Source organism: Coffea arabica, chromosome 5e, assembly GCF_036785885.1.
Source record: "Coffea arabica cultivar ET-39 chromosome 5e, Coffea Arabica ET-39 HiFi, whole genome shotgun sequence".
Lineage (NCBI taxonomy): Eukaryota > Viridiplantae > Streptophyta > Magnoliopsida > Gentianales > Rubiaceae > Coffea > Coffea arabica.
Window position 1 is genome coordinate 52,548,100 of NC_092318.1, and position 271,424 is coordinate 52,819,523.

A 271,424-nucleotide genomic window follows, 5' to 3' on the forward strand; every position below is an offset into this window, starting at 1 on the left:
AGGAATCATAGCTACAGACAATATTGGCCAACTACAAGCAGCTTGAGCACTTAGAGAAAAAATGTCAGGTGATCCATTACAAGATCAAGCAGAAGCTGTGAGACTAGCTCTATTGAAAGCCGTCAACCAAGGCTGGAGGAACATTAAAGTGGAGCTGGATAACAACAAACTTGTGGGATATATAATGAAATCAAGACACAACAACGAACGGGCTGCTACACTAATTGAGGATATTCAGTCCATTTGTAATTTGTTTCATCAATGCTCTTTCGCATTTGCTAACTCAGGAAAAATAGATAGTATTAAGCTGAGTTTTTATGCTGGTAACATCTGGTTAGATGAAGAATGAGTAAATCCTAATCTTAGATGCTAGTACATCAATGAATATTGTAGGACCGTTGTTCCTTTTGTTTGGACCCTTGTTCAGTTATTATAACGTTTTTACGATGAAATATAAAGCTAACGTTTCGATTAAAAAAAAAAGACAGAAAATTTAAGGGCGAATTTTGGCAGCATTTGGTTCAGATTAAGTATGAAACTTATTAAAGAGCTTCAAGTGTACGTTGATGGTCCTCGTGTCGTAAGCTTCAACATCCACTGGAGGTCTGGAGCAAAACAAAGTCAATCAATGTTTTATAGTTTTTACGCATATCGAAACCAACAAACATCCACTGCTGCATTAGTCAACCCGATCCGACTTAAATTCGTCCAATCGGCCTGATGACAGCATATGGGTCGAAGAAACCAAATATGGCCTGGAAATGGATCATTTAGGCCCTGGATGCCCGTTAGGCCTAGAAGTGGAATTTTCTTTTTTGCTTTTTAGAATTCATGTTCTCTTGAAGATAACATGAATCATCCGAATGAAGAGTCAATAACCACCCAATCCGTTGACAAGAAGATGTACATACACAAAATTCTAACTCATCACGACCACTCTTCTTGACAAGTGAAAAGTACCAACCAAATCTTTTCTCAAATGTTTTGCATTTCATCAGAGTTTTACAAAAGCTACAACTTAGCTCGCTCCACACGAGCAATACACCCACCACCCTTATATGAATATGGTATAAGAATAAGAATATTGAGGAGGTGTGACAAGAATAAAAAAAAAAATTTCTTCCAAACGCATTTTCAATCAAATGCATCCGTGCCGTGGTGGGATGTGTACACAATTGATAATACCCTTAAGACTGTACCGATAGAAAAATGTACAATTGACACTCTAATCTAAACCAAACTGCAGACTGCAATTTCATCTGCTCTTTCTTGAAAATGCTCAAAAGTATACGGCACGGATATTTATGCCTTCTGAATATCAAAACTATTGTTGCATGCACTATCATGGCTTCTTGGCCTGCAGTGACATCAATCCAAGCATAAGCAAAGGAATTATAAAGCAGAAAATGAGTGTAGGGCACCCTCCTGCGATAACCCCTAAATGTTCACAACCAAAAACCCAAATACTAGATCCAACAAATACATGAAGCTAACTTTTTAAGTATCATACCTTCTTCAGATACTTCTTGTGAAGTTTCATAGCACCAGTACAGGCCTTCTTTGCATCTAAGTTTCCAGTCATGTCGTTCAGAATCTGAGAAAGGCAATGAAAAAGAAAGTAATCATTTACTTGAAGCCGTACTGGTGCCGTAATAGTAATAGTAATCATTGACTTGAAGAGATATAAATTGACAATGTTCTGTCCTAAGCCCGTATGGAAGTAAAGGCAAAAATGATGCCCAAGGTTGGATGGAGAGATCATGATGATGAACATAGAGGACAATCTATCCCAACATTCCAACTTATCTCCAGCTCCAACACACTATGAGTAGCTTAAAGCTAATTCCAGCCCTCACAAGTGTCTGGTCAGAGTCAATCATAAAACATTCGGGAAGAGTGCACCAACACCTAAAGAATTTCTGAATCTCGCAAAGAGTCAATATACTATTAGCATGAATCAAGTTACAGATATTTTCGGTTTGGTGTATTTGCTTCTCCAAATACAGAAATGCATAAGCTTTTTCGTTTGCTTTCTCATTTCTTCATTGTTTCTGCTTGAAAAGACCTTTGAGTTCAATGGCGAATTCCAATGAGAGAAGCACTGTTTATTTTCCTTCAATTTAGAACCATTATTATTATTTCACAATTGTCAACCATGTGACAGCATGAAACTCTTAAGTATATCCAGATAAAGTTTAAAAAAGAAAAACAATAACAACCTTCAGTTCAAAACCACATTAATTGACCTGCCTGTATATGCAACACAATTACACTCATACGTCTCTGATTACCCAAAATTTCTAGCATGCATTCTGTATGTTGCGCATAACATGAAAAAAAATAATTTTACAGTCAAGGATCATCAAACTAAATCCACGAAGCTTATCAAACTGACCTTAACAACGTCATCTAGACCTCGAGCTTCCGTCAACAACTTGGAACTTTTATCTTTGAGGACACTCGCTACAAGAAAAATAGAAATCGGAAGAGGCGCTTCATCATTTTTGCCCCCATTTTTCATGTTATCTCTCTCGTACTTTCCACACTGGCGTCTTGACTTCACTTTTCCTTTAGATCCCTCAGATTTTTCAGCAGCAGATTCAGGTTCCTCATACATAGAGAACATGTCTGGGTCATACTCCAGGGCCCACATCATCTATTAAATGTTAAAACAGACCAGCTTTCAGAAAGATCAAAGAACTTTAGGGTCCTAATAACCAAGAGAATTAAAATAAATTAACCCACCCACCCGCAAAACCCAAAAAAAAAAAAAGGATCAAGGATCAATTTTCAACCATGGTAAACAACTGAGAGAAAACAACAGCAAGAATTCAAAATATTTCCAGAAATAAGCAAATAAATCTTAAGGATCAAAACTACAAAAGCAAATAAGTGGAAAATGAATTTACTATGTCCAAGTTCCCGTACCCAGGTCTCCTCTTCTCTCTAAGAAATTTGCTCTTGTTTACAATGTAATAAAAGAAAATCTAACAGCCTAATATCAGGTGAGCTCTAATGACAGCAAACTCCAACAGGAAAAGAATTAACTCTTACCTCCCATAGGTATAAAGAATCGCAAAAGGAGAACTCTCTACGAAACAAAACCATAAGCATGCGGAAAGCAAACAGATAATCACCTCCGCCAAGGGTTTCTGTGCATAAGATTAGATACAATGATGTTAAACACTCATTTAGATCATATTACAGAAAATTAGAGGAACACTTAAAAGACAAATTTAAATATGTCCTTGGTTACAGCATAAATCTTTAAGTATTGTAAACAATAGGTTGGATAAAGCACAAACGTACTTCTGTTAACATTTGTAACTTAATTGCATACCAGTATCCCTGCTAAATCTATCTTTCAAGTATGTCAGACCATGCAGAAGTACTTGATACAAAGTACACCCAAACCTAGATCAGGCAGTCTGGACACTACTAACTTACTAAAATACAATAGTTGAAGCAGATACCTAAGTGCTGATGAAGCTTGGGATCAATAACTTGAGTAATCGAAGCTAGATTGCTGAGCTGTGTCTCCACACCAACAGAGCTCTCTGTGCATCTGAAATTTCCTCGCTTTAGAGTTTCAATAGCAAGAGATCGAATCAGCAAGTGAACACAATTCAGTTCATAAGAGTGAAAACACTGTCAACAAGAAAGGAAGCCGACACACTAAAAATATCATCGTGAATGATAAACTTTGACTCACAAAGAAGCCAGAAGATATCTCATGAAGATGAAAAATTTAAAAAGAGTACTATCATGAGACCATAAATGATAATGCATTATAAGAAATTAATATTCCCCTGGTAATGTTAGTTTACAGCTCTACAATCATGTCACCTGATAAAAGGAAGTCCTTGTTTGGTTCTTATCGTGGTTATCTTTCGTTAAATAAGATGAACAAATATAATGCACCCTTAATTTTCATAGGATAGCTGCTTTCAATGATCTCAAAAATTTAAGAAATGAGCTTGGTTGTTATTTGGCCTGAAAAGTATCATTTTAACAATTTGAGATTGAAATAATATCTTTATCTCCTAAATTTACTAATTTCACTATCAATGAGACATGATACTTTTAAGCAGATACAAGAATATTCTAGAGTTACTAATTTCTCTAGGTAATGTGCTTAGCATTGAATAGGGCAGTCAGTCAGTAGATGTACGCAACCTGATGACAATAACCTGAACCAATCTTTTGATGCAATTCCAAAACGGAGCAAATCACAAACAAGTGCAGCAGATCATTTATATAACAGAATAGGTAGAAGAAAAACTCACCAATCTCCGCATTAGACGATCAAAGCACCAATATGCATCTGCTTCATCTTCCAGAAGCATTATCATAGGGGAGCAAAGATCACTCATTCCTGCTTGGCACACTCCCAAAGTTAATACATCAGAACAAGTACCCCGATGCGATTGATAATGAACTTTTGTCAAATACGTGCAATTCCAAGATAGAGTTGAACATATAATTTATTAATAACAAAAATCTGTCTAACTTCAAATCCACTGTTGGGAAATGTTAATGGACATGAACAGCAAATCCAGTGTGGTTTATCCGACTTAAAATCTTATTGGCATGGGAAGAGACCAGATTGCCAGTCATTCAAAAAAATTGAGTTGGATACTGATTTTTTTTTTTTTTTTTGGGTTAACGTTTCCCACCCCTCCCCACACCCTTCCCACTTCCAACTGCCAAGCACAGGATTCGAACCGGAACTTGGCAGGGGTGAAGACCTTAAGAGCCCTCCCTAGGCCATTTGGGCCGACCAGTGGTAAAGTTGGATACTAACTTAACATGCTATAAATCATAAAAATAAAATGTTCCAATATTTTCTAAAATTGACTTCCTAAATCAATCTGTTGCCTGCATTTACAAGCTTCTTAAACAAGGATCAGGTGCAAATTACTTGAAATAGATAGTTTCTGACTCGCCTCTACCACAACTATAGTATGTAGAAAAGAATTATGAGAAAATGATGTGGTGAAACTAAAGCCACTGAATCTAAGACCAGGCAAAAATCTTCATTCAATATCAATCACTCTGAAGATCTGATTCATGGACCATGTAGTTTAGATATATACAAGAAAAACAGCTAAAGGAAAGCCAAAATATGACAATAAATCACCTTCAAGAGTATATTTGACCACCCACCTTGACAATAGCCAACATCTGCATCAGACCAGGCATAAACAGCTAGAATATCCCAAAGCTTTGACAAGTTTTCTTGCTTCTCGTAAAATACTAATGTCCTGTCAGTCCGAACAACATCCAGACCTAAAAGACATATCACATCAAGGATGAAAAGTTACAAGGTAAAAATAAGTAATAATCAACTGGTAGAGAAATGAAGATCCATGCAGAATATACCGGTGGAAACTTCTAGTATATTCAGTTCAACAAATAAATGATGAGAATATTGGAAGAGAATAGGTCATAGAACATTGACAGCTTTTAAGAGTGAATTCCAGAGAACATGCATCAACATGTTATTGAAACACCAACCTATTTGATGTAGTGTAAGTTTCCATTGAATTACTTTCTTGTCTCGTGGATTGTGACCAACAGCATCTGCAATAACAAGACTAAGGGCTTATACCTAATTATAGCAGACATTTCGTTTTCCTTTTGGTGAGTACAGTGCTACAAGTTCAAAGTTGAAAATTGGTATACCATTTTGTGGCATTATTAATGCCGGGTCCAAATCCATCTGTTGAAGTACTATAGGATCTTGAATAGGCTCACCATCTTCGGTGATTACAGGTGCTGTGATAAACCTACCACTTCCAATCAAAGGAAACATTTGCCGGCACTCTTCTTTAATTGAGGCATATTTTGCCCTGAAAGGTTTACATAAAGAAATAACAACAGTAAAATATTTAAACAATTGACAGTTGAAATTGCAACTCGAATACAAATAATTAAAGAGAAAAAAAAATGCAAATTTCTGGTGCATAAAAAACCAATAGAAAGTTGCACAACATTTTAGAGGAATGGATCCAGTTAACAGTCTGTGTCAGAACCTAATCAATTTTTTGTGAGACATTGGACCTTAACATGAATTAAAGACTGGACTCTTTTCTGAGTACTTCAAGTGTCTATTTAAGTAGTTTTTATGTTCTTTGAGATGGGTGTGCAGGAAACTATCTGCTTCAATTAATGAGACCAGACAAATATGCATCACTATTCTTTTGCAGTGAACTATTGAAAATGATTTTCTTGTACAAGTGTGATTTTCTTGTATTGAAGTCAAATTATTTTGCTTTGCAACACCATTAGATTGGTTATTTAAACGCTTTGAACTCTAAGCTCATTCTTTGATCATTCTAAAATATTGTCAGTTATTTGTGCTAATCAATGCTCATCAACCAAAGCCACAAAGCTTCTGTTCAGAAATCATATGCTTACTCAACCTTACTCCTATACAGAAATCATATGCTTTAATTACACATGTAGGTCTTCCAAAATATGCAAGAATAATTTGTAATTGTATCATAAAGCGAAAATCAGGCTACCTACGACTTTGCCGAATCTCGTCTCGCTCATCAAATGTGCTCTTAGGATCATAACAACCCAATAGGAACTCCCAAACTTCACCTCTAATTGAAGGATGGATACCCTGTTTTGCGACAAGTATTTTACTGCACATCAAAACAATCTCTAGCAACGCAAAAGAAGAGATAAAATATACTGCAATGGTCAAAAGACCTGAAAGCATTCTCCATCATGATCTTTCAGTAATATAAATGTTATAGACTAAAAGAAGAACAATGCACTGTAGATTGCGGTGAAATTGTAATAATCCTTGTGGAGATTTTCTCTTATGATTCACTACTCACCCCACGATAAATGCGACTAAGTGTTTTGCCTATATCAAGTTGCCCTTCTGGAGTAAATGCAGCCTGCCATTTCCGCACACTTAATGTCTTTCCAGCCTGGATAATCAAAATAAAACAGAAAATCTTGAAACAGGCCAACACAATCTTAGGAAAATGTTGGGAACATCATGAAATACCAAACTCAGCATGTAAAATAAACTCCAACATCAAACAAATACCACCATTTAACACTTTAAATCATGTAATTTGCGTAGGCTACATAACCACACACTTTCCTCTCAAATTGCAACTCTTCCAGGATCTGGTATTTCCTCTCAAATTGCAACTCATTGAAATACATCTAAATAAAAAAGAAGTTAAAATAAAAATTCTCCCTTTCTCCTGAATATTCAAAACCAGTTCCCTCGTTAGTACTCAAATCATTATGTGCCTAAGCATGAAGATGCACTCACATTGAAAAACCTAAAAGGTCTACATGGAAATGAAATTTTCGCATATGCAAATTCATTGAGTTATCTCTAAACTTCTGGATGCTGACAACCAGACTAGTTCTCAAAGTTGTTAAGTAATCCCAAAACAAGGAAAGTTACCCTTTATCACACTTCATTGATAAAACTCTTGTACAGAATGAAAAGTCAATCAATTAATTTTTAACCAAAAATTTACTCAACTAATTTCTAAATCGTCCCCTACTAAGGTAAAAGGTGTATGGACCACATGCAGAGCATCCATGAAGAGAAAGACTTCAGGCTGGCATCCTTAGAGTGAAAGGGCTTTCCTTTTGGGGGTTTTATATATTTCCAAGCCAATTCTGTTTAACGGAAGTCTCATGATCTAATGAAAAAGCTGAATGATCAAGTTTTAGGCTTAAGTAAAAGTTAATACACTGGGTCAAGGAGGATTTGCTACTTGAAGTAACTGATGCATCAACTCAACCTCTCAATGTTACTTGAAGTAACTAAGGATTTGCTACTTCAGTTCTTTGAAACTCTTTGAATCAAGTCTGGCAAACAATAAAATGCTCCAAAAGACTTCTGAATGCAACCTCACAGAGAACTAAAATGTCCCCTTAAAAGGAACAAGTCCTCTACGCTTGCAGTCCAGTACACATATGCCTGGCTACAAAATAGGCAATTATCTTAGCGCTCCACCTATTCATTTTTCCTTCAGGTTGGCAGGGTCTGCGATGCAACACCTCAAACCGTCCAGCCCCAGACACCTGGAAAATACAACAAAAATTGGCTTTGACTTTACTTCTTCCAGAAACGTAATCAAGTAATTGGAGTGCGAAGAAGATGAGGTTCTCCGATAAAATGAGATCATGGAGAGAGTTTGGATAACTCCATGGATATAGCAAGATTGCAAGGATCATTCGATTGACACCAAAACCACCAAGAGATCCTCTTCTACAAAGCATCACTTCCACTTGAATCACCACATCCCATCCACCACAATTGACAAAATGTCATCCAATTTTCAAAGAGCTAACTAATTAAACATCTCTAAGTTGGGACATCATTTAATAGTTGCTGTTCATTCCAAAATTTTCCAAGATAGCACATCAGAACAGTCTGTTAAACAGGATTTGTTACCTTTGTCTTAGTTGTGGAATTCAGGGACCGTTTTAGCACTTAGAGAAAGGATCCCGAAATTGAAGTAGCTAAAATAAAGAAGCACCAGTCAGTACTAGTACTTAGTAGGGCGTTCTTCATCTAAGGAGTCCTCAGACAGTCATATTTCTTCCTTCCCTTAAGCTAGTCGTCCCAAATCCACAGGAACAACTAAATGGTAGCATTCAGAGAAAGGGAAGTGTAACAACAACTTCACATATTTACCAAAAAACCAATCTTCAAGCCATTGATCTCAATGAAAACACTTAGAGGAGATATTTAAAACATGAGCAATACAATGATCTGAGTATAAGAAATAAAAAAAAGAAGAAGAAGCCAAAACAGCAATAATCTTTATCAGAAAATGCAATAATTGGATGCGAAGGAAATCGACAAACCTTGATTCGAAACTTGCTTTTGGGAACATCAGTACATTCAGGCCGAACCTGATAGAACTCATCAGCAGGAGCTCCAGGGTCCCTCCACATGTCAACGTGGTGTTAAACAATCCCAGCTAATAAAACCAACGAATAACTCACTTCAGAAATCCTCAATAGCAAGTCCCGAAATTCTGAAATCAGCACGTGCAAGCTTAATCCCAAAAACCCAGATCAGATTCCACATAAAGAACGCCAAAAAAAAAAAATTCAATTCAGATCATGTACGATGTGCTCATTAGCTGGGATCATACCTATTTGTCACAATGATCCCAAAAGGGCCAGTTCAGAGGTAGGAAAAATACATAAACAAGCACACAAATCAAGAAAAGGAGTATTCCTTCTCATCATTCGATGCTTTGGATTCTCTAATAGTTACAGTATTCTTTATTTTCTCCTTGAGTTTCTTGATTTGGCAATTAGTTGGGGTAGGTGGCTATGATAATGGAGGGAGGTGGATATGGTTAGAGAGGCAAAGGCAACTTTTGGGCCTGTGATCAGAAATTAACGAACTTATAAATAAAGTAACCCAAAAGTCCCTTTGACACAAAAACCACAGACAAGGACAAGAAGAAGAAGCCGTTTAATGCGTTGACGTTAATGAGGAAAAATCGATTGTTTCTTTATACTGTCTGTCTCTCCATTCTTTAAGAGTAGCAACCGGTTCTCTCATTAATTTGTGTATGGTATAAGACGAGCTGGACGCGTACGTATGTGAAGTTGGGTTGCGTCGTGGGGGGTAGCGAGAAAGGCGAGGGATCAAGGGATTGGTGCCCACTCACTCGCCTATATTCGCGGGGGCTGAAATGAAAATGTGGGAGAGTGTACACACGCGTTTGCGGTGGCGCGTTAAGGTCTTTTGTCAAACAATAGAACAGGGTTTAAAGTACTACGAATTAGAAGTTTAAAACCGAGGAGGAATTGGCCTCCACTGGACTGGACTGGTCATCGTCTGTTTCTGTTTTTCTTTTTCTTCTTTGTGTTTTTCTTTTCGACCACTTTTGGCAAGTAGTAGTTGTAGTCCAGTCAAAGTCAATGGAACTCAAAAGCAACGTCGTCAACTTTCTCTATGTTTGGAGTTTCGTTTGACAGGTTCTTGCTGCTTAAAGTTAAAGCATTGAACTCATGAGGTGGAGGAGGAGGAGGAGGAAAAAAGAAAAAAGTTAAAAAGGTTGGTGGCAAATAAAAGTCAAAACCTTCACATTTTGGCTGAGAAGGTTCCAATGTTAAACCATCCCCACATCTTGTTGAATGCTTAACGCTTTAATATGAAAGCTAAATGGTACCAATTTTCAATTTTGACCCGGTCACAAGAAGTTTTGTACAAACGTGGAAGGGTATATCATTAGATGAGACTTGAGAATTGAAGGCGGGGTTGGTGGGTTGAGATCATGTAAGAATGAGATGGGCGGAGCTCTTCTACTCTCTTTCGTTTTTTACCAAGTTGTGACCCATAGACAACGTACATGACAAAAGCCTGGAATTCTTCTGATACAGCGTGTTGAAATCTAGTTAGGGTGCAAACGAGTCGAATCGAATTAAATTTCGATCTAATTGAGTCGAATTTCGATATAATTTTATGAAACTCGAACTCGACGAGTTCAAAATGTCAAGTTCGAGTTCGAGTTTTAAAAAAATAAAAAATAATAATTACTTTATTTTTAATAAATCAATAAAATAATAATTTTTCTTAACAAATAATAAAATATTAGAGATATATATATAATTTTACTATTAAAATAAAAAAAATATATAATCGAGTTCGAGCCTGACTCGCGAACTAACGAGTTTAGTATTTTTGAACTCAAGTTCGAGGTCGAATTCGATTTGGTCGACTCAAACTCGATATTGATCGAGTTCGAACTCGACAGCAACTCGATTCGTTTGTAACCTTAGTCAAAGCACACAAATAGAGATCTTCCTTGTTCACCAAAGTTTACAACAATCTCTTTGCGGAGAGAATACATCGGAGAACTCACACACATGATGTAATAATAATACAACAAGGATTAGAGAGCACATACATAATTACATTTGTTGCGTGCTACTTCCGGATGCAATATAACAGTATCATGCATGGGAGAAGAAAGATGGACTGAGGGCCGCCCGAGGCACTGCTAATTCAAGAAGAGAACTAAAATGTGCAATTTTCATGCTGAGCTGTGTTGTGTACGTCCCCCTCCTATTCCGAAAACTGATGATAATAGTCCAATTTTTATGACTTGTGTGGCCATAAAATTACATAAAATCCAATATCAGTTGCGTGTAATTTACCGAGTTTGCATTTGAGAAGCGAGTGCAAGTTTGATATATGCTTTACCCAATTGCTAAGAGGGCTTCCTTACAGTTTTATGCATTGCCGATCTGGATTGGGGGTCTAATTTCATTTCATTCCTACCACCATAAAATACTATTAATACTACTATTTTTGAGTAAGAGTTGTCTTGATTGTAATTCTTACGCTGAGACATTTGAAAACATCTAATTTTTTCAAACTAAAAATGAAAAAAAAATAGACATGGAACCTATGTTACATTCAATGCGACCTCCGCAAGGTGCAGCTAGGGAACAAACTTTTCTCACTGCATCAAACTCAACATCTTATTTGACCGAAGATGAATCTTTGCTTATTTTGGTCCCTTTCTTTTTGAAGATAGATACCTTTTTTTCCCCCGTTCTTTGAATTCTTTTCATGACCAAGAATGATTAGTTGAACTTTAACGTTGTTGAGGTCTTCTCTGATTTGGCTGAATGCAATGTCACAAAATCAAAAAGAAAAGGATTCCAAATGTTTAGCTGCAGTTATTTTCAAGAAGGAATTATATGTTAATTAATGCACGTTTATAAACATCCCATTTGACGAGAAGAAAAAGCTGCCTAATCAGCTAAACATTCTGCATCAAGCAAAGCTACTCCAGCTGTATAGGAGGTAAGAAGCTCAAAATCTGAGACATCGTGTCAGGACTCAGATGCGAATGCCCAAAGCACAAGATAAGAAGGTGCTGATTTTGGTCAAGGAAAGTATAAATCTGCAGAATAAGTTACCCTTAAAGGCCTCAGAAGAACAACGAAGCTCACGCCCAAAAAGAGCCCATATACTTTGCACTGGAAGTTAAGATATCCGAAAGTAAAGAATAACAAAAAGAAGCAAAAGCTTCACTGCCACAGCTTGTAAAGTTCGTTCATTTTGTCCTACAAATACCCCTTGATCGTTCGCTACCGCACCAGCAAAGTTCATAGCCAGGTTTTACTGGAAGTTTCTTTCAGTTTACACGTCCAAACTTGCCTACCAACCTCCAATGGCTCAGGCCAATCTGAGATCAACTGGAAAAGCCTTTCGTGTCCTAGGCCTCTTTAGCCTTTTGCTGCTTGTTGAGAAAGGCATTGCATTTGAGTTCAAGGTCGGAGGTCCCAACGGTTGGGCAGTTCCTGCTGATCCTAACTCAAACAGCCACAATCAATGGGCGGAGAAAAACCGGTTTCAAACTGGGGACTCCCTGTGTAAGTTGATCATTTTGCTAACATCAGCATCAATTTCTCATCAACTACAACGCTAGTCTTGTGCTGCTACCCTTTTATCGTCCGCAAGCAGCATTCAGCATTCTGCAAAAACACTTCGAATGAAAATTTAACTGTCACTTGTTATTTTCTATTGCAGCGTTCGTCTACCCGGGAGACAAAGACTCTGTGCTTTACGTGACTAAGGAGGACTATAACAATTGCAGTACGGACAGACCTCTTCAAAAGTTTACAGATGGCCACACCGTGTTCAATTTGAACCATTCTGGACCATACTATTTCATAAGTGGAGTCAAGGACAACTGCCTTAAGAACGAAAAGATCATTGTGGTTGTGATGGCAGACAGAAGCAAGGTCGTTCCAGCTCCTTCTAATGAAACAGTGGCAGCTTCTCCTCCTTCAAATGAAACGACGACATCTCCTCCTCCTTCACCATCAGCAGAGGTATCCCCATCCCCAGCACCAGCAACTGGAGAATCATCTCCTCCACCCTCTGGACCAGAGGAGACAAATCCAACTCCAGCCCCTTCAGAGCAATCATCTCCTCCTAAAAGTGGTGCATCTTCAATTCTTTTCGGACTCATTGGCTCCTTGGGAGCTCTTTCTGGATCATCACTCCTGCTGTTTTTCTGAATTCAAGATTTGTGTTGTAAGAGTTTGGGATTTTTATTTTTATTTTTAAATTTCATTCTGAGGGTTGTCTTGTTTCTTTCTTTCTTTCTTTTTGTATTTCTTCTACATGATTTTCCATGCCTTGACCTCAGTAGCTTCAACTTTCAGCTGGGCTCTCAAGGGTAAATTATTTGTTACACTATTATTATACTGGTGAGAAATAAGCTGATGTTTGAGTAAAGTTTGTATTGGCCACTGCTACAATGTATGAAGAGTGTACAAAACAAATAAAGTTGTTGATATGAGAGCTTGAAGGCCTCTTCTGTTCTTCAATTAACATTTCAGCATATGCCGCCATCGTACCGAATACAAGCTACTGGGTGGACAATATTGATCACTCTAACCAGCAATAAATTTCCTAAAAAATCCAATTGAACGATATCCAGAGACTTTTCTACATTTTGAGTGGATAATATCATAAAGCAGACATGGCTTTTCTTTCCTTTGTGACTAATTCGACGATGGATCATCGCACCAAGGTTTTTCTTTTCTCTGTCGATTTCTCAACCGAGGGTGCCAGCCAAAGTATCATGAGATACTGCATTGCTTAGGGTCGTTTTTTCGACCATCCTATGTCGTTTTTTCGACTAACCTAGTAGGTTAAAAAGCCCGACTCCACTTAAAAAGAGGTACAAACTTCTTTAGGAAAGGACAGTGCATGGAATCCCACAACTTGTAACTCAAAAAAATAAATAAAGTTAGATTTCGCATTTCACTACAGCACAAAGGACCATTTTACATGCCCTTCGGTAATTTTCTATTTTTCCTCATTCCTCATCATATGCTTAACATCAAGTGTTTTTGCGAAATTCCTAGTCAGTTGTCTAATGCAGCCACATAATAAGCTTAAAACTTCTGACTCCTTATGAGCTGAAGTAGCTTAGCATGAGTTAAAACAATTGATGGATACACAAGGGAAGAAATATCGTAGGTCACAACTGACTAATACAACATATACTAGAATTCCATCAGAAGGTTTCTATACTAAAAATCCACTGCAAAATTCTGCAGCTCACTGCTAAACCCAATTTGATAAAGTAATCTGGGTAAAATCGTGTGGCCGTGCTTTGATGCTCTTTATACAGTGACTAGAATGGATTTTTACGTTTTCCCCTCAAAAATTTTTTCCTAGTTCAACTTTCTTCATCAGTCTCATCGTGTTGTGGAGAATTGCATCCAAAATTCCAGCAACCTGAAACACGGACAAACCAAAGATGAAATTGCCTACTATCACGGCAGAAATGCAGAAAGCAATGATAGAGCAAATACAAGAAAGAAAGGATTGAGATGGAGGATGACTGAAGGAACAAGACGTGAGAAAACCAACCGTAAAAACACCACCAATGATGGCACAAACATTGGTTATGAAGTGCGAGAAGGACTTTGAGTTTTCTGTTATTACGACCTGATCACAAGAGAGGCACATATCACCAATTAAGGTGATGATAAAAACAATCTTAACCACAAAAACTGAGAGATGAGAAAAGCACTAAACCATTAATGACAAAAAATTATTAGATTTGATAGGGGGAGAAGGCAACACCGAGAACAAGAACCTGTGGTTGAATGCACACTAAACAAAATTGTCAAAAAAGGATTTCCCGCACAAACCTGCATGGGTGATAGCTCAAAGTGAAACTTTGCAACTGGAATATCGAGGCTGTGAGCCAAACTACTGTGGGCTGTGTACTCATACTCTTCAACTATTTTATAAGATCTTGTCATCACTTCAGTTTTCACTACCTGTAGATAATGCTCAATCTGCATTTGGTAAAGAATATGCAAATTATTTCCAGACTTAATCATCCTATTCCTCTAAGTTGAAATACCAAAATGATTAATCACCCATATGCATGAGAATTAGAGCCAATAGAGGGCAAATTAAGTCAAAAAGGTGAATGGGCAATGAATTTGCACACTTCTAGTTCTTAGTTGAGGAATAATGAGTGACAACACTAACTGCCCAAAACAGGGTAGACAATAAGGCAAAGCTGGTAAAAGGGTTAGGATGAGTCATGTGAATGACTGCCGATGATGGAACTAAAACCATGCGCTGGGATACTATAAATATATCAGAAGTTTGATCACTGAGATACAAGATAAGAAAAAAATATGCTTTTCTCAGGCCAATATTCATGGAAATTCATTCTTCACTCCCTAACACTTTCAAGTCCTTTTAATCTTCTATACTAGACTGCTAACATGCACAAAGAAAGGAAGGATTTCCCGAAAGGAAAGCATCGTGTATTTACCAGAGCAAGTTAATCAAGCATGCATAGGCAACACCATCCAGTAATAATTAAAGCTCAGAATGGGAAAAAATAGCATTTGCACCATAGGCCAGCAGAAGAATATTAGATGTCAGTGAAAAAGGCAGAGGAGCTTACAGTAACATTTTCATTCGAATCACTTGGGTTAGAGATATATGAAAGGCCACTCAATCTGTCATAACTTCTAAAAAGATATGGTAGTAATCGCTTCACATCACTTCTTTCCCTTGGATTAATCTTCTTCCCAAACGAAAAATGGGAAATGACATGTGACATGTTCATCTGAGAAAAATCAAAGGAGTGCGAAGGTGAACGAGCTGAAATGACGAGGTTGCCAGGAACCTGCATCATATGAGGCATGTTGAAAACCATGCACCAGGTCAGTGAAAGGCATAAAATCATATATTTGACATAAAAAAAAATCCTGACATAAAGTACAGATTGTAAAATTGCATTATTCATTCTGGTCAATCTGTCTGCCCCCTCCTTTTCCCTTTATGTATTTAATTGTTTAAGAAAATTATAGATAAAATCAAGGCCCTTCACCTGAAAATCTTCATTCTCCAACTAGGAACAGGAGATTATAGGAATCATTTTTCAACATGGTGACTACAGAAAAACAATACAGCAAGTGGAAATTCTACGACATTGCTGCTAATCTTCAATGAAGAAAAAGTCAACAAGCAAAATTTACATTTACGCAAGTGGCTCAAATGTCTTAACTTGTTTTACACTGCCAACTTCATTTTCTTTCTTGAAATTAAAGCATAAAGGGTTTTGGACAGAAATCAAATCCAGCACCGTGGCCATACCAAAACGAAAAAATGCCAAGTATGGTTGGCTTCAAATTGGTGTAATATCTACCTTCTTAACGCGTACAAAACCTTCAACTCTACATCCTCCCGCTGAGGGCGCAGGTCTTTTTGGATCTTTTGTCTTGTCAGATTTATCCTCTAAAGCAAGTCTTTTAGACTCCAGTGAAACAGGTGCAACCAAAGTTTCCATTGTCTGCAAATAATTAAAAAACCCAGTAATGCCACACATATAATAGGTGACAACATCAACACCTATGCAGGACTACACAATTCAATCATATGTTTCTAGTATAGAAAAATGATATCAACTGCATTGATACATGTGCAGAGTCATGCTACATATACGTTTCCCTTTTCCTTTATTTATTTAATTTTTGTTTTGTTCTTTTACTTCCTTGCTTTTCTTCACCTGATTTTTGCCTTTCCCGTTTAAAGCTTTGGGCATGCAACTCAATATTGTTTCTTACCTGGACCAGACTTTCAGTATCTCGATCGCCATAATATGATTCATGCTCATGATGCCCATGTTCATCCCTATATTAAAACAGACAACAAACTTCTGATTTGAATACAGCAAATTCAAATATTACATAAGGTCATTATAATTGAAAATTTCTGCTACTTAAAGCTAAAGAAGAGAAAAGTCTGCACTACAGAAGGAAATTTTTAATGAGAAAGTTCAGATTAACCAAGACAAACATATAATAAGCAAACAGTTTTTACAGGCAACAAAGGTCAAAGGATCAAAACATGCAAAGGAAGCAGAAAACGTGATGAAAATTAAAGATAGAATGTGTCAGGTCACTTTACCTAAGGTCACTTCCCTTACGGAAGATGCGAATAGATGGGTACCCTTGTATGTGATGCCTGGAAATTCATTAGCCAGCAACTTGGTTAACCAGAAAATTACGTGTTGGAGAATAGAAAGAGAAGCAGAACAACCCAACTGATAAATCCATACTGATGGTCTGGACAAAAAGATCAAAGTCTACAGCCTTTTCATGTACAAGATACAACTTTATTTAATAGATATTGTCTTGACTATTGTAGAAATGTCTTAACTCATGACAATATATGAGCCAATAGATTAAGATGCTTATCCACTAGTCATGGAAGATGATTGTAAGACAAAAGCTAAAGAATATTACAGAAAGCAGGTGCTCTTCCATCATCCATACTGGAAGATACTTCAATAGAAAGATCAAAAATTCATTTATCAGAAAGTACCTTCTACACAAATCAACTTCTTCGGTGCAATCAACTTTTGCCAAAAGAATGCGACCATCCATCTCTGGGTCATATCTAAAGACAAGGTCGCACTCAGATTTAAGTAGATTCTATGATACTAAATGCCATTTGAAATTGAGATGAATCTTCAGCAGAAAAAAAAGCTCCATTTTCCTAACGAGAATGAATGAACAGAAGATGAGACCACACCTGTCTCTTATAATTTTGGCTGCTTTCTCCCAAGAAGGTTTCTGAAACAAGCAGCAATATATCAAAATCACCTATACTGACATAAATCAGCCTTAAATTTGTACAGCAATAGATTCATCTAGAGTTTGCAGTCAAACTGTCAAAGAATCAACAAACAATTTGGTACTTAACAAGAACACTATTCAAAGTTTAGAATAAGCTACACACAGATGAAAGTGCCCTGCTACACTAATACACCATCAAAGTAGAAATCACAGATTTATACATAAACTAGCCAATAGAAATGCATACATGCATGTAATTGAGAGCACAGAGAGAGAGAGAGAGAGAAATCTTTTAAGAAATGAACACAGACACAAATATAAGGAAAGAGACAGAGACGGAAGCGGGAGAGAGAGATCTTTTAACAGGCAGAAACCACTTATGGGCTCAGAGCCAGTCAAGCTAAATATCACCAAAGATACAAATAGTACCAGGCGGTTACTCCAATAGCACCAAGGAGCGAAAAAATTCACAACCAAAATCAGATGCCTGAGGAAGTTATATTGGGCACAAATTAGCAAAATAACAAGTAGAAAAGCAGAAGATAATAAGGTATAAAAGTAAGATGCAGCTAACTCACTGATTTGCAATTCTATCAAAATTGCGGCCATATAGTGAAACAGCACCTTCGCCGTGTTCTTCATCAATTTCCTCATCATGCTTAATTGCATCTAAGATTGGCCCAGACTGAAACTCAGAGCCCGTAGGATTCAAGTGTGAATCTATTGAATACTTGCGGACAGTTTTTGTTATGTTCAACCTATTCTGCAAGCAAGACAACAAAAATTCATAAAACCATGCGTATGAAAATCATAGTCGAAAAGCAAACAGAACCTCCAAAACTCACCGTTCCCAAGACATCACTGACATCAACAGATGCGAACTCACAAGACAATGCTGGAAAACTACAAGGATTTAGCAACATGTTAGCTTGATTTTAATAAATAGATTTTGTTGGTTTGGGGGGGGGGGGGGGGAGCAGAACTTCAAGCAAGAGAAATGAAATAATGGCTTTCACAGTCCAGTCAGTGTCATATAATTGACATCACATATTACAGCCCAAAAACCTATTTCCGTCTTAAGATGATCAAAGCAAATTCAAGTATTAAGGATAGGAGAAACACATAGACTAGATTGATACAGAGTTGACACATGTCCCAATCTTTCTCCCACTTACGGCTTAGACATGTTCCACTCTTTCTAACTAGTCGATTCCAATCTATTTTAATCCAATGAATGGCAAAGGAAAGGAAATAGGGGCAACCAATCAATAGTTCAGGTCACAGAGTAATATCACCGAACATGCCTGATATTGAAATCAATCCGCAAGAAGTCCCCATCAGAACTATTGTCTACTATAATGGAAGTAGAGGTGCTCACTGTCAAATAGTCATTCAGTTCCTGCAGAAACAAAAAAGTTGACCCAAGTTATACGCAAAACATAAAAGAAAGAGGAATGGCAGTTCAAGCGTGGTATTAAATTAGTCGAAATAAATGATGCAACTAGAACAGCAAGACCAAAAAGATACTAACAAACACCAGAAGAGCTAAACAAACAACCAATGCGCCTTCAAGAACACCTCAGAAACAGGAAAGGAAAAGAAAACTGTAGCTGAAATCAAATGGGGTTATGGGCAGCTATAGACAAGTAATATGTACCAATTTCTCACCATTCCAAACAAAAAGATGATGGAGAAGGCTGCTATAATGGACAACCCAGCACCTGACAGTGATGCCTCAGTTAAATCTCTCGGAATTTTTCTGTAAGCAAAACAAACCATTCAATTGCTGGGCTAAATGCCACGAATAAATTCCATTACGGGCATAACATAGGAGAGATTAGTCTGAAATGTCAATCTAACTCAAACGAATTCACTTGCCACTTCAAACAATCGAAAATTCAAAAAAAAATAAATAAATAAATAAAACGAAAGAAAAAGGATTTAAAAAAAAAAAAAAAGAAACCTGTAAAAGTCCACGGATTTGAGTTTACTGCTGGAAATCATTTTTATTGTATTCGTGGAGGACGAAAGCAGATCTGAAGATGAAAATAAAATGTTGCAGTGGAGGCTGATTTGACTTGATTAATTAGATATTGACTGGACCAGAAATGAACGGGAAAGCCCCCACGCACTCCAATTCAACTGAACCAGCAATTTGGGAATGGGAAGAAAGATCAGACAGAGAGAGCGGAAGATATGCTACCGCTTCTGGGCCAAGGCTTTTTTGTAAACTCAAGTAAAGGCTCTCCCCTGCCCAAGCCACAGGCGTATTAAACCGGGATCTTTATTACGCCCCTTATTCTCTCCTTTTCCCTTTTATATTTTTATTCTACCTTTCAAAAGCCCCATTTTCCTTAATTACGGAAACACGCAGGCTGTTCCCGTCGAGCAGTAAGATAGCATGAATTAACAATAATAATATGTGGTAACATGTAGGATAAGGATATTCAGAGGCCCGTGAACTTATAATATCATATCATGTCATGCATTTGGACATTATTGTAGTGATTTCAAAATTCCAAGGGTATCAAAGAGTGAATTTACATCAATGCTACAGTACAGAGGATTTCGTCCTTACTTAACACCACCCCACCTGCAGCTTAACCAACCATTAGGTTCACAATAGTTATATAATATAATAATATATTTTAATTTAGGTTCATAGTCGCGAATTGCACAATAGTTATATTATATAACATAATAATATATTTTAAATTATAAAAATAGTAAAATTTTTAAGTTGATGGTTCAATCGACGATTTTTTTTTCGATTGAACCGTTGAATCGTTGACTAATTAACAAATTTGTTGGTTAACTAATTTAATTAGCAACTCAATTCGGCCCTATGATCGGTTCATTGAATTGATCAGTTTGATCGACCTACTGGACTAAATTTTATAACTATATGCTTAACATTAGCATTATAGTATGATTTTTTTTTCTTTTTAACGAGACACTTCTTCTCAAAGTCAATTTATTATGCATATATACATGAACACAATTATTAGTCATTAGATACTCATTAGCCAAACTATCATATCATAGGTTTATTGTTGGCTATTCACTGTTTCGTAAATGATTTTATAATTGCGTAATGGACACCTATTATTATCAGATTGAAGATGTTAATTGTTTGGAAGAGGTGGAACTTAAATTAGAAATTTATTTATTCAAATGATTATCATTTGAGATACACTACTAACTAGAAAAATTCCTCATCCATTAGAAAAATCTTTTATTTCACACCATCCGTTAATGAAGTCAAGTTTGCTTAGCTTATCCTCTCCATTCTACCGGTAAAAATCGTAAAACATAAAAAAGTAAAAGGAAAAGAACAAAAAAAAATACTAAAAAAATGAATGACAAAATTTATCTTTTTTTTTTTCAACAAACGAAATGACAAAATTTATCTGAACGATGTAAAATGGGGCCCACAGCACAGTGTCGTCCCCCACTCGGACTCCTCGCTGCGGAAAACTTGAAGCTGGTTGGGTTATTTGGTTCTGGACTCCTCCATGGCTACTAGCGGAATCCTCAGAGCTATCAGATATCATCCAATTTCTTCACGAATTGCTGCCACCTATCGATCCGTAAGTCTTCTATTCTTCTCTGGGATCTTTTCCCCTTCCTTCTTGATCTTTGGCTTGTCTTTTATTGGGTTTTGAAGAACACTGGGGTTGGGATTCTAGTCCAGGGACAGCAAATTAGATTAAAGCACAATTTTTTTTTGCTGAAGATTGCATGTTATTGGTTGTGTTGCTTGCTTAGAGAAAAACCCACAAATGTTATATATCTAACGATTTCAAGAAAGAAATGAGGAAAAAGAAATGATGACAGCATATGATAAAAAAAACCCCGTATTGCTTTGCCTAAGGTCCCAATGTAATGCCATCAGAACTATACGGAAATCAAGAACCCAACACCAGAAATATGAGAAAAATGAAAAGAGGAGAAGATGCTTAGACATAATTGGAAATTGAAACGGAAACTTGTTTTGGTTATAGTTCTAAGTTGCCTGACATGTCAAGTTTGTTGGATGAAACTATGTTTCTTTCCTCGTTTGCATAAATCAGTAACTTGATGCATAAGCTGTTTTCTGTAATTTTTCTTTCTGTGTTCTTTTCTTTGCAATAGCTTAGCACCTTGGTTTTAGCGGAGCATGAAGGAGGTTCTATTAAGGCTTCATCAATTAGTGCCGTTGAAGCTGCAAAGTCGATAGGTAATGAAAATTCAGTATCTCTACTGCTTGCTGGGTCAGGTCCATCTCTTAAAGAAGCTGCTGAACATGCTGCCTTATGCCATCCTTCCATTTCTCAGGTACATGCCTTATTGGGTTTGTGATGCATTGTTTGATGATTCGGTACCTGTTGGTTCCCAATAAATGACCTCATTGTATTTTATGCCTCAGTACAAAAAAAAAAAAAAGAGATATATGTTTTTAGATGGACAGAATCGTCAGGGTAAACAAAAATGTCAAAAACTTACTCAGATTAAATCAGCTAGAAGAACTGATAATCTTCTCTTTTGACTTGACAAGAGTTTAATCCTCATTGAACTAAGTAATGCTAGGATATTTTTGCTCTTTGCTTCTACTTTATTTTCAGTATCTTGAATCATTTTGTATGTAGTTTGCTCATTAGGTGCATTTAACTGAGTTCCATGCTGAAGTAGTTAATCAAAAGGTGTGAACGCAGCACTTTTTCTCCCAAAAATTGATACCTCCAGATATGCTTGTATTTTCTCAAGTCAAACTCTTATAAAGAGAATGTTAGTAGCCTCATAAAGATTTAACGGCACCTTTTATTTTCTGAAAGTGTTAAGTGAAAAATACATGTAGAGCTGAAAAATTATGCACCAATCTGATTCAGTTCATTGGCTTTTGTATAGGTGCTCGTTGCAGAATCAGATAATTTTACATATCCTTTAGCAGAGCCATGGGCTAAACTTATCCATGTGGTTCATCAGAAAGGTGACTACTCACACATTATTGCAGCTTCAGGGTCATTTGGGAAGAACATAGTACCTCGTGCAGCTGCTCTTTTAGACATTTCCCCAGTCACTGATGTCACTGAAATTAGTGATTCTAATATTTTTGTCAGGTAAAATTTCTCATGGCTCGTCATGGTGATTTATTTCTCTTTCAAACAATTTCGAGCTATACAAATCTATTCTGATTTGTTACTACTTCTTTGGTAGAGTGGTTTTGAAGCTTTACTGAGGCGCATTTTATCAAGTATGTTTGTATTTCAGTTATGTACAGCAGTTGGAATTTGAATATGCCGTTGTGTGAATTCCTATTTAGTAAACTGTTAATAATGTCTGTGCAGTTGTAGAGCAAACAGATGACTGGAATCTTGAGTTTCATATCAATGATATGAATAGGATTTAGGAATCTAAATTTTTTCCATGCCTTGCATTGATTCTTCTCTTTCAGTACTCAAATAGAGACCCTGACATTTATTGATACCTAATCGTTGGATAATTTACTTGACTTGGACAACTTAATTCTGTTTCAGGCCCATTTATGCTGGGAATGCTCTTTGTACCGTTCGATATACCGGTTCCAGCCCTTGCATGTTAACAGTTAGGTCTACATCTTTCTCCGTGGCCTCAACTTCAGCTGATTCAAACTCCAAACCTGCATCAATTGACCAGGTGGACCTCTCAAACTTCAGTGAAGGTCTGTCGATAATTTTGTAATGTGATCACCCATTTGTACCACAACAATTTACTCTTTTCAAAGACCTACATATTAGGTTAGTCAATTCAGAAGTGCTTGAGGATTAAAAAGACAATGAATATAACCTATAAGTATGATTTATTTCTCTGTTTTGGTTTATCAGTGGGAAAACTACAAGAAATTAAGAAAACTTTTTGTTGTTTGCAGATGATGCAGTGGGTAAATCAAGATATATTAAACTTTCTTCTCAAGAGACAGAGCGCCCAGATCTGGGAAATGCGCGTGTTGTAATCACTGGGGGTCGAGCTTTGAAAAGCGCTGAGAACTTTAAAATGATAGAGAAGCTTGCAGAAAAACTTGGGGCTGCAGGTTCTTCTCTATTCCATAGCTATTTTGTTCATCCTCTAATTTTGATATTTTATGCTTTTTCCTTAGATATTTACCTTGAGCTATTCTGAAGTTGACTGCATTTAGGGACCGTGAGCTTGCATCAGAACATTGAAGAGCTTTAGAGCAAATAATAGTATAATGAATTCCAGTATCTTTGCAATCTGGAAAAGGCTTATAATTGTTATTTTTGCAGTTGGCGCAACTCGTGCTGCTGTTGATGCAGGATATGTTCCCAATGATCTTCAGGTAAAATATGGTGTTTATTGCTCGGGGATATTTTGTTACCCCCACAACTGAAGGAGACATTTACACCAATCCAATTTCAATTCTTTATGTCTAACTGTAAAAACAATTCTTCATACTTTCATTTTGGATGAAAATGATGTCTATTCTGTTCTTGTTAATCTTTAATCTTTAGTAGACTGTGATATGCATTATTTGTAGCCAAGAGATATAAGTTCACATCCTATTTTATTGAGGATCAAATTTCCATATGAAATTATGATGATCTAGCTTGCACAGATCTTAATGGCACCGACTTAGGTATTTTGTGAACATCAGGTTGGGCAGACTGGAAAGATCGTGGCCCCGGAACTGTACATGGCCTTTGGCGTTTCAGGGGCCATTCAGCATATAGCAGGAATGAGAGATGCTAAGGTTATTGTAGCTGTAAATAAAGATGCAGATGCGCCCATATTCCAGGTGATGACTGAATCAATCTTTTATTCTTTTTTCCGATCAGAGTTCTGATCGGGAACATTAAGCTTTACCCATGGTTTTCTGAATTTTCTCGAAGGTAAGCGTGTTTTCCTCTTTCCAGAATGATAGTTGTTTGGGAATATGATCATAATCATCACTTCTATGTCTGCATTATAGGTTGCTGATTACGGACTTGTTGGTGATCTTTTTGAGGTGATACCCGAGTTGTTAGAGAAGCTGCCTGACAAAAAATAGACTTCATTTGCAAATCAAGGCCAAGAAATGGGCAGATTCTTCTTTGCACCTTTAAGGCTAAATCTCACACAAAGATGAGATAGATTTCATACAAAAGTTGCTTCTACTAGGCCTTGTGCCATTCTTGTAAATTCATTCTGCTGACTGTGATTTTAGAACAACACAGAAAACAAACAATAGAAAAGGTCTCTCTCTCTCTCTGATAGTTGAGCCCCTCATAGCTGGCTGGAACATCAACATCGAAATTGATGGCTCGGGACAGATCATGTACGTAGCACCTGCATTGTAGTCGTTCTTCAACTAAATGGACTCATGGTGTTGTTTTGGAAGATCGAATTGGACACAGCAAATTCGTAACATGCTTTCTATCAAACTAACCTTTAGGGGAACAAATCGGCATGGTTTTACAGTTGATGGATTTGAAATTTATCTAATCACATTCTTGGTGACTTTTGCACATACACAAGACAAGACAGACAGAGAGGGAGGTAGCGACTGCTTCCTTTTTTATCTGTTTGCTTCCTTCAGTTGGGATTATAAAGAATGATTAAGCTTTCTTCGCGCAAGTTGCGCGTTGAATCCAGTAACAACTAGTAAGACTGGGGATCAGAGGCCTCTCAAGTTGTACTTTTGTTCAATTTGTGTTTAGTTATGTAACTTTTGTACCATGTAACGCAAACTAGTATAATTTTAATGTAATCGTTCTGCGGATTTACATCAAAAGTTGTAAGAATTACATCAGTCAAAAGTGAATTTGATAGAGCTTAACTTGAGAAGCCCTTCAACCTGACAGTTACTATCAAGTTTGAACCACGCGAACTCTTGATGGACTGACTGTTAGGGTGTGCAAGATTGAGTTATGATCAGAGGGACATATTATTCTATACATTACCTGAGGCCCCAGAAGCCAGAGCGCATCTGGTGTAGTGGTATCATAGTACCCTCCCACGGTACTGACCGGGGTTCGATTCCCCGGATGCGCATTTTATCGTTTTTCAGCGCGAATCCATTATTGTGTAGTCCAATTTTGTAAGTATTTCACTGCTGAGTCTAGTAATGCATTCATGATTCTAACTCCCACATTCCACGAGTTCAGAAAACATAATCATTATCCGTATGGATTCATGCAGAGTAAAAATTGTTCACGTATCATTTCTTCTGTACATATAAAGGCTTGCCGGCAAAATATGGGAAGAAAGGCAGCATTACTTGTCAAATCGCGATAGCATGGATTACTAGATTTGACAAGTCATGCTACCTCGATTTGACAAGTAATGCTGCCTCTCTTTTTGATTTTTTTTTTTTTTCAAAAATAACATTGTCGACTGATATTACTGCGATAGCATGGACCTAACGTTTGATTGAAATCAGACCAAGAAATATTTTCTTACTAATGGTGGATGAAGATTGTCGTCAGGTTAGGTGCTGAAAGGTGGAACTTTGTAGTAGTATTAATCAAGATATATATATATGCCGCAGCCAAATAAAATTGGAAAATGGTTTTCTCATTGAGAGCTGGGCTGTACAAATTTTCCACCAAAATCTGATTTTCTCGAGGAATTCACCCTTTTTTTCAAAAAAAAAAAAAATTTCTGTTCTGATGCAGCTGCCCTCCATCCGCTCCTACTATATCAAGTGATATCCAGATCTCCTTGTAGTTAGAAGTAAAGAGAATTTATCAAGAACTGGGGTGCAAATCACATCTCCCTGAATCTGGCTAGCTTATGGAGGTTTAGCTAAAGACTGCCACGACCAACTAAAAGTTGGAAGGCCTTTGGTCGCCTTACTTAAATTAGTACCTTTCAGATACAGGTCTGATTACATCAAGTATGGTATGCGTCACAGAAAAATTGAGAATAGTGAAAGGTCAGCAGAGGAATGAACAGAAGATTTCTTGGCTCAACAAACTAGAGATAAATTAAACTAATTCCTCCAAGATTACTTTATTTCAATTGGTCGGTTGAAGTATTTTTTCCTGAGAGCAGAAGAGAGAATGATGAGGCTGCTTATTATGGGCGGTTTTATATAGTCAAAGTATATTTTATATATGGAACAAGTATTTCATATATTATACTACTGTAATGAGTACCTCCTATTTTATAAGCCACAAAGAACCGCAAATGCAGCGACAAAGGACTAAAGCCTCCCTATATATTATATGGGAAAAATGCAAATTTATGGAATTGAGTGGAAATTTTCCATGTTTCAGAGCCTCGAAGAAAGAAAATTGGCACGGCCCAAGAACATGATCAACTCTTAACATATCATCATTAAAATCAACATCAGTTCCCTTTTACAAGAACTCTTATCATGCATGAACCAAAAAGAAAATATGCTCGTACAGCTGCCTCAAAATAGTTAATAGAAAACCTAACCGAAGTAATTCGTCAACGTAGATACAGGTGCTAAGCATAGTCCCCTTTTCTTCAGTTCTGATTGATTATTCTTTTCCTCATGAGCAGCGCTACCAGCAGCTTCAGCAGTACTATTCTTTCTGCAAACATTTGCCTATAAACGCCATAAAAGCAGAAGCAGCTTATTGAATGATCATATGAAGTTGCCGTTATACTGACATAGGAACACAAAGAAAAGGAATAATTGAGCCATAAACGGATTGACTACCTCTGAAACATTTATGTTATCCTTCTCATTGTGAGTGTAATTCAACTGATTGATAGAAGAAACCTGTGGAAAAAATGAAAAGAAAACCTATGGGTTAACTTTATTAAAATTTGTTAAGATTTCATGAAGACCATGATGTCGATTAACCATAAAGAACATGAAACGAATATATTGTGTATATTTCAACACTAATTAATCATCCTACCTTAGGACTATTGACGGGCGAACTAGCAGTATCTTCCAAGTCATGATCATTGAGTACTGCACTTGCTTTAGCTTTGCGCCTCTTGAAACTTAAGTTCTTGCAATTACTTCTGGCTGAAGCAAAGACTGCAGCCTCAATGTCATCAGGAGCTTTTCTGGCTGCTGAAGAAAATGCATCAGAAACAAGAGATGGGCAACTTTCACAGCTATTATAAGAGACAGAACCAGTGTTATCATGGTCATGATGATCACATTGGAAGTCCTGCAAATAGAAAGTCCAGCTGCTCTCTTCAGGAGAATCCTCTGTTGTTTTTTCATTATTAGAAGAAGAGAGAGCCTTATTCCTAGAGGTCACCGAATTCTCCATCTATAAAGCAAGGAATGTTTGGAGAAAACATAGGGTAGGTCAGTCGGCAGGTTATAGGGAAGGCCCTAGGAGATGGTGATGTTATATAGAGGTCAAGTAGATTAAGCTAAAATAATGCTGAAAGAACATTGATATGGAGTCCAAGTTGGGGGCCATAGGAAAAAGGGGAGTTGAGCCGTTGAGGTAGTTAAATTGTGTAGTCTGCAACACAAAAACAAAGAAGGATATAGTAGGGGTTTGACACTTGCGGTTAGGACTTAGGATGAGCCTTTAGCACCAATAGAGATTTGCTAAATCTTAAATTCGACGTTGCACTTTCCTTAAAATTTAAAATAGTACTACGCTGAATCGCTCAAATGTTCATCAAACGATCACTTGGACCATTTCATTTGTCTTTTCTTCGAGAACTTCTGCATGCCAACTTTTCAAGCTTTCAGTACAAAACCTCTACCGGTAAAAATCTCGTAAAAGATGTGTAAACGAAAATTTGAGTTCTATCGCTTTAAGTTCATGAATCATCTGCAGTGCATAAGTCTAGCAGCAGTAAGAATTTTTTTCCTAGGGATTCGGTTTCAGTGGTCTTGAATGCTAATTAGCCAGACCCTTTGCCCCTTGAAAGGATTTTGCTTATTTGGTCGTTACAAGTTTTGGAAGTCTTCTTGGAAATCCTCCAACGATCCAGAAAACAGCTGACTTGGAAAAAACTTTCCGACCCTTTTCGCTGCATTCATCTTTAGTTGCAAATTAAATTGCCGCGCGCAGCCTAAAACTGAGTTACAAAGTATAGTTTGTGTGAAGCTTCATTTTTGGAAACTGGCTGTAAATGCCATATGCTCTCCATTGGCCATCTTGTCATCAGAACACCTGTGTGAATAGCTCTATACTAAATTAGAGCAGCCCACTGTTGAGTCACCAGCTGAATGCAACAAAACTTACCGGACCCTATCATTGGATGGAATGTTGTGTATTGACTTCAGCCAGAAACAATTTTCTATTAATTGTTGAAGAAACACAATGTGTCAAGAACTAAAGAGCTTTTTTGTGGCTCAATTAATTAGTCGATATGAGAGGACATCAAACTCAGTTGCTAAACATTTCTAAGTCTAAGGACAAAGTTTGGCTCAAGAGGACACGAATTTTCCACATTGCACGAGTCCTTTGAAAAGGACAAGTGGTGAGGGCAGGACATGGATCATGTTCTAATGTCCATCCTCCGGCCACCACCACCTCCTGGCGTTCGCCTTGTTTTATTATGTTTGTGGGCATCTTAACTGCTATTTCTGCCCTTCTATGGCCTACAGTGTCTTATAGCTTTTTCTCATGCAAGTCTAATTACACATACCAAAACAGACCACAGACCACTTTATTTGCTGCTACCTTTTAACAGTCTACAAGAATGTGTACTGGCTTCATCTCGATCGTCCCCTTATTTGCTATTTCTTTGTCCTTAGGGAGGGTGTACAAACAAAATACTAGTTATAGTCCATATTCATACGCTAACAAGACTACATGAAATGAGTAGAAAAGGGATGGCTGCACTTGCAAAGAAAAAAAGAAAGAAAAGGGCCGGATAGCTTTTAGGAAAAGAATTTGACCAATATAAGAGGAAAAAAAAAAAAAAAAAAAAGGGTTCTTCTTCTTTATTAATGCAATAATACGTGAAGCAAAGTCTACTCTTACACATACTTGCTCTCTAGTCTGTTTGAGTCTACCAATGTATAAGGAATGACTATTTGAACCAATTTTTTTGATGGTTCCCAAATTTCCATTTGTGCAATCAAAGTCGGAAACAAAGGACAAGAGAGGGCAATTCATGCCAACACCCAATGTTGAGACCGATATGATATGGACTAATGCATTTTCCGAACTCTGTGTATGAGTGAGTGGTAGTCATGCTAACTTTTGGTTTTGGATGGGATGGTGGCTGGCTCTGGTCAAGTCTTAAAAGAAACAAGGAGAATTAATGCTGAGCCCGGGGTGCTATATAATTAATGGGATGACATGGGACATAACAATCCTAACACTAATTAGTGGGGTCCAAGAAAACAATCCTAACAAAACATGATTACCTGCTCTTCTTAAATGGGGGGGGGTTGGTTCGGGTCCAAAATTTAAGTCAAAATGCTCAGCATTTTCCTCTTCAATGCACGTGATTCACGAACAATAATTGTTTGGGGATCTTGATCTTGGTCGTGGTTAGAAAGATGGCTCCATCAGAACCCGAAAACGTTTTAAAGAATTTGCACACTAATACTGCCCGCTCGTGTATCCTTCCTTTGGTCACCACACCACAGGAGATGTGATTAGCATCTGGACACAGACGTATCATTTTCTTGGAACATTTGCTTTTGATGTTTTGGCTGTCTAAACATGTTGTGGCGATTAGATGGTGCGTAATTCCTGTCCCAAATATGCATTTACGTGTAAGAAGTGGAATTCATCTCTTTCTATCCCTGTCTTGTGTGAATAGTCCATGCCATGGCTCCATGGTCAATCACACTCAAATTTTAGTTTCTATATATAGAACTTCAAAATTCAAATCCTACTATTCTCTTTCATTTTTTTTCCACGAGTCCCATCCTTTGTTTCAAAAGTGATCAGGGCTCAATTCTGCCCACTTAAGTAAAGACAAATGTCCCTTAATCAACTTTGAGTTAGAGTGCATTTGATAAAACTGAAATCTGAAGTCTGAATCCTTTAAATTATTGAATTGTTAAATATTAAATCTAATACATACATTTGATTGCATATCACATTCAGTGATAAGTGAATAACTTATCACTTAATTTTGAGAACAAATTTTATCTAAGAAATTCAGTGCCACTTAATTAATTCGAATGTTCAATTTTTGGCTATCAAACGATATGAATATATTAAGATATGAATTCATTAAGTTTAAATACTGAATTGAGTTATGAAACAAGACCTTAATAATACTGTTTGATTATGAACACAAGCCGAGCGCCCAAACAAAAGGGGGGGGGGGGGGGGGGGGGAAAGGAAGCATCACACTGCTTTGGCATGGAGAGTGAGTTAGCTACCGCCAAATTCCGTTTGCATACAAAGAGTATTCGCCGGCAAAAGCCCTAAAAATCTGGACCTTTCCTAAAGCCGTTCTTTTTTCCTCTCAACAACGTTACCAGAATACTAAAACATCCTTGCATGAAACTATCACGTCTCGATATAAAAATAGGGAGTTTGTATTTAGGCTTTGCAAGCAGTTAAAAAATATATACATATTTTTCGTAAGAAGTTCCAACCCGGAAAAATCAACAAAAAACAGCAAAATGATAAAGAACGAAAAGAAGAAACCAACAAGCTGCAGTACAAGGAATGCTACAAACAATTGCCCTAGTGCTCTCTTACAACACCCAACCAGAAGATTACATGTTTCCTAGCAAAGAACAAAAAGCAAAGACTGGGAAAATTATATGTTTACATGCTAGCTCAACGGACGACAACGACATGGTAGGAGCTGTTGTATCAAAAAGGAACCTCAACATTGTAGGAGCAGTCGTATTAAAAAGGACCCCCGGCTTAACAAATGACACAGATCTATATCAGCTTGAGATTCCAGCATTCTCAAAAGACATAGCCTTTGCCTCAACAGATCTCCAATTCTGGCAATTAGATGCCTATGCCTACCCTCATCTCACTTGTTTCCGTTGCCTACCTCTGCGAAAAAGTCCTTGTACACTTTCCTCAAAATGAATTATCCTCTAGGAAGAATATCAGAAAATGAGAAGTCATGGAATGGAGGACCTGTAGCAAATTGAGCACAAAAAAGATCTCCAATGTTAACCAAAATACGCAGGAAATGACTTGCAACTTGCAATAGATACTTAAATTGAAGAAACACATTCCCATTCAAGACCATTCTCCTTTTATACGAAATAGAAAATCAAAAGCTTCAAAGTAGGTTCAGCGCTGCTGCTTAAGGTTTTGAACATACTTGGAATAAATTCTCACCAGCATTCAATTACCTTCTTGTTCCCCTAAAATATAAAATGGAAGATGAGCAATCATTCTTTTGCTGCCTTCTTTCCAATTTACAGTGCCTGGATCTTGTATGGATTTACTTGAGGGTCTAGAAGGGCCCAAGACGGACAAACATAATGCAGGTTCATTCATTAAACCCAAATAATCACGTGCACGCCCCCAGACTCTGGCATCTGAAATTCGTGAGCGAGCTACCTGCGCAAAATCTATTCGACTTATAACAGCGCAATTGCACTGAGTTTCCAAGCCTAAGCATTAAATAACCTGATTTTTTCACATTAACACTGTGGAAAACAAAACAATAGAACATGAGAGAGGTTGCTGCTATCACAATAACAAGACAGACCTTCGCCAAAGATACACGGGCCCTTGGTACTAAGTCACGATGATACGTTGCAAGTTTTGCTATAGCAGTCACGACAAAACATAGAAGCCTCGACTGCAATGATTTTCTAAATGTCAAACTACCAGAGCCAAGAGTTGCCTCATGTAAACCCAGACGACTTCCACAACGACAGAAGATACATCAGTCCTTCAATCAGCAAAATGAAAAAGCAATTCTGAAATAATATTACTGTAGATTGCAATTATTATTATACCTGGAAGAAAGGTTTTCGTACAAAAGTAGTTCCAAGCTTTCAAAAAGTTCACGAGCCGCATCTTTATGAGATTCACCACCACCACCATGCTCACCAATGGCCCAACATAGTTGTAATGCCAACTCAGTCTGCAAAACAATCAGATAGAAGATATTAAATCTAATGCTGTTATAATAAATGAAATATCTTCAACCCTTTAGTGCTGGAGAAAGCGTCAGAGTCAGCTCTCTTACCTTTGCAGGATTGTCATATGCTTCTGCAAGCCTGTCCACTATTGGCTTCTGCAAAGGTTTAAAATTGCATAATCCACATAGAGCAAAATTGGCAACAAAACTAAGAGTGAATTCTAATTTCTCAGTCTAAAAAAAAAACAGATTATCACTTGGCCTCATAATAGAAATATTCCACGATCATCCAATTTAACAATTAATTTTTTTCTCCAAGATTTTTGACATAGTCATACTAGGTACCAAGCAAAGAGATTTTCTTGTTCTTAATAAAAACATGTTTTCTTGTATGGTTGTTGAAGGCAAATATTTATAGTCATTATGCCCCTTAAAAAGTCATAAAAACCCTGACAACCATCACAAAAACTGTCAAGTACAGGTTCTTTTTTCCTTTTTTCAGATTACATAATAGGCAGAAGTCTTCTGACTCCATCATGACCTTTGAGAATGGGTTGAGATACATCAGAAATTTTGTGGTAAGGCTGAAAAAATAAAAAGCTGAAGGGGAGCAGATTGATGCATATGCATCTTCATGGTTCAACTGATAATCAGGTATGTTTTGAGGGACAAATAGGAACCAACCTAAGCCTAATTGCGAAGCAAGTAATTTTTTTTAACTGAATTCAATTAACACTAAAACACACTAGGAATATCATGTGCACACTCAAATCTGACCAGAAAGACTGAGCAACCTTGCAAAATTTGAAGTTTTCAAGGGCACTAGTATCGATAGGTTTATCACGTAGGCTTAGCTCGTACTTCCCAGATGTATTGCAACTTTCAAGGTCCACATTTCAAAGTAAAAATTACTAAAGGATTATTCCAGTCTAGCAGTAAAGAAGCCTCAGAAACCAGTGCCCTTGTTCCTTTTGTTTTTCTAATGCTTCATATTGCAGACTCATTGAGATTCATTTTTCCGCCTCCTGAGCACCATTCACAAATTTAAAATAACTAGCACAGGTTTTTATTTTCTAGCTTTTTCTTGTTTTCTTTAGCAAATTGGTCAGTTCCCAAATATAGTCAAACCAAAACAGAAATTCCAAAGCTTTGTTCAAGAGATACACGTTTTGCACTTGCATACCAATTTTTCAGTTGGAGATCACCTTCCTATGAATTTCGGATAAGACATCCTGGTACCATGAATAACAGGCATGGCATTAGATTGATAAATGGATTTAGTTGAAACAATACCTTCAAAAGTGCAACAAAATCAGGAGTCCGGTGAAAGGCAGCTAGCATAAATTCCAAGAGCCTTTTCTGAACCTGAATTGATGGGGCAAAATACAAGATGTGTCATAAAGTTAATCTAAAAAACTTAGCAACCACCCAAGAATATGCAGAATAGAAAAATAAACATCTGTTTGATGACGTCTTCAAAGTAAAAGTTTTTGGATAGGCTCTATGTAATAGATATCAAAACTAGGGAAAAGCAGAAATCGGCTACTGATTAACATTGTTCAAAGTTTGCTAAATAAAATTTGTCCACTACATTTCACAGATCTTGATGTTGAAGAAACTTCCATCATGAAATTTCAAAGCAGACTATTACCTCATAACAAAAAATTTTGTCAGTAAACAAAGTCGAATATCTTGCCATGAGTAGGGGAAGTAATGCGCATACTAAAGCTGCAAGAGATATGCTTCAGGATCAAAAATCATTTCTATGAATTCAGACATATACAAACTTCAAGAAACAAAGAACTATATATGAAATGCAAGATTGACAGCCTAGCAATAATAACATACAGTCATTCACTTTAGAGATTGCTAGGGAAAAATATGCGTCAAGAAAACGAGGAGCCATCCTCAGTGCCTGTTTCAATCTATCAGATTGAGGAGCATTAATTGCTGCCTGAAGGACTGCAGCCATTGCCGGAGAAGTCCAATGGCGTTCCTGGAAGATAAAAAAGCCATTTAATAATTAGTCTCTAGAAGAATCTTTTGTTACATGGGGAAATAATCCATAAAACTGTGAAAATCACATCTCCCTTCCCCCCCCCCTCCCCAACAACAACAACAAAAAAAACATATAGCAAAAGGCACCAAATTCGGCTGTCACTTTAAGGGAACCAGATGAGAGAAAATTAGAATTAATACGGAAAAAAACTTACGGCGAGGCCATCATTCTCATCCTTGAGAAGCTCAAGAAATAATGGGTCAGCTGCTGCCATTGTACTGCTATCCTCAGATTCAGAATCAACCTCTGCATCTCCAATAGTCGATCCAGTATAGGCTTCATCCATTAGCAAAAGCAGCATCTGTGCCAAAGCATAGTGTGCTTAGTCACAGTGTAATGTATAAACTTTTAGCTCTATGTCTCTTAAAAGTTTCAAATATAACCTCAGGAGCTGTACTCTTCTGGATCGAAGCTATGCTGCTACCAACTAAAGACCCAGAACTCCTTTCAACTTTCTCCAAGCCGACAACCAATACTAGTTAAGTAAAAGGGAACATCATAAAAGACTAATTCAAACAGGAAAGAGATGCCATTAAAGGAACTCAAAACATGTATAATCATGACATCCTGAAGCTGTATCAACTATACATCTGAAGGTAATTTTACGGTAATATGAACTCCTCTACTTCCTCTACTTTGCTACCACTCCATAGATCTACCATCCATAGTTAAGGAACAAAATCTTTTGTTTGTTTTCTCCATGTAAAGCCCGGGACAGAACACATTTGCATGTCTATGCAGACTTCATGTTAGAAGATGATCTTACTACACCAATAAATTCATCTTTTGTCATACCCAAGATGAAGAAAAATTAAAATAAACAACACAAAAGGATACTTAAATCATGAAGATAACCAACAGAAAGGACTATTCAGGAACACAAGATCATAAAACAATAAGATACAAAAAGAGAAATGGGAAAAAAAATAGCAAGATAATTAAACAGAATCTGATAGGAATAACTTACTAGGTAGGTCGACAAGTGAGGGAAACAATGGAAGAAATGATCCAGGAGATATCAATCCAGGGAAAACTCCTAAAAATGATTTTTCTAACCTGCAATATAACAGTAGTCCATGAAGCTTCTTCTTAACACATCACGTATACAAAGAAAACAAAAAGTAACTTCATTTCTAGCTTTCATTACAAAAAATCAACAATAATAGGTGAAAACAATGACAATGATTTTCTTTCACCTTTCTATCTGCCCACACAGCTCTATCCCTCAAACTAGGAAAAAGAATAGTGAAGAAGTACATGCACCTGATGGGCATATACAAGCTTTAAATTTTTTTTTCACACCCCTGGGCTAATATAAGACTTACTATCATATTATTGTAGAGAACTTTCTATAGCAGTAGCATCTAAAGATCTATAACACCTTTCATTTGTTATGATTTTTGGAGATGTTTTTGTGTGTGCGGTATATAGGACCCAAGAAAATGCATAAGATGTAAACCATCTCAACAGCTTAAGGGGGTACAAGGTGAGGAGCAGCACTATATTAAAGCCAACAAAGAAAACAACTGGTCTAAATAATATTTGTTGAAGATTTGTAATGTGATATTATGGAAAGATTTGATATTGTAAATATTAGGAAAGATTAGATTTGATTGATTATAGTATCATATGATTATAGTATCATGTGATTATAGTATCATATATTAATTAGGTAATAGTATGATTATAGTATCATATGATTATAGTATCCACTTGTGTATATATATATTTGTATATTGTGTAGTCCAAGAATGAGATGAAGAAGAGTATTTTTTCTCTCCCTTTTTTCTTAGTTTACATGGTATCAGAGCTTCAGGCTCTGTTATTAGTATGTCTTTTGACGTGACCCTATTGAGTCACTTTTAGGTCGTGACCCTATTGAGTCACTTTTAGGTCGTGACCCTATTGAGTCACTTTTGAGAAGAAGGTGGGACAAGATTACCATGTTCGTGATTTTTAACCCGTTGGGATCTGTTGAACCTTTTGTGAGATTTGACCCGTTGGGACCTGTTGAGCCTTTGCATCTTGGTTCGTTGGTGGCTCGTTGTGGTTCGTTGGGACTTTTGTGGTTCGTTGAGATCCGTTGGGACTTTTACGGAGAAGGTGGAGCTTGTTTGATATTTGTCTACTATTTACCGAAGTTGGATACACGCCAAGGTGGAGATTTGTTGAGTATGTCATTGTATCCCACATCAAAACTTTTATAAAGAAATATCTCATTTTGGTGGTTATAAATATAGTGGAGTTAAGTGAGTTTAATTGTGCTAAGGGCACCACCCCAAGTGCCATTTGCACCAGTCATGTGAGAACTGGAGAACAGTTAGCTGATATCTTCACTAAGCCTCTAAATGGTCCGAGAATTGATTACATTTGTGGCAAGATGGGCATGATTAACATCTATGCTCCATCTTGAGGGGGAGTGTTGAAGATATGTAATCTGATATTATGGAAAGATTTGATATTGTAAATATTAGGAAAGATTAGATTTGATTGATTATAGTATCATATGATTATAATATCATGTGATTATAGTATCATATATTAATTAGGTAATAGTATGATTATAGTATCATATGATTATAGTATCCACTTGTGTATATATATATTTGTATATTGTGTAGTCCAAGAATGAGATGAAGAACAGTATTTTTTCTCTCCCTTTTTTCTTAGTTTACAATATTGAATGGGTAACAAATTTCCACAATACCTTAACGTATAATTGGACTCCCAGTTTGCAGAAATTTACAAGCAATTCAGAACCAGAACAAAGAAGGTTTTGAAGACTTACTTCTCTCCGTTCCAGGCAATCAGCTTTAACAGTAATGGGAAAAACTGCAAAATTCATCAGAGAGATTAGAAGACAACTGGCCAGATCCATGTGTTCATTACTAGCTCTAACAACCAAACAAATAAGATGAACAGAAATGCTTCACCATAACATCGTAAACAAAAATTTTAGTAATCACATTAGCCATGAAATCGGTCTCAATACCAACATAATACTATCAAGTAATTATATTAGCTATGAAATCAATCTCAAGGTATAAGTACCTGAGGGAGTAAGGTAGGAAAGGAACTTAGAAGCTTCCTCTTGTTTGTGTTAAGAAACGCAAGTGTTGCTTCAGCAACACCAGGGTCTGCAAACTCACTGCAGTAAACATTAGCATCGATTTGATTTACACGACTTTTTGACTTCCTATCAACTAATCATATGGAACAGTGGATGATAAAGAAAAAACAAAGATGAGAAACAAAAGATAAGTTAGCAGCCAAAAGCAGTGCAGGGCCTATGAAGCCAAAAGGATGCATACGTGAAATCAAAAGTTATAAATGCCATTCAAACACATAAAAAGAAGGAAACCGTGTTGCCTCATTTTGAGCTAAGCTAAAGGATCTTTTGACTATCCCCATCTCCACCAAACCCCCTCCCCCCAAGTAATTCTGGCATCCACATGAGTCCATCAAAAGAAGCTCTTTTGACACATTACCAACTCCCCTCTTAACATATCATGTACAAACATAAAAGCATCAACATCTCAATCAGGGTTTTCGCTCAACCACAAACAAACAATAAAAAAAAAAAAAAAGCACGTCCTTACCGGCTTAAGCATGAGCGGAAAAATATCCTCAGACTAGGATCAGCGTCATGTAGAACTATATCTCCATGATCAAGGAAAAATTGGAGAATGGCCTGGAATGGAATATGGTTAATTGTAGGAAGTGAAAGTGATATGTCCGCATTAGAATATGAAAACACAAATATTGAAGGAAAACTTAATGGAACAAATACAACTCCAATTCACCCTGAGGAGAAAAGATTCGCTTTTTTTGTTTTTGAAAGGAAAAATAGTAAATCGTTGAGAATTTAAAATTCACAGACAATATGACAAACTAGCTAATTCTCATCAGACTCATTATAGTGGACTGATGCATCATTCTTTCGTGCCTCTGAATTACTCAGAGTCAATAATTTAAGGTCAGAAAAAATGACAAACTTGGCTCCAAAGCAAACTTGTGGAAAATTAAGCAGCACAGAAATCATGAAAAAAGAGAAGTTTGAAAATTTAAAACGACAATGTTACTAATAATTAAATACCAGTAGGAGAATGGCGATGGAGGATCGAGACTGAGAAATGGAAGCCACGGAACGCTGAAAAATCTTATTGAAATGCGGATAAACCCTAGCTATTAAGTCCTCCGACTTCTCATTTTTACACAATTCGCATAGCCTTTTCACCTGTAAACCAACCCCACTAACACAAAATTAAAAAAAAAAAATTTGAAGTTCCGAAAATTACAAAATACCAAAATAGAGATAAATTCCAAAGATGAAAAGAAAAGGAAAATATCTTACGCAGTTGAGCAGAGAAGGATCGGAGACGGGGTCATTAGCGAAGTTGGAATCCCTGGCAATGGTAGATAATGATCTCAGCTGAATTTCCCATTCTCTATCACTCATTCTATGCTTATTTTTCACTATTTTCTCTTCAATTTCTTTAACGAAAATCGATTTCCTTAAACAATCAACTTTTCTTCTTCTTCTGCTTCTTCTTATTCTTCTTCTTCAGTCGTCCTCTGGTGAGCTGATGCGCCTTGTTGGGTTTCACCTGCTATATTTTTTTTTTCCTTTTTTTCTTTTCTTCCATGTTCACTGCAGAATTCAGGATAATATCTGTTGGGCTGGTTGCATTTTTGCGGACCCAACTTTTGGACTACAGGCTAAATTTAAATTTTGGGCTACTTGCAGTTTTCAGCCCTAAATTTGGGCTCTAAACCAATCGTAGTACGGAAAAGTGTCAAGAATTCATACAGACCCGATACTCCATATAACGTTTTTTTTTTCTTTTTCTTTTTTTTTGGGTAGAGGTACTCCTTATAATCTAGCAAGTAGCAACACTAACATTACAATCATTTATTAAATAATAATAACAGAAGCATCAAAATAAATCAGACTAAACTCACATATTATGCAAGATATTTGGTCATGCCTTTTAGCAAAATTTTTTTTTCTTTTTTTAGCAAAACTCTTAATGTTTATTTCCTAGTTTTAATTGCATGGAGAGAAGAATAGCGTGCGAGAACATGCAGAGTTGATCATTATAATGTGAAATACTCTAACATGCAGAGTTGATCATAGTAATGGGAAACACTCTTTTTTTTTTTTTAAGCTTAGATTAAGCTCCTAAATTATTCTGAGTTTTTACCCTCCCCACAATCTGCCTGCTACCCCCAACTGACCATATGCACACTTCGATCATTGATGTAACGTTAAAGATTTGATGACCTTCGTTGGTGTTGCAGATGACAATTCTTCTAATCAAATTTGGGAATGTTGGAAACTAAGGGTGCCTTTGGGAGTTGAGGATTCGAACGAAAAAAAAAAAGAGAAAGAAGAGAAAGTTTGATTTTCCTTTGTTTGTGAGTTTTAAGTAAGAGAGAAAAGAAAGGAAATGGGAGGATGATTAGTGGGCAAAATTTTTCCTCCCAAATTGGAGAGAAATGGAGAGAAAGTTGGAGAAAACTTGTAAAATTTTTTTAAAATATCTCTTTTATCCTTAAAAATGTCTTGAACAAATATTTAATGACTTTCACATCCAAAATCATTCCACTAATTCCACCTTTTTTCCTCACATACATCAAATCGCTACAGTAATTTTTTTACAAAAAATCCTATAAAATGCAATCCAAACACAAAGTTTTCCCTTCTTCTCTTTTCTATCCTAAACTCCCAAACTTAGCCTAAAATCCCATCAGGTTTGGAAGAAAAACTTGTGTGGTTTTAGACGTGTAGTTTGGCTTACATAAATCCTCTCAATTTCTGTTTGGACAAGGGAGTTTCAAGCCTATTCTGGGAGAACCCCGAATTGTTTGTCGAGTTTACTGCTTTTTAAGCGGATGCAATTGAAGCAAAGTCTAACAATGAGGAGGGTACTATCCAGAGTTCATTCCTGGTAAAGATCAAATAGTAAAATACTCTAAATGTCATCAAGAAAAACCCACATCAAAAGCCCCTCCTGGGCAGTTCAGTTGATCACGGGAAGCCTCCTAAGGTCCCGTTGTCCATTCTTCCCCGCCAGGGATCGAATCCAGTGGTTACCGGTTCGAAGGAATGAGGCCTCTCCTCTCGGGCCTCAGAGGGATTAGTCAGGTCCGGCATACCCGAAGCCCGGATACCCTCTGAGTAGAAAAAAAGAAAAAGAAAAACCCACATCAAAAAATTTTGTTGGAGTGCGAAGATGCTACATATATAGCAGACTTGGTTTTCCACGGTCTGGAGTCGGTTAACGAAGCTGCAAAAAAGTTGTTGGAAGAAGCTGAAAATCCGAATGAAGAAATTGGATTTAAGGCAAAATATGGCCACATTTTGGAGTAATGCCAAAGAGGTCCAATTTCCTGGATTTATACTTTCAGAAGACCTACTTGGCCACCATTCTCTTCTTCTACTTCAAGGATGCCTTAAATACTAAGCTCCAAAATATGCACCTGGATAAGCACCTGGAAATACTAAGCTCCAAAATATGGCATTACTCTTTTGCTACTAAGCATTACTCTATCAGCTTGAAGAATTGGGATCCTCGTAACATATACTATCAGTAAATTCAACAAAGATGTCTCTTTTGCTTTGCTTTTTCACAGTGATATCAACACTACGCCTTTCGCGTATAGTCTCTTGGCGTATAGTCTTTTTCACGATCTGGGGAAAAAGAATTTTGGCACCGTTGCCCAATAAGCTAAAAGTTGAGAAAAGACCTTGCATCACCAACGGCATCGAGGAGGGAGATGCGGCCCTGGCGATCACCGACGGCGAGAAGGAGGTGGTTGAGAGAATCTGGGGAGAGGAACTGGTGGGGCAGAGGCTGCGGGGACCAGCGGACGGAGGTGACGAAAGGGGAGAGGGAAGGAGTAGCAGAGGTAGCAGCAGTAGATGGAGGAGGGAGAGGAATTGTGGCAGCTAACTGCATAGAATGGGTATCAACAATGGATACAGAGCTGCCGGCGGCTTAAGCAAGGAGACCGGAGGGAGATAGGTCGGCGGCACCGCCATTGTTGCGAGAAGGTGGACCGGGAAGCATGCTATCCCAAGATTCATTTAAGGGTCACGGAATTGATGCCATGATCCTCGTTGAATCAGAGGGAGAAGTATTAGATGATGTGATACTAAATTTTGAATGGAATGAATTGGAAGGATGGGAAGTAGTGTTGAGAGATCTTGAGGTTCATTGATGATGGGTTTGTTAGTTTTTTCAGCTACTACTGAAATATGGGGACCAGCGACTGGTGACTAGGGAGGGAGGAGGAGTTCTGAAGTGGCTGAGAATTTTCACCGGAGCAAATCTGCACATGGAATGGCGGAGCTGGTGGAGGAATCAAAAGGACGACGACATTGAAGTGTAGACCGCATCGAGTGGATCGGAGAGTTTGAAGGCAATCAATGATGAAAGTATTGGTATTTGAATTAGACCGGCCGATTAATTTTGGTTCAAAGTTTTAGTGGGTAGAGAAAATTTGTGTTAAATCAAATCAATTTGAATTATTAAAAAATTAAAGTGCAAATAATAACAAGATACTTGACGCAATATTAGAGGTGGCATTGGATTGGCACTCAAAATATGTCACCGAGGATCCCAAGTGGAAACACATTCCATATCCAAAGCAAACAAGTAAAGGGAATTGACCAAAGCCCATGTTCAAATTCCAATCTCAATTTCGATTCCGGAATTTTGGGGGAAAAAGAATTTCTTCGTTATCACTTTCTACGAAGTCTCATAATGTGGGGTGAACTTTTGCCAGCTTTACTTACTGGCTAACAACTGGTCTCTCATTCTTCAAAGATCAACAAATTTTCCATTCACTAGTGCAGCAATGGCGTGTTCCCGTTCATTTACATCAAACTTGGAACTTGAAATGTGTGATTTCTGGTGCCACAAGGGGAATTAGTTAGGTCAGTTTTTGGGCACAAAGTTATCAGGCCTGGGGAGCTATTTGATTCTTAGAATAATTTGTCCAACATGTTTGTTTGGATAGAGTATTATTTGAAATATTATTTGTAATAATTACTGTAGTACTTTTTGTGACGTGATGTATGTGAGATTAAAAAGTAATTGAAAATATAAAAAGGTGAGTTGGAAAATGTGTTTATGATGCAAGCGAAATATTATTTGAGATATTTGTGCTATCCAAACACTCAGTGTACAGACAGGGTTCTTCTTCATCTGGGATTTAGGATTTCTAAACGTCAGATTGATTTTTTTTTTTAAATTTCCAAACCTTTTTGCTATTAATTTAATTGGCAAAGCTTTTCTTTAATTCCTATTACTCTTAGGCCTTGTTTGGGATTATAGTGCTTTTGGTGAAAAAATAGTTTTAGGTGTTAAAAGCGCACTTCAGGCATTTGGAGAATATCATCTCATAAAATTAGGAATGAAACTTTTGGTATGAAAGGCTCTTTTAGTAAAAACTCAAATTTGATGCTTTTAGTGTAGTTTTGTGATTTAAAAAACTAAAATATTAAATTTAATCATTTTATTCTATATTATAAACTAAATAAAGAGATAAATACATTTAAAAATTTTCAAATCACATATTACCCAATACAATAAACACTTATTGAATTATGTCTCCAAATAGCATATTTAAAACCATTTAAACACTTAATAAGTACTTTTATTGAAAACTCTATTGAGAAAGTACTTTTCAATAAGTTATTGCAACCTCAAACGATCCTTGATATGCATTGCATTAGGTATGTGATGTCTAAAGTAGGTCTTTGTCTCTGCGATATTAAAATGGTGATTTTTTTCAGTAATATGCAAGGTAGAATTTGCATCAGTTTGAAAATCAAGGAAAAAAATTACGAATGTAATATTAAGGGACTAATTATTTTGTGGTTTTGCCCCCAAAAAACAAAAAAAAAAATCCATCCGAATTGATTTGTCCTTATTACCAACAAACGAAAACATTACTTGGTCCTTTAACCTACTAATTCGGATATCCAAACAAGGATCGAATCCGGATCCGACCTTTGCTACAAGACGTCTCCAATTTTGCTGCCGTTAAGCACAAAAAACCAATAAGAGGGGAAAGAACCTCCTATATTATTTAGAGCAATTCTCTGCTTCACTTTTACAGGAAAGAGGAGCAATTGGGTTAGCACAAAAACGAAGAAAAGGCACTGTTTTCCGGGTAGTACAGTGGCATACAAGCCCAAAACAGGTTAGTTTACGTGCGTATTTGTAACAGCATTGCATGAGATCTGTGAACTATTTTATGTTGATTCCATGTAGTAGTGAAGTCAGCATTAAGTTCAGTAGACTTGTTTTGTTACTGCCAAAACTGTTTGATTGCATCAAGCAACCACTTTTAGAAAGATTACGTATAAATATTTTACCTAGAAACAGCATTTTTTTTTTGTCCACTAAAGTGCAGTTGCTGTATAAAAATGTGCCCTGGGGTTCTTCGTGGCTAAAAGTTGTGGCTTTTTTAGTGTTGATAGAGGGATTTCTTCCCCTGGCTATGTGATCAGATAAAGTCTTGAAAACCCTGATGATACTCATTGTATAACTAGTACAGAATGAGCAAATCAACGGGGTTTTTAGAGTGCAGGAAGTAGCAGATTTCTGTTTGTTAATTTTTTGTAGGTTTTTAGGAGGACAAATTTTGAAGATTTTACGTTTATTGCAGTCATTTTTCTTACATTATTGGCGTAGAAAAGGTTAATTTTGACTATTGTGGTTCATTAGGAGACAGAGGTACAAGATGAAACATTCTGAACTTGTAAGTAAAATTGGTGGCAAGATCCAGTATGATTTTCAAAGCCAGAATTTCGTTTTGAACAATATTAAACAGTTATAAAGGTACAATCAGAAAGTAGTGTGATAAAGGTCCCTGGGCAGATGTAGCATGTTTTACCAGTTGGCAAGGTTTTTACAGTGTAAAGAATAAGAAACTCAATGCAGGTGGAAGTTAAAAGAAAGGAGAGAAACTGAGGCCAAGCTCATCCTTTTGCTTCTAGATCAGTTATGTTTTAAGTCGACTTTTGGAACTGCAGATAGCAAAAACATCCTTTCCTGATTCATCCATACAACATAATTAGTAGGACTAGTTCAGTTATTTTGACCGATATAGGTTGCTGCATTTGTAACTGGCTGTTTGATCTTTGAGTTTCCTTTATTGTTTACATGTGAAGTAATGAAAAATGTTGAATGTAAACTTGGACCAGTACGGACATTTCAGTAGTTGTTTAAGTTGTATATCTTATATCTGTATCTGGTTGTCTGTCTCCCTGTATCATTGTTTTTTTTCTGGTTCATAATGTTATTTGGCTTCCCAACAGGTTCTTTTGGTGTACCACAATGGCTCCAGTTACAAATTCTGCCAGTATTGCAACTTCCAGTTCAAAACGTAGAAAATATCTTGAGGCAGGCAAAACTGTAGAATCTGAGGACCGGATCAGTTACTTACCACCCGAAGTTCTGTGCCGCATACTCTCATTGCTTCCAACTAAGTATGCTGTTGGCACCAGCGTCTTGTCAACAAGATGGAAGTACCTTTGGGTTTCAGTCTCAAGCTATGACTTTGATGATGAATTGTTGTTCCTTCCTGCCAAGCATTCTGGCGAGGATAAGTGTCACTTCTTGAACTTTGTTGATAGAGTTTTGATTCTTCAAAAGGCTCCATCTGTGAAAAAATTTTGCCTCAAGTGCTCTCAAGAATATGACACTTCGCGCATTAATATGTGGATCTCCTTTGCAATTATGCATGATGTGGAAGAGCTCGATATCAGAGTTTTTATGAAAGACTCCCTGGCACTGCCTCGAAGCTTTTTTGATTGCAAAACGCTTGTTGTCTTGAAGCTAAGCTCTAACCTCAACATTGGTTCTTCTCTGCCAATTTGCTTCCCAAACTTGAAGACCCTTGACCTCTGTTCTCTTGATTGTCTAGATGACAGCTTGATGAAGAAAATTATTGCTGGTTGCCCTATTCTTGAAGAATTGAGGATCAAAAGAAGTGCCCTTGATAAGATACAGAATCTATGTGTACAATCATCTTCTTTGAGAAGACTAATGTTGTACTGTTGCATAGCTTGTCCAAAAGATCACAAATACAGTGTTGTGATTGAATCACCATGCCTTCAGTTCCTTGATCTTGGAGATTATATATCTGAAGACTTCAATGTCAATGAACTATCTCAACTTTCTGAAGCACGCCTTAGTGTGGCTCAGATATACAAGCAATCCATTCCAAGTGACGACTATGGTGAGAATTTGATTGGAAACTTGCTATGTAAAATCTCCAACGTCAGGCGTCTGAAGTTGTCTCATCACATTAACAAGGTTGGTTGCTTTGGTAATCTTTCTCTTTCATTAGCTCAGAGTTCTATGTGTTCAGTTTCTTAATGTCTAAATTCTTCTTTTCCTCTCAGTCTGTTGCCTGTGCCCTTGAAGCTGGTAGTTGCCTGTGTACATATCCTAACTTGACCTGTTTGGAAGTGGAACTTGAAGGAAGCTGGCAGTTTGTGTTTGATTTGCTTGAAAGTTCTCCTAATTTAGAAGTTCTTGTCTGTACTAAGGTAAGCTTTGGTGTTTTTGATAACTCTGAAACTGATAGCTTTGTTTGTTTTTTTTTTTTTGGATCCCGAGGTTCACATTGAATTATCAATGTACCAGGTAAGGAGGTGCACTCAAATTGGAAAAGGTCCTCAAGTTCCACACTGCTGCATATGGAAGCCTCCAGATTCTATCCCCAGCTGTATCTCCTCGCGCCTTGGAAAAATTCAACTTGCTGGATTTGATGGGTGCCAAGTTGAGATGAGACTCGTCCAATACATTTTGAAGAGCGCAAAGTTTCTGCAGGAATTGAAAATTACTTCTCACAAACTAGATCTAAAGTTGCAGTCAAGCATTCTCAAGGAGCTTTTATTGTTTCCCAGAGGATCAGTCTCCTGCCAGATTGAATTTTCTTGAGAATATTTCGGCATTGTTGTTCCGTAATGCACATGAAGTCAGTCAAATAAGCAGTTTATCCTTGTTGACACTTAATTTGACGTTTAGGAATTAACTCTGGAATGCTATATCCTAATAGACGTGATGGTTCATTGTCCTTTTAACTCAATTATTCATTCATTTCATAACTCCATTCTTCATTGTCATTTTCAACTTACCCTTTTTTGTGCCAAACTTGCAACTTTGAAACATCTGAATATAAGACACCTTGGTTAGTCTTGCAAAAGGGGAACCTCATTGTAATTGTCAGGATTAAGCAAGAGTACATATTTCACTATCTTGAGCTCATATTCAACCGTGTCTGCATTGTAAATGTCCAACAGTGAAAATAGATAAACAAATGAAAAGCAGATTACTTTCTCCTTGTTATCTAAGTTGGTTGTTTGTCCCACCACAAATTGACACAGACAAGAGTCCCTGTAGAAGAGCACTCTCTCTTGTTATTTTGAGTTAGTTGTTTCTTCCAACATAAATTGACAAAGATCAGAACCTGAGATCATTTAAGAAAGATTTTCAAACAATATTGGGAACATAGTGAACTAAATCAGACTGACAAATATATACATGCATATATATACATCGTCATGATAAGTTTAAAAAGTATTACAAAAAGAGACTGATGAATATATACTTATGTATATTGTCATGATAAGTTTAAAAAGAATTACAAAAAGTTGCTGACGAGAACCAGACTCAAAGGTTAGTGAGGTACATTATTGTCATCTTCAACCAAGGCAGATACTGAGATCATCCAATTTGCTAAATTCCCCCAACAAGAAACCCTGGTTGTCAAGAATAGGCAAAAAGAACTCTGATCCAGGATAGTCCTCCGGGCCTTTGGGAACTGGAACAAACATTCCCATCACACAACCTCCGTCAAATTCCAGACACTGTACCTTAAGATTCTCCTTGCTCATAGAAGACGAGGAATCATGAGATGATTCACTCCTGGTATGCGTAGGTGAACCCAAGGCCTCTGGCGTAGGCATCGAAGACTGCAATTGATCTTCATCCGATGATCCACTCAGATAAGATTGTTTACAATCTACTGGCTCCCATTGGAATCCTTCTAGGGCCTTAAATTCACGCTGCTTAGCAAGATAAGCTTCGGAGGCTTCCTCAGCAGTCTTAAAAGTTCCCAACCAGATTTTTTTCTTTTTGATTGGGTCTCTAATCTCAGCAGCATACTTCCCAAATTTCCTTCTTCTAACCCCAACAAATCTTTTCTCCTTGTTTTTCTTATCCCACTTGAACTTGGGTTGCGAAGGAGCCATCTTTTTCTGGTCAATCACAATCTCGTGAATTATACGCTTTGGCTTCTTCTCATGGCTGCTTTGTTCTTCATCTGAGGAAGAATCTGTGGCAGCTGGGTCTGAATATAGTACTCTGATCTTTCTGATTGTCATGTTTTTCTTTGCTAGGTTGTCGGACTGAGGCGTCATTACAAGAGGGCTGTATTACGATAGATAAATGTACGCAAAATTGGAGTCTTTCTCCAACAAGGAATAGGATTCTTTAAATGTGGAAAGCAAATTTCTTGTTTCCGAATTGGATACTGATTTAATCAGCCTGGATAAATTACAACTGAAACCGAGAGATGGAGAATATTCCTGATGTCCACATAAAATCCAAATCCAAAAATGGTAGGAAAAATCATTAAATAGTTAAGATGTCACAAAGACTAAATAAGTCGCTCTCCCTTTCCTCCCCTGTTTCTTCTCCTCACTATGACAGATTTGTGCCCATTAATTGTCCTAGCTGCATTGCTAAACCACGAGCTAGCGCCATTGTTAGCCCTTCCCCCCTTTTCACTTTTTCTCCTCGCAGCTGGCCCATATCAAAAAGCTACCACCATAAAACCCATTATATGACTCAACAATCGGAATTTAAGCCAATTGCAAACTCAAACCCACGACTCATTTAATAAGGAAAAAGGAAAAGAAAAGATTAAAACTTTACAAGATTGAATGTTGCTGTGTAAACATTGCTTTCTGTGAAGGTAGTATGTGTTTCTGAGAGACGGCCAGAGAGAGGACAGAGAAGGAGAGAGCTGGAGGCGGTTGGTGAGGGAGAAGTGAAGGAGGGGTTTAGGGCAACCAAATAAACCATCAAGTCGTGTAATCAATTTGCTGTACTAAGGTGGCGTTTGCTAAAAAGGTTTCGGAACGGGAAATTGAAATAAATCTATGATTCATGTTTGGTTTATTACTATCGAAATTGAAATTTTAGAATGATGTCTAAAAATTTAGCATTCCGTCATTCCTTCTTTATAAGTTGGTGGGTTTTGTGACTTTTGTCCAAAACCCAAGTATGATTCCCAAATCTTATAATTACATAATATTTAGTATAATTAATATTTATATATATTATATATTTATATTTATATTTATATTATAATATATATATATATATAATATATTATAATTATATATTTTATTATAATGTTAGTATATTATAATAAATATATATATTATAATTATTTAGTTAAATATAATTATATTTATATAATATATATTATAAATTTATTAATATTATATAATAATATATTTATAATATACATGTATATTTATAAATGTATATTATATGTGCATATAATTATAATATATACATGTATATAATATTAATAAATTATATAATTATATAATTATATTTATTATTTTAAATATAATAATATATAATAATAACTATATTTAATATGTAATATACATTATATTTATATAAAATATTAGTATAATTAATATTTATATATTATATAATTATAATTATATATATTATAACATTTGTATAATTATAATTAATTATATATATAATCTTTAATTTAATTAGTTACAAACTTATAATAATGATATGATTATATTATATAATTATGTATTATAATTATCTAGTTAAATATAATTATATTTATATAATATATATTATAAATTTATAATATATATGTATATTTATAAATGTATATTATATGTGCATATAATTATAATATATACATGTATATAATATTAATAAATTATATAATTTTAATTTTAATTATTATTTTAAATATAATAATATATAATAATAAATATATTTAATATGTAATATATATTATATTTATATAAAATATTAGTATAATTAATATTTGTATATATTATATAATTATAATTATAAATTTATATTATAACATTTGTATATTTATATTTAATTATATATTTAATATTTAATTTAATTAGTTACAAACTTATAATAATATTATTATTAGTTATATGTATTATATAATATATATTAATCTATGTAATATAATTGATATTATTAATTATACTAATAATTATACATGTTTAGCAATAGAAATTATTAATTAGTTATACTAAATTTACTAATACATTTATACTAATATATTTAATTAGTGAAAATTTCTTATATCTCATTTACAAGGAGCCAACGAACCAAACATGAACTATAGTAATGATATACATTCCTGACATTGAACCAAATAAATATATTGTAATGATTGATTCCATTCCAAATCCAGGATGAATGATTTCGAATTCGAATCCGATTCCAACATGTGAACCAAACGCCACCTAAATGTTCATAGGATTCAACTGTTGTCCATGAAACTTTTAAAAGTTACGTACATCGAGTAATCTAAGGTTTAGTTTATGGCTTTTAACCATAAAGCTAAAGATAAAGCTATTAGAACTTCTTTTGTTAGGAAATTGCTTTAATTTTTTTATTCAAATTTTTAAATTTATGTAGAAGTAATTAGTTTTCTAATTGGTTTTAGTTGCTTGAAATGTTAGTGAAAAAGTTTCTTATTTTGTTTAAGAATTAAATGTTATTTCCTATTCTGAATCAATCTAGAAATTAATATTGATTTCCTGTTATTATTTAGTTCTTGGCCAAATAATATTTTCTATAAATAAGTAGATTGACATATTACAAAGTACAAGGGACACATAAGGGCGACATGTAACCTTATACATGAGATGAGAGAGGGTTATTGAGAGATGAGAGATGGTATACAAAAGTTACCATGGGTTCAAGTTGTACTTTTGTACAGGGTTTTCCTCTCATAATAAAGAACGAATTTTCTTTTTGTTGACGTAAACTTAATAATAGAGTCGAGTCACGTTAAATATTATGTGTCATTATCTTTCATACTTGTGACTTTTTTATCATTAAATTGTTGTGTACTTAATATCTTAATAGTTGTTTAATTTTGGATTTGAATCTCAACATTTTTAATGTTTTCTCTTTGTATCAGCTTTTTAGGAAGAAATCAGTCTAGATATAAGATTTTACCTTTCTAATCATCCCACTTTGCAAAAGCAAAATGCATTACCTTTTGTAGTCGAACTAAGGCTCTGTTTGATAAAACTGAATCTGAATTCTGAATTCTGAATACTGAAACAATTAATTTGCTGAATATTAAGCACTGAAAAGAGATATATGAATATCTGAATCTTAATGCTGAACATATTTATACTGTTTGACAAACATTTATAACTTAATGCTTAATAAGCTAAATTGTACAATTTTGCCCTTCTATCTTTTAATCCAAAAAGGAAATAGAACCTATGATTTAATTAGTTTAAATTTGTTAGGTATGAAAATGACAATATTTATTTTTAAATCAAAGTAATATAAAAGAAGAAATATATTATGGAAAAGTCCAAATATCGGTGCAAATATATTTTTAAATCAGAGTTTGATAAGAAAAGTCCAAATATAAACAAAAGGAAGCTGCAATAAACAAGTTTTAAATTCACACCAAATTATATAGAAATTTAATTACTTCAATGGAAAAATATTGAAGCAAAACAACAAATAATCAATGTCACTTACCTTGGAAATAATGAATTTGAGATCGGTGAGTACGGTAGCAATAAAAAAAATTGGGAGGAAAAAAATGACAAAATTATGAAAGAGTAGAAAGATGGAAAAAGATAAGGAGTAGACAGATGTGAAAATTGTAAAAAAGTCATTAAATAGAGAGAAAATAGAAGTAGAAAGCCATTAGACAGAGAATGTCAGGTTGTTTAATTAGATAAGGATTTTGGATAGAGAATATTAGGTTGTTTAATTAGATAAGGATTTTAAATGTAATTAACAAACAAAGATAGATTTGATAGATAAGATAAAGTAGTTGAAGTAAATCTCTTGATTTTTATCAAATTAAGCATTCAGTTGCGATTTTTGTGCTAAAAAAATACATACAAATTCAGCACCACTTAATAAGTTCAGCAGAAAAATTTTTATTTATCAAACACACAAAACATCTGAATGTCTGAATGAATTCAGTTTCAACACTTTTTTATGTTATCAAACAGATACTAAGTTGTTTCTCCTAAAAAAAAAAATTTTCAAAACACCAGCATGACCAAAGGAACAAACTACATTTCCATATGCTAATACCAATTCGAAGCAAACTATTGAAGCTTGGTATGGTCAAGTAAGTATCAAGTTGGCCTCGTTTGGTTTGCGATTTTTCTCTGAAAAATTATTACATTTTTCATGAACACACTTCCCTATCACTTTTTTATCTCACATATATCAAATCGCTACAGTAAATTTTCTACAAAAAAATCTAAAAAAAATGCAATCCAAACGGGTTAGAGCTTGATGTCATGGAAAAGCGATTCTCAGTCCAAGGGTTAAGAGCTAGACTCAATACTTAACATGTACCAAGTCTTCTTCATTTCGACCCCTCATCGTTTGAATCTACAAAAAAATCACTTATGGTTTTAAATCATACATTTTGACCTCTTATGGTTTGAACTAATTTGAAACAGCAACGAAAATCCTCAAAATTAATGGAGGTAGACGAAACGACACAATTATCCTAATATATACAAGTAACAAAAGACCTTCTAACAACCATTCTATTAAGCAAACTTACAGGAAAATCTCTTGTGGTTAAGTCAACCTATGGAAAAAATCCCTATGGTTACACATTATTTTTATTTATTTATTTTGTGCATCGAAATAAGATAAGTTGTATTTAAAAATTTTATTTATTTATTTTATGTATAGAAATAATGTGAATTGTATTTGAAAATTTTAGGTTATTTTTGAAAATTTTATGAGTTTCAAGGGGTTTAATAAGTATATCAAATAAAATTTTGATTTAAAAATTATTTTCCATGTCAAGCAATCTCAAACTCATTAATTTAAATGATTTTCATCAATTTTTCACATTAGTTCAAACCACGAGATATTGGATTATATAATTTGAAATCACAAGAAAATTTTTTTGTTGGTTTGTTCAACTACAGGGAGCTTTTCTGTATTATAACTCTAAGGGTATAATAAATATATTAACTGAAAATTTATTTATTTTCAGTATAAATACTCGCAAAAGAAGCGTGTTTATTTCAAACCTGTTAATTCAAACGATTTTTATCACTTTTTTAAATTAGTTCAAATCACAAGGTACCGGGGTATATATTTTGAAACTATAGGAGATTTTTCTGTATGTTTGCTAAACCTCAAAGGGTTTTTCTATATTTTACCCCATAATTATTAAATGTGTCCACCGAGGAATTTGTCAAAATTTGAGATAACAAAAAGCAGCAAGCTTTGAATGGCAGTTTTATCTTCATCGCGTGTAATTCAAGCTTCTTGTCCTCATCGCGCATAGTACTACGTGTGAGGATAAATGTGTTAACCAATCTGTCTCATGTTTCATGACATTAAAAAAAAGGCATTTTAATACCATAAAAAAGGCAGGCAGAGCATGTACGAGATCATCTGTATTCAATACTGAGCAAATTAATAGTGATTGTATAATTATATCTCTTAGATTAAGAGGACAAATTACATCCCCGGCCAAAAATGCTGACAGATTCTACGCTCTGGCTCCTGAATTGCCATTGGCTTTGAGCATGAAGATGGTGCCGCATTTAGCTCTGGGTGTGACATTTTTACAATGCCTTTATTGAGTGATAGACCAGCTCTGATCAAAGACAGACGGGCAAGTTCTTGATACAGTAAATTCCAAAGACCCGACTCTGATCAAAGACAGACAGACAAGTTCTTGATACAGTAAATTCCAAAGAACCGCAATCAAGTTCTTGACCAAAGGCAACTTTAACTAGAGCCTAGCTATAATGCTTGGCAGCCAGCTTGGCCTGAGCCTCTTTTCTCATCTGTCAAGAATCTCAAGATGAGAAAGCTGTTGGACGATGGAGAATAAGTGAACTCTCATCCTTTCTCTCGATTGCAAGACACTTTTGGATCCACCCATACCTTGAACATGCATGGGATTTTGGATTGGGAAAGCTGGAAGTGTTTGAATCCATTTCCACAGATACGGACGGATCAATTCTCTCTTGAGCAATCTGGCGACCTTGAAGAAGGATGTTGAGATTAGCTTGTCCATAAATTTGTGATTTTGGTATGATGTTCGTTATTGGAATCAGAAACCGAAACACGAGGGCATCTGGATGGTTCATGTGGATCATTAGATGTCTTTTTTTTTTTTTCCCTTGTGTGCTTGAACCTTCTTCAGAAAAATTTCAACATGTGATCTCCGCCATAAAATCGTTATTGTTTTTGTCTGGTGAGCAAAGGGAGGTAAACTTGTTGCAGATGCGAGGGTGACAGTAACTCAAAAGACATATGCATTTTCATACAATCTGAAGATGCGAGCTGTGGTGATTGGTCCACTACTACACTTTTACTCACGTCTTCATCATCACCAGCGCAAAAGTTTCTAAAAGATCAACTGTCTCTCAGAGATGGTCAATTAAGATAATTTGTCATACAACAGAAGAAAGTTAGTAGCTCAAATTTTTACAAGATTAGTGGGTAAACTGATCACTAAAACACTAGTGCTGGTTTAAGTTTAAAAAAAAAAAAAAAAAAAAAAACTACACATCAAAAGACCACCAAAAAATAAACACGTACACGCTCTGCTCTCACTTGAGGTCTAACCACTATATATACAAATCAGCCCAATCTTCTGGTCCTCGGAGTTCCTGTCATCGGTCAGTTCTATCACATCAATTTAGTCCTCTGCCCATACCAGTAAAGACAAAGAAACGAGAGCTTTAACCATTTCTCCCAAAATAACCCATCAAATTCCACCACCATGGCCGCCGTCCCCTGACCTCACCTTTCGCGCATGAAAACTTGGCTAAAGACCATCACTTTCTGCATTTCCCAAGCCTTTTCTTTTTGTTTGCTTGTTTTGCTTCTTTCATCTTCGGTAATCATCCCATCCTCTTTAATTTCTCTGTTCTGATTTTATCTCTTCGATATGCATTGGCCTTGATATAATAGTAAGAGCTGCTTCTTTGATGCTCTTTGTTGTTTTGGACTCGCCAGATTTTCCTGCTTTAACCCAACACTGGTGGGCAGAGGTTTAATCTTTTTCTGTTAACTGCACTTGCACTTTTTGCACTTCAGAGACAGTTTCTTTTTCCTTTTTTTTCCTTTTTCCTTTTTGGTTATCAAGTCACTGGGTCGCATCTCTGCATTAGGATTTAAGGACAAATTTCAAACTTTTTCTTGGGTTTTAACCTTGGTGAGAAAAGGGGTCTTGTTGCTTTGGCCTTTTCTTTGCTTTTATTATCAGGTATAAGGATCACATCCATCCATTTGGATTTGAGGACAAGATTGACAATTAATACTGGAGAAGACAGAAAGAGGGGTTTTCTTATTTTGAGCAAATCTCGATATCTTCATAATCCTTAGGGCTGGGTGATTTCCATATCCCATAGAACTGGCCATGCAGCATCTATTCGCTCTAATTAATTAGCAACTAAATTCAATTGAAGATATGTCGCCATCAAATAGGTAATTAACTTCAGGAACTGATACTGATCGAGTTTGGAATGCAGGAACCAGCCTAGCATGGGGCAGCAAATGAGACCAGCCAAAATGCTAAAATTGCTTGAATCAGGTAAAGTTAATCATCTGGGACTTGGATAGTGGTTGATTGACTTCAGTTAGTTGACAAGTTTCTCTTTGTTGGAGCGTCCCTTTATTCTGATTGCCAATCATTACCCTGAAGCTATTAGGCACTTTAGTAAGTATTTATTCGTGCCACGTTTAGCTCTTAATGGGGGAAATATTCATGGGTTAATTATTTGTCAAGAATCTTAGTGATCTAAGTTAGTGGAGACTTAGTTTGCAAAAAGGAAATCTCGGTTGGATTTTGTCCAAGAGTTAACTTTAGCTTTCAGATTTTCCTGATACGTCGTATTTATTCCTCCTAGCTGCTGTAATTACCATTTTCGGCCAAAAAACACGTGGAGTCAGTTTTGGTAATTTCATAGCGTTTGTCGACGTGATTTCATGCACGCTCGATTAATTTCATAATAGTGAAATATTAACTGAAAATTTTACCAACACCACTGCCATACTACTATTCCAGTTCTTGCTGCCAAAATTTAAAGTCTGAAAACTGGCAATGGTGTAGCTTTTAGGGACACGAGTTCTTGATTTCTATATTTTACTTCTAGTTCTTCATATGCCATGCTTCTGCTTGTTTACAACCAATTGCTGCTCTCTTATGTGGTAGCTTGTCAAGTTTGTTCAAGTACCTCTATCTAGGCATTTTCCTTATGAATTCAGGCCGAAGAATTCCAGTCATGGATGGCTCAGAACAGCAAGATGTTCATGCTGCACTGAATGATGAGGAAGGGAAAGATAGAATCAGCAGTTTACCTGATTGCATTCTTCACTATATTCTCTCTTTTCTTCCTACCAAGGAGGCTGTAGCAACTGGCATACTAGCAAGGCGGTGGAAGGATCTTTGGACTGCTGTTCCAATTCTGGACTTTGATGATTCTAAGCTCTACTCAAGCCATGTGAACTATTGGTATCCAGCTGAGATCACAAGATTTATGAATTTTGTTGAGAGGGTGCTTCTACTTAGAGATGTATCAAACATTGAAAGGTTCCGACTTTCATGTCGTGTTTGCTTTAGTACATCTCGTGTTCATGCGTGGATTTCAGCAGCTATCAGACATAATGTTAAAGAGCTTGATCTTTGTTTCTTTGTAGATGAACCTTTTCTATTGCCTCACCGTGTTTTTAACTGTGGATCACTCTCAATCTTAAATGTAGAAATGAACAGCATCATTCAGCTACCCAATAGCATCTCTTGTCCAGGCCTTAAAATCTTGCACTTGGGTCTTGTCACATTTCCTGATGATATATCAACTCAGAGGCTATTTTCCTCCTGCCCAGTGCTTGAAGAATTGGCTATCTTGGATTGTGATTGGATTAATATGAGACATATTTCCATCTCGATTCCCTCACTAAGGAAATTGATAATAGATGATTTGCCAACCTTTGATTCTAGAGATTACTGTTGGGGCTGTGAAATTAAAATTGATGCTGGAAGCCTCATATTCTTTAAGTACAGTGGTTATCTAAGTAATGATATTCATCTAATTGAGGTTTCATCTTCAGTCAAGGCATTACTTCACATTCCAATGGTGCAAGAAGCGCAAAACCCACTAATGTATTCTCGCCTTATCAAGCTCTTTCTTGAGCTGAAAAATATCAGTTCTTTGGGAATCTCTGGTTGCACCATTGAGGTAAATCGGTGTGCATTTTTACCGTTCATTTTTCTTATTCTTTGTTCCTTTTGACATTTCTTAGTGGTTTTCAATGTTATCACACATTTAATTGTCACACCAATTCTGACTTAGTAAAATCTGATTTTATTCTTCTTTGTTGCCAGTCCCTCTTTTTCCGTGAAAAGATGCCAAATGACCTCCCGGCATTTCAGAAGTTGACTCGTTTAGAGTTGAGCATGCAGCTTGGCGTACATTCTGGTGGAGCATTGATGAAATTTTTACTGCACTTGCCAAATTTGGAGTCTCTTAATATTTCTAAGGCAACATTGTGGCACCTTTAAAGTTCCATCATAATGTTTTGCTGCATATACTGAGGAAAGCATTTTTCTGTTATTCAGGGACTTGATCCTGCCATGTACCTCACTGAAGATGATTGGACACCCAAATCAGCAGCTAAAAGTTTCATGTCTAGCCTCAAGACTGTGGTCCTCCGATGTTTTCATGGCAACAGTACTGAAGTTTGTCTGTTGGGATACTTCCTGAAACATGCATCTTCCTTGGAGAGAATGATTGTGTTTTGTCACAAGAGCCCTTTAGATGATTCAAAAGAGCAGGAAGACATGAAGAATGAGTTGCAATCACATCCAAGAGTATCAGAATACTGTATGATCATGTTTTTTTGAACTTCATGCAGATGTAAGTTCTTTTTAATGATTCTTTCCCAAGTTGTTTTCCTTTTTCCTGTTGCATACCTGGAAAGAATTTAATTTCTTAAATTGACATTGCTATTTATCTTTTGTGTTGTGACAATGTAACGGAAATAATAGGAATCATGGTTTGGGGTGGATTGGAGACAATGCTGCTACAGTTTTTTATTGTTATTTTTAATCAACTGCTTCCCAAAATTGGTTATTATGCCTTATTATATTGAGGATGGGATTGATTGTCAGTGTCATTTTCTTTTATATTTCTTGTCTAAAAATATGCTTGTTATAGAATAATGGTGCTTCAACATGAGGAACACATTTTTTTTTTCAGACTGTATCCACAAACTTTTGTTTGCTTCATTGGCTACTATGACAGAAGTACATTCAATGAATATAGTAAAAGCATGCTACGTCCTCTGGTATTAACATGATTTGATGCATCGTTATGTACATTGGATGTTTCTGTCTATTGAGAGAGAGAGAGAGAGAAGGGGGGAGGGGGGAAGGGAGGGAGCATTATTCGTAAATTATGGAGCATTGTCTAGAATAATATTAGTCAACCCATAACTATTTCGTAGGATCGATCACTTGTTTAAATCTCGTACCTTGATCACATACCTTTATTGGATGATGTGGTAAATGATCATCTCCTGGACGTAGAAAATAGTGATGATGAGAATGGAAGAACTTATTGATAACATTTTGCAATATTGTTCACCATCTCTCAATGAGCGTGGCCTTGCACTCATGGAAGTGTGAAAGGGGAACAGAATCATTGTTTTACTCTTTGCTTTTGTTATCCTCACTGCATATATGGGAAATTTATGATTACTTGAGGGAGTTGAGGGGTGCGGTTATACTCCTTTCTTTCCCCTCATGGAGTATAATCTGCTTTCACCGAGTTGTCTTTTCCTGGCTCTTGAAGTAGGGAAGTCAAGTGTACGTAATTGAACAAATGTGATGCTTTCTGTAGTTTAGACTGATTAGAGTAGAATTTGTTGGAATTGGTATTCTACACTTGTCTTATGCTGCTACATCTTGTGCTGAATGCCGGGAAGATATGTCTAGCAGTATAGATGTATAAGAAAACTCGACTAGAAAGATTTTTGTAGCTTTTCTGCGTTGATTTTTCCTTAGTAGTTGTATAAGATGCTGTACATATTCTGGAAGTTTGACCGTTTTCATTGGTTTGCAGTTTGTTTCAAGAACTGGCACTCTTCTGCAAGTGTAGCTGTTGGATCTCGATGGAGTATGATAAATAGTTTTGCAATAGAGTCTGTGATGGTGACCTTACAGAGCCTCAAAAGGCAATTTCTGACAAATTTTTAAGGAAGCTCTTAGTACGAGTGGTTTTAAAATTTCTTTTGTTGGGGTTAATTTTGGCAGCTGGTATATGTTAAGATAGGGTTACTGTTGTGGAGATCATTTGAGGGTCTGGTTATAGCAAATAGAAATTAGTGTGCACAGGTTTTACTGATCAGTTGAGATGCACAGTGGTCTACTCTTGAACTGTTTTTGGTTTACCGTAAAACATGCATAAAAGTGGTACACGTTCGAACCATTGTCAAAATTTACAGAATATGTATTTTGGTGGAAAAGGTTTGTCGTTGGTAGCGATTTGCCAATACACGGTGATGTAGCATGAATGTTGTGGCCTGTGAAGTCGCGTCCTCAATCTGCTCTTGCTGGATTCACAGCTTTTAGGATGGTTACAGATGCATCTGCCAAATGCAACGCCGGCTGGATGATGTATTTGCAGCATGGTTTACAAATCCCACCACCATCCATTGGTGTTCTCGGTTATTGGGTGGAAATTCATGTTTGTTTTTGGCATTTTTAATTGTCATGGTATAAATTGTGAGGCTATCCAAAGCGAGTTCAAAGCCATCATCCATATATCATATAGACACTAACCCAAAACCCAAGCAAAGAAACACAAAACATGACTTGAGCTGTGAGAGAGGCAGGCAGTTGGGACTTTTTAAGCATTGAATTATGGGACTAGTTGGGCAATAAACTAGTGGCAGTATCTGATGGCATATATCCCTGGAATATGCTGTGGTCAGCTGGATATTACTACTTGTTTAAATGACAGTCAACTACAAGTACTCTATTGTAGAGTATCAGATTTTTAATAAGTTGGATGCGTAGCTGAAGGACTAAAAAAATATTAGGTGGAACATTTCTTCTGATTTTAAAACCTGCTGGTTCTTGTTAGGCTCTTGATTCCATCCTAAAGCACGAGAATTGGCATGATTGAAAACTAATCTTTTGCAGAGATTCAAGCTAATGCTGTATCCTCCTGCTTTCCTTTCGCGCAGAATACTCATATATCTAGCTCTGGATTTCGACTATTGTCGATGGCACACCAGAGTATTTAATTCTATGCAATATCTGCTATTGCCGTAAAAGAAAGAAAAAAATATATCGATTGGACTGTTTAGCAGACAAATTTAGCCACTTTATAGGGCACCATTTTCAGATGATTAAAGACAATTCACGTACCCGCTAACACCCCTAGAATAGGCTAGTTTAGATTATAGGAATTCTATCGTATCGACAAAAAAAAATATATATATGTATACCCCTGACACCTACCGTATACATACTGACAATGAACATTATAGTAGTATAATTGTTGAGATTTTGATTCATTTAATAGAGGAAACACAACGCTTCAGAGTTCAGACGTTCATCCTCTACAATCAATCTCACTCGAAATTTAACGACACTTCCAAGAAAACATAGACCAGCTTATATACTACTCCATCAGCATATCAATAATAATATATCGTATCATATGTTGTCGTTGCCGTAAAAAAAAATGAAACAGAAAAGATAATAGATCGAGGGCGGGACCATTTAAGCTCGGTTTGCTCGTTTCCTTTTCTTTGCCTTAATTAACATGACAGGATGTCCCTACTAGTCCCTGCTACCGAACTGAATCGGACCAAACTAGTTAGCTGGCCAAAAGAATATGAAATGATAGTGATAAGGAAGGATGATCATGTTTCCGGTCCTCCCTCGTTCTCGACGTGCAGAAGCTAACAGGTGTGCTGATCTTCTTCTGGCGAGGATGGGATGGGAGCAGCAGCCATTTCTAAACTTCTTTGAGATGATTGTAGGAGCTTTTGCTTACCTGGTTTTGTAAACTCGTGTTAGACTTATTTATTTAATATTACTATCTTTCGCACCCAAAAAAAAAAAAAAAAAAAGGGAGAAAGTGTTAAGGGATCGAAGTCAATAGTCAAGTTTCTTGCCATTTGACAAAAAAAAAAGATAAGGGATCGAATGTTTCTTGACTCCAGCCAAAAAAATACGAATTATTTCTTGAAAAATTGTTCTCATGTTCTTAGGACAGGCTGTGCACAGTTTGGAATAGTTCAAAATGAATACAAACCCAATCAAAACGTCACTGGACCAACAAAATCAGCAAAACAAACGTAGCAAAACAGATAACTTTGGTTGGCCTGCCGTCATTCTCTAAGGAGGGCGGTGTGATTGAGGAGCATCCTTGTTAACCCAACCCTTTCTAGTGAAAGCAACTTGACTTTTTAGTGCGGTGTGTTTGGATTGCAATTTTCTAGAGCTTTTGTAAAAAATAGTGTAGCAATTCGATATATGTGAGATAAAAAAATTAATTGATAAATGTGTTCGCGGAAAATGTAAAGATTTTTTTGATGGAAATTTCCTTTCCGAACAAGGCAGCAATTTTGGTCTCTGAAGTTTTAGCAAAATAAATTTAGTCCCCAGTGTTTGATATATGGTGCAATTTTAATTCTTAAAGTTTCGGCAAAAATACATTTACTCTCCAATGTTCGGTATGTGGTTCAATTTTAATCCTCAAAATTTCGGCAAAAATAAATCCGATCCCAATTTTACCTATTTGGAGCAAATTTAGGATAATTGACCAACATTCCAAAATATTGATGGAATCAATTAGTATATGAAATCACGTGTCTCCGTGAAGAGAAAGCAAATGAGTAAGTTTGAACAATAAGAATAACTCACGTGATAGCACGTTACCAAAATAAAACAAAAAGGAAGGAAATTTGTTAAACTATACGAAAAATTAAGTGCTATGATTTTTTCCCCCTTGAGACAGTGGTGATAAAGAGTGAAAATGAATTTTAGATCGACGAACAAAAGAGTGCTTAGACTAATTTTACTTTTTTAGTTTAAAAAATTTCTTTATTTTTTAACTACTCAATCAGTTAGCACGTGAGTTATTAGTTAGTTCTTAAATTTTGATGTTTAAAGTTAGATACTATTTTGTTTATTTATTTTGAAATTTAACTCAATGGACACATGACTAGAGGTGATTAAAATTTGTCCATATTGATTTTTTTTCTAAAGTCCTAAATTTACTTTAAATTGGTTCACTGGGGACTAAATTTGATCTTACCTAAATTTTAAGGACTAAAAGGTGCATGCATGCTAATAATTGGGAATTAAATTAATTATTGTCAAAACTTTGATGACTAAAATTATACAAACAAAAACCAAACGTTAGGGACTAAAACTGCATCTTCCCCTTGTTTTAGCCAGCCTCCAAATACCCTCGACGTTCCCCCGTTCTTTATTTGAAGGAGGAGTCTTTTTCACATGAATTATTTGTTCACATTGGTACTGTACACTTAACTGCACTGGGATTTCCAAGCGCACAACGTTGGTAAAAATGCACAGAAACAAATCAAATCCCAAATACTACTACTTTTATATATATATATAATAATTAGTCTTGAACTTGTGGCTAATTATATTATACTGATGCCGTATTGTACTTGCTAGAAAACCTGTTCGGTGCAGAAGTCCTTCTACAAGACAACTCTATTTGCACAGGTAAGTTGTGTAGGCTTTTCTTACACACGAGTCACGGCCGGGGACAGCTCGCCTCTTGCTGGCTTCTCTTTGCCATATACGGAGGTCCAAGCTCCGATCTTTCGGCCCTTTCTTTGAAGTTGTCAACTCGGGATCTTTCATTTCTGAGATTTGTCAACTTTTTGGTCAAAACCCACCGTGATTTTCGCCTGAATAGTGAAAGAAGTTAGTGTCTCTGTACAAGCATGATGTCTTCATTGAAGCAGCCAGTAGTACATTTCCATGGGTCCGATGCTTTCCGGCCACAGTCTTCTGTACCGTCAAGGCGGTTCTCGGTTCTTCCGCCGCTTCCTGCACTTAATACTCGTCGGAGTAGCTCTGTTGTTTCACTGTCAAAGCCCCTTTTTGTTTCCAAAGTTGAATCTTTTTCTCCTTTAGGGACCCTGAAAAGATCTTCTTCAACTGGTGACGCTGGCGATAATGATCATGTTCCGCAAAAGCGTGACTTGGTTATATGTAAGGCTTATGAGGCTGATAAATCAACCCCAATTGATGACTCGCAAGCGCGATCTGAGGCAGCGAGGAGGGTGAAAATTGGGGTTTACTTTGCTACATGGTGGGCTTTGAATGTGATTTTCAATATATATAACAAGAAGGTTTTGAATGCTTATCCCTTTCCTTGGTTGACCTCAACGCTTTCATTGGCTGCTGGCTCTCTGATCATGCTCATTTCTTGGGCTTTAAGGATTGCTGAAACTCCAAAGACCGATCTCGACTTCTGGAAAGCCCTTTTCCCAGTAAGAAACCAATTTAGGGTTTTATGTACTCTATTCCTCTTACTTTTATTATATTGGTCGTTCCGTTCTTCATTACTCTTTTGTTTTATGATCTGGGATTGGTTGAATAGTGGTTTTCTGGTCTGGATTGCTTCATTTGTTGGAAAATGTTGTCTGCATCTAGCGTAGGAATGGTAAGTTAGGATTTAAAAGGCTAATTAGGTAATACGAGTTCGCTTTATCTTGGGGGTGGGTGATCTTGGTTTTTTTTTTTTTTAAAATATGTTTATGCCTGGCTTGTTTTGGTTTGGTGATGGTTTGTGTTTTATGTCTTTAGGTTGCTGTTGCTCATACGATCGGGCATGTGGCAGCGACTGTGAGTATGTCAAAGGTAGCAGTTTCATTTACTCATATAATCAAGAGTGGTGAACCTGCGTTCAGTGTCCTGGTCTCAAGGTTCCTGTTGGGGGAGACATTTCCGGTGCCAGTTTACTTGTCATTGATCCCAATTATTGGTGGTTGCGCACTGGCTGCTGTTACTGAGCTGAACTTTAACATGGTTGGTAAGTGGTTTCTTGCTATTGTTAGATGTTGTTGGAGTTTCTTTTTCTTTTGTTGTTCTTTGTTTTTTCTGTTTCCTCATTTGTTGTTGCTTTTATTTATTTTATTTATTTTTTTATAGATTGCTAGTTCATGGAAGCTACACTTATTTTATCCTAAAATTTAGTAAAATATTTACTGATAACCGTTTACGAGGACTATGTTGACAATCAGATTACTTTTGCTGCTGTTTATTTTCCAGGAAAAAAAGGATGAATAATAGTTCAGTGTAGTAGCAGTGTCTTTTGCAAATTAATCACTGCTATTATGTATTTCATTGGCAAAGGTTTGGTAGCCAGTTTCATAATCCTATAATTTCTTCGAGTAGTTACAGTTCTCTTCAATTAGATAAAGGTCATAAGGAACTTAATATTATTTTTAACTGCTAAGCAGGTGGTGGGGTATTATGTTTTAGTTAATATCAACTACCTGTATGATTTTACTTTTCCTGATGCTTTAGTGCTGTTGTTGGCTTATGTCTTCAGGTTTTATGGGGGCCATGATATCGAACCTCGCTTTTGTTTTCCGGAACATATTTTCCAAGAGGGGCATGAAGGGGAAGTCTGTTAGCGGAATGAACTACTATGCTTGCTTGTCTATGATGTCTCTCTTAATTCTCACACCATTTGCTATTGCTGTGGAGGGACCACAAGTGTGGGCACTTGGATGGCAAAAGGCCGTTTCTGAAATTGGACCCCAGTTGATTTGGTAATCACGTGAAACATACCAATTCTGGTGTTTCTGCACACATTGTATGTGAGGACATGGCTTATTGAATTACAGTGTACTCCAATGTACAACCTGTAGTTGAACTGCAATGATTTTTAACATGAATTTACCTAATATTTCATACTTTGTTCTGTACCTGAGTTAATCGAGGGGACTATCGGAAAAAAATACTGTTTAAATACTTACGTTTTGAAAACTTGCTCCTATGAGGAGCCTTGAAATACTTGGAGAATGTGTTGATGTGGATGGATGCTTTATTGTATCTATCTGTTTCCTTAGATGATGAATTGCACTAGATAATATTTCATGATGTAGGAACCATAACATGGATGGCATTATTTTACTTTGTCATCTAACATCTAGTGTTGAATTTTTTGCCTCTCATGTATTTGTGCCTTAAGAGCCATACTGCAAGTTATGCTGTCAGGTACCATACTTGATGATTTCATCTCTAGAGTTCACATGAAGGTTTGAGTGCTTGTATAATTGCCTTTGTGGTCTTTGTTTATTTTATTTTTTGTGATCTTTCCTCCTTTTCTCACCTTCATTGTTACCCTGCCATTTTTCTAAAGACAAAAAGATATTAGCAACAGTTTGGATCCATTTTAAGGGAAACTTTGCATCTTTTGGTCTTTTGTAGGCGTGATTATATGTTTTTTCATGGGTTCCTTTCACTGATGTTCGGTGGTTACTTGTTCTATAGGTGGATGGCGGCTCAGAGTGTATTCTATCACTTCTATAATCAGGTGTCTTACATGTCACTGGATGAGATCTCTCCTTTGACATTTAGCATTGGAAACACCATGAAACGTATATCTGTTATAGTGTCATCCATCATTATCTTCCATACGCCTGTCCAGCCTGTCAATGCTCTTGGAGCTGCCATCGCCGTCCTTGGAACCTTCTTGTATTCACAGGTAATGATTTGATTTTTGCTTGTGTGTCACCAAATGGTAGTTTTCATTTACTTGATATCTCTATCAAGTAGCTGACTTCAGGGTGTGTTTCTGGATGACTTTTGTGTTGTCCATATGTGTAGGTCAAACTTTCTTGTAATAAATTGCACTTGGCCCCTTGAGATTTATGGGATTTTGTTTCGATACCTTGTAAAAAAGTCATGTTCTTGAGTTGTTAAGTTTAAGAAATATCAATAATCTTGAGAAGGATGCAAGTACTGGCAACTGAGAGCATGATTGTTCTGGGGATGCTTCTAGGACTAAGAGTTCAATATAACACTCAAGTAAATAAATCAAGAGAAGAGAGGAGAAAGAAATTCCAAAACACCAGGGTAATTACTATCCTGGTTGATTTTAAATATCATGGTTGTATGCTTCTTTGTTTTTCCTCATTGTGCTCTTTTGTTCTTTTCTTTTTCCCCTCTGTTTTACATGCTTTACTTTTATTTCTTTGTCTGGGTATAGTTTCTTACTTTTTAGCATACATGAAAGTCATGGTTAACTGTGTTTTGTTGCAAGAATAGTTGACATAAATTTTACGTCCATGCTCCTGATATTGGTGGTTGCATTGCCGGGATGATGAAAGAAAAGTTTGTAGCTATGTTCGTGTTTGAAGTAGTAGAATTACCATCATTTCACTAATACTTGTGCATGTCACCAAACATAGTTTTTGCTTCTTTCAACTAAAACAGTCTATTCTTTCTTTATTTGAAGTGATGCTGTTGTTTGCTTTGAACAACTGCCTGTATTGAGCAACTTTTAACAACAGCTGGACTTTTTATCAGTCTGTTGGCTATCAGTAATTATGTTGATATTGTGTAGCAATTAATAGACTTAGCACCCATTTTGCTGATAAACCTTAGAAATGATAAGATGGGCAGAGAAAGAACTGCTTCTTAGAATGATTGCTTCTACTTCCTGTCACAAGTGTGCTGTTTAGTATGTTGTACTGTTTTTAGACCCCTGCTGCCTGCTGCAGTATTCTTTGTTCTATTCCTTACAGACTTGTTTTCACGTCTGACAGGCAAAGCAATGAGGAGCAACTTTTGAGTCCAACCAGGCAGCTTAACTTACAGTGGTGGTGATTTCAAGTTTTGTTCTTCTTAAGGTGTTGATATGGCTTTCTTATTGAGTTCCATGAAGAATGAGAACAATCAGATGAGCCAGTAGCTTTACATGTAGATAACAATAATTGTGAACTAAGATAATTTAAAATCTTATACAGGTTAATTAGGCAGGTAATCCCTGTTATCTTGCATGTTGAGGGGGAGAATCAAGAACAGCACGAATAAATAGTGGCAACAACTGTGCCCATTTAAGGGACGAAAATGTTGATGATTTGGATCATATGCAGTCCATTTCAGCCATTAAAACCGGACCTAGTTTGTATTCATAGTACTGGTATTGACAATGGTTGTCTATAGCTCTTTGGAATTTATGATTCAGAGGGGAACTATGCTTTGATTTGTTGCCTGTCAACTTAATTAGTCAAAATCACCAAAATTTTGGATGTGCTGCTTCTTTTGGCTCTCATTTGGTGTTGGGCATGACTCAAAAAGATAGGTGCAAAAATATTGGTGGCATGTTTTTGTCTGCTCGATGTGCCATGGTCATTGTTTCCTTCAAAAGCATCAAGTTATTTTCATTTGGAAAAAAAATTTGCCCTCTGCTTCCAGGGTACTCAAGGCAAATTGCTCCTTGTATGTTTTACAAAGCCCGAAGTTTTTACATTGATTATCATCTTCAATCCAAAATACAAGTCTTGGATGGTTGTCAACAAAACTGTGGCAAGAAAATCTTGTAGTCTCATAACCTATGGCTGACTAGGTTGTGCTTGTGCCATTAAGTTTAAAACAAAGGCTCAATGAACACAGGACACCACGAGGGCACGGAACCTGGGGTAAAAGTTGGCATTAGCTGTGAGTGAGGCCGACAATTGTTACGTCTCAGGTGAGCTTAACTAGGTTTAGTTCAAGGTACAGATGTCCTTCAACTTCTTTTTACTTGTAGCTAAGGTGGATTTATATGTGTTTATAAGTACGCTGAGCTGAGATTTGGATTAAAAAACAATCCTTAATAATTTGATCAAGTGTAATGAATGGAAGACCAAAGGTTCAATTAAAAAATGATTGTACAAAAGGTTTAATCCTGATTAGTTTTCTTGATGAAGTTTATACTTAAAATCTGTACCTTTCCGCTGGCATGGTGTCTACAGACGGTCATGCTCTTTTTCCAATCGGAAGAAACGTTACGAGCTTGATTCCTTTGTTGATGAAGGCCACCGATGGAATGCAGACAAAATCATTTGCAAGATTCTACATGGTATGGACGAAAGCTAACGGAGATGCCGGGCCATGGAGGTTCTTTTTCTCGTAATAAATCGATTCGGGGTGGTTCCAATTCAGCAATGAGAACTGAAAAGGCCGGAGTTGGTTGGTTGTTTGGCGGTGCCTATGTTTGTTGTGTAGAGTTTCATTTCAGATTTTTAGTTATCCTCTTTCTGTGAACAAGATTTGTCAGTTTTATACAAGAATTTTGGCATTAGCTGCTCTTGGACGGACTTGGGACTTCGAATTTTGAACCTTATGTTGGTGATAAAACATTCGCGGCTGCGATTCAACGTTTCCGATATCACAGCCGTTATCCAGCGGACCAAGTTCCTTCAGCTTCCAGTAATGACCTTTTGGCGATTAATCCAGCAGTTCTAGTTTCTCGTGTATTTAATTTTTGTTTCCACCATATAATCAGAGGTAAGCTCATATAAGCACTTAAAGCCCAAGTCTCTTTATGCGCTCATACACAGTGCATTTAAGAAAAAGTCCTTTCAATTTGAAAGAACAAAAATCTATTGAAAGTGAATTATATTTCTCAAGAAACTTAATTGCATTATGAATGTATCAGTCAATAACGGTACAAAATCTACAACAACATCTCCAGAACAAGTTTCTGATGTATAATAACAAAAAAGTTCTGCTCAAGGTACGACCACTCATCCATAGAACAAAAAGAATGTTCCCTTGGAAGTTGAACTAATTGCTCAACACTACCACTGATGGCACATCTATTTTTCAATCAAAGTTTTTCTTCAGAGTTTTAGATGTTTAATGGCTGTCTGAACATCCTTATCTCCTCTGCCACTGCAGTTAAGTACAACCTTAGCTCCATCAGGAAGAGTTGGGCACAATTTCTCTAAATATGCCACAGCATGAGATGTCTCAAGTGCAGGGATGATGCCCTCCAACCGCGATAGTCTCTTAAAAGCTGCATAAACATTGGAAGGGAACGTGTCAAGGACAAATACTACAAGGTATAAATAGAACAGAAAGATACCAGGATATAAAACCATCAGAACAAAATATCCTTTTAGCGACAGTAGAACCATCACAAGGCATTAAAAAGCCACTCCCCTAGGCTATTTTTCCTTTTAAAAATAAAAAAAATAATTTTAAAAAACTTTTTCAAGCCAATGTTCAAAAAAAAAAAGGTTCATAGGGAGTCAACATTATTATTCCATACCTTCCAACGCCTCCTCATCAGTAACGCTGAAATATTCAGCACGTCCTATGTCCTTCAAAAAGCTGTGTTCAGGTCCAACTCCAGGATAATCCAGGCTATTTGAGATGAGAGAAAATTGTAGTCAGGATTTGTCCCCAAAAAACGTTTTCTATCAAAGGAAAATATGCAAGGATAAAGTTGACACTTTTACCCAGCACTAATCGAATGAGGCTCAATTATCTGCCCATCTTCATCCTGCAACAAATAGCTCATGGCTCCATGCAACACTCCAACCTCACCCTTGGTTAAAGTGGCAGCATGTTTACCACTCTCTATTCCAAAACCAGCAGCCTCCACACCAATTAACCTAACATCTTTGTCATCGACAAAGTCATCAAAGAGGCCCATGGCATTTGAACCTCCACCAACGCATGCAACAAGCACATCTGGTTTCCCACCCCATTTCTCCAATGCCTGCTTCCTGGTTTCTTTACCAATCACTGCATGAAACTCTCTCACCATCACTGGATATGGATGTGGCCCTGCAACGGAACCCAGGATGTAATGAGTTGATTCCACATTAGTCACCCAATCCCTTATAGCTTCTGAAGTAGCATCTTTCAGCGTGGCAGTGCCAGAATGAACTGGCCTAACCTGCAGTTCCAAAATTTGGAAGTCAGAAGTGGCATTACCAGAGACATTGTGGCAATAGTGTGCCTTGTTCAAATTCAATAAAATCAAGCAATGCTATAGTCTCCAAGCCAAAAAAACGAGCTAAAGAGTTTTCATTATGGGTAACTCCACAGTTGTTCAAACTTTAATCAAAATCATTTACTGTGCCTATCACCAATGAACATCGACCAGTCTTTTAATCATGATTCTTGACAATCAAGCTAAAACTGTTACTCTTTTCTATCCAGAAATGTACTCTTCTGTGTCAAAATGGTATGCTTCACAACCATATTGTTTTCATCATTATCATAACGGATGAGAACAATGTGAAATCCACAGATAAGAGAAAGGTAGGCTACAGATTGTCGACGAACAAGTTCAATTATGCATGACAATATGAATAATTCTCAAAAATGCCTACTAAAAGTACACACAACCAGTAAACAACAAAATAAGAGGCAAACCTAATTTGTGATCTCTAAAGCTGCCCAAAAAAAAAAGAGGCTCTAATACTAGGCAGGAAATGAGATTGTTGTAAGCAAATCGGACAAAAAGACCAACAACAAAGACACAAGAAAGCTCAAAACATGAAGACTGATGGAAAGAAGTTTCAGTTTCGCCACAAGAAACAGTGACCACGAGCAATTGGACAGAGCTCCAGTATTATAACAAGAGCAATGCTTTCCCATATTAAAACCAAAAGCTGAGAATGCAAGATAGCAGGTTCAATCTGTAATCAAAATGCAGGCTGGATTTTGAATTTTTTTTTTTTTGAAGCAATTAAAAACAAAGATACACACCTCCGCTCCGAGCAGCCGCATCCTGAAGACATTGAGAGCTTGTCTCTCCATATCTTGAGCACCCATGTAAATGACACACTCCAAACCAAACCGAGCACAAACAGTAGCAGTGGCCACACCATGTTGACCAGCTCCAGTTTCAGCAATAATCCTTTTCTTGCCCAACCGTTTAGCAAGTAAAGCTTGGCCAATCGCATTGTTAATTTTGTGTGCTCCTGTGTGATTAAGGTCTTCCCTTTTAAGATAAATATGTGGCCCTTCACCACTGGGGCGTCTATAGTGCTCAGTAAGCCGTTCTGCAAAATAAAGAGGGGTCTCCCGTCCAACATAGTCTCTCAAGATTCCATCCAGCTCGTTCTGCAATCAGTAGATTTTGTCAGTATAAACCTTGTTCTATTAAACAATCACTGAAAGTTACACTAATTTCCTAAGCATTGACTCCAATTAGCCATCTTTTAAGTCGATCCACAAAATAACCAATTCCGGACAACTCACACAAAAAACGGTACATGAAAATGATAAATCTGTTTGTGTTATGGAAAGAAAAAATTGACCTCTCTTCAAGTTGAAAAAAAAAAAAAATTTGCCGTAAAGTCATTAGCTTTTCCATCATTCTCAATACAACAATTAGCCATATTTCAAACAAATGATGATAATAATTATTAAAAAAAAAAAAATCAATCTTTCAAACAAATGAAGGAAATGGCACATAAAATCTGCAAAGCCAGAGCCGGATTCAATTACTAAATTAAGTAAAAACATTAATTAGCAAAACTTAGAAACTATAATCAGCACAAAGCAAAAAAAAGCCTCAAATTTACGGAAATACAAACTGATGAACTCGGAGAAACCTGGAATTCATTATCGGCGGAGAGGGATTTGAAGGCATCCTCGAGCTCAGAAAGGGCATACATTAGGGTTTCAGGCACATATTTGCCACCAAATTTGCCAAAGCGGCCAAAGGAATCGGGGCGTTGCAGAATCACTTCTTCCTCTGTAGACGTCATTGGTTGCTTGGTGAGGGTGCAGAAAACAGAAGGGGAGGTGGTCTTCGGAGAACGGTTGAATTTGCGGGGTAGCGATCGTAGAAAAGCGGCGGATGAGGGGCGGTAGGGCTTGGGAAGCGATAGAGGAGTGGCGGCGGTTTCTGGGGTGACGGAAGCGGTGGAAAAGGCCGCCATTTTAGTCAGGAAATAGGAGGCACATTCGTTTGAAGAGACGGGATGAGCATTTTGTAGTCAGCGCCTAGCTGTTAAAAAGGACTGTCTAGTTGGTAAATACAACTACTACATGGGGGGCTAATTATTTAGAATAGGGAAATTTGTCAAATTGGTCCTTAACATATGTCAAAAAAACTTTTTTAGTTCTTAACATTTAAAATCAGTCAGAATTGTTTCTAATATTTAAATTTTGATCTATTTTGATCCTAAAACTCGTATTTACTCATTTCTTCGACTAAAAATAGCATCTTCTTCAATGAGCATATTTGCAAGGGCAAATATTTATTTACTTATTTTTTTATATACAGGTGTACTCATAGCATGTACACTAGTCTTATTTTCAAAAATAATGCACTGAAGCGATGCTAAGTCGAATGAAGACCACAACATGCGCACCAACTCCGATCTCCTCGTCTATAGCAATTGTGAGAAGCAGTAGGTGCCCAAATGTGTGAATTGGCCATATGGAACCAAGGTTTCATGCTCTTTAATTTGAAAATGGCATCAATCTAAAGCTGGGACCAAAACGAATCGCCTTTCCTGTTAACTCCAAGGCACTCGAAAGCAGAACTTTAGGGGCAACCTGTCATCTTTAAAAAAAAAAAAGTTGTGTCAGGTGCCGGACTGACCGTGTCAGAGTCAAAAAAAATTGAACTCACTTTTGGGTACAAGGCTGTGTCAGCCCGGCACCCATAAGTATGCAACATATCCTGTCAGAGCTGTAGATATCCGAATTTTCTTTTCCTCAGCCGTATTCTGAGTAATTAGCCTACATGGGAGCAATTATTAGTAGTTTCCATAAACAGAAGGCGCAATTCCTTACGTAAGCAAACAATGGCATGAATACGACCCGGACCTAGACAAAAAATGGATTCACCCACCAACAAATAGCCGCCAGCTAGGTCACAAGTACTTGTTATGTCAAAAATAAGAGGTGTGCAGTGCCCTTGGTTGGGTTCATACTATAGGATTGCAACCGAATTTGGAAAGATGTCGGCACATTAAAACGCCCACTTTGAACCCGTATACATCCATGTGTAGGATTCGGATAGATTCCAACCTAACGTAAGTACATGTATCTGGATGTATCGCGCACCGCTTCGTGTCAAAATCATAACGAGATGCTTTCTCGACTCGAATCAACGTCAATCAACAGACTGAAATAACGGGTAGATAGGTGTCAATTATGATTTAACAAGTAGTATAATTAATTGCCCCTCGTGGACAGCTCGATTGGTCACAGCATGCCTCCTAAGGAGCTGTTGTCCAGTGCCCGCCAAGATTCGAGTCCCATGGTTATCATGTTCGGGGGGATGAGGCCTCTCCTCCGGGGCCGGTGGGGGATTAGTCAGGTCCGGTTTACCCGATGGCCTGAATACCCCCTCCGTCGGACAAAAAAAAAAAAGTAGTATAATTAATTAATTTATTATGCCATGCTTCGTGTTGTGACTACTCCATAAATTTTTTTGAAAATTTTGGCTTGTATCTACCATCTATTTGGATGCGAATCTACTTGCTGATTAAATGGTTTTTTCAATACAAATCATAATAACATAAAAAACATACTAACAAGGATATGCCTATTTATTAATTAGGTTAACATGATCCATATGAACTTGGAATCATTGTTTAAAATTTTTCTTTTTATTGCACTGACACTACCAAATACAAAATAGCAGGGATTGCCCCATTTATCAAATGGGTTAAAATGACAAATATGAATTACTATTTGAGATCTTTCCCAGTTGTGTTCGAGTTCTGAATAATAATTAATCGTACGATATCTATAATATCCGGGCTTTAAAAAAACCCGCGAACCCATGACAGGAGGTTGTTGCCAATGACAAATCTTTTCGCCATGGGCCCAAACCTTTTCTAGATGGGCCTGCAGCCTGAGAGAAGAGAGAATCTGGCCCAAATACCAACCGACGCTGCAAAGTTTAGAGCTACAGAACAAATCATCACAGAGGTCCCCTAAGCATTGGTCTTGCTCTATCTTCTTCTTTTTCTTCACTGGGCTCTGCTGCAGAAAACCCCTCCTCTTCAACCCTAAACTGTAAGTTCTTGCTCTGTTATTCTCCAACTTCCCTCTAGATCCTTGTTTTATTTCAAAAGAGTTGAACTAAACACGCTTGGGTCCCATTGTTGTAGTGCTTAGTTTTTGTTAGAAGATTTATTGTCGAACATTTTTTTTTGGGTTTTTCTAAATGCAGTTATAACACTTTCTTTTTGGTTAATTTACAGTTTTTCTAAATGCAGTTTTTTCCAGCATGATTGGTTGTGAAATGTCTTTATTATATACTCGTCATACAGTTTTTGGGTATACATTATGGATTTTATTTTTTGGAAGGGGGGTTTTGGGGGGGTGGGGGTGGGCGGGGAAGGGTGGTTAGTTTATCTGTTCGACGAAATGTCTGTTTGATTATTAAGTGCTGGAACAAATTGAAGACCAGGCTTGACCCTTCAGCTAAAGAAGTCTATGTTTTAAGAACTTGCAATAAATTTATGAGAAGAAAGCTTGAATTTTTAGGCTGCTTAGTTAATCATCAGCTGGTGAATGAGGTGTTATGTGCTTGAATGAGAAATTGGAAACAGTATTTGGTTTTCAGGCTCAGATGGCTATAACAGGAAATAGGGTTACTAGAAAGGAACTAATTTTTTGAGAAATCATTGAAAGAAACCTGTCGTAGTGAGCTTTATTTCCTAACTTGCACGCTTTCAACCAGATACGTGCATGAGCAGAGCAGAAAGCTTTCATGGGGCGTGGGCATTCAGAATCTCCTCCTAAGGTTCGTGGGTCTCCACGTAGAAGGAGTCCTTCGCGGAGAGAAAGGTCTCCGCCTCGACACAGGAGTTCTCGCTCCACAAACTCAACAGTGACCGAGAAAACTTCAAATCGTAACAGGTCTCCAAGGCGTGACAGGTCAAGGTCGCCAGAGTCTCGTTCACCTGTGAGAGAGAAACCTTCAATTCGTAAAAAGTCCCCACCAAGGAGAAGATCAATATCTCCTTCTTCAGCCTCTCCAATCAGAGAAAGACCCTCAAATCGCACCAGGTCGCCCAAGCGATCAAATTCAAAGTCACCTGATAGTCGTTCACCCTCCCCAAAGACCAAAAGGTTAAAGAGAGCTCAAGCTGAAAGAGAGGCTGAGAAGGGAAGTGAGAGAGAAAATCAGAGAACTCATGGTAAGCGAGGGGATAGAGCTTCTAATAGAGAAAGGGATTCAGAGAAGGAAGTGGCAAATGAGAGAAGAGAGAGACGGTCTGGGAGGGATGGAGTTGATAATGTATCATCTAGATCGAAACGTGATCACACGGTGTCTCCGCCTAATTATCGCCACAGGAGTCGGCACAGATCTAGATCTCCTCATGCTGCTGATAAGAGGGCACGTGATGAGGTGTCTGGTGATATCCATGTCCATTGCTATTTTTATGATTTGTAACTAATGATAGTATGATAATCCCTTTTTTTCACAAATTTAAGGTGCAATAACTTTCTGATCTGTATAAATATATGGAATTAATTTTTCTTTACCTGTTTTCCAACAATAATGTCATGAAGTCAAGATTCCTGGTGTCTTATCAGCCTCCCGACTGCCTCCAACATGGAAAAGATTGTTGGGAGGACTGGAAGATTGAAGAAAATGATCAGACATAACTGTTATCAGAACCTCTACTTAGGCATTTGATTTTTTACCCATGTTCTAGAAGCATAAGTTTTCTTCTTAAAATAAAGAATTATTGGCACACTTTTGCCCATACAGATTAACTGAAAGATTGTTCTTTACTCGTCTACACAGGGCATCAATGCATCAATTTTCTTTTTTGCAATAAATGTGAGTGATGATTTTTTGCCACGTATATCAGTAGGTTTAAAATTCTTTACTTTATAGGCAGTTCTCTGTAGTTTATGTTGCCGATTCTTTAGGCTTTCTGTTCCATCAGCTCATTTATTGGTTAGATATGTTTTCAATCCTCTCATATTTAGGCATTATGCTACAGCTGACTAGGAAATGTATTTGCGAGGGTAGAAGTATCTTAGGGCTTGGATTATAAGCAAGTTGGACAATATATCGCTTTTATACACCGCTTGAAGGGATTACAAATGAATGCTTAAGAACATACACAGCTTGAAGGGATATTTTATAAAAAAGAAAAATAGAATTTATGCTGTAAAATTGCTTGGGATATGGAGGGGTGTTTGTGAATAGCAAACCTTTAATTTCATTGTGGAGATTGTTGCATTTCTTGAACTTTGAGCGTTTTGATATTATTAAGCATTTGAGCTGATATTTCTTGGTAAAAAGGAATTATTGGTTTATTTGCCTGATCATCACTGTGCAAGTCTCTGTTTTCTTGCTAAATGCAGAGTATGGGAGAAAGTTTAGGTTTTAACATTATTTCAGCCCTGCTTTGTATTCCTTAAGTTGCATTTTCAGAAAGAGATGTATGTTAATATGCTTATACTTTTACCTTTCAGGAAACAAATTCAAGGGGTTCTGATCATCGGTGAGCTCTTAAATTGAACTTCATTCTGTTGTCTGAGCTTTTAATTCATACTTCTGAAAGTCTTATTAAGATATTAAGTGGTGGTGCTATGTATGTACAATATTTCTGCATTTTCTGGCTTTCAAGTTCATATTATCCTGACGTAGTTCATTACACTCAACTTGAGCAGGAATGGAGAAAATGATTCAGTAGCTAAAATGAAAGCCACTGAATCAGCTTTGGAATCAAAAGAAAAGGTAGTATTGGCCTCAACTTGAAATTCTTCGACTAATTGATAGCAAACCGGCTTGATGTTTTACTGCCTTTTGTCATCTTCGCTTCTTTGCATTAAAAGAATATATCCTCTTTTTTCATTTTGTATATGTCTAAACTATATGAGCTTTCCTTCATCCCACAGCCCTCAGTTCTTAGTACTATTTGTAAGAATGATTTTTCATATGAACGTTGTAATGCTTATATACAATCTGCCAGCAATTAAGCAGGCAATTCATTTTGGCAGGAAAAACCTTCATTTGAGTTGTCTGGGAAGCTTGCTGCGGAGACTAACCGATATAGAGGTGATAAATAGATTCATCATCTTATTCTGGCGAAACCGTGTTCTGTTTCTTTTTTTGTTTCCTTCTTTAACAAACCCCACCCCCCCAAACAAAAAAAAAAAAAACCAAAAAAAAAACCTACAAAGCTTGCATATGTTTTACTTGAGAAAGCAAATAAATTGGCTTTCATTATGCTAAACATCCTACACACACTAGGATTTGCTCTCTGAATCAGGGAAAGAGGGCAGGTTTGCTTTCTTCCAGGAAAGGTGGTGAAGTATTTTGTGACTAAGAATCTGGTTATGTTAGATTGTGATTACTTTTTTCCTTCTTCCTTTACTTTCCTCCTTTCCTTACTGAGTGCTACCTCATGTTAGGTGTAACACTGCTGTTCACTGAGCCACCAGATGCAAGAAAGCCAGATATAAGGTGGCGATTGTATGTTTTCAAGGGTGGTGAACCATTGAATGGTAATTTCATAACCATTTTGTCATTTTGATCACCATTGTTATTGGTAATTCTTGAGGTTGGTTTTTTCTGGGGGTATTTTTTTTTAGTTTTCTGTAGTTGAAAGTGGGTGAAGGGAACCAATTTCATTCATTTATCAGTTTGAAAAGGATGTTAGAATGTGTGGATATGGTACAGAGTCACAAAATAATGCTTGTTAGAGTGGATTGGTAGCAATTTATTTTAGCATTTTTGTGGGGCTCTTGCTTGTATTTCTGTAGTTCTTTTAAAGGATTCTGATCATATTTTGCTATCTTGTCTTATGTACTTGTTGAGCAGAACCCCTCTACGTACACCGTCAAAGCTGTTATCTTTTTGGGAGAGAAAGGAGGGTTGCTGACGTCCCTACAGACCACCCATCTTGCAGCAAACAGCACGCTGTTCTTCAATATAGGTATTATCCAAGGCTAGTTCTCATGGATGAGTGCTGGTATTATGGTTTTCTAGTATATGTTCTTGTTATTAGTTTAGAATATCCTTTTAATTATTGCCCTTTTTTTGCTTTACTTGCAGGCAAGTTGAGAAGGAGAACCCTGATGGTACAGTATCGAAGATAGTAAAGTAAGACTAATGTGTAGCTTTAGATTTTTTACCTTCCCTTAGATGGCAATGATATGCCCTTATAGGACTGATATGTTTTGCCCCTGTCTTGTATAATCTAGGCCTTATATAATGGATCTTGGGAGCACCAATGGAACTTTTATCAATGTAAGCACTTTGTTAGTTATATTAGTTGTCTTTATGTAATTTGCCTTTTCTCTTGTATGGGAAGCATCTACATTTGATTTGTGTTGCCAAATTATGTTTTTACATTTGGTTTTTAATTTGCAGGATGATCGAATTGAAGCTCAGAAATATTATGAACTTTTTGAAAAAGATACGATTAAGTTTGGTAATAGTAGGTAGGCTGCATATTCAAGTTATCTTTTTTGGTTTCCTTTGAAATTGAAAGTCTGCCTACGGTATCACAGTCATGCTCTATGTTATTGTTATCTTTATTTCTGCATGTATATTTATGTTTTGTGATGCATCCATTTATTTGTTAGTTGCATGCATTGATTTTTAAACCGCATACTGGACTGTTGAATGTGATCAAAACAGGTGTCTATCATGAGCTACAGACACTTTGTCTGGATTCCGAAAGTTGTTTGCTTGCTTAATATTTTGAGGGTGCTAATTTCCCAGCTGGTGTTGTTATTTGTTGGTTTTCCATTCTGGTTACCAGTGTATCGAAGTTGAGAAGAGTAGACAAAAGATCAACCTGTAATAGAAAACAAAAAGGAGAAACTATAGAATTTAAGTTGGATAAGGATGCAAGTTTATCTTGTGCTTTTGGGAGTATGAAGTCTCTTATGTATTTAGAATAACTTGATCTTCGCTGACCTCCATGATCATGTGGAAATAAGGGATCCAGTTTTGCAATTTTACCTAGACCTTTTCATCTCAAATAGTTGCCTGGGATGTATTTTCCATATGTTGGACTTTTGTGCTATGAAAGAAGAATGTCATTTTGAACTTTAAAAGGGCAAGTGGAAGCATTCAGCAGCAGGAACGGTGCAAGTAGGTCTTAGCTGATGGGAATGTGAAGTGACTTTCTTTTGTTATTTTTGGGCATGGATACTGATCCCAGAAGCTCGTTTCTGGTCCAAACTACAAGTTGTTAAATGTTTCTTGTTTTGTTCTCTTTTAGCTTCATGTACCATATGTATTAATGGTATTATCAAAGTTGGTGCAATATGTGTTACTCAAGGATATGTGCCTGTACATTATTATGGGACGGACAATGCACTCCACTATCTCTCTATATTCCACTTTTGGCCTGTATTGTCATTTGAAGTTAAGTACGAATATTGTTTAGTGATCCTGATTCCTGAATGTGTGTTTTGGCAGCCGTGAGTATGTCCTGCTGCACGAGAACTCAGCTGGTTGATGCTAATTCATTGGCTTCGATCATGGCTTGTGAGGCCTATTGGTGTGGTTGTGAAGAATTAAGATATGTTGCCTGAGGCTTGCTGGAAGGATGTCCAACTGCTTTCAGTGGCGTCTTGCTGTAAATTTGAGCTGCAAATGTTGCCTGCTAAATTTTGCTCTTTCTTCTACAGATGTTGGTTTATACTTTGTGCTTAATCAGGAGCTGTAATTTGTTTAGCAGCTGCAATTGGATTGATAAATATATTTTCCGGGCACATAACTGCTTCTTGCACCCTTGAGGTGAATTAAGCTTCAGGAGGACGAAGGGTCTGCATGGCTGCGTGCTAACTGCCCCTTCCACAACCCCACACGCCCCCCCCCCCAAAAAAAAAAAAAGGTCCTTGGCCCCCCTCTGGCCCAGACTTCTCTTTTCACCGGTCTAGGCTCTTTCATTATTTGGTACACCCAAGAATTGCGAGGGTGGTTGCATTTTTTTTAGTGCAAGTGAACGGGTTGGAACCGAGTCCTTTTACACTTGTATTTCCATCCTCCGAATCATTCAATCCATTCTCCTTCGAGAAGGAGAGAGTGTTTGCATTACTGGTGTATTGATCTATGGGTTTTGAAGCGATATATCTATTTTCATAAACTATTTGGAAGAAGTTGGAATGAATAGAGGACGAACTTGTGTTCCTGAGTAGTGTTAAAACGTTTCTATCCTACTATTGAAGTGTACGAGTTCTTGGTAATCTTACTTGGCAAAGAATGACTAAAAGGCCTTGCAGTCTTAGAGTTGGGATGGTTTTGATTTCTGTTATAAATACTGCGATCGTAGCATAATAGCTGTTCGACATCTTGGTATTTTTTCTAAATGTTGATGGCACATCCGTCTGAAAGTTCCAATGCAAGAATACATCTGTGAAATATGAATTAACTTTTTTATATACTGATAGTATAGTGATTTTTTTACACTAGTAATTCTGAATGTATGTCATATAGGTATGATTTGAATTTTAAATTTGCATTTATGTTATGTGACAATGATTTAAACCTGTTAGTATAAAAGAAATTATATGCCGGCAGTATATAAAAAGTTATTCATTAAATATATAGGTTTCATTTATTAGACTATATAATAAAACAAATAGTAGGAGTGCAAATAATAAAAAATAGAGTGTAAATAACATTTCCTTTTTTCTTTTTGATAAAAACAATAAATGATATCGGCTAATAGAATTGGTTGTGCGTCGTCCGGTGGTACGGTCCTCCAATAAACACTATTTAACTTTTGCAAGAATTATTTAATCAAATGCAAGAATACATGTAACCACTAGCCCAAAGGCTGGTGGCGACCCCCACCAAAAATGCCATATTTAAGTGACTTGGTTTCAAAAAAATCCAAACAGATGCGTAGTGCACTCATCTGATCCAATGGTGGTTCAGTCCCCTCCGGGTTACCCCTGGACTTCCTTAGGTCCGCCCCTCCCTCCTAGTGTAGTATAAATTAGGTTATACAACAGTTGTCGTCTCCGAAAAAAAAAAAAAGATGCAAGAATACATGTAAATCATTTAACTTTTGCAATAATAGAAGAATATGCCTTGAAAATTACAAAAAAAAAAAAAACAATTGAAGAATTATCTATTGCATGACTCTTTTTTAAACAATTTCAATGAGATCGCTAATCTTGCAAACTACATGCTAGTCTTTACATGGAAAAACGTTCTACGCGGTTAGTGATATATGTAAAAATTTTGAAAGAGGGGGAGAAAACAAAGGATCATGGTCCCATTATGAACTTTCGAGGATCCAGCTCCAAAAACCTGGATAACTTATCATGCCCAGACGTAAAGAGTCTTAAAATAGAGCAAACTATCGTGTGGTGTTAATAATACAGTAATTTTAGGTTTATACATTCCTAACAAAGTTCCTTGAAATCATTAATATTGACTTAATATGGTGGACAGACAAAATCTTGCACCTGCTTGTATGCCTCAAATTCCTTTGCTCCAGCGAAGATGAAATCCTTATAAAAAGTGGGGCTATCTCCCTCAAAATAGACTCAGCTGCTTAAATTAGAAGAGTGAATTAAAGAAAGTGGATGAAAATAGTTTTCCAGGAATTGATTATCTCTTTCCTCCAGTGGTCACTTGTTTTCACTTACCTTTCGTACAATTTTTTTTATATTAGACTAATGACTCGTCGATCTCTTATGTGATCTGTTCTCTTACAAGTGTCAATGCATGATTTTCACTTGTCCCATTGTCTTTTTTTTGCCTTTTCGTATGGCATGTAAGATGATTAAGAGAAAGCTAATACTACTAAGATAAAACTTTTGATTATGAATAGCGAAATCCACGTCCATTGCACGCACATTTCTACAGTCTCCAGGTAGTCTGCGGTTGTCCAGTTAGCTTTGTCACGTCAAAAAGCTCACTGTGGTCATTGTCTTGTCTGACGATGATGATGTTATGCAAAATTTTAACCCAACTTAAATGGGAAAAAGTAGAATTGCTCCATAATTACACAAATCTGCCAGCTTTTGTGCGGCTATTGTCGTGCATAAACAGTGATATCATGATTAACAGAAAATTAATAGGATCCAACGCAGGTTCTATCTAACTAAAATAAGACGCAATTGTAGCATGAGGAGAATTGAATTGAAGGCGCCCAAAAGTTGCTTCAGATGGTCAATATTGGCTTCATTAAACAAGTAACACCAGGAACTTTAATTAGCTTTAAAGTGGTACGACAAGATTTTTTTTTTTCTTAGGTAATCCCTATTGTCCTCAAGTTTGAGATGTTTTTGTGTCAAAACTGGTCGGTCGATGGATTTTACTGTGCATAGCGACCACGCAATTGAAGTTGCATGGCACAGGATCGTAGCGCTTGCATTGAAACGCTGCCTTGGATCGATCGAGAGCTTGGAATTGGAGCATAGGACCCTTATATAAGTCTAGCATCATTGGATTCCAGTTGACAGAGATAAGCAATGCAATAATATGACTCTTAGCTCAATCTCTGGTCCTTTTTTTTTTTTTTTTATCAATTCAGAAAGTATTCCAATTTTATCAGACTAATCTTCCTGGACCTAGAGTACCCCGTCCCCCAAGAACACCCAGACGATATATGAAACCAGATTTAAACCGCGCTCCACGAGAAATACGCCCGAGGATTCACCGATTTAGCTGACCCGTGGGGTTCTCGAGTTAGTGTAGGTTTAATTGCCAGCTTTGGTTGGTTTATACTTTAAATTAAAACTGCATTAATTTATATCAAAATTCTATCGCTATACACAACTACAGTGTATAACTAAAGAGAGGCCCCATTTCCACCCGCAACATACACGATACAAGGGTTGACCAAATTTATGGTTTTCATTTTATAAGTCCAGATCAATCTTCTCATTTCACCAAAACTGCAAAAATAGAAAAACGCGCAAGCACTTGTGCAGTTCTGCATTTGGCTCTCTTGTCCAAAAGGATGCAATCCATTTTGTGTCTTTTTATACTACCTTTTCTATATTCGTTTCCACCCCTTCGTTTGGTGCCGTTTCGTCCCAACTCTCCCCCTAACCCCCTAAAGATACATCGCCGCCTACTCAAATTTGGGAGGACACACCTTTTCACAGGCTCCCCCATTTCAGACGGACTCCCGCGTAACTGTTCACGACTCTACCAGCCCTATATGTACTGTCGACATGCATCAGCTCTCTTCATCCCCAACATTTTCTCGCCAACTTTCGAGTTTGCACCACCTTATAGTCTCTTCCTTCCGTCTCAGCCTTTTAACGTTCTAAAGAGGCGATGGATAACCAAGATAGATTATCCCCTTTGCCCGACGGTGTCCTGTTCATCATCGTCTCTTTTTTGCCGTTCAAGGAAGCGGTAAGAACTTCCGTGCTTTCAAGAAGATGGCGTCGTATTCCCGTGGGAACAAGAAACCTGGAGTTTGACGAGAGGGATTTTGTTCCTGAAGCAGCGGATTCTGATCAGGAAGCCCGGCAAAACAAGAGAAGGGCTTTTCTTGATTTTGTAGCTGGATGGATTGGAAACTATCGGGATTCTGAGGGTCCAGTTAAGTTTGGGTTGGCATTCTCTCACCCCGAGGATCATCGTCTAGAGATGGAGCATTTCGTCGGTTTTGCTACTGATCGTAGAGTTAAAGTTATTGATCTTGATTTTTCTGATCCAGAATGGGATGAAGACATCATTCAACGTCATCAGGCCTTTCTTGAACTGCCCAACATTGATGATCAACACAAACGTACTCTAGAATCTTTGAGGCTGTTTTCTTGCAATCCTCCACGAATTTCGCAGGCATCCCCGAATTTCACTGCTCTGAAGAGTGTTCATTTGGGATGGATTGGGCTGCCTTCTGCTTTTATCAAGAACTTGATGGAAAAGTGTCCTGCACTAGAGACTCTGAGTACGAAGAATTGCTTTCATGCTGGTTACTTCGAGGTTATTGGCCCGAGGTTGAAGACCTTGGTCCTAGAGAAGTGCTCTGGAGCTGGACCTAACATGAGGATGCCAAACATCCTGATTAATGCTCCGAAATTGCGAGTCTTCAAGTATTCTGGAGTGCTGACTACATTTGAGTTTGAAAGGCTGGGATCAATGGAGGAGGCGGACCTTGATTTTGGTCTCCACGGGGAATATGGTGAATATGGGGACATTCTTTGTGCGCTCCTAGCTGAAATTGCTTGTGTCAGGACACTGACCATTTGCAGTTATATGCTTCAGGTAACTATTCATATCAAATTTCTCCATCAGATTTGTTTCCATTTGATTCTTTTTTTTTTTTTCCCTGCTAGGCATTTTCATTTGATTCTCACTGCTACTACATTTTAAAATGAGTCATTTACGCTCTCCTAGCAAGCAACCGAATACTAATTACGTCCAATATCTGTGCAATATTATTATAACTGATCATTGTCGTAGAGGTGGGAAAAAAAAAGGAATAATAAGAAGAAATATCGTGCAATATATGGGCATGCCAAGTGATTCCTGTGGAGGTGAAAAACATTAAAGAATATCCCCTGACAAAAACGTAGAGAAAAGTATATATATATATAGAGTAAATACGAAGGACATAAAAATTGGCAACAGCTTCTTTGGATTAGTAATTTTGTCACTGAAAAGCCTCCTACTTGCATCAAAATCAGAACTTTTTAGCATGTACTTCTTCCTTGTGACCTCCAAACAAGATTCTGGGTGTTCCTCTGATCCAGCACTGAGCAAGTTATTCAATGCAGAATAGATTTTCTTGCAATCCCCGAAAACTGAGCAATTTCCTTTTGGGCAATTCCTATTGTACAAGTCGTTTGAATTCTGGCCTTCAACACAAAAATCATATGATCATCTAAGACTGGCTGGGAATAGTACCTGGAAAATACCTGATCACATAGTATGAAAGTACGAGGACCAAAACCGGACTTGTTGAAATCACAACCTCTACAAATAAATTTGGCAATTAGAAGAACATTAACATTTTCTTTGAATTGCTGAAATCTGAAACCAAAAAGTCGTACTAATTTAGTAGGGTGACATATTATCATTGAATAACAAACTTTTTTTTTTGTCATTGAATGATACTACATTCCCTGCACTTTTTTAAATTATACAGTGCAATGTGGATTCAAAAAGCTTGTACATTGGAGGCTATCTAGTAGAGTGTAGACTATAATGCACAGGTCTTGCGAAGAGTAATTGCAATCTCATGTTAGATATCCTGATCGTGCATTGTTCGTGCAATATTTAGATATGAGGCCACTCAACTTCTTCTGCCTTTTTTTCTTTTTGGGGCCGGGGGTGGTGGTGGTAAAGGTAATTCCTACTGGGGAGGAGCCACTCAAGTTGCAGCCTGTTCTTGGGTGTGTGAACTGCCTGACGCTGAAGACATCCTTGGACAGAAGGGAATTCTACGGGATCACTTTCTTTCTCAATAGTTGTCCTAATCTTGAGGTCCTCACAATTGACCTTACTACTTCAATCAGAATTTTTCGGGTGAGTTTCAAATTTCTTTCTTTCAATCATTTTTTTCTCAAGGGGTAATTTCAGAAATCTCCCCTGAAGTTTTTGATAGTTTCATTTAGCACCCTTCTCGGTTCATAGTGTCTATTCTGCAAAATTCTAACAACACGTAAATTTGGCCGTGGCTTCAGGAGTGCGACCCTCCATTTGACATTGAGCATCATGCATTTTTGTATGCTGGACGATATCAACCAAACTACACTTGCTTGAGGAGCAAGTTAAAATCAGTTTATGTGGAAGGGTTTAAAGGGGAGCCAAATGAACTTTTGGTGCTGAGATATCTTCTCAAACATGGTAGGGTTTTGGATGAAGTGCACATTCACCTTTCAAAGGAAAGAGGTCCTGGTGGTGCAAGCATGGAAGAAACTTACTTCAACAAAATTCGTAGCTTAAAGAATTGCAGAGTAGCATCCAAAGGACTCCGAATATTCTTACGTCGTAAATAAGATAGAAGATGGAGATGTTGGCAAGCTTTTGCTCCTTTGGTGCTTAGAGATTTATATGATTATGATACAGATCATTAATCTCTACGCCCCAACGGAGATGTTATTGTTAAGTGTCTCATTTTTAGCAGATTTGATACGCATCAGATTTTTTTGGGACTTGTAATGTAATGTAATGTAAGTGTTATAATGACATGAATTGGACACTAGTTGTGATACATACCATTAAATCTCTGAACCCCAAAAGAAATATTTGTGTGTGTCTTGAGTTTTTGCAGATTTGATAGAAGATCAGATTTATTTGGGGTTGCAAGTGATATGGTGGCATTGGACCCTTCTTCTTGTGTGATAGTTGTGACGAAATATAGCAGTTTTTTTTTGGGCTATGGCTTGGTGCGTAACAGGGTATAAGGTGTTAACTCCATTAAACATATGAATTGGACAGCTTGCACTGGCTTGTACGTATCTGGTGTACACAACGTGTCAGTTGGGATCCTCTGTGTCACTACTCGATGTTAAATTCAGTGTCAATTTCACTTATCACATGTGATGGTAGAAGAAATTTAAATAAATAACGCATGATAAATTAAATAAACGGGACACTTGACATAAATATAGAAATGATATTAAATTATCACTAAAAAAGTAGCACTCTGAATCCCGTGTGACAATGCGCACGCATATATAAATCCATTCGAGGTTTCATTCCTTTCATTTGCAAATACAAGCGCAAGTGTTTGCATAATGCCTACATCTAGCATTTTGTAGTAGCATAATGCCTACATCGAGTAGCTACATAGTATTGTGGGAATTACCCAGATTTCACACATTAATATTATTCATTTTTCTCTTGACAATTATACAGTACAGCAGACACTATAATTAATGTCTCTTATGATAAGGTGTCGGTCAGTAAAATCAGAATGAACCCATGAACGGTCTACAACTATTACTCCATCAGAGAAGAAATGTAGTACAAGTATCATAAAAATGGTAGCTTTGCCTGTATCCAAATCGTTCTCTTCCATGTGGTCAATATACACTAATCGTACATGTACAAGTGCTTGTGAGTACATTAGACGCAAAAGTGCTTTTTTTTTTTTTTTTAATGAAATTCTACGTTCATGCACGAGATGAAGTTAGTTAAGAACAAATTTATGGTTTTTTTTTTTTTACTGTAAACCAAGTCATTAGTATACTAGTACATATTTTCTTGAGGAAAGAAATGATATGATGGCTTCGTGAGGTTCGGACTGGGAATGCAAAACTTATTTAACTATTGTAGTGAAGTGACGGTGATTGGATGTTTGTACTGACAGAGTAATCATCACATTGACTTGTACTGCCAATTAGTTTTCAAACAGCACACGATCTATTGGATTTGATTGATGGTATCCTGAAACTGTTCACTGCTAGTCCCGCTTGTATCCGGCTTTCCCTCCCTTTCGAAAGGCTAAGGAGTAGCACTAGTAAAAGTCCTCAATTTTAGTTAGGTCTGCAAAGACTCAGAGAAGGACCGTCCCTGCACAGATCCTGGCCACAAAAAATTATATGGTCCAAATCACGTCTTCTATTTCGATTTTCATAATGTGTGTGGAGCTCATAAAATTTTGTTCTAAAATTATATGTTATGCAAATAAAGTTATGCGGTGTGTAAATTGTACAAAATTATCAGGAACGATTGCGTTCCGGATGTTGATGGTCAAGATTTTACCAAAAAATAATATATAAGGTTTAGATTTCATTTTATATATCATTTTTTACATCATACGTGAGATGTATAAAATTTTGTTTTATAATTACACATTGTACAAAATAAGTTATATCACGTGCAAATCAAGTAACGTCTTATGTAAAATATATAAAATCGGTCCAAATAAATTTTCTGTTAACTATTCCTGCCCCAGGGCCAAAAAATTCAATGAACCAAATTATGCAACGTCATATCGTAAAATGAAGTGATACAATCTGAGTCATGCTGTCTGAAAATCAGATATGCAAAATGTCCCTTGCAAGTGCTTGGGAGTCTGAAACGTGCGGAGCAAATGGAATTGAATACAACACGACCGAGTCAGTAGTTGTTGTTGTAGAATTGGATTGTACAAGACCATCAACATATCTCTTAAAAAAAAAAAAGAAATCAAATGTAGCTAAGGTTTGATTTCAACCCAAATTATGTAAAAGGAAATCAAGCATAGGTTTTATGGGGCCATTCTTTTCTCTCTACATTTCTATGGCATAATAATATGTGAAACACAAAATGAAAACTCCAAGGAAAATAGCCTCATCAAATTAAATTGAATCTCTGCTCAGTTATTTCCAACGAAATAAATCTTCTTATGACCATTGATATATTTTTTGTCTTTAATATAGATTCATGGCAATGAAATCATGTCTTACCAAAAAAAAAAAAAACAAAAGCAGAAAACCAATGACAATTGATGAAGAGAATCTAACACAAACCGGGGAGTGGGCCTACTGTAAAATGCTGGGAAAAAATGCAGACGAGAAGACAAAGTTTGTTAGCTAGCTAAATTGGGTTTAGGCCCACATAATGTCGCATAACACCCGTATAAATTGGGCTCACCGCGCAACAATGAGCAAAGAAAAAGTGGTAAGCAATGGGCTGAAAAGTACAGACACAGCACCCAATGATAACGCAAGGTTTCATAGATAACGGGCTCGTAGTTTGCCTCCACAGTTGTATTACTTGGCCCAAGAGTAGCTTATTGAATATTGACTCTCCTTTTCCATTTTCCAGGATGATGGGTAACAATTTCACCGTTTCTAATTCCAATTATCTATTTCTCATTAAGCCGAAACATTCATTGCATTGCATGCATTGATGATATTTTTCGCCCTCTTTTAGGGATAAAGAAACAACCCATCAAGTCTAAAGACTTTTAATCTTCTACATACAGTGTAGAAGGCGAGATCCCTAAGAGCAAGAAAACAAAAATTTTTTTTGGCAAAAACAAAAAAAGAAGAATAGAGAAAGAATTACAAGGGAAAAAAAAAAAGGTCACCTAATCCTTGAGGTGAAACAAACATCTCAATTCTCTTAGCTATTGATCTTCATCGTTCATCCCTTTTTTTCACCAACAAAGGAAAAGAAGGTTTTGGTTGCCCAAAAAAGGACCGGACAGAACTATTATATATTTACAAAGTGTTTGGGGGCGAAAGCAAGTTATTAGAAGTCGATAATAGGTTCCCCAACCGTCAAGTTTCTCTCCACCGTCCATGGCAAGTTAAAAAGCTTAGCCATAATAAATTTGAAGATCTTGTTGACATTGATGTTGTGGGTTGCACTTGAGAAGAAAAGGGTTGCCTTCATGGCCCTTGCATACGCTCTAGCCTGCACAGGATGCATACAATTACTCACTTACATGTGAACTCAACAAAGGACTTTGTGGAAAATGAAAAAGAACTTTGGGTACGCGTAAAGAATGGAATAACATAAATAATTGCTGCCTGCTATTTGTTTTTTGTTTAAAGAAAAGAAAAATATGTTCTCCTGCCTTAACTCTAACGTCAAACACAAAACAAAAAAAAAAAAAGAGTAATTTTGTTCAATATGGAATCCAGCTTTGTTGAAGCAACCGAAGATTACAGATGTTGTTCTCTTCTTCTTGCGTTGGAATGGGGACTTATCCACAATGCCAACGCGGAAAGAGAGGAGAAAAGTTCCATACTTTGACGCATGTTTTCCTTCCTCTCTTCTTAACACACTTGTCTTTGAAGTGACAATCTTCAAGACTCCAAAATTTTCCCTTATTTTTCCCAAAGGCACCAACCAAAAAAAAAAAAAAAAACAAGGGCTCAACATCTGGTACACGTGGGGTATGTATGCCCCTCATTAAATATTTGATTTTTTCTACATGCAGTTTATCATGAAAAGTTGTTATTAGCATGAAAGTTGGATCACATGTTTCACAGAAATAGACAACTCAGTATTACAGATAAGGAGCCTCGCGCGTTAAAAAAAAATATATATGATAAGAGTGAATTTCAAGAACATTTTGTTACCTGAGCATGAATCACACAGTCCATAAATAAAAAATAAAAAAAAAAGAGCAGGTGAATTTTTGGACTTAATAAACAAATTTTTTTTTTTTTTTTTTTTACCTGAGTTATGACAGTATATTGAATATCTGGTGGAAGCTGAACGAAATCATCAAACTTGGCCCCAATTAGGATAGGAATTGCAGTCTGCAAATAGTTTCAGATGAGGAGGAGGCATCAATCAGCAAAACCAATCAAGTAAACAATTAAACTCATTCCCTTTCCATCCAAACAAGAAGCATCCCATCTCATACCATAATCTTGAGATCATCAAGTTTTAATTATGAGCATTGAAATTATTGAAGCAACTCCGATTATCAACGAACAAGTCTAATTATTGCCAATTACCATTATTAGAATACTCCTTTCCTACCGCGGGAATTGGGATATTATTATACGTACTAGTCAAGGCCAACTCTCTCTAATGAACACATAAATCTTTAACTACAGGAGTTACTCCCTTTATCTCTACCTAAAGGAGTTATTGTCCTGAAGTAAAGTACCTGATTCCACTTTCTTGCTTCAGTATACCATCCAATTACACTGCAATCACAGTACAAGAGAATTTTTGAGCAAAAGTAATGCATGGGAAAAAAAAAAACCTTCTACATTCAAGCTTTTCTGTATGATGGCTGCAACTGCAAGCATATAAATTTTACCTGCTTAATGTACAACGACTGGTGAGGTCAAACATGAACAAAATTGCAACAGCATCTTTACAAGCAATTGGGACTTGATCAAGGGACCTTCTATCACCTATATATATATATCCAAAAATATTACTACTATATCAAGAACTTGTAGATTTCTAAAAATCTTTAAACTTAAAATTCACTGTAACTGCACCAAATTCCAATACAAGAAAAAGATAAAAGAAGGCATTCTCACCAAACCAAAGGCAGCAGGGTCAAATGATTCAACTTACCTCCAACATCCCATATTCTAAAAGCAATCCTTGCACCTCGAACAAATAAGATTTTATCCATTAAATTTAATCCTTTCATCTGCAAACCTCTCTTTTCTTGTTCATCACCTACATACTTTACCTACAACATCGAAGAGAACATAACCATGAATTTCTCGAGCGATTCATTAGCAGGGGAGGGTTGGGGAAGGAAAAGAAGGGCTCAAGACTGACATTTCTTTGCTGTAACCAAGAAATGGTTCAAGAAAATCATAAAGCACTTACCACAAAACTCGTTTTTCCAATCTGACAATCACCCAAAATGCTGATCTTCAAGCTGACTAAATCCGAATCACTATCATTATCGAAGCCCAGACTACAAGTAGTCGAGGGCTGCTCCTGCCCCAACACGTTACCACCAGGCTCTAAGGCTTCCATGGACGAAGGAGGAGGAGAAGAGGACCTCTGAGAAAGCCTTCTGTACCTCACAGGCTTCCCAATAGAACAAGCAAGAATTCTCTCCCAAAGGAACCTAAAGAACTCCCTGAAAATGGACACTTTATCTAGTAAACTCCACCTTATCCTGACGTGAACAAATTTTCTGATTACTTGGGTCATCCTCTTGCCAGTTCTTTCATGGACTCTTGAATCCATTGATGTATACCAAAGCTCTTTGTCTTGGCATGGCGGTCTTGTTTCTGTTTCGGCTAGGCTTGAATGAATGGCTTGACGGCTTTGGGACCTCAATTTGTTCGGTTACTCTACCCTCCACTCTCCTACTGCTGAGCAAGTCTCTGGGAGACTTCCAAAGCCTAACTGCCTGCGAAGTTGTGTTATCAAAAACTAGGGGGGCGGTTGACCGGTACGCTACGGATACCAAAACAGTCCAAGTTGCCGGCTTCTTGGTTTCAACGAAGCCTGGGCATTTAGGTCAATTGGACTATTCTGGCTTTACTCCAATTGATTATTATATAGACTGCTCAATTTCATGGGTGGGTACTGTAAAATCTAAAAGGGTAGATTAAGTCGGTAAAATAAATTAAGGTTTCAAGCAACATGTTCAAGAGATAAGAAGGAAGGATGGACTCAAAACTTCTTTTTTTTTTTTGTATTTAAGAGAGAAAATGTTAGACAGAAAAGAATGAAAAGATTACGGGAACTTGGGTTAGTGAGAGGCGAACGTTTTATCTAAATCAAGAATAGTAGTAGGAGATAACAAAGATTGGCTCATAGTCAAACTTGCTCTTATCGTGTGTTTGCCTGCATCCCATACATGAAAAGTGAATGCACAATTAAGAGTAAACGCCCGGAAGTTCACGTCTCAAAATTGGATACATCTAAAATTTAGGGATCAAGCTGGGACTTTTGGAGAGGGATTTTCTATCAAAAAAAAAAAAAATCTACGTTCTCTATAAATACATTTTTCAATCATCTTTTTACTTCACACATATCAAGTTGTTGCATTACATTTTTTTTACAAAAACTCCAAAAAATTGCAATCCACCACTTATTCTCCATAACCAAAAAATTGACCCAATTTTTTTTAATAAAATTTTATCTTTATCTTTCAGGTGACCCATCACTTATTCTCCATAACTATTAATACATCAAATAAAAGATAGTTAGTCAGAAAAATAAAAATTCTCTTTCTTACTAATAGTGCTATACATAAATTGAGGAATATATTTTTTCGGAGGGTGGGTTATTCAAATTTGATTCACCCCCTGAAAAATCTTTCGCCCAGACCAAAAAAAAAAAAAAAAAAGAAAAGTAGAAAAGGTCGGTCACCTTAGTGAGCTAGATCTTCAAGCTCCGGTGTGGAAAGAATGGATAAAGCAGCAGCTATGGGCCAAAGTACAAGTACACCTAACACCACCATCTTGTGACGTCTGTGCACCGTAACAATAAAGTATGACATGTCTGCACTATATGCTTACAACACAAACAATATAAAAGAACAGTAGTCGTATTACTGGCTAGCACTAGTAGCGTCGTGTTACTTTTTTTTTTTTTTTTTTTTTTTGAGGAAAAAAATCAAGAATATACTTCTTCTTTTTTTTTTTTTTTTTTTTCTATTACATAAGTGGGGGATTCGAATTCGAAATCTTTCGCCTACCTTTCTTCCTTACACCACCTAATTCATTCTTTCCCTTGAGCATGTACTTCACTTAGTTGGTTTAATAGTGAATAGATTGGATTGTTTTCTTTTTCTGTAGGTATTATTAGAGTAAATGAAGGATTCTTTTGTATTCTTTAATAACATTTAATCCCTTCGTCCCATTTATTTAGTCGTATTTGGAAAATTCAACTTTTAAAAAATAGTGATTTGATTGTGATGTTTGTGCTTCCTTTTTCAATTTTACCTTCACAAATTTAAAATTTAAATTTAAAAAGTAACATGCATATGATTAGGAATAAAGGATATATTGGAGAGAGAGACTAAAAGGTGCGTTAACCTCTCTACGGTTAGATCATGATTATGCAAAAGTGTGAGCTAACACACTGCTAGATTAAAGAATACGTGGGTGATTAAAAGTCGGTTATTCTCACTGTCCAAATTGCATAAAAAAAATGGATTAGTGGAAGCATTTGAGTGGGTGATCTAGATCAACCAGATTAAAGTTACCAAATCCTCTGGAGATCAAGAAACGCAGAAAAAAAAGCTGCATACACCATCACATTCACACACAAAAACAACCCTCTTTGCTTTCTTTAAAAGCACTGCATGTACAGTTAAATTTATACGTTCTGCTTCTCTTTTTCCTTGCCAAGTGGTCCGGAACCCAATAACTAAAAGAGCAGTTTTTTGCCTTTCCCTTTTTCTGGTGTGTGCATTGTAGTGCTAGTTTCTAAACATATACTTTCGTTACATATTCCCTTCGTCTTACTTTGATAGTCCTATTTTTCTTTTTCGTCTGTTTTAAACTATAGTCTATTTTTCAATGAAAGAATACATTTATTTTTTAATTTATCTAAAATACCCTTATTCAATTTAGGTTGTTATTAGTATTAACTACCCTATTTAATATAGATTATTTCTTGACCATCAATTCAAGTTTTCATAAAACCATCAATTCAAATTTTCATAAATAATTAATATAAAGTTGTACTCTATTTAATGTAAGGATATTTTAGAAAAATAGCAATTTAATTTTGTTTTTCAATAAAGTTAAATATTTTTTCTTAAACTGTGTGAAAAAAAATTAGAACTATCAAAATGGGACAGATGGAGTATAAAAAAAACATATGCCTATTTTAATGAGTGAATTAAGGTGAAATCTTTTCCGAGGTTTCGTAAACCCACTTCAGTAATGATGGCATTGGACACATAAATTGTAGGGTAAAGAGTAACGACTATGATTAACTTGAGAAAAAGCTAGAGAAGTTTTTACACATGCATACCTACTAAGTCACCTGTTTCGTTAAACATATATATATATGCAGAAGAAGTTACCAACTAACCATTACGCAGTATAGATACATTTGCTTTTTCACCAAACCCCCCGGGCCGCCCCGCCCACCTCACTACCTACCTGATATTTTGAAATGTTCGTGGAGGATTTTGGCCTGATGAAAAGCTCCAATCGTTAAAGAAAAGATACCAGCCGAAGCAAGGAGAAAAGATTGTTGTCAAGCTTTTCAACATCTCTTTTGCCCATTTAGTCAATTTGCTGTTACGCTTCAAGCTCTCTCGAAGATCATATCAGCTTCTTCAGATAGACCCTTTTCCTCTCTGAGTTTTCTTTTATTGATCCAATACGAAACTCTCTCTCTTTTGCCTTGAATAGTTAAAAGGGATATGTTCCAATCAATAATACGAGTCGATCTACAAATTAATAATAGCTTCATCATTTGACTGTATATTGAAGACGTGATCAAAAAGGCTCGATCAGGATGGATTGAAAAGAACTAGTACTTGCTACTGGGGCGATACACGTAGCTGTAGGTTAGGACTTAGGAGAGAAGGGGTCCAAAAGGATAGACACCTAGAATAAAACCACCCAACTAATTTCCATAGACTATAGTTTAATTTGCCACAAGCCAGCCAGGTTTGTGGGTTGGGTGTGATTTGAAATAAGAAACCAAGTATACCAAACTTATAACGCATGCAAACAATAAAACCAACAACGATTTGTTTCTTTTTATCTTGTCAGCTTATATTTGTGATGATGTTCTTGCCAACATTAAAGAAAGTTATTGTGGTACGAAAAATGTCAATTCATCAATAAGTATGCATGATTGCATTAGCACAAAAAGGAAATTACCAAAAAAAACAATAAAAAAATCACGCATGACTCTGGTATTATTTATTGTTTTCTCTTTCAGTAAATTTGTTTGAATATACGAATTTTTATTTGTTAAAGTTATTTAATTATTGTACAGACATATTTTCAATCACTTTTTTATTTATTTAATATGTATCACAAAGAAAAGAATTGAAAAGATAGAAGGTCGTTTTCTTCGTTGCAGACAACACATGTCGAGCCACGTCAAAGAGAGAGTGAAATGCACACAATCTCAGACTTTGTATGATTACTTGAGTGATGCCTACGGGTTATCTCCTGCGAAAACGCTTGGACTAAGTATGAGTAATCTAATGATTCTAATCTTAATTTATTTCATCAAAGATTAGTGCCATTGACTTAATCTCCGCTTTAGTTACATTTACCTGCCAAACAGATTGTTACGATCCATCGTCTCAACCAACAGCACAGCACGCAACAGCAACACAAGGGAAGCCAGTCCCAACTCCGTTTGGATTAATTATTTTTAAAAAAGTTATTTTTAAATATTTGATATATTATATGAATGAGATTTTTTTTAATTACTGTATATTATTTTAACATTGTATTTGAAAAAACTTGTTTTTGAAAAAATGATCGATCCAAACAGAGCCTTAAGCAGGATAAAATTCCAGTGGGATTTCAAGAACATTTAATTTCAACTTCTTTAAAGGCAAAAAGATTTGAATCCCCAAAATTTTTTTTCTTCTTTTGGTTGTTTGAAAATGATCGTTTAAAGCTAAATTTATAGAAAATCCCATTTGACAGACGATGTGAGATTGGACCCAATCTCGGACTAAGGAGATAGAGCAAAATGGAAGTTTTGGAAATGGATTATTGGTGGCTGTATGACTTGGTCCATTCGGGGTTACGAGGATCAGATGGCACTAATATTTATCCTGAAAAACAAGGCAACTGCGTGCGAATTTTGTAGCCCTACAATTTCAATTTGGTTGCTTGATAGTAAATGATAGATAGAGGGTTTCTTGTCTTGTAACCTAGTTGCAGGTTACTTATTGACAAGGTTGACTTGAAGGCGGCCGGCATGCACGATTGCTGCGGCTGAAGTTTTTCTTTGCCGTGATTGGTAAACTTCCATTAATTGTATTCCGGGGTAGCCTTTATCTTTTATGCATGGAGGGAGACATTAATATAAGACTAATTGGAGATTATCGCTTGGGAGAAGACTTTTGACAGCGACAGAATAATGAGAAATTTGCATTTTCTTTTATAACCCGTAACATGTCCCGATCCGAGCCCTTTGGACTCGAGCCGTTTGCATGTTGTCCATGTAAAATAAGCCTAAAGAATCAATATTGGCCAATATCATAGAACCATGGAAATCCGGATTCTAATTTTTTTTTTTTTTCGACACAGGGATGTCCGGATCAATCCTTACGGGGTCCGACTAATTCCCTGCGGTCCGGGCCTAGCGCCCCAACCCGGCCCGAACGCGTTAAGTGCGCGGAGGAAATCCGGCTTCTAAACTCTGATCAATTCTGTAGTCTTGGGCCTGGCAATTGTAGGCTCTAGCTTTCCGCCCAAATATTGATAGGCGAAACAAATTGTTAAGTTAATAATATAACAAATTTTATGATGTCATATATATATATGAGTGAAAAAATAGTTATAAAGATAAAAAAAAGTTATTGAAAACCGTTTTAATGATATTTACAAGAATAGTGGTTAAGGTTGAGGTACCAAAAATTATAATTTCTAGATTTAAAATCTCTTTTTTCTTCGGTGCTTCTTAAATTCCCCTCTTTCATTTCTAGAAAAAAAAAAATTAAAGAAAAAGTTCTCCAAATAATGAGGTATCTAAGCACATTTTTTTTTCCCACTATTCAGACGTTTCTGTCAAGCAAGCGGCCCAAACACAACTCTCGGCCCACTCAATTTATGGCGGGTTATTTTGTGCTGCATTAAGCTGATCAATTCCTTAGACGATTTCTTATGCTGCATTGGACTGATCCACAAATTGGGCTGGATGCTTTTAGTTGGTGTCATTCATCTCAGATTGTTCTCGAGTTGAATGAGTATTTTGTCTCTGGGATTCTTGAACTCTCAAATGTGGTAATGGTGAAAGAGATGAACCAGATTTCAAAGTGAAGATCTTAATTGTGCAAATCTCAATACAGTAGGAGTAGCAGCTTTCTTGAAGGTTGTAGATAGCAAAAGAATGGTGTATTCTCCTGGAGTTTCAGTGGTGGGACAGTCATCGTGGACACCTGCAATGCTTCAATCGCGTCTCTATCAGAATTCCTCAAAGCCATTGTCCAGGTATTGAACTATGAGCCCAACTCTTTTTAGAAAGAATGTGGATTATGAAGAAGATTGTGTATCTATTTTGCTCTTTTGTGTACGTGGTTTTTGCTTTACTCTTTGGTGTATCCGCTTTTAGCTCTCTTCTTTGACATGGTTGTGTATTCTTTACACAAAACCCGGGGTACTCCGGTACTGGATTTGTGTGTAGAAAGCCGAATCATGGAGAAAATCAAGAATATAAAACTAAGCTACTGGTGAACATGAAAATTCTGATTCACAGTGCATTCTGAGGCCTTCTTTTGATTAATGTAGCGTTGCTTTGAGGAGCGTGCTTCTCAATTGTTGTTCAGTTTCCTGCTAATTGGCTTGATCACTGGCCTAAAAACATTATAGAGTCCTAGGTTGGCTAAAGAGTGTGGACTCAACAGAATGACAAAATCATTATTACTAGTGCTATATGTTTCTAATGTGAATTGGTTGGAAATGGTCGATGAGAAATGGTAAAGTATCAAATAGTTGGCATCGAGTTTGTAATTTTCTTCATATCCAATTTGTGCACTTCACATGATGGATTTTTTCTTCTTCTGTTCCTCTAGGGTATTGCCTGGGAAACTAATGGCCAACTGCTGTTTAGATCATCCAATAGCAAGGAAAGCGAAGTTTAGACAAGTATTATCAGGTGTTGCTGCATCGATAATTCTTCTCTCTCAAGCCAACCTGGTTAGTACTTTTGTAGTTGTGTTTGTACTATATCAGTCAGCTGTCATTACTTCTGAGTTCTTATCAAAGGAGAGAGAATAGAGGAGAATCTAATTAGTAGTAAGATTAGATATCTGTTCCTATTTGGAGGATTAAAATTAGAAAATTTGATATTACTTGTATTGGCAAAGTTCTGCTGCTTGTACCATCTTTGATTTTCAAGCAATGTTGATATTGCTTGAGGAAAAGCACTGTTGGGCCTGTCTTTAGATATATATTTTTTTGGTATTTTGTATTAAACCATCATTCTGAGTGTACAATTGGTCTACCTGCCACATGATACTTTGCAATTTGAAATTTTAGACTCCTATACTTAGATGATTCCAAGAGATTGTGGAGAGATGAGAATATTTTGCTGAACTTTGGAACTCTTTAGATGCTGGCTTTATACATTGATGTTCTCATTAGATTTTGAAGGAAGCAAAAATAAGTATTCTTAGGTGAGGTTGAGCTCACGATTGAATTTTTCTTCTCAAGGATGGAATCAAGAAATAAACTCTTCTATTATAGATAACGACTTGTTCATATACTAATATGTATTATCTTCTGTAGGCTGTTGCAGAAGATCTCACCCAGAACAACAACTTGTGCCACCTTGCAAGTGCTATAAACAGCCTGCCACCACTGCCTTTGGACAAGGGAGATGGTGAAGCCAGTGGAAAGGTCATGATGATGAGTGGTATGACAGCAAAGGATTTTGATCCTGTGAGATATGCTGGAAGATGGTTTGAAGTAGCTTCACTAAAACGTGGATTTGCAGGACAAGGTCAAGAAGATTGCCATTGCACCCAGGTAAGTGATTAGGGAATCACATTATTCTGATTTTTTTTATCACATCTTCCTTTGACTAGGATCAATTTTGCATACTTGTGGAACCAAGTTTGTTGCCTTCCAGTGTAATGTTATTATGTCTTGGTTGTTCTTGTGATCTCTGTTTGGCATGCATGAGATGCTACCAGCCAAATTCATTTCCTCAAATGAAAATGCAGGGTGTATATACATTTGATATGACTGTACCAGCAATCCAGGTTGACACCTTCTGTGTTCACGGAGGACCTGATGGCTATATTACAGGGATAAGGGGAAAAGTTCAGTGTCTTTCTCAGGAAGACTTGGAAAAAGAAGCAACCAATCTAGAAAACAGTGAGATGATTAAGGGGAAATGTTATCTACGATTTCCTACGCTGCCATTTATCCCTAAGGAGCCCTATGATGTGATTGCAACTGATTATGACAATTTTGCCCTTGTTTCTGGAGCAAAAGACAAAAGTTTTGTTCAGGTATGAAGCCAAAGCTTTTGATATGTTGTGATTTTGATAACCTGCTTTGTTAACTATAACATCCATATAACCTGGGGTTGCGTTTTAGTTACTTAAGACTTCATTGGAAAGTATATTTTTCCATTACTATTGTTCGGTTGTTTGACTCTTAATTTCAAATTCTCTTGCTTCATTAAAATTGATGTGGGTCTTAATTCTGCGGTGTAAAGTTTCTAATGAACTTGTCGATGTTATCTGATTTAGTTGTAGCACAAATGTTCTTATCCAAAAAATTGTTTCAACTTCAGGTTTTTGGTCCCTGTTTATCCAAGTATAAGGAGTAATACATAGGATATGGCATTTGTGCTCTTGATGCAGTAACTGATTTGATATAACATTTTTCTTACCAACGAATCAACATCATGTTTATTGTTTTTGTATGTCAGATATACTCGAGAACACCAAACCCAGGTACGCAATTCATCGAGAAGTACAAAGCATACTTGGCAAATCTTGGCTACGATCCAAACAAGATTAAGGACACCCCACAAGATTGTCAGGTGATGTCTAACAGTAAGCTTGCGGCTATGATGTCTATGCAGGGGATGCAGCAAGCTCTAACCAACGAATTTCCTGATCTAGAACTGAAGGCCCCTGTAGCACTTAATCCATTTACAAGTGTATTTGACACTCTAAAGAAGCTTATTCAGCTTTATTTCAAACAATAATATGATTTATCATCAGGACTTCTGCTTTGTACCATATTATAGATCTACAACCCTCAAAGATGTTTTCAAGCTGCCAATATGTAATTAGCATGTACAAGGAACTACAGTTCTTCCTCGATCTTTTCCTGGGAATGAAACATATTAGTATTTTGGTTGAAGTTTAGGAACTTTTTGTTTTCTCTGTGGCTTCTTTTATCCTGGTCAGCAAGTGGAAAGTTAGAAACTGAATGGTAACTATTCTGGCACCGAATTTACTCTGTAAAAATTTAAGTACATAATCATTTTGTGGATAGTGTAGGTTTGAAAAGCAAATAACTTCGGTATTCAAAATTTCTAGTTACTTAGATTAATTAGGGAATGTATATTTTATGTTGAACTAGCAACATAACAAATATCACTTCTTAAATATCTTGAGGATCAAGATGTTAATCTCTACCTGTTGAATGGAGCTCTAGCAGTCAGTCACGGTACAAAATCATTTGATGATTCTTGATCTAACGTAGAATTCGTTTACAGAAACTTACATCAAATATGAAAGCTTAGCAGGGAATAACGACTCAAAAGAAGAAAAACCGTGTCCAATGAAATCAAGGTACAAAAAGCCTTCATATGAAAGAATTTGGTCAAGCCTTTTGAACCGAAAACCCCAGGATAAAGTCCTTAATTTCATCACTAGCAGCCTTATCAAGGGCAGTCCGTCCTTCCGAATCCTTGACTGTATAATCAGCTCCAGCTCTCAATAGTTCTTCAATTTTCGGCTTGTCACCTTCTGAGGCGGCCATCATTAGCAGAATGTCGACTGGATGAATATTTTGCTTCAAAAGAGCGTGCATCTTATCATATGAACCCTCAACTGCGAGCATGCCCATGTAATTGAAGTACTGTGAAAGAATGAGCAGAAAAATTGTTCGCCCCATTAGTCAACTGTCGCATTTGAAGGAGTAGCTTCAAAAACCAACCATGTTGGATGAACAAAAACAGCTAAAAATAGTAACAATATAATGCAGAAGCACAAAGTTTGTCTCACAAGCAGATAAACTTTAGACAGAACTGGCCATTAGGTCCACCTGACAGTTGAGAAAACTGATTCATTTTTATTTGGGAGGAAAGAACTTGCAGGAAAGATTAGCATGGCTAATGATAAAAAGACTCCCACGAAAGAATCAATTTCAGCAGATTCTCCCATTCAATAACTAGACTAGAACCTAATCCCAACAGGCACCGAGCTTCTTTATCTTCTTTTGCATTTTGTCAATGTCCAGCAGCTTATCAAAGTCAATTTGCACTAAACCTATGGAGTACAAGTTCCTACACTAGCTACATGATTCTTTTTTTTTTTTTTTTCCTTTTCAATCTAAATTAATCATGGTCTAATTACTAATATGACTCAAAGAATTGGCAATTATATTAAGGATGGAAAAAAATGCAAATTAACGATACAATTTAGAAACGAAGGCAGAGGAAAGCTTAAGAGTACGTGTTCAACATCATCACTGTCAAAATCATCACGGGATTGGCTACCGTAAATGCCAGCACCTTCAGCATCCACACCATTCTTACCAAACCTGAACCAGCAAGTGGTTCTTGAAAAGCCGGAGGTTGTCCCAATTCTGGTGGGCCTGCACCATCCTAACCCTTTGCTACTGCTTCTGGGGGCACCCACAAACTGAGGAGTGAGTTTGCAGAGGATTGGAATAGAGTTTGACCCATGTGAAGAAGAAGAGTTGAGGATGGGTGCTGAAGAAGTTAACGGATTCTGGAGAACACAAGGAATTGAAGCCATTGAGGATGGTTTCAGACACGAAACGAAACCAACGGCCTTATCAGGTAGAGTTCGATGGAACGATAAATGTACTAACTACTTATATTTGTTTTGACATAAATACATCAACAAATCAGAGTGGCGCAGCGGAAGCGTGGTGGGCCCATAACCCACAGGTCCCAGGATCGAAACCTGGCTCTGATAAGAGAGAGCAAGCTTCTCTTCCCACTCGAACAATCTTTTGCGCTATTTTCTCTTTTTTGCCCCTTTTCTTTCCTTAGTAGCAACAGGAGTTGGGCCAGAAATTACACGGGCCTTTTCCAATATAGTCCATCGAATGTATTTTTGGGCCCTTTAGACTTCAAACTTTTTTTTCTCTGGTTCCAACCAACAAACTCTCTCTCTCTTTTGGGAAACAAACTCAATTTTTATCAGTAGACTAATTGACAGTTTGCGTTAAAACACTATCTACCAAATTTCGGATTCTGTTATTTCTGCAGCTCAAGGCTGATAAATCAATAAAAAAGATTGAGATGCAAATTTGAAATTGGGATATTGCCGTCCAGATTTTGAACAGTTTCTTGCGTTATTTGCTTCATGAAACTGATTCATAATCCCCGAAAAAGAACGTAATTGGACAAACGCAGATGTCGTACGGGAGTATTTATAGATTCAGGATTCAATGGTAACAAAATATTCAGTGCAAGGAATTCATACATTTGCATCCATGGCTTTGACATAATTGGGGATTGCTTGGCAATAACTCTTAGTAGCATAGTAATATTATTAACGCTGGTCTGTTCAGAGTGGATGTATAGAGAAAAAAAAAAAGGGAAGCTAATTAACAATGAAAAGGAAATGAATGCAAATAGGTAATCAATAAGTTGTCTAGCCTTTTGAAGTTTAACATTACAAAACTCCCTCTTGGGATTTACAGGATCATGTGCTTATTCGCATGGCATATTATTATTCATCTTGCAGATGAAATTAGGATTAGGATTCGGATTTAGTAGTAGGGGTATGGTTGCGGTGGCTGAATTTGGCATTCCTTTGGTTGAAGGTTGCATATCCCGGGGAGCTGTCTAGCCTTTTGAAGAATTTGTTGTTGCTGCTGCGGTCCCTGCTGGCCATAGGGACCCTCACCTTGCTGCAATTGCTGAACAACCTGCTTAACGGCCTCACACCGGCATTGCTCGTCGACGTTCCTCAGCTGCTGGCAGCACTGCCAGAGTGGCTGCTGCTGTTTCCCTTCTTGGTTCAGGAGCACGGGCTCGTAAGGGCTCTCCTGGCTCTGTTGTTGCAAGAACTGCTGACACTGTTGGAGCTGCTGCGGCCTTTGTTGAATCTGCTGCCTGCATTTCTGCTGAGTCTGTTGCTGCTCCTCTCCGGCGTCTTGGTCCAGTTCCTCGTCGATGATGGCTGTTATGGTGGCTCGAAAGCCAGATACTCCAGCTACAGCCAAGAGGGCAGTAGCCAACATTGCTGCAATCACCGTCATTCTTGCCGTCATCTCGCTTCTCTCCTTCTGTGATGGAACAGCTAGCAGTGGGCGGAGGGTATTTATAGCTGAGCTTGGGCCTTGCATGGCTAGAACGTGTAAGCTGCTGCTACAGGGAGTGAAGATTGCTGTGGGCGGAAGAAGGGGTGAGGTGGCTTTGATCAAAGCATTTAAGCTTCCACGTAGCAAATCAACATGCAAATGCTCCCTCCCATCTTTCTTCTGTACGTTGGATATGCCTGCATTCTCCATTGTTGAAGTTGAGGATGCAAAATACACATCGGCCCAAATACACATAGGCCCAAAGACTCCATAATCTGTTGTCACTATTAATCTTCTGTAATTAACCTAAGAAGATCAGAAACATTGACCCCAAAAAGATTAAGGGGCAAAAAAAAAAAAAAAAAAAAAATAAAGGGCTCAAAAGACTAAAGTCATGTGATGTTCACGTGTAAGAAATGTGTGCCGTCAATTTATTTTTGATCCTGGTCCCCTGTGAGAATGAAGGCACAACCATATGCTCTGAAATCTTAAATTAATTTTGGTACTATTACCGCATTAAATTCCTTAACTCTGCTTTCATGATTTTCTTGCGGGACTCGAAACAGTCACAAGTTGAAAGCGCCAGGGCAGTGAAAAGAAAGCTAGCAATCCTCAAATCAGGAAAAGTTCAACTTTTTTCACTCTTCATTCCTGCATATCACATTCACCTAGCCAATTGGGCCCGGCAATGGATTGTTTGTTTCAACAATGTATAGTGATTTCACAAAGGGTCACCATGAATCCAGATTAAAAAGTGGTTAGAAGATTGTAGGGGGAGTTAAAAACTTTCTTCAATGTATTAAGCCATCAGCACATGAATACAATGAATATGCATCTCCACCCATACCCTCTACAAAGGCAATCTCCACCTCAGATAAAGAATATAAGGTAGGGAATTCATGTGAAGATCACAAGATGTTGAGCCTCACCAAAATGCCACATACTCTAACCAAAACAAGTCCCCGGACCACCAACTCTCTTCAACCAGAGGCCTCAAATTTATCTTCTACATTGCATAGGAAGGCGGTATCTAAATCCAGCACCAATGCACTGCAGATACCAAAGAAAATGACTGCAAAAACTACTCCAGTTGAAATAGGCACAAGAGGCACTGTTGGATCCCTCATACTACAAGAAATCGAATTTTTCAGCCAGCTAGAATTAGGTTGTCAAGATAGCTTACACAAACCTTGTAAACCGACAGAAAAGCCATCTTCAAGTAGCTCCAACAAAATCAACCGTGGATATTTGGCAACACCACCCAAAAAGAAGAGAAGAGCAGGCAGAAAGCTTATACCCAGCATGTGCAACATGGTAGACGTTGCAGAGAGCAGCCAGCCAACTTCAAAGTCTGGATTTTCTTACAGGAATTTGAAGGCTGATATTAAGAGTTTGCAGGCTTAGATAAAGCTCTCAGATAGCTTTGAGAAACCGAGCTTCTTTAGGCGATTGGTTATAGGGCTCGCCCATGCTCTATCTTGGCTCCCACATTTTATGTCCACAACTTCAGCCATGTAAGATAACCTTTTGTCAGATTTCTGTCTAATAGGTGTTCCATCTATTGAAATGTTATCTGAGTTGAGCATCGGAATTTGACTCTTCCGAGTGTAGTGCTTGGTCTTCCGGATGTTTTCAGGATTAACGTGGTTAGTGTGACCGCTGCTGCTTGCTTTATTCACCTGGGGTCTAGACTTGAATGTCTTTTGCTTAGAAGTGCCAATAGGAAGCAAATCACAATCAGCTGGTGCATTTACCTGAAGTTCAGGTTTCACATTTTCTAACTCCCTTGACATAAGGGCACCAATTGTCCCCATAGTTCCAACTTTTATTGAGCCTCCACCACCCCTGATTTCTTCTAGCGTCTGAACCATTTCTTTTACCGTCCCAACTCTTTAATTTCCAGAAAGGTTTCAACAAAGAGTCAACAGATTCAGTTTAAGACCCTGCATCGCAATAGCACCAAGGATATAATTTGAGATAGATCTCTATTGGAAAAATATATTGTGCCATATAACATTTTGTTTGGATTTTGACAATAATGCCTCCACATAAGCATTAACACCAACAATATGGTACAAGTGCTGTTTAACCAAACTGTTAACATGTAGTAATTTTTTCTTAAAAGCACAGATGGAGAAAGAGATGAAGTGTTGATGGCGTTTAGTTATGTCAGTTTCTAAATTTAGCTTTAGCATCGATTACCAGATAACAGACCATGCAGGGGACGAGAATACACAAGTGGGAAACAAAACAGGAAACTTTGCATGTCTTAACTAAAAAGTCTCCTAAGAACAGCAACCATTAGCTGAAAACACCATCCAAATATGACTCTGAAAATGTGACAACATCAGTTACAGCTATGATGGGAAATTACAAGATATGGAGCTATTGGAGCAATTCAGTGCAGAACCTGCCTTAGTAAATACTGATGAACTTCAATCGATCAACTAACAGGCACTCTGGAACATTAACCATACAATCATTAAGCATGTGTATTCCAGTTAAATTGATCAGACAAAACAAGAAGGCCTGACTTCAAAGAGCAGAAGATTATTATCCAAATATATCAGAAAATTAAAAATTGTGCAGTACACCTCCCCACCTCACCAGACATCGCTAATTAAACAGCACTGAGCTGGCAAAAGGTGCTCATTAAGGATTACAGACATTGCAATCAATTTGAATTATTGCAAAGCATTAGTTGACTTCATACAGAGGGACTGCTAGCTTTAATGAAGAAGACCTCATAAAGCTGTTTTCAGATTTTATCCAACAGTACAGTAATGAAATGCACAATACAAGAGCAAAAGGTGGTGCCTTTAAACTCTACAGATCATCTAAAACCCCACCAACAAGAACCATAAACCCTCATAAACTAAATGTCCCACAGAAGATAGAAAGACATGGCACACAGCCTATTTATACTTTTATAGGCTAAAAAGGTTGAAGTACAGATGGTTTCAACTTTCAACCCCAGCAAATATAGGAACAAAGAAGACAAATTGCCATCAAATCGAAAAAGGTAAATCAGTGAGATAACATTCAACAGCCATGAACCAACGCAAAGATTTCTTCCGTGAACAGTTCATCTATAATTAAGGGGAAAAAAAAAGTTTGCAGATCTAAACTAAGTAAAAAGATATCGAGAAGTTCTAACCAAAAGGGCCCAATCAGGGGAATGGACGCAGAAATCAAGAAACAGAATTTACCTACAAACACCTGAGCGTGCGTTGGAGCTCTCAAAAGTGAACTTAGTGAAGGAAGGAAGGGTCCCTTGACATCCCTTTAAACCAAAGAGATGGAAGAGATAAATAAAAACTCTAAAAAGCCAGAACTGATACCTACTAGAGTAAGTAAATGAAAACAGTAACTGAGCTAGCAAAGATGGAGGAGTCTTCAGTCTTCACAATTCTCCAACCACCCCAAGAATCTTGAAAAAGGGTTGCTACGTCCTCTACCAATCTAGACTGCGGTTATTCTGTCACCATCAAAATCTTAAGTGATGCGAGATTTCACATAAGTCCAACTTTATAAGTTAAAGCTATGTGACTTATTTAGCATGGCAGCTTATCTAACCAGTCAAACGGAAGGTTTAGGCAATATCCGACAAGAAATCATATCATGTCCTCTAATAATAGGATTACGCTCCCTTTTGTCCTTTTTCGCCTAGTGGGAGACGCTACTACTAATCCCGTGAAGAAACGTTGAAGGTTTAAAAGGTTATTTTTAGGATTTTGAGTGAAAGGTTGGGCGTTAAAAAGGTATCGGAACGAATAAATGGAATAAATTTCATAATTGGTATTTGGTTCAATGGCATGGGGATTGAAATTTTGGAATGATTTTTAAAAATTTGGCATCCCTCCATTCCTTAGTAAAAGGGTGGGTTTTGTCCAAAACCCAAGTGTGATTCCAAAATCTTATAATTACATAATATTTAGTAGAATTAATATTTATATATTATATATTTATATTTATATTGACATTATATATTTATATTATAATATATACATATATATAATATATTATAATTATAAAATTTTATTATAATATTAGTATATTATATAAATATATATTATAATTATTTAGTTAAATATAATTATATTTATATAATATATATTATAAATTTCTTAATATTATATAATAATATATTTATAATATACATGTATATTTATAAATGTATATTATATGTGCATATAATTATAAAAAAATACATGTATATAATATTAATAAATTATATATTTATATTTATATTTATTATTTTAAATATAATAATATATAATAATAACTATATCTAATTAATATGCATTATATTTATATAAAATATTAGTACAATTAATATTTATATATTATAGAATTATATATTTATATTTATATTATAACATTTGTATAATTATAATTAATTATACAAATAATATTTAATTTAATTAGTTACAAAATTATAATAATGATATTATTATATTATTATATTATATATTATAATTATATAGTTAAATACAATTATACTTATATAATATATATTATAAATTTATTAATATTATATAATAATATATTTATAATATATATGTATATTTATAAATGTATATTATAGTGCATATAATTATAATATATACATGTATGTAATATTAATAAGTTATATAATTATAATTATAATTATTATTTTAAATATAATAATAACTATATTTAATATGTAATATATATTATATTTATATAAAATATTTATATAATTAATATTTGTATATATTATATATTTATAATTATATATTTATATTATAACATTTGTATATTTATATTTAATTATATATATAATATTTAATTTAATTAGTTACAAACTTATAATAATTAATATTAATAATTGTTAGTTATATTTATTATATAATGTATATTAATTTATGTAATATAATTAATATTATCAATTATACTAATAATTATACATGTTTACTAATAGAAATTATTAATCAGTTAGACTAAATTTACTAATACATTTATACTAATATATTTAATTAGTGAAAATTTCTTATATCCCATTTACAAAGAGCCAATAATTATCATTTACAATGTGGTTTATAATATATTTATTATATTCCATTCCGAAAGAGTCGACGAACCAAACATCAACTATAATAATGATACACATTCCAGGTTTCCAGGTACTTGAACCAAGCAAATGTATTGGAATGAATGACCTCATTCTAAATCCAGGATATCCGATTCTGAATCCGAATCCGATTCCGATGTGCGAACCAAACGCCACCAGTTTAATATGAAAAACCTTCTGAAGTGTATCTGTTTTCACAGTTGGAATGGGTCTGGAGAAAGCCTGATGGCTGATGGTTCCCGGTTCCCACTTCCTAGTCCAAATTGAATAACAATGGCCCGAGATGTATGCTTTCCATATTGGGCCTCCGTCTATTTTATAAAAGGGCCAAGATTGTCTACGAGATTTCAGGTGACCGGGTATAATAACGAGCCATCATCCATGAGTGCACATTACCCGGTTTGATCTGCAATTTCATGCTGCATTGAGAAGACAAATCTCCTGATAAAAGCAATCTAAAGAAGCAGGTTCCATGTCGACTTTGCTCATTAAAGAAAAACGATTGAAAGAGGAAGAAGTTATGCTGTCTATTTCATTTCTTTCTTAATATCCAGGCAGGAACTCATCTTCTTCTTCTCTTTGGTACTAGTATATTGGTTCAGGAAAATGAATAATAAATACTCCAATGGAATTCATGTAGAAAAAAATGTTGACCGTCTTACAGCAGAAGCCTCAGCAGCTGGGCAAAGTCATTTTTTGTATCAACCTATCCTATTCCTAACTTTGTCAAAATTTTACAAGATAGCAACCACTAAATTTAGCTCAGTGGCCACCACCAAAGCCTTTCAGGTTTGGTGGGTTGGAAGATTAGATTCAAACTTTGTCTCCATCCATTAGTCACTAAAATATGACAAATCGCTATCGTTTAACTTCTCTAGAAGCCAAAACAAAAAGCAATTGGATTGGTGAATTTCACATCCCTTTAACAATCACATCCGAGTTACCAAGCTTCACCTTTAACCATAACATTCAAATTTGATCCCATAGCATTTAAATTTGATCCGACAATGATTCAGTTTTTGTCAGTTCTCTCGACTCAATTAAGCCACCCTCTCCACCAGAGTAAACTAGAAAAAAAAAAAAGCTTCATCCTTTGCAGTTTGCACAAAGTAAGGTTGTGTTTGGATTGCATTTTCCGTGATTTTTCATGGAAAAATTACTGTAGCGATTTGATGTATGTGAGGGAAAAAGGTAATAGGGAAATGTGATCACGAAAAACGACGTAATTTTTCGACGGAAACCGGCAATCCAAACAAGGCCTAAATGTGTCCGGGTCCGGGAGACAGTGCCTCACGAGTCGAGTAGTGGTGCCCAATTTTCGCTCCCTTAGCCTCAGGTCAAAAACTGACTAAGGAAAACCAATAATGCTCCCCACCAAGGAAAACCCCAATAAGCTAGAGTCCAATTCTGGATTATGGGGATGGGAATATGGGAATGGGCATAATCGGTCATAAATTTACCACCAATCATACTCATCTCTTTCTTTCCAAAGTTCTCTGGATTCAAATTTCCATCTTTCATTTCATTGTCCTCCCTCTCTAATTATTCAAACTCCTAACCCCCTCCCAGGTTCCAATCCCCTAAACAACCATAAATCTAATAAGCACACACATAATGACATAACCAACAGACCTTTGACCTACATTATTTAACTAGTAGCAGATGACTAATATTTCAGTTTAAGATTAAACCCACCGGGCATTGGTTAATGAATGAGTGAGATCAGATCTCCCATCTTCCTTCCTTCTTTGATTATTGGCCCTCTTTCATTTTCGCTTCCTTCTCACTTCACTTCTCCAGTTCTCCCCACTGTCACTGTCCACTCCACCAAAGCCAGCTCTCTCTCTCTCTCACAAGGCTCTTTGCGTTGCATCTGTTCTCCTCTACATCTAACTGACTAATACCACACCAGGAGTGACCGGTGAATTCAAATTTCACATTTCCCCAACCTCAGAGCCCACGTTCATAATCCCATTCCCCAGAAAGGGTAAAAAAAAAGAGAAAGGAAAAGGAAAAAAAAAACCAGTCTTGGCAAACTTTTTCCCATATCTGCCCACATTTTTACGCCATTTTCTCTCTCGCATGCTCGCAAAATTCTTGTGAAAATGAGTACTTCTTTAAAATCTGCTAAACCCTCAAAACCCCCCAACCCATCCTCCGCCCAGACAACCCCTTCAAGATCTTCCTCCTCCTCGCTTTCTTCCCATTTAGCCATGATTGAACTCAAGCAAAGAATCCTCACTTCTCTCTCCAAGCTCTCCGACAGAGACACGCATCAGATCGCCGTTGAAGACCTGGAGAAAATCATCCACACCCTCTCCAACGATGGCGTTTCAATGCTTCTCAACTGCCTTTACGACGCCTCCAACGACCCTAAACCCGCCATCAAAAAAGAATCCCTCCGCCTTCTGGCAGTCCTATGTGCTTCCCATACCGATTCGGCTTCCACCCACTTGACTAAAATCATAGCCCACATTGTCAAAAGGCTTAGAGACTCGGATTCTGCTGTCAGGGATTCCTGTCGGGATGCCATTGGATCTTTGGCATCCCTTTACTTGAAGGGGGAAGCTGCGGCTGATCATGGTAATGTGGGATTGAATTCAGTAGTCTCGTTGTTTGTGAAGCCGCTGTTTGAATCCATGAGTGAGAATAATAAGGCGGTTCAAGGTGGGGCCGCAATGTGTATGGCTAAAATGGTGGAATCTGCTTCCGACCCGCCTACAATGGCTTTCCAGAAGCTGTGTCCCAGGATTTGCAAGTACCTCAATAGTCCCAATTTTATGGCAAAGGCTGCATTGTTGCCTGTTGTTTCCAGCTTATCCCAGGTTTGTTCATTTTAGGCACATGTTTTCTCCAATATTTTTCTGGTGGACAATTCTTTGTTTATGGTGATTAAACTGTAGTACATCTTTTATTTCATTAGTTTTCTTGTGTGTTATTGTTAGTGAGGATTCACGTCTAGTCAGTATTTTCCCGGTTATGGAGAATTTTCTCTTAAGAAGCGATCAAAAACTCTTTATGAAATTGAAATGTTAATTTTTTTAGTCAGGTTGGTATTTTAAGTATTTTGCCAGGGTCTTGGAGTTGCATACTATATGTATTTCATGGTTAGAAGAAAGTCAATTTGATATTTTGTTAGGCATAGAACCATGATGTCCCAATGCAATGGCAAGCAACGCCTACTATAGCTTTATATATATATAGGGCAGCTGGACACGAAAATGTAGTCTGCCTCTCTTACCCTGCTTAATCAGCAATCAGCATTTTCCTTTGCCTTCGTTCGGTCAAGCATTCTTTGCAGTTTATTGTATTGATGTGATGCTTTTTTCATTTCGAGTAATTAATGATTTCAGCCTCTGTTTTCATTGAGATTTGCTGGTGCAGAATTTGGAAATGCTTGATACTGTCATTTTATCTGTGCACCAGGAAGAAATGTACTGTTTATATGCAATAGCTGCCACACATGTGGTTCTGTGTTTTGCATCTTCGAAAGTTTTTTTAACTCTTTATCCTTACTGCCCAATGTACCATATGGATGGATCAGAAAAAACTATGACGCGATGCAGTCTTCACATATATTGGAAATATAATGGTGTAAACACAAGACTGAGATTATGTTCTACTTGTTTCAGGTGGGAGCTGTTGCACCTCAAAGCCTTGAATCTTTGGTGCAAAGTATTCACGACTGTCTTAGCAGTTCAGATTGGGCGACACGTAAGGCTGCAGCTGAGACATTAAGTGTTCTGGCATTGCACTCTAGCAGCTTGGTGGTAGACGGAGCTAACTCCACAGTGACTCTGCTAGAGGCTTGCCGGTTTGACAAAGTAGCCTTTTTGTAATTTTTGTCGTTTAAAAAATCATCCTGTCGCAATAAATATGCTGTGTGGTTCCGAATGGGCAGTCTCCTTATGCAGGAGTTTTTTTCTTGAATACTGATAATGGAACCAAGAAAAGTCAATAGGCTGATAAATGCATCAATGCTAGCTAACGTGCATTTTTCCTTTTAGGTTTTATTTGCACAAGGATTTTGGAATATTCTTATGTTGACATTTTGTTTTTGTTTTTTTTTTTTCTGAAGCTTCTAATATTTCTCATTCATGAATACTTTATCTATTTTAGTCCATTTAGATTGCTAGTCTGTTATTTTACATAATACAAAATATAATGGGGACCAAGATGAACATCTTAAAAGAATGTATAGCTTTTGAGAAATTTCTTGTGAGTATTTGAAAATGTTTCTTTAGTTGATGAACTTCTAAATGGCTTTCATGCTTTCATCATACTTTCATTTGATTTTGCCAAGGATTGCAGGATTAGAATTAATCTAACCTATTGATGACATATTCCACGTCTTACTCTCAGTTCTCTTGTTCTTTTCATGGTTATGTAGGAGGATACATGATTGGAATAATATCACTCTTTGGGTTTAATCAGTATATTAATGATGCTAACATTTGCAGTCCCTTTTTCTTCCAACATGGAGAAGAGTTGCTTACTTACAAATTGTAAAAATGTTTGTGCAGACTTTGAATTAAAATTCCAGGACACTCTTGCTTTCAGGAAAACTACAAAAATGATTAATATTATTTCTTTTCAATTTTTGATACAGCTGGTCTTTTCCTCGGCATTTAACGGGTTTTCTATGTATTTCAAATGTAATGACCATATGTAATGTTGTAGTTGTTGATTTTCTCTTTCAATTTGACAGAGATCTCAACCATCTGAATCTTTTTCTACTTTCCTTTTTTTTTTCGGTTCTCCTTTTTAATGAGATAAGTGAAGTTATTCAGTATTGCAAGTATCTCGACATACAAAAGCTAAAAGTTAACATGTTCACTCTCTGTCCCAGATAAAACCAGTCAGAGATAGTGTAACTGAAGCTCTGCAGCTGTGGAAGAAAATTGCAGGAAAAGGAGATGGAGCTTCAGATGAACACAAACCTTCATCTCACAGTATGCTTGACTTCAATATATTAAATTTCAGTTTCTCCTTCAATTAGGATTTCCTGTTAATTCTCTTAAGCCCAGTGTTTTCTTATGTCTCTTCAGATGGTGAGACTTCTGAATCAGCTTATCCATCAGACAAGGACTCTCGAAACCCTGGTGAAAGAAGTGAACTACCGGTGAAGGATTTATCTAATAATCCATCTTCTAATGATGCATATCTCAAAGACAAGGGTAGCAACATTTTGGACAAGGCAGTTGGGATACTGAGGAAGAAGGCACCTGCATTAACTGACAGAGAATTGAACCCTGAGTTTTTCCAAAAACTTGAAACAAGGGGTTCAGATGATTTGCCTGTAGAAGTGGTTGTCCCTCGTCGATGCCCTAATTCTTCTAATTTGCAGAATGAGGAAGAGGCTGTGGGCAAGGATTCAAGGGAGAGGACAAGGACCAGCTACCAGCCTGATGGTGGATCACTTGACTTTAGATATCGTAACACTGAGAAAGGAACTTCTAGCTATAGTTCTAGAGAACTAGATACTGATGAAACAAGTGATCTGAATCAAAGAGATTTATCTGGCATTCAAGGGGGTTTTTCCAAGAGTGGAGGCCAATCTGACAGTTTCTCGAATAATAAAGGAAATTGGCTGGCTATTCAGAGGCAATTATTACAACTGGAAAGGCAGCAGGCTCATCTCATGAACATGTTGCAGGTGAGGTTCAATAACATATAACTGCAAGGAATTATTCCTGTATCTCCAGTTGTGCTAACCTTTTCCTCATATTGTAGGATTTTATGGGTGGTTCACATGATAGCATGGTGACGCTTGAAAACAGAGTGAGAGGTCTTGAAAGAGTAGTTGAAGACATGGCACGGGATTTGTCTCTATCAACAAGTCGAAGAGGTGCTAGTTTTATGGGTGGATTTGAAGGATCATCCAACAGAAGTGCAGGGAAATACAATGCCTTTGCTGACTATACTAATGCTAAGTTAGGGAGTGGTAGTGATGGAAGGATTCCCTTTGGAGATAGATTTGCACCTTCTGATGGTAGACCTTCAGGCAATAGGGGAAGGGGCCCTCCTTGGAGATCTGATGCACCTGATGCTTGGGATTTTCAAGCATATGGTAAAAATGGGCAAATGGGTTCTAGAAGAACTTTGGGTGGTGGTCCTGTTGATTGTAGGTCCCCTAAATCCGAAAATGATAATGATCAAGTTGGCAGCAGGAGAGCTTGGGACCGAGGAGCTGGACCTGTTAGATTTGGTGAGGGACCATCTGCTAGAAGTGTCTGGCAAGCTTCAAAGGATGAGGCAACATTAGAAGCAATAAGGGTAGCTGGTGAAGACAGTGGGGCTGCTCGAAGTGCAAGGGTAGCAGTGCCAGAATTGACTGCTGAAGCATTAGGGGATGATAATGTCATGCAAGAAAGAGATCCTATCTGGAATTCTTGGAGCAATGCTATGGATGCACTTCACGTTGGTGATACAGATTCAGCTTTTGCTGAAGTTCTATCTAGTGGAGATGATCTTCTGCTTGTAAAGTTAATGGACAGATCAGGGCCTGTATTAGATCAAATCTCAAGTGAGGTTGCAATTGAGGTTTTACATGCCATTGCCCAATTTTTACTCGAGCAGGACTTGTATGACATCAGCTTATCCTGGGTGCAACAGGTATTGTCACTCTTGATTATTGCCCGACTTTCTTTCACTGCATTGCGATCTATTTTGTCAAAATGGTTTCATGAATCCAGGTTCCTTTCACAGTTCTTGTCTCAATTTCTCAAGTTGAAAGTCATGAATTATGTGATTAAAATGATGAAGGCATACAAAGCCATGAGTTCTAGCCTTTTTTGCAATTTATGTCTGTCACTTCTACTGTCAAATGGTATAGGATAAATTCTCAGTAGTATGTTTTTATAATAAAAGGACGACTTCTAATTAACTGGAAGCAGTCGAGTAATTTTGTCTAAAAAGTGGGGCAGTTTTTTGTTAAATGGTCTACAAGCAACCTTATAGGACTTTGTTGAACGGAGGCTGCAGGGTTTTCTGATCTTCTTATTATGTTTTTTCATTCTGGCTTCCTTAGTTTCACACTAAATGATCTCATTTCTCATCTCGTTAGTTGGTGGAAATTACGGTAGAAAACGGGACTGATGTTCTTGGCATTCCTATGGATGTGAAAAGAGAAATTTTGTTGAATTTACATGAAGCTTCTTCAGCAATTGATGTGCCAGAGGACTGGGAAGGAGCAACACCAGAACAACTTTTGTTCCAGTTGGCATCTGCTTGGGAAATTGACTTGAAGCAATTGGAGAAATAGCTTGAGGAGCACTCTTGAAAGCTGACCAGTATCTTATTTTGTGGAGTACATTTTTGTATCTACCTATCGTTGTTGAAATCACAACAGTTTCTAGCTATGTTCCATTGGTTAGTTCAATTTGTTCATTTTTTGAGGCTGAATTATGGATTTTCAAGCTCGATCCTATGTGTAGTGGTTTGGGGCAATGCTAAAGACTACACATACAAAGTATGTTTGAACTTTGAAGCCAACGGACGCTTCTTTTCGCTTTATGCTTGTTCTTTTGTGACTTCAAAGTTGGGTATCCTAAGCTGCTGGATCACAGCTCTACTGCTTGTAATATGGGCAAGATATTTAGGCTTATTCGGGCTTCAGAAAAGAAGGCATTAGTTCTTTGCAGCTTCCTCTCCGGCAGTTTGCCAGGAAGTTTATTTAGCAGGACAATTAAGAGAGTACCAACAACCGAGGGGCATGGAGACCACTTAGCTGGAACTCAAAGAAACACACCACCAATTAACTCGTTACTCTAGAAAAATGGGTAATAAAGGTACAATAATTCTCCCTCTCATGGAAAGGTTTTCTACAAAATAAGGTAAAAGATGTCCGACGCTAGAAAATACAAAATAAGATGAGACTCGAACGTCCTAGGATTTACATACAACCAATAAGAGAATTTCCTATATACAATCAATCAAAATTCAGCAGGCTTTCTAACTCCCAACGGATGCTCAGAACGCTCAGAATGCTCAGACTGCATAGAAGTCCATCATCCATGACAAGCAAAACAAGAATTATGACACATTGACTACCCATAGCTGAAGGTATGATACGAATCAGATGCTGCAAAATTTTGAGACAGCTAAAACCACCTCGGAGCATGAAGAGATCATGCTGTGCTCTTGACAACGTGCAAAAGGCAAGCCCGCCACAAAGACCATATAAGTTTTGGCAATCCACATATTATCTACTTGGCCGCATACCAATTTTGTGCACACTTGGCATCAACAGACAGATCCACCTTAAGAATATTCTTTCCGTTGAACGGTCTTGACATGCAGTCGACCACTATGGCCTTGGCTATCTCAGCTGACTCTGTTGGCCCTTCCAGGATAACTTCATCGTGAACCTGTTCACATACAAATCCTTTAGTAGGCAAAGATTAGAATATCAATTCAGATTTATGAGTCAGACAATTCAACCTATTCTGAACTAAAAGCTCTGCAGCAGAACAGATATTCCATCTAGCCAAATCAGATACATATCACAAAGCAACATGAATGACCATAGATAGGAGAGCTGATATTCAAAAATGTCAACGTGGCAAAGCATGCGCCAATTCATTGTTGAGTAACCATCAGTTCCAATATGCAAAAAACCTTAAAAGAAAAGACAGATGCAGGTGTCAAGAAGGAGGAGTTCAGGGTAGGTAATGTGCTAAGAGAATAATCTAACCTGCAAAAGCAACTTCCACCCAAGCTTTTTCAGGCGTGCATTCTTTGAAATTTCTAACATGGCACACATAGCAACATCTGCTGCACTTCCCTGTTGCAATTTTGCATGCAAAGGAAAAAATAATCACAATTTCAGGTTGATAACATCATGTCACCAGAAATTGAAACGTAATATTATTTGCAACATAACAGAATACTTCTATGTATCAGATGCAGTTTTGGAACTTCAAAAATATCTGGTTGAAATCTTTGAAATGGAATAAAATAAAAGAAGCGGGAGACATGATTTAATAGTTTCTACCAACCTTGAATATACCTACAATTATATCTGAGAAAGTTATCTTTGAACATTTTAAATAAAATCAGAGACCTGAACAGGCGTGTTGATGGCAGCTCTTTCAATGTGACCTTTTTGCGCTGAAGTAGCACTTTTTTGTGAAGGGAAACGGCGTGCTCTTCCTAGCAATGTGTGGACACATCTGCTCTGACGAGCTTCAGCTTTGCGATCTTGTTGCCAGTTCAGAACTTCTTTCCTGTCGCTGTACCAGAGATCAACTGTACTCTTTGCTTCCTCCACAGAAACCTTCATAATGCAGATGCTGATTAACAACAAGAGGATGCAGGATGTTGAATTGAAATAAAAAGAATTTAGCAATTATATCTAACATACCTTCCAATCACGGGAAAGCCCCACCGCAGTTTTTCCATATGCAATGGAAAAGTTGAGCATCTTAGCTTTCCTTCTTTCAGAAGTAAAAGCATCCTGAAAAGAGAGCTTGGAATGTCACATTTTTAGCATCCACAAGAGACCAATAGAGAGCAGTTGACAGGGGGGGCACACCAGCACTTGTGGTGTACCTTAATGCATTGCAACTACAATGACACACCTCATGGCTTAGGTGAATTGATCAGCCAAAGTGGAAACTCGATACAACTTAACAGTATAAGAAACTAACTTGAAAGTGAATCTAAATTAAATACATATTTAAACAGTATCTTCCATTAGAAACTTTATCACTATCTGTTTTGATCCTGCAACCAATTAGATTGTCCTTAACATCACCAAGAATTAATCTGTCTCCGGAAGTTATAGAACCTTGAGAGGCAATAATTAGCAAAGCTTAGCAGCCATTGCCGTCTTAGCAGACATTGCAGGCTGCCTAAAGTGTAAGAGAAGTGAAGTTTGATCAGATAAAAGATACCATTAACCAAGTTTTAAGTATTGACAGGCTTCGAAACCATGTCTTAACACCTTAACATCCAATACCATTCCTAAGGAAAATAGGCTATAAAAGAATGATTAGATAGTCTCATATAGGTATACAATATTTACCCTATTTTGAAGTAGGGGAGCATTTTTAAATCTTATTTATGCCATGACTTGCTACTGAACCTCACAAAAGAAAAGTGGGGCAGGAATGCAGAGAGTTGCACAACTTGATGTCGTCTTTCTGGAAACTTGCTTGTAAGAATACATACTAAATCCCCATTGAGTCGCTTATCTTGACTTGGCAAAGCTTGTGCTACGGTTCATAGAATTCATGTCATCAAAGATATTGTTCTTCAATTGAATCCTAAGTTTATTTATATGCCACAGTGTTACTATTCCTATGAACCAAAAACAAGAAATAAGAAATGCTAAATTGATCTGATCTGCTGATGCCACAGGCATTTCAGAATACACTTGACCTTTAGTAAAGGAACTGGAGGCTTCTCTTCACCAGGTTGTGGGTGCCATTCAAGAAGAACAAGTTTTTGTTCAATGGCTTCTCGAATATGTGGATACATGTTCATTGCTGTCCTTGAATGGAAGTCTCCACCAGCTTTGAAAGCATCCAACATGCTCTTACAGTTAGCGAGATGTGCAAGAATCCTAAGCTCCAGCTGATTATGATAGTATGAGCAATTAAGCCACAAAGTATTAAATTGAACAACTTCTATCACTATTGTTAGGAAGCCAAATCTATTTACCTGCCCATAATCAGCAACAATCAGGGAGTTCCCTGGTGCAGCAATAAATGCCTGACGAATCTTATAGCGGTCCTTCTCTAAGGCAGGCTGGTTCTGTTCGACATAACATTGGAATTATAGAATGCAATAAAGCTTTCATTTGCAGGATAGAAGTGGGAGGTTCAATTAAGATATTTATTTCAGAAGGTATTCCGATTCAAAGAACACAATCAATGCAAAATAATATCAAATGGGTGAAGGAATCTGGGTACTGCATGGCCCATGAGGATCCATAATATAGGATCTACAAATATCAATGGTGAATACAAAAGAATAGTAAAAAGCAATGCATCCAAGCAAGAAAATTGAGAAAGGGTAACCCCACCATAGCAATTATCAAATGTACAGCATGTCTCAAGAACATCTTTTTCAAAACAAAACCACAATGCAAAAAATGCCATGCAGGATTCACAGTTTCTATTGTCAATACCATGCAGTATGCAATGCACAAGAAGCAGTCAAGATCCATATAGCCCCACTATAGTTTGACAAGCTTGCTTGAGGTGATCAGAGATATATATATACAACACACCTGCAAATTTGGCCTTCTTGCTGAAAGCCGCCCGGTTTCTGTGTTAATATTAAGTGAACAATGAATACGCCCATTCTTGCCTGATATGTGACTTCCCTGTGAGAAAGGAAACCAATGCAATCATGATTTTTTACATTCTTGAATACATAGAGAAAAGCAAAAGAAATGTTTGTTATGGAACAGTAAAAAGATTGGCGCAGTTAATATTACTTTTTTTTTACCTGATTTCCAAACACATCTTTTTTTAATTTGCATCATGCACGGTTTTGAAGAAGACCCAAAACAAGAAACATGACTAAGAAACCAAAAGTCCAGCCTTTTCCAATTCTATTTGGGTATGAAGCCCAAGAGCCAGGGGTTTATGCCTTTGGCTGCTTTTATCAGGATTTTATATGTAAAAGACCGGCAAGTTTCACAGAAACTAACCTGCAAGGGTAGAATAAAGTTGGATATAAGAGAGTCTATTGAACAAACTTCACATAGAGCAGAAATGGCACTGGAAGCCTCACTTCCTTGATCACCTCCAAGTGAAGAACAAGCTGATTTATCAGCGAGATCACTTTCATCCATTTCATTGGCCACCCTGAAGCTATCATCAGACTGCAACTGAGCAGCTTCATATATGAGATCGAATTCATCAGAAACACTCCCAGCAAGTGCCTTCAGAGCATCTCCACTAACAGAGGGCCATCCGCTTGCCGTGTACATGTCACTCTTCAAATGGTCATCAAAAAGCCTATGCAGAGTAATAGTGCGGAATTTTGTTGGAGCCTTCTTTCCTTCTTCAATGATCTTATCAACATTGGGGACTTTGAATCCCCTCTTTATTGGAAGAGTCTCATCCCGATTTTTTCTGTGAACAAAAAATGCACAGATGAATACATAGAAAGCTTGACCAACTTAATTACATAAATTTTGTTAACCCTTTTCCAGAAAGTAGAAAAATAATTCACATAAGACGGTAGAATGCCAGTGAGCTAATTAGGCACATGTCACATAGGAATCCCAAATTCTAAGTGAAACATGAAAATCATAAGCCATTTGACAAACAATTCTGTCGACTTCAAGTTTTTTTGCTATGTATACATGTTGAGACACTCATTTGAGACCCATACCTGTTCTGTATGCCACCAAAAAAAAGTTGGCGCAACTGCGCATCACTTCCGACATTCATATATTTTGCTTCTGGACAGTACTTTGATGCCCAGTTGCGAAATCTGTCAGCAGCAACTTCTTGTTCTGCTTTAGCCACTTTCTCAATCTCAGCGAGGTATGCACGATCAACTAGCATCCCCTCAGTTTCCATTTCCACTAGAAGCTCACCAAATGGACGCCAATATTGTTTATAAAAATCAAACATTGATCCTCTTCTAGCTCCATCCAATTTCCATTCCATCCTAGATAATTTAGTTTTCAGACTCTCATAAAGCCTAAGAGTGCTTATCGAGTCCAAAGCAGAATAGCAAATCCATAACTCGCGCTCTTCAGTTTGCAGCTCTTCAACAGAAGGAATAGTGACAACTTTACCCTCAGAACCATCTTTTTTTATTTTTTTCTTCCCAAAGATGGTTTTCATTGACACCTTACCAATCAACTCTTCACCAAGGCATAACCTAGCATCAGACATGACAGAAGAATCACCGGTAAGGGCTTCCAGAGAATACCCACCTTCTAATCTTCTTGATGAATTCCACAATCGGGCCATGTGCATTGTATCAGCATGGAAACCAGCAAGTTTAAGTCCATAATTCTCTATAACATGGTTATCAAAGCTATAGTTGTGCCACACCTACAGAAAAACAAGCCAGCGTAGTTCCCCACATGGCATATAATCATTTGAAGAACTGATGAGCAACAAAGAGCTCCACACAGAATTACATATAAAAAATCTTTACCTTTTTAATTGACGGGTCTTCAAAAAAAGGAGCAAATTCAGCCAAAATATTCCTCCCGTCCTCATCAAGAAGATCTACCCAGATACAAGACTTTCCATTTCCAAAATTCGCTTCCGGTCCACAATAAATACTGCAGCATACAATTTCTCCATGATCAACTGGTGTTTCCTGCTTAACATCAATCTTTGATACCTACACATTAGCAGACGCCAGTAAAATGAGCTCCCAAAAAAAAAGTGAATGCTACTGGAGAGAACATGAATATTAAGGGAATAAGTTAATTAAAGTACAGAATTCAACTGGTTGATCCAAATGTAAAATAGTCTAAAAGCAAGTCAAATGAAAAACATACTTCCGTGTCACATGCATGGACCATATGCCTGTATTGATTTGTGAGCAAACCAACTACTTCCTTTGCAGCAGAGACAGTATCAACCACAAGAACCTTGTCATAAATGCAACCAAGCCTCTCACGAAGATTTGACTGGATAATAGCTTCTGGTTCCACAGATCCTTTTCCTGTGGGGGTTCCATTTATTTTTTCAACACCAACAGACATTGCAGCAGCAGCCTCCCTTTTTGTTACATTATGAGCACTGCCTTCATCAATTGAGGGATACTTTTCTTTCTGTTCTTCGAATAATTTTGGCAGGGAAATATTAGGTTGGGAAGACTTTGAAGGTAACTGCATTGTCCTCGGAGAGATTTTCCAGTGTATGTCTGCTTGTTGGCTATTTGATGTATAAGGCTGTCTGCTACTTGAAAAGTTGTCCTTCATCTCACGATCTGGTGCAATTGTATTCACACTTACGATATTCGGTAGGCTAAGGTTTCCTGAAGAACAAGCTGAATCATGAACATTTCTGAACGAGAGAGGTGAATTACTAGTAGATGGACAAGATAAGTCATTATCAGTGCTTTGCTGTCTAAATTTGTGATCACTTCCATCTGTCAAACTAGGCAAACTAGAAGTCCGTTCAGCACGATAAGCTTCCTTTCTTCTCTTATAGTATTGAGTCACGTCACCCCAGGATTTGTAAGTAGGCCTCTGATAGTCATGCACAAACACATGACTCCTACTTGATATCTTCACAACGGAATGATCAGAAGCAGGGCCGTTTGAGACATTTGAGAAGGATATGTAGCCAGAATGGGTTTTGCAATATTCTGGCCTGAGAGTCACAGTGTCATGAAAGCCCAAAGCCAACAAAATACTCAAATAAAATAAATGAAAATACATTATTTTGTCACACAAATTGAACTCATGACAAGTACAAACATTTGCATTATCAACTATTTATCCTATGTTTAATGAATTTGTACAAATCTCAATAGCATTACAGATCTCTCTGACATATGGTGCTATGGAACAGATATCCTTACAGCAGAACAGAAAAGCAGTTTTTCTCATATTTTGACAAAGACGACACTTTCAGTTATGAAACTGAATCTATCGCTGCTTAGTTTTTTGCCTAAACTTATTTCTGTTAATTAAGCCACAACTGGTTGCTAACAGTCTCATCCCATTTGAATTATCAGAGTAAACGAGGCATCTAATCATGGTAATGCAGCCAAGAATATTGACATACAACATGGAAAGATATCACACTCTGCCTACTGACCTTGCCCAAATAACTCAAAGCATAGCAGAATACACATTATATGACTAACAATTATAGCAAGATAAGCAATACAAACATCTCAGCCACTTAGAGTAACAGCATTGCTGATTAGATGACATAAAGCTCAACCATGTAGAGAGCCTAATTCACCAAAAAATCATTCTTTCTTTCTTTTTTTTTTTTTTCCTTTTTTGGTTTTTTGATGGTTGGGGGAGGGGGACGGAGGGGAAACTATTTTAGGCTAAAAAACCAACAGCCTACCAGCCCCCTCCCAACCTCCTCCTCTCCCCCCCCCCCGGGGGGCCCAGCAGACCCCTTCAATGGCAACCTACTGAAAACCCAGAAATTACTAGGTGAAAAATCAAAAAACCCACATAAGGAAAATGCACGATAAACGTAAAAAGATAAGCTTTTTAAGCAAGAGTAAGGAAGCAAACCTGCAAAGGGCTTTACTAGAAAGAGCCCAGAAGGAGCGAGAAGTAGAAAAAGTGTGAGGGCATGATGAATGACAGAGCCACAAGTAAGGGGACTTTTTGAAAGGGGTGAACTGAGTACAGAAACCCCCCATTGCAGCAGCCATGGCCTTCGCAATTCTTCTGCCAACTAGTTTATGGCTAGCGCCACAGATTTTACTGTAAGCAGCTGCCGTCTTGATAATCTTTTTTTTTTCCGTTTATAATAAACAGTTAAAAAGATTTGCTTTGTTAATATTTCCCCCTTTTCTGCAGGTGACAGTGGGGCTGTAAATAAGAGAGGTTTTAGAGAGGGTTTATGAGAACTCTTTGTCTGGGAATGGGGATGACTGACTCATGGCTGAAAAGGAGAGCAGAAACCAACCCCATACCAGAGCAGAGTAGAGAGGGAAAAAAGAGGAAAAAACGGAGAGAAGAGGGAAGATTTTGGTGAACAAAGCTTTATTTAAAGAGGGTTTAACCCTTCGCTTGAGGCTAAACCCTGAAACTAGAGGCTAACGGGACACTGGGCGGAGGACCATCGGACATTGTCGGGGGTTGCAAATTTCTGTCGCTTTGACCTTTCCAGCAATAGTCATTAAACTTTTTTTTAATAGTCAAAATTTGATAACTCAATTATTAATAATATATTTTTATTCATTGAATCACCAAAAGTGTGAATTTTGTGGACTATTTTGTCTAATTTTATTGTTAACTCTACCAAATTTAAATTTAATGAATAAAAATATGCTATTAATAGTTGTCTGATCAAAACTCAATTATTCAAAAAGTTTAATAGTTTAATGGCTAATATTCATCCCAAAAAACTCGATTATTAATAGTTTAATGGCTACATGAGTAATTTGCTTGGAAAAAATTGTTGTATTTTTTTGGGTCCTCTGTTGGGTTTTTTTTTTATTGAATTATTATTCCAATTATTGAATAAGCCCATTAAAGAACTTAATTACCTTGGAGGATATTATTTGCAGTTGAGGGGCCTCTACTTTCTGCAGGTTGTAATTGTGGGTTTGTTTGGATTGAAATGATTTTAGATAAAAAAAAATTTGCTTCATAAATTTCAATCACCTTTTTATCTTTCCAATCACTTTTTTATCTCACATACATCACATCACGAAAAATACTATAATAATTATCTCAAATAAATCATCCAAATAAACTCCTATATCCAAACAAACCCCGATATGCATCCCAGTCAGCTAATGTACATATCGAACCAACAAATGTAAACTCTCATACGTTACATTGTTGTACAACTGCAGCAGCGTCCATACACTTTGGTTGGCAGTACTTGCGTGAGTACGAAGTGACTTTTAATGGCAACAAGCTGCTGCCCGTAGCCTACAAGGTCATTTTCAAAGACTCTCTTTACTTGTGTATCCTTAATCCCTCTCTAATTGGGTGATAGTGTCTTGAAAAGAATTATAGCTAGATTCAGAGGAGGGTTTCTCTTTACCTGTTGATGATTACCAATTTAAGATCCAGAAAAAAAGAAGTGTATTGTAACTTTTTGTCAACCCTTGACGTAAAGAAATTACTTTTGTCTTTGTGATTTGAAGAGAGGAAAAAGGTATGATTTCTTTTTTTTTTTTAGCTTCTTTATTTAGAGATCCCCTATCAAGATAACAAGTGTTAACAAGAAATAGCGTAGAAATCCATCCTTAATCTTAGTTATATTAGTTGACATTGAAGTGATTAAGTTGGCATGCAACAACTAAAGATGGCCTATAGGTTCATGTGTTTCAACCATTTGGTTTTTCAAGAACTCATCCCCCATGCTTACCTACAAGAATGATACCATTGAACTTTGTGCAAGTGAATAGACGAACCCATGAGGAAGTATTTTTCTAAAATAACTCTTCAAAATTTTTTTTTTCTTTAAGACCCTTTAGTAAATCCCTTGTACATCCATGCGGATGAAGAACAACTATCCATAACGACTTAGGAATCCAAGGGAAACGCGAAAGAATTGAGTGGGGAATATCAATTGAAGCCATGGTTTGAGCCATGCTATGGCATTTTACATTAGAAGACTGGAATCATATGGTTTCCCCTTGCTGCGTCTTTGATGGACTGTGCTGAAGGTTATGTACATCATTTGCCCCTTCATTGGTGGATTTTTTGGTGTCTTCTGCATTACCCTCGGCATCTTCATCGCCTGTAGATAGGTATGCCAAAGCAGTCACTACATCACTAATCAAAGGTCGAGTTGTAGCTTCTTCCTGGAGGCACATTGCTGCAACTGCAAGAGCTTGGTATAGTGCCTTAACAGGGTAGTTTCCTTCAAGCAAAGGATCTGCCATTAAATGAAACTTCTTCTTGTCTTTGAACAACGGTTGAGCCTGTAATCATTCAGTTGCAGAAGCACATCAGCCACAAGGATCTAGATACTATCTTTAATATACTACCAGTGTTTCTTCTAACATACCAGATGGAAGCTTTCAATTAATCCTACTAACATTGAAAATCGAAAGAGAGAAACTTCAAAATCTGTTGTAACCTTGGTTGTTAAACTTACCCACTGAATCAGGTTCTGTTCTTCACTTGGTCTTGAATTGTCAATGACTCTCCTTCCTGTGATCATCTCCAAGAACACTACGCCAAAGCTGTATACATCAGACTTAGCTGTCAATTGGCCTGTTAAAGCATACTCAGGCGCGCAGTAGCCATATGTTCCCATTACTCTGGTAGATACATGGGTCTTATCACCTGTTGGACCTAACTTGGCAAGTCCGAAGTCAGAAAGCTTCGGATTGAAGTCTTCGTCTAAAAGTATGTTAGATGCTTTAAAATCACGGTAAATCACTGGAGGGTTTGCCGTTTCATGCAAGTATTCTAGCCCTCTTGCTGCGCCTTCAGCTATTTTCATCCTAGTGTTCCAATCAAGAGGCTTTCTTTCTGGACCTATGTCTGGAAAAGGAAGATGGTCTGATCAGCAATACCCATACAGAACCTTGTTCAGTTGTTGTATTAGCAGAAAGTCTTCCAATGCAATAAAATTATCTTCAATATCAATAGCTTTACTTGTAATTTATTATCCACCATTGGAATTTGGACTCTCAAGTAAGTTATAAATTTTGAAACTATCAGTTTACAGAGCCGAATACTATGTGCATCAATTAGTGGACTGGCAGATACATAGCTGTGCATATAGTATTGAAGTTTCGTATGACAGTTATTATCCTGCACTGCAAGAACAACTAATTCATAGTAATACTTCACAATGAATTGTCAATGAACCTTGAAGCATGATTCTATTTGAAGTGTTTGCCTGAGATATACTTTCTCAGACAGTCCTTGAGGTACTTAGGCAGGTTAGATCTACCAGAATCGGAGTGTGTCATATTCATTGACAATGACAAAGTAAACAAGATTGTATTTGTCATACCGAGAAGGTGATCTTCAAGTGAGCCATTGGCCATGTATTCGTAAACTAACACCCTCTGATCACCATCACAACAGTATCCTACCAAATTGACAAGGTTAGGATGATGAAGAAGACTCAAAATCAGGACCTCCACAAGAAATTCCCTGTTTCCTTGGAATCCATTCCTGTCTAATTGCTTGACAGCAACCTCCTTAGTAACCTGGATGAGGGGAAGAAAAGGGAAAAATGAGAGAGTCAGCGCATCCAAAAAGCTTCTGGGGAAACGTGGCAAACTCTGGGAAGGACAAAAGAAAGAGAGAGATGAAAAGATTGTGAGAGTACTGTATCTTTGCCTTGAATTTGCCCTTTGTACACTCTACCGAAACCTCCTTCACCAATCAAACGCTCAGCATTGAAGTTATCAGTAGCAAGGGATAATTCTCGGAATGTGAAAATCTGAGCTGAAATATTCTGTTTTCCGATTTTTTCAATTTCTTCACATATATACCTCCGTTTGCTGCTATCTGCATAATTACTTGATAAGTTTAACCATCTGAATCAAGAAAAAAGGGAAAAGGGAGGAGGATATTTCCAATTAATCCCCAAAACAAAAGGAAAAAAGTCTACAATTAATCAGGTTGTTGGTGTGAAAACATTGGTTTACTGATTTAGAATGACAATCAGCTCGTGTGCATATCCATCATGAAATATTCCTTGGTGACAATTGCTGAACTTTCTGGAAATCTAAGAGCCTTGCATTTGATCGAATTTATAGTAACTGGAGGAGATTTTATCATGAATGTGAGCGAAGGAAATACATTACAAAATTGAAAGAAACATTTTTTCTGTATCGTTAATTTAAGAGGACAATGCAAACGTTGAAACAAGTCATCTCTTGGCAATCTCCTCTTATTGAAGATGGAAATGGAAAACAAATATGGGAAAGAACTAAAATTGGTGAAAGGAAGCCATTCAACAAAAGAAAACTAAAAAAGCGGATCTTCCTGAATCTAACAAAAATATGGCATCTGTATACATGAAAATTACCAGATTTAAAGGAAATGTTAGCGAATGAGGCTATAGTCCTTGTTTCTTGGTGCTCCTGGATGCTCTTTTTGAATTCCTCAATGCTTTTTCTCAGAGACCTTTTGTGATTTTTTTCTTCTGACAAACAACACGAGAAACAGTTCATCTTTTTCTTCTGCTATTTCGTCTCTATCATATTTGGTCCCGAAAAACATTGAATCCAGGAACCAATAATCAAAGATTCCTCCTTTTCGACAAAAGTGCAATCTTTTTTGAAAAGATTAAAGAAGCACAGTCCAATGTGGAATGAACCTTCAAAGTTTGAAACTCAGACCAAGAAAGATAGTTTTTTTTTTTTTTTTCAGCCCTGAAAGATCCAGCTTTTTTTTCTGGTCTCTCAAGGAAACAAGAGGAGTTCGTTAAAATGGGTTATTCTTTTTCCTTCCAAAATCAATGTTTCCGGAGACTCGACAAGGACATCTGGCAAGCCCAATTTTTCTAACGTCAAAAATTTGGAAACACTAAGAAAATAAATCCCATTTTAGCAACAAACATTTCATAGTGTTTTTAATTAATTGTCTAAGACTAAACTTACGTTGGGTCATCCTCTCTTGTGTGGACAATTATGGTTATTTCTATTCTTATACAGGTTATATAGGTAAATGTTGTAATTTTTGTAAGCCAATTGCATTTTGCAGCACCCCTAAAAGTCTCCATGGTGGCTTTTTTTATTCTTCTTTGTCTAGAAACAAAAGAAAAAGCTTGTGTTTTTCCCTTTAAGCCAAAGCAGCTGAAATCCTCATTCTCTTTCGCTGCTCTTCGACTCACGGTGGAAATCATTTCTTCCTTTTCAGTTCTTGCTGCTCAGTTCGTCCACACACCATGCCTGGGAATGGTGCACCCCTCCACTCCCCCCCTCCCCCACCCCAGCCAAAAGATTACCACAAAATTTGGTAAATTTACGGGATTCTAGTATAGTATAAGTGACTGCATTCTTTGATCTCAAAAGTTACTTTCTTTGGTCTCTCTTTTTCAAAACATTGCAACAGGCATTTAACAAAAAAAGACACTGATTAGCAATCTGCCTATGACCCGCAACAGGCTCAAGTAATTTGAATGTATGACTTATCCCATATTTCATGAGAATTCCCGACAGAATACCATAAAATTTTGTTGGAAGAGTCCTCAGAGGCTCAGAATCCAGGCAGTCCAAAGAATGAAATATAAAAAGGCAGAAGTTGGGGATTATGAGACTGGGAAAGATAATTTCTTCCCCAAACAAACAAGTTCCTAACACTGTAGCTTGATTGGATATATTTTAATTATGCAGACAAAAATATGAAAATGAGAGTGAAAAACAAAGTTAGATTTGCTGAATAAACAAACTGTGTTGATAATGAAATGCAGTACTCAAAACTTGAAAGAAAGTACAATGAAGTATGAGATTGTTGAAAACTAACTGATACTACGCCGGCTGAAGAAAAGAAATATGCAGACTGAGAGCAATGAGTATACTGCCCTGTTGAATAATTTTAGCATGATATACCACAATCTTGCCTTCAACGGTATAGTTACTGGGCATAATTGGCAAAACAAATTATTATTCCAAATTAAGATTTTGCGCAGTGTCTATTAGAACACAAAGAAACAAGAAAATTGCATTCACTGATCACAAGCATGTTAAACAATTTTGGCTAAAAATCAAGTGAGAAAGCATCAGACAAATAAAGTAACAATCACGAAACAAAAACAACAAACATGGTAACAGTTGCTGCTAAGAGCGATTTGGTCTAGTCGCCTCTACTGCTTCTAAAATACAGATTAGTTACATCCCCTATGTTTTAGCAGCTGGAATAAAAGCACTGTAAAGACAATCACAATTTTCATCAACACTTACAGACTATAATCCTCCTCTGTACCTGGAAATGGTGCTCTCAATATTTCTTATCCTAGCTTCAAGTTTCCATGCTAGAACATCCCAAGCTTCATGACTACAGCTTTTCCCATTTCCTCTATCAACTCCGAACATCTCATGAATTACAGCCCCCGCTTCACTGCTGTCTTTTATTAAATTTGGTAAGCTTGGCCCAACAGGAAGATGACAAAAGGGTTGGGTTTCAGAACCTTCACATTTATGACGTGATCCACAACCAACCAATCTACCCGTTAGGTATACATCAGGTGTAGTCTCAGTCTCATGTGCCAGTGCCATTCTTGAGCTTCTTTTTTCCATTTCAGTTTCTAACTTAATCTCTGAGGGCTCTACCTGCATTTTCTGAACAGTAATATTCTCAGAAATTGAGGAAATTGGACCTTCTAGTTGAGAATCTCTCTGAGATTTGTCTTTTCCATTAGCATTGTTCCCCAAACTTTCAAACTGAACGCATCCATTCCTGTCAACTGAACCCTTGGCTCCCACTGTGTTGTGCTTAGGAGAAAAATCTAGGGGAAGAGAACCGTGATTATCTGATTTTCTTCCAGCTGTATTTAGCAACATTGCCTTATATTCTGAACCAGTTAATATGACTACATTTTCAGTTTTCCCACTTACATCAGTTACTTTCCTCAAACGTTTGACTCTTGTGTGTCCATCCTCATCCTCCAACTCCCTTTTTCCCAATATGTTTCCCTTGGTAGGAAAACCTGGTGTGACAACTTCATTATTGTTTGGTTTCTTTTTATCCGATTTCAGCAGTACTCTTTTTCCTGAACTCTTAACTCGATCTGCAGTGTACTTCTTATATTGTGCGCCAGTCATTCTGATTATATTCTGAGCTTTGTGGTTTCCATCAGCTCCTTCCTTTAATCGTTTAGCTTGTATTTGATGATCTGCATCCTCTGAATTGCTTGTTCCTGTTTGATTGGGCTTGGGAGGAAAACCAGGGGGAACAAGAGAAATGTTATCTGATTCCTTTTCAGATGAAGTCTGTGCACTCTCTTTATCAGCAATGGCCTTCTTTTCTGAATCATTTGGTCTGACTGTATCGCACATCCTAGGTAAACTAGCTGAAGCAGGTGCACCACTGGCAGATTTCTTTTGAGAAGATTTCAGTAACAACTGCTTTTTCAAACCCTTATATCTCGCTCCAGTCACAGAATCTACACTTGCAGCTAGCTGAACAGACATGGACTTCCTCCACCACACCAGGTACTGAGTAGTAACATCCGGCTCAAAGAGGCGAGATGGTATATACAACCGCTCATCTCTAACTGTCCTAGTGTAATTTTCCCAGGCTAAACTTATATTCAAATTAGCTCGCGTTACTTGACCAGGAAGACCTTGATCAAAGCCAAATTGCATGGCCACTCGGTGTGGGAGGTACTGCATAATGCAATCCGATTCTATCCCAACCAGTTCACTCACCCTCAAGCATCTGACAAGCGCCTCTAGATCTTCATCCATGTCGGAACCAACCAACACCCATTGTTCCTTCTCTTTGTAAATGTAGTGAGGCAGTGAGTTTTTGCATCCAATTGCATAAGGCCGCCAAAGAAAAAAATCAGCTGCTTCGTCAATGGATAAGCTTACGTCTATCATATCCTCCATCCTCAGGCCACTCCATTTGGCGAACCTTGGCTGACCATGTTCTAGAGTTACAGGCTTTGGAAGCAATGTTAAAAATCTCTCCAATATCCATATCTGAACTAACTGAAATGGGGCTGAAATTAAAAGTTCCAAAATCTTATCTTGCTCATTAACATTCTGCATCCTTCTAGAATCAACAAGAGCCTGTTTCAACTCGCTCAAACTAGCATAAAGATTAGCAAGAATTGCCGGTGCAAGAGCAATTTTAGTGCCTCTAGCTAGATGGATTGCAATAGGTATAACAATTTTTTGTACAGTATCATCACTAGTTTTATTGGGGAATACAAACCTGGACAACCACAATGCAAGAAACGCTTCGTGCTCGATCTCATTTCCACTGTCCATGAATTTAGTCAACCAAAGACTCTGCGAGGGCTTTTTAGATTTCGACTTGGCCAACTCGGATCTCGCTAAAAGTAGTTTCTTCTCTACCTCTGCAAATTCATCCGTATCAACGGGCCTAAAAACTGGGTCACCAAGAACAGAATAACCACCCAGGATCATCATATCTTCCAATGTGATTGTAGCTTCTCCCCAAGGGAAAACAAATGTATTTGTGTCAGGACACCATTTCTCACCAAAACTAAAAATCAGATCCTCATTTCGGGTATTAAGGTAGGTAGAATTCATTATAGCATCAAATATACCAGCTTTTCTCCAGGCTGCACGGTGCAGTGAACTCATGCGATCAACCCATGTTTTCCAATCCTTTTGCGGGTTTCTCCACCCACAAAAGTTCACTTTGAGCTTGGATTTCTTGAAAATGCCAGCAAAGCTGGATGTAGCTCCTGGAAAGCAGGTGTTCGGGGGAAGATCAAAAACAGGCCCGTCGATTGAGGTGACCGAGGGAGTCAGGAAATGAGCTATTCGAACAGTCGGTTCTCCCCCGGTTGGACATACCATCTCTTCCCTCAGTTCTGCCATGAGCTTCTGAACTAAAACTTCGGCCATTCCAGAGAATTTCACCGATGAACTGATTGAGATTTACTTCTGTTACAGCTGTGCCATTTGCGTGCGAACTGCGTAGGGGTTTTTATTTTCCCTGTCGGCTGACTGTGCGAGTGTGTGCTGACAAAAGAGACGAGTGAGAACTGAGACCGTTTCGTTTGTCATTTGTGTGTAGATGCGTGAGTGTATTCTGACAAAATAAAATAGAGGAGCAAAAAACGCGACATTTGGTATGTAGATTAAAACTGGTGGCAAAAGATACAAAAAGCTTTTGATATACCATCTAATCTTTTTTGGACTGAATTCTCTTGTGGTTTCTTTCATCTATTATCACATCTATTTATCCTAATAATATTATATGTAAATTAGATGAAATTCAAGATTGTATTTAGTTAAGTAGTAAATATATATATATATATATATATATATATATATATATATATATATATATATCATCACCTACATTCTTTTGTTTTTGAATTGTGAATATTTAACTGAACACGATACACATTCTAAATTTTACTAATTACTTCTTCAAGCAATACAGAAAGTTAGGACTTTACCATTTTATAATTACTGTAGACATATACATCGTTAAGTGAATACAAAACGTATTTCTCAAGAACCTATACATTTGTAAGGTAGACATAAAGACTTTTTAAGAAGCACAAGAATACATGGTACCATGCCACCACTTAAGGTTAGCCACAAATATTTCTCAAAAAACAAAACAACGTTTTTCAAACAAACAAATTAGTCAGTAGACCCTCGTAAAGTAATTATTGTTAGACGATTAATCTTGACACTTTTTGATTATTGTAATCTTACCATGCAAATTGTATGGTTTGATTATTGTCGTCCAACAAAGCGAAGTGAAATGAATCTCCCATTCTATTCATGCAAGCTTGCAAAAATGGTTTCTAATTAACATTTTTGGGTTAATTTCATGGATGGCGGTCATAAATTTGAGACTCATTACTATCTTTGGTATGATCTGCAGGTCCTTCTGAGCTTGAATTCGCAGTGCTAATTAATGGTCCTTCAATTCCTACTGGTTGCATGCATGCATGCAAGGAGGGTTGTACTTGTACGCTTCTTGAATTGCTGCAGTTGTTGATGAAGGCTTAACTTTAATTGAGAAGCTGAAGAAGTCTTGGATTCATTAGCACCAGATTAATGGCTACTTCCACGATTATTGCACCCTTGCAGCATCCCTCCAGGAGCTTGATTTTGTTCCCCCCAAGCTGTTAAATTTAGGCAAAAAAGGCAAATGCATGCGTTTGCTAAAGACTGTTTATTGTGTAGAGTGACATGACGGGGAACCAGAGAAGTACACTACTGTTAACTTGTAACTTTGTATGTACACATAAAATTGATGGGTAGAGTGGTGTGATTGGGTACCTAATTAATTAAAGCATTACGGTTATATTTGTGTTCTAAGCCAAACATAAGGGATCCTTATATAGGGTGGCAATATGTTTTGTACCAACGATACTCTGTTTTTTTTTTTTTTTTTTAAGCCATTACATTTGTGTGTACAGAAAGAAATAAAGAGATTTTCATAAAGTATGAGATTATATTTTACCACCTACAATATTCTTTTTGAATGATGATTGATGAATATTTATCCATGCACCTTGCAGACTATAATTTTTACTAACTTCTGTAATTGTATTGGCAACTTTATTCATACCAAAAAAAAATTAGAATTTGGTCTTGCAATGGATTCTAATGTTACTAATTATTCACCTTGTATTTGCACAGGCACTTTTTATGCTCTAAAGTTTTTATTTTTTTAAAAAAATGATATAAAATAATTAAGAATACTATTTTATAAAATTTTATATGCTAATTGTAAAACAAACATTTGAATTAAATACATGAAAGATCGTTAATTTATAACAACTTAATAATTAGTTTCAATCAAATCATATCCACCAACTGGGGTTGGGCCAAGTGGTAAGCAGCTTGGTTCCGCTTAAGCAGGTCTCGGGTTCGAAACCTGGTGTATGCAGCTACCCTTGTTGGGAGACTCACCCACCATAGCCAGGTGTGCGACCCGGGTCGACCAATGGATTAGTCAGGGCAAAGCCCTGGATACCGTGGCAGGCAACAAAAAAAAAAATCAAATCATATCCTATGATTCAGATATGTTTACTCTAATTAATGGTGATATGTCAATATATGTGTAATGCAGATATATTAGGAAATAAATGTGATTCTTTCGCAACTAAAATGAATTTCAAAATACAAACTAATAGATAATGAACTTATTATTTGATCAAATTATTAAAAACTAATAAAAAAAGTAATTTGGGAGAACTTTTATTATCCCGTATTTATATGAATACTATCTTAACCTATATTGAATTCCAATGGAAAGAGAGCATAAAAATTGATAGAAAAAAATTTAGAAAAAGAATGACTATTTATACAATTTAAGTGGACTTGTATCAGTGATATGCTAAAATTGAAGGAATATAAATTCATTGAAAAATGAAAATTGTCGAAACTTTAGAATTACAAATAAATAATCAAGTCAAATAATAGAAGGCATTTTATAATGGGTGCCCAATAGATACTTGTTAATACACCAAACTCTACCCAACCTATTATGTATATACACATACTAACAATGACTACCTTCTCTTGCACTTAACATTTTTCCTATTTAATCTTATCTTTTCAAAAATCTAACACCTAAATATATCTTAATGGGTGCACAATGGGCACTCGTTAGACAGATCCATAAAGAAAATATAGTCAATGTAATTGAAGAAATTTTTTAAAACATAATACTGATTGATTAAAAAAAAGAAAAGCATAATCAATGTAAACATATATAATGTAGGGAAGTAATAGTTTTAAATTTACTATAAGTAAGGAAATATTAGAATGCTAGAAAAAAAAAGTGCATCCAAATTTTAGTAATGATAATAAATAATCAATTCAATAATAGGAATAAAGAATGTGATTGTAGAGAATTAAAAAAAGGAAAGCTATTAACAAAAAATAAAATAAGGCAAAATTATAAAAATTTATATAAAGTGAGTAATTAATCGATTGTTTGAAAGTTACTATAAATAAGAAAGTAATAAAGGATTATAATTAATTGTTACCACAAAAAAAATCCACCAAGAAACATAAGCAAATACAATATTTTTCTATGTGGTGAAAAGATAAAACTTCCACTTGGTAAAAAACCAAATTAGCCAATTTCTTTTTCGATATAGCCAACTTAGTAACCTATAAAGGGGAAAAACTATCTACATGAGCATTAATATAGCATATTTTGTCCAAATATTAGTAATGATAATAAATAGTCAAGTCGATAATAGGAATTGAAAACGAGAAATTGAAAGAAAAGATATGGGTTGATTAATAAAAAATAAAGAAGATACAATTAATATAAACTTATATAAGGTAAGTCATTAATAAATTGAATGAAATTGACTATAAATAAGGAACTTTAAAAAGGATTATGATTAACTGTGACCAAAAAAGAAAAGAATAAAATCTACAAAGATACAAACAAACACTCTTTTTCTTATAATTTAATTTACCATGTGGCATGAAGATAAAATGTCCACTTGACAAAATTTGAAAATAGCCAATTTACCTATCAAAAGTGAAACTAAATATCATTTTATGCGCGCGTACACACACACACATATGTCTCTGTGTGTGTATTTGTCCTCAATAGCATGACAATTTTTTCAAAAAAAAAAATGTAAAATTGGTAGGCCCTCTGAGTTATGTAATTTTTTTTGGACATGTTCTTTAATACCATAATCTTATTATGAAAATTAAATGCTTGTATCAAATGAAAATACATTACTCACAATTAAGTTACTCAAGGATGATGATAAAGCATAAAGAATGTGTGTTTGATAAAATTGAAATCTAAAATTTGAAATTTGAATATATTAAGTTACTGAATTGTTAAGTATAAAATCATAACATTCGAGTATATTTTGTGACGCCCCGCGGCAGAAGAAAAGGGAAAAATTTCTGGTGAATAGTGTTTTGTGGAGAATCCGGCCAGAAGCCGTGCAAATTCCTTATATTTTTCTTAAAAATTCCCTTTTCTTTGACAAATATCACTTTATAATGGCCCTACTACTCAATCACCCCACAATAAGTGCCAATGAACTTAGAAAGTAGGGTTTCACTTTTGGTTTCAAGATTGGAGCAAAATTAGGGTTTTCACGATTTTCGCCGGATGAATTTTCGGTACGAAGCAAGGATCAAATTTGGTAATTAAAAATGACTTTTAAGTGAGAAATAATATGTGATTAGAAACAATGATACAAGATTAGTGAATAGGAAGTGAAAACCCTAGTACGTGTGTTTTTTAGAAAAACGGCGCGAACCGGCGGGTACCGCGCACTAGCGATTGAACGCACCACTTGACCACTACTTTCTTACCATACAAGCTCATTACTAATTGAGCAAAATATCTTCCCCCTCATAGCTATCTCTTGACCGAAATATGTGGCCAAAATGCAAGGAGAAGAAAGAGAAAATTTTGTGGTGGAAGGTGAGCCAAGTGTTGGCAAAGCTTGTGGTCAAGATTCATCCTAATCTCTTGCCTTAATTAACACCATGAGCAGCCTTTCTTCTTCATTTTTTTCTGCTCCTTGGCCGAGAATAGAGAGAGAGAAAGGGAGAGCAAGAGTTGCACCATTTTCTTCTTGATTTACATCATCCAAGTGAAGAATCAAAATTCTAAACCGATTAAAGTGCGGGTTGTGAGTTGGGAAGCTTGGGGAACTAAGAAATTCCAAAGGAGGTGAAATATCACTCTTTCAAGCTTTGTTTTTGAGGTATAAAGTCTGATTTATGGCTTTGATTCTTTTATTTTGGTTTAAGATGCTATCTAGTTCATGTTTTGGCTTGATTACAAGATATGCAAGTTGTTGTGATGAATTTTGGATGATTTAAGCAAGTTAGGGTTTGATTAATTTCTGCCTAAACTTGTTGTATGGTTGATAGATGTTATATATAAGATTATATAAGGGGCTTTGGTAGAGTTTGGAACAAGGAATTGAAGAGAGTTTCATTGGAAACCAAAAATTTCAGATTTCTGGAATTTCCTAATTCAGTTCTGCCCGGTTTTGGAACTCATATTTAGAGGCCAAATTAGGCATGGCCTAAAACATTAAAGTTGTATAGAATGGTATTTTATAGGTGCCTACAAAATTTCAGCTCAATCGGAGCTATGTAGCTTGTGAAAAGACGAAAATACCCTCACTGTTCTAGGGTATATTCCAGAGTTCCGCGTGGACAGTTTAGTCTATTTGGTTGTATTTATTCACTATAATCCGTTGGGATTTAGCCTTTTTACAAAACATGAAAGTTTTAGTATTCTGTCTTAGCTTTTAAACGCCTCCAATAACACCTTAATCGGACCTTGGTAACCTGAGATATGACCATTCCAGTGCAGAGCGGTTAATTAGCCGACTAGTTGGATTTTGGTTCTGTAAATTGGGAATTTGACTAGGTTGCATTGGAAACTGGACTAAGTGATCTCCATGAAAATTGTAGCCCTGTGTCTTTGCTTCGAAACGGTATAAGTTACACCTCAATCCGATAAGCGTAGCCTCGGATGTGTTCTTTCCGCAACCACACGTCAAATCTGTCTTTTGCTAGGTTACATTTCCACACTTGTTATCACTTTGATTTTTGTTCTTATGTTGTTATGAGCCTATGGAACGGCTATTTACTTGAATCTATGATATGTATGACTTTGGCATTGGCTGAGGAAAAATAATGAGGTCATAAATGGCTGGAAAATGGGTAAACACAAGGGGCATGCCGCCAAATTTTCACGAGAAAGATAAACTAGCCTTTGGGATTCTAGTTCTATATTTGACAAATTTGACTTGGATACACTGAAAACTAGGTTGAGGTGTCTTCATGAAAGTTGTAACTCTTTGTCTAAGCTTCGAGACACTACCTAGTACATTTTGATCTGATAATCACAGCTCCAGTTATGGGCAAAATCGTGTAAACCGTTTTGTACCATTTTCATTTCCGCGCACGCCCGATGCATTCCTTTACTGTTTTTCCGCTTTGATCGTTTTAGTCCTTATTTCCATTTGTGATCTAGGGCTTGGACTTGAGCAAGACAATAATAAATGATGGATGAGGTTCGTGAGTCGTGGTTGGTGAGTGATCCCTCAACTATTTCCAAAGTTACTTTTGAAGTAATTCTTGCATTTATTACTCAATTGCATATCATTTGGGTTTGGGTGTGTGCCATGACATAATTTGGCTCCAATGAGATCCTGGAAAGTCTTGTGCTTAGAACCAATGTCTCCACTACTGTTTACACATTCTTTGGAGCACGATGGCTCCTTACTTCTGTTTCCCGGTTACTTGATCTAAACGAGCATTGGATATTTAAGTACAAGAACTTCACTGGCTCACATGAGCAATAAATGAACATTTGATTACTGCATCATGACATCATATCAATGCTTTATTGTGAAATATACTTGGCTGTTGATTTTACTGGTCACTCACTGAGTTTCTAGCTCACCCCCTATTATCTTCTTCTCCCCACAGGGATCGAAGTAAAGGAAGAACTTGTATTTGGATCTTTGTGTGGCTGGATGGCGTACATCTTGTATAGTTTAGATTTGGTTTTGGTTTATGTACTTTTGGACCTGTATAAATATTTGGAATTGAATCGGATGTATATCTACATTCGACGCTTAGACCTAGTTTCCGCTTCGCTTATAATATGTAACTTTTGGAGAATTGGATGTATTATTCGAGTTGTACCTTGTAATTTACTTGAGAAATGTAGTAGTGAGTGAGTCCCGGCGAGAGTTGGGCAGACGGTCCGCTAAACCCTTTGGTTCGCCTTAGGGGGAGGTGGGGCCGTCACATATTTTGTATTAAATGATAATTGATAAATGAATTATTAATTAAGGTGTTCTATTTTTTGTTATCAAACACTTTTGAATATGTTAAGATCTAAACGTATTAAATTTAAGTGTTGAATTCAATTATTAAATAGGTAGTATTATACTTAGTTACTCAGTAATGTGCCCTCCTGAATTCCGATCGAAGTTGAAATGGTAACTCTCGAGGCCTTTGTAGGTGTATCTTTTTCTAAATTGAATGTAGTTCCTGAACTCTTTTTTTTTTTCTAATTCTTACAAAAAATCATATTTAAATGCAAAAGTAAACGTGCAAAATTCGAATTTATAATGCCTATTCTACTTAAAAATGAGGATGTCCACATTTGTATCAATTGCATTATTATTTATTAGATTTTTTTTTAAGCTTGGCCTCTAGTGTAAAGTGTAAAGATTAGATGACAAATGTATTAATTATTCATGTGTACAAGTCGGCCAATAGTCATGAGTTCTATTTAATTCATGCAATTGTAAAGTCCATCCCATTAAAACGAGAATAAATAGGACAAACAGAATAATAAATTTAAACAAGATTAAAAAAAAGTGCAACCGTAAAGTGCGGCTCTTTAAAAAGAAAATAATAGCGACAAAAAGATAAAAATATGGAAAACAATGGCTTTGTTTGGATATTAAATTTTTTAAAATAATATTTCGCTTGTATCATAAGCGCATTTTCCAACCCACATTTTTATATTTTCTATCACTTTTTTATCTCATATACATCATACACAAAAAGTGCTAAGGAATTATTCCAAATAATATTTCAAATAATACTCCATCCAAACTTTCAAAGTAAAAGTCCGCATATTTGCCACCAGCAATGATGCTAAGTACTACATTGGTTTTCTACCAAACTGAAATAAATCTCTAATCCTGCTCCCATGCGATTGATTGCCTACTCCCCTTCCAATTCTATTCATGAAGGCTTGCATGTTTGCTAATATTTCTGGGCTGAAATTGAAAGTGCAATTGCTGTCGCCTCTTTCAATTGCTGCAGCTGCTGGTGAAGCCTTGTCTTGAATTTGAGAAGCTGAAGAAGTCTTCGATTCATCAGGAACAGTACAATAGCTGCTTGCGTGATTTTGTTCCGACAAGCTATCCAATTCCGAAGGAGAGGCAGGGGGTAGATTTAAGTCAAAATCATGTCCATGCTTGTAATTCTTCACAGAAGTTTCTGGCCACACAAATGTACTGTCGCCAATATCAAAGCTAGGACAAACGTTTAAATCAAAATCCTCTGATCTGGCTTGCTGCTTGGTGGGAGTTTTCGGCCTAGAAACTGGATTATTGTTAGATGTGGAAGGAAAGCCTGGAGGAACATCAGCATCATTACCTTTTTCCTTGATTTGCAGCTGGGTAGAAATTTCAGGCAGTATAACAGGAGTAAGGCTTTTTTTAGGAGGAAATCCAGAAGGAACATCGGCGTCATCACCTTCTCCTTCGTGCTGCTTCTCGCTCGAAGTTTCTGGGTTCACTGTAAGAGCATGGTTCTTTTTGGGAGGAAATCCGGGAGGAACTTCGGCATCATTGGCTAGTTTTTGTTCCCATTGCTTCTCGCTAGAATTTTCTGGCTTTGTATGGTTATTTTTGGGTGGAAATCCCGGCGGAACATCAGCATCATTGCCTTCTCCTTTGATTTGCTTCCTTGCAGAAGTTTCGATCCCCAGAATTGAAGTGTAGCCTCCTTTGGGAAGAAGTCCAGGTGTAACATCAGATTCATCTTTGATTTGCACTTGGATAGAAGCTCTTTCTTCTGCTGCAAGAGTATTACTATGGCATTCAATGCCTTCCAATCCAACTTGTCTTGAAGTCGGTAAATCTCTTCTATGTTGTATCCTTGAGCTCCTTTTTCCGCGTGAGACACCTTGAAATGAGTCTACTGGAACCAACACTCTGTTCCTCCACCATTGCTGATATTGGATGCTCAAATCTGATTCAAATAATCTAGCTGGAATATACAAGCTTGCACCCTGGTCAAAAGGTTTGCTGTAATTGATCCAGGCAACTTCAAGGCTTTCAGTCGAACGCGGAACCAAACCGGGAATATCTTGATCTAATCCAAACTGCATTGCTACACGATGTGGCTGATAAGGCTCTTCACAATCAATCCCAACAAGCACGCAAGCTCTCAAGCATCGTGCAAAGGAGTCCAATGCCTCATCTGGGCATAGACCAATAACTATCCATTGTTCTATTTCCCTATAGAATTCAGGAAATTTCCACTGATCCACAGCCAAAGCATATGGTCTCCATAAGAAAATATCTCCAGATGAATCAAGGATAGGCCTCACATTTCCAATATCAGACCTCTTCATGTCATGCCATCGAGCTGCTCTTGGGTCACCAAAACTAATGATATTTGGCTCTGGCCGAAATACCAGGAACCTTTCCCAGGCCCAAAGCTGAACGAATTGTAGAGGTGCCCAAAGGCCAAGTGCCAAAACACTGTATTCACCTGATTCATCCTCAAGACTTCGCAAAACAGCCATTGATTCTTTCAACAAACTCAAATCCCGGTATACAAAAGCAAGAACAGCTGGTGCAAGTGCAATCCGCATCCCTCTAGCAAGATGTATGGCAATTGGCAAGACATGTTCTCCAACCTGATCAAATTCATTCCCGGGGAAAACAAACCTTGACAGCCAGAGGGAAAGAAAAGCTTCATGCTCGTGTCTTTTTCCAGACTCCATGAAGAAATTCAGCCATTGAAGATGGCCATGGCTTTTCTTCTGAGCAAAATTGGCATGCACTTTTTTCAAACTCTTCTCAATCTCAACCAGTTCCTTGTCTACCAAAGGCAACAAAACAGGGCTACCAATAACAGAAAAGCCACCCAGAATCATCATATCTTCCAGAGTAATAGTTGCTTCACCCCAAGGGAATACAAAAGTATTGGTCTCAGAGCACCATCTTTCAGCTAGGCCAAAAACCAAGTCGTTGTTTCTGTGAAACCTATACTTTGAGCACATGATAGCTTCAAAGATTCCAGCGTTTGTCCATAAAGATTGGTTCTTGGACTGCATTTGATCAACCCATTTTCCCCACTTCTTTTGTGGGTCTTTCCAGCCGTTGAATTCCACATGCAGAGGCCACCATGGTTTAGGTGAAAGATAAGGAAGCTTCAAGTTTGAACCTTCACTGCAAGGAACAGGCGGCTTCAGGAAATGAGCAGTCCTCTTATGTGAAATACCACCACTGGCTGAAGCCATGATCTCTTCCCTTTCTTCCACGACGTCATCATCTAATGGAACTGCCATTTTAAGGTAGACAAAAGTTCTAAGAGTTCCATTCAACTAATTAAGCAATGATAGTAGATGAAGATCCAATTTTTCTCTCTCTTAGTAACGCAAATCAATAATTGGCAGCAAAGTTTTGGCCTAGTCGAGAAGGAAACAGAGAAATGAATACTTGATTTTTTCATTTATCACTCACTGCTCATGGACAAGAAGAGGAACACGTAAAAGACTTTGTTGGCCTTTTATTCTGGTAGGCTATTAGACAGTAGAATCACTTTTCTACATAGACAGAAATTCGGGCATTACAAACAAGAGATGTTGTAGTCCTAATTGATTTTTTTTAATGAATTTTGTTCATAGTTAGTAGATATACATATTTCAGTGATAATTCATCCGATTGCATATGATCTAGACTAGGTTGAAGTATTATAAGTAGGATATTTATGAGAATTTTTTCATAGGTGTAGAATATGTATATGTATATATATATATATTTATGTATGTATGTATACGTATACTTGTATGTATATGATCAGTTTACCATTCTGAACAATAAATAGCACAGGAATGACTTAAAAAGTGACAAAATACTACTAAGAAGTGTCTAGAAAATGATGATAACTCAATGTGTTACAAGTAGAATATTTACTTCAACAAAATGAAAAGTAGAATATTTACTAACAATTTTAATTTTCTCGAGCATAGAAGAAAAATATGTAGAAGACTCGTGTACTATTTTGAACACGAGTGCTATGAGATAATTTGCAACTAAGAATAGTTTACTAGAGTATAAAAATGCTGATAAATCAAAAGTATGAACATGTGTTAATACCTTGTTTGGAAGCCAAGTTATTTGCGAAGTTTGTCTGCTACAAGTTTTTTAAAAACTTTAACTACAGTAACCTCAAAAAACTTTTCAAAATTTTTAAACTATACACTTCAAAATATTAAAAAAAAACACACACTTCAAAAAATTTTTAAAAAACTTCTACAGTAAACTACAATAAAATTTTAGACAAACACCCAAAAAACTCACCTTCCAAACGGGGTAGCATTTTAATATGTTATATCATTGTCCAATTCCAAAATGACAACAATAAGCACTAACAACAATAATTATTTTAGTACATTATAATGGTATCTAAGATTGCTTTAAACAAAAAAAAAGGTATACCAAACAAAAATATTGACCGATGAAAATTCTAACTACTAAAAACAGTTTAAAAGCGGCAAGACAAGGATATGATGCGATAAGATAACGGTATGATATGATAATAGTAATCAATTAAAAGTGATAAGACAATGATATGATGCGACAAGAATCACGAGACAACAATATGACGTGATAATATTAACTAATTAAAAGCTACAATAATAGGCAGTACAATAACAAAAATTACTAAATTGTGAATTAACTATATTAGTCTATTGGAATTAACAAGTAAAATTTCAACTAAAATTATTAGGTACCAAAAATAATTTTCATTTAATATAATTACTGCGACATCTAACTAAGAGGTACCAGAATAAACATGATTCCAAAAAGAGTGAATGCATTATTCTATTCTATGATAATGAGTTTTACTTGGTAATTAAGAGCATTATAAATGTCTTACCCAAAAAAAAAAATGAAAATACGAAAGAAATAGCAGCATTATAAAAATCATTTTTTATGAAAATGTCCTTTAATCCAATAATTAATAGTGCCTAGTCTGCGTTTCTGATTTAAGGGTATAGATGGTATTTTGAGAGGCGGCCCCACACAGTGAGACGTGGGTATTGATATGCTGAACTCGCGAGCACGGCAAAACACAAGACGGCGATGCCTCTTGATCAGATCAAGCAAAGTTTTTATGTCACGCCAATTGTCCAACTTGAGGATCTTGATATACTTGCAAATTCATAAAATTCTTCACAAAGTTTGAGAAATTTTTTTTTTTTTTAAAAAATTCTTTTATTGCAAATTTTGTTAAGAACAATCTCCTTTTGGTTAAAATCTGTGATACTTCTTTCCGTTTCCATTCCCTCTACTTTATTTTTTTCAAAGGGGACCATGCACATTTCCCACAAAATGGTAGTCAATTCTACTGGTATAACTCTTAGTCTCAACAGCAATAAAATACAATAAAATTTTTTGAAGGTAAAAAAAGAGAGAAGGAAGCAAGGAAACAAAAAAATTTTAAAGAAAAACAGAAGGCAAGAACGGAGAATTGATGAGAAGTTACCATGGCATAAGAAAGGCATCTTCAGGGAGGATTGCTCGAGCGATGGGGAGAAAGAGAGAGATTATGAAGCGGCAGACGAGAGACAGAAATGCTTTTGTATGGATGAGGGATGATGATTGTTTCAGTCAAGAAAGTGAGAAACTGCTTATACTTCTCACTGGATGATGACACCAGCTAAAAAACTTGGGTTCTTGGGATAGATTTGTCCCATTTGCAATCCGTTTTGTATGTTGCATTTTGAAGTTTTTATATATATATATTTTTCTCTCCCAGAAAGTGCATTTTCAAGTATGGAAAGTTGAAGTGTTATTTGTCGTTGTAGCTCTGTATAATATAAGTTGAAGAGAGAGAGCAAGGTAAAAAAAAAAAGAAAAACTACATTCTAATTTCTACCTCCCCCAAGATGGTAAGCTGCTATGCTGTTAATTGATGATAAATAAAGGATAACATGGCATGAGCACAGCACTTTTTCTTCAGTAATGTGGTGCAGTCCACTCAGATTTTCAATTTTTGTAACCAAAAGCATTAATCAATTATTTGCTTACTTTGTCCGACGCGCGATAAATAAATGACAGTACTTATTACAATTATTCGTCTTATAAATGAATTACCCAATTAGACGTTGGCGTGACATTTCGTCCCTCTCTTGACATCGAGAGAATATAAAAAATCTTATAAATGAATTAACGCTCAATTTAACTCGCTAGACATGATTATGCTGCTAAATATGGCTAAGAAATACCCACATAATCCACTGGATGTACTTGTAGATCTTGAGCAGACATTCATAAGGATTGGATGTGGATCACTTAGTTAATATGTTAAGAGAAGCACAATCTGTTGATAAGAACTTAGAAAATAAGTTATGCTAGCTTTTAATTAAGCTATGTTAAATGCAAACAGAATTTTACTATTGAGTGATGAGTAAAGAATTCAGATATTTAACCATTAAGTATGAATGAGGATGCAATCCCAACAAAATTCAACAGCTAATGGCATGGAAAAAAACGAGCAACATGTGTACTTACAGTTCAACCCAAGACAAATTGAAATTTCATTTAGCAGGTTTGTTTTGTAACACTTTTGCTGCTTGTACAAAGATTGATCTTATACTTTTTCCTACCTAAATATTTTGAGGCATTCTGACTAGGATTATTATTCTTGTAAATTGTTCTAATTTTTTTGTTAAGCGGGTAAAAAAATCTGTAAGGCACATTTCAAAACAATCTTTACTTTTAAAACTCATTTGCGAAAAAAAGATCACTTTGATAAAATTGAAATTTGAAAAATGAAATTTGAAATTTGAAATGAATAGCTTATTATTTATTTTTTAGAAAAAAATTTTTCGAGAAAATTCAGTACCATTTAATTAATTCATTTTTGGTTTATCGAATGCATTTGAATACGTTAAGATCTAAATTCGTTAAATTTAAATGATTAATTGGATTATTAAACAGGGCGCTGGTCAACTTCTCTTCAAAAAAATAAATAAATAAATAAAATAGAGTATTAAATATCTCATTAATATTTCAAACCACTTTGTCAACAGTTTCTTTTTCAACACTTTCCACTTGTCAAAATACTGCAGTTTAACAAAAACAAAAGTCATGTAGAGTCTCAGTAATTAGATTTAAGTACTCAAAATCCAGTCATATCAGCAAATTCAATTCAATTAATTAGAACTTCCATTCTTTCTGTTTCCTTGATCCCTTAACAAAAAATGTAGTGGTGGTTTTGGTAGATCATTTCCTTCCTCAGGCTGTACTTAGCAACGTTCGAGTTGCCCACAACCTACATTAGTAAGACTTAATAACAGTGTCCAATACCCAAAATACTACATAAGACCGGAACCGATCATGTGGAATCCCCTACATTAGTAAGACTTTGGCTTCTATAAACTCAAAATGAAGTGATGTTGGAGTGAATTATAGAAGAGACGATGCAGCAGTTCTTTTTGCTAGATTTCTTACTTCCTTCCTGCTTCACCTTCAGCAGCTTGAATCCAGGCAAGTATTTTCCCAAGATTCCTAATTCGAGACTCAAGATTTTCCATCTCTGTGTTCCAGTTTAGTCTCTCTGGCAAAGCTCCACTCTGCTCATTGATTTCAGCATATCCACTTTGAGACGCACCACCTGCAACACTTTCATTATCTAATGTACCAATCTTAGGTTCCAGTGGATCACCGGCACTAGATTTGTAGCTTTCCTCTTCATCTTCTTCAGTATTCATCAATCTTTCTTTTACTATAATTGCGTTTGAGTTATCCGTCCTGTATTCCTCCAGTACCCTTCCAACATTCTCGTCACCTGATGTTACAGAGTTTATCCCTGATTCAGGATTTTTAACAGAGACACAATTTTCAGGTGCAGGTGATAAGCCCTGAGCATCTGCCATAATCTCAAAACCTCCAGACACTCCTATAGCTTCATCAGCACGACCCCTCTTCCTCTTCATCAATTCAGCAAGCATTATATTATCATCATCATCATCATCCACTTCCTGTCCTACATGATCAGGATTGGGAGACAAGCCTGGCAAGACAACATTTGTAATTGTAGTAGCATTTCCCTGATCCAGCTTCAACTTATCCCACCACTCCAAGTACCGTGTTGTGACGTCTGATTCGAACAATCGGGCAGGTATATGAAGCTTGACATCTTTAATTGGCCTGTTGTAGTTGCTCCAAGCGATCTCAAGGGTCTGACAATTTGATGATCTCTTGACAAAGCCTGGAACATCTTGGTCAAACCCGAATTGCATTGCAACTCGATGTGGAAGATAAAGCTCTAGGCAGTCCATCCCAACTAGCTCAGAAATTCTCAAACATCTGACCCAGGACTCCATCACCAAGTCCTTACCAGAATCAACAGTTACATAATCCTCATTTTCTTTGTAAAACTTCGGGATGTTCCAGTTTTCTACTGCTATGGCGTATGGCCGCCATTGGAAACTTTCACATGCTGAATCCAAAGCCTCCCTTACATCTTTAACTCCCACTTTCTTTAACATGTGCCATCTGGCTGATCTTGGCTCTCCAAATTCAAGCGGGTTAGGATTAGGTCTTAATGTTGGAAATCTTTCCCAAGCCCAGAGTTGAACTAATTGGAGTGGAGCAGATAAATAAAGCTTTGATTTACTATCAGGACACTCAACCGAAGCTATTAAAAATTTTTTCAGCAAGCCCATATCCCTATATATGCTAGCAAGAAGGGAAGGAGCAACTGCAACGGGAAAGCCTCCAGACAGACTGATAGCTACGGGGAAGACATTTTTGCTTACAAAGTCATAGTAGTTGGGAAACACGTACCTGGACAACCACAAGGCAAGAAATGCCTCATGCTCCAGTTTTTTCCCAGTTCCCTTAAAATGACGGATCCAAGGACGTTGCCTTGCAAATTGACCCATAGAACGTGAAATCATACTATGGGCCCTTTTCAGCTTTTCCTCCTGGCTAAACATAGCTTCAGTACCCGCAAGAGGGCCTAGAACACAATCTCCTAAGACAGATTGATAACCTCCCAAAACCATGACATCTTCCAACATGATGGTTGCTTCACCCCAGGAGAAGACAAACGTATTTGTCTCAAGACACCATTTCTCAGCAAGCTTAATTATTAGATCATTATCCCTTGTGGTATGGTAAGTTGAAGCCAAAATAGCCTCCAAGATTCCAGCTTTCTTCCATGTGTCTTCATATACAGGTCTTAACTGATGAACCCAGTTCTTCCACTCCCTCAGTTGGCGGCATTTCCATCCACCGAAGACTACACGTAATGGGCTTTCTTTGGAGTTAATAGGAACCATGACATTTGAAGCGCAGGAAACTGAAGAAAGGACGTTTTTCTCGACGAAAGTCCGATGATCGGTGGGGTTGAGGAAATAGGCTGTTCTTAGAGTTGGTTTTCCACCAGTGGGTGGAACCATTAGCTCCTCTCTCTCCTCCATCACGGTATCTGATGGCTGCTCCTCCATCGTTGGGTTTCAGAATTCCCTTCTTTTCTTTCCCTTTCCCAAGATATATTTGCTCAGGGACAGGGTTTTAGGTGCTTCTAGGTTGTTTGGTGACTAGAAAAGGTTTTTGGACAAGAAAGCTAACCGAAATGTCATGATTCAATCACATCCATACGCTTGTTCCTCTGCTTCAAAGTGCTCAAATACGGCACTTGTATTTCATCACCTAAACTACTAAACGACATGATGCAATGGATCAAAATATGCTACCAAGCGTGTTTTACTGGTTTGTTACTAGCAATGTGACAGTGTCTCCATCATAATGATCTCTTTCGATTTTTTTCGTTTCTTTCTTTCTTTTTTTTTTTCTTTTCCCTGTATGAAATACTCTTGATTTTTTTAGGTGGTTTAAGACAGAGATGCCCATGCCAGTTCACTACGTTTCCATGTCAGGTAAGGGTGACTGTAAAGCTGCATAATAAGCTCAATGCTAAATTAAGACCATTTTCCTTTGGCCAATAATACTTGAATAAGGACACAACGACCATTTTGCTTTAGCTGTAGAGTAAATGTACAATTTTCACAAGAAAGGAAGCCCCTGCCTCTAGCTTTTCCTCTTGTGTCTGCAGTATTCTTAATATCATTCTCATCTAACGTTCGGCGCCTTCCAAGAAATTTGACAGGGTCACTAATTTAATTTGCTGCAACAAGTATCCAATCATCTTCCCTGCTTTAAAGAACAAGACACTGCACCTGCTGTGAATAGTTAACAAAATGAGGAAGCGGAATTAAGCTTGCTCAGTCATGGGAAGTTGCACTCATATCCAAGACTTGCAGATGTTACTCTACAAGCGGTTAGTTTAAGTTCTTGTTCAAGAGGACTAGGCTCCTCTTCTTCATTTAATAAACCCCTCTCCCCTACCCTGTAATAAATTCAATTGTGGGATTATTTGTAGAAGTCATTACCGTTTATAACATACCTCAACATCGAAATTAAGTTTAAGCTTTGCCATTTATAACATTCATACTTCATTACTCGAGTTTAACTATTACACACATTGGTAGCATGCAGCACATTGTCATAGGTGTCCAAGACAAGCAAGAAGGACACAAGTCTGCTGAGCAGAATACAAAAGGAAGCAAAACCTTCCTTCGCTCTTCAGTCCAAAAATTCGTCCACTCGGCTGCTCTAACTTAGTTAATTTCCTCTAGTCAACAACAACAAATATGGGATATTTGGGAGACTTTCCCCTCGAGTCAGAGTATGTGCGTGACTTGCAGTCCGCATCCCTTCCAGGAGCAAACAAAATGCCTTTTCTTGATTCTCCGTTTTCTCGCTCTCTTCAGTCTTCACAAACAATTATAGGATTTCAGGCAGAGGTGCCTTTACCAGATGGGGTGCTCTTTTTTGATAGTCATTCTTGCTTGGCTGCTTTGCTTTGAACAATGTTTGACTCCCTACTTTCCTTGGTACATTGCTGAGATGATTTCGTGGGATTTTTCCAAGTCACTGATTCAGTAGAGTCATCGCCATTGCCCTCGAACCTCTTTGCTGATGGTGGTGTTTCAGATTCTACATTCTTGGGGAAAAGATTCGAGAATGGAATATCGTCATCGGTCAAAATATCAACACACACGCACGCACACCAGTCATGGTATTGGTGGAGAATTCATTAGGCGTGGAAGAATGGGGAGAGTCTTCGCTTGATATCTTTAAGGCTTGAGTCTCGACTACTGCTTAATTAGAGGATCGTTTGGCTTCCTTGATGAAACCGAACGACTAGTATTTTTCTTGTCCCCTTCCAATGAGGCCTTAAAATTACTGTCTCATTTTCACGCTGCAAGAGTATATCCTTCCTTGATTGCAGGTTCGCGAGCCGAGCACTCATCAAATCTTTCCACCAACTAGAGTATCTTGCAGAAACGCCGGCTACGAAGGATGTTGGAGGACCAAAAAAAAAAAAAAAAAAAATTAAGGCTAGCAATCGCCAAATTGAAAGCACAAGCATCAGCAGGAAGATCTGGGTCCATCCCTAATTGCATTGCCTGCCACCCGCTGTGGTCGATGCTTTTCTGCGCAATGCAATCCAAACAAGTCAGAAGGCAGCAAGCATCGGATATAGTATTACTATATATTTTTCAATTATCTTTTCATTTTTTTTTAAATTATTTCTTTCCTCAAAACCCTTCCAATTAAAGCCAAGACATGTGAATAATCCATCAATAGAGGTGCCATTTCTGACTTTTGGAGAAACATTTTCTAAAAGATTCCATTTGTGTTATGAAATTAATGAAATGATAAGTTGGATATCCGTTCTATCACTCCCCAAGATATACATTGCATCATTCATTCCCTACGAGATTCATTAGTACATTCATATATCTTCTTGCAGTTTATTACGGGAAACACTAAATTCCTATATTTGTATTAATGTTGGTACGTGTATCTTGGACTTGTACATAAACCTCATTTGTGACCTTGAGGAACCTTTGGAACTTTTGGAAAAATAAATGAATGAATAATCTCTTTATCTAATCCTCCTTTTTTTTTTCCTTTTTTTCAGAACACTTCCATGTTGTACAATCCAAATGAGGCCAAGACAGATGAATAATCGATCAATTGAGGTGCCATGTAACTTATATAGACGTCTGCGGCAAGGGACCAACATCACTTCCAATCATACCTATAATAAACCTCTTTGTATCTCTTTCTATGTCATGCAATGAACTCCAACTTAATTTTCACATCGAGCAAAGTACCAACTAGTAGTAAATTTTATGTTTTAGAATGGTTAGTTGGTGGGAGTTTTGGAACTAACCATGATTCAACGTAAAGAAAAAGGATGAAATTTGTAAGGCGGTGCTTTCAATTACATGTTCCACACTATTTTTGCTCAGAGGTATATTTGTACGAAATGCATAAAAAAAAAATGAAAGAACAATAGTCATATATATGTTTCAACAATGTACAAGACTCGCCCTTTAATCGTCGAATTACTGCATTTCCAACGCCCAAGAAGTCGGGAATCATAGCACCAATCGCTCCCACGTTGCGAATGCATTGGTGTCAACTTTCGCAAGTTGGAATAAGGAAGTGAGTAATGATTCTCTCATACAAACCATTTCCTTTGCAGCTTTCTTCTCCATCATTGCCAAAGATCATCAGCCTCCTTTTTGCCTTGGAACAAATTTGAATCACCTGTTCAGAAAAAGCCCGACTATCAGAACCTGATTCCATAGAATTCATCAAGTGACTAAACTGCTTAAATAGCGTCACCATTTCAGCCGAAGACGATAAGTCATGTGCTTGCTCAAAGGTTGAAGATTGCCAGCCATCAGAATCTTTTTGCTAGAGGGGATTCAGTACAAGCTCTGCAGTTTCCATTGGAGGCTTCCACTAGAAAGAACCATTAAATACTAAATGACATAGCTGACAATCAACAACGGAGTTCACTAAAGTGCTTATGCTCCATTGTGACACAAACCAATCTATCCAAAAAGGAAATGGGTGGGAGGAGGAGGTGGAGGGCGGCAGTCACGAAAATTATAAATCAGCATCTTCAAGTAGGCATGAATACACTAACACCTTGAGAGTCAGAAAGTTGAACAACTAATTGTGCAATAGTACAGGAGAAATTCATAAAGTAGATCCTCTGAGCCACATAGCCGGTGACAGAATTGAAAAAACTGGAGGTACTTGTGGACAAAGCAGAGAAAGATACAGTCAAAGACACAAGATAAATGCTCCATACTAATTCTTGTCAATGGCCAATAAACTGCCATCTTAGCAGATAAAATGCATCAATTTAGAAGAGAGAAATCCAGTCCAAGAATTATAGCTGAATTGTTCCTTTTACATTTAAGTTTTTAGCCTTTTGCTACAAGGGTAAGTGGGTAGCATCAATGATTAATAGATCGGCGTTATAGAAACGTTCACTAAATAGCTAAACTAATCGGCATAATAGAAAGTGCACTAAATAGCTAAACTAAGTTCAGCAAGACGGAAAAACAAAATTTACCAGTTTGTTTAGACAAATAACTGTTTACATGAAAAGCCAGTATAGCAGGAAGCAAACAGACAAGGCTTAAGAGTGCATCCCTCAGAATTGATTTGTCATCAGTTGACTTTCAGTCTACTTTTAACGTTAAAATACAGATGCAATCTTCATAGGAATGCAAGAAAAGGGAGAAGGACATTAACAAGTTCCAGGCAATCGAGCAAACAAATGCTTTTGAGCTGTTAATATAGGTCTAGGTCTAGGTCTATCATACTGTACAGTTGCTACCATCGAAGCACCGTCCCTGTTTAATCTGTCAAACCCTTATCTTCCCGGTCCAAGAACCAATAATGTGAAAGATTGCCCAGGACCTTCTGAGGAAACAGCTTAATGCAAGAAACGTTCAATGGTGCTTAAGCATTACCAATCAATGACATGCATCTCATACTACATTTTTCTTTAAGAAAATCCAAACATTTACACATCCAATCATCTATGCAAGTACATTTGAGACAAGTCAGTACATACCAATGAGCACAGGATAATTTCAAGAACAAGAAGCCCTGCAAGTTCCAAGTAGCAGCTAGAAACTATGATTCATCTCACTCCAGCATCATAAAATTTCACAGAATATAGATTAAAACAAAAACTGCATGCGACCGGCTGAAGTATTTTAACCCATCACATAAGAATTCCCTATCTTCGCATAAATGGCTACCCTTTTGAACAGCATATCACAACTATGACAATCACCTTTAAAGCTCAAAGCCATGACGCATTGAACTAAAGAAACAAAACATTAAACATTATTTTCATAAAAGAAGGGAGAGAGACAACCTCACATCATATACCTAATAGACTACTAGCCCAATACCATAAAACATTCTAATAGGTATGGCATGGTCCTATATACATACATCCTGCATTATGTATGTCTTTTTTTTTATGCATCTACACTGCAACAACCATTGCTATTCAAGAAACAGTATCCAATTTTAATAAAGAAAAGCTTAAAGGGAAAGTGTAATAGTCAGTTGAATCCCTACTAGAAAATAATGCCTGTAACCGAGGCAGTAACTTATTGCCTCAGATCTTTCTACACTTTCCGAATAAGAGTAGCACAAACAGAGTCCAAAAGCAATGGTTTTCGATTGAAATAAAAGCAAGTAAAAGAAATGGAACTTTCCCTTAAAACATCATTTAATGCTCCCCTCCCCCAGTTGTTAAGCAAGAAGTAAATTTATAAGCCAAAAGTCTCTATTCATACCTTCTGGGAGTGAGACTGAGGAGATAAAAGAAATTTGACAAATAAACAGTTCTCACTTCTAAAAAAAAATGCTGCGACTAGAAAAACTCATCCTTTTTAGAGCCCATAAACAAACAAAGCCAAAGAAAATGGCAAAACGATGAATAAACAAAATCCCTCAGAACAAAGTTGTCATCAACGAGTATCATCAGTCCACTACTTTTAATTACTTGTCAAGTTCATCATAGGGACCAGACAATCACTTTAAACAAGCCCAAAAAGAATCACAGGGGAATACAAAGGAAAAAAAAAATAAGAAAAAGAAAAAACAAGAAAAACAACTACTGTAATGGGTAGTAGTATTTAATAGAAAAGCTCCGTATCAACCTAACTAATGATGAAGCCAGAGTTTACGTGAAACTGCGAGGACGGTGACTGCAGGTCGCAGGAGATGGCCAAAAGCGACCCTGGAAGCAGAGCATGACTCTTAACAACCTAATGGCGGCGACTGCTAGAAGTGGGATGTGAAAATGGAGATTTATAGTGAGACTAGAGAGAGCTTCGGCCTTTGGGGATGAATGCCTGTTTGTTTGGATAGCATTACATGATACCCGGCCTTAGCCTGATAGCGGAATGGAATCCTCTTTGTGTTGGTCAGTGGACCTTCCAGCCCAAATTGGAATGGAACCTCAATAACCAGCTGCCCGTGTTCCAAAAGTATGAAGTAAGAGGAAAAAATTTTCGGATAAAAATGCTTGCAAATTGTTTCTTTGTCCCTCATTTTTCCTTTTTTTTTTTTGAGGTGAAAGGTACTAATGGACTCCATCAATTTCCATCCAAGTACCAAAAGATAAAAAGAAAAAAAAAAAAACCTAACAAGAGCTGAAGGACATGTGCAACTTTAAAGCCAGACTTTTGAAGTAAATTATATATAGATATATCACCGGAAGGAATTTGTGTTAAAATTTAGGTTCATATAAAAATGAACTTGAATTCAGTTAGAACATTTCCCTCCATGAATAAGTGAGTTGGAATATCCCAATTCCAATTGCATCATCATAATTCGGTATTAATGTGATAAAAAAAAAAAAGGGTTTGCGCTATACTGCAAAAAAGGAGATAGATTACCAAATCTTACATTCAAACATCCAATTTATTGAGCTAAAGTTAACCTAATTTTGCAATCGATTTAAGCTTGATAAAGTGTTTAAACTAGAGATTGAAGAGCAAACTTACGATTAACAAGTCAACACAATATATATATATATATATTTATATTTGAGACAGTGGCGGAGCTAGAAAAAATTCTCAGTGGGGGCAAAAATAACAAAATTTTTTACCTACTCTTTTTCTAGTTTTTTAAGCAAAAAAATATTCACCAACAAGTTGAAATGAAAAACTTTTTTTAACTTATTTTTAATAGAATTTTGTGACTCACATATCTTTTTAGAATATTAGTTCATGAACCAACTTACAGAACGATGTAATTCTTTCATTTCCTTCATAAGAAAACTCCAGGAGACACGCTTGAGATTATATCAAAATTCTATAGGTACCATAGGAATTTAAGGAGGCAGCAGGGCCGTGCCTCCACCTTAAATCCGCCACTGATTTGAGATTGAGTTTAATCTTGCTTTTACTATATATTTTTGCCATTACCCCTCTTTACGCCCTTCCCACCCCAACAAATCTACACAAATTTCATCTTTGAGAATGAGCTTAATCTTGCTTTTACCCTCCATTCTTTTCAAAATGGCCATTTTATTGCCATTTGCCAATAGAGAATAAAATGGCCATTTTATTAAAGACTAGGAGGGGATCACCGCGCAATGCGCGGTGTGAAATTAATAGGTAGTATGCCCAGTGTAAAGCCCATTATAATAGTTTTTTTTTTAAAACAAAATAGATAATCCATAATTAGGAGTAATGACTAAAATAAGTTATAAAACTATATTGGCCAAATATGTTGAATCAAGGCCAACTATATTAATCAAGAATACAGTTTAAAAAAAACTTCTATAAATTATTACAAGTTGTATGCATGATTGGATACTAAGTGTTTACTAACTATGGCTCAAGCTTGCATTTCTCAATCTCTTTACAATGCCGAATATCGTTCAAGAGTTTATTTGTCTTCCTCTTCCCAGAGCTTATTCGAATAATCTCCTACTGCCATGTTTTTATCAGTGTTTTGAAAACCGGACCAGACCGGCCGGTTCGACCGGTTGAACCGCGAACCGGCCATGGCTCCGGTCCGGTTCAATGCCAGGTTTGACTTTGTCAAAAAACCGGTCAAAAATCGGTCGGACCGCGAAACCGCTGAACCGGATGTGAACCGGTTATTTCCGGTTTTTGAGTTTTCCTTTTTTTTTTTTTTTTTTTTTTTTTTGCAAAATGTAGTTATCAAGATTCGAACTCAAGACCTTTGTAATAGAAGACCAATGTAGTAACCGTTGCACTATCACATCTTATTAGTTTTTTTTGATAACTTATTTATATAAAACAAACACTCATATTTCTTTTGTTCCATTTTTTTTATAAAATATCATCCTTTCATGACTCTTTCTTTTTAATCTTCAACACACACACACACACACACTCTCTCTCTATCATCTTTTCTTTTGCCACTCATTTTTTTAATCAAACCTCTTTATTTTTTATTTATTGATGTTTTCTTCCATATTTTAATTTTGTTTTTGTCCATTAAATTTAAAAAAGTTAAAAAAGAATTATTTTTCTTTAACCCAATTTATTTAATATCACAACCACTCACTTTTATCTCATTTTTTGTTTCTTATCAAATTTGCATTTCTATTTTCAATTCTCTTGATTTTCTTCGAACTCCAAACTTCCTTTTTTAAATTGTAAATTTAAATTCCAAAATGTAAATTAAAATTTAAGTTCACAATGTCTAAATTTTCATGGACGTGAATTTTGTATAATTTCAAATATTGTGATATTTTTGGATTATATTTAAGATTTTTTTGGTAGATATAATTGAAATTGAGATGAAATTTATTTGTTTTAACTTATAATTTAAAAAATTTACTTTTAAAAATCCAAATTATTCAAAAATAGTAAACTTTTCATCATATAAAGTATTAAATTATCCATTACATGTCTTATTTTGTACACATATATATTTATATAAATTATTTTTTAAAAAATTCATTGAACCGAGGTTGAACCGGTCCGACCGGTTGAACCTCGACCCTTTCACTTCACCGGTTCGATTAACGGTCCGGTTTTTAAAACATTGGTTTTTATCCTGCACAAGAGGTAATGCAATTTTATGTTTAAGCCATATGAATTTTATGTATCATTAAAGATATAATCTGGACAGAGTAATAAATGAACTACTCTGATGGAACTAAAAGGAATATAATATTACAGTATAAATTGAGTTAGAATTGGCCCAGCAAGAAGCAAATAAAAACTACTTTCTCCGCTATAAAATATGCAATTTGCTGGTAGCTATGCTTGATGTGCACATGCAATGGTGATGACGTTCTTTACTGCCATGGCCTTGTATGTGTCAAAATCAACTGTAGATTAAGCTCTTGTATGCTGAAACCAAAACTTTACACATTAGACAAAATTAAGAATAACACCATGTAAAAATAGGAACGAAATATGTGATAAGTTTTGAAGCCAAAAATATTGAAATTTGAGAAAAAAAAATGAAAGAACTAACATTTCCATGGGAAACAAATATGAAAAAGAAATTATTGATTAAGTAAAGAGGCCAATCGATCTCACAATTATTGATCACTATACCAGGGAAAGATAAATGATAGCAAATAGTAAAATAGTTCATATCCACACTATTTGTGGTTGCAAAACCATACCTTGCTTCTTGATAAGAATTCATGAGAAAAGTCTTGTAGTAGCCAGCCAACTCAAGCAATTCATCAACTTTCTCACTTTTCTTCCCAAAATTTCAAAAGCAAATTCAGTAAGCACTTATATGATTCATAGCAACAAGTGATTATTCAAAAAACAACGAGTGAAGGAAATGCAAAGGGATTTAGAAATTTGAGGGATGAAAGCAAATGAACCTAAGAGGGTTCAGCACATGCAGTCCTCAACCAAGAGATGTTGAATTTAGGCGAAAACTTGCTATTCATCAAGAATGACAGTAATACCTATACATTATTTGGAAACAAGCACAATCAAGTCATCCATGTGGTTTCCATCATTTAATAGAAAGGCAATGAGCGGACAGGATGACTTGGAATTCAAGAAAAAATCAAGCTAACAGGAATACCTAAAACCAAGAAAAAATGTAAACCACCGACCAACTTGATATGAACTATTTAAACTATCAATGAAATAGCAAGTTGAAGTTCCCATGGATTACATCATCTTCATTAAGAAAAGGCATAAGATCATTACATGCAATCTTGGACCAATCAGTAAAGTCAAGATCAACTGAAAGCTTTTAATGCAGAAATTATTAATACAATTCCATAAGGCTTCCATAAATATGCCTTTTTGAAATAGAAACAGGGCTGCAATGTAACAATTCTTAGATCTTGATTAAATTGGGAAATTTGTATTATAGGTCCAATTAAAAACAAAAGCAAAAATTTTTTTGGTTCAATAAATTGGGGAATTTGTATCAGTTAAGTTTCTTTAGAAAAAGTAACAAGTAACCGAGGATAGCATAAGGTAAATAAGTACCTATTTAACTCAAATTCTGAACTACATCAATTCAAAAGAAAACCAAGACTTGCGTTCCGAATCCAAAGCTAGTTCGAGGGTCTTGTAAAGGGTTTGACTTGGCATCTGGACTGCTATATCCTTCAATTTTAGTTTGTAAAGAACCACATTGATCATCTTCCAGTAGCTCAAAGACAATAGTGCCAGGCTAATTGTGATATTTCCATCACCACATATCTCGACTAATTTTTTCACCATAAGGTGTCAGTTTAGATTCTTTATCCACTTCTTCACCTTGAAATCCATAAACAGCCTCCAATGACTTACCCAAAATCCATCAATAGTTGTGCAAAGAATAAACTGCTAAATAAATTTGAAAAAAAAAGAAAGCAAAGAGAGAACAAAAACACTGAAACGATAACTCCTGCACATACCTTGAAGGCTGAAATAAGAAAAGTAGCCTCCTTATTTCGTTCTTCCTTCATCTAACAAAAATTTAGTGTAAACAAGCGTCGGCCAAATGAAGAATATAATTAAAACAACCTCATGGTAATAACATGAGAATGATTCAGAGAAAATTAATGAACTTATTCTCCATATTCTTCAACATGATTAACAGTTGTAAATGAAATATACAACCCACCATTTTTTCCTTGCTTTTTTTACATTAAAATAAAAGTCTATAGTTACATGAAGCAAGATGATATGTAGATTAATATCACAAGTTTTCCTCTCCTTTCTGAGTAAGACCCTTTTGATTTCACAGCCCTTTCAAGATTTCAATATTTTCATTTAATGGTTCACAAACCTTACATGGTTTGAAATTTAACTACTTCAACCATTAACAGCCTAGAATTTAACCCTAAGCATTGAATAAATAAAGTAGATAGCATGCTTAGCAAAGCAAACATGACATTCTAGTCGTTAATCAAACAATTTTGATCCAAATCCAAGGAAAAAAGACCCCAAGATGGAATTTCACTCACCTGAGCTATAAAAAGTTGTCCAAAAAGCGCATTAGCTGGCTGCAAAAAGAAAAAAAATGACAAAATCATTACCAACTAACTAAGAGAGTTTAACAGAAACAGTCAATCCACACCCTCTTACTTTGAATTTTTTACTTATAAAGAGTTATTGGCAATATCAACTGGAAAACAAAAATTTCTATGAACATGAAAAAAAAGAAAGAAATTAAACCATTTCATCTAAGGAAATAATCACAAGTTTCAATGCAAAAAAGTGAAAGCATAAAATATTGGATCTTAAGTAAGGATAATTACTTAATGGAGTTGCTTAAAAAGACCTGACAACCTCTTAATCATGACTTACACTGGAATTTTAGGAAATACTTCAATAAGAGGCAGATTGTCCTCTCCATAGTCCATTTCTTGAACATCTATGAAAGAGGAGTAAAGATAGGAGAAGATTACAGTTGACTTCGGGTAAAAAGAAAGAAAAAAAAATAGAAAAACAGAGATCCTAAAAGTATTTACTTGAGCAAAGAATTTCCAATCATTCATACTTGGTATCAAATCCCTATTTCTCAACCCGTAGCAAACATATAAAACTTATTAGAGAATAAAATAAAATTTAATCAAGAGAAAAAGTATACATAGAACAAGAGTGGAGAAGCCAGCAGTTTTTAGAGAGAAAGAAAGGAAGATAAGAACAGAAGGGACTTTTCAAATAGAAACTTTGAGTTGGAGGGGATTGAGATATGGAAAATTATTTGATGGGAATTGATTAGTCTTGTTAGCATTGAGCCAAACTCCTCTATTGCAGGAATTTGAGGGAAGGTCTCTGGTTTTGTAACTCCCAGTACTTTAACTCGCCAGCAAAGAGGAAAACAATTACTTTTTGCACAGAAAGGAAATGGGAGAGATTTTTTTTTGACACAAAAGATAGGAGAGAGATGGCTCTGAGGTCTTTCTGTCAATTTTTCTCATAAAAAATCTGAGGTAAGATGACTCCAAAAACACCTCTCCAAAAATAGTTGGATGTGTCAAAGAAGTGATTGTATTCTCAAATTCTAGGAAGAATTGTATGCCATTTATCTCAAAGTAGAGGCATCTTGTCCTCATATTTGAACATCCAAATGTGTTATATTTAGTACAAATTATCCATCCAGTTAAAACAAATTAGGAGTTCTACCAAATTTTCTTCAAAAGTAACATGCCCTTCCTTTAAGTTCTTTCCTGCATAAAAAACTTCAACATAAATTGAAGGTCTGCATCACATTCACCTTTTTGAACCTATCAATTGGAATACCGTCTTCATGTTTGTCACAAAATTTTCTGTTTAGGCTTATCTCAATTAAGTTCATTTTTACAAGTAAAAAAACTATCATAAGGTTCAGTTTTCCAGACTTAATCTTACTGAAATGTTACAAATCTAAGAGAAAATCATGTTTTGTAAATATAGACTTAAGTTAACCAAAACTGATTTTCCTAATAAGAATTTCCAAGCTATTAAACATCGTAGTCCATGATTCAAGAGGCAAAACTACAATTATGTAGCAATTTAATTCTTTTTTTGATCAAGGAATAGAAAATTTAAGGTGTTTTATTAAAACAGTAACTTATTATTTCAAGCAGGTGCTTAGAATATAATATTTGAGAATCCTCGTCTTGGACAAACCTTTAACCACCTACAAATAGGAAAACCATTTAGATTGCCATTGTAACAAAAAAATATATTGCTCAAGATACTCAGTTTAATATCCACTTAAGGTTCATAAAACGAATATTCAAGAGGTTTTACCAAGAGACAATTTATGTACTAAAACAAAAAATTTCAACACAAAGCAATCAAAAGAATAGCATCACACGATCTTTTGTAACTCAAAGTTTTGGCCAATGACCAATGTGACCTGGAAGTTCCTGATTCTCAGAGAAGAAATTTATTCATTCTTCAAATGTTGAAAACCCAATGAAGAAAAAGGAATCGGAAGAACTGGAGCAAATAGAAAGACATTTTGAAGATGAAGAAATCTATTTTAAACAAGTGAATCTTTTTGGTTACCATTTGGATTGCTTTTCTGAGCAAGAGATCAACAAAACACCTGCACGAAAGACACCAAAAAAATGACTAAAAAGAAAACTCAAACGAGGTTTGAAAAGACCAAAGGCCAAAGAAAAGTATACCATCATTTGAGCTCTGAAAAGAGCAATTTAAAGTAAAAATTAAATTAGAATGATAGAACAAAGCTTACGTTTTTCCCCTCAGCAGTTGTCTTTCACGGGTGGCCAATTTTCCTCCCTGTTGCAGAAGAAATCCAAGAAAGGCAAAAATGGAAAGAAAAATGGGACAATAAAACACCAAGTAGGTACAAAAAATAAAGTAAATAAATATCTACAAGCCAGCTAATCATCAATTATTCACCATCTCCGACCATATTAAAAGGTTTTTGTTGAAACTAAAAATAAAAATTTAATGATAAAACTGAAACGAAACAAAGACGTTAACCATGGAAAGAAAGGGGAAGAAAAATACCATATCTGTATTCTACAAATTCATATAGACAGTAGAGATGAAATATTAACCTTTCACTTCCTCGTTGTTTCAGAAAAGGACCAAAAAAAAAAGAAGGGGGAAGAATTGATTGTTTTTAGCCAAGGAAATATCAGGCAAAATGGCAGAGAAATAGAAAAAATCAGCTATAATTACTTGAGGTATGGAGAGAGGGAGATGAAGGAGAACAGGAGGGATAAATCGACAAAGGGAGGAGAGGAAGATTACCAGTCGCTTTGCATTCTTGAGCCCATCGTCCATCAACTCTGTCAGAAGAAAAAAAATTTGGACCCCAATTGAGATTACAACCTGTTTCAAGTACAATCAAATGCCAGAAATTCAGGGGAGAACTATGGGTCTCACGAAGATGGAATTTTGTCTGGAGGATAACAGCAATAGGGATCGGTCTTCAAGAGTTCTTGACACTGACTGATAGTTGTGCGTTTGACTGAGAGAGAGAGAGAAAAGCGGAAGAAAAAGGATTGAAGATCCATCAGCATACGATGCCGTTTGATTGATCAAAAGTAAAAAGGGCAAAAGACCCATAAATCCTCAAACCATATGCAAAAAAAAGTTCCAAAGGTAAAAAGTTCTTCAATATAAAAGACTTCCAAAGGTAATAAGTAGATCAACAATTAATCGCAAAAAAGTTGACAAATAATTGGGATTTATTTGGTAACCAAAAAAAGAGGTAATAATTACAAAAAGCTAGTAATTAAATGTTATATGCTAGGCAATAAAAAGTGACAATTCACTTCCAAAAAAAATTATCAATTGATTGCAAAAGTTGGTAATTAGATGTGGTTCATTTAGCAACAGAAAAAAAGTGTTAATAATTGCAAAAGGCTAGCAATTAAATGTTATTTATTAGGCAATAGAAAGTGAAATTTCTAATTAATTAATTAATTAACAATTAATTGCAAAAAATTGATAATTAACTATAATTTGTTGTACAACCCAAAATAAAAGAGGACATTTTTTATGACATTTGAAAAAAATTTATAATTAAATGCATTTTTTGTGCAACCACAAAAAAAGAAGCCAATTTTTTAATAATTCCAAACAACTGTTATTAAACATGATTTGTTGGGTGACCAAAAACTTGACATTATTAATTAGTTATTAACAATTAATTGCAAAAATTTGGTAATTAGATGTGATTTGTTGGACAGCCAGAAAAAAATTTGATAATTAAAGGTGGTTTTTGGGCCACCACAAAAAAGAAGTCAATTTTTTGCTAATAATTGCAAAAAAATTGTTAATTAAACGTGATTTGTTGTATGACAAAAAACATGACATTAAATTAGCTATTAACAATTAAGTGCAAAGAATGGTAATTAGATGTGATTTGATGGACAACAAAAAAAAGGAATCCAATTTTTTTGTTAATGTGATTTGTTGGATAAAAAAGAAAGAAGCAAAATTTTAGTACAATCCTATATGCAATTAGAGAACTACCACTTTTCATCCAATCAAAACTCGCCACTTCATCAATTTCATATGCAATTGGGAGGACTACCACCAATCGACGAATCAGAGAACGACAACTCATCAAATTGGAATCAATTGGAGGACTACCACCAATTGACCAATGGGAGAGCGCCACATCAGCAATTGAGTTCAATTTGAGGGAATGGCATTCACACATTTAGCTATATATGTTAATTACTAGGGTAGAAATCGAGCCAGCTGCTAATCAAGTCAAGTCAATTGAGTACTAAAAAAAAAGTCAATTCACTACTAAAATGGAGCCCACTCAAGGCCATATGCACCCAAGTCGAAGGATCCGATCCGGTTGCCTGTAGTAAAATTGCAAACAGGAAGAACGGGAAAATCACACGCCCGTCGGCGAGATTTTCACCTCTACAGTCCGTTAGTGGGTGGGGAGAAAGTTTTTCTTCGTACCGTGCTGAATATGGAGACCGACTCCAGAAAGCTTCCATTTATCCTTACAATTATTGCTGTTTTGGCCCTCTTGTACAGTGATGCCGTGAGAGCATGGACTGGTGAAATCCATGGCAGAGTGGTGTGTGATGTATGTGGGGATTCTTCTGTCGGCCCTGAAGACCATGTTTTAGCAGGTTTACGCTGAAAATTTTGTCAATTCCTCTTTTTATTATTCAAGCATGAATTCTTACTTTTTTTATTAAAAAAAATGTTCTTTCTTGGCTAGCTCGTATGAGTTCAATATTTTGAGAATTGCATAGTAAAATTTAGCTTTTAGCTGGTACCGTACTTGAATTGAAATTTGATTCTAGCGCTGATTGGCTATTCGGGATGCCCGAAGAGTGATTTTTTGTGCTGATAGTATGAACCTCTTTTTGGCGTAAAGGCTGGGTTTTTGGCATCAAGTTCTCATTTTTATTATGCTTAGTGAAGTTATTTGAACATAATTTGCTAACACCGAATGGATCGTTTTTGCTTGGTCTTATTGAGTATGCGGGATTGGATAATTGGTGGTAGATCTGACTAAAATAAAAATAGAAATAATCAAGTGTCTCGAAATTAAAAGGGAATGTGATGGTCATTTACAAAATTGGGTTGCCGAATTTGAGGGATGAGGGGTTAGAGCTTGGAAATTCACCTAAGAGAAAAGCTGGGATGCCCTGCGAATTCCAACTGTCTGTTAGGTTTACTTGCCTCGATTGCATAGAAGTATTACGTACTTGCTCCTCTATTGACATTGAAGATTAGGAAAGGCAAACTCGATGCCACTAGTCCACACCTTCTTATGTGGAATCCACACCTTCTTATGTGGAATCCACACCTTTGATGGTAATTTGTTCTAAATTCTGATTGCCTTGTCTGTGAGCCATGCTTTCTTGTGAGGCCCTTCATATGCTTCTGTTAGATATTTCCTAGTTGCATTGTCATTATTCAGTTACAAATGACAGGATCAGAAGAATCATGGTTTACTACACTAGTAGCTATAAGATGGTCACAGCATAAACAATCACATCTTCAGCTGATCATATCTCTTGTCAAATTTATTTACATCTGTTCTTTGACGAGTGTCATTTTGGTCTGTGTATGAAAATGAAATATTTGTTTCATTTTGTGTCGATGCATATGATTTCTAGTGAGATGGCTTCTATATGTGTAGGAATTTTATATTAGGTTCTCATTGATTGTTCCATGTTAAGGACTTACGTGCCCCCTATTTCCTAGCTAAACCTCCAAACAATTACAAAGGAAATTAAAAAAAAGGCAACAGACAGTATTTCTACTATTATTTTATTTATAGTAACTTACAGCCTTTGTCCTGAAACTTAAGGTGGTTGAATCAGAAGTTGTTATTTGTGTTGTTCTTGCTGAAGAAGCGAATTTAAATTGTGAAATTGTTTGTCCTACTGAGACTACTACACGTATGAGGCTGATATTAACCTGACAAGGAAACAACCAAGTTAAAGGTCAACATGAAAGGCAAAGTTCTCTACATGAGGAGGAGCCTCCCATGCATAAAGTTGATAACAGAGAGGTCATTCCTCTTGTGATTATCACTGTTTCATGAGGTTTAGTCTTATGACTTCTGGTAAACCTGTTAGGTGAAATTGAGGGTCCTATGTGGGGGAATTGCGTACAGAAATAACCTTTTGCCCTGGCTGTCCTATATTTAAAAGCAAATATCTCGTGGCCAACCTGAGTTTTCTGTTGCTTACAATTTGATGAACTGTGATGTTCCTTTTGGTAGAAGAACAAACTGTGGAGTTGTGTTTCTTATAAGTTTGATAGTCAAGTAGCAGTAGATTATTCAACAGCTTCTCTTGGCTAAAGTCTGTTTCTAATGCAAAAACTGAACCCTAAGGGTTTTTACATATGAAGAAGCCATTACTTGGTTTCCTTGGAGCAGGTGCTGAGGTAGCTGTTCTTTGCATAACAAAGTCTGGTGAAGTTCTGAATTACCAGGCGTTCACAAATTCTAATGGCGTATACACAGTGGCAGAGACAATGCCGGAGGCTGATCGCTGGGATGCTTGCCTAGCAAGGCCTATCAGCAGCTTCCATGAGCACTGCACACAATTAGGAGATGGCAATGCTGGTTTCAAGTTCAGCTACAATCATCCATCTGGCTATTCCCACACTGTCAGACCATTTGTGTATCGGCCTACCAATCTACCAACATATTGCATCTAGTGAAAATGTTAGGCACATTCCACATATACAACGGAAGGCACATTTTACATTTACAACAGAAGGTTTCTTCTGCAATTACAACTGTATATTAGCGTGTGTATGTGTGCTTTGAATAACGCATGCGGTATTTTGGCCGTAAGTTATCCACTCTCAGTTTCTACACTGCTGTGGTTGGTGTTTGTAAGTAAACCTGCTTTTAATGTGATGCTAAGATGAGTCGTAGCCTCTAAGACTCTCTCTCTCTCTCTCTCTCTCTTCATTTTTTGTTAACTCCAAGACAGCATTTGCTTGTTATTTACTGTTTTGCAGATTCCCTTGTAGTTAGAAGCAAAGAACTCTGCGGCTATGCCAGACATAGTAATGTTTGATTTTTCCACCACAAAGCAGGCCCTTCGCCTTCAGTGAGATCTGCGATGGTGGCACGGCTTTTATCTGGCTGTCTTGCATTAGTAAAGCATAAACAACTGTTGGCTCTTACAAATTCCACCTGCTGAGAAACTTCAAAACTCATTACACAATTTAAACTGTTTCAATAGATGGTGATACGAGTCTGAAATCCTTCTTTTCAGCACTAACATGGCACCAGAATCAGGCTTTATATATCTATTAAATCTCTATTGCTTGTTACAGAAATTTGAATATTTGGCATTACACGACAACATTAACCCATATTTGATCAGATTCCACATCTGTTTTCTTCGATGCACTAAAAACTAAGGGTGTGTTTGGATTGCAAATTTTCAAAGAAAAATTGCTACGTTTTTTGTGGATGTATTTTTCAATCATTTTTTAATCTCACATATATCAATTCACTACAGTAATTTTTCTACAAAAAGTCTAAAAAAATGCAATCTTCATCATCCTTAAAAGTTAAAAAAAAAGAAGAAAGGAAAATGAAAAAGATTAGTCTAGTAGAAAAAAATATTGCATGTATATATGGTAAAATGATGATTAGAAAATATGTTCGCATAAAAGTAATTTTTTTTTAAAAAAAATTACAATTCAAATTGATAATTATTCAGAAGTCACTATTCCAATTTTCGTGAAATCAACTTTCAAAAACTAAAATTAGAGTTCAAATGCCAAATGGTTTCTTTAGAAAAATTGCAATTTTTTTTTACCGATAATTATTCAGAAGTCACAATTGCAATTTTCGTGAAAATCAACTTTAAAAAATGGAAACTAGCGTTCAAATGCCAAATGGCGAACCATGAGTGAACAATACCACGTGGATAGAGACAATTGGACAGAATGACACGGCTCGCCAAACGGCCACCTTCTTCCTATTTGGACTTGGCGGAGTTGGCTCCCCATATTTGAAGTGAGAATGCGGTTGGCGCAAGAATTGAAGAAAGAAACGAACAATAGAAAAGGTGGTTGCGAACTTGAGCAAAGGAAGGAAGGCACGTATCAAAATTGAGTAGGCAACAATATTCAATAAAGATTCCCATCTTTAAACACGGGGATTGGTCATGAACATATGTAATCAGTAATCCAACTCCTTCTCTTGATGAGGAAAAGATCGACAGAAAAGAGTCAAAACCCATCATTAAACTAGGTTTTTCTCAAGTGGGTCATTGCTAAAGTAGAGCAGGAAGGTTGCCGCTGCGTACTGCAAAAGGATTAGTATAACATGATAGGCTGGATCAATCAGTTACGGATCGCATTTGGGGCTTCGTTTCTTTGGCTTGTTTGCTTGATTTATTTTACCCAGGTTTGTTTGCTCTCATTATTCTTTCTCGTGGTCTCCATGCGTTTATCTGCGACTGCAAGCATTTTTTTTGTTGGTCATTTACTATCTCGAGTTTTTCTTGTTTGGTCTATTTTTTGGTTCATTCTTGAGTGGAACATTATTGGTTTTGCTGCAATTTTCAATTTTGGGGAAGTGGGTTCTTGTAATCTTGGGCGTGGCCTTTAGGGATGGATGCATTCAATTTAGTGGATTTTGGTTTTGAAGAAAAATAATTTCTGAGTTAAGTCTGGTTTTCATTTTGCAAACTAGTGTAATCTGGAGTGGTTGTTTAGTTCTGAATTCACCCGAGCTGGAAATGCAGACAAAAATGGTTTTTGTTATTCTGACTCGAGCATTCTTTCAATCAGAAGTTACTAATACATGCCTTTCCTCTGTTACAAAATTGGTAAAACTCTTAACTAGTTAATACGCTCAAAGAACATATTGATAGTATCAGTTTTAGCAGTTCTAAGTACTATACTACAGCGGGCCAATAATTCCGCCGGTACATAATTTTATCTCATCCTGTTAATTTCGTTTCATCAAGTTCTATAACGTGGTCAACTGTGAAACCTGCTATTTCTTGGTTTCCATCTTTTGAATGTCTTGATGAAAAACCGTTTCTTCGTGATTGGTTATTTGTTTGCTGGAAAATGGTTCTTGCTTACTGACCGAGGGTTTTGGTGAAAGCAGGGTTTCAGGTCTTTTGTCTGGACAGCAGTCTCTTATCAGCTAAAAGACAATCTCAAGTTATCACCCTCAGCCTCCCAGTTTGTGTCTTCAATTGCAATTTTTCCATGGAGCATTAAACCACTATATGGGTATGGATTCAAGTTTTTCCTACTGTTTATGAACTAATTAACTGAACTTTTGACAGGTTTATTATTTCAGAATAGCTTAAGTTCTCTGTGATGCTTCAATGTGAAACCTAAACATAGTAGTTATGTTACAATCATAGTAACTTATAAATGTTATTCTTGAGATAAGAAGGAGAATGAAAGAGAAGGGTGCCAGGGAGGATAGATTGATAAAAGTTCATATAACCAAGATAAAAGAGTGTTGTTGGATTCTAGTGTGGTGAGTCTATCTGATAATTACTCATAAATGAGTGTAGCATTTATCATTGAAAGTGTCTGTAACTAGGCATGTCAAAGTTATGCCTTCTCTAGTAGAAATATCAGCCTGTAAGTATGTTATTTGCTAGAATAGAAATGAAGTCACTTTGTATAACCTGATAGCGTCTGCTTGAATGGAGCTAATAGTGGCTAGTAGAGGACGAATAAATGGTTGCTAAATCTTGCAAAGAGCTAATTTTGTAGTATTGTTCTTATTTTTTGTCCTTTAGATTATTGTAAAACACCAGTTCTCCATTAAATTTGCTATCTACTGACAAATTTGGCTATGATGGTTGTAGAATCTTGTCTGATTGCATACCAATCAGAGGAAGAAAGCGGATTCCATACTTGATCCTTGCAACTCTGCTCGCTCTTGGTCCATGGCTCATGTTAGGTGTAAGTGCATCCTTGAGGAGCTCAAGGGTGCATCTCATGATTCTTTTGACAGTTCAAAACCTGGGTTCTGCAATGGCTGATGTAGTAATTGATGCGATGATTGCTGAGGCAGTAAGGCTTGAACGGTATGTTTTCATTTTGAATTCATGTTTGGTTATTTGTACGATGAATATATTTATTCTTCTGGATGTTGGAAAGCATGATTATCTACTTGGATAACAACATGTAAACATGTTCAGCTATGGAAATTACATTTGATGATTAGTCTGAGGCTTTTGGCAAACCAGTTATTGAAGATATTAACTACATTTGTCTAATTTCTCTTTGGACACACACACACACAGACACTCTCTCTCTCTCTCTCTCTCTCTCTTGTTTCTGCAACATGGATTAAAGTCTTATGTCTACTCAAACAGGGCCTCTTTTGCTGGGGATCTCCAGTCAGTATCTTGGATGGCCATGGCTTTAGGAGGAATTTGTGGAAGTTTGCTCGGAGGATATGCCTTAGAAAATTTGCAGATTGACAAAATTTTTCTACTTTTTTCTGTGTTACCAACCATACAGCTATTTTCTTGTGGTTTGGTCAAGGAGAATTCCTTTCTGCCTGAACCGTCTACATCAAATGGTTTGCAGACAAGGAGTCAAAGGGTTCTTGATGAGGATAAGTTCTCTAACATGTCCAAAACCATCACCTTGAGGCGAAAGAAGGGCCACAAAAACACCAAAAAGGAAGCACCAGTTGAAAGTGAATTTGAGATTTCTGGAAAAGATGTTTCTTTAGCATCGCAATGGCTCCGTTCTCTGAAAATGGCTTGTTCTGCATTGTTTAAGGCTTTCCGTCAACCAATGATTTTAAGGTAATAAGTGAGAAGATATTTTGATAATTATGTTTGTTATCTTGGATGAAGTATGTAATATTGAGTAAAACTTAAAGCCTAATTGGAGATGGTCTTGTAATTGACCACTAAAGCTATGAAGTTTGATGAGACAATTTTGCACCATCAGTCGTTTGGCGTTTCTCTCTGACCTAGCTAGTTGATGACGTTATTTACTGTTTTGAGTTGAACTTTTGTTCTAATTATGTTCTGGTTCTATCTTAATCTCTTCCCTTCCATATTACAGACCAATGGCATGGTTTTTCTTAGCAAATGTAACTGTTCCAAACCTCTCAACTATCATGTTCTATTATCAGTCAGAGGTCCTAAACTTGGAAGCTTCATTTTTGGGCACAGCTCGTGTTGTTGGTTGGTTAGGTCTCATGTTGGGAACCTTCATCTATAATCGCTACTTGAAGAAAATGAATTTACGAAGAATTCTTATGTAAGCATACACCTGATTAGTTTATACTTGCTATGTTCAAAATTTTCGTTAGTTTACTGATTGGTATTGCCATGTGGTTATGATCTGCACATTCTATGCAGGTGGGCTCATGTTGGTCTGGCATTGTCATGCCTTCTGGATGTGGTTTTGGTGTCTCGATCTAATACTTCATTAGGCATATCTGATAAAGTTATGGTGCTAGGCGGGTCTGTTCTCGCAGATGGTATCAATCAATTCAAGTATGCGCTGCATCTTTCTTTTGCTTGTCTATGGGATTAATTTAACAAGTAGGATTTGTTGGGCACTTAACTTTCATGTTCACACTCATATTCAGATGTCTGCTATCAATTTTCTGTAGTCTGTCTCTACTCCACGTCAGTTACAAAATGTATGATTGAGTTCAATCCAACCAAATTTTGATTGTTTTGAATCCCCCTGTTGGTTTATCTTCTTTTCTTTTAGCTGATAGTGAAGTGTTAAGTAGGTACATCCCAGTTGATTTTTTTTTTTAATTAAGTTTACTCCTTTTCTATCCAAAAAAACAAAATAACACTATTTATTCGTTGTTCAGGTCGACAACGCATGTTATTGGACAATTCTATGATTGATTGTTAATGGCATCCTGCAGTTTCAATTATTAACTCATTTTCATGTTACTTTGCAGGTTCATGCCCTTCCTTATCATGTCAGGACAACTTTGCCCTCCTGGAATTGAAGGAACTTTATTTGCCCTCTTCATGTCAATAAACAACTTGGGCTCTACGGTGGGATCAATTGTTGGTGCTGGTCTTGCTTCACTTCTAGATATTTCTTCAGGATCATTTGACAACCTTGCTTTAGGAATTACTATTCAGGTTCTCTGCACTTTTATCCCCATATTGCTCCTATTTTTGATACCAAAGGAAGCAACTGGGATACCAGCATAGTTCCGTGATACAATCAAGTTTACAGTGGGATTCCTGATTCACAAAACTGCCTGCTGTCTTCTCTCATTTGTCCATTTTTATTTGGTCTGAAAGTAGAACAAGCAGGCAGCTAATTTTATTAAGAATGTAGTTTTTACAAGCGATTTTTGTCGAGAGCATAGTTTTAACCACAGGTGATTTTGTAATACTAGTTTTCTTTTGGCAGAGAATGTAGAACATCTGAATAGACAATATAGGATCCCTATGCAGTTGATTCTCCTACAAAAGAAACAGTTATAGTAAAAGATGCTGTTGAGATGTGAAGATTGTTGTGTATCTGTGACTTCTGTTACATTTATTTAAATCTTGATGGATTCTGACGTTGCTCCACTTGAACTCTTGCAACCAAGCTCTATATTCTCTTACTGCAACTTAAATACGCGTCAGTGTCGTGGATTTTTTCCGGTGAATAGTGACTGTAGCATATCCGCCCTGAAATCAGTTAAATCACCATGGGTAGAATAGGCTCAAACAGCAGCATTTGCATGCAAATAGATACGTGGAAGCTGAAGCCTTTTCTGACAACCACGTCATTTGTCTTCCTTGGATAGCTATCTTCCGGCCATGCAGAGCCTGAGATCAACTATATATACCCTTTGCCATAACCCTCCCAAAACCACCCAAAGCAAACTTGTCCTGTATAACAATACAATACTACGATATGCAGCACTCTGTAAGACGGACCAAATGGTGAATGTCAGAGCGTTTGCTGCAGTCTTGGCCGTAGCCCTCTTGGCTGTGGTGGGAGTTTCTGGCTTCCGAGCCACTGCATCGATGAGGAAATAGACCAACGTGGATGGGGGCGAACAAGGGCAACAACAGTCCCCTCAGAGGTGTAGACAGCAGATTCAACAAAGGCAGCTGCAGCTCCAACAGTGCCAGCAGTTCTTGCAGCAAAGCCAGGGGAGTCCTTTGGAATTGGTGGTACCCATGTACAATCAACAACAGCAACAGCAACAACTGAGGCAGTGCTGCCAGCAGCTGAGGAACTTCGACCAGCAATGCCGCTGTCAGGCCGTCAGGCACGTTGTTCAGCAATTGCAGCAGGGTCAAGGTCAATATGGCCAAGGCCAACAGGGACAGCAGCAACAGGAAGAACAACAATAAATTCTTCGACCGTCATTATTATATTCTGATGATAAAAATTTCTAGTAATAATTGACTGACTCTTACGGGGATGATCAATTTCTAGTCAGAACGTAAGATGCGTTGGATGGAAGTAACTGAGATTCTTAAAAAGAAAGTATCCGATGCCACAAGATAATGAAAGAGAGGAGGGCAATATTCCCGAAGTTTTCTTTGCAAACTCTTTTGGTTGATTCGATAAAAATTCCTTGTGCTGAATAAATTAAATAAGAAATATCGAACAAATTGTGGATGGAACATGGAGGTTGCAAATTTTGAGAAAAGACTTTAGGTGGGAATACGAAATGGCCATTTCAACTAGCCTAGTCCAGTACAGTTCAGTTCTCCCGGAAAACGGCAAAAATGATAATAGAGTGGGAAGAGAAGCCTTGCTCTCTTATATCAGAGCCAGGTTTCGATCCTGGGACCTGTGGGTTATGGGCCCACCACGCTTCCGCTGCGCCACTCTGATTTGTTGAATAAATATTGCGTATATGAATATTTAATATAAAGATTATGCAAATCGGGTAGAAAATCTATGCGATAATCCCCCTTACCTTAAAACTCATTGGAAAAAAAAAAAAGAATGGCTACCGGTTACTCCCATGGTAGTTAAATACAAAATAGAGAAGAAATTTATCATTAATCACTGATTGGTTCTACAGTTTCGGCGCATTCTTGTAGAGTTTAGATTGCTAAATGGGGGTTTTCTGGTGTACTTTGCTATTAACTGCAATGGGCTTTGATGTTTGATTTTAAGTGGCACATTAAAAAGCATAAACATTAAATAAAAAAATATAAAATTATTTATTAATATTTTATAAATTATTAAATTATTTTATTAAAAAGAATTTACAAATTAAGGATACTTTAATTAGTTTAGAACTAACAAAACACTAGATAACTTAAATTAGAGCATGGACTTGTACAATTTCTTTGGCACGTCAAATGCGAAGTATGAAGGAAGATGTTAACATATTTTTTGAAGTATATATATATATATATATATACATACATATATTTTGAAGAGTTGAAGTATATATTTATAAACTAGGAATTGTCATTTATGAAGGAAGAAGATTATATACTTTTGAAATATTTACAATGTAGAGAACTAAGGGATATTGAAGTCTGAAAGAAACAAAGAAACAATTGGACTTTAATACTACTTTCTTAAGAAATAAAAAAATAACTCCCACAACCATTGATAAAAATTTAATCAAATTTCTAAAGTTGGGTTGCTTCCTAGCATACATTGCCCAATTTCAGCATCGGAAAAATTCTGAACACAATTAACAAGTTTATCTCACGTATATTAGATTATACAAAAAAAAAAAAAACTTGAGTAATTATTGCAAATATTATTTCAAAGAATACCATGTCCAAACACCAAATAGGGCATTTTTTTTTTTTTTTTTTTTGTCAATCATCATCCCTACTCCTACTCTATCCTAATCTAACTACGGGAAGATCCAACTGGATCTATGAAAGATCGATGAGAACAGAACCACCACCGAACTAGATAGATGCACCACGCATCCGTTTGGATTTTTTGAAACACCACAAATGTGGCAAGTGGGAGGCAAGGGTAGCCTCCACCAGCCTAAGGCTGATGGTTACCAAGTAGGGTATTCAAAGAATACCCTAGTCATATTCGATATACAGATTAAACCAACAAATTAATTAGAAAGGTTATTGTAAACACTTCAAAACCTTACCAAAAACCTTTGTATTATATGTAAATTTTACTGAAAATTTAGCGAGATAGCCTTTATAGGTTTTTTGGGAAACTTAACAGTTTTCTTCTTCTCCTTTTTTTTTTTTGAAAAAAAAAAAGAAACAGTTTTCTTCTTCTTACGTTTTTCTTTTTGAGCTAGCATTAATGATGCCAAATTAGAAGGAAAAGGAAAGGGAAAAAGAAAATAGTAAAAACAAGCCTCCGCCCCTTAGCCGGCGATCAGAACTTGTCCCTGAAGTCTTTACTGCGTTGTGAACCGTCAAGCACTTCAACCAAACCAGAAGAAAATCAGCGGCGGGTGAACAACCTTTCAAGCTGGAGGATGAGGCGGAGACCTGGAATTGGAGGTTTGCAGAATGCTGCTGCCGCTAGAGTTCGTTCCGTACTTTATCCTTTTCATTTACTTATATATGTACACATAGATGCTCCATGATTGTTTATCAGATATATAACTCATTAGTAAAATTAATTTTTTGTAATTGTTTTTGGGGTGTAGGATCAATATCGGCTGCTGGGAGAAAATGTGGCGAAGCTTAGAACAGATCTAATGAAGGAGCAGCTATCTACTTTTCGCTCTCAGCTTGAAGACTTTGCCCGCAAACACAAGGTTTCATCTTTCTGTATCTGTTTTTCTTTTAATTTTTTGTATTTCTTTATAATGTAGTTATACTTGCTGGTTTTGGGGAGAGTAAACTAAAGGGTAGAGCTACAAATTGAGGAGAAAATAGGAGCAAAGATACTCCTGAATGGAAGAATATAGAGAATTCATTAACTGAATAAAGTAAGAAAATGTCATCTTTAAGTTGTTTGAGCTCAATGAGGAGGTAAATAAATCTCAGCTTTCCCTTTTTCCTTCCTGAAAAGGGCTGGGAAGGAAGAAGCAGGAAGGCGAGGGGCAATGGAGGAGGCAAGAATTGTATCCTCATTTTAAAGCTATGAAAACAGGATCCTCGATTATGCATTTGTCATGTAATTCGTTAATTTTTTATCCTGGTAGCCTTGGGACAGGATCTGGATGTAATGTTCTTTTACTGTATAAAAAGTACGTTGATTTTCATATGAAGGATGAGAATCTCCACAATGCTAAAGTTGTTTTCTTCGCTTTGGTGAATGCGTTTGCTTTCCTCCATGTTCCCATGGTAAAGCGATGTATGCCTGTTCCTTTGCTAGACCTTCTAATGGTGGAAGTGTCTGTGGATTAGAGTTACCATTCAGGACCATAAACAAAATTGGCATTGAAACAGTACTCCACTGTATTATTTTCAGTAAACTGAGAATCAGCAAAGTTCTGTATGCGATACAATGAGCTAATAGCTGAAGATATATGTTTTTTGTTGCATTTACTGATTTAACCTTTTATAATACTTGGTTTGTTTGGTGCAGAATGACATTCGCAAGAATCCAGCTTTCAGATCACAGTTCCATGAGATGTGTGCTAAAGTGGGGGTGGACCCCCTAGCCTCAAACAAGGGCTTCTGGGCAGAGCTGCTAGGGATTGGTGACTTCTATTATGAACTTGGTTGGTGACACTGCTCATTTTTATGTTGAAAAATTTGTAACTAATGTTACTAAGCTCTTCTTACTGCTAATTGTGCGGTCCTTTATATCTAGTTAGCAATTGCATTGTAGCTTATTTTCTATTTGTTTATGTTTCAGAAAATATGTCAGTAATTGAGCAGAATTCTATGATTCTTTAACATGCGCTAGTGCAACTTGGATCTCACTTGCATTTCCCTGGGCTCTGTCTACTTAGATCATAGGAATATTCTTTTGACTTCTGACATGCAATTATGCTTTCAGGATTGCTGTTACACACTATATTGCATAAAGCACAGTTGCATGACATATTTTGCATCCTCGCGTACAAGATTTCTACTTGAATAGCAAACTATCTCTTACCGTTGTCTATCCATTACTATATTTAAAAAAATTTTCTTGTTGTCCTTAGTCATTGTGCTTTGCTGGATGACTTCTGTATGTTTGAATTTTAATTGGTTTCTTTCTATGCAGGGGTGCAAATTGTTGATATTTGCTTGTCAACTAGAGCTCATAATGGGGGTTTGATCAGCTTAGAGGAACTTTGCAAACTACTTGGCCAGAGACGCAAAGGAGCTCGTGAAGCTGTCGCTGAGGATGACTGCTTGCGTGCTATTAGTAAGCTGAAGGTACTAATTTGCGTTTCTGCTAATATGCTCCTAGGTGTGTGAAATTTACTTTGAGCAGCACTATGTCCATTTGAGATGGTTATCTTGCAGTGCAATGTTTTGTTTTTCAAACTGCTGGCAATTCTCGATTGCTTAGAACTAACTATTTCTCCTTTAAGCCTGCTTAGCATTCCTTGAATCCTTGGCTGTTGTAAAAGATTATTGTTTGCTGAATCAATCTAATTCATCTAAGAGCACATGTCGATAAATTTCCAGCAATTCCAGATTGCTTCCATTGTCTTAAAATGCTTTTTGTAAGATTTTCAGGTACTAGGAAGTGGTTTTGAGGTGATCTCTGTTGGAAAGAGAAAACTTGTTCGATCTGTCCCAACAGAACTAAACAAGGACCATAATGAAATCCTAGAGCTGGCACAGGTTTCAACTCATTTTGGGTTTTCCTTTACATTTGTCCCAAATATTGTTGATATGCTATATAATCTACTTCTGTTATAATGAATATTCAAGCATCATCCATTTATTTGTGTTAGTATATCTGAGTTTGGCAAATTCTTGGCAAAGTTGCAAGAGTTTCTGAATAGTTTTTGTGCTGGGTCTAGTTTTATTGGTCTTTATTGGTTTTACAATCGCCTGTATGACCTATAGTATAACTGATTGTCTATATCTAGCTTCATTTTAACATATATGGTTGTGTCCCACTGAATAGGCTGTAACTTAGGCAAACTGTTTCATGCATGCGAAGGAAGAGGAATTGAAATATGCTTAATGCATACTTGATTATCAATTTCATCAGTTTGAGTTACCTACCTCCCACGCTTATAATCTGTCCTCATTTATTTATTTTTCTCACTTTCAAAGCATCAATGTTGCATTAGTGGCTTAAAATCTCTTAGTCTAGATGTAGGTTGGCATAGTGATATTGCTATTCCTGCAGGCTCAAGGCTTTGTGACAGTTGATGAGGTACAGAGACGGCTTTCCTGGCCTTCTGGGCGTGCCACTGATGCCCTTGAAACTTTATTAGATGTAAGTTTCTGCTGCTGTTTTTACATCTCATTTTGCAAAATTTGCACTTGTGCTTTGTTCTGTAGTTCCTTTTGGGAGCTTGTAACCCTTGTCCTGCAATGCAGGAAGGTCTTGCAATGATTGATGATGGTGATAAAGATGGAAGACGACGATACTGGTTTCCATGTGTATCTTCTATATCTTCATATGCAGGAGCTGATACCTCCTAAGGTTTTTCTTTTTACCACTAGCTGCTTTATGCAAAAAAAGTCAGAATCTATGAAGGATCTCATAGGCATGATGACATCATCTCCTTTTCTCCTTCCCTACAGGTTATGAAACATGACAATGAGACGATCCTTCTTGTATACACATGAAGAATTGTCAATCTGATTGTGGTCTGATTAGCAAGGCAAAATAACCTCTCTGCTGTTAACATTCTACATTTGCAAAGTTATCCATGCAAATCTCTTGGTGATTTTATATAGGAGGTGGGTGTGGTATTGGGAATTGGTGGTTGAAGTTGTAGTTGTGAAAGTAGTACAGGTTTAGAATCAAACTGTACATGCTTTTGTACATGAAGCAGCCAAAAAAGTGAACGCAAATTTCAAAATATACACAGATCTTCTCTTTCATTATTTCTCAAGGGTGGAAAGAAGTCTATTCAGCCATGTTCTCTTCTACTATACTGTTCCATTCTTCTTTTACTCTCTCAATTTTTATTTTTTTTTTCAAAGAAGGCCCTGCGAAAGGGGGGGGGGGGGGTGGGAGGGGAATGGTGTTTTTAGAGAATTGGATTGTGGTTGATTAATTTTTTCTGGTTAATCAATAATTTACTTTACAGTGGAGAAGGATCCATCAACAGCAGCCATTTTGCTGTGAGAATGCTGCTTTCATCCAAAGCATGCAGAAAAGAATAAGCAATAATAAAAATTGAATTATAACTCTGCAATTAGAGATGAGGTATCTGTCTCTTCTGTCCAGTTGGAACTAGGTTCACTCCAGGACCGTGGTCTTACTCCTAGCTTGAAGAACAAGATCATTTCAAGGGCTTCAAAAACCTTGTATGTATCCAAAAGCTCGTTCCAAACGCCACTTACGATGCAGTAATTGCTGTCATATGGAGGACGGTGATGAGCTCCGTGCATTGATCTAGATACCAGCACTCCAGCATCTTGCAGTGCCACCACCAATGGGTGAAGCTTGCTCTTTGTACTGTGAGCCCAGGCATGGAACTGCTGGCTAAACATGATGCAGCCTGAGCAGACACTAACAAAACCATGCAGCACAGGATCATTGAAGATAAGGTCTATTGGGAGAACTGTGAAACTAACAGCTCGAGCTAGAGCATGCAAGTTGTTAGCAAATTGGCGCCTTGTGATGATCCACGGCCATTTGTGATGGCCTTGAAATGCTTCAATTTGACTACCAAAAACCGGGGTGTTTTCATTGCCATAGTTATCAATGCCCCAGTGGTAGACTCCAGAGCCAAGGTCTGCCAGCACGTAGCCGACAACACCTGCTAAAATGGGCTGTAGCCATGTGCCCGAATCAGCTGCACCAGTTACCGACTTGGCTAGAGAAACTAGCACAGTCGTGCATCCACTTGCCACCCATGCACGGTGAGACCATGTTGATTTCAAGCTTGGATCATTGAGCATAGAAGTGGTTGTGACTGGGGAGCTCCGTTTCAGTACTGGTGGTGGATCAGTTGATTGCAAGCTTGGTTCATCAAGTGCAATGGTAGTTGTGGCTGGAGTGCTTGTGTTCAAAACCCATGGTAGATCAACGACTAATGGCTCAGGGTGGCGCCGCCTGGATTTGGTGGTAGTGGTAGTAATAGAGCGGTAGATATGCGAGGGAGGGGAAAGATAATGGCATTGGTTAACATGGTGTAGGGATCTAAGATGAGGGAATGCAGACATGGGAGCAACTTCTGCAAACATCAAGAGAAACCATTTTGCACCAGAAAGTCTCAATATATAGTACTATGAAAAAAGGTACAGGAGAAGAGAGTTTAGTGGTTCATGAGACTCAGCCCAAGCATTTGTGGTCATTGATAGCGGGGGGAATAAATATAAGGAAGTAATGTGGCTACAAAGATAGATGCGTGGTTGCTGAGTTGCTTGCTGGAGGCTTCCACTGAATTCGTATCGTATAAGAATAAGAGTTGTTGTTTTCAAGGTGGAAGGGAAAAAAAAAGGAAAGAAGAAAATAACTTTGGCTTTATAAGAAATAGAATTCGAGGGATCTACAATATATTCTGTTCGAGAGAGTGAATATTTGGATAGGTTATTCTAGTTCATGTCTTGCATTGCTTGCGTGGCTCATTGCTGGACAACGAAAACTGTTGTTTTGAGTGAATGCCAAATCTTCAGCCAGCAAAACCGAACGTGATCTCTATCTATTTCAATAGGAGCCAGGAAAGAAAAACATGTTGCCAATTCTACCACGTCAATAACTTAAATTGCTATGGCAGCCGTCCAATATGAGCAGGTCAAAACCAACACCAACCAACTAATTCATGGGCATTGCTCATGAAAACAAGAAAAGAAGAAAAAAAAAAAAAGGAAATGGCTATGATGTCAGTGATAAAGCTTTTTATGTTTACGAGTTTCAGTTGTAGTACCATGCTCTTTGCCGATCCAGAGGGGGCAAAGACCATGATATTGCAAGGAAGAAAAGAATATTCCTTCCTGCTCGATAGAGCATTTTCTTGATACCTAGCGGTGCAAGTTCGAATTTCATGAAGAATATCCGTCTTGTAGTAGCCTAGAGCTGTTTGGCCACCCACCACATTTTGCTTTCTAGAGAATCACTTGATTGGCTATGACTTGTCCGATAACTCGTAAAATTATGCCCACAAAATACAGACTTGCTTCCCTGATGGTTAGGTACCGTCTCCGAGAGGATAGACTATAGAGATAGATGCTGCTGGACTCTACGTACCAGAGTCATGAAATCAGGCTTCTACCGGGGGAGAAAAAATGTTGATAATCATATCCAAACTAACTCATAAGTAGTAGGAATTATAGCTCAACATCACTGCAAACTAACTATAAATTAAGTCAGGTGGAGTATAAACCTTTAACTCAAATCAATTCAAAAATGGCGAGGTGGAGTATAAACCTTTAACTCAAATCAATTCAAAAATGGCGAGAGTTACAACTCAATACCATTGACTATATAACATAAATTAATCTATGTAAAATAGTAAAATTTGAACTCATAATCTCGAGATATTGAAGCCTTAATATAACCATTAAATCAAAATCTTATTCAAGAGTTTTCAGGAAGTTGATCATCCCCATATCTCGGATAATGAAGATAGGAGTATTCCCAGCCACGGATTTAAGGGGGGGCTGGTGGGGGCTTAAGCCCCCCCCCCCCAAGCCGCCGGAAAACCCCCTATATATAGGGGATTCCGGCGGCCAGCCCAGCCCAGCCCAGCCCCCCCACGGTGATCCAGATCTACCATCCTCCATGGCTCCATGAATGCTGCAGAGGAAGTGAAGAAGAGCTGGAAAGCCGCTGCCGTGCTGACTGCTGAGGAAGAAGATGACCCATTTCATTTTGAATTTTTTTTTTGTCCTCTAAATACAAAACGACGTCGTTTCACTTTTAGTGGAACGACGTCGTTTTGTATAATGAGGGAAAAAAAAAAATACATCAGATGAAGCCCTAAGGCTTCATCTGATGCAAAAGCACGCCGCCAGTGCCAAAGGGCAAACAAGACTCCAACTCCAAGAAGAAGACGCCAGGCTCCAAGAACTCCAAGAAGCTTCAGTTGAGATTCTACCATCCTGCTTCAAGCCTTCAATTCAAGGCTCCAAGACTCCAACTCTCCACCATTCCATTCACATAAATCTTTTAGGTTAGTTTTTTGGTTTAAATTACAATATTCATCTTTATATTTTTGTTAATTATATGTTTAAATTATTTTTGAATTTTGAGTATCTTGATATTAATTTGATTAAGATTAATTTTTATTTAGTTTATGTTAATGTAATTTAAGAATTTGAAAGATTACATTAAAAAATTTAATGATATTAAATTTAAATTAGAAATTAGTTTAGAAATTGTATAGATTTTAGGTTGTATTTAGTTTTTAAAATTTTATTAGTTTTATATTTGAAATTTTAAGAATTAATTATGTGAATTAGAAATTTTGAATGTAAATATAAATTCAAAATTTTATGAGATTGAATTAGAGATTATATGGGTATTTAGTTGTACCTTATTTTAACTTTTTGATAATTTTATATAATGAATTTTATAAATTGAGAAATATTAGTAATATGAATTTATTATTAAATTAAAGAATTATTTATATGAATTTTAAATTAATTGATTATTGAATTGCATAATTTTATTGAATTTAACCACAATTATTTAATTGTGACAGAAAATGGAGAGATTCTTTAAACCTAAACGAGTCCGTAGCGGTGAATCTTCAAATGAGCCTAATATTAGTGAACCAGTTCAAAATCAATCTTGTGTGGAATTGAATTTAAATGATATTGTTAGTGATCCGGGATTACGAAAATCAGTTGAGAAATTTGATATTTCTCTTCGAGACCATGTCCGAAGAGAGTATTTGACTAGGGGACCTTGCCAACCGATTGGCCATATGTATCCAAAAACATCATTTGGTAAACAACATAGAAGTTTCCAAGATAGTTGGTATCAAAAGTTTGTATGGTTAGAGTATAGCATATCGAAAGATGCGGCGTTTTGCTTTTGGTGCTTTCTTTTCAAAACACAAAATAAGGGAGGTCGATATGCAGAGGATGCCTTTACAAAAACGGGATTCAATAATTGGAAAAAGGCAATAGCAAATTTTTGGGTATGTATAATAATATGTTTTTATTATTTTTATAATTATTGATTCTAAATTTTACTTATTAAATATATTTATTTCGTCACAAAAAAAAAATTTTAATACACTTCAGCCCCCAAAAATAAATTTCTGGCTCCGTCCCTGAGTATTCCATTTAAACATCTTTATGTAACTATTGCAGGTCTTGAAAGTTGGTTTCTTGATTTAGAAACTACTATCATATAACTTGGCAATTGAAACATATTATTCAAAAAATAGACAAACTTGAGGGAGAGTAATGACAAACTCTGATGATTGATTCACTTCTCCTGTTACAAGCTATGTTTGGACAAAAAAAAAAAAAAAAAAAATCACTCCTCTTGTGGTAACACTCCCGCATTTGTGACGCCACGGAGTATTATCCAAGGAAATGAATACTACTGACAAAAGGTAGGATAAAAAAGAAAACGATAATGACAAATTTCCAATAAAAGAACAACCAATTGATGCTCCCGTATTGATCTTAAGGCTGCCATTAATAGCATAAAATTTCATGTGGGTCTGTAAAATGGTAAAAACTTTGACTTGCTTTCTTCAGCCAACTAACCTTTTCTCTCTCATCTACTTGTGTACGCTAATCTAGAGATCACTTATTGATTTTGCGATAAGAGAAGTTTATCGTTTTAGTAATCATCAGATACGTAGAATTTTCACCGAAGTTTGAAAAAAAAAATTCTTTACTTTATTGATGATGAAATCTTTCTTCTGCGATTCCAACACAGCCAAATGAAACTTCTTGTTTCCACTTTAATGGTGCTTAACCACCCCAAGGCTCCGGCAAAGGTTCTATAGCAGTACCAAACAACTTGGGTCATCACAGAATTAGACTTTCCAGCGGAAATTTTTGTACTCATCTGCTGAATTTGGATAAAGATCAAACCGTTTTCATCCCATATAAATTTTTTATCACAATCCAATACTAAAGCTGAAAACTTTCTTTCAATTCTCGAAACAGCCATGTTAATTCAACTCAAGAAAAGCCACCACGTATGCTTGGGTTTTATCATTTATGCGTTCTTTTTTGCATCTCAACTACATGACCTGAATGTCCCTTTTCATCCCTTGGATGTCTTGCCAGTTTTACCAAGACGAGTCTCATGGCCAATTATGAACTATTTGAATAGTGCAGTGGACCTTTTGCCTTCGTTCGTTGGGGCTGCTTCTTCCACCAACAATAGCTTGGAGTGGAAAGGGGCTTGCTTTTACGAAAATACTGCTTGGTTGGAGTTTAACAACAAGAGCGGCAGCGAATTCGGTGGAGGCATACTTCATATCAAGGTTTAGATACTAGCTAATTCTGTCTCTTCTTTTGATTTCTTGATTGTTTCTTTTTTTCCTTTTTTCCTTTTTTGAAACTTTAGCTTTTTGGAGGTTTTATTTTTGCCTAAGTGACATTACGTGATCGCTACAAACTCGGCATTTTGGAAATTTTTTTCCTGGTTTATTTACTTGATTTTTCTAAAGAAAATTGAGGAGGAACATATTACCTGTATTTCTAGAACATAAGTCCATTTAGATGATAGGGTAGAGTTGCAATTGTTGGTGTTGGTTGAGTATCAGCTAAATATTTGATTGCCAAGAACATGAAGAAATGAGTTGTGATCACTTTAATTAAGCTGGGCTTTCAGGTTTTAGCTGGACATATTTGTACTTCTGAAGTGATTTGAGTTGAACCGGAGTTCAGGATTTAAAACGTGCAAATTATCCTTTTAGATTAGATAGAGACACATTTCTTATGAACGTGACTATCCTAGATGATTGGAGTTTTCCTATGATGCTTGCTTCAAGTTTTACTTTCAAAACTTTTTATCGTTGTTGTCCTCATTGGGTGGCAAATTTTTATTGCTCAGTCTATTTACTCAGAAATTGGATGGAAGGTTGCCACTAATCTGTGTATCTTGAGTCATCAATCCATGGAACATCTAGTTTTGTGTATTTGTCTTTTTGAGAATTTGCAGTAGCTAACCCACTTAGGTTAGATCTAGTGTCTAAGACAACGACATGAAGTTAGTAAGATTGTTAAGATTCCCCAGCACCCATTTTCTCAGATGAGAGATGAAAGTTTCTGCTACCGTTTGCTCTCTCTTTTCTCACCTATCTTGGGGAAGGCGCATTTGTTTTTTGTTTTCCTGTTTCTAGTTGGCCAAGAATTTCTTCCTTCTCATTCATGTTTCTGCAAGCATGATTTTCATTTTGTTCCTCTTTTACTTATTGCCGAGTGGCAGGAAAGGGGAGTGATGGTTGTCTGACTTTCATTCCATGGCAAGATAAATTTTTGTCGTTGGTATTCACTTGTGTTCCTTTGACCGTTCAGGTTAGCAAGGCTCATAGCTGGACATGTATGGATCTGTATATTTTTGCAACTCCATACCGTGTGACATGGGACTATTACTTTTTGTCTCGTGAACATACCCTTGAGTTCAAAGAGTGGGAATCAGAACAGGAGTATGAATATGTAAGTTCAAACCATCTGCTGATCTTAGTCTACATGCATATTTCATAGAACAAAGTTCTGCATCAGATATAATCTACTCTCCATGGAAACAGGTCAGACACAAGGGAGTTGCAATTTTCCTCATGAAAGCAGGGATGCTAGGCACCCTTCAAGCTCTATGGGATGTCTTCCCATTGTTTACAAATACAGGATGGGGAGAGAATTCAAATATTGGGTTTTTAAAGAAGCATATGGGGGCTTCATTTGAGCAACGTCCTCAACCATGGGTCATGAATGTTAGCGTTGATGATATACAGTCTGGAGATTTCCTTGCAGTATCAAAGATTCGGGGCCGATGGGGTGCTTTTGAGACTCTGGAAAAATGGGTGAGTGGAGCTTATGCTGGTCATTCAGCTGTTTGTTTGAGAGATTCTGAAGGGAAGTTATGGGTTGGTGAATCAGGACATGAGGATAAGGAGGTACTATTTCAAACTTTCCAGATTATAAAATATATAAAGGCACCACAAATATATAGGTGTACACTGACTTGCTGAAAGCACTTCAACAATTCTCTCTTATTATTATCTGCTTTTACCTCTCTCTCTCTCTCTCTCTCTCGTGCCATTCAACACATTCTGAGGCCTATGTTTTGGTGATTTATTATTTTTCTGTGGCTCATGAAGTATTATTCTTTTACGTATGGACTTAGTATTATTCATTTACGTATGGACTTCATGGAAATAACTAAGAAGCAGATCTAAATCAAGTGCTAGGGGTTGTCATAGTTATGCCTTCACAGGGTGCTAATGGAGTGAGTGACGTGTTGAAAATCTAACGAAAGCACTTAAGATATGTAACCTTGATGTGCTGATGAGGAGTGACAAGAGAGTTGTTTAAGTGAGGCATAAATCAATTCAGAACTTCCCCTTTTCTGTGTCTCTTTCTTTTCATGTAGAAAAGAAGATGGGGTAATGAGGAGTCATGCATATAAGGTGGTTGCTTCACATTATTTTACCACTTTTTCTTGCTGACTTGCACTTACTGAAGCTCAAGGTATTTCTGCATTTCCTGACAACTGTTTGTGTGGATGAGGAGTACCAACTGTTTTCTGTTTTCTTCATCAATCTCATAGCCTTTTGTTTCTGGAGGAGTGTTTCTTTTCTGCCCTATCTTTACGTGTTCATTGACATGCTCTATGTTGACTGTTAGAACATAAGATAAAAAGCATGGCTAGGTACAAATGGTAGAAGGTATGCATTCAGGATGTTCACAACTTAACTTTCTCCAATTGCTTATTGGTTAGGAATTCATTCTTTCATCATTTTCTCTTATGGAAAATTGAATCACAATTCTATGACAGGGGCAAGATATCATTGCTATCTTACCATGGGATGAATGGTGGGATTTTGAGTTGACAAAGGACGATTCTAATCCACATATTGCCTTGCTTCCTTTGCATCCTCACTTCCGGGCCAAGTTCAATGAGACTGCTGCTTGGGAGTATGCACGTAGTATGGAAGGATTATCTTATGGATTCCATAACTTGATTTTTAGCTGGATAGACACGATTGAAGGAAATTATCCACCTCCCTTGGATGCTCATTTGGTAATCTAAATTTTTTAAGTTTGAAAAGTTTACTTTTTAAGCTAACTTCGATTGACCAATGTCTTATATTATGTTAAAGTTTCCAATTCATTCAATATTATTGTAGTGTACTACTGTACTTCCTATGGATCTGCTGCTGCTCAAATCTTGTACTGCTTGGACTGTGGTGTTGTGGTGTTAGGCAAATACATTTCTATATTATGATATTTTGGCTCAGTAATATACCAAAAAGAATTCTACTGTTCCAGTAAACATTAATCAGCTAGATTTTACTGGGATATGAGGATATGGTCTCTTCAGTGTTGTATGCACGATAATTGGTTTGCTTTCGTTTGTCTTATCATAACGTATTGCTGTGATTGATTTCTATTATCTCAACTGATAGGACCATGTGAATGCGATTGTCAAGTAGCCTTATTCAGGCTTGGAGTCTGTACACCATAATTGGTGTTGTATGTGATAATTTTAGGTTATTTTCGCAGATCTTCAGTGGTCTGGGGTTTAAAAGCCTGCATTTTTTATTGACCTAGTTCCTTTTTGAAGAAAGCTTCATGTTGAACTTAAAAATTTTGAATATGCTCTAGGAGTAATTTTTCTCGGTTGTGAACTAAGTAAAGACTTCATTCCATAAATAAGATTGGAGTTTCATATAGTGAGTTTCTTTATCGTTTTTTTCTCCTCACTAATTTCCTCTTCCCTCATCTCCACTTTTGCTGCTTAAATTGCTTCTGAAGCGTGGTTCTGGTGCAGGTTGCTTCTGTCATGACTGTCTGGAGTCAATTGCAGCCAACATATGCTGCTAACCTGTGGAATGAGGCCTTGAACAAGAGACTTGGAACTCAGGTTTTCATTTTTCCAAGACTACTTTTAATCCCATGGTCAAATGTTTATCCTTAACACAAAATGATTGTAAAATGTAAAGTACGACAGCTGAAAAGGTAATGATGAAATAAGATGTAGCCATGTTGTGTTTGATAGAAGAAAACCCCAAAATAAAGGGGATAGGTTGAGATTCATATCTCTCAGCCAAAAAGCACGCTGAATGTAGATGGGTTAATAGTAAATGTCTAAATCTTTAAGTTGCAACTTCTATTCTGCATGAAGGCTGTAGGTTCTAATGAAGTGTCAGATGGTTAATCAAGTGTCCAATTTGTATGCAGGGGCTTGGTCTTCCTGAAATTCTAGTTGAAGTGGAGAAGCGTGGATCATCTTTTGCTGAACTGTTGGCTATTCCAGAAAGGGATAACTGGACATACATTGACGGGAAATCTGCATCATGTGTTGCCTTTGTCCTTGAGATGTATAAAGAAGCAGGAATATTTGGTGAACTTGGAAACTCCATTGAAGTTACTGAGTTTACGGTGGGTCTGCTTGAATTATAGCTGAGTCTTTCTTTGTGCTGATTTTTTGGCTGCATTCAGTTGATTTATTTATGGTGGTGTCTAAGCATCGAATGGGTTGTGAAGTGCACGTTTTTCTGCAATCTACTTCATATTGAGATTTTGCAAAATCGATCAATTTTCAAAACTCAAAATATAGTTAAATAAGGTTGAACTTGAAATGATAGTTTAGGTGTTCTAGCGTGAACTCCTTGTCAAAATATCTGATGAGTTCTTAACCCATTTAGTTTGCCAATGCAGATTAAAGATGCTTACTCACTGAATATTTTTGAAAATGATTCAAGCCGCTTGCCTCAGTGGTGCAAGGATGGTGACACAGTGGAGCTTCCCTTTTGCCAGATTCGAGGGAAATACCGGATGGAATTGCCTGGATACAACACCATAAATCCATACCCTCATATGAATGAAAGGTGCCCATCTATGCCTCCCGAATATTACAGACCAGAGGGTTGCTAATGGGTTCTCAAGTTGATACCCTCTGGAGGGTCCTTGCACAAATTTTTTGGAGCCTTACCCTCATGATGCCCATCTCTGCCGCTGATAACTTTCTTATATTCATGCATTGTTTGACTTGCTTGGGATGGCACTTAGGGACAAATACTGTCCAATTTACTATTAGTGAACTATTTTAGGTAAATGAAAATGTAGCTACATTGTACAGTTGCAAATGAATGTACATTAGTGGTGCTCTTATGTTTCCATTATGTTTTAATGATTTCTTTTTTGGGCTTGGGGAAGCGGTATCCGTGAAATATGACATAACTTGAGTAGGTTATGAACTATGTTGGTATTTGGGGTGCCTGTATTCTAGAACAAGTGGTCTTTCACATAATTTTAATGCTTTTGTACATGTTATGAGGATGCATGCTAGAGATTCATGAAGCTCCACGACATGTGACAGCTTCATCGTATGCATTGTATATGGTATTCGGGATTGTCTTGTTTGATCGATTAATTTCACATAATTACTGAGGTAATGTTCCCTAGTCAAGATCTCTGATAGAACTATTTCAACTCTAGAACAAGACGTGAGTGGCCTTGATTTTTTGTTCAAAATAGTCTGTTTAAACTTTTATATTGCTGCTGCAAACTCATCCCTGCTGATTGCAACTTGTTGGGGGTTATTAGAATTTTGAGTCCTTTTGTGGGCACTTTTCAGTGGAAATTGTCAGCACGGAACTGTTTCCATTTGAATCGAGTAACCAAATGGTATATGGTGATTAGTTTGAATCTTTGCAAACACATATCCTGTACACGTTAATATGTTAAAGTCGTTCTGCTCGAAATGGAACGAAGCACTGTGGAGGAATGGATGCCTAGTTTTCCAGTCTTGCAGGGTCAAGTTTTGCAGGCATTGGGAACATGTTATTTTCCGCACGAATCATAGCCTTGTGTAGAATTTGGATTCTTGGGAATGTGAAGTTGATCAGTAGTGAAGTAGAGTGTGCATTATCAAAGGTGGGGAATGAGAGAAACTGATGTGCAAGTGGTTGCAGGGTGTCTTGAGTTTGGGAAAGATTCTTACTTGTTATCTTTTAGCCTGTATACTCGATATCTTGCAGTGTCGACCTGTTGGCAACTGTACATGTAGTCCTCTTTTAAGTTTTAAGTCGATAATTGCTCGCTACATCTTTTTAACGTCATAACATGCTTACAAGCCATTTTTAACTGTCTTTCTAACAATATCCATCTTTGCCTTCAATAGTTTTCACGCGTTCATGGGATGTAAACCTTAGGTAGTTCACGTTCTTGATTGACATTAACTGGTGTTGGGAAAAATAAAAATTAAAATGAAACCTAGCTACATGATGGAAAGCTGCAAACAGCAAATGTAAATGTTAGCAAGATACTAATGCTCAAATTTTGAGTTGTTCTTTTTCCTTCATTTTTGGACTTAAAGAGCTTAAGAAAATCTTAATCCTCGTACTTGAAGGTCCTCGTTTGACTGACACAGTAACTCCAAAGTGGGCATTAAGTACGTACGGCAGCTATTATGCATTAAAGGAGTTAACACAAGAATTGTTCTTCGGAGACCACAACTACTCAATGGCTTGATTTTCTCTTCAAAATGTGTCTGATTCACCTGTTGAATGCTGGTATAATATCAGTCTTGGAATGGGTGGTTCCTGGGGGATAGCTGGATAGGAAGTCCTTCAGTAGGCACTGGCATTGGGTCCCTTCTGAAGTGGTCAGTGCAGCACAATTTCCAGTGGAATTGAGTAACCAAATGATGCATGGTGATCAAAGTTTCAATCTTTGCAAACTCATATCCTGGACATATACGATACCCCCCTCCGAATGGAACATAGCAGTAAGGAGGTATGGCTGCTTGATTTTCAAATCTAGCAGGATCAAACTTCTCTGGTTCATGGAATATGTTGCTGTCCATATGTGTCATGGCCGCAACCCAGAATATCTAGTCATCAAATCAATAAGGATCATTCCATGCTAATGCGAGTGATATAACTGCTGTAGAATGAAATACTCCTAATTGTTGTCAAGGTTCTTGATCAAGGGGGAAGAAAAAGAAATCGATCAATAAAATTTTACACGGCACCAAAGTTTCAGATAGAATCATACTTGCCATCCTTTAGGAATGATATAGCCTCCAAACTCGATGTCTTTTATTGTCTTCCTAAAACCTCCAAAGATGGGAGGGTAGAATCTTAGAGTCTCCTGCGCCACCTTCCAGGTATATTTCATCTTAGACAGGTCCTCCCATGTTAGAAACTGTCCCGAGGATTTGCTCTTTGCAATTTCATCTTGTTCTATGTTCGAAAGAAGTCAACTTTTGAACTCGTACAAATTTATGCGCTAATTTACTGCAAAATGCAAATGTAGTAAATGCAAACAGTTGGGAAAAGTGAAAGCGAAGTAGAACTTACCTTTAAGAACAGCTTCATAAACTGTTGGATTATTTGCTAGAAGTCTCACAAGGAAAGTAATCAAAACTGAAGAAGTATCGTATCCTGCTGCCATAATGAGCATCACGTTATGTATTATCTCATCTTCAGATAGTGAATCCTCATTGCCTTCTCCGCGGATGCTCAGTAAGCAAGAAATCAGGTCCTGGTGGGATGGAGCTCCTTTCTGTAGTTGAAGCCTCTTCTCGTGTAAAAGCTCCTTTAACATCCTTTGAACCTTCGCACTGGCCTTGAGGCTGTTGTTGAAGAGTGTGAAGGGCAGGTTAACAGGAATTGACCACATTCCTTCTATCATTTCTTGGAAATGGTGGACATATTGATCTCTTCTTTCTCCACGATCAATCCCAAAAAGAAGAGAGCAAATTATGTTGAACGTGAGCTTCTTCATCAAAGGTAGTACCTACCAGAAGCCCCAGCCACAGTTTGGTGACACAGTAAACAAGTCAATCAGAAACGTTTGCCAATTGAATTTGCAGATACATTCCGAAATTGTGCAGTGTGACTATGTGATCAAGTTTTGGAAGATATTCTCGAAGACATTCAAATCCCAGTTGGCAGGCACATATATTTGGCATGAAAATTTTCCATTTGGATAAGGAACTTCAGTTCATCATCTGATTCAAGTTAAGATTTTGCATCAAGGGTTCAATTATAGGTTATAGCGACTCTTTCCTAGTCAAATTCCTAAGATAACATGCTAGACACGTCATAGAACATACCGTGACCTGCTGATTCCCTTCCCAGTGCATCTCAAGATGGCTCCTGACTTCTTCTTCCATCTTGCTAACGTACATCTTTAAGGATTCTGGCTTCAAGAAAGATACAAGGGCGCCTCTAACCCGTTTATGGTCTTCGCCACTCAGTTCCAACAGGCACCGATCACCAAGTATCATTCTTAGTGACTGCGTCTGCTGGTTGGATATAGAGCTACCATCGCCGCCGAAAATAAGTTTGTTTGCCGCCTGACCGTACATGAAAACTGTTGGTTTACCAAAGAGGCTTAGCTTAGAGATGGGGCCATACTTTTTCACTCTACCTTCAAGCCATCTCTCGGCAGTGTTGGCTCTCATTGCCCAAAGAAGGCCGAGGCTTTGGCCTACCAGAGGAATACCTAGTGACCCTGGAGGGAGCCTTCCTGATGTTCTTGATCTCTTCAGAAGAAGAAAACTGATAGGTAAGAGCAACAAAAGCAAGGCAACGAAGAAATTCATGATTGTGTTTGTGTTGAGGGACCGTGAGAGAGATGGAGAGATCAATGTTAGGCCCGCTGCCAATTAAACATCAGCCTGTATTAATCTTGGCTCATCGTATGGCTTTTATTATTATTATTATTATTTTGACTTCTCGTGAAAGTCTGAGAATTGAATATGATCGTTGACTACGCAACTAGAAGCACGTTATTCTTTTTTGTCAGCAATACATTTGTATAACCTACTCTATCCTGATCTAGGGAGAAGGGAAACCTAAGGAGGCTGTGGTAGGAGACTAGTGGGTATACAGACTCAACTAAACCAAGGGAGTACTCTGACATAACCTTTAGATTTTTTTCGCTGCAGGTGAAATTTGAACCCTCACCTACAGTCCAAGGAGTGACTTAAACCCCTCCCTAGTGGTCACTGAGCCATTGGCCCAGTGGTTTAGAAGCACGCTATTCGAGTATCGGCTGTCGGCTGACCGCATGGCATTGAAGTAGAATCAAAATATTTTATAGGGATAATTTCAGAAACCTCCCTGATGTTTCTAACAATTTCACAAAGCTCCCCTTAATATTTTAAAATTATACATACCTCCCCTATTGCTGCAAAAGTACTCTAATATCCCTATATAGGATGCTTAATGACTTTTTTTTTTTTTTTTTACAAAATTTCAAAAATTCCAAGGAAAAGCAAAATTGACTTATTCTCTCCTTCTCTCACGCTTCCACCTTTCTATCTTACTCTTTCTTCCATTTTCTTTTTTGCCCAAATTCCTGTCACCCATTTTTCTCTGCCTAATATTTCTCCTCCAATTCAAGATCAAATTCTATCTATCATCCTTTGCCCCTATTTATCCCCATTCTTCCTTTCATCATTTTTTTCTTATCTCTATTATCATCTCTTTTTTGCAAATATGATTAGGTCCATCCTTTTTTTTCCTTTTAATTCTAATTGTAATTGATTTGATTTTTTGTGTCTATTTATTTTTATCCAAATTTGGTTGATTATGGGCAATAAAACTTAGTGATATCAAAAGTTAAGAATTTGAGGAATGGATGGGTTTTAGAAATGGATGGGTGAAAAAAAAATAAATGAGGCTGCAAAGAGCAGAAGACGAAAGAGTTGCACTATTGATTGTTAATGAAGCGTTAGTTTTGGATAAAATTTGAGGTTGAGTTTTATCCAATTTGGCACCAAGTGATGGATATAATTGACTTGTGTAGGAAATGTAGGGGTTGAAGCTATTAGACATAAATTAGGTTGTAGGGTGTTGAGTGTTAGAATTATTGGAATTTATCTTGATTTAAATTGGGGTGCTTGCTTGGCTTTTCTTGTGGTGTTGCTTAAAAAAAAGGAAATCATCATTGTTGAATTTTTTTTTCTAAACTTCTATTTTTGGTAGAAAGAGTTTGTTGGCTTTGGTGTTGGAAGAAAGGCAATCATCCAAGCTCTTTTTATTTTTCCTTTTTGTCTATTTGACAAAAAGGGTAATTTAGGATATTTGAAAGAATTGATAGCCTGTTAGGCCTATTTTGAAGCAGAAATAGTAAAAGTAAGGAAGGTGAGTATAATTTTTGAAACTTAAGAAGAGTTTTCTAAAATTGTTAAAAATCTCAAGGGAAGTTTCTGAAATTATCCCTATTTTATATTCCAAATGGACTCACCGAGATAGATCTACAGATGCATAAATTTTGAGGAAATCACATACTATGACAAACTAGTGTGAATACCCGTGCTACGCACGTTGTTGACATTATTGAAAAAATGAAAATAAAAGGGTGAATTAAAAAAGGTTAAAAAATTGTACCAACACAATTAAAATATAATATCTGTCTAACAATAGTTTGAAATATGATAGAATGTGTATATTATTCAAAAATTACCTTTTTCGGAAGATAGATCTTGAAAAAATAATAGAAATTTATATTAGAAAATGAATGATATATGAATAAAAATGAATGTAATTAAATGTTGTTAAAATAAAATACTTACAAATATTATGCATTCGATTTGATAATCTTATATGAAGGTGCGAACATTCTTCACACCGATCAACTTTTAGTATAAAAGCCAAAATTGGTGATTCAATTAATTCTGTTGAATTTTGTGGAATGCGTACTATAAATGAAAATGCACGATCTTTGCATGAATTGATTTGTTGGTTGAACAATCTATCACCATTGTCCTGAGAATTAAGTAAGTGCGAAATTCAAAATTAGTGTATTTTTTTTACATAGTTTATAAATAGCATTATAAAAAATAAACATATATCAAGAAATTCTACATTCCTTTGTAATTTTCTGAGATAAGAAGCATTACAATCAAATATGAATCGTGCATGTCTGTCCTGTAGATTAAGATGCATGTTACTACTGGAATCTTTAATTTGTATGTTGACATTGTATCTGTTTGACAAATAAAATGTTATATATAATACAGAAAAAATTGTTGAAATTAAAGGTACATGAAATTAATTACCTAACAACAGTGTCGATCACGTCATTACAATGCATACACACTGTTTTTGAAAAACAACCTTCACATAGTTATCCACAATTTTTGCATAGCTCATAGAACATGTTTTCTATATTAATGCTCTGAATGCAAGCAAGTATTCGAAAATATTTAATCTAGTAAAAATGAAAGAAAGTATAGGTTATGATTATAAATTTAAAAAGTTTGTACAGTAATTAAATTAAATAGAGTAAATTTACAGTACGTATGATTGTATATTCGGATATCCATATTCTCTTTGAATTTACTATCAACAATGTTTGTGATGTTGTAAAATTACTTGACATCAACCACGTAACTAACTTTCGAGCACATGTATCATTTTCAAACCTACAATTTTTTGAAATACATGTTGATAAGAGTATGAAACAACATTAAAAGTTTGATGTAGTGTTACTGATAGAACTCACCAACTGCGTAGGTATCGAGCAAAATTTAAATTGTGATTGATATACAATTTGCTAGCTCCAATTGTACAAAGTGATGATCCTGCATAGCATGATTATATTCGCTAAAAAACTATTCAAATTATATAGAGTATAAGTAAAAGCATTTGATTTACCTCTGAAATTTCGTACGCAAATACCACATGCTAGTAAAATATTATTTTTTATAGCAGACTGATATTATAGAATTTGTAGTATATTCAATAACTTGATACTCAAATCATCGATAAGGCAAAATTTGGCTATATAAGTTTTACAGTGTCCTAACTCCTTGTAAAAAAAAAACACACTAAATAGTCCTAATTGGCATCGCAAGTTACGGCAACGTACCAGTGCCATCTAGGCCTAATTTTTTTTTTGGGTCAAAATCTAGTCCTAATTGGTTCTGCTGTTTCTTGATCATGTTGTATGCTTGCGAATTAAAATTGTATTAAAATAGCATGTGAATGAGCATTTGTCTTTAATTAAGGAGTAAAAAGAATTTAAAATATAAATAACAAACTATAAACGGTTTATGAAGTAAATTATGGGAAAGTTTTAAATTTTAAATTTGACTGGTGATAGGGTTAGTTATAACTCACTACTTTTTATATATTAAAATAAATACAAAAATCTATAACCCACTACTTGTTACGTTATTGGGATTTTTTTAGGGTTAAATATAGTAAGCCCCTTAACTTTACATTTAGTTGCACATTTGTGATTTTTTTGAAACGTGATTGTAATTTGCAAAGTTCATTTGTAGGGGTGGTTATAAGGTTAGTGTGGTGACAAATATTTCTTAATTATAAAAATGTAATATTGTATTAAAATAGCATACGAATGAGCGTTTGTCTTTAATTAAGGAGTAAAAAAGATTTAAAATATAAATAACAACTATAAACGGTTTATGAAGTAGATAGTGGGAAAGTTTTAAATTTTAAATTTGATTGTGATAGGGTTGGTTATAACCCACTACTTTTTATATATTAAAATAAATACAAAAATCTAGAAAAAAGAATGAAAAGTTTAGAAGCCATTGAGAGGGTTTCAGCCAAAAATCCCTTCCTCAATACATATAGATATAGATGATGGGGGTCAAAATTTGAACTTTTAACTCCCAACCATCAAGACTTGAGTCTTTGTTGGTGGCCACCAACCCATCTGCTTATTCATTGAGGAGGTTTCAACTTTCAAGTGGCAGTAGGTAACCTCTGTCTACTCATTCTTTTTACTTTTTCCCATTTTTTATATTTGCTGACCAATCAGCGTTGGTATGCCTTGACTTTCTCGGAGTTTAGCCATCTTAGAAATGGCAAGACTCCAGAGATTCTAGAGATGCATTGGCGGGTGAAAGCCAAAGACGTTTAATTTTATGTTTTATTGCTGCAGCATTTGTTTGACCAAAAAAATTACCTTGGTTTTTTCTTTTAGCAACCATCGAAGCTTATGATGAAGAGTACTAAACAGCTATTTTGGACGTACAAGCTTGCTTCGAACTACAATAACTAGTCCTGAGAAATCTTCTCTCTCTCTCTCTCTCTCTCGACGGGAAAAGATGCAGAAAAATAGAGCAAGTTTCAACTGCGGATAACTCTAGAAGGGAACTTCGTGCTCAATGCTGAAGTACAAAACAACTGAGAATTAATTGGCACTTGGCAGAAAATCCGATTCTCGACCTTCCAAATCCAAGCTTTAGTTGTTAAATTGATTAATGCCCTGAATCTATATTGTATTATGTTTTCTTTTTTGGTGTTAGTTGAATAGGAAGTCCTTGAGTTGGTACTGGCGTTTGGGTTTCGACTGAACTGATTGTCTGGGCAGCACGACTTCCATGCGAATTGTAACAAGACAGTGAATTGTGACTAAAGCCTCGATCTTTGCAAACTCGTATCCTGGACATTTACGAACTCCTGCCCCGAATGCAATGAAGCAGTAAGGAGGAATGGAAGGTTGATCATCAATTCTTGTCGGATCAAACTTTGTGGGATCTTGAAATACGCTGCTATCCATGCGAGTCATGGCCGCAACCCAAAATATCTAGTTATCGTGAAGGAAGGATTTTTTAATCCCACGCTTTACCATATACTAGAAAGAACAAAAATAACAGGAGGAGGTATCTCTCTTACTTGCCATCCTTTAGGAATGAGCAGGACATTGTGTATTATCTCTTCTTCAGATAATACTTCTGCATTGCCTTCTCCGCGGATGCTAAGTAAACAAGAGATGAGGTCCTGGTGGGACGGAGCCCCTTTTGATAGTTCAAGTCTCTTTTCACGTAAAAGCTGCTCCTTTAACATATCTTGAATCTTTGCACCGGCCTTAAGGCTGCGGTTGAAGTGTGTGAACGGCAGGTTAACAGGAATTGATTGACCAGACTCCCTCTATTAGCTGTTGGAAGTACTTAACAAGTTGATCTCTTCGAGCTCCATGTTGAACCCAAAAAGAAGTGTACAGATCATGTCGAAAGTCAAGAGTCTTCATTAGAGATAATACCTAGAAGCCACATGAATTACTAGTTAATCTTTGACTTTGCATCAGCTATTCTGTCACAACTCTAATGCTGACAAGATTGTTTATCGTCCTAGATTTAAGTCCGAAACAAACAATTATCTAAAACCAGACGTCAAAGGCATGCTCAAGACTGAATAATTGTACCAGATAGACATTATTGTTATTGAGTTGAGAAATATATGACCCAATCTATCTAGGATGACGTCTTCTGGAGTTACAACAATTACACTTTCCAATCAAGAAACAATTAAGGCTTCATGGCGTAGGTCTTTCTAGCAGGTTGGTGGAATACAGACTACTGTATCGCATTTCAGTAAAAAATTTACGGCTATGGATAGGAACAAAAAAAAAAAAAAAAATGAAGAAGCTCATAACTTACCGTGACATGTTGCTTTCCTTCCCAATGCTTCTTAAGATGGCTCCTGACTTCTTGCGTCATCTTGGGAACATACATCTTCAGACAAGAAGAGCATTTCTAACTCGCTTACGATCTTCGTCGCTGAGTTCCAAAATATTACCATCCCCCCAAAATCAGCCTTATTGACACGGCCTGTTGGTTGTTGGAAAGTTTGCCTCCGTCACTGGACTGAACAAAAACTCGTTTGCAGCCTGTCCATAGATGAAAACTGTTGGTTTTCCAAAGAGGCTTAGCTTAGAGACTGGACCGTACTTCTTGACTCTTTCCTCAGACCATGCTTCAGCAGTATTGGCTCGCATTGCCCTGAGAAGGCCAAGGCTTTGGCCTACTAAGGGTAGTCCCAGTGACCCCGGTGGAAGCCCATCTGATGATCTTTCCTTTCCTCCTGAAAAGGAGAAAGAAGATTGGCAGAAGGAACAGTCAAAGTGTGAGGAAGATGTTCGTCATGGATGTGTCCTTGTGTTGCAGTCTTGGTGAGTGAGATTGATCGTCCGTAGACACGTTTGATGCTACTTAATGATGAATACTCTACTGCGGGACTTTGTATTGGAAGGAATATGAAACAATGCTGTCAGTGACCATTTGTTTAGTTCCGAAACTTTGTCTATTTTGAGATGGGAATCAGATGGAAATGTCCTCATGCTGCCGCAGCATCACTTGTTGATCCCATCCAACCCTGCCGACCCGCTAATTTATCCTGCATTTCAATTGTTTTTCTTGGTGAAAATGTACAGGAGTTGTTTCAGTGTCAATCAATTTTATTAGGCTTTTCATTTCGATCGCTTTGTGACTTGGATATGTTACGCGAATTCATGGTTGGGTTTGGTCTTCTATAATGGTTCTCTGGTTCACCGCTTCTATTTCTTATCCAAGTTGTTTGTTATTTTTAATTCCTCCTGCAACAATTCTCTCCTAAAAGTCAACTCTTCTCTTTCACACAAACTCATTTCACCATTTCATTTGTATATCCTAATTCTCGCTGCTGTCCACTCGAAAGGCTTGGCCATCTTCACCCTGGTTGGTAGGTGTATTCGGGCAGACAGAGAAGAAGAAAAAAATCTTGTCATCTCTTAGGGAGTACAATTCCTACTAAATACTGATTAACTACTTGTTAAACTATCAGCACTCCGATTCCCCTTTGTCCATTCAGGGATTGGCCATCTTCACCTCTGTTGTTTAGCCTTATTCGAAGACAATGAATATAGATAGCTAAACAAGCCTCTAGGCAGACTTCTTCCCACTAAAACGGAGTCCAACAATCAACATCTTACGGTTGCATAAATCTTCATATGATTACGTGAAATAGTAGAGAGCACTTGTATACATGCAAAACACAGTGGGAGTGGTAAAATCTGTTGATTTGCCAGTAAAGTGGCACAAATTCTTTTCCTGCTTTCGTGCAAAGCTGTTTAATTAGTAATGTAGCAAAGTAGCCGAAAATACAACCTCGTCTTGAACCCGTAAGGTTAAATGCTGCTTCTCAGGGCCATCACTCGCTCTTTGTGGGGAAATGGTTTCCACCAGTGATAATTTTGTAGAGATAAAATACAGTCATAACCGCGCTGCAAGAGAGTACGGAGGAGTTCCATTTCAGAATCTCAAAGTAAATTAGGGGGAAAATCATAAAAAACTAGGTAAGACACCAAGTTACCTCATCCAGGTAAGTAACTAAGTCAAACAAAGATAGTTATAAATATCACAAAGAATTTACCGACAAAGATACTAGACAGAGAAAAAGATACTAATGATTTATCTAGCAACATGCAGTGCAACATAAGGGATAAAATATCAAGTACAAATGGTTTTATACTAAACCATTCATCTAGCAATGTGCAATAAATACGCATCCCACTCAACATCAGCAATCAAATATCAAGCATAAATGGTTTTGGAACTCCAAAAATGTTAAATCATTTCAAGACTCCCAGAGCAACCATGTAAGACGCTACAATGTGGCAGATGATATTTGACCATTCTTGCTCTACCCTGGTGATGAGGTTAATTGGGGACAAAAAAATTTGTGATGAGGCTAGTGCAATTTTCTTCCTGGCCCTATTGCTATCTCCTATCCTAGTTCTTTGTGATTGACCCTGATGATGCCAACATGTTCCCCACTTTTAGGTAGTAATTGAAGCCCATAGGTTGCTTTAGTTCGAAATTCTGCCTTCATGAACTTTGGCATTGAAGGCAAAGAGCCCATAGAATGAATAAATGCATAACATGGATGCAAGCATTTTTCTGCCCCAGATTCTAGTTCTGCAACAAAATAGAATAATCCAACTACAAAAAGCATCCTCTTCCAATGTTTTTAAATTACCTGATCCCAGCAACAACACCTGCAGGCATTATCTTTGAAGTTTGCAGGTAGCGGTGTACCATGACCCATGCAAGTACAGCAGCACAAGCTGTTTGAACCACATTTGAAATATTAGATACCAAATTGTGAATCATAGAGCTAATCATTGTTCAAATAAGATCATCAAAAGTATATACAGCCTCTTTTATAGATCACCACATAACAACATTGACAAAAGAAAAGGCGATAACTTGCAATTCAAATGCAAAAATTGCAAGTACAAGAGATTAGAAATCTAACTAGGGAAAAGATCTATTCTTTGCATCTTAAAACCTATAAAAGTTTATTTAGGTTTAGAAGAGCATAGGCATGGTCCTGTACAAGCGCACAGCTTTGATCTACTAACTTCCTTGATGGTTCCTAAGTAGACCCTTTACATCTTTATAAAGGTTATATCCCTCCCCACCCCTTTCGGCCCCCAAAAAAGCGCTTAGTAAACCAGGAGCAGAGGTTGGAGTGTCCCCAAACTTCTGAGCTCCAACAAAGACTCACACACTAAAGACAGCATATGAAGTCCGTTACAACTTGTTATCCACCTAAGAGAACTACAGAGCCAAAGAGAATTTGCTGTCTTCAAAAGTACATGCTGCAAAAGCATTTCATTACAGTAACTCTTAGTTTAGCTTATGCACAAGCAAGGAGCTTGGGAAGTTACATTTTGCAGCAAGAAAAAGTTTAACAAGAAGAAAGCTAAAATTATACAAGTCGGAACGTACTTGCATAAGCAGCTAAATGTGCATACCATATGCCAACTAAATCTGTAACAAATTCGCATGTTGATCTCAATTCTTCTTCTATTTATGATGCAACGTACAAAATGCCAATAAGGCGAAACTATATTTTGCTGTTATCCTAGTTCCTCAAGCAGGCATAACAGAAAGTAAACTCGGATTAAGAATTAAACTTGGACCATCCAAATCTACACGAGGTAATGGATCTACTACAAGTCTAAATCAAGAAAAGCAAGATCTGAACATAAGATAATTGCTGCAACAGTTCTTTCTCCCAAATTCGTTACGTTGTCTTCTTACTATACCAAGTAGCGAAGTCATAAAACGCAGAAAAAACTTAACTGTTTTTGCCAAAATCGGATTTTCGCCCAAGAATATTTATGTATGCCATATAAAGAAAAGATATTTCCTTCCACACTTCACAACTTTTCGAACATGATTACCTATCATATCACCAGGAGAAAAAAAAAAAAAAAAAGATGTCCATCTCGAGGGAAAAAAAATTGCAGACGTCTTAGGAAATTTGACTTATGAGGAATTTGATTACCAGTTTCAAGAATCAAGGCAAGATAAGAGTTCTTGCGCTTATGGAAAGCTTGGAGGCTCAGATAACCAGCTAAGAGGAGGACTAATCCCGTGCCAAGACCCCCAGCCAGTGAAGCTGTGCTTCCCTTCCTGGCATATCCGACGATGCCACCAGCAACAAGAATCAGGCCATACGGAATCGTAAAGCAAAAGTCATGCATTTTTCACCAACTGGGTTTTGGAAGTAAGATTGAGAGAATTCGACAAATTGGAGGCCTTTCTTCTCCAGATCAAGAAAGAAATTTATCTGAGGGTGGTTTTTCTGAAAAATTCAGCTGCGAAATTTGGAGGGGCTAGTGGTGTGGTGTGGTGGGCACGAGCCTGTTGCTTTATTTCTTGGTCAAAAGCCAAAACCCAAAACTTTACCTGCAGCTACCTACTACAGGGGCAGGATGGTAAACTAGAGGCTGATTAACGGAACAAACCCAAGGAAGGCCCAAATCTGTTCCACGCCTTTACCTGACTCCGTCTACTTAACCCGTTTCGTATGGACTGCTCCGTGAACTAATGCAGGTTCATTTTCAGATCCGAACCTGGCCACTACGGAGGCTACATCTACTTTATTTTCTTCTCAACCCGTCACAAATTCGTTCAAGCTACATTCAGGGAACCCTAACCTCAACTGCAGCAATGGCGACTAAATCGGGTTCTTCAAAGAGACCCATGTGCCCGATATGCTCCAAGCCCGCCCGAATTTGCCTCTGTACCCGATTAAAAGCCCCCAGTCTCGAGAACTCTGTCGCCGTCACAATCCTCCAACACAGCCTAGAGAAAAAGCACCCCCTGAATTCTACAAGAATAGCCTCCCTTGGCCTAAGAAATCTCACCGTAGTTTCAGTATCTGATGTCAATTTTGAAGGCCGGTTCGTCTTGGACTTCAGCTATCCGGATTCTAAAACGGGTTCGAGTCATTGGGATACGAATATCACTGATTTTGGAGGAAAAGGAAATGGTAAAAGAAAGTGGGATTCTGTTCAGTGGCCTATTCAATGTAATGGATCAGAGAAAGGTTCTCATTTCGTGAAGTTAACGGAAAGGCCAGAAGAGAAAAGGACTAATCTTGCTGACTCTGATGAGGATTTTAGTAAAAGAAATGATTTTGGTTGTGTTACAGCTTCCAATAGTGAATCTTTAATCACTGAATATGTTTCAGGACCAGCTTTTAGTCCAACTGAAGCAGTTTCTGGATGTTCAGGAGATGCTGTTGTTGCTTTTACTATTGAGAAGTACGGCGCTATTGCATCTTTATGTAACCAAATGCAGAAACAGAACAAGTTTGATCAGCTATTGGCTTCTCAAATAGCTGGTAATGATTTAGGAAAAGGGTTCAGTGTAGTTAAGTTTCAGAGAAAGCAGTTGCATGGAATTGATGAATACGAGGAGTTTCAGGAGTTTGAAATCAAAGTTCCCCCCGGATCCGTATTGCTTTTTCCTAGTGAAAGAGCAGTGAGGATTGAGGCTATTAATTTCGAGGTGAAGAACTTGATTGTGTTGGATGGAACATGGGCTAAGGCCAAGAGAATGTACAGCGAGAATCCTTGGTTGAAGCTTTTGCCTCATTTGAAATTGGATTTAGATGAGCTGAGCTTGTATAGTGAAGTGAGGCATCAGCCAAAGACCGATTGTCTGTCGACTATTGAGAGCATTGTATATGCACTCAAGGCTTTGGGCGAAGACCCTGAGAAATTGGATGGTCTGCTAGAGGTCTTTAAATCCATGGTCGGAGATCAGAGGCAATGCAAAGATGAAAGATTGAGCAAAATCTCTGTAAAGCCTTCACAATCTTGAGCATTGATCTCATCATTTCAGTTTTCCATATTCACAATGGGACTCTTCATTAAATTGTTGGGATCTAATTGACAGTTTCTTGCCCTTCTGTGTTCTTTAAGTTAGCGTTCAGTATTTTATGCTTTTACATATTCTGCACGTTACCTCTAAAATTACACGGAAGAATAATAATGTGTTGCTATATAGTATATCCATAGAGGAAAGGCCTAGTAACTTCTTTAACTAAGTAACCTCATCTCATGCCTTTAACAATAAAAATTCATAGCAAGTCAAGATTAAGGCTAAAAGATGAACCAACTATTCAATGTTTAAATCGAACTCAGCTTGGTAAGAATCTGTTAGAGTTTAGTTCACCAACTAATCCAAGTCTAGATTGAACTGTGTTTTATGTTCGATAATATTCAGACTCGATAAAAAAAAACTCATTCAAATTCAATTTGACGAATAAATAGTTCAATTTTGAACAAATTTTCTAATTCGTTAAAATAATCAAACAAATTTGAACACTAAAGTGTTTGATTTGATTAGACTCGTTTACACGCTTAATCAAGATGAAACTCATTAAGGCAAAATATCTTGATAACTACTAAGGTATCCACTGCAAATTTTAGTTTAGTAATTTAAAACAGTAACCATGCAACCAAAAAATTAGGTTCAATCTGTAAGCAATTTGTTAACAATAGGAATTGAAGATGTACCAACCAACTTTTATCCTCGAGCTGGGATTCACTTGATAGGAACTTGTCCAAGATTAATTTGTTACTTCATTAGAGCAACCCCTAACAAGAATTAGAGTTAATTAACTTCATTAATTCAGACAGTGAACTCCAGTAAGCACAAATCTCGATTAAATTTAACATGAATAAGGTAAAGCACTGAATACTGTAATTTTGGGCTTGATTAACGTCTGAGTGCTGAGAAGTTCAACAAAGTGCAATCCAAATCCAGATCCTATTCTAAGCAAACAAAGTACCAATTTTAAGCTCAGTTCCAGCCAGGCCCAAAACCTCTTATGGGCTTTCCCCCTTGGCAAAACTTGGAGGCAAAACTTGGAGAAAAGCCAGAAGCCAGTCTTGTACCCAAGAGTGGCGTAGACTAGTCTAATTTCTTCATGTCACCTGGCCGGCGACGAAACCTGACGGACATCGCATTATGCTGAAGCTCTTCGCATGGCGTCGGACAACCTCTCGAGGCCTGCCCAAAATTACATCTTTACCCTCATCCCCAATGCTCTGTGTCTCTCGATTTCTGAGCCACTCTCCATTATCTGATGAAGAAGACATTTACGACCCTCCATTCTCACCTACCTCCAAAACCCTCCTTAAACCCCCGGCCGGGAGACAACACAAGAAGAAAAATGAACAAAAGAAAGCTCGAGGAGGGAAAAAGGGTTCCTCGAATGTGCTTGATTCCCGAAATGCCCTGAATTTTCCGGTAAAGTCGGACCTACCCTTTGATTTCAAGTACTCCTACTCTGAGACCAACCCGGATGTGAAGCCAATCGGGTTTCGCGAACCGCCGAGGTTCTCTCCGTTTGGTCCTGGTCGGCTTGACCGGAAATGGACCGGGACGTCGGCCCCGGCTGAAGAGTCTGTGGATTCGGAGAAATTGGCCGAGCAACGGAAAAAGGTTTTTGGGGAACCTTTAATGGAGGAGGAGATTGCAGAGCTCGTGGAGAAATATAGGCATAGTGATTGTTCTCGCCAAATCAATTTAGGTAATTCAAATTTTGTTTCCTTTTGATTCTGATGATTAAAAAAAAAATTCACTCTTTTGCTAGGAAAAGTAATTAGAGCTTGATTTACTAATCAAACCAAGTCCAAGGACGTTCCTTTGAGCTTGGTTCAAGTGCTTTATCTCTTGCTGATAATTGATTAGGTATCTGAACTTATGTTTGAGGAAAGCTTTTACGCAGCCAAGGCATTATGGAATATGATTTTAGAGGCTGAAAAGTTTGTTTTTGGCTCCCCCTATATCAATATGTTAGTGCTTGATAGGATTCAGTGGAGATAAGTTAGGAGTTGAGATTTTATTGGGTTGCGATTCTTGCTTAATACTGTGTTTAGTTGTCAGGATGAGGGAATTATGCATATTATGAAAACTCATGCTAGGCCCTAGTTGTAAAGACTAATGAATTGGGTTTTCCATCTAATTAATTTGATAAAGGGAAAGGAGGAGTTACTCACAACATGCTGGAAGACATTCATAACCATTGGAAGAGGGCTGAAGCTGTGAGGATTAAGTGCTTAGGGGTGCCAACTCTTGACATGGACAATGTTTGTTTTCATCTCGAGGTTTGGAACTGTAAACTACCTGTTAATGTCAAACCTTAATAGTATTTCATTTCTTTATTTAGTCTATCTGTGGTTTGTGCTCATCGGGATCACAGTGTGCTTGTAGGATAAATCTGGTGGGATGATAATTTATCGTCAGAGTAACGTTCTCCTGCTATACAGAGGTCGGAACTATGATCCTAAAAATAGACCAGTCATTCCTTTGATGCTGTGGAAGCCATATGCGCCAATATATCCAAAGCTTGTGAAGCCTGTTGCTGATGGCCTGACATTTGACGAGACAAAGGAGATGAGAAACAAAGGGCTCAACTCTGATCCCATAATGAAACTCAGTAAGGAAATTTAGTTTCGGGAGTTTTATATTGTCTGCCCATTTCTTCTCATGGTTAAGCTCGCGAAATTAAAATGCTGCTTTATTTGTTATGTAGAGCTGGTAATAGTTGCTGCTTCTTTTCTACAGCCAGGAATGGTGTGTATGTGAATGTGGTAGACAGAGTGAGAGATGCATTTAAGACCAAGGAAGTTGTTAGACTAGATTGTGCACACGTGGGGACTAGTGACTGCAAAAGGATCGGAGTTAAGTTACGGGTATGGCTCTTGTGGAGAGTAATATATCTATCTTACATGAAATTTGTTTGTCTCAAATTGGTTGACCCGTACGTCTGATGCTGCATTTCTCATTCCCATTCATACACTGCTGCAGGATCTGGTACCTTGTATTCCTATCTTCTTCAAGGACGAACAAATAATACTTTGGCGGGGAAGGAATGATCAGATATACAGCTCAAGTGCAGTGGAACTTGCAGCTTAAAAAGATGCTAGTTTTGAGTCCTAGGTTGTTGGCATCCCGGGCTTATAGGCTATAGCTAACGGATTGGACTACCTTGTAAATACAATACCAACTACAGAGGAGACAATTAGAAAAGAGAGTTCATAATGGAAAGAACATTATATTAGACTGTGGAGTAATCGCCTCCCATTTTGTCATTCGTATTTAGTGTCCCGCTGTGCAACGATGCCATTGTTGCGTAACAACCTTTTTTCTTTTCGTCTAAATTTTATTTATCAAACAGATTGCAACTACTGATGCTGTGTGTTCTCTCTCTCTCTCTCTCTCTCTCTCACACACACACTTTGCGCAGCTCAGCATATACCAGCTCGAGCGCTTCCTAGTAGCTAACAAAATCTTGGTTATTCAGCATTTCTAAGTACAGTATTTAATCAGTTATAACAAGTTCTTCTTTTGGTAATACTTGTCACCACCTTTTATGTAGCAGCATGCATGGTTCACTCACATGATAAGGGCGATGGCAAATTTGGATGTCATCAACACAACGAGGATTTTCATGGTGTCTGTCCGGATCCCTTAAAGGAACCAATCAATATGTTCATACTGTACTCAAAAGCTGATATCTAGTTTCATTCACCTTAGAAAAATCTTATCCTTGAGTTTTCCACAGTTCCAGAAGATATAGGACCCAGATTAATGAAGATCACTTTAATGGTCTGTTTTGCCAAAAGGCCCTGGTTTTAAATTCAAAGTCCCGAGTACTTTTAAGGATGGATTCAATCCACTTCCAGAAAATAAGACCCTGGATTTAAACTCACATACCGTAAGTAATCTTCTTATATAGCAATTTAAGGATTCAGTCCACTTCCAGAAGAAAGGAAGGGACATACCGTTCTTACAATACCTTACAATACATAATAACAGTACAACAGATTTGCACTCCTCTAACTATGCTGGTATTATACACTGCTTGAGGAGTTTGTGCAGTAGTTCATTTAATTAGGCACCCCCTTGAGAGAACAGTTTTACGGCTGCAATAGGAGCTTTCTCAAGTCACGACTCTCTTCAAGAATGCAACCCGAACTCCTTAGAGTGGTTATCCAGACCTCATCGGACCTCACTGGTTCATCATCGTCATTCCTATGCCAGCTCCAGAAAGCATGAGTGGAATTCACTATCTTGAGCTCACCATGACCAAAACTTGCTTCGCGGAACACTGACCATTCAGGCTGTTGATCTTTGAACCTGTCATCATTTCCCAAGACTAGTTAGACGTCAATGTGGAGAGGAAAAGGGAAGAACATGAATTGCAAAAAGTGACTTGTAAAACTCAATAATGACTCAACAGAGATATCAATGTTTCAAAACATCAAGTTTAACTCCTTCAGTCCTCCCACCCTCCCCCTTTCCCCTCTCTCTGTGACAGACACACAAACAAACACAGGCACGCACTCAAAAAACATCCCTGCTTGGATCAATGTCACACCCTTTTCAACTTCCCCAAAAGCTTTTTTTTTTTTTACTATACGCAGAAAATATTTTGTTGCGAATGTACAACGGAATTGAAGTATTGTGGGAGAGAGAGAGAGAGGAAAAAGGAAACTTCATTAAACCAATAACTCTTGTTCACGATGCAATTCAGTTACTCGACCCAAAGAGCCATACTACATGAAAGAGGCTTTCTTTAATCTTTCTTAGGTGTGCAAGGGGATCAAGAGGAAGACTCACCGATGTGCTAAACCTTCTCTATTTCCTCCATCACCAATTGTTATATGTACAGCACCACAAGAATCCGATCTGCCATTGTAAACACGTTGCTGCGGACAAGGAACCAAATAATCAGGTTAGGTTCCAGATCACTCAGAAACAAGGGACCAAATAAGAAGTTAAACCAATTTGGGCATACCGAGCGTTCATAAGCATGCACATGACCAGCAAGTACGATATCCACACCGGCAGCGTTTAATAAAGGTTCCATTGATGCCATCATGTTGTCACCTTCACCTTGATGAGCGTCATTACTGTTGTACCACGGCACATGGAATAGTGCAAGTAGCCAAGGTGTCTTCTCACGATCTACCTTTGCAAGATCAGCCTGTAATTCAAGGTTCAGTGAAGTACTAAGTTTTCTTGGTTCAGAAAATTAATCATTGGAGACATATGTCCTATTCTATTACTCAACATATGCACTTTTAGAATCATTTAAGAGCATGACTTTCTGTTAAAAATATCTTAGAGGAAACGAAATTTATAGACAAACCATAAACTTTTCCAAGCAAAGGAAAGAACTTGATTAGTAATCTGAAATTATTGTAAAGGATATGGATCCTGGAATAGATTTGTTTTAAAAGAAACATAAGCAATACAACTCATAAAAATTTTTGCTGAATCTACATTCCATGTGTTCTAGCTCATCAGAACGATCAAAGGTTGTGATTCAATGATTCACTTAGGCATAAATGTCTACAGCGGTACTGCTTCGTGTTGACATTTAAATTTCAGAGCGGCCTCAAAGCAATTCCTCAAAACCGATATGGATAAGTAATGAAAATAAATCTCTCCTTTTCTCTGCCCTTGATCATGTCAGACATTTCAGAAAGACACTAATCATACCCGTGGCCCTGATACTTTAATTACCTTATTTGGAAGAGTAGTGGGAAAATTATTAAAAGAAAGGCAATTTCGCGCAAAAGCATACAGATGTTCAAACCTTCAGCCAACTATATTGGTCCGAGAATTCATCATAATCTGTATATGAACCAAGCATGATGATATGTGCACCGGCAACATCAAATGAATAGTACAAGTTTGAACTGGATCCACTCTCCTCGTATGGCATTTTCCATCTTGCATTATAAGAAGCAAACGACTTTTTGATTAGTAGTATGTGCTCCTTTTCATGGTTACCTTGTGTCACCATCCAAGGCCTGGCACTGGCAAGTGGCTGCACCAGCTCACCAAATGTATCCCACCTACTCTGTATGTAATCAGCATATGAAAGGTCTCCAGGGAGCATATACACATCGTATATGCACTGGTCTATGTGATCTAAAGTTGACTTGGTCCATCCAGTTTGACCCAAATCACCAGCCACTGCCAGAGTGATTGGGAACTGGGATGGTGGGGTTTTGAACTTGAACTCAGGACCCTCTCTACCACATTGATAGTAGTATATGGTGTCATCCTCCAGTGGCCCAATGACAGTATGGTGTATCTTCCCTGAGCTGTACAGAAGATAACTGTACGATGTGCTTTCTCCTTGAGCAACAGAGTTATATTTTCCAGGTAACATCCCATAGTTAACAACTGAAGGAGCAGATTTATCATCTGTGATCCATATGACACGCATGTGCTTATCCCCGGCCAAAGAGATATGAACCTACAGCAACTCAACAAGAGCGAAGAGGACAGTCAACTTGTGCAACGAAAATATCCCTGAGTAAGAACAACCAGCTTTACAGCCTTCATACATAAACCTGACAAGAAAGAATCAAAATAATCCTACAACAATAAACAACATCCACAAACTTTTGGCTACACTAAGAGTGCATTATGCGCTGGAAATCCAACATCAGTGACCTCTTGAAGCATTGAATCTTACTATTGACGGCTACATGCAAGGAAGTAAGAAGCACGCATGTACATCTATACATATAATACCTACAGAAAAGAGTAATATAAGCTCTCCTACACTTTCTGAATGCTCCCTTTATTTTATTTTATATATTTTTTTTGTTTTCCAATTTTTAGCAACTAATATAGGTGAGCTGATCACAAGTCTCCCACAAAGATATCATCTTTCGATGAATAAGCTTGAGCTTTAACCATGACAAACACCAATTGACAACAAATTTCTGAAGACTTAAACGTACACACACTTTCTTTGAAACAATTCACACTCTTTTCATCAAAGCTCAAGAAAATTAACAAGATCCCGTTATGATAGCATCACAGGCAGTGGACTTGCAAACAACCCTTTATCCAAAATTCACTAAAACAAAAAGCAAACTAGTTTAAAGGACAAAAGAAAGGCCTTCCAATTGATCCCTTTTCTTACCTGTTGGGGATGAGAAGAATGCTTCGGACTCCATGGAAACTGAAGATTTTTCCGAGGTGCAGGTCGAATGTAATCGCCGGTTGTAGCAATTACATTTATCACTGAAACAACTGCCAATGAAACTACAGATACTAGTGTCTTCAGATTTGGCTTCATAACTTTGTGATCTTTTACTTGCTTCAACTCACCATTAATTAATAGGAACCAAGAACCAATAAACAGTAGGAAGAGAGAGAGAAGCAAGGGAAGCAGTAGGTAATAAATTTCCGTTCAATGGTGGATAACGTCCTTTTAGGAACGCTTCTTGTCCTGATTGCAATTTTGTCTTCATTATTCCATGTGAACTTTATATTTGTATATATGATTTTATTCTCGGACTTTTGTTTTCCTTTTTATTTTTTTAGGATCTCAAAAAATGCCAATACCCATTTTTTCTTTTTCATTCCGCGTAAGCTCTTTTTTTTTTTTTTTTCTTGAGTGTGCCAAGTTGTAATCTAATCGAATGTATATCTTATCGTAATTAAATTTAATCTTGCGTTGGTGATTAGCATAATGATACATTTGCAATATGGGGACCAAAATGCTATTTGATTATGAGGGTTAAGGAAAGGGTTGAAGAGATCTTGGTGTTGGAACTAATCATCATTGTTGAGGCATAGTTCAAAGATCCTATTGCTCTGCTGCTGACTAATTAGTTTTCTCCGCGCCCATATTTTTAAGATGTGTACAAGATTCATTACAAATGCAACTTATTAATGATCAATTGTGTGGATTTAGAACAGAAGGAAGTGACTTTAGCCCTTTCTTTTTCTTTTGGTAATTCTTTCAGACTTCATTTCTTGCAAATACAAGCTTGTAAGTTGAGTACATCATTCCAAAACTAAGTTAAGGGTCAAATGCAAGAGATTGCTACCATCGAATAGCAAAAAAATCCATAAGCAACTAAACTTCAATAAATACGCCATAAAAATGAGGGCAAAAAAAAAAAAAAAAAACTGATTTGAATCTAAGAAAACTTCAAGCGATAGGATAAGAAGCATTCATGGCAATCCCGCAAAGCCCTTGCACATCATGAATGTCTCTTTGCATTCTGATGTATCCATCTTCACCCCAGTCAACACCCCATGAGTTCTTGACTAACCAATACTTGATTCCATCTTCGCTTATTCCATAGCCTACGGCTGTGGCACCGTGGTCTAAATGAGTGCCGCATTCTCCTGTAAACACTCCACTGGAGTAGAACGCAAAATCTTGTCCACCAGCATCAATTGCAACAGATACAGGTTGATTAGCCACGGCTTTCAAGAGGGCTGATTCGTTATTTTCAGGGACGTCTTCATAACTTTTGATGGTTGCTGCAGGGGGATGTTCCTCATTTGCACTGCAACTGCCATCAATCCCCAAGTATGGATAATGTGATTCAGTTGCGAGGCCATGGTTTTTGATGATAAAGCTAAATGCTGAGTCCATTAAACCACCTTCGCAGCCTCGATTCTCATCTGTATCGCAGTCCACTAGTTCTTGCTCGGATAGCGAAATCAACTCACCTGTTTTCAGTTGGTGAACTCCTTCCGTAGCTGCCACAGCTGAAAACGCCCAGCAGCATCCTGCAGATTGGGTCCAAAACTTTGTTAAATTAATCCTGCGAATCCCACGTCCTGTTATGATATATAATGGCATCTTATTGGAGAAAACAAATATAGAGAAGAGAGAGAGATTTGTTGACTTACCACAGTCTCCTTGGTTCTTGACAGGAGTAACAGCTCCCTCCTCTCTCCAGTCCAAGCTAGATGGAACATCTGTAACATTCTCATATCTAAATGATGCTGACTTCGATGAAGTAAATGGTTTGTATCCATTGCGAGCGCGGAACTCCTCATTGGTCATATCAGCAAACCGGTTGATGCTTAAGCTATAAGTCTTAGTTCCAGCTTTGTTAAAAGATTCGATATACTCAAAATTCTTCTTGAATATCTGGAATCTCTTTGCCTTTTCTGCATCATCCTTGTAAACACGTCCATAAGTTGCCATCCACTTTTCATGCTCTTCAACCATTGCTGCTTCATCATATTCATGCAACAAGCGGGACGTTGCCTGAGAAGCGCCTATCACCAACACAAAAAATGAGACTAGAATAGGCATCAATTTGAGCGGAACACCCATCTTCTGCTATATTTTCTGAAAAGATTCGACTGAGAAGCGCAAACTGCGTCTATACTTGTGAAGCAATAAGTATTGGAATTGGGCTATGAACAGAACAGGGAGGATAGAAGTTAAAATTCTTGGAAAGCCAGGCCAGTTGTAATTTGTAAATGCAATATCAACAACCTCAGTTCTTGAACTAGACCAGTGAATGCAGCTACAATGGTATATACTCCCCTTGCTATTCTTTTTGTAATGTCACTATGAGCTGGGTTGCAAGCCTAGTTGGATCGACCAAATGAGGCAAGGAAAAACTCTGGTGAATATATATATATATATATATAGATATAGGCTGTGAAAATCGTTGGTTAACAAATATAACAGGTGTTGAAAGTACAGTATTTCCATGCGCAGTGATAGCCATCAAATTAGAGATCCTGGATAACGTATTGACTTTGTCTTCGATTTGCCCCAATGCAGACTTTTTCTTTTGTGTACTCCAAAATCATTTACGAGCATGAATTTTAAAGCTATGCGGTGCATCCGACAAATTTCTTCATACCTCAACTCTCTTCTCCCGACAAATTTTGTTTTCTATTGCAGCTTGCTCTCAAAAGTCAAAACAAATCTTTCCAAGTTTGATGCATCAGGTCACGGGCTTCTCCAGAAAAAATGTTATTCACTTTCGTCCAGTTGTGGAAAGCATACTACGTTTGATGCAAAATGTTATAACTTTGGTGTCAACTCATATATTAATTAATGATTATATTAAATCTACGAGACTTTACATCCAAAATTATAAGAATTACACGAAGAAGATTGAACTAGACAGAATTAACTAGAGAGACTCTTGATCCGTGACGATATGATAAAAATTAAATCATCCTCTAGTTACTTTTTTCCCACTTTGGAGATGAAATCAAAATATCGACAAATACTATAATCCCCTTTTAATATCATACTCTTAAATTGAAATTCAATTTGAGATTATGAAATAAGAGTTGAATTGCAACAATTTCAATCAAATTACTTCCATTGTTAAATGTATGTAGCAATCAGTGATTCAAGGAAAAATCCTAAAGAAACCTATACAATTTTCCCAAAACTATATATATTCTTTTCTTGCTTTCAATTGCACGTTAGCGGTTGACAAGGGGAGGTACAGTCACGGTGGAGGTGGAAGAAACAAGTGGTGGATTCTTTTTCAGTTAATTTTTGGTGTTTATGTTATAGGTATATTTCAAATACATTTGGAGTGTTGTATTGCAGATTTGGAATACATTTGGGGGTGTTTTAACACTTCAAATACAAGTTTTTGAGAAAGACATGAATCCAAACAGACCCGTTTGTAACTGGGCATACCACCAAAATCGGAACCAGAGTCTCCACACAATCCAAATCATACCATTTCATAAAACCAAACTAAATAGTCGCACGCGGATCCAGAGTTTCCGAGCAATCCCAACGGGGCACCAAATTCATCGCGGACTCATCCCATAACAGGGAAGGATGTCGCCAATATTGACATGGGAAAAGCTGCCGTCAAAGATCAAAAACAGTAAAATACGGACCAGTGCACTCTAAGTCGACAGTGACACGCGACATTGGAGAGCCACAAACACCAATGCTTAAACCAATAATTCTAGATTTAGGACGGCAAGCAGTATAAGCGTCACTATTAGAGATAAACCAGTCAAAATCCTCAACATAATAACAATACTGTAAACCTTCATCACCATGAAACAAGCCCGCCCCAACAGCTCCCAAATTGATGGAGAGTCATAAAGTAACGAAATATATAAGAGCACATATGGTTCTTAGCCCTCCCATAACGGCAAACTATCATACAGCCAAATAACGCAACTCTCTTCATTGGACATGTTACGAGCGTGAATAGCAAGCAAATACCCTGAACAATCTCTGAGGCTTTCATATACCAAGTTGCGTAGACTGCCAAGGCTTGCAACTTGCAACAATAGATCACTGCAAATATTAGCACAAAGAATTTCAGTTGCTCATCTATCTAAAAAAATTCAACAAAGGAGGACAAGAACCAGGGACGTTTGCATCACTTCCTGAACCAACAAAACCAACTAAAAAAGTAACACCCTTGCTGGTTAATTCAGCAACAAACAAAAAATGCATAAAAACATTTCGCATTCTCCTACCTGCTGCGGCTGTTGGTAATTTGTATATCCAGGGTAACCTCCATAATATACATTTGGGTCTTGCGGAGGTGGAGCATATGCATATGCATCATAACCTTGTGTATAACCATAGCATCCACCATTCCACTGGGATTGATCCGACTGTCCAAAATCAAGGAAAAGTAAGATATGCAATTATATGCAACTATCAACCGTACCAAGAGACAGACAGATGACCCAAACCTGCTTGTTGGAAGGACTACGCCCCCATGAAAGTCGAATACTTTGTAATCCCAACTGTGTACCATTCAAGCTTTCCAATGCTTGTTCCGCACATGCCCTAGCACAGAAAAATCAAAAGAAATAGGCCATCACAAACTGCAAAATTTACCGCAACATTTTTCCCCCAAAATTTAAAGGTTACCTATTAGTGAATTGAACAAAACCACATCGCTTCCCTACAGGTATCTTTACATGTACAACTTCCCCATATCGGCCAAATACTTGCCTCAAATTCTCATCTGTCACACTTGGGTCCAATCCACCCACAAATATCTGCACTTACAAGAAACAGTCTTAACTACCACACAGGCAACAAAAGTAAATCCATAACTAAGACAAGCTACGCACTGTTGTATTATTTGGATCACTTTCACCCTCATTTCCTTGAGTATTCTGATTGGGAGCTGCAAATGATGGATAAAGGTAAGAATGACCAGAAATTAAAAGGAAACTGTGAGTTACAGAGATATTATCAGTTTGATAAGACAGCTACTGCATCGCACACTGGAATGCCAAATGAAGTATTGAGACACCAATAGTACACTAAGTAAGAGGCACAACTGCACTTCTCTGTAGTACACCTTTCTTCTAAGGTATATAAATGTTTACTCATCCATTGATCAAACCTTCAGAGCTAACAATGATAAAGTTCATTTGACCAGCCAAAAGAAACATGCAAAAGAGAGAAAATTTATAACACTAAAATGCTCCAAAGCAGTACATTACATTAGACTTTAAAAGGTTTTCACTTTGACAAACAACACGACTCTAGTCTCACTAGTCAAGCACAACTAAGAACAGCAATAGACAAGCTCTTGAATACATAAATGCAGCTTTACAACAAAGTTTTTCATGTAAGTGGGCTTTTGGCAATACATAGCACATACTTTTAAGAATGGTCACCATAGATGCACTGGAACAAGAAGATGCACTAAATGCATAAGACAAGGAGAATGCTTGGAAAGTGCACACTATTTTCTGCAGAAAGAAACGAATAACTTGAAAAGCAAACAATCTCAATCTCTTAAGATTGTCATGCTCACTGAAAAAAGATTTAAGTTACTAACTTGACAGAAGAAAATGCAAAACAGCAACAGGTAACATTACACAGGATTTTTCTAGTCATATCCAATCATTCATGCTATGCAGTTTTGTCAATCCATGATTTTCTCACGCTCATGTTCTCATTGAAATGTCACATAAATAAAATTCCAACATAACTTGTGCCTATTGCAAGACCTGTAACAACACTTAGTAAATTATACACCAAAAAGAAGCCCATAAACCACACAAAAATCCAACCAAAAGACCTGTTTATCCACAAAAACATACTCAAGAAGTACTTTCACAAAGCTTCGAAATCCATGAATGTATGATCCTCAGAGATTCCCTTCCAACGAAACCTTAAAAGACTGAGCCTCAAAAGAATCATTGCACCAAAACCTCAAAAGACCAAATCAATTTCATTTCCTTGGAATAAAAACTCAATAAAAAAAAGAAATTTTACAAAATTAGAAGTGCAATAACTGGGTTGGAAGACAATAAAAAATCATTCCCCAGGCTACTAACAGAACCATACACCATGAGAAGACTTGGAAAAAACATTAACTGGTAAAAGATAAGGTAAAAAAACAATTGGCAATGGAAGAAATAGAGTATCCTTTCTCACACAAGAAACTGGCCCATAACAAAATGGAATGAAGGTAGTTGAGGATCAAGCAGAATGAAGGAAGCGGGAAAGGAAATGAAACCTCTGAAGGAAAGAAAATAAATATTCCCTTCTAAACTCCAAGGTAAGAAACTGGAAAGTAAGTGTGTGTAGCATAAAAATGCCACAGGAAATCGAAGTAAGGAAGCTTATGGCATAAACAAATTAACTGACCTAAAAGGACTGCCACCCATTAAAGTGGAATCCATTCAGCTGAAATCAGTTCCAGGCCCCCCGTAAATGAGAGCCTCTCTGTTTCCTGCTTCGAGACAACATGAGTTTTATAAGATTTTTAAATTTTTAGCAGAAGTATATGAGCCCATTTTAAAAAGGTAAGTACTGGAAGGAAATGACTTCGTAAATTCCACGTATCTCCATGTGCAAAACTCAAAGAACATTCATATCTCAAAAGCGGTAAAAAACAACTTCCAATGCCTTGACTAGGAACTTATTGCTTCACCTAAGACTAAGAAGTACCAAGAAAACAACAAATGAAACAGTCCAAATAAAAAGAGAACAAAAAGCAAAAGTCAATGCCCTAAATTCTTGCCATAGCACACCACCATCAATTAAGAGATGTCAGCACGACATACCTTTCTGATATTGCTGAACGCCAGCAGGTTTTTTGTTAGCCGCTGGTCCAATCCTCATGGGCCTGGTTAAGCATATGACACCATTCATCTCTGTCATAGCACGGAGTTGCTCACTCTCATCCCCAAACTTAACAAAACCATACCCCTTGGACCGTCCAGTGTTCCTATCAATAACAACTTTTGCGCCTTTAACTGACGAATAGACAGCTTTAAATGTCTCTTGGAGAAGGTAATCTGTCACGTCAGCAGCCAAGTCCCCAACAAATATTGTGTAGTCAGGAGAGTCATCGGTACGCCTCTCACCAGCACCAAGAGTAGCCCAATTCAAACGATAGTGTTGCTCGACATTTGGCATCAATGTGCCATTATACGTAAACAAAACATTTTCAGCCGCTGAACGACTCCTGAACTCAAGAAAGCCATAGCCCTCTGATTGACCACTTTGCTTGTTACGAATAAGCTTTACAGAAACAAGCTGAAAGAGGACAAAACGAAGAATTAAAATCAGTCAAAAAAAATCTTTCCCGCCTTTGCTCAATCTCTACAACGAACACTAGCAATAACTCCCTGACTAAAATTCTAGTTTTCGATCTTCTTACAAAACATTACCAAAAGCGCCTCAAGAATATTCGCAGAGCTACAAATAATTTGGAATATCGAGGTATTAACGTTGAGTACAAGATTGCACCTGTACAAACCAAAAATTACAACGCCAAGGCCAATACTACAAGGGAACAAAAAGCCTGGCATGCACTTTGTTACCAAAAACAAAAACCACGCCTATATAAAGAACTACAAAACCAAGTCTAGCACTGCATGCATTATATCTGCAATCAATAGCAAAACCTACCGTTTTTAATGAATCTATAAAGCCGGAGGTTATCATAAGGTTAAGAAACCAAACAATAAATCAAAATAAACGATCTTACTCAAATCTTCCCCAAAATTCCCCCAAATTTCGAAAAACGTACAATTTAACCAAATTCTCCTTATACCTCTCCAGTATGGAAAAAGCAGGAAGAAAGATAATTCTCGTCCATCCAATACTGCAAGTCCCCAATCCACAGAGAGCGAACATCATTGGAGCCGGGCGAAGCAGCAGTCGACGGAGGCGCAATTCCATATTGCGTAGGCTGAGAATGCTGTGGAGCCGACACCTGCTGCTGGCCCCAAACCTGAGGATCCTGAGGCTGAACCGGAGGTTGCTGAGGAGGCATCATCAACCACTGCTGTTGCGGCGGCGGGTACTGTTGCTGCTGCTGGTGGTGGTGCTGTTGTTGATCCATCGGAGCCATGGGTGGAGGAACGACACCGCCTGGTTGCATCATCTTCGAGACGGAATCGAAGAAACCCTAATTCGAAGGGAGAAAAAAAATATAAAAAGCACTAGTAGATACAGCACAGATATACTGGAGAGGGACAGGAAAAAGGGCACCCAGATGGATAGGGCCAGTAATTGAGAGGACGATTTCTAGGAGATTGGGGGTATTTATGGGGTTCGAGAGCGGGCCGAGAAGATAAGGCGGCGCTGAGAAAGGCAAAGGGACAGTGATGGGCTGAAAAGTACTATATGGATAAGCCCATTAATAATTTATAGATAAGCAGTTAAGCAGCTGTTGGTAACCACCAAAACTCTCTTGCCTTCCTTCGTATACTTCCCACTTAATTGTGACTGCTATTTTCAAACGACTCCCTCCGATGGGATTAGGCTTCCCTTTTCCCTAAATTAGGCTAAAGTATGTTATACAAATGTTATCGTCATGATAAAAAAAAATTAAGCACAGTTATATATGTATATGCATGTAGAGAGTTATCTTTGTCCCAAAATAAAAAAGAAAGTTAATTTAGTATCAAAATCGATCGAGGAAAATTCTATGATTCCTTTAGGTATCATTCCCTGTAGGGCTGTAAATGATTTAAGGTATTATTCCCTGTAGAGGTATAAACGAAACTAATCAATCTGAATACTTTAGCGTTCAACTTTGTTTTGATTATTTTAATGAATTTAAAATTGTGTTTAAGTTTGATTTATTTATTTGTTGAATCAAGTTCAAATGAGTTTTTATCGAATTAGACTTGAGTCAAGTTCAAGTAGTTTGAGCTTTTTACTTAAAATTTTAATTTTATACTAATCAAACCAAGTTTAAAATATTATAAAATACAACATACTGTTCAAATTTGGTTTGATTAGTTTGTAAATCAAGAACAAGAAAACTCTGGTCTGTACTCGTGGAATAGGTCAGGTTTATCTCGGAGGCAATTGTGATCATGGAATAAGCGATTAGCCCAATGTACGATTAATGGGTCAATGTCAATTTCACGTACACAATGATGATACATCTAACTCATTCACTTATATTACCTTATTCTCTGGCTTTTGTTTTAACCAGTAGTACCCTAAAGTGTGTAATTTTAAGAAAAAGATATTAAAATGATTAGAATTACCCTTGTTAGAAAAATATTAACTAACACATTTTATTTGGCAACCACAAATTAGAACCCCCCCCCCCCCTCCAAAAAAAAAAAAAACAGTATTATGGTTCAGTTTACAGCAGAGGAATGAAAATATGCACAATTTAAGGTTTCAAACCTTATTTGGCAACCACAATACGAAGTGGAAACACCCTAAATGTGTGTATCTTTTAACAACCGAGTAGTAAAAAATACTCCACTAAATAAGCTTTTATATTTTGAAGACCATTTTTTCATGCTTGAAATAGGCAGCGCTTGGGGCTTCTAAAAACTGTTATTGTTATGGATAAATTAATCAATGGAATTTCTTTTATGAGTTTATCTTCTCCATTGATCAATCCAAGCGAACCATTTAGTGATGGTTTGGCAAAATATTCCATTAACCATAAAGTGGCTTCTTGTATGGTTGGAAACAAAGGTACAAGCTGATCTCAGAGCACTTGCCAAGATTGGGGTTTAGGGGAGAAAATAAGATAGAGACAGAGACAGAAAACTTGAGTTATGAGAGAAGAGGTAGAGAGTTTTTTTTTTTTATCAACTCTTTTGAGTATAAAACTGGGGTTTTTAAACCTTTAAAATGGCAATACACAACTAAACCAAATCTCTCAGGTTCCATTCTTTTTCTTTCCCACAACTTTCAAACAAGGAAAATATGACATTTCTTCTCATTATATAATAAACTAACTAGCAAGTGTACAGATTACAGTTTGACTGGATACTGTCTCACCTCATACCACATTTCATGCTGTGTGTGTTTGTGTGTATTTTTTTTTTGGAAAAAAAAAAACCACTATAATATCCAAATATAAACTACGAATGCATGGAACTCAGCAACTTAAGAGCCAGCTGCTCTTGCTCAGCCAGAGAAATGGAGTCTGCAGAACCACCCTGTTTGTCCTTTCTCGTCCTCTTACCATCATCACTGTCACTGTCAAAATATATCTTCGTCTTCTTATTGACTCTATCTCCACTTTCTTCTGTGTCTGATGCAGAAATATTCACCTCACTACCTACATCTGCCTCCTCTCCTTCCCTTCCTTTCTTCCACTTCATTTTCTCCTTGATTCTCTTTTCTTTTCGCCGCTTACGGTCCAAAATCTTATCTTCCTCATCTACTATCTTCAATTCTTTCCTCAGGTCTGCAAATCTTTGCTTAACTGAGGCATAGGAAATGTAAAAAGTCAGAAACAAAGAAGTACTAAAATCTACATTGATAAAATACAAGTGCACACACTTAAAATCTCCAGGTTTATAGTATGCATTCTGTTCCCTTTGTGCCAATCACTGAACTCCCAATATCATCCAAAATGAGCCATGAAATTTGGTATTTTTCTAATATAGTAAACAACAAGCACAAATCCAAGTAGTCTAAATCTTCTAAAAAAATGGTCACGACTTCATGATATCATTTTGGGGAATAATGACTTCAAGGAGAACCAGAACTGAAAAATCTTTACCATACCTATACTGTTGATATCATATATTAGCATAACGTAACCAAATTAATTACCTTTGTCTTTGTCCAGATGAACCAAGTCAGCACTTCTTTTTACATCAGCCAACTTTGCGAGAGGGGGTAAAGTGTTGCAGTCTTCATCAAACACAACCCTGGTCCCAACTGGTCGATGCACATTGATCTTCAACTTCTTTTTCTTTAAAACCCTAGTTGCAGGTGGACTACCAAAACATCGGAGAGTAAGAACTGGCCCAAATATTTAAGATCAGGATACAGCATGAGAATATCAGAAACCATTTACTAAGTGGCCTATTAAATTTAACCAGGACTAATTGTGAGCCAGGTAAATGAAGTGTGTTATCCAACAGTTATCTATCATGAAAATGCATTCTTAATTTATGGGCAACATACAATTCATCCATTCTAAATTGAAAATTGTCTTATGAACAAATCAGAGAGGTGCATAGAGCAGATAAATAAAGTCTATTGAATTATGCCAGTCAATTATGGTTTACATATTTCTTAATCACTAATCTAGAGTGAGGACTGAAAATTAAGTAGCTGGAAAGTGAATAACATCTTTCTTTATTTGATCCCCACAAATTAGTTCTTAGGTCTAATATGTAAAGTAAAATACCCAAAGAAACAAAAATAATTACCCAGCATCTCCAATTTCCGTAACTTTTTCTCCGCGTTGCGTGTCTTCTTGCAGAAGAAGAAATTTGTCTTCTTTTGCTTCTACTCTGTCTTTCTCAGCTTTGCCAGTGTCAAAACTTTCTATCTGATCTTCATTCAAGTTGTCACCAACAGTACTTTCTTGTACAAGAGACAATTCCTCAGAAGCTTTTCCCTTAACTTTCTGTTTCAGAAAACGAATCTTGGGAGTCATTGGAAGGCCTAATGATGCAGAGAAGTCATCAATTGGGAGTTTCATCACATCAAAGACCTCCTTATCCCGCTGTTTATTTATGGACTTCAAATATGTAATAAATGCTCTCTGAGCCAGCTGCTGCAGATTGGGGTACTTCACCAACAAAGCTGCTAACAACCCAGAAACAGGTTGTAACCTTTTCATATTTGCCTGTGCCGATGACCAAGGAGCATTTTTAAACACGTAAAAATAATACATGATGCAAATGTTGCTTAAACTTAATCATATTTAACAAAATGAGAAAAAGAACCTTGATAAATCGAATGGGTATTTTCTTCTCTTCTAACTTTTTAAGCATTTTCATTTCTGAAGGCAAGAGAAATAAAACAGATTTCCCTCCGGAAAGGTAGCGAGCTGTTCGGCCCACTCTATGTATGTATGCAGCAACATCTTCAGGACAATCCATCTGGAAATCAACAAAGTTAACAGATTAATGACTCCTTTTCTTTGGTAGCTTGTCCAATAAATTAATCAGATCAAGTGTTATCTTTCAGTATCTATGGCCTACTTAACAAGTAACTAACCTGGACAACCCAGTCAACAGCCTTATCAAAATCAAGCCCCCTTGAGGCAACATCAGTGGAGAATAAAACTGAACGTTGCTCACAAAACTGGGAGTATATGCCCATTCGTTTTTCCTGTTTCATCCTTCCATGAAGACACTTCAAAGGGATCCCCGGACGAAGTTTTTTAAAGGTCTCAAAAACAAACCTTACCTGTTATATAATATGAAATGAAAATAACAGGACAACAAAAATGGAAAAAGTATGAAACCAAGTTGAGTGAAATGCATTTATTTTCTTCTCCAGCAACTAAAGAGAGCATTAGAATAACAGAAAAGTCCACAAAGTACACATTAAACTGCATGAACCACCATGAAAGTATCAGTTTTTGCAATTGCTTCTGCTCTCAATTCCTAAAGGCTCATTTATGAAGCATGCTAGTAGTAGATCAAAATGCAATATCTAGACATCTATCTGCACAGCCCAAGATTCAATGATGTGATATCTGTTGAGAGATTTCAAAAGAAACTAAGAGAGATGTTAAAGCCATTATAGCCAGATCCAGCAGACAGAATTACAAATCCTACAGGTTCATACCAATGTTATTTTCACCTTCTTGTTTGTTACTTCTTTATACATTTTAAGCCAGTGACTTGTGAATAAATGGTTGACCCCCAAAAGCAGCAGAAACAATGACTTGCTCAGAGATATGGCATCAAGATTGGCATCTATTTTGCTGGATTGGAGTCTCATAGAATTAGATAACAGCAGCTTTAGCTTTTTGCTCTCTCAGCAGTTCCGCTTTAAAACTATCTGCGATGCACTCAGACAAGACAGACCTCTGAAGGTAATATTTGTTGAAAGAGATAGATGGTACTAAATTCAGCAATCTAAGAGGATGGTGATCATGTTCCAAGTCTATCCAGAACAAGATTGCTGAAATAGACAATATCAGGAGATTTACTTCCGTGTTTACAGAGAAAAATATTTATGCAATGTTCTCAAAAAAGAAAGTACATATCCGGCTACTTTAAGATGCTCGGAGATTGTTCTCATACATGCACAGCAAATTTTGCATTCAATTACAACAGCTAGCAAGTTATGCATGAGAAATTTCTTCATTTTTCAGGCTCTGCACCTGAATATCCCAATTCATAATAAAGATAATGCAGAATTACCTGCTTGCAGCTCGAAAGAAACACCAGTATCCTCGAATTAAGATGCGCCTTTACAAAGCTCCATAACATATCGAATTTTTGCTCAAGAGGAACAATGATTGCTGTTTGCTGCAGGCGATTGGGAGTTGCAGTTTCTGCCTCTTCATGCACACTAAGGTATTCTGGATCTTTCAGACTAAGCCTAGCAAGATCTTGAATAGATTTTGTTTGCGTAGCTGAGAACAGCAAGGTCTGTCTATCCTTTGGCAGTTGTGAGATAATAGCATTTAAAGCTTTCTTAAATCCTACATCAAGAATACGATCTGCCTCATCAAGCACCAGAACCTGTATCCTGGCCAGAAAAACAAACCAAGTTGGCTACTAAGGAACCATGAAGATTTCATAAGGAAGCAAAAACTTTAATTTTTGAACCATAGTCATGTTTTAAAAATTGTCCCTATCTATCGTAGCTTAAAATTTATTGTACCATTAGCACATCCTTTAATTTCACTAAATATCACCAACAACCTCCATACAACTTGTTGAAGCGTAATAAAGAAAAGGTCCAAAGTAATAAAGTCTAATACAGACAAAATACATGCCACCCCTGCAGACATGAAATATTAAAAGATGCTGCAAAAACTTGACCATTTTATGTGCTTAGGTGAAAATATGGATGAACTCAAACTACTGCCCGAAAAGAATTGTATAGAATTTTGCAGCAATTGAATCCAACAACAATAAATTACATTCACTGATCCCCTAGCAACCGATGAACTGAAAAAGAATCATTCTCGCTTTTGTAGAAGAAAGCATGCACCAGCTACCAAGTCAAAGATCAAGTTTCCAGTCCATTAAAGCGAATATAAGAAAGTGCAATAGTATATGGCAAATGCCACATAAAACTTAGTCCATGGCACTTTATAAACAACTAAGCATGGACACTGATGATTCTTGTTTCTTCAAATTAATGTTCACAGCTTGAAACATAAGACACATTACAGGAACTAAAGTTACTGGATGACAAAACATATCATACACTGTGTATATGTACACAGGAAATGCTAACACTGGAAGAAGAGAAACTCTAGGAGAAAGTCACAGCAGAATAGAAGAACAAAGATCAAATGAATATATTGACCTGGAGCTGTGAGCATTCGAAATTTGGGGTTTCATCCATGTGCTGAAGAAGCCTTCCAGGAGTGCACACCAAGATGTTCAGATCATTAACATGTTCTTTCTCTGTGTCAACATCTTTACGGCCACCAATTAGAAGACCAGCACTAAAACCATGGTATGTTCCAACCGATTTTAATACTTCAAAAAGTTGGCCAGCTAACTCCCTTGTAGGAGACATTATAATGCATCCAACTCCATCTTCTGGACCCCATCTAGCTTGGTATAACTTTTCAAGAATCTGTCGAGGAGAAAAAAGACTCATCACTACAAGATATGCTAAAAGTGCACAAAAAAGGGAGGGGGAAAAGCAAGGAATATTAACTTGTTAAGCATGAAAATCAGGAAAAGCCTTAATTTTCTTTTCTCCCAATTTGGGGAGGACAGAAGGGGAAGAATATCAAAATTGTCAAGCTCAATCATCTAACTTTAAACAAATACACGTATGAAACTTGACAACTAGAAGCATTTCTGTCTTCAGGTCTCAAAGTCCGCACTTTACATGGAACTCTTAAATCCAAATTATACTGATCTTTTAGTTTGAAGTTCAACCTAATGCTGATGAGTCCTTTTACAGAATTTAATGCGAAAGCCTCAATCTTTTTAACTCCAATTGAAAAAGTTTAGAATACAAATGTCAAAGAGGAGAAAGAGACAAACTTAACTTGTCAATAGAATAAAAGCATAAATTGTCATCAATCAGTTGGATTTCTGAAAACTCCTAGGATAGGCAAGAAAATAACCAAAATTAACCCAACTTTTTGGTAAGTGCAATCTTCCATTCACTTTCCTAATCGATGAACAAAACAAACTAAAATATCAACAAAAGGAGAACATTGAACACGTCCAAATTGAACATTTCCGTCTTCTACCAACCAAAAATCAAGTCTTTCACACCAGCAAGCATAAAAATCGACCAAAATAAGATTGAAAAAACAAACCAAAACTGTGACAAATTCAGCTGAAAACCCACCGGAATAACGAAAGCCAGGGTCTTACCAGACCCAGTTTTAGCAGCACCAAGAATGTCACGGCCGCAAATCGAATGGGGCAATGAGGCCCTCTGAATATCAGTCATGTTTTTGTACTTAGCTGCAGCCAACCCATCTTTAGTTTCCTTCGACAAAGGCAATTGGCTGAACTTTTTACAACCCGCGTAACGAGAAAACGAGCCATCGGATAGCCGGCCAACCGGAGATTTATTTGGTAGCGGCTGGAGTGAAAGCGGGTTAGAGCCCGATTCGGGTTTACCGGATTCAATCCATGACTCGAGGAGCTCAAGTTCTTCAACCTCGGCTTGACGGCTCTGGATTTTGAACTTCTTGGACTTGGGTTTTGGTCTTCTCATGTCTGTTAGAGGATTCTGAGTTTGAAGGGTTGCCGGATTGAACTTTGTGTTAACCACGGCGATGCGGAAGAATCTGGAATGGATTGGAGGGGTTTAGAGGGGTTTAGCAGGAGAAGATTTTCCGGGTTATAAAATTTGTGCACCAGTTAAAACTGGAAAATTACGGTTGTGCATCATAATTATAGCCAAAGCCAAAAATTGGCCCACTTTTTTCTGTACTAGTGCTACTTAATATGGGGTGTTTTTTGGAAAACTATTTAGACCCTTCCTAGGTATAAAATTTTCAAGAGGGGGGAAAATATTAAAAGCTAGATACTAGTTGAGGAAGTAGTCTAGAATACAGATACACACGAGTAAATGTATTTTATTAATTAAACACCTATTGGAAGATTTTAAATAATAAAAAAGATAAAATTCTTGAAATGAAAAAGAAACTTAAATTACATAGAAAATTTACACTACACTCTCTTGTGAGAAGAAAAAATAAAACATAAAGTAAGGTCCTGTTTGATAACTCTGTTCAACACTTGAATTTAATGGATTCAGATTTTAACATATTCAGACTGTTTGATAACAAAAAATTTGAACATTTGAATTAATTAAGTTGCATTGAATTTTCTAGGCAAAATTTACTTCCAAAATTAAGTGATAAACTGTTCACTTATCACTGAACGTGATATGCACTTAAATATATTATATTTAATATTTAACAATTCAATAATTTAATGGATTCAGATTTCAGATTTTAAATTTTAAATTTCAACTTTTAAATTTCAATTTTATCAAAGGCGACTAGGTGTATCAAGGTGTCACAAATCTTTCATTTACTTTCCTATTTCTCTCCGTAATAATACTTCGGCTTTTTCCTTATTTTGTTGTCAATTCTTTTCTTTTATCTCAATCCTTTTTCTTTTCTAATGCATTAGAAGTTATATTAGTTAGACCATCATGTTATCATCATCTCACGAGTTCAATTAAAAGGAAAATTTCAGCATTTAAATACTCTATATATATTTTGAAATTTTTGCATCTTCTCTCACATCCTTTTCACCCCCAATTATTAGACACAAAATTCTAACCGTAAACACTCTAGCGGATGTTATTTCTGAATAAGGCCTTGTTTAATAATCCAATTCAGCACTTAAATTTAATAGATTCAAATCTTAATATATATAGATCATTTAATAATAAAAAATTGAACATCTAAATTAATTAAGTGACACTGAATTTCTTAGGTAAAACTTAGTCAAAAAATTAAGTGATAAACTATTAACTTATTACTGAATATAATATACACTCAAATATATTAAATTTAATACTTAAGAATTCAACAATTTAATGAATTCAGATTTTAGATTTCAAACTCCAGTTTTCAGACTTGTGTTTCTTCAAACGCACCCTAAGAAAATTGGACTGTAAAGTTTTACGTAAAATACCCAAAATGATATTTGTACAACGAAAAAATAATCGGAAAGGTCTGGTAGGCGAAAAACACGAAGAAAAAGGCATTACCAAAAATTGCAGCCTAATGTCCGGGTGCATGAGCCAAAAGGAAAAAGCATGGCAGCATGTTACATTGCACTAAAGCCCGCAAGATTCATCTAATTTTCGCTGATCGTGAATTGTCTTCCCAAGCTGTGCAAAACAGCAAGAAGCCACCTCCTCCACCGCCACCGCCACCACTTCAGATCTCTTCAGCAACCTTTGAATCACTAGTTTGTCTTGCCTTATAAGCACAAAAACATATATATATCGATATATACTAAGTGTTGGGAGAGAGAATCAGGCTGTAAAATTGGGAAAGATCATAAAGATGGGTCGCAAAAATGGGGGGCTTTTGCCAGAGGAACAAAACGGGGCCTCAACTTCGGCGAACAATGCTCTGGTATTCATTACTATGTCCATCATTGGCTTTCCAGTGGATGTGCATGTGAAGGATGGCTCGATTTATTCTGGAACTTTCCACACTGCTTCTATCGACGATGCCTATGGTGCGTTTACTGTCATTCTAGTGATTCTTTATTTTTTCTTGTCAACGTTTGTAATTTCTTCTTTTCCTTACTGGCTTATGTGATTTACGTGAAATTGTATCCGGGTTTCAATTTTCTCCTAGAGTTACTCCTGTAAAGATTTCTATCTTTATTGACTTGATCAACTTGGGATGCGATTTGGTATTTTGTTTCCTGTTTCTTTTTTCGACAATTCTATTGTACATATTAAAAAGTTTGATAGCTTTGATTGAATTTCTATTGTGTTTAAATAAAGAGGGGATCTTTAGGCCTAAATTGCCTTTTTACATCACCTCTCCATGTTCAGAATTTAGCTTCTGAAAATTGTGAGATTAAGAACAGGGTTTGTGGACTCCTTATCTTTGGATTTGGCGTTTATCCAGGTATTGTTTTGAAGAAAGCAAGGATGATTAAGAAGGGCAATCGACAGACAAATCTAGCTGATGGAAGTCTGATAGAGACACTTATAATTCTGTCAGAAGATCTTGTTCAAGTTGTTGCAAAGGTATGCCATAGTCCATTCTTTAGCTATTGGGAATTCTTGATATTTTGGAGTCAAGCAGGACAACCATTTGTGTAACAAACTCGATGGTGTATAGGAATTAATGCTACCAGCAGAAGGTATCTCTGGAAAAGTTGGAGCAGCTAATGTTGCGGCTACAGCTGGCACTTTGCCTCAGAATGTACGTGAAGAGAGGGAGGCAAATGTAACAAACTCTAAAGAACCCAACTTGGACAGAAAGCATGCGAGGTATTTATTGAAGTCTCTACTAATGTTATAATTTTTATGACTCTATGACTATATGCCTTAATCTTTATACGATTATATCGTTGGTAGTGCCACCTGGTACTGGTTGATAGCATTAGATGAAAGTTCTTCGTCATGCCAGTGAGGCCCACATCATGATTCTCGCTTTAGTTTTTGATGTTACGGGTGTAATAGTTGCAATCACTGGCTGAAATTTTAGTTAAAGCAATTGCTCAAAATTGACTTTTACAATTTTTTCCCCAATCTCTTTCTTTTGCCTCAACTGTTATTGAGCCTGGTTGTAGAATTTTCAAGTGCAGTTGATGACTTTAAGTTGTGCTCAAGTTTAGTTTAGGGCTTGAATTATCATTATGTTCATGCTTGCACATTTTGATTTTGGGTCTATAAATGCCCCTGTGCAATGTCAACTGAATCTGATCTTGAAAATATAAATGCTATGTTGTCCCTATCTTTTCAAAATAAGTGAGCTGTATAATATTCATTTCATAAGTGGTTTATTTCTAGTTAATGGGTACATTTGTCATGTGCAGGTTTATCAGTCCATATAAGAATAGCTTTCAGAATGGTTCTGTTCACAATAATTCTGTGCCAATTGCAAATGGAAAATCAGACTGCAGAAACTTGGTCAAGGTAAAGTTATAACCTAAGAAATCTTTTTCTGTAGAAAGTCAAGTTATAACCTTGTGTTACATTGCAAGAACTTCAGTATATGTAGATGACAAGTATGAGCTTCTGTACATGCCTCCATGTCTCATGCTTATCTTTCATCATATTTAGATCTTAAGATTTTTTATACATTTGATGTTTTTGGATGCAGGGGGGAGAGGCTTTCACTGTTTCACCTAATATGAGGTAGGAAGTAGTGGTGATTTTCTCATTGTTTGAGATGAATTCCACTATGCATTATATTTGTTGAAGGACATTATTACATTCATTTGTATCTATGCTGTGGCAAAAGGAAAAAAAAAAATTGAGGCATCAAATATGAAAGTAGAAAATTGTAGTTTTGCTAGCATGTTGCCTAATTGATTCTTTAGCCCTTGAATACTTTGTCCTTGGCATGGAATTTATCACATTTGTCACTTCAGGATTCATCTTTATTGGTAATTGCATTGTGCTTTTTGCTTTTAAGCTATTGGATTTTGGTTATGTGTATTTTATTAGAGTTTTTTCTTCTAACAACTGTCTTTGCTTATATAGAGGAAGAGGAGGCTTATGGACTCAATTTTTTTTTCACTCGTTTAATTTCTCTTGTTACCCTTACAACAAGGACAAAATAATACCACTTTCCCCACCGCCCCAAAAAAAAGCAAAGAAAAATAAAACACTCACATGTACAAACCTAAAAAACCTCCAACAACTGTCAAGAACTTGCATCTTTTTTTCTTATGAATTCTTTTCTTTTAATTTGCACAGAAAATAGGGTACGTTTTTCTCACTAGTTTATATAATTCTTTCAATTTCTGCCAAAATTATAGTGGTACTCATTATAATTTTCTGAAGTAAGTTTGCTTCTGTGCTATTCCATAAATATTTCTTGACAGACAGGTTGGAGACAGCTCAGAGGAAAAACGGAGTGATCTAGTGCAGGAGCAAGTTTTGCATGGGGAGGAAACGGTATGTTAAACAAAATATCCAGCTAAAGGATTTTACTATGTTTCGTAACTTAGTGATGTAATGTCTGTGAATGTTTTCAGACTGATCAAGTTGAAGGCTCAAGATCAAGCTGTGAGTTCTTACATATCTTCAGTAGTCTCTCTGATTTGATTAATTGGTTAATTGATCATTTATTTTCATACACCACTGATTGGGGAGGTGCTCACTTGTGAATGTTTAGGTTAGTATGTTTCATTAGTCTCTGAGGTGGCTAGGGTGGGGAGAAATGAAGGGTTATTATTAACATGGGAAGCTTATTAATGTTGATAATTGATTGGCATTGACCTTTATGGACTTGTCGTCAATGCTATATTTTAGGTGGAAAGTTTACTTTTGGTTGAACCTCCAGTGTGGAGTCTGTGCCCACATTGGAAGAAAACTAACTTACCTAGGGGCCTTGGTTACATTAGGGTGGTTTTGACTCTAATGTGTTGCCTCTAGAATTTATAGGCATATACTTTTCCACTGAGGTTTTTACATTCAATGTGTTAAATTGTTCACTGCCTATTAGGGAATAAGAGATCCTACTGCATTTTTTAAAAGCTGAAAGCATTCATCATGTTCGGATTATCAAATGCATTCAACTCCTAAAATTTATTCCATCATGAAATTATTTTTTAGTTAATATTAAGTCAAGTAGATGCCTGCATGCCCTGTTTAAACTTTTTTTTTTTTTTTGTTGGATTTTGAACTTTCAGTTCTTTGTATGCAGTAGATGCTCATTCCAAGGACATGAATGCTGGAACAAACAAAGGGGAATCACCAAATCTGATGTCTTTTGAAAGATCTACTGTGGCCAAGCTTGATGATCCAAGTAATCTGAGGCACACATTAGATAAAGCTCAGGAGACAACTGCTCTTTCCTCCAAAGTTTGTGCTGATGCTTCCTCTGGTTTCGGTGTTGCCTCAGATTGTAACCTCAGTTTGTCATCTGCTTCCACTAAAGTGGTGCTTCCAAAAGTTGCAAATCATGGTCTAACCACTAAGGTAAAGCATGTGTTCTTAATATGTAAAGTTGCTACTTAAGGTTGCTGTGAGTGCTTGAAAAGCATTAACTTCCCTTCTTCAGGACTTAATTTCTATTGCTAGCCCTTCTAAAGAACAAACTTAAGTGGTCTGAATTTTGAGAACCGCACTCGCTGTTGCTCTGTTGCTAAGTTCCCCTCTGAGTCAAACTGTTAATCAAATATTTTGAGAGCATTTTACACTATTGTCTTGTTGATAAATTAGAGTTTAGGTGATAATCTAGAATGTAAACTGCTACTGGTGATGCTTGCTCTTTTTTTCCTGTATTAAATGGTTCGATAAAAACCTTTGCTCAAATACTTGGTTTATTAATTTTTAGTTTCATAATGTCATCTCGTGACACATTATTCTTCTCAGGAATCTAAGCTCAACCCAAGAGCAAAGTTGTTTTCTCCATCACCTTTGCAACATAGATCAGCGACCCCTCCTGCAGTGCTATCGCGCACACCAGAACCCCCACCCACGGTATCAAATGCACCTGCAGATCCAGAAGCTGATTTGAGTTCCTTTGCCTATTGTTCTTCTGTACCTGCTAAGTTTCTTACGCGTAATAACCTGTTTCTGGGAAATGGATGGAGCGATCTACAATATGTCCAGCCTGTATGCTTACCAACTCTTGTCATATTGTTTAATGATTCCTTAGTTATTATACAGTTACACAGTTTAATTCATCTAAACATCTGGAAGAGGGCTGATGGTGAAAAAATAATATCACAATATGATACAGGCAAAGTAATCTAGTAATGCATCTTTACTGGTAGCCTTCAAACGAAGTTCTTTATATATATGTTTCTGTCCGCCATAGTAACAATACATCTATGAATCGTGACAGTTGTCTTCAGGGAACATTTGTCATATATATTACCATAATAGTATTGCAGAATTTGCTGTAAAAACACTTAAGGCCCTTTTATCAACTTTTTCATTTCCTTTAGCTATTCTCCTGAGACCATGGGGGTGGTTACTGTTTCTTCGGTATGTTGTCCTTCACATTTGTTTGCTTCCTCTATCCTCCCATTTCCATAGTACTAGTATCGCAAGCATTTTTACTTGCCCATAAATCATAGTAGATTGGGAATCATGTGGATGACATGAATGTAAAACCAGATGATAGGGGAAATACGATTTTTGAAGGTCGTTTTCCTAGATCCTTGAAGCAGAATTTGGAACACTAGATAAGGTTTCATATGCAGGAACTTCCTTTTTCAAGCCTCCCACCTTTTACTGATAACTTGATCTTAAAAAAATGTCCAAAATTAGCCTGTCAAGTTTTTCTGCATGACTGCTATGGTTTCCCATTTTAACAATTAGGCTTGGGTTTTAGTTTATTAGACATGTTCTCTTTTCTTAAAACCACTTCTCTTTAATAATAATCGTCAAGTATACCTTCTTAGCATACTTCCCACTTATAAGCTCTTCTCTGAAAAAGGTAATAAATATCTTTAGTGTTCTTGTGTTGGAAAACTTGAAAGTGTTAAAGCTTTTAAAGATCTTCCGTAATTTGTAACTCCCAAGTTAGTTCCTTTGAAAAGATAAACATGTCAAAAACTTTAGATTACATCAAACCCTTTGGCCTTGTGACATTGCCATCCAAATCATCACTGCATCTATGGGGGACGCTCTGTTTATTCAAGTTTTCAAATTCTGTGATGTTCATGTGGGAGATGCTAAGTTTTTCTGTTGTTTCATTTTAAGCTGCTACAGCAGATTGGTGGTTGAGATGCCATCTGTCCTATACTCTTAGCTCGTCTTTTCCTGCATTAGTCATTAGATGAGATTGATAGATTGGATGAATTTTGAGAGCATTTGTCAGTTGTGCTACTATGAATGGTGAAGTTTAAAGGAAGAGTGACAGAACAAGTAATAAAAAGAGCAAAAATTAGTCAACATTGGCAACTATTTGAATATCTGTATCTGTTTTGATATCTGTACAGTTTTCCACCATCTCTGGGATCTTTAGTGATGTCAATTTCTCACTGTATCTTTGTCTCTTTTACATGTAGGTTGTTGGACATGTGGGAAGCAGGACACCTCCAGTTAGATATGCCAGTCAGTATAATCATCTTCAAGCTGGGACAACGTATCTGCATCAAAATTCACAAAATGTATGTAGCAGGGGACAGTTAGATTGCTAGTTTTCTTCATTTGGTTTTCTTTTTTATGTAGTTGGTGTGCTACTGGATTGCAGATAATTTAGCTAATTTGTGTTAGCATTCTTGACTTTACAGATGACTGGGCGAGCGGGGCCGCTGTTTTATGCACTTCCGGTTTCTAATGTGAGACAACTTCTGACTTGTTTGTTCATAGCATAGGCAACTTTTATTGACTTGAGATTGCATCACATGATGCACACACTGAGGGTTCTAGCCACAAACTGCTGGAATGTCAGTAATTTAAAATTGAACTTTTGCATGCTTCTTTGAGCAATACAGTGTCATCTATGATGGAATATGCTGCAACTAAGAAATTATGGTTGGGGGAGTTATGGGATGTGTTTGTATTCATTTTACTTTTAGTTCAATACTTCGCTGGTTAGCTTAAAAGTCACTGTTGCTGGTTGTTTGTGTTTCTTTTCTCTTTCTTTTATAATTTCCTTCTTGCATGTGTTGTTCTTTTTTCACCATGCATATGTAATTTCTGATCCCTTCTTATTTTCACATCTAATCTCTTCTATGATATTAATAGGATGCCACTCAGGGTGTGGCAGGATATTCTCAGTTATCTTCACATCCTCTGCTGATGCCACATCAGGCAAATCTTCCCAAAAACCAAGGTATGGAGACAGTTCAGAGCAAGTATTTGAAGAAATCAACTTGTTGATTATGGTAGCTTAGTGAAATCTGAAATCTGATTATTAATTTTTACTTGTATTCTTTTTGTAGTTCACCTTTCCTTTTTACTAGGACAAAGGTAACATTATAGTCACAAGGGACAATGGATATCTGGCATTATATAGTTTGGCAAATCATGGATCTTCAGATGTATGGATAAGGTTCAAGAGAAATGAAAAAAAAAAATTCCTTTAAAGTCAAATGGTGTTGGGAGTAAAGCAGTTGATTTCATGTGCACTACATATGTAGACCTCTAGGAATTCTTAGAAGATAAGTTTATAGTTGCTGCCTGCCTCAGTAGTTGATTCATCTTTTGGATTGCTTTGCATAAAGCACATATGCAATTGCATTTTTGCAAACAGTTTGGTCATCTACTTTGTGTCCAGAGGGATGTACGGCTTTTGGTCAGATTGTAACTGATCATTCATGGATATTACTTTGTTTGTCTGCTGAAAGTAGTTAAAAGGGCCTCATTCTCACCCAATTGTGCAATCATGTGGCTATTGCAGTAAGGCAAAACTTTTTGACAGTTTTAGTTATTTACCATGTTGGGAAAAGGAACCCTTGTCATGCCGACTACATATTCAAGTATATACCAGATTTGACAGTTTTCTTGACTGAGTTGATTGTCATCTCGGGACATGAAATTATTATGCTAGTATTCTTCATGGTCTTTTATTTAATACTCAGATTATGTGATTGAAGTTTGTTGGTTGATGCTGCTTTTGATGAGAGACTTCTAAGAGTACTATTTATGTTGCTTACAAAAATTCTATTGTTTGTGTTCTCTCTCATTCTTCTTCTTCCCTCCATCCTGTTTGCCAGTCTGCATTATTCTGCTCAGCCTCTTAGTCTGGAACTGTAAATGCATATTCTACACAATGTTCCACACTTTTTAATGCACACTCAGACACACGTTTGTAACCAGAAAAATCATCATCAACTGCAGGAATCGCAACAATGCAAGCACTGCAGCTTTATGTTACTCCATTTTTAGCTAATGGGCAGCAGCCATTTGCAGTTCCTTCGTACGTCCCTATTTCAGCTCCATTCTTTCCCAGTATGGGGTCCATTCCAGTTCCAGGATCTGATGGTTCCTTAAGCGCCAAATTTGTCTGTCAATCGTGAAATGGTCACCCCCCCTGATACTTTTGTATCCCCATGATGCGGAAATTTTGGTGTATGGTTTAGTAACCGGGTTAGCTATGCTTATTTGTAGCTTAGATGTAGGTACTCGATACTGTAAATTGCATTTAAGTGGAGCTAGTTGGTCTTGTTTCGGAAGTATGGGTGGATATACAGTACTTCACCTGTATGTGCGCTTTTGTTGAATTGGCTATTGGGGGTGCTTTGAAATTTTGTACTACTACCAGTAGTGCTACTAAGAGCAGAGGCCATTGATTTTGTAAAAGTGCAAGGGACCCTATTTTTGGTCATCTTATATCTTGAAGCTTAAGTCAATTTTTTGTTTGCCTTTATCCGTATTTGGTTGGGAAGTGAAGGCTGTCGTACATATATGTGACATTTATGAGCATAATTAGGAGAACAATCGGTCCAATTCTTTTATCTTCATATCGTACTCAAGATGCTTCCGATGTGTTCTGGCTCTCGTATGCCTTGTCTAATATTTCCCATGTATCAAGATGTTTTGTTTTAACTTGTTTATCACTCGTTCCCATTCTTGTCACGGCCATTTTCTTTTACCGATCCAAGTGAGAGACAATCTTACTCTCACCGTCTAATTGGATCTTGAGCGACTGGTTGATCTTGCAGATCCTCTAAATACTTTCTAGGCAGGTGGTAACCTTTTCGTGGCCTCTTACCCGCTATAGCTACCGTTCTACTACCTGCAAAATGTAATGCACGAAAGTAACCCTGCTACAAATCAAATCTCAAGTACTTCAAGCCTTTCCGTTCATCAATCACCAAAAAGATCCATAGAACCAGGTGCTGAAATACAAGAGAAACGGGATGATTTGAATGATGGAAAAAGAAAAGCATCAACACCTTGAGAAAAATCCCCAAAACCAGTTAGTTCTCATAGAGAAACATTCACTCTACACATTGAGCACGGCCAAGCTCTGAGTATCTGACCTACATTACAGCTATTAAAATCAAACTTCTTTCACCTAAACTCTATGTTCGCACATCAACATCTAAAGGCCCTTGGCCAGGCCGGATTGCACACCAGGTTATGTTTGCCCCATTTTGCTGTATCACTCCATTCTGAGATGCTTACCAAATTCATTATAGAAGGATTAAAAAAAAAAAATTTGAGGTGACCCGCTAAAATCAGAAGCTTCTTTTTTAGAACAAGGTCATTCATTGGTTCTCTCGTCTTTTCCACATGTTTCTGGATTCAGCTTTTCTAGAGAGTCTGCTCCAGATCCAGCGGATGGTTCAGCTTGAGGCATCTGGTTGTCAAAATTTTCCTGCAAGGCCTTGATACAAGACACTTTAACTTTAGTCTTCATTATCAAAAACTATTACAGAGACGTATACATGTAAACATCGGTCTCGTGCAAATATTTGAAGTTAATGGTTCTTTTTTACCTGTAAAAGCTCAGTCATTCGGCCCTTGCCATGATTATTCATGGGTTTAAGATCAGATGGTAACTGAACATCGCCAATTTCTTGGTCTGACTCCATTTGAGAGGTTCCAGCTGATGATTTATCATTATCAACATGAGTTTCTGAAGATTGTGAAGAGCCTTGGGATCCCGTAAGTGGTTCTCCTGGTGTCGGCACACTGGTTCGCTTCACTTCTTGAGCTTCTTCCCTGTGTCCAACCACAGATACAACTTCACTGTACAATCCATTTTCAATCGGAACACTTCCTGCTCGTACTTGGTTGCTAGTTTGCACTTGAGAAGGCTGCTGTTGATTTGTGGCAACCTGAAACTGGCTAGAGGATGCTGATTCATCTGGTCGTAACATAGCCAATGGTTCTACAGTCACCACCTCTCTACCTTTTGAAGGTGATCCATCCAGAATCACTTGATTGCCAGGTAGTGGTCCATTTGTAGGACCGAGAGGTTGCAATACAACAGGAACCACATTACCTCTGGAACCTACAGGAGGAAATGAAGGGCCTGCTGTTGGAGAAGTAGATATTCCTTTTTTGACCACCATGTTAGCTATTTGGGATGACGATCCATGAATGTCATTCCTCTCTCTAGATGGGTTGCTGCTCTGCATCTGGTTATACAAAGGGAGACTGACTTCGCTTCTTTGGATCATTTGAACATGGGGAGCTACGTCATTCTGTGACGTTACAGGAACATAATGCCCAGGCTTGAAAACAACTCCCCTCAAAATGGTATGGGAGTTGCCAATCCTGACAGTTAGCAAGTAACCAGCATCAAATGAGGCTTCAACAACCCCTGCAACTGCCTGGCCAACCATATTATCTTTGTCATCAAATTTATCTGCTTTTCGGGATTTGTTCTCTTTTATTCCTTCAAAACCAGGTGGAACACGAGCGAGTCCCACGCGATTTAGGCTCTGATCCTTCCTCGGGCGACCCCTTTTTCGTTTTGCAGGTAGGACCTGCGTCAGGTTAGAACCCTCTGATTGGATAGCCTGGCTCATTGTCCAGATACAATTGCACAATTACTTTCTACTGGGGAAATGTTGGCCCTTGCCCCTGTTTGAGAAAGAGCCATCACAATGATTACTAACAGAAAAAGCATAGAGTTTTCAAACTGAAAATTCAATGCATTAGCAATCTTTATATAGCAATATAAAAGTTTACATGTGGACAACACCCTATCAATGAATTATAACCCTTAAGGGAGAAGGTTTAGACACCTCAGCTGTCCTTCCATCAACTAATATGATAATTACCCAAAACGCCCTACCCCGCTCCACAAAGGAATTAATAGGCATACTACCAGAAGGAAACAAGATCATTTGTATAAAACATATCCAAGCAAAGACGACACTGCAATTGACCTCTTCATATAAGGACCAATCAAAGAAAAACAATTAATGTACTGTCATATACACCTTGTCCCTCCTTGCCTACCTCTAGCTCTTGATATTGAGGAGCGTTAATTTATCAGAGATTGATCCCAAATGTCTGCACTTCTAAATCAAGACAGTATGCGATTAATTGTTTCAACAACTAGCGCACGTCTAAATAAGTATGCATCGGCGTACTTAAATTAAACATTCCTATAGCTTCTCAAAGACTGAATCTCCCCCTAAAGCACAGAAAACTAGTAGAAAGCCCAGAGACCAAAATAAGCAATATATACACACAAAAAAAGACTTACTTTTACCATGAGCTAAAGACGAGGACTATCATTTTTTCTTACACTTAATAGTCCCGAAGAAAATATTTTAACAATGGCAATCTTTGCATGCAGTATAAAACTCCACCCCAAAAAAAAAAAAAAAGAACCGAACTTTATATCATTCTCTAAAACCCTAAGAGCAAAATCTTGAAATGCAGACATGAAGACATCTAAAAGAGAAAAAAAATTTAACTTTGATGCATTAAAGTTAATCTAATCACATTATCAAGGCTCAGATTCTGCTAAAAGATTTTCAAGAAACACAAAAGGTTACTGAAACCCGGAACCCAAAACAAAAAAAAGACAAAAAAAGGACGGAAATTAAAAGCTCAGGAAACGAAGGACTTTACCTTTTACAAGAGCTTGAGAGGGGTTTAAGATAGAATTACAAATGGGGAAATTCTTAAAACCCTAATAAGGCTTTTTTTTTTAAGGTGAAGGAACAGATGTGCAAAAATACGACCTACGGCGAGTAATTACTAGTTTTAGTAGCAGTGGAATGGTATGAAAAGAAGCAGCAGCAGTAGTAAAAATGGAGATTTGGATTTATTTTAAGGTTAAAAGTAAAGCATTAATGATATTTTTGGGGAGGAGGAGGAGGTGATGAAGATGCAGTCTTAGGAACTTACGACTCCAGAGATTTGTTTATTCTGACGTGACTGTGATTTGAAAACTCCGTGACAGGCCGTTACGGGCGCAGGAGAAGTTTTGATTGGTCCCATTGTTCCTCCATCCAGCGGGTAAGACTGAGATGGAGCGTAGTAGAAGATAGAGTATAAACTCAGTTGTTGTAACGGTTGGGATGGGGCCACGTCAATGCCCCTGTTTTATAGATTTTACGTAACATGTTCTTAAACGAACATATAATATATTTGTGAATATTTAATTTTTTTATATATAATATTTTGCTTATATCATAAACATATATTTTTATTAAATTTTTTATATTTTCAATCATTTTTGTATCTCGCATACATCACATCACAAAAAATATTACAATAATTATTTCAAATAATACTCTATCCAAACAAACCATTGATTCTGAATATTTCATGTAATCACCACTATTGATGAAGATAATCGCTCTACACAATTATAGTTAACGAGAAATTTACTGCTTTTTTCTTAAATGCTAACAAAAGTAAGTATATTATTTATGGATGATTTTAGCTACCAAAAAATCTGTATGTTTGATGACTAGGAATTATAGGAATAATTTTAGTTATCTAAATTTAACTTTTTAGAACTTCTACGGTCTGGACTTTTTTTTTCTTTTTCTTTTTGGAAGTATATGTGTATGCGTTTTGGAACTTTTTTCTCTTATAAACATGTACGTGAAATAAAAATAAAAATAAAAAAAGTACGAGTTAGAAAACATTTTTGGACTTTTTCAAAAACAAATTTCTACAGGACTCGAAAGCTCAAATGAGGCCAGGCCACGTATTGGAATATTAAGGATATCTGAGATGAAGAAAGAGATGAACAGTTTAATGACGCTGGACCAGGGGCAGGAACGGTTGGTTGCTCAACCAACCGCTCCTGAAGGTTATGTACATTTTACACATGCTGTAACTCTATTTGCATATGGTATAACTTACTTTTTAATTCTAGAGCAAAATTGTGTGAATCCCACACATCTATATCTATATAAATTTGAGAAGGGATTTTTAGGAACAAACCTCCACAACCCTTCCCACTCTCAACTCTATTTTCCTAGCATTTCACATTTATCTTATTTCGTAAAAAATATCATGGGCACATTACATCCCCACGTTTCCCTCAAATAAGGAGGAGTTAACTTCAACTAACACTCCCACGTCCCCTCAAACAAAAATTTAACTTCCACTTACATTAAAACTCTAACACTCCCACGTATCTATATAAATTTGAGAAGGGATTTTTAGGAACAACCCTCCACAACCCTTCCCACTCTCAACTCTATTTTCCTAGCATTTCACGTTTATTTTATTTCGTAAAAAATATCATGGGCACATTACATCCCCACGTTTCCCTCAAATAAGGAGGAGTTAACTTCAACTAACACTCCCACGTCCCCTCAAACAAAAATTTAACTTCCACTTACATTAAAACTCTAACACTCCCACGTTCCCTCAAACAAAAATTTAACTTCCACTTACATTAAAACTGTTTCCACTTACCCGTGCGTCAGATGGTTGTAGTACCACTACTGATTCCCATTTTCCAGTGAGTTGAAGAGCATTTACGAGAATAAAGATAGCCCATAATTCAACGGAATTGAAGATAGCACGTGATCTTTTCCAACTACCATGAAGCAACAATATACTTGGTACTACTTTTGGGAATTACTCTTAAAACCCTTCCAATCAACTTCCTTCTCGAACCTCTCAAATTAACTTCATAATGGAACATGGCCGTTTACAGGCATGTCAACAATGCCTGAATTTCAAACTCGCAAGATTGCAAAGGAGGAAACATCTGCTAACAAAACGAAAAGGACGCCACAACGGTCCCGCACAAGAATTAGTTCCAACAACTTTGCGTCGACGAAAGAGAAATCTCACATCAACTACGATGGATAAAATCTCGACTACACTGACTCAAACGCCGCGCCAATCAAATTAGAAGTTTCGGTACTATTTATTCTTTTAATATTGATATTTTCATTGAATTTTCAATTATTAATAATATTCTCAATATTGTAATATTATTGTTGTTTCCATACTAATCCTTGCTGGCTCAATCAACAAAGTATGGTACTATGGCTTTTATGTGAGTTTAGGTATTTAGACATATAGTTCTCATTGTATTAGTAATTAATCAGATTAGTCCCAGAACATGGTCATAGCTTTGATTAGGAAAAACGTTATTTTTTCATTAAATGTCTACCTAAATGTCTTCCCATTAATGCTATTATTTCTACGCACAAAGCACTAAAAGTTTAGAACAAAAATAGAGATTAAGATATTTTCTCCAGTCACCTCGAGTGACTATCCAGACTTAGAGACAAATAGCTTGGGAAACTGACGAGGGACTAATGTAACATTCTTTTTTTTTTTCTTTTGAAAAAAATATAAAAGTAAGGTAATGTGAATTAACTGAAACATTATACTGAACAAGGAATGCAGTTTGCATTTATTGCAGAAGTTTTTGGTGGAAGATCATGCTTAAAGTGCTTCACTATAGCCCTTTAAATTTGACAAAGATAATGAGTAATTCCCAAAAGTATACTACGTCCCACATTATGGCTGAAAAACTGATCATATCATGAGTTGTGCTCATGATGTGACTTATGTAGGTTTTCCCCCAAACTGTTAATATGGTAGCATATTGCTGTAGTACTATTAATTCTGCTCACGCAAAATAGTAGTACTATTAATTATGAGTTGTGATCTTTGGAGTTTCTTCGTTTCTTTGAAATAAGATGTTATGAAGCTTGACATTAAGAGATTACTACTAGCGGGTAGGTTCGTTTTTTGTGTTTTGGCTTTTTTTTTTTTTGGCAGATTTTGTGTCTTACTGCATTAAATGTCCTTGGGCTGCTTAAATCTGGATTATGCTGTAATTTTGCTGTGAAAAGTTGGAATCGTGCAAGACAAAAATGTTGACAATCGAGAGAAAGAGCAAAAAAAAAAAAAAAAGAGGGAATAGATTCAAAAAATAATTCTTGCAAAAACATACGACACAATGGCACCTAAGAATCTTGCAAAACATTGCTTACGAGAACATATGAGACAATGGCACCTAAAAATTAATATACTTTTTAGGTGTAATCTTATGGACAGTAATCTTATGTATCAAAATAGAAGTTTCGGTACTATTTATTCTTTGAATATTGACATTTTCATTGTAATTTCAATTATTGCTAATATTTTCAATATTATAATATAATTGTTGTTTCCATTGTTTACAAGTTTCGGTACTATACTTTGCTCTTCAAGACAGGCATGCACGATTCATATTTCGTTGTGATGCTTCTTATCTTAGAGATTTAAAAACAAAGGTATATATTATTTATATGTATATTTTTTTACACAATATTATTTACAAACTGTCTAAAACAAAAGATAATTTTGAACTATGTATGCTTTTAATTGTCAGAAAAATGAAGGTGCATTGTTCGACCAACACATTAATTCATGCAAAAATCGTGCATTCTCATTTATAGTATGAACTCCACAAAAAACAACAGAATTAATTAAACCCCCAATACTGGCGTTCGTACTCAGAGTTGACTGGTGTGAAGAATGTTCACACTTTCGTAGAAGATTATCAAATCAAAGGCAAAATGTTTGTAAGTATTTCATTTACTTATCAAATTAAATATTCAATTATATTTAATTGGCCCTTATGTCGTTCAATTTATGATATAGATTTCTATTTTTTTTTTCAGGATCCAACCTTCATCGAAATGATCGTTTATAAATAATGGAGATGTTTTTATCATATATTGAATTATTGTTACAAAGTTTCATTTTTTAAAATATACTTTCATGTGCCTGTGATTATAATATTTTACTATTTTTAAATTCTTCCATAGATTGTAATTTTTTTTAATAATGTAGGCACCGTGCGTAACACGGGTATTCACACTAGTATTGTTAAAATTGAGGTACAAGATGAGATCTGGATCGTACAATTTTTTTAACCAAATCTTGGCCATGAACTGTCAAGCAACTGTTCCTGCCCGTCTTCCAATGACGCTATTTACTCTGACATCATGCTGGAACTCGACTCGGAAACCAAGAACATGCACGATATATCTGCTGCTTTTTTGGTTGCAAGCAAGAGAACCATCTATGAAACCTATGCCGATTTCATTGGTTGAAAAATGCCAGCATGGTACGTTATATCAGCCGTGCTATTTCCAATACCGAAAAATTACGCAATGATGCTCCCATCTAAAGCTGCTGCGATTCATCTGAGAGCTACAAATTACAGGAAGAGTTTTTGGCTGGGAAGGTGGTGTTGTTCCAGCACTCCTTCCTCCTAATGCATGGGCCTTTGAGATTCTGGGAGGTTTTTGACATAAACATCATGCACCATTTTCACGTAGTCCTCAATTTTGTCTGCGGTCCAATCATCTGTTCTGATGGGAGGAAGATACTTAACGTTCAGAGGCGCTGGCCTAACGTGCAAGCTCCCCTTCCTCCATGCCCTGTGGGTGCCTGTAAAGACAACAGGAACAATTGGCCGGCGGGTTTGCAAAGCCACATGTACAAAACCCTGCAAAGCCAGTAAAAATCTCCTTGGTTACTAGCTAGCAAGAATGATACAAGATTTTTGATTTCTATGAGTTGCACTCCCAAGAGTTTAGGTCAAAGATGGATAAAGACTAGAATTCAACTATTTCATGTAAGTTGCTATGTCAGAAATGGATACAGGTCCAAGATAATTGACCTAGTCAGTATAATGTTCAAGCTTACATCTCAAACAAAACTGTATAACATGCTAAGGAAATAGCCAACATCATGATTCTAGATGCCTTATGCAACAACATTCAGCAACATTCTTTACTAGAAAGAAAACCATTGGCTCCAGTTTTAACAAGATCTTCCTAGACTCAACCTAGCAATTTAACGGTTACAATTGTTCGACTATCATGGAACATTTGATTACTCGTATTATTTTTCCCAGTCAGTGTATTCAAGAAATTGTGAATCTTGCCTTTTTAAATGGTAGCAGACGCCCACTTTTGGACCTTGTTCCTTCGGGGAAAATAATCAAAGACAAATTATTCTTGAGAATTGTATGCGCAGCCTGCACAAAAACTTGATTGTTTCAGTAAGTGGATGGTGGATCCAATAGAAACAGAGGGAGACAAGATCAGCTACCTCCTTCATGGACTGAATGGCAGCACTTGGATTGGAGCGGTCTATCCGAAGATGATTGGCTAAAAAGTACAACTGTCCAAAGAGTGGATACCATATGATCTGCAGAAAATTCATCATCTGGATGACAACACGAAAAAAAAAAAAATCCTTTTCGACAAAGAATCACAAAAGAAAAAAGGCGAGATCTTTCCAAAATCTCTTTCTCATGAACTATAGACACAACATTCCTTCCTATATATCACCCCTTTTTGTTCTTTTTGACAAAGTGAATGACATGTATCAGTGTTCAAGCCTGACCTCTCGGGACTAGAATTAATGTGTCAAGACATGGATTTAAAAAAAAAAGGAAAAAAGAAAAAGGAAACATGTGACACTAATATTAGTTGTGCTCGGTACATCACCATCCCAAAATAAATCGATATCACTTAATTTCCCATTTTCATCATTCCAGGTACTGACTAGTCAAACTAACTAAAGGGTAACAAAGTCTGCTGAATAAACTAAAGAAATCACTTTTTACCTCTTTTTTTGCAACACCAACAGTGCCAGTAGGTGTCAACCACATTATAAGAAAAATGTCACCTTTTCATCAGCACATTCAGAACCTTCAATCTTTATGGGATTCCCTAAGATCCACATCTGCAATCAACAATCTGAACTTTTTCATCGTCGAACACTTGAGCATTGTCTCAATCAGTCTTAAACCAGATCAGAATTCAGAATATCAATATATCAGTTTGAAAGATAAAAACAGCCTATCCTAAGCATTTATAATGTAAGGAAGGCACATTCTAGGTGTAGTAGACTTCCCAATATGCTCATTTTCAAGCACATCTCAGAAGCGATTTACTCCCATCAGTCAAATTGAGTGAAAATGAAAATGAAAATGTACTTACGCCAAACGTATTAATTCCACCAGCCAAAACCCAGTTAACGTATATTTTTAGATGTGCCTCATGTAATAGCAGCATTTCCTTGCTGACTTAAAATGAATGTATTGTTGCTTCGTCTAGTAAGAAAGGTGATTCCCTTCTGAACTTCTGAATGTTATAATTGTGTGCAGCATATTAACATGACGGAATGATAACTAGAAATTAGCATCACTCAAGTTACAATTACGGAAACATCTGGTAATAATTCTGGAAATAACTATAGTGCAACCACATATGAAGGATAGAATTCCAGGGGGAAAAATCATCAAATACAAAGGTGCAACAAGAAGCAAGATACTTACCAGCAATCTGCCGGTCAAATGACCATAGATATTACCCTGCCTGATCCTCTGGTAAGGCCAAGGAAAAAGCACCAGCATGATCAAGGCCCATATGAATGTAGTAAACATCATTGTCACGAAACAAACAACGATCCTAACCCATGAAATCAACACAGCCCCTATTCCATCATCCTCCACAAAAGCAACAGATTGTATCTTCTTTTCCACCTCTTCCTTTACAGCTACTTTTGACGGTGAGGCAAAATTCACCCCAAAACTCGCTTCAAGGTAGTTCCCAAACCTCCTATTCCTTAGAAATGAACCAATTCCAGAAATCTCCATTATCAACCAACTCCTCTCTCCAATCAGCTTAAATCTGTCCAGAAGAAAGTTCAAGAACCACAAGACAAACTATGAGTCTACAATGACAAGGCATCAAAAGAAAGTACTACTAAAATAATACATATCACATAAAGGAGCAGAGATTATGCAAGTCAATAATATTATATCACCTTGTTCAGGCTTCCAAGAAGGTGAAGAAGAAAAGTACAAAAAGACAACCATAATTAAGATCCCACTTTACTATTTTATTGAAGCTTTCAGAATCCAACTGAATCAATTATCATAACCAACCCTGGCTGCTGAGAAAGCGACATAGAAAAAAAATGGAAGAAAGGGAGGCGAAAAAAAGAGAGAAGTCTTTCCAGTCAAATAAGCTTCTTTCAATGAAGAAAACATTGACACGCCTTTTAACTCATATAACTATTGACAATAGAGAACGACCCTAAAACTAGAAAGACTGATTTTTCCTCAAAAGCAGTGCTATAAAGTTGCTGAATACGTTAAGCCCAGAAAGGAATCGTTCAGAAAAGCAGTCTTTCAACGTACCTTCATCTACTTCCTGAGAGCTGTTGGCAAAGAAAGGCGGAGAACAGAAAGAGAAGGTTCAAGAAATACTAGGAAGTCAGCAAAACAAATTTCTGAAGATGGATAAAGGGATAAGTGAGAGGAAGATAGAGAGTAAAATAAACTGGCGAAGATGGATAGAGAGATAAGTGAGGGGAAGATAGAAAGAAAGTAAAAGCTTGTGGAGGATGAAAGGAAGAAACAGAAAAGCAATAGAAAATGCAACAGGAAGTGATGCATACAGTCACTGTCCGAGAGCATGATAACTTATTGGCGTTGGAGAGAGTTCCCTCAATTTTTTTTTTTTTGGCCTGCTTGAAAAAAGAAGAATATAGTTTTTTTTTTTTGACAATTCCATTATTGCAAAGTTTTTAGTGAATACTACCAATTTGGCCTTTTCTTGTTCAGTTTGACAGAATTAGCCCTGAAATGATTCGTTATGTGGCGGATCTTGAGTTTAGTTTTTGGGGTTATAAAAGTATTGTCAAGGTGTTTGGTGAGGATTTGGCGGAGGAATAGACAAAAGATAAGAGATAGGAAGGCAATAATGATACCTGAACAAGAGAATATCTTGTGCAGCATATACATGATTCTGATGAATTCAGGATACACTGACGATAGAATGATTGGTTATAGCTTCTACGCATTGTATTTGTTGTAAAAGAAATTGCAATGTTTGGTTTTCCACACTTTGGAGGTCATTAATTTACATGCTCCATTAAGATGTACATTAATCCCTTAAATTATCAGTCATATTTTCGAGGAGGGTTGGATTTAGGGCTGCCAACTGATCGAGTCTGGACTCGGACCCGACTCGGATCCGATAATTTGAGAAATAATTTTGATACTTGAATCCGAGTTCGTACTCGTTTGCTCTAATAAAGAAGCGAGTCCAATACGAAATATAGGATTTTAATTCGGACCCGAACCCGAATAATATATTAATAATCATAAAATATAAATATTTTTAAATACATTCTTTTACTAAATTAACAAAAATATTTTTTTTTACTAAATTAACCAAATTACCCATATCCCAGATGACGCATCTAAGAAATTAAGATTTGGAAGAGGCAAACTTGTTTCGCCAGAAATGTATTCATTACAAATTGCATATAAGCGCTTTTTTCTAAATATTCCGGAATCATGTTGGGGTCTTTTTGCTAGCATAGATAAAAGAAAATGAATGATACATGTTGGGCGTTTTTTTTTCGAATAGACCCAGACCCAACCTGAATCCATCACACCCGATTCCAGAATCTTAAGCACAATACCTGTCGGAAATACGAGTCGGGTTCAGGTTCGAAATTTTCAATTTCGATCAAAACTCGATCCGTTGACAGGTCTAGTTAGATTAGATGATAAAGTAAAAAAGGTACTAGATTCTAAATTCAATATCTTTCACTTATATAAAAAAAAAAAAAATTAGTCATTTCCATACGTGGTGTTATACAGTTGTTGCTAGAAATAGTCTTGAAATAAAAACAATGAAAAGATCCAATGGAAGTTTTTTGGTCTATGTTTAGCCTTGATCGTGACAATTTGCATTGAACTATCACAACTCTTTTATTTAAGGAAAAACCCTCTATGTGTTTTACATATTTCAGAAGGGAAGAAGAAAGAGACAGAACATATTAAATTCGAAATTAATGCAAGAAACAAGGGCAAGTTTTTTTTTTTTTTTTTGGGTGAAAGATTATAGAGAGGAATATAAAATAAGAGGATAATTATAATGGAATTGTTCTAAGACGATGAAACATGGCCCAGAAATATGTAGCTATTGATAACATGTATTTAGACCCCGTGGATTGTGGAATTTTATAAGCATATTGGTAAGGATGCAAATTCATCTCTGCGTATATATATATATTTGTGGGGGAAGAAAATGCAATTGCCGAGTGAAAATGTGGAACCATAGTCTTGCTTTTGGAACTAGTTTTTGTCAGAAGCCCACTGAACCTATTGTTCTCAAATCTTCAGAGACTTTTAATCCTTTTCAATCTCAGTTACGAATTAGCAGATAGATTTGATGCAGTTAATGCAAATGACTCGCTCTAATCTTGTTGCACGTATTTGTAAGGGTGGGCGTTCATATTTCGGGAAAAAAAAATGAAAAATGGGCAGCGGTAAAACGGAATTTAGAAAAACCGAAATATAATGTTCGGTAAAATGGTTTGCAAACGGATATTAAAAGTATATTATTGAATTACTGATTACCAGCTGAATTATCGAAAATTTTGTAATATAATGTTTATATATTGTTTTTCATAGTACTAAATATAAGAGTAAATCTTAATCCTATCACTAAATACTAATTAGCTAGATTAACTATAACTATACTTGGAAGTTAAATTTTGATGAAAGTTGAAATGTTAGAGTTTAGCTTGACAATTAAATTTGAAGTTCTTATTTATTTCAATGTTGTTTAAGAATTGAGATTATGAGATAAGACTTAGGATTATGATTTTTTTTTTTTTTTTTTTTTGCATATCATATTTGTTTGAGTTAAGTTGTTTGAATTTTATTGGAAAAATATATGGGATATTATTTTGTCACAATCAGTTTTTAGAGAAAAATAAAATATTTTAACTGACTATTAACATTTTGAATTTTGGATATTATCAAATTACTGATTCTTCGGTCCAATTTACCAAACTAAAATTTGGACAGTAATTGCCTGAATTACCGAAAATATTTTTACAGAAGGCATTTGTTATCTTTCTATTATGTTATATACAATTCTCTTCTTGATTAAAGCACATATTCACCCCCATCATAAGTTCCTGGTATGAATTGGAGATGTAACAATTTTGATCAATACCACTTCGTCCAAAACTTTCCTGGACAAGAGGCCCAAGTTCTACTAACAAGTCCTCTCTCCGGGTGAATTTCACAATATCTTTAGCAAGCATCTAAACAGCAGAGGACTGTCAAAGCTCAAATGAACGTTACATTTCAAGTCTCTTTAAATACAAAGTTCCCTCCAAAACACAGTTCAGAAAAAGCCCTTCAACTCCTCGGCTCCTCTCCCTGATCTCCTTTGTATCACAATTCCAAGTTCCATTTCCCTCCTGCTTGCTCAACTGTAATTAGAGAGGAAATGTGAAGTTGTAGGTATGAATTAAACTCAGATTATATAACGCATGTACTGACCTCGGAAACAGAGAAAATAAATTGCCTATTCTTTTTCCAACTTTCTTGATCATCTCTCTCCAAGAATCAATCTTTTTACTTCCTTTTGTTGTTTCTGTTGGTTAGAATTCGTCAGAATTAACTTCAATCTAGAAAATACTATCGAGTTCTTGGACAATTACGCAAGCCTCCATATCCAGCTTCCAAGATGTTGCCCTGGTTAAAAGCCAAGTAAATCCAATCTTTAGTACTGCTATACATTCTCGGCTTTGTTATTTGTATTAAATTAATTACTCATATTCTTCGGCTAATGCATTGTTTATACTGGTTATAGAGCAAGAAGAGATGGGTATTTCCCACCACCCCATGATCATCATCAAAATCCACCCCACGGCCAAGGATATCAGCAGCAGCAGGAGGAAGCAGCATTTCATCCAAATGATCATCCCATTAATCAGGAAAATCCTGATAATCAGCAAGCCGTTGCTGGCGAGCCTGCCACCGCCATTCAAGAAGATTTTCATTTTCATAGTCCTCAAGATCAAGAATTGCATGATACAGCTTCACTATCCCCAAATCTTGAACTTCATCCTTTCTATCAAGATCAAGAGCACCACGATGCAGCTACACTAGTCCAAGTTAATCTCGACGAAGATGTTAATACTGGTCCGGAATTGGGTATCAGGAAACAACGTAGCCAAATCACAAAAATGGGATCCTTTGATAATCACCATCATCTTGGGGAAAAGGCAAAAGCTGATTTGAAAAGATTAAACTCAGAAGGCCAGGGTCACCCGGCAGCAGAAGATGATAAACATGGCAATGAAGGCGGCTATGATTCTGATGTATCTTTTAATGAATGGCTTTGTAGGACTAGTACCGATCCTAAGAGACATCCTGATGATGACTTTGATGAAGAAGATTCTGCTTCATTAGACCTAACACTTCGTTTAGGCAATGCCCGAGATACACCAAAGACTTTAATCTTATTCAAGTAGTCAGCAAATGATGCATGAAACGTTTATGCATGGGAGCTTGCATTACAAGTATAGACTATCAGTTATATGCTTTACCTGGCTAGTAGTGTGATCATCGGTATGTTGGGAGAATATTCACATTCTTGCATGGATGGAAACTAAGCAACACCAGATTACCACAAATAGTACATTGTGGGATGTAAATTAGTTCTCTAGTTTGATTTACTCGAGCCAAGATACCTTCTACTAGTACCGATTCAATTGATTTTGGTGGACAACAATCCAAATATTGGTTCAATGTCCATTCATTTTCTGTTAAACTGCGGGTCTATAAACATGTTGCCTGTAATTAGATACAGATCATACTCCAAGAAATGTATTCTTGAGTATGTTGATCTAATTTGGAGTCTGTTATTAAACAGGGTCTTTTTTATTTTCTTGTTACCCCCCTTCAAATGGGCTACAGATTCAGCCACTTGTACTTTAATATACTCAATTCTCAGTCCAGTTGATACAAGAGAAAATGTTAGTAATACGTTTCATTGAATGATAAAACTTACTTATTTTGATCTCAACGTTTTCATATCTCTTAAACTACGACCACTTCATTTATGAGTAGTTTTAATGTTAGGATTTTTTTTCCCTCATTAAAAAGAAGAAGAAGAAGAGACAGCATCACTGTTAAAATGAGTAATTGACTATCTTTTTCTCACAAGAAGTCAAGAACACACGCACACAGTTAGATTAAACACTCAGGGAGTAATTGACTATCTGTCACTAAACAGACTCAGATATGGATTTGACATCTTATGAGGGGGATAGCTTAGTTTAATTTTATTCCGAACAGCTGCCTCCCGTTTCCTCCTCTTTCTTCTTGTGTCTCTGCTCTATTCCCCTCTACTCTACCACAGTCCCCACCTCTTCACCATCATCCCTCTTCCATTCATAAAAATTTCGTACAATTATGCTCCACAGTCATCTTTTACAATCTTTTAACTTCCAATAATTCAGATGTTCTGTGGTGGGTTTTGAGAGAGAGAGAGGCAGAGATGTCTGATAACAATATTAATACTACTAACAGGGGAGCATTTTTGAACGATGAGCTATCAAAACGGACCTCAATATTCGGGTTACGGTTATGGGTCGTGCTGGGAGTATGTGTAGGAGCTGCAATTGTGCTCTTTTTGTTCATTACTCCATGTATACTGAGGTCCAAGCATAAAGTTCACATTATGTGAGCGCTGCAAATCAATTATTTATTTGTTTTCTTGTTGACTGTTCTTTTATCAAACAAATGACTTTGAGTGGCTAGATTGTACTTTGAGAAATTTATCAAGGTAACAAAACCCTTACTGGAAATTTGGAAGAACAAAGAACTCCAAAAATTTTCTCCATCTTTTGTAGCTCTGAAACAAACAATACTTATCTTCTATCTTTATTGTCTTGCTTCCATCCTTGGTTATAAAAAAAAAAAAAAAAAAAAAAAATCTAGTATGTTGAATATCAGCATTTCTTGCACTTCTTCATCTCTATTCTATACGAACACTTCTTGCACCTATTCATCTCCATTCTTTTGCACATGGATGCATCTTCCTTTTGTCTCAGTATATTTTGTTCAACGGAGACGGCTCCTATAGTTTGTGTGAAGAAGCAATCTGTCACTTGAGATAATCAGTCTATAGGCATCTATATGCAAAGGAAGAGTGATCAGCCAGGTCAGAAAGAGTTCAGCGATTATGAGCATCCAATGTCGTCTAATTAATAATTATTCTCAAAGGGAAAAAAAAATAATGGATCAGCTCAAAATTTGGTCGAGGGAAACCGAAGTTTCGTCATAAACTATGGCTTCTTCTAACGGTTCCACCGGAAGTTTATAATGCCCCTCCTTTACAATTTCCTGGGATCCATTATTTTGGACGGAACAAGAAATCAGTTGCTGTTGCCTCCCGCCTCCTCGTCGGAGGTAGGTCAGAAGGAGAGTATCAGCAGTCCAAGAACAAAATGGGATTTCATAGCTTAATGGAGCACCCATAAGTGAGGGGGTCGCTATTGAAGATTTTTTGACCCAAGACTCTTGGATGCCATATTCCCTCATCGCCCATATATCAATCAAGTACTCAGATGGTGACTCGAGAGGCGTCTTGACTAAGAAGAAGGCAAGTAAATCATCCAACACAGCAAGATTCGCAGCTGCATCGTCTGGTATCTCGCACGGATCCCGGACCAATCAACCTGATTCTCTGGGATCCAATGCATCAAGGGGCTGCGACTTTAATGCGGGTAGCATGTTCCAACTATGTCATGATCCGATGAAGCAGGTAGCTCCCAATCAGGGGCTGCGACTTTGATGCGGCTGGCCGGAGATGCAATATTGTCTCCATAATCTTCAACCTCATGGTGATTATAAGAATGGAAAGATAACAGCATTTTACTCGTGGGGGGCCGTTTAACGAGGAGAACACGACGGCGATCTTTTTTGCTGTTATCGTGGTTGGCATTAACATGGCTAAATTGCATATCGGCAAACCAAGGGCTGCTGATCAATGTGCACCATGTTTTGGAGATGCGACGGAATCTCACCAGTGATTTCACGGGCAATCTCACCAGAATCTCAGTCATTACATCTTCAGGCAGTAGTAGCTGCTCATCATGATTCATCTCCTTCATCAGAATTGACTGTTGACTACTAACCATTTTTAAATTTTTCGGATTGGAAACACGTTTTTTACCTGCTCTGCTCTGGTAGAAGACACCTTGGCCTGCCCTCTGAAGTAGTTAAACGCAAACGGATCTTCTGTCTCGCGCCCTGTGCCATTTTCTGCTCCATTTTTTATTATATTATTATTTTTTTATATAAATATCAAGTTTTAATTCTTTTTTGTTTATTTAAAATCCAATAACTATTAACTGAGTAATACAAAAAATTTAACAAACTCAAAAAATCAAAATTCATAAAAAATGAGTTTTTTTATGAATTTTCTGCTGTATTTTTTTATTTTCTACTATATATATTACTTTTTTGAAACTGTTGTATTTAAAAAATGAGTTTTTTATGAATTTTCTACTGTATTTTTTAATTTTCTACTATATATATTGCTTTTTTGAAGCTGTTGTATTTATTTTTTATTCAATTAATAATTATTGAATTTTAAGAAAATAAAAAAGAACTAAAACATGATATTTATATAGGAAAAATATCAATAGAATAAAAAGTGGGACAGAAAATGATATAGGATGTAGGACAGAAGACCCGTTGCGTAATTAAACCCGCAATATAAATAACCAAAGCAACTAGAATCCTCACGAAGGAAGTGAATTCTCTTCGCGACTAAAGAACCTTAGAACCACGAGTACAGAAGGATATATATATATATATAGATAGACAAAGAACCTTAGTACAGAAGGATTCTAGGAACCGACAAGAGTACAGAAGGAAACTCACTTAGAACCACGAGTGGAACAGAATTGGGATCCCCGAAAAAAAAACCCCAACTCGTTCTCCCCCCGGGTCCCCAAAAACAGTCTTGGCAATAATTTAGGAATTTCTGTTGGCCGCCACTCAATATTTTACTTGGGAAGAAAACTTCAGATTTATGGGCCTTATCTTGAATTCAATCATTTTTCCAATAGAACTACGTATTAATCACACAAAAGATTCGTACATCAAACTCATTAAATAGAACTAACGACCAATAAGCAGTGAAGGACCAATAAAAAGAAAAGATAAACATTTAGTTGTGAATGGAAATTATTGATAGGCAGATTTTAGGGATAATTTCAGAAACCTCCCTTGAAGTTTTGTCTAATATCACTCAGCACCTTTGAAGATTCATAAATATCACTTACTTCCCTTGTCATTTGGATTGGATCACTAATTACCCTTAGTGCATGCAAATTGACAAAACTACCCTTGATAGCTTAACCATTCTTTAAGTTAATAAATATGGAAGAGAAAACCAAAGTCACTAAAATACAATAGCTATTTTAATCTTTTTTTTTTGTTTTTACCACTTAAAGAATTTTAGTTATTTGATCTTCGCATGCGAATCAGGTATTAATTATCCTTGCTATTATAATAATTATTTTGGTCTATCTAATGAAGGTGCTAAATTTTTGAAAATATAAGATTAATTAAAAAAAGTATATAATTGTGAGAGCTGGTAATAATAGTTAGTGTGTGAATATATATGATAGGTTGGATGAAATTTAGGTGTGAGCACTTGTTAGAAAAAATCCTAATCGTTTAAGTAAATAATATATAAAACAATCTAAATTTATAACGACGACGGCTACTTGAACAATTATATTTGTATTTAAGCACCCTTATCCTTCCAAATTTCTTAGCTTTCCAAGATAAACTTTATATCAAATCACCTTTATTAAAGTTAACATTTATTAAAGTTGGATGTGAAAATACTCGACGTCATCGTTCCCTACTTGTGTCATTTTATGCCAATCTTATATTTATACTTGCAATTTTAAAAAAATTATGTAAAAAATGGAAGTGCTTAGTAAATGGCGAATTTAATGAAAAAAAAAATGCTTGGCTATACATTCTATTAAAATTTATTTACGTGCCACCTGGACAGGTTTGCATTTTCCAGGAAACGGAATTACCCACTGTACACTAGGGCATGTTGGTGGAACTTTAGTGCAGCATCATGCTTTTTTTTTTTTTTTGGGTTATATTCTGATAAAATCACCTGTAAAGAGGTTGGAAAAGAGTGTATAGAGAGTTATTTCCCCATATTAGTGCTTGGGAACTGCACGGCCATATTGGTGGATGCTAGGCATTATGTTATGGGTTTGTTTGATGATCAATTTGTTTTTCCCCCAAAAAGTTAACTATTTAAGTCTTAATTATTATGCACGGTAATATTGGTGGATGTTAATTGTTACGTTAATTATTGTCATTTTTGAAGAAGCAGAAACATAATAAGTTTTCACTTATATCTCCGTTTAAACGGTTTCTCATTGCTTCCCTTAGGATTAGTGCGTCCGGGCTACATGGAGCTACCAAGTATGATTGAACTAACTTAGGTGTTGGATTTTGGTTAGGGATTTTCTAACAGAGATGCCCTTATAAGAAACAACCTAATTAGTTAATGAATTAATTGTTTTATATTTTGGAAAGCTATTTTTAATGGATTCAAATGCGCGCTAAATGACATGCGTAACCTTTTTCCTAAAAATAAATATCACAATTCTTTTGCTAATACTTATTTTTATGCTTCCGAAATAATGATTTCACCATGGTGCCAAAAGTGATGCTTTTAACGAATAACCACAAAAATGGAGCCATCAATATGCATAAAGCTCATATTTAGAATTATGAAACTTTTAATTCATGTTTGAAATCTTCAATGCTTTGAGAAAATATATTAAAGACAAAACAAATGCAAAATCCAACAAAGAAATTATTATTTTAATTGAAAGTGTTCTTGTATTGGAAGTTTGACTCATTTTAGTTTTTGACATGTTTTCACATTAAAATCATTAATTTAGATTAATGTAGTGATACAAAAAATCACAAGAGTGTGCTAAATTCATTTATCAAATAAAAGAAAAAGAAAACCTAGTAAACCAAACATATACAATTTGTTTGATTAAGAGAATTAGCATATCATATCTGATATGCTTGTTTTGTTGATTTTTTTGAATTTATCACATTTTGAATTTTCTTTTTTTACAAGTCTTAAAAATCTATTATTCTATATTTTCTCCCAAAATAAATTGTATTTTTCCTTTCAATTTGTCATTTATGGGGATAAAAAGTGCCAAGTTCATAATGGTCTCTCTTTTCTTTTAATAAACCATAATGGTCTTGTTTGGTTTGATTTAGAATTTGGGAACCTACTTACTATCTCTTTGAAGTTAAAATAAAATAAAAGCATAAAATCATTTTTTTTATTGTTGATTTTTTTGAATTGAGCTAATTTGCTACAAAAACATATTCTTTTAGAGAAGGTTAATGCTGATACTTTTAAAATCTCAAGGGAGAGTAACGAAACTGTCAGAAACCTTAAGAGGGGGTTTCTAAAAGTTAACCCTTGTTATCTAGCGGTCCAGGGCTCCGGTGCAGGTCCAAATCGAACCCTAGTGAGAATGATGGAGGTTCAAAATGCGACTATTTAGGATTTTTATTTGTTTTTGCGCCAAAATGAGATCCAAAAATGAAATTTTTTGTGCTTAATTTGTGGATTTCAATTTTTAGCGACTTCCTTCTAATCATATCAAAATTGGACTCATAAAAGGGCGTTTGTAAAGTAATCTGATTTCTTATTGTACTATACGCTGTCGTCTCGTGGCGGAGAATTTTGGACTATATGAGTTAGCTTCTTTCTGTTGATTTTGCCCGGCCCTATTGCTAAAGTATACTATTATTTAACAGTTCTCCTTTCTGCTGTTTTTTACTATAATCTCATATGTGAGAAAACAAAGATAACTTTATGGATGTCTGTAAAATGCAGTTTTTTCTACAAAAATGTATCATCTTAATTCCCTTTTGGGTGATCACTTAGGCATTATCGTTTAGTCAAATAAGTAGGTACTAAAATAAATTTAAATGGATTAATTAGCAAAATACCCCTAGCTAGTACCACATTTCATTTTTTTTTCCCCCACAAAATATCTAAAAAGGAAAAAGAGCATCATGACAAGAGCCTTGGCCTCAGATAGGTGATGCAAATATGCAAGTAGTATATTTTGTAGGCATCAACATCTCCTGATCTCCAGCGTCTAAATCAGCAGGTAAATTATAAATCAGGCCTCTGGTGGACCAACAACGATAACTGACATTTATCATTCTCAAACGAGCAATCCTACATGAATTAGTCTTATGAGTTATAGTCTTAATGAATTGAATTGGTCTTCTGATTTGGCTAAAAGTGGAGTAACTCATTAATATACTACATAGTACTAAGTAATATTGTTTAGCAGGTTAATGTTCCTGGTATCCATGTCCTCTTTTCCAGAAACACAGACCGATTATCCACCATGCCTGCCTCAGAAAATTACCATACATCAAGTTTTTAATGTAATTCAAGGCATGTAAACTCCATCCAAGATCTAAGATTATATCAAAATGTTTGCAGGAGTGTAGGAACACCTAAACAAATAATTAACACGAGGTCCCTTTGCATTAGCTGGCTCTGTTGATAAAATAGCTGTAGTCTAACAAACCACCCCCCCCCCCCCTCCCCACCCCCAAGAAAAAAAAACCCAACCCAATCCCGCAAAAAAAAAGAAAACCGACAGCAAAAAAAAAAAAAAGGAGTAGCAGCTTAGTATTTGATTCATGTAACTGACACCGTCAAGTCTCAGAAAAACAAAAAACATGATGATGTTCAACCTGTTTCGTATGTACACAGACAAAAATTTCCAAGAACCGTTTCAACCCCATTTCCATTGGGATCAAGGAAGTGACGGAGAGAAATGGAGGCTGAGGGTTGCATGATCTATGTCTGAATTCAGAACCTAATCAAAAACTTTACAGGACCTAACAAATACTACTATACGAATACAATTAACAAACTTTACAGGACCTCCTAGTTAACTTAACACCTACCCTTTTGTTCAATACACCTCAGCTTCTGGTATGCTTTGCAGGGCGGGCCTCCAGGAGCTTGGATGATGCGTCTCATTTCCATGATCACTAAGGTTGAGCAACTGTGTTAAAACCTCTTTCACCGGTTTCCCCTGCACATCCACCTTACTCAGAAGTTCCTCCAACTGCTTCTTCGTGATCTTGATCTTCACCTCTGTCCCTGCTGTGGTAGACGAAGGAAAAGATTTAGCCCCCTGCTTCCCTCTAAGAAAACTCTGTTCCTCCATTTTTGTTGGCTTCTTCTTCATATACAACCTGTTGTTGTCTTGGCCAGCCCCACCAGAAAACACGGTTTTTTGGGCCTCTGATGGCAACGTCGACAGAGAGCCCCAATCATCCCCTCCCCATTCTGTGGAGGATTCTTTGACAATACAGTTTCCCATCTTCTAACAAATGAATGCTTGGAATTGATTACTAGTATTGAATTAAAGAGAGTAAGATCTTGATAATGGCGTAAGTTGGTGTTAAATTCATATATATATATAGAGAGAGAGAGAGAGAGAGAGAGAGAGAGGGACTCAGGAAGGCAGGTGGAGCCCGCGGGGGAATTCTTTTAATGACCAATTTGAACAGCCAAAAGAATTACACAAAAGACAACAATTACATATCCAGAGATATGAAAAAGAAAATTTTTTTGATGCTATTGTCTATGACGTACGCGCGCCAAAAATCTTGCACGTTTCATTGTAGTAAACAAAACAAAATGATGTACCGAGTAATTTGCGCGGGCAAAAAATCGCAACAAAAGATATTATTACTACTTACTAGTAGTCTAGTACTACACTGAAAAGGAAAAAAAAAAACTAAGCAGAAAAGTGATAAAGAAGATGGATGCCACGAGGGTATCCTACCTGGCAGGTGCTGGATTGTTTGGCCGACCTCAGAATGTTTGGGTCCGTGTCCCACACTGCACCTGTTCTTGGTTGGCCTTGAAATCAAATGACTCTTGAATCTTGATTGAGTCGAGGCAATTTTATTGGACCGGTGGCGGTGGCGGCGGCGGCTCAGCACACTTCAGTCAGCTAGCTACTTGAGCTAAAACTTGTTTGAAGGAAAACGGATATGATTAACTGATTACTCGGATGAGCGGAGGCTTCTACTGGACTTGTTCAAACCTGGGATGAGATTTTGAACGTCATTCATTTCGTTTTTCTCTTAATTGCATGCAACCTGGTGGTGTACGTAATTGAACGGAACGGTAGCCTAGTTGAATTTTGTTTTGCTCAACCTTGGAGGCAGGCTATCTTCTATCTTTAAATGGTGATGCAAAGAACGAGTCCAAATTGAATATTTTGGCCAGGTTTAGGATTATCCCCTTCTTGTGCTCTTTTTTGGTTCTTCTTTCTTGTGCTCTTTTAAGCCCTTGCATCCGTGTCAAAAACGTATAATTCTCAAATTAAAATTAGCCACGTTTGCATTCAACTCCTATTTTTTTTTTTAAAAAAAAAAAAAGAAATTCTAGCTTTTCTGTAGATATAGCAAATAAATGTCTAACTTATAATTGATGCATCATCGCATTGCTCCAACCAACATGTACTTGATTTATACTAGTACTTATTACTATGTTTTTACAAATGTAAGCATAATGTATGTAATTTAATGTGCTTGCATCTAACAGTGTTTTCTCTCGATTTTCATTACAAATTTAATCATATTACAGGACATAAGTATTTTCTGCATCCTCATAATAAAAAAAATTCAAATTCAAATCAAATACTTCTAATTCGTCTTAAACTCATCCTTCTTGAGTTCAATTGAAATTGATTGGTGATGTTTCATTTAACTTCAGAAACAACTTTAGTTTTTTTTTTAAAGAAATAGCTTTAGTTATAAATGAAGAAGAAAAATGTCTTCTACTTGTACCAAAACAGGAACGATATATATATATACATACATATATATAATTTTTGTCATAGTTTCAACATTAATATTTACATGTATAATCCTATGTGTCGATTCAAAATAGTGGCTAAAAACATTTTTGCCATTTTTTCCTTGAAAAGAGATACATAAAAAATGATAAGGGCTAAAGAGGTAGTGACAAGATCAACAAGTGACTAATATATGTAAATGAGAAAATTTGTTAATACGTTCATCGAATAAGAACAACTTTAATTTACAACAATTCAGAAAATTGTTCTAAAAACGTAGAGGTGATTACGTTGAAGCTCCGCCACCGAAGCAGCTGAGTATTAGCCCCCCAAACCCAATGAGCCGGCTCCGTGTGAAAAGAGATTGGCTACCGAATCTTGCTTGCCGATGTCCAGTGTGAACGCAACTGGGCAAGTGGAATCTTGCGCATGTGGACTCACGTGTAGGTTCCCTAATCTGCTTTTTTCTGGCTGATCTCACGCTAGTCGTAATTAAGCGCCCTAAGCATTTCATTATCACAATCTTTATCCCACGAGTAGGTTGCTCCCTCAGGCCTCGTCCCATGATGAAAGTTGTTCATCACGAGTCTTCTTTGCAAACACGTTTCAATTATTTATCTTTTTAATTTATATATATTGCATCATAAAAAGTGTCATTATAATTATCTTAATTAAAATCTCAAAAAAAAAATTATTTTTATTAATATTTCAAATAATACTTCATCAAAAAACACACAACATTTAGGGAACCCGCAATCTTGCATAGTTTCATGTCGATCACTAGGTATTGCCAATTTACGATGCAAGCAATAGGGAAGATTGAGCAGGAAGGGACGAGCATATTGACACGGAAAGTGATACGTGCACTTAATTCAAGTGACACAACAATGGAATGCTTCACATTTGATTTTTGTGAAGGGATCCTTACTTTCTTTTTTTCTTTTTTTTTTTAGCCTAATAAATATCAGATTTGTTTGGATAGCGAATTTTTTTTATCAAAATTTATTTGTTTGTATTATCAACACATTTTTTCATCACTTTTCTATCTCACATACATCACATAAAAAACAGTGCTACAGTATTTTTTTAAAAAAAAAAATTATCCCAAATAATCTACCACGAATTTCTGAATACCTATCCTATGCAACTCATTCTTGTCCACCTCCATTAAACCACGAATCAATATCTTCTCTAAAACAATTGAGCGCCTTTATAAGTTCATTATTTATCTTAACAAAGATATCATTAAACACTTTCTCGAGTAGTTTTTTTTTTTTTTTGATATTACTAAGAGGTTAAGTACTTATGTAGTTGTAGATTGCAACAATTATGCAAGTGCATGATGTAGGGGCGTAGTCCGATGATATGGTATCATCAATAGTAAGTACATTCTTGGATGACACTCTTTTTTTTTTTTCTTCTTCTAATCAGTTGAGTAAATTGAACGCCATAACACGAGGGTTGCATAATTTCAAACTTGTTGAGTAGTCACTCCTTTATGTACTTGAGCCTAACAATGACAACGTATGAGATATGAATATAGCCCGCTTACTACTTTTCTGAATGATTGAGAAATCAAAGCTAGTAATGTCCACGAGTAATAGTAGTATAACTAATAAAACTGACGAATCCTCAACTGGATTGGATAGTTCGAACGAGGGAGTGTAAATGAAAAGTTCCGTATTCGAATCTTTTTACTTACACATTAAAAAAATTAAAAAAGAAAAAACTGTGTCGTGTACTAGACTGAATATCTTGTCACTTTTTGAAAGGTGGTTTGCGGCAAGCTAGTCTAAATTGGCTCCTTCTATATATCTGTTGTATCGACTAATGGTAAATTCCCACCTCGAGGAGGCCATATTGTTGGCTGTACCTTCAAAGCTAACCAATATATGCAGCGCGATTTTCCAAACATTTGATCTTATCTCTCCTTTTTTATTTTTTTTTTCAATAGAAAATGGATCGGTTCTAAGAAGTGAGGGAGGGGAAGGTAAATTAGAACCCAGAAACTCGAGCTCTTTTTGCCACTTTTAATCGCTTTAATTTACATGCAAAATTACGTTATGTAGTTCAGGCCATGCATATGTACTTTGCATTGCATGCACGGCGAAGCAATAGATTGGTTGACTGTTGAAATCATGCTGCTGCGGGCCGAATACCTCTCCACGATTGCAAAAGTGTTCAAATTCATACCGAAGATGATTTTTGTTTTTTTGGGTGTTGGGGGGTGCCAATCCTAAGAAGAGACGATAAGGCAAAAATGCTCGAGCATTACTATGAGAAAATTTGGGCTGCTGGTGCAAGTATGAAGCGTTGTCTTCTGTGTTGAGGGAATTGGCCATTACTTTGTTCAATTGATGAGGGGAAAGACCTTTCTTATTGTGTGAAATCTAACACAGATAGAGCAGGATGAATAATTTCATTTTAATCATAGGTTATACTACTAGAACAGAAATTAAAGTACGAGTCCAGAATAAAAAAAAAGTAGGCGAGAATTGTCTTAACTCGATATAGTTTAAAATACGACAAAGCTGGAGAATCCAAGAAACAAATCGATTGTGATGTTTTCTAGTCAAACTAGCTACAGGCTATTTGGTTCGTATGTTTGGGTTTTCTGTGACTGCTGAAATTGAAAAGGAAAAAGAATTAGAAAAGGCTTCATTCAAGACGAGGAAAAAGAATTAGAAAAGGCTTCATTCAAGACGAGTACCTCGGATTTTCAATTTAGAGGCGTACATGACTTTATAGAGAGTTTGGAGGCGGTCAAATAACATTTAATTACTAGTATATAACAAGGAACCTACAATCAATTCTTATCATTTTGATTTTGGACCAACCACACTTAATTACTTCCAGTTCCAGGAGGTTTAATTATACTAACTAGAATTTTTGCAACAAAAAAAAAAAAAAAAAAAAAGTCCTAGAATTCCTTTACTCTTGCACGCAAACTCTGAAAGTACTTTTGTCAATGTCTGAATTCGTGAAGAGTTGATACATAGATAGAAAACCATATAAATTTGTACGTACTTTGTGAATGTCTCGACCCTTGAATATCAACCTGAAAAAAATGTCAAACTCTGAATGGATAATGATTAATGACTTAATTTGATGGTACTAAGAGTTTAAGTGCTTAATTAATTACTCCCTCCGTCCCACTTTGATAGTTCTAATTCTTTTTTCACACAGTTTAAGAAAAAAAAGTTAACTTTGTTGGAACAATCAATTTAGGTAGCTATTTTTCTAAAATACCCTCACATTAATTAGAGTACAACTTTATGGGAATTTGAATTGATGGTAAAAAAAGAATAAACTCTCATTAAATGGGGTAGGTTTATAGTAACAACAACTTACATTGAATAAGGGTATTTTAGGAAAATTAAAATACAACTACATTCTTCAATTGGAAAGTGGACTACAATTTGGGACAGATGAAAAAGGAAAACAGGACTATCAAAGTGGGACGGAGGAGTATATCTTACAACAATTTTGTGAGTGCATAATGTGGATTTGTATCCGCTAAACATGCAGCTGCACGTGCAATTTCAACATCACAACACAATTAATGGTATATATATATATATATATCAAACTTGCTTATTGATTGATTACTGGCTCATGAATGACATTTCTCATTTCATGAATTCGAGTGATCGAGGGATTAAAGCCAGTAATGGCCAGGACACGAGGGATACTTGAATAAAACTGACGAATCCTTGACCGTTGATTAATCTGTGTCGTGCACGAATGGAAATATACATATATATCTCGTCACTTTTTGAAGGGTGGCAGCAAAACCAGTCTAAGTTGGCTCCTTTGTTCTTCTATCTGCATGGACAAGGGTTAATTCCCCACGTGGTGTATATATATATATATACACATTACCTCTTCTGCCAATTCTATATTATTTAAAATTCGAGCACTTTTATTCATTTTAATTTACAGCATGCAACGCAAGGATTCCTCATCCTCATGGCAAAATTGTGGTCCGTAGTCAAGGCCATGCATATGTACTTGCATGGCGACTGGCTGAGCGATAAATTGGCTGACTGTTGAAATCATGCTGCGGCGACAGGGCATGATAATAATAGTAAGATAGGGGCGGAAAATTCCCCAAAATAATAATAAAAAAAGAAAGTCAAGAGTAGTTTGACTCTTAAATGTTTTAATCAGTCGCTTGTGCGGCCGTGCGGGTTTCTTATGACTTCCGAAACATAAAAAGCAAAAATGATTAGAAAAAAAAAAAACCTCGACTTTTCCTTCGTCAATTATTCTTAGATAGCTTTTGGTGGCGGTCAAATAACAATAACATTATTAATTACATAAAAGAATATACAATCAATTATGCGGTCTTCAAACCTTTGGTTGCATCAATTTCCATCCCGAATGATTCAAACGTTCCGTGCACTTAGCATGCTTAGTTCATATATGTTCTCAATGTATGTAACAAAGAAGAATGAGAAAAGGTGGAATGTGAATTGCCAAATGCGTGTAAATTAATAAAAAAAAAAAAAAAGGACGTGTTAAATAGCGACGAATCTGGATAAGCCGATAGCTACGGGCCTACAATCAAAAGAAAAGAATGAGAATTCATTTCAAAGGTCTGCATTTATGCATTCACACGTAAAACGTTAGTTGTACAGTCCACGAAATTTTATGCACATCCCTCTTGTCATTTTGGTTTCGGCCAATCAGACTTGTCAGTTCCCATAGGTTTATTCATTGGTATTAATGAGAATTCTTGCACATTTAACATCTCCCAAAAAAAAAAAAAAGAAAAAAAACTAGAATTCGTTCACTCTAAAAAGTAGTTGATCACCTGGAAGAGTTTTAAAACTCTCTTTGAATGTAGATCAAGAAAATTCATTCTTGTTCAGGATTTACCGTAAATTTCTTTAGCGAGTGCAAATGCACCCATCTGATCTGATTCAATTCTGGATCCCCATTGACTCCCGAAAAATAGAATATAATTTACCGTGTTCGGAAAAAAAAAAAAAAAAACTAACTCATAGATGGCTGTAAAGGACCAGATCGCTTATGTCTCAATCTTGTCAATGCGGATGCGGTCGGGACATGAAGATCTTGTGTGCTTGTACTGTTTTCTGTAACGGCCGGGTCGGGCCGGCCCGAGCCTGTGGATGGACAGAATCCAATTAGAATTCGAGTTTCAATAAATAACAAAGTTTGGCTATTTATGCTTCATTCTCGCTAGTCCAGAATAAAGTTAAAAGATGTAGAATACGGTATCGCAATTTCATTGGGTTTCCACGGTATCATCATCGCATTCCATCTAGAGGTAGCAAAATGGCGGGATGAGTGGGATTTGTTTGGATTTGAGATGGAATCGAATCATATGAGTTGGGACCCAATTTTACTGAAGAGGTGATTTTCGGGATCAATAGGCTGTCCCAAAAAACGGCTGTGAGCTCCTGAAGTGGATACTGCCTCACGAAAGTTACCTGCTCAAATTATCAGAGGTGGGGCTAAGTTCCCCAGTTTTCCTCCGACGATCTAATTAGTTTAGATTAAGAGGGAACTTAGTGTGAGTTTTGGGATAGTGCTTCTTGTAGAGTATTTTCTCTCGTTCCTTTTTCTGAGTGAGATTTCTCTCGTCCCGACAGGTTTGTCAGATAGGCTTTATCAGACGTCTTGTTCCCCTGCGAGTGTCAGTCTGTGACCTGATCTCAGCCGTCCCATCAGTCACAGTGAAACCTCATGGTGGCCACCACGATGGCCGAGATGATCAGGATGGATATTGGAATCTCAAGAGTATCCACCTCAGGTTGGCATGATGAGCCCGAGATGGGATTCAAGGCCGAGGTGGAATTTGGGGGAGGTGGAACCTGCTTAACAGAGTCGGATCGAAATGACCATCCTCACTTACCCATATGTGTTTTGGGACTAATTTGGGCTGGATCACTTTGAAATGGGTTTAGATTGATCCCCCAATATCCAAATCTATTTTCTACATATTTTTTTGCTTTAATTCATTTTTTATTTTTTTAAATAACTTTAATATTTTTGATTTATTAAATTTCTTTTAGTCTTATTGTGAATTTATATTTTCATCAATTCATTTTCCACTCTAGAATGATTTTCCGCCCATTACCTAAATATATTTTCTACATATTTTTTTTCCTTTAATTCATTTTTTATTTTTCAAATAACTTTAATATTTTTGATTTATTAAATTTGTTTTAGTTTTATTATGAATTTATATTTTTATGAATTCATTTTACACTCTAGAATGATTTACACTCTAAAACGATCAACAATTACTTCAAAAAGACGTAATATTTTGATAAGAATGAATATATCTTCTCCCTGGACAAAACTAAAAGAAAAGTTGAGAGGGCTTAGAATGAATATTTTAATATTTTCTACTTTTTGTAGCCCAAATGACAAAAGAAAAAGGAAAAGTTGAGAGGGCTTAGAGACCACTCCATCAAACGCCGAGCTCATTGGGTGCTGACTATTGAAGTTTGCTTAAAATTTTTGGATTTTAAAATTTTTTGGGAAGATATTTGGGCCCAATGGGTACCCAAGTATTTCCCAACATTTCCCATCAATTAATGGGTACAATTGGGATATGTCCAATTTTAAATCCAATATCAAATTACAATACCCATTCCGCCCAAAGTCCCTTTGGGTATGGGTAGCCCATTGGGACTTGGGACAAATTGTCATCTCTAATTCCACCTTCATTTAGTTTTGAATATCAATAATGTCTAATGGATAAATTATTGATGACCTAATTGGATGAGGTTTGACTAGGGTTGTAAACGAGCCGAGCCGAATCGAGTTTTGAGCTAATCGAGCTGAGTCTCGACTAAATTTTACCAAGCTCGAGCTCGAGCTCGAGCTCGACGAGCCGGCAATTTTCAAGAGCTCGAAAAAAATAAAAAATAATTATTTTATTTTTTAAAAAAATAAATAAAATAATATTAAAAAAATAAATAAAATAATTTTTTTTAATAAATAATAAAATATTAAGGATATATACATAATTTTACTATGAAAATAAAAAATAAAAAAATAAATATAATATACGTAATTTTATTATTAAATTAAAAAAATATATATATATATATATACTCAAGCTCGCGAGCTAACGAGCTTAATATTCTGAACTCGAGTTTGACTCGAGCCAACTCGACCTCGACTCGAGCTTGACTCGAGCCGCTCGATTCGTTTGCAGCACTAGGTTTGACACAGTCAACTTGATTGCGCATCTAGAAAATTTTGCAAGTTGCTTCAGTTTAGTTATTGAAGAGCGATCACTGAAGATATGTTTGAACCCTATGGAAAAAGTCAATAGCTGCAACCTGCAACCATCCCTCGGTTCAATTTAGACAGGCGGTCTGTCTATCCTCTATAGTTCTTGGCTTTGCCAAGTACAAAATACATAATTTTAGGGAGCCTCTACACTATTCTAATCTTGAACTTCTAATTCCTCGCATATTTCATGTCTCAAATTGGTCTATCAACAATAATAGATAGAATGTGATAAGGTTGGATCCTTCACTGCATTGTCACGGTTGGGTCTATCAAATTTTTCCCTTAGCTCCATCAGCGCCAATGGCAGAAACAGATTGAAAGTTCAAAACTCAACACTTGTTTATTTTTTGAGACTTGAAATCGTTAAGATGCCAAAGACTGATAATTGAATGATATCGTATATAAAGAAAACCTCTGTTTAAAAGAAAAAGAGAGAGAAGAAGAAGAAGAACTTGTTTTCATTCAGTTTCTAGAAATTTGTACCCCAAATCCTGCAGAACTCCGTCCACAGAAATGTGTTCCCAGGGATGCCGAAGGCCATGACAGGAAGACGAGTCCGCCGCTCCTCGAGCTGAATCCTGCTCCTCCAGTCTGTACAGTCCCTAACATTGTTCAAGGCAGGTGGATATGCTGGGGACTAACAGAGAGCTAGATCAGGAGGCAGCCCACTGGACTACCGTTTTAAACGAAATTGGGCCTCATCGGGTTCTGCCCCAATTAGAAAACAACTCAAAACATGAAAAGTACATAAGGAAGGAAAGAATTGGCCCAACAAAAGAAAAAAAAAATTTTTGAAGAAGACGATAAGCACTAGTGCTTGATGTCCATTGCAGGTGGTAATGGCAGCAGCGAGTGGTTCATCATGGAGTATGATCCACCGGTCCCCAAGTGGGAGAAGAGAATATCATAATTTGTGGTTGTGGGGCCCATTGATTTGGTAAAGATGAAGAAATTAAACAGGTATTTGGAGTAATACAACAAACCCATAGGAAACTGAGATTTGTTTTTTTGCTGGTTCCGTTTCGCTGGACTACTTCGGAAAATTTTGAGTATTTGAGCTCTTTTCGTCAATGGACAAGCAGTTAAATTGCACCGCACACAAGCAAATTGTTTTTCTCAATTATTATCTTGGTCCATATTTTTAAATAATTGAAACTATTATAGTTTAAAAGTCAAAAACCCTTATTTCATCAGTTCATGAAAAAGTCGAAAATGACCGTAGAATCTCTTAATAATTTTTTTTTTGGAGCAAAGAAACGTAAGAAAATCAATACCAATGATGCGTATTAAAGGGTTCAAAATATGTTCTGTGAATTGTTTGGAACTTATATGCTACTTGGGTTTCTTTGAATAGTTATGTTTATACAATTGACTCATAACGCAAATAGTGTACAGTGTTAGAATGAACGATAACGTGTTCTGTTAAGAGTCTATTATCTTCTCCAATAAGTCAAAAGATATGTTCCAAGCATGAACATCACTCATCCAACTATTACTCGATTTACATAGCTATAAACAAAAGGACATACCCAACTTAATAATTAGAACTGATAGAAGAAACAAACAACGGAGCACTGCCATTATTTGTGCATTCCATGTCCGTTGTCCAACGTAGGCTAATGAGTAGTTCGTAAAACATATGCTCAATGGAGATGATGAAGATGAGATCCGACCTGCATATACTGTAGTAAGAGCATTATTTTCAATTGCCTAATCATCACGATGTGCAAGCCACGTATGCATGTGGCTTTGGTACGCTTCTATGACGTGTTTGAGTGACAACGGGTCCTGTCGAGTCAAATCAATTTTAAATAATGTTTAATTCGAAATCAAACTCAATCATAAGTCGGGCTTTTTGAGTTTCGACCTTGAGCTCGACTCAAGTGAACAAGCAAAAATTCACGTAGCTCGACTTGATTTGAGAAAAGAACAATTAAAGATCGAACTCGACTTGGAAAGGATGTATATTGTTCTTGAACCTTATCGAGCTCGAGTACTCGAAAATTTGAAATACAAAACTTTGCATAAATTACATAAAATATAAATCCTTATTGGTCATTTCATAATCAAAACAATTTTATTATATAAATAATAAAACTAATCGATACTGGATGAGCACTTGAACAGCATGAACAAAGAAAGGATTGAACTCGATTCGGTTCCTTTATGGAGCTACTCTCAAGTTCAAATTCGACCCGCTCATGAGTTACTACCTTCACTACCACAAAAGGGTCAGCACCGCCTACGTGTGAAGGCATGATTGCAGCCACGTGGAAACTCCCTCGGATTCTCTTTTTCCGAACTATCTCCGCAACTGTACCACGCAACCGATTGCAGGAAAGAGCTCGCAAACTTGCAGCCTCGCCAGACTCCAGGTTCTGTTTCTGTCACCCAAGCGCATTTCTGCGCGTAGCCATATACTATCCGTAAAGGACAAAAGCAAATGTACAGTTTTTGAAATTGATGATCTCATCCGTTCTGAGCTCTGCCTTTTCTCGAGCACTCAGAAATTCTACCATTATTAATTTTGACTTACCATTGTTGTTATGACGTACGAATAGTGGAAGTTGTTTTGACTTGCAAATTGTGGAAGTTACGTGCAAATAAAAACCTAAAGGAGCTTTGCTTGCTCAGCACTAAGATGAAGCAGTACACGTTTGCATTGAATTATTTGATTGACATTTGCGAAATGAGAGCTAATGGCAATGAAATGATACTTGTGGAGGTGAATCGTGGATTTGTTCACTTCGACACCGTCTTTGGCAGGAGGGTGAGCCCTTGCTGTCTGGTAGTGCTTGGGATTGAGCTAGGCAGCAAGGGCTCACACTCCTGCCCAAGACGGTGTCGAGGTGAATAAATCCATAAGCTCAATGGGTACTAGGCATTCCAACTCAAAGACCTTAAAGGTCAAGGGTTTGAATCCTCGGAAGGGCCCCCTCCAAGCACTACCAGGCAGCAAGAGCTCACCCTTCTGCCCAAGGCGGGGCCGAGGTGGACAAATCCACAAAAAGGCCTCCACAATACTCAAATATCCATGTATGAAAATTTAAATATTAGAGAAACATGATGCATTCCCTAAATC

General features: G+C 36.7%; 35 protein-coding genes, 3 long non-coding RNA genes, 3 other non-coding genes and 2 pseudogenes across 87 annotated transcripts; 17 read left to right on the top strand and 26 right to left on the bottom strand.

The window, feature by feature from the left end:
• Nucleotides 1-957: 957 nt before the first annotated feature.
• On the bottom strand, nt 958-9,757 carry LOC140006755 (uncharacterized). The gene is made up of 13 exons (XM_072049260.1): nt 9,153-9,757; nt 8,860-9,052; nt 6,852-6,947; nt 6,528-6,631; nt 5,686-5,852; nt 5,518-5,583; nt 5,167-5,289; nt 4,287-4,375; nt 3,474-3,579; nt 3,055-3,152; nt 2,396-2,656; nt 1,511-1,594; nt 958-1,357 (listed from the first exon to the last, which is right to left on the bottom strand). The coding sequence occupies exons 2-13, from the start codon at nt 8,947-8,949 to the stop codon at nt 1,343-1,345; spliced, it is 1,299 nt and encodes a 432-aa protein (XP_071905361.1). The 5' UTR covers nt 8,950-9,052; nt 9,153-9,757; the 3' UTR covers nt 958-1,342.
• Nucleotides 9,758-12,115: 2,358 nt separating this feature from the next.
• Nucleotides 12,116-13,270, top strand: LOC140006756 (early nodulin-like protein 9). Its single transcript, XM_072049261.1, has 2 exons — nt 12,116-12,399; nt 12,557-13,270. The coding sequence occupies exons 1-2, from the start codon at nt 12,198-12,200 to the stop codon at nt 13,048-13,050; spliced, it is 696 nt and encodes a 231-aa protein (XP_071905362.1). The 5' UTR covers nt 12,116-12,197; the 3' UTR covers nt 13,051-13,270.
• A 660-nt stretch (nt 13,271-13,930) lies between these two features.
• Nucleotides 13,931-19,960, bottom strand: LOC113690395 (protein disulfide isomerase-like 5-4). Of its 2 annotated transcripts, none has more exons than XM_027208277.2 (15): nt 19,619-19,960; nt 19,324-19,414; nt 18,960-19,054; nt 18,501-18,558; nt 18,234-18,413; nt 18,085-18,142; nt 17,612-17,652; nt 17,402-17,476; nt 16,985-17,041; nt 16,642-16,708; nt 16,224-16,367; nt 15,477-15,701; nt 14,701-14,850; nt 14,417-14,494; nt 13,931-14,281 (listed from the first exon to the last, which is right to left on the bottom strand). In XM_027208277.2, exons 3-15 carry the CDS (start codon nt 18,991-18,993, stop codon nt 14,204-14,206), a joined length of 1,245 nt encoding a protein of 414 aa, XP_027064078.2. In that variant the 5' UTR covers nt 18,994-19,054; nt 19,324-19,414; nt 19,619-19,960; the 3' UTR covers nt 13,931-14,203. The 2 variants fall into 2 exon arrangements, with proteins under 2 accessions (XP_027064078.2, XP_027064077.2); XM_027208276.2 differs by having other exon boundaries at nt 18,234-18,418.
• Nucleotides 19,961-21,084: 1,124 nt separating this feature from the next.
• LOC113688853 (electron transfer flavoprotein subunit alpha, mitochondrial) lies at nt 21,085-25,008 on the top strand. The gene is made up of 8 exons (XM_027206663.2): nt 21,085-21,245; nt 21,790-21,972; nt 22,543-22,754; nt 23,172-23,335; nt 23,543-23,704; nt 23,919-23,971; nt 24,287-24,427; nt 24,602-25,008. Exons 1-8 carry the CDS (start codon nt 21,171-21,173, stop codon nt 24,677-24,679), a joined length of 1,068 nt encoding a protein of 355 aa, XP_027062464.2. The 5' UTR covers nt 21,085-21,170; the 3' UTR covers nt 24,680-25,008.
• A 583-nt stretch (nt 25,009-25,591) lies between these two features.
• On the top strand, nt 25,592-25,662 carry TRNAG-CCC (transfer RNA glycine (anticodon CCC)). The gene has a single exon. It is a non-coding gene; the product is annotated as a tRNA-Gly (tRNA).
• A 1,261-nt stretch (nt 25,663-26,923) lies between these two features.
• LOC113689024 (vascular-related unknown protein 4) lies at nt 26,924-28,108 on the bottom strand. Its single transcript, XM_027206856.2, has 3 exons — nt 27,507-28,108; nt 27,302-27,364; nt 26,924-27,187 (listed from the first exon to the last, which is right to left on the bottom strand). Exons 1-3 carry the CDS (start codon nt 27,870-27,872, stop codon nt 27,050-27,052), a joined length of 567 nt encoding a protein of 188 aa, XP_027062657.2. The 5' UTR covers nt 27,873-28,108; the 3' UTR covers nt 26,924-27,049.
• A 3,084-nt stretch (nt 28,109-31,192) lies between these two features.
• Nucleotides 31,193-39,311, bottom strand: LOC113690583 (uncharacterized). Of its 2 annotated transcripts, none has more exons than XM_072049263.1 (16): nt 39,009-39,311; nt 38,751-38,891; nt 38,254-38,345; nt 37,706-37,802; nt 37,443-37,486; nt 35,622-35,710; nt 35,038-35,129; nt 34,809-34,955; nt 34,444-34,591; nt 34,247-34,323; nt 33,889-33,960; nt 32,704-32,751; nt 32,471-32,598; nt 32,218-32,374; nt 31,842-32,066; nt 31,193-31,634 (listed from the first exon to the last, which is right to left on the bottom strand). In XM_072049263.1, the coding sequence occupies exons 1-15, from the start codon at nt 39,111-39,113 to the stop codon at nt 31,848-31,850; spliced, it is 1,656 nt and encodes a 551-aa protein (XP_071905364.1). In that variant the 5' UTR covers nt 39,114-39,311; the 3' UTR covers nt 31,193-31,634; nt 31,842-31,847. The 2 variants fall into 2 exon arrangements, with proteins under 2 accessions (XP_071905364.1, XP_071905363.1); XM_072049262.1 differs by having other exon boundaries at nt 31,856-32,066; nt 39,009-39,310.
• A 4,401-nt stretch (nt 39,312-43,712) lies between these two features.
• On the top strand, nt 43,713-46,687 carry LOC140006757 (probable FBD-associated F-box protein At1g32375). The gene is made up of 4 exons (XM_072049264.1): nt 43,713-43,867; nt 44,988-45,987; nt 46,077-46,223; nt 46,321-46,687. The coding sequence occupies exons 2-4, from the start codon at nt 45,007-45,009 to the stop codon at nt 46,615-46,617; spliced, it is 1,425 nt and encodes a 474-aa protein (XP_071905365.1). The 5' UTR covers nt 43,713-43,867; nt 44,988-45,006; the 3' UTR covers nt 46,618-46,687.
• Nucleotides 46,688-54,543: 7,856 nt separating this feature from the next.
• LOC113743420 (putative F-box/LRR-repeat protein At3g59230) lies at nt 54,544-59,469 on the top strand. Of its 6 annotated transcripts, none has more exons than XM_072049267.1 (6): nt 54,546-55,335; nt 55,476-55,537; nt 56,212-57,182; nt 57,329-57,484; nt 57,563-57,860; nt 59,067-59,469. In XM_072049267.1, the coding sequence occupies exons 2-5, from the start codon at nt 55,489-55,491 to the stop codon at nt 57,845-57,847; spliced, it is 1,461 nt and encodes a 486-aa protein (XP_071905368.1). In that variant the 5' UTR covers nt 54,546-55,335; nt 55,476-55,488; the 3' UTR covers nt 57,848-57,860; nt 59,067-59,469. The 6 variants fall into 6 exon arrangements, with proteins under 6 accessions (XP_071905371.1, XP_071905368.1, XP_071905369.1 ...); XM_072049268.1 differs by having other exon boundaries at nt 54,546-55,210; XM_072049269.1 differs by having other exon boundaries at nt 54,546-54,995.
• Nucleotides 59,470-62,594: 3,125 nt separating this feature from the next.
• On the top strand, nt 62,595-68,313 carry LOC113688047 (glucose-6-phosphate/phosphate translocator 1, chloroplastic-like). Of its 7 annotated transcripts, none has more exons than XR_011814565.1 (7): nt 62,595-63,489; nt 63,806-64,031; nt 64,554-64,776; nt 65,501-65,714; nt 66,778-66,861; nt 67,628-67,703; nt 67,969-68,313. XR_011814565.1 is itself a non-coding variant. In XM_027205645.2 (5 exons), the coding sequence occupies exons 1-5, from the start codon at nt 62,938-62,940 to the stop codon at nt 66,787-66,789; spliced, it is 1,227 nt and encodes a 408-aa protein (XP_027061446.2). In that variant the 5' UTR covers nt 62,595-62,937; the 3' UTR covers nt 66,790-67,263. The 7 variants fall into 7 exon arrangements, 2 of the variants coding, with proteins under 2 accessions (XP_027061446.2, XP_071905372.1); XR_011814568.1 differs by having other exon boundaries at nt 68,031-68,313; XR_011814566.1 differs by lacking the exon at nt 67,628-67,703.
• LOC140006758 (uncharacterized) lies at nt 65,095-68,053 on the bottom strand. The gene is made up of 2 exons (XR_011814570.1): nt 67,944-68,053; nt 65,095-65,900 (listed from the first exon to the last, which is right to left on the bottom strand). It is a non-coding gene; the product is annotated as an uncharacterized lncRNA (long non-coding RNA).
• A 286-nt stretch (nt 68,314-68,599) lies between the features above and the next one.
• On the bottom strand, nt 68,600-71,987 carry LOC113688154 (tryptophan synthase beta chain 1). Its single transcript, XM_027205839.2, has 5 exons — nt 71,572-71,987; nt 70,721-71,077; nt 69,460-69,902; nt 69,270-69,364; nt 68,600-69,014 (listed from the first exon to the last, which is right to left on the bottom strand). The coding sequence occupies exons 1-5, from the start codon at nt 71,899-71,901 to the stop codon at nt 68,839-68,841; spliced, it is 1,401 nt and encodes a 466-aa protein (XP_027061640.2). The 5' UTR covers nt 71,902-71,987; the 3' UTR covers nt 68,600-68,838.
• Nucleotides 71,988-73,866: 1,879 nt separating this feature from the next.
• LOC113687656 (uncharacterized) lies at nt 73,867-80,003 on the top strand. Of its 3 annotated transcripts, XM_072049273.1 has the most exons (12): nt 73,867-73,996; nt 74,667-75,338; nt 75,741-75,776; nt 76,421-76,449; nt 76,619-76,685; nt 76,949-77,006; nt 77,363-77,455; nt 77,772-77,886; nt 78,006-78,053; nt 78,155-78,200; nt 78,324-78,394; nt 79,383-80,003. In XM_072049273.1, the coding sequence occupies exons 2-12, from the start codon at nt 74,697-74,699 to the stop codon at nt 79,420-79,422; spliced, it is 1,245 nt and encodes a 414-aa protein (XP_071905374.1). In that variant the 5' UTR covers nt 73,867-73,996; nt 74,667-74,696; the 3' UTR covers nt 79,423-80,003. The 3 variants fall into 3 exon arrangements, with proteins under 3 accessions (XP_071905374.1, XP_071905376.1, XP_071905375.1); XM_072049275.1 differs by lacking the exon at nt 78,324-78,394; XM_072049274.1 differs by lacking the exon at nt 75,741-75,776.
• Nucleotides 80,004-82,858: 2,855 nt separating this feature from the next.
• Nucleotides 82,859-86,192, top strand: LOC113687657 (F-box protein At3g62230-like). Its single transcript, XM_072049272.1, has 3 exons — nt 82,859-84,146; nt 85,230-85,409; nt 85,568-86,192. Exons 1-3 carry the CDS (start codon nt 83,208-83,210, stop codon nt 85,880-85,882), a joined length of 1,434 nt encoding a protein of 477 aa, XP_071905373.1. The 5' UTR covers nt 82,859-83,207; the 3' UTR covers nt 85,883-86,192.
• A 2,720-nt stretch (nt 86,193-88,912) lies between these two features.
• LOC113743611 (septum-promoting GTP-binding protein 1-like) lies at nt 88,913-91,642 on the bottom strand. The gene is made up of 6 exons (XM_027271659.2): nt 91,131-91,642; nt 90,867-90,987; nt 90,601-90,697; nt 90,445-90,484; nt 90,005-90,088; nt 88,913-89,234 (listed from the first exon to the last, which is right to left on the bottom strand). Exons 1-6 carry the CDS (start codon nt 91,497-91,499, stop codon nt 89,070-89,072), a joined length of 876 nt encoding a protein of 291 aa, XP_027127460.2. The 5' UTR covers nt 91,500-91,642; the 3' UTR covers nt 88,913-89,069.
• Nucleotides 91,643-97,068: 5,426 nt separating this feature from the next.
• LOC113743666 (chloroplastic lipocalin-like) lies at nt 97,069-100,297 on the top strand. The gene is made up of 5 exons (XM_027271714.2): nt 97,069-97,408; nt 97,990-98,113; nt 98,705-98,944; nt 99,142-99,432; nt 99,858-100,297. Exons 1-5 carry the CDS (start codon nt 97,308-97,310, stop codon nt 100,137-100,139), a joined length of 1,038 nt encoding a protein of 345 aa, XP_027127515.1. The 5' UTR covers nt 97,069-97,307; the 3' UTR covers nt 100,140-100,297.
• Nucleotides 100,298-100,606: 309 nt separating this feature from the next.
• LOC113743667 (protein LHCP TRANSLOCATION DEFECT) lies at nt 100,607-101,955 on the bottom strand. The gene is made up of 2 exons (XM_027271715.2): nt 101,617-101,955; nt 100,607-101,020 (listed from the first exon to the last, which is right to left on the bottom strand). The coding sequence occupies exons 1-2, from the start codon at nt 101,920-101,922 to the stop codon at nt 100,763-100,765; spliced, it is 564 nt and encodes a 187-aa protein (XP_027127516.1). The 5' UTR covers nt 101,923-101,955; the 3' UTR covers nt 100,607-100,762.
• Nucleotides 101,956-102,774: 819 nt separating this feature from the next.
• Nucleotides 102,775-103,666, bottom strand: LOC113743668 (2S seed storage albumin protein). The gene has a single exon (XM_027271716.2). The coding sequence runs from the start codon at nt 103,649-103,651 to the stop codon at nt 102,908-102,910; it is 744 nt and encodes a 247-aa protein (XP_027127517.2). The 5' UTR covers nt 103,652-103,666; the 3' UTR covers nt 102,775-102,907.
• Nucleotides 103,667-104,215: 549 nt separating this feature from the next.
• On the bottom strand, nt 104,216-106,865 carry LOC113743669 (uncharacterized). Its single transcript, XR_011814571.1, has 2 exons — nt 106,651-106,865; nt 104,216-105,384 (listed from the first exon to the last, which is right to left on the bottom strand). It is a non-coding gene; the product is annotated as an uncharacterized lncRNA (long non-coding RNA).
• A 3,345-nt stretch (nt 106,866-110,210) lies between these two features.
• Nucleotides 110,211-116,051, top strand: LOC113688287 (microtubule-associated protein TORTIFOLIA1-like). Its single transcript, XM_072049278.1, has 6 exons — nt 110,211-111,361; nt 112,169-112,360; nt 113,386-113,488; nt 113,585-114,192; nt 114,270-115,151; nt 115,603-116,051. The coding sequence occupies exons 1-6, from the start codon at nt 110,642-110,644 to the stop codon at nt 115,798-115,800; spliced, it is 2,703 nt and encodes a 900-aa protein (XP_071905379.1). The 5' UTR covers nt 110,211-110,641; the 3' UTR covers nt 115,801-116,051.
• A 241-nt stretch (nt 116,052-116,292) lies between these two features.
• On the bottom strand, nt 116,293-124,327 carry LOC113687658 (DNA polymerase I A, chloroplastic/mitochondrial-like). Its single transcript, XM_072049277.1, has 12 exons — nt 123,727-124,327; nt 122,020-122,839; nt 121,668-121,859; nt 120,888-121,561; nt 120,199-120,625; nt 119,773-119,868; nt 119,202-119,294; nt 118,920-119,114; nt 117,901-117,993; nt 117,601-117,813; nt 117,232-117,321; nt 116,293-116,905 (listed from the first exon to the last, which is right to left on the bottom strand). Exons 1-12 carry the CDS (start codon nt 123,867-123,869, stop codon nt 116,744-116,746), a joined length of 3,198 nt encoding a protein of 1,065 aa, XP_071905378.1. The 5' UTR covers nt 123,870-124,327; the 3' UTR covers nt 116,293-116,743.
• A 1,085-nt stretch (nt 124,328-125,412) lies between these two features.
• LOC113687660 (probable serine/threonine-protein kinase PBL23) lies at nt 125,413-128,477 on the bottom strand. The gene is made up of 5 exons (XM_027205215.2): nt 128,174-128,477; nt 127,469-127,650; nt 127,148-127,346; nt 126,278-126,669; nt 125,413-126,101 (listed from the first exon to the last, which is right to left on the bottom strand). Exons 1-5 carry the CDS (start codon nt 128,316-128,318, stop codon nt 125,799-125,801), a joined length of 1,221 nt encoding a protein of 406 aa, XP_027061016.2. The 5' UTR covers nt 128,319-128,477; the 3' UTR covers nt 125,413-125,798.
• Nucleotides 128,478-151,874: 23,397 nt separating this feature from the next.
• On the bottom strand, nt 151,875-155,065 carry LOC113688322 (uncharacterized). Its single transcript, XR_003447961.2, has 2 exons — nt 152,306-155,065; nt 151,875-152,227 (listed from the first exon to the last, which is right to left on the bottom strand). It is a non-coding gene; the product is annotated as an uncharacterized lncRNA (long non-coding RNA).
• LOC113688671 (small nucleolar RNA R21) lies at nt 153,123-153,204 on the bottom strand. Its single transcript, XR_003448036.1, has one exon. It is a non-coding gene; the product is annotated as a small nucleolar RNA R21 (small nucleolar RNA).
• LOC140007127 (small nucleolar RNA R21) lies at nt 154,445-154,525 on the bottom strand. Its single transcript, XR_011814684.1, has one exon. It is a non-coding gene; the product is annotated as a small nucleolar RNA R21 (small nucleolar RNA).
• A 2,572-nt stretch (nt 155,066-157,637) lies between the features above and the next one.
• On the bottom strand, nt 157,638-162,895 carry LOC113743272 (uncharacterized). Of its 26 annotated transcripts, none has more exons than XM_072049280.1 (8): nt 162,808-162,889; nt 162,673-162,710; nt 162,146-162,192; nt 161,956-161,995; nt 159,921-159,959; nt 159,369-159,419; nt 158,121-158,200; nt 157,638-157,839 (listed from the first exon to the last, which is right to left on the bottom strand). In XM_072049280.1, the coding sequence occupies exons 2-8, from the start codon at nt 162,703-162,705 to the stop codon at nt 157,785-157,787; spliced, it is 345 nt and encodes a 114-aa protein (XP_071905381.1). In that variant the 5' UTR covers nt 162,706-162,710; nt 162,808-162,889; the 3' UTR covers nt 157,638-157,784. The 26 variants fall into 26 exon arrangements, 4 of the variants coding, with proteins under 4 accessions (XP_071905381.1, XP_071905380.1, XP_071905383.1 ...); XR_011814589.1 differs by adding exons at nt 160,264-160,330; nt 160,428-161,581 and having other exon boundaries at nt 157,771-157,839; nt 158,121-159,419; nt 162,673-162,895; XR_011814588.1 differs by adding an exon at nt 160,264-160,330 and having other exon boundaries at nt 157,771-157,839; nt 158,121-159,419; nt 162,808-162,818.
• A 1,302-nt stretch (nt 162,896-164,197) lies between these two features.
• LOC113688479 (uncharacterized) lies at nt 164,198-166,808 on the top strand. Its single transcript, XM_027206298.2, has 2 exons — nt 164,198-164,525; nt 166,295-166,808. Exons 1-2 carry the CDS (start codon nt 164,360-164,362, stop codon nt 166,576-166,578), a joined length of 450 nt encoding a protein of 149 aa, XP_027062099.1. The 5' UTR covers nt 164,198-164,359; the 3' UTR covers nt 166,579-166,808.
• A 1,117-nt stretch (nt 166,809-167,925) lies between these two features.
• Nucleotides 167,926-172,436, top strand: LOC113743307 (probable folate-biopterin transporter 4). Its single transcript, XM_027271291.2, has 7 exons — nt 167,926-168,292; nt 169,004-169,131; nt 169,725-169,946; nt 170,238-170,678; nt 170,944-171,141; nt 171,243-171,380; nt 171,806-172,436. Exons 1-7 carry the CDS (start codon nt 168,212-168,214, stop codon nt 172,065-172,067), a joined length of 1,470 nt encoding a protein of 489 aa, XP_027127092.1. The 5' UTR covers nt 167,926-168,211; the 3' UTR covers nt 172,068-172,436.
• Nucleotides 172,437-174,684: 2,248 nt separating this feature from the next.
• Nucleotides 174,685-178,805, top strand: LOC113743276 (vacuolar protein sorting-associated protein 22 homolog 1). Its single transcript, XM_072049283.1, has 8 exons — nt 174,685-175,342; nt 175,466-175,576; nt 176,353-176,488; nt 176,980-177,134; nt 177,441-177,548; nt 178,066-178,155; nt 178,260-178,365; nt 178,467-178,805. Exons 1-7 carry the CDS (start codon nt 175,292-175,294, stop codon nt 178,362-178,364), a joined length of 756 nt encoding a protein of 251 aa, XP_071905384.1. The 5' UTR covers nt 174,685-175,291; the 3' UTR covers nt 178,365; nt 178,467-178,805.
• Nucleotides 178,806-178,931: 126 nt separating this feature from the next.
• On the bottom strand, nt 178,932-180,666 carry LOC113743277 (fatty acid desaturase 4, chloroplastic-like). Its single transcript, XM_027271250.2, has one exon. It carries the CDS (start codon nt 180,078-180,080, stop codon nt 179,073-179,075), a length of 1,008 nt encoding a protein of 335 aa, XP_027127051.1. The 5' UTR covers nt 180,081-180,666; the 3' UTR covers nt 178,932-179,072.
• Nucleotides 180,667-181,809: 1,143 nt separating this feature from the next.
• On the top strand, nt 181,810-189,303 carry LOC113688352 (uncharacterized). Of its 2 annotated transcripts, none has more exons than XM_072049284.1 (8): nt 181,810-182,008; nt 184,092-184,291; nt 185,328-185,468; nt 185,561-185,926; nt 186,808-187,053; nt 187,804-187,896; nt 188,214-188,414; nt 188,694-189,303. In XM_072049284.1, exons 1-8 carry the CDS (start codon nt 181,831-181,833, stop codon nt 188,907-188,909), a joined length of 1,641 nt encoding a protein of 546 aa, XP_071905385.1. In that variant the 5' UTR covers nt 181,810-181,830; the 3' UTR covers nt 188,910-189,303. The 2 variants fall into 2 exon arrangements, with proteins under 2 accessions (XP_071905385.1, XP_071905386.1); XM_072049285.1 differs by having other exon boundaries at nt 184,143-184,291.
• A 1,003-nt stretch (nt 189,304-190,306) lies between these two features.
• Nucleotides 190,307-192,674, bottom strand: LOC113743612 (cytochrome P450 716B1-like). Its single transcript, XM_027271660.2, has 4 exons — nt 192,097-192,674; nt 191,339-191,777; nt 191,034-191,221; nt 190,307-190,869 (listed from the first exon to the last, which is right to left on the bottom strand). The coding sequence occupies exons 1-4, from the start codon at nt 192,586-192,588 to the stop codon at nt 190,558-190,560; spliced, it is 1,431 nt and encodes a 476-aa protein (XP_027127461.2). The 5' UTR covers nt 192,589-192,674; the 3' UTR covers nt 190,307-190,557.
• A 4,407-nt stretch (nt 192,675-197,081) lies between these two features.
• Nucleotides 197,082-199,578, bottom strand: LOC113688588 (taxane 10-beta-hydroxylase-like; annotated as a pseudogene).
• Nucleotides 199,579-199,717: 139 nt separating this feature from the next.
• LOC113688589 (protein FATTY ACID EXPORT 5-like) lies at nt 199,718-202,446 on the bottom strand. Its single transcript, XM_027206460.2, has 3 exons — nt 202,079-202,446; nt 200,762-200,849; nt 199,718-200,006 (listed from the first exon to the last, which is right to left on the bottom strand). The coding sequence occupies exons 1-3, from the start codon at nt 202,275-202,277 to the stop codon at nt 199,934-199,936; spliced, it is 360 nt and encodes a 119-aa protein (XP_027062261.1). The 5' UTR covers nt 202,278-202,446; the 3' UTR covers nt 199,718-199,933.
• A 22-nt stretch (nt 202,447-202,468) lies between these two features.
• On the top strand, nt 202,469-203,988 carry LOC113688587 (uncharacterized). The gene has a single exon (XM_027206459.2). It carries the CDS (start codon nt 202,624-202,626, stop codon nt 203,902-203,904), a length of 1,281 nt encoding a protein of 426 aa, XP_027062260.2. The 5' UTR covers nt 202,469-202,623; the 3' UTR covers nt 203,905-203,988.
• Nucleotides 203,989-204,945: 957 nt separating this feature from the next.
• Nucleotides 204,946-207,185, top strand: LOC113743693 (CRS2-associated factor 2, mitochondrial-like). 2 transcript variants are annotated; one of them, XM_027271753.2, is made up of 5 exons: nt 204,947-205,621; nt 206,071-206,198; nt 206,305-206,530; nt 206,659-206,786; nt 206,902-207,185. In XM_027271753.2, exons 1-5 carry the CDS (start codon nt 205,057-205,059, stop codon nt 207,007-207,009), a joined length of 1,155 nt encoding a protein of 384 aa, XP_027127554.2. In that variant the 5' UTR covers nt 204,947-205,056; the 3' UTR covers nt 207,010-207,185. The 2 variants fall into 2 exon arrangements, with proteins under 2 accessions (XP_071905387.1, XP_027127554.2); XM_072049286.1 differs by lacking the exon at nt 206,902-207,185 and having other exon boundaries at nt 204,946-205,621; nt 206,627-206,766.
• A 610-nt stretch (nt 207,186-207,795) lies between these two features.
• On the bottom strand, nt 207,796-211,374 carry LOC113688268 (purple acid phosphatase 18-like). Its single transcript, XM_027206045.2, has 5 exons — nt 211,046-211,374; nt 209,699-210,367; nt 208,895-209,083; nt 208,717-208,805; nt 207,796-208,233 (listed from the first exon to the last, which is right to left on the bottom strand). Exons 1-5 carry the CDS (start codon nt 211,199-211,201, stop codon nt 208,014-208,016), a joined length of 1,323 nt encoding a protein of 440 aa, XP_027061846.2. The 5' UTR covers nt 211,202-211,374; the 3' UTR covers nt 207,796-208,013.
• A 599-nt stretch (nt 211,375-211,973) lies between these two features.
• LOC113688270 (senescence-specific cysteine protease SAG39-like) lies at nt 211,974-213,336 on the bottom strand. The gene is made up of 2 exons (XM_072049288.1): nt 212,776-213,336; nt 211,974-212,652 (listed from the first exon to the last, which is right to left on the bottom strand). Exons 1-2 carry the CDS (start codon nt 213,206-213,208, stop codon nt 212,063-212,065), a joined length of 1,023 nt encoding a protein of 340 aa, XP_071905389.1. The 5' UTR covers nt 213,209-213,336; the 3' UTR covers nt 211,974-212,062.
• A 1,476-nt stretch (nt 213,337-214,812) lies between these two features.
• LOC113688269 (polyadenylate-binding protein RBP45-like) lies at nt 214,813-219,386 on the bottom strand. 2 transcript variants are annotated; one of them, XM_072049287.1, is made up of 7 exons: nt 218,913-219,386; nt 217,918-218,392; nt 215,965-216,020; nt 215,843-215,889; nt 215,578-215,674; nt 215,356-215,496; nt 214,813-215,170 (listed from the first exon to the last, which is right to left on the bottom strand). In XM_072049287.1, exons 1-7 carry the CDS (start codon nt 219,243-219,245, stop codon nt 215,168-215,170), a joined length of 1,152 nt encoding a protein of 383 aa, XP_071905388.1. In that variant the 5' UTR covers nt 219,246-219,386; the 3' UTR covers nt 214,813-215,167. The 2 variants fall into 2 exon arrangements, with proteins under 2 accessions (XP_071905388.1, XP_027061847.2); XM_027206046.2 differs by having other exon boundaries at nt 215,759-215,889.
• A 1,638-nt stretch (nt 219,387-221,024) lies between these two features.
• On the bottom strand, nt 221,025-227,115 carry LOC113688583 (DEAD-box ATP-dependent RNA helicase 32-like). The gene is made up of 8 exons (XM_027206455.2): nt 226,586-227,115; nt 225,578-225,853; nt 224,458-224,781; nt 223,301-223,492; nt 223,027-223,182; nt 222,505-222,926; nt 221,900-222,066; nt 221,025-221,546 (listed from the first exon to the last, which is right to left on the bottom strand). Exons 1-8 carry the CDS (start codon nt 226,958-226,960, stop codon nt 221,200-221,202), a joined length of 2,259 nt encoding a protein of 752 aa, XP_027062256.2. The 5' UTR covers nt 226,961-227,115; the 3' UTR covers nt 221,025-221,199.
• A 1,333-nt stretch (nt 227,116-228,448) lies between these two features.
• On the top strand, nt 228,449-236,712 carry LOC113743623 (uncharacterized). Of its 2 annotated transcripts, none has more exons than XM_072049290.1 (13): nt 228,449-228,951; nt 229,353-229,474; nt 229,569-229,720; nt 230,269-230,368; nt 230,556-230,590; nt 231,283-231,355; nt 231,436-231,466; nt 232,107-232,381; nt 232,778-233,020; nt 234,424-234,525; nt 234,649-234,696; nt 235,106-235,193; nt 235,303-236,026. In XM_072049290.1, exons 1-13 carry the CDS (start codon nt 228,774-228,776, stop codon nt 235,332-235,334), a joined length of 1,479 nt encoding a protein of 492 aa, XP_071905391.1. In that variant the 5' UTR covers nt 228,449-228,773; the 3' UTR covers nt 235,335-236,026. The 2 variants fall into 2 exon arrangements, with proteins under 2 accessions (XP_071905391.1, XP_071905390.1); XM_072049289.1 differs by lacking the exon at nt 235,303-236,026 and adding an exon at nt 236,201-236,712 and having other exon boundaries at nt 228,451-228,951.
• Nucleotides 236,713-237,226: 514 nt separating this feature from the next.
• LOC113743253 (protein METABOLIC NETWORK MODULATOR 1) lies at nt 237,227-240,305 on the bottom strand. Of its 3 annotated transcripts, none has more exons than XM_072049291.1 (3): nt 240,179-240,305; nt 237,805-238,897; nt 237,227-237,692 (listed from the first exon to the last, which is right to left on the bottom strand). In XM_072049291.1, the coding sequence occupies exons 2-3, from the start codon at nt 238,840-238,842 to the stop codon at nt 237,570-237,572; spliced, it is 1,161 nt and encodes a 386-aa protein (XP_071905392.1). In that variant the 5' UTR covers nt 238,843-238,897; nt 240,179-240,305; the 3' UTR covers nt 237,227-237,569. The 3 variants fall into 3 exon arrangements, with proteins under 3 accessions (XP_071905392.1, XP_027127016.2, XP_027127015.2); XM_027271215.2 differs by lacking the exon at nt 240,179-240,305 and adding an exon at nt 239,900-240,160 and having other exon boundaries at nt 237,227-237,683; XM_027271214.2 differs by lacking the exon at nt 240,179-240,305 and adding an exon at nt 239,900-240,158.
• A 3,760-nt stretch (nt 240,306-244,065) lies between these two features.
• On the bottom strand, nt 244,066-247,235 carry LOC113743556 (1-acyl-sn-glycerol-3-phosphate acyltransferase-like; annotated as a pseudogene).
• Between the last annotated feature and the right edge of the window lie 24,189 nt (nt 247,236-271,424).

Coding starts and splice junctions, on each gene's coding strand:
- LOC140006757 (XM_072049264.1), top strand. CDS start 45,007: ATGGCTCCAGTTACAAATTCTGCCAGTATTGCAACTTCCAGTTCAAAA. Junction 45,988..46,076: donor TGTCTCATCACATTAACAAG/GTTGGTTGCTTT, acceptor TTTTCCTCTCAG/TCTGTTGCCTGTGCCCTTGA. Junction 46,224..46,320: donor AAGTTCTTGTCTGTACTAAG/GTAAGCTTTGGT, acceptor TCAATGTACCAG/GTAAGGAGGTGCACTCAAAT.
- LOC113690395 (XM_027208276.2), bottom strand. CDS start 19,659: ATGATTTCCAGCAGTAAACTCAAATCCGTGGACTTTTACAG. Junction 18,143..18,233: donor TTTGATAGAATTGCAAATCA/GTGAGTTAGCTG, acceptor TAACTTCCTCAG/GCATCTGATTTTGGTTGTGA. Junction 17,042..17,401: donor GAAGTTGATTTGTGTAGAAG/GTACTTTCTGAT, acceptor ATGAATTTCCAG/GCATCACATACAAGGGTACC.
- LOC113688047 (XM_027205645.2), top strand. CDS start 62,938: ATGATGTCTTCATTGAAGCAGCCAGTAGTACATTTCCATGGGTCCGAT. Junction 63,490..63,805: donor TCTGGAAAGCCCTTTTCCCA/GTAAGAAACCAA, acceptor TTATGTCTTTAG/GTTGCTGTTGCTCATACGAT. Junction 64,777..65,500: donor ATTGGACCCCAGTTGATTTG/GTAATCACGTGA, acceptor CTTGTTCTATAG/GTGGATGGCGGCTCAGAGTG.
- LOC113743253 (XM_072049291.1), bottom strand. CDS start 238,842: ATGAGCCAGGCTATCCAATCAGAGGGTTCTAACCTGACGCAGGTCCTA. Junction 237,693..237,804: donor GAATGACTGAGCTTTTACAG/GTAAAAAAGAAC, acceptor TCTTGTATCAAG/GCCTTGCAGGAAAATTTTGA.
- LOC113743666 (XM_027271714.2), top strand. CDS start 97,308: ATGGTGTATTCTCCTGGAGTTTCAGTGGTGGGACAGTCATCGTGGACA. Junction 97,409..97,989: donor TCCTCAAAGCCATTGTCCAG/GTATTGAACTAT, acceptor CTGTTCCTCTAG/GGTATTGCCTGGGAAACTAA. Junction 98,945..99,141: donor AAGATTGCCATTGCACCCAG/GTAAGTGATTAG, acceptor ATGAAAATGCAG/GGTGTATATACATTTGATAT.
- LOC113688589 (XM_027206460.2), bottom strand. CDS start 202,277: ATGCATGACTTTTGCTTTACGATTCCGTATGGCCTGATTCTTGTTGCT. Junction 200,850..202,078: donor TGCCTTGATTCTTGAAACTG/GTAATCAAATTC, acceptor TGGTTCAAACAG/CTTGTGCTGCTGTACTTGCA. Junction 200,007..200,761: donor GGTGTTGTTGCTGGGATCAG/GTAATTTAAAAA, acceptor ACTCTCTTGCAG/CGCGGTTATGACTGTATTTT.
- LOC113688269 (XM_027206046.2), bottom strand. CDS start 219,245: ATGATGCAACCAGGCGGTGTCGTTCCTCCACCCATGGCTCCGATGGAT. Junction 216,021..217,917: donor CGTTCAGCAATATCAGAAAG/GTATGTCGTGCT, acceptor CATCATTTGCAG/CTCCCAATCAGAATACTCAA. Junction 215,890..215,964: donor GTGATCCAAATAATACAACA/GTGCGTAGCTTG, acceptor TTGTAAGTGCAG/ATATTTGTGGGTGGATTGGA.
- LOC113688268 (XM_027206045.2), bottom strand. CDS start 211,201: ATGAAGCCAAATCTGAAGACACTAGTATCTGTAGTTTCATTGGCAGTT. Junction 208,806..208,894: donor TGCATGCTTATGAACGCTCG/GTATGCCCAAAT, acceptor CCTTGTCCGCAG/CAACGTGTTTACAATGGCAG. Junction 208,234..208,716: donor AGAGAAGGTTTAGCACATCG/GTGAGTCTTCCT, acceptor AAATGATGACAG/GTTCAAAGATCAACAGCCTG.
- LOC113688352 (XM_072049284.1), top strand. CDS start 181,831: ATGCAAAAGCACGCCGCCAGTGCCAAAGGGCAAACAAGACTCCAACTC. Junction 185,927..186,807: donor CAGGACATGAGGATAAGGAG/GTACTATTTCAA, acceptor ATTCTATGACAG/GGGCAAGATATCATTGCTAT. Junction 188,415..188,693: donor TTGAAGTTACTGAGTTTACG/GTGGGTCTGCTT, acceptor TTGCCAATGCAG/ATTAAAGATGCTTACTCACT.
- LOC140006756 (XM_072049261.1), top strand. CDS start 12,198: ATGGCTCAGGCCAATCTGAGATCAACTGGAAAAGCCTTTCGTGTCCTA. Junction 12,400..12,556: donor TCAAACTGGGGACTCCCTGT/GTAAGTTGATCA, acceptor TTTCTATTGCAG/CGTTCGTCTACCCGGGAGAC.
- LOC113743307 (XM_027271291.2), top strand. CDS start 168,212: ATGATAGGCTGGATCAATCAGTTACGGATCGCATTTGGGGCTTCGTTT. Junction 170,679..170,943: donor CGTCAACCAATGATTTTAAG/GTAATAAGTGAG, acceptor TCCATATTACAG/ACCAATGGCATGGTTTTTCT. Junction 171,142..171,242: donor AATTTACGAAGAATTCTTAT/GTAAGCATACAC, acceptor CATTCTATGCAG/GTGGGCTCATGTTGGTCTGG.
- LOC140006755 (XM_072049260.1), bottom strand. CDS start 8,949: ATGTGGAGGGACCCTGGAGCTCCTGCTGATGAGTTCTATCAGGTTCGG. Junction 6,632..6,851: donor TTAGTCGCATTTATCGTGGG/GTGAGTAGTGAA, acceptor GTCGCAAAACAG/GGTATCCATCCTTCAATTAG. Junction 5,290..5,517: donor ACTTACACTACATCAAATAG/GTTGGTGTTTCA, acceptor TATGTCTTTTAG/GTCTGGATGTTGTTCGGACT.
- LOC113743611 (XM_027271659.2), bottom strand. CDS start 91,499: ATGGATTCAAGAGTCCATGAAAGAACTGGCAAGAGGATGACCCAAGTA. Junction 90,698..90,866: donor TAGAATATGGGATGTTGGAG/GTAAGTTGAATC, acceptor ATATATATATAG/GTGATAGAAGGTCCCTTGAT. Junction 90,485..90,600: donor AGTCGTTGTACATTAAGCAG/GTAAAATTTATA, acceptor CTGTGATTGCAG/TGTAATTGGATGGTATACTG.
- LOC113687658 (XM_072049277.1), bottom strand. CDS start 123,869: ATGGCTGCTGCAATGGGGGGTTTCTGTACTCAGTTCACCCCTTTCAAA. Junction 117,994..118,919: donor CTCCAGTTCCTTTACTAAAG/GTCAAGTGTATT, acceptor CTCTCTTTTCAG/GATGCTTTTACTTCTGAAAG. Junction 117,322..117,600: donor CCATCAACACGCCTGTTCAG/GTCTCTGATTTT, acceptor AAATTGCAACAG/GGAAGTGCAGCAGATGTTGC.
- LOC113688154 (XM_027205839.2), bottom strand. CDS start 71,901: ATGGCGGCCTTTTCCACCGCTTCCGTCACCCCAGAAACCGCCGCCACT. Junction 69,903..70,720: donor TGCGGCTGCTCGGAGCGGAG/GTGTGTATCTTT, acceptor TTGGAACTGCAG/GTTAGGCCAGTTCATTCTGG. Junction 69,015..69,269: donor TGATGAGGAGGCGTTGGAAG/GTATGGAATAAT, acceptor ATGTTTATGCAG/CTTTTAAGAGACTATCGCGG.
- LOC113743420 (XM_072049267.1), top strand. CDS start 55,489: ATGGGGCAGCAAATGAGACCAGCCAAAATGCTAAAATTGCTTGAATCA. Junction 55,538..56,211: donor GCTAAAATTGCTTGAATCAG/GTAAAGTTAATC, acceptor TTATGAATTCAG/GCCGAAGAATTCCAGTCATG. Junction 57,183..57,328: donor TCTCTGGTTGCACCATTGAG/GTAAATCGGTGT, acceptor CTTTGTTGCCAG/TCCCTCTTTTTCCGTGAAAA.
- LOC113690583 (XM_072049262.1), bottom strand. CDS start 39,113: ATGAGTGATAGAGAATGGGAAATTCAGCTGAGATCATTATCTACCATT. Junction 35,130..35,621: donor CTCACTTGTCGACCTACCTA/GTAAGTTATTCC, acceptor TTACTTAACTAG/TATTGGTTGTCGGCTTGGAG. Junction 34,956..35,037: donor AGAAGAGTACAGCTCCTGAG/GTTATATTTGAA, acceptor GCTTTGGCACAG/ATGCTGCTTTTGCTAATGGA.
- LOC113689024 (XM_027206856.2), bottom strand. CDS start 27,872: ATGGAGAATTCGGTGACCTCTAGGAATAAGGCTCTCTCTTCTTCTAAT. Junction 27,365..27,506: donor CGCCCGTCAATAGTCCTAAG/GTAGGATGATTA, acceptor TTTTTTCCACAG/GTTTCTTCTATCAATCAGTT. Junction 27,188..27,301: donor ATAACATAAATGTTTCAGAG/GTAGTCAATCCG, acceptor TGGCGTTTATAG/GCAAATGTTTGCAGAAAGAA.
- LOC113688587 (XM_027206459.2), top strand. CDS start 202,624: ATGCAGGTTCATTTTCAGATCCGAACCTGGCCACTACGGAGGCTACAT.
- LOC113688853 (XM_027206663.2), top strand. CDS start 21,171: ATGGCTACTAGCGGAATCCTCAGAGCTATCAGATATCATCCAATTTCT. Junction 23,705..23,918: donor AGAAAAACTTGGGGCTGCAG/GTTCTTCTCTAT, acceptor TTATTTTTGCAG/TTGGCGCAACTCGTGCTGCT. Junction 24,428..24,601: donor CAGATGCGCCCATATTCCAG/GTGATGACTGAA, acceptor TCTGCATTATAG/GTTGCTGATTACGGACTTGT.
- LOC113743693 (XM_027271753.2), top strand. CDS start 205,057: ATGCTGAAGCTCTTCGCATGGCGTCGGACAACCTCTCGAGGCCTGCCC. Junction 205,622..206,070: donor TTCTCGCCAAATCAATTTAG/GTAATTCAAATT, acceptor AATTTGATAAAG/GGAAAGGAGGAGTTACTCAC. Junction 206,787..206,901: donor GGATCGGAGTTAAGTTACGG/GTATGGCTCTTG, acceptor ACACTGCTGCAG/GATCTGGTACCTTGTATTCC.
- LOC113688583 (XM_027206455.2), bottom strand. CDS start 226,960: ATGAGAAGACCAAAACCCAAGTCCAAGAAGTTCAAAATCCAGAGCCGT. Junction 223,183..223,300: donor CTGTTGACTGGGTTGTCCAG/GTTAGTTACTTG, acceptor GTTGATTTCCAG/ATGGATTGTCCTGAAGATGT. Junction 221,547..221,899: donor TCATCTGGACAAAGACAAAG/GTAATTAATTTG, acceptor CCTATGCCTCAG/TTAAGCAAAGATTTGCAGAC.
- LOC113687660 (XM_027205215.2), bottom strand. CDS start 128,318: ATGAACTGTTTCTCGTGTTGTTTGTCAGAAGAAAAAAATCACAAAAGG. Junction 127,347..127,468: donor AAATTCAAGGCAAAGATACA/GTACTCTCACAA, acceptor CCCCTCATCCAG/GTTACTAAGGAGGTTGCTGT. Junction 126,102..126,277: donor AACAGAACCTGATTCAGTGG/GTAAGTTTAACA, acceptor GAATGATTACAG/GCTCAACCGTTGTTCAAAGA.
- LOC113743667 (XM_027271715.2), bottom strand. CDS start 101,922: ATGGCTTCAATTCCTTGTGTTCTCCAGAATCCGTTAACTTCTTCAGCA. Junction 101,021..101,616: donor ACAGTGATGATGTTGAACAC/GTACTCTTAAGC, acceptor ATTCTTTCACAG/TACTTCAATTACATGGGCAT.
- LOC113688479 (XM_027206298.2), top strand. CDS start 164,360: ATGGAGACCGACTCCAGAAAGCTTCCATTTATCCTTACAATTATTGCT. Junction 164,526..166,294: donor TGAAGACCATGTTTTAGCAG/GTTTACGCTGAA, acceptor TCCTTGGAGCAG/GTGCTGAGGTAGCTGTTCTT.
- LOC113743272 (XM_072049279.1), bottom strand. CDS start 162,705: ATGGACGATGGGCTCAAGAATGCAAAGCGACTG. Junction 161,996..162,145: donor CAACTGCTGAGGGGAAAAAC/GTAAGCTTTGTT, acceptor TCTTTCGTGCAG/GTGTTTTGTTGATCTCTTGC. Junction 159,420..159,920: donor GACAACTTTTTATAGCTCAG/GTGAGTGAAATT, acceptor AATTTTTGTTAG/ATGAAGGAAGAACGAAATAA.
- LOC113687657 (XM_072049272.1), top strand. CDS start 83,208: ATGGATAACCAAGATAGATTATCCCCTTTGCCCGACGGTGTCCTGTTC. Junction 84,147..85,229: donor TTTGCAGTTATATGCTTCAG/GTAACTATTCAT, acceptor GTGGTGGTAAAG/GTAATTCCTACTGGGGAGGA. Junction 85,410..85,567: donor CTTCAATCAGAATTTTTCGG/GTGAGTTTCAAA, acceptor CCGTGGCTTCAG/GAGTGCGACCCTCCATTTGA.
- LOC113743612 (XM_027271660.2), bottom strand. CDS start 192,588: ATGAATTTCTTCGTTGCCTTGCTTTTGTTGCTCTTACCTATCAGTTTT. Junction 191,222..191,338: donor TTATGAAGCTGTTCTTAAAG/GTAAGTTCTACT, acceptor TTTCGAACATAG/AACAAGATGAAATTGCAAAG. Junction 190,870..191,033: donor TCATTCCTAAAGGATGGCAA/GTATGATTCTAT, acceptor TTTGATGACTAG/ATATTCTGGGTTGCGGCCAT.
- LOC113743623 (XM_072049289.1), top strand. CDS start 228,774: ATGGGTCGCAAAAATGGGGGGCTTTTGCCAGAGGAACAAAACGGGGCC. Junction 229,721..230,268: donor TTGGACAGAAAGCATGCGAG/GTATTTATTGAA, acceptor TGTCATGTGCAG/GTTTATCAGTCCATATAAGA. Junction 233,021..234,423: donor ATCTACAATATGTCCAGCCT/GTATGCTTACCA, acceptor TTTTACATGTAG/GTTGTTGGACATGTGGGAAG.
- LOC113688270 (XM_072049288.1), bottom strand. CDS start 213,208: ATGGGTGTTCCGCTCAAATTGATGCCTATTCTAGTCTCATTTTTTGTG. Junction 212,653..212,775: donor CAAGAACCAAGGAGACTGTG/GTAAGTCAACAA, acceptor CCCAATCTGCAG/GATGCTGCTGGGCGTTTTCA.
- LOC113687656 (XM_072049273.1), top strand. CDS start 74,697: ATGGGGCGTGGGCATTCAGAATCTCCTCCTAAGGTTCGTGGGTCTCCA. Junction 75,339..75,740: donor ATAAGAGGGCACGTGATGAG/GTGTCTGGTGAT, acceptor TCGTCTACACAG/GGCATCAATGCATCAATTTT. Junction 78,201..78,323: donor CCAATGGAACTTTTATCAAT/GTAAGCACTTTG, acceptor TTTAATTTGCAG/GATGATCGAATTGAAGCTCA.
- LOC113743668 (XM_027271716.2), bottom strand. CDS start 103,651: ATGGAGAATGCAGGCATATCCAACGTACAGAAGAAAGATGGGAGGGAG.
- LOC113743277 (XM_027271250.2), bottom strand. CDS start 180,080: ATGTTTGCAGAAGTTGCTCCCATGTCTGCATTCCCTCATCTTAGATCC.
- LOC113688287 (XM_072049278.1), top strand. CDS start 110,642: ATGAGTACTTCTTTAAAATCTGCTAAACCCTCAAAACCCCCCAACCCA. Junction 113,489..113,584: donor ACACAAACCTTCATCTCACA/GTATGCTTGACT, acceptor ATGTCTCTTCAG/ATGGTGAGACTTCTGAATCA. Junction 114,193..114,269: donor ATCTCATGAACATGTTGCAG/GTGAGGTTCAAT, acceptor CTCATATTGTAG/GATTTTATGGGTGGTTCACA.
- LOC113743276 (XM_072049283.1), top strand. CDS start 175,292: ATGAGGCGGAGACCTGGAATTGGAGGTTTGCAGAATGCTGCTGCCGCT. Junction 176,489..176,979: donor TGACTTCTATTATGAACTTG/GTTGGTGACACT, acceptor CTTTCTATGCAG/GGGTGCAAATTGTTGATATT. Junction 177,135..177,440: donor GTGCTATTAGTAAGCTGAAG/GTACTAATTTGC, acceptor TAAGATTTTCAG/GTACTAGGAAGTGGTTTTGA.